Source organism: Aotus nancymaae, unplaced genomic scaffold (assembly GCF_030222135.1).
Source record: "Aotus nancymaae isolate 86718 unplaced genomic scaffold, 86718_ANA_hifiasm-v0.15.2.pri h1tg000028l, whole genome shotgun sequence".
NCBI classification, from domain to species: domain Eukaryota; kingdom Metazoa; phylum Chordata; class Mammalia; order Primates; family Aotidae; genus Aotus; species Aotus nancymaae.
Window position 1 is genome coordinate 4,918,721 of NW_026988441.1, and position 247,788 is coordinate 5,166,508.

The 247,788-nt window shown below is 55.3% G+C and overlaps 12 protein-coding genes and 1 long non-coding RNA gene across 33 annotated transcripts; 7 read left to right on the plus strand and 6 right to left on the minus strand.

Annotated features, from left to right (window-relative positions):
- Window positions 1–4,734: 4,734 nt before the first annotated feature.
- On the plus strand, window positions 4,735–57,315 carry LRRC4B (leucine rich repeat containing 4B). 2 transcript variants are annotated; one of them, XM_012461425.2, is made up of 3 exons: window positions 4,735–5,228; window positions 27,933–28,264; window positions 53,958–57,315. In XM_012461425.2, the coding sequence occupies exons 2-3, from the start codon at window positions 27,968–27,970 to the stop codon at window positions 55,794–55,796; spliced, it is 2,136 nt and encodes a 711-aa protein (XP_012316848.1). In that variant the 5' UTR covers window positions 4,735–5,228; window positions 27,933–27,967; the 3' UTR covers window positions 55,797–57,315. The 2 variants fall into 2 exon arrangements, with proteins under 2 accessions (XP_012316848.1, XP_064237067.1); XM_064380997.1 differs by lacking the exon at window positions 4,735–5,228 and adding an exon at window positions 25,361–25,651.
- Window positions 57,316–59,107: 1,792 nt separating this feature from the next.
- ASPDH (aspartate dehydrogenase domain containing) lies at window positions 59,108–61,552 on the plus strand. Its single transcript, XM_012461375.2, has 7 exons — window positions 59,108–59,250; window positions 59,691–59,835; window positions 60,097–60,181; window positions 60,290–60,439; window positions 60,521–60,741; window positions 60,811–60,965; window positions 61,358–61,552. The coding sequence occupies exons 1-7, from the start codon at window positions 59,199–59,201 to the stop codon at window positions 61,399–61,401; spliced, it is 852 nt and encodes a 283-aa protein (XP_012316798.1). The 5' UTR covers window positions 59,108–59,198; the 3' UTR covers window positions 61,402–61,552.
- A 109-nt stretch (window positions 61,553–61,661) lies between these two features.
- JOSD2 (Josephin domain containing 2) lies at window positions 61,662–81,195 on the plus strand. Of its 7 annotated transcripts, none has more exons than XM_012461333.3 (8): window positions 61,662–62,015; window positions 62,683–62,845; window positions 64,707–64,832; window positions 65,753–65,947; window positions 66,059–67,930; window positions 68,769–68,807; window positions 80,072–80,157; window positions 80,359–81,195. In XM_012461333.3, the coding sequence occupies exons 2-5, from the start codon at window positions 62,700–62,702 to the stop codon at window positions 66,156–66,158; spliced, it is 567 nt and encodes a 188-aa protein (XP_012316756.1). In that variant the 5' UTR covers window positions 61,662–62,015; window positions 62,683–62,699; the 3' UTR covers window positions 66,159–67,930; window positions 68,769–68,807; window positions 80,072–80,157; window positions 80,359–81,195. The 7 variants fall into 7 exon arrangements, 6 of the variants coding, with proteins under 6 accessions (XP_012316756.1, XP_012316769.1, XP_064237070.1 ...); XM_012461346.2 differs by lacking the exon at window positions 61,662–62,015 and adding an exon at window positions 62,074–62,290; XM_064381000.1 differs by lacking the exons at window positions 61,662–62,015; window positions 62,683–62,845; window positions 64,707–64,832; window positions 65,753–65,947 and having other exon boundaries at window positions 66,474–67,930; window positions 68,769–72,467; window positions 72,521–80,157.
- A 2,866-nt stretch (window positions 81,196–84,061) lies between these two features.
- EMC10 (ER membrane protein complex subunit 10) lies at window positions 84,062–90,879 on the minus strand. 2 transcript variants are annotated; one of them, XM_021668634.2, is made up of 8 exons: window positions 90,766–90,879; window positions 89,611–89,683; window positions 88,562–88,671; window positions 87,249–87,353; window positions 86,718–86,899; window positions 86,532–86,625; window positions 85,487–85,573; window positions 85,200–85,264 (listed from the first exon to the last, which is right to left on the minus strand). In XM_021668634.2, the coding sequence occupies exons 1-7, from the start codon at window positions 90,877–90,879 to the stop codon at window positions 85,487–85,489; spliced, it is 765 nt and encodes a 254-aa protein (XP_021524309.1). In that variant the 3' UTR covers window positions 85,200–85,264. The 2 variants fall into 2 exon arrangements, with proteins under 2 accessions (XP_021524308.2, XP_021524309.1); XM_021668633.2 differs by lacking the exon at window positions 85,487–85,573 and having other exon boundaries at window positions 84,062–85,264.
- A 156-nt stretch (window positions 90,880–91,035) lies between these two features.
- On the plus strand, window positions 91,036–94,366 carry GARIN5A (golgi associated RAB2 interactor 5A; the record flags this gene model as incomplete). The annotated part of the gene is given in 5 exon segments (XM_064380769.1): window positions 91,036–91,285; window positions 92,058–92,158; window positions 92,486–92,512; window positions 92,514–92,665; window positions 94,168–94,366. Coding segments are annotated over 5 exon segments (729 nt in total), but the record flags the coding sequence as incomplete, so codon positions are not given.
- A 2,016-nt stretch (window positions 94,367–96,382) lies between these two features.
- On the minus strand, window positions 96,383–132,133 carry MYBPC2 (myosin binding protein C2). 2 transcript variants are annotated; one of them, XM_064381005.1, is made up of 28 exons: window positions 132,037–132,133; window positions 129,581–129,655; window positions 128,980–129,066; window positions 128,132–128,280; window positions 127,545–127,662; window positions 126,773–126,821; window positions 126,562–126,621; window positions 124,670–124,863; window positions 123,472–123,604; window positions 121,867–121,991; window positions 121,669–121,774; window positions 119,504–119,676; window positions 116,238–116,403; window positions 113,344–113,450; window positions 112,979–113,008; window positions 112,296–112,435; window positions 110,192–110,351; window positions 110,002–110,106; window positions 109,072–109,260; window positions 108,752–108,886; window positions 105,612–105,779; window positions 105,361–105,449; window positions 105,070–105,265; window positions 103,518–103,657; window positions 101,378–101,537; window positions 101,066–101,202; window positions 98,600–98,786; window positions 96,383–96,520 (listed from the first exon to the last, which is right to left on the minus strand). In XM_064381005.1, the coding sequence occupies exons 1-28, from the start codon at window positions 132,053–132,055 to the stop codon at window positions 96,510–96,512; spliced, it is 3,408 nt and encodes a 1,135-aa protein (XP_064237075.1). In that variant the 5' UTR covers window positions 132,056–132,133; the 3' UTR covers window positions 96,383–96,509. The 2 variants fall into 2 exon arrangements, with proteins under 2 accessions (XP_064237075.1, XP_064237074.1); XM_064381004.1 differs by lacking the exon at window positions 132,037–132,133 and adding an exon at window positions 131,756–131,956.
- A 1,850-nt stretch (window positions 132,134–133,983) lies between these two features.
- SPIB (Spi-B transcription factor) lies at window positions 133,984–146,810 on the minus strand. Of its 2 annotated transcripts, XM_012461315.3 has the most exons (6): window positions 146,744–146,810; window positions 145,783–145,810; window positions 143,660–143,732; window positions 143,168–143,382; window positions 142,145–142,295; window positions 133,984–136,986 (listed from the first exon to the last, which is right to left on the minus strand). In XM_012461315.3, the coding sequence occupies exons 1-6, from the start codon at window positions 146,764–146,766 to the stop codon at window positions 136,688–136,690; spliced, it is 789 nt and encodes a 262-aa protein (XP_012316738.2). In that variant the 5' UTR covers window positions 146,767–146,810; the 3' UTR covers window positions 133,984–136,687. The 2 variants fall into 2 exon arrangements, with proteins under 2 accessions (XP_012316738.2, XP_021524310.2); XM_021668635.2 differs by lacking the exon at window positions 146,744–146,810 and having other exon boundaries at window positions 145,783–145,969.
- An 888-nt stretch (window positions 146,811–147,698) lies between these two features.
- On the minus strand, window positions 147,699–181,993 carry POLD1 (DNA polymerase delta 1, catalytic subunit). Of its 4 annotated transcripts, XM_064381007.1 has the most exons (28): window positions 180,707–180,753; window positions 178,820–178,939; window positions 167,553–167,755; window positions 167,120–167,233; window positions 165,099–165,245; window positions 164,891–165,016; window positions 164,644–164,812; window positions 164,482–164,563; window positions 164,266–164,395; window positions 163,788–163,954; window positions 163,426–163,530; window positions 160,150–160,290; window positions 159,947–160,057; window positions 159,465–159,656; window positions 159,211–159,299; window positions 158,094–158,210; window positions 157,818–157,931; window positions 157,413–157,560; window positions 153,198–153,293; window positions 152,570–152,707; window positions 151,197–151,372; window positions 150,143–150,295; window positions 149,904–150,006; window positions 149,192–149,324; window positions 148,987–149,100; window positions 148,609–148,661; window positions 148,437–148,534; window positions 147,699–147,882 (listed from the first exon to the last, which is right to left on the minus strand). In XM_064381007.1, exons 3-28 carry the CDS (start codon window positions 167,752–167,754, stop codon window positions 147,777–147,779), a joined length of 3,324 nt encoding a protein of 1,107 aa, XP_064237077.1. In that variant the 5' UTR covers window position 167,755; window positions 178,820–178,939; window positions 180,707–180,753; the 3' UTR covers window positions 147,699–147,776. The 4 variants fall into 4 exon arrangements, with proteins under 4 accessions (XP_064237077.1, XP_064237078.1, XP_064237076.1 ...); XM_064381008.1 differs by lacking the exons at window positions 178,820–178,939; window positions 180,707–180,753 and adding an exon at window positions 181,510–181,993; XM_064381006.1 differs by lacking the exon at window positions 178,820–178,939 and having other exon boundaries at window positions 180,707–180,750.
- Window positions 181,994–182,130: 137 nt separating this feature from the next.
- Window positions 182,131–188,604, minus strand: NR1H2 (nuclear receptor subfamily 1 group H member 2). 4 transcript variants are annotated; one of them, XM_064381011.1, is made up of 10 exons: window positions 188,501–188,604; window positions 188,251–188,358; window positions 187,500–187,595; window positions 187,273–187,410; window positions 186,653–186,943; window positions 186,301–186,572; window positions 185,916–186,095; window positions 185,227–185,326; window positions 182,908–183,116; window positions 182,131–182,665 (listed from the first exon to the last, which is right to left on the minus strand). In XM_064381011.1, the coding sequence occupies exons 3-10, from the start codon at window positions 187,540–187,542 to the stop codon at window positions 182,519–182,521; spliced, it is 1,380 nt and encodes a 459-aa protein (XP_064237081.1). In that variant the 5' UTR covers window positions 187,543–187,595; window positions 188,251–188,358; window positions 188,501–188,604; the 3' UTR covers window positions 182,131–182,518. The 4 variants fall into 4 exon arrangements, with proteins under 4 accessions (XP_064237081.1, XP_064237080.1, XP_012316714.2 ...); XM_064381010.1 differs by having other exon boundaries at window positions 182,133–182,665; window positions 187,500–187,561; XM_012461291.2 differs by having other exon boundaries at window positions 182,133–182,665; window positions 187,500–187,561; window positions 188,497–188,604.
- Window positions 188,605–203,153: 14,549 nt separating this feature from the next.
- Window positions 203,154–210,476, plus strand: NAPSA (napsin A aspartic peptidase). The gene is made up of 9 exons (XM_012461278.2): window positions 203,154–203,400; window positions 206,476–206,617; window positions 206,697–206,820; window positions 207,009–207,127; window positions 207,533–207,732; window positions 209,149–209,271; window positions 209,368–209,512; window positions 209,903–210,001; window positions 210,237–210,476. The coding sequence occupies exons 1-9, from the start codon at window positions 203,318–203,320 to the stop codon at window positions 210,474–210,476; spliced, it is 1,275 nt and encodes a 424-aa protein (XP_012316701.2). The 5' UTR covers window positions 203,154–203,317.
- Window positions 210,477–215,177: 4,701 nt separating this feature from the next.
- Window positions 215,178–227,027, plus strand: LOC105723333 (napsin-A-like). 2 transcript variants are annotated; one of them, XM_012461265.3, is made up of 9 exons: window positions 215,178–215,443; window positions 222,098–222,239; window positions 222,323–222,446; window positions 222,630–222,748; window positions 223,060–223,259; window positions 225,354–225,476; window positions 225,569–225,713; window positions 226,426–226,524; window positions 226,727–227,027. In XM_012461265.3, the coding sequence occupies exons 1-9, from the start codon at window positions 215,334–215,336 to the stop codon at window positions 226,952–226,954; spliced, it is 1,290 nt and encodes a 429-aa protein (XP_012316688.2). In that variant the 5' UTR covers window positions 215,178–215,333; the 3' UTR covers window positions 226,955–227,027. The 2 variants fall into 2 exon arrangements, with proteins under 2 accessions (XP_012316688.2, XP_064237086.1); XM_064381016.1 differs by lacking the exon at window positions 225,354–225,476 and having other exon boundaries at window positions 226,727–227,015.
- On the minus strand, window positions 224,585–229,665 carry LOC135276730 (uncharacterized). Of its 2 annotated transcripts, none has more exons than XR_010344234.1 (2): window positions 228,754–229,665; window positions 224,585–226,912 (listed from the first exon to the last, which is right to left on the minus strand). It is a non-coding gene; the product is annotated as an uncharacterized LOC135276730 (long non-coding RNA). The 2 variants fall into 2 exon arrangements; XR_010344235.1 differs by lacking the exon at window positions 228,754–229,665 and adding an exon at window positions 228,450–228,596.
- A 2,086-nt stretch (window positions 229,666–231,751) lies between these two features.
- KCNC3 (potassium voltage-gated channel subfamily C member 3) lies at window positions 231,752–246,045 on the plus strand. 3 transcript variants are annotated; one of them, XM_064381015.1, is made up of 5 exons: window positions 231,752–232,621; window positions 236,821–237,928; window positions 240,149–240,340; window positions 240,582–240,708; window positions 245,837–245,903. In XM_064381015.1, the coding sequence occupies exons 1-4, from the start codon at window positions 231,752–231,754 to the stop codon at window positions 240,683–240,685; spliced, it is 2,274 nt and encodes a 757-aa protein (XP_064237085.1). In that variant the 3' UTR covers window positions 240,686–240,708; window positions 245,837–245,903. The 3 variants fall into 3 exon arrangements, with proteins under 3 accessions (XP_064237085.1, XP_064237084.1, XP_064237083.1); XM_064381014.1 differs by lacking the exon at window positions 245,837–245,903 and adding an exon at window positions 244,755–245,358; XM_064381013.1 differs by lacking the exon at window positions 240,582–240,708 and having other exon boundaries at window positions 245,837–246,045.
- The last annotated feature ends 1,743 nt before the right edge of the window (window positions 246,046–247,788 follow it).

Genomic DNA, 247,788 nt, shown 5'->3' on the forward strand with positions numbered 1-247,788 from the left:
CACTATAGAGGCTAATTTTTTGTATTTTTAATGGACTTCGTATTTTTTATGGGTTTTGCCATGTTACCCAGACTGCTCTGAAACGCTCAAATGATCCTCCTACCTCAGCCTCCCAGATTGCTGGGATTACAGGTCTGAGCCACTGTGTCTGGCTGAACCGCTGTTGTATGGTCACTTTAAATGCGGCTGAGCGTGGTGGCTCATGGTTGTAATCATAGCACTTTGGGAGGCTGATGCGGGTGGACTGCCTGAGCAGTCAGGAGTTTGAGACACCCTAGGCAACATGGAGAAACCCCATCTCTACCCCATCTCAACTAAAATACCAAAAAATGGCCAGGCTTGGTGGCAGGAGCCTGTAGTCCCAGCTACTTGGGAGGCTGAGGCATGAGAACTGCTTGGTCCTGGGAGGCAGAGGTCACAATGAGCAGAGACTGTGCCACTCTACTCCAGGCTGGGTGACAGAGCGAGACTGTCTCCAATAAATAAATAAAGTCGCTGATGCCATTCATGAGGGCTCTGTCCTTGCAACTTAATCACCTCACAAAGGCTCCACCTGTTAATACTGTCACACTGGCAATTAAGTTTCAACACAGGCATTTCGGGGGAACATTCTCAGATCATAGCACTTAGTGATGGTCAGAATTGAGGGTAAGAGGCCAGGTGCAGCAGCTCATGCCTGTAAACCCAGCACTTTGGGAGGCCGAGGCAGGGGGATCACCTAGGTCAGGAGTTCAAGACCAGCCTGGCCAACATGGTGAAACCCCCATGTCTTCTAAAAATACAAAATTTCGCCAGGCATGGTGGCATGTGCCTGTAATCTCAGCTACTTGGAGACTGAGGCACAAGAATAGCTTGGACCCAGGACGTGGGGGTGCAGTGAGCCGAGATCATACTCTAGCCTGGGCAACAGAGTGAGACCCTGTCTCAAAAAACAAAAACTTGGGGGTAAGGCACAGGGCCTAGCAGCTTAGCGCCCATGCTGGTGTGAGCCACCTTCCTGGAGCCTCCCACTGTGGGTGGCAGTTTTGCATATTCCAGCCCAGGTGAAAGGTGCATGGTATTGACCTGTGCAATTGTGTGGAACTAAATACAGGAACACCAGAGTGGCTGTGATTCCTTTAGCCACTGACCCCCAGAGTCCCACTCTGAGAGACTTTTCTCAGCAAACCAAACTACATTAAGTGAAAAGTTCATTCATTTTCCCATATTTTATTTATCAAAGGTATACGAAACTGCCAATCAGAACTTCTGATTGGGGTGAGACAGGCAATTAACACACTAAGTGGATTTTTTTTTTTTTACAGCCCGAAGCAAAGAAATTTGAAATTTAACCTCTGAAATCCCATCCCGAAGGAAATGTACAACTTTTACTTGGTGTTTTTTTTTTTTTAATGGTGAAAATATCTCTGAGCGTTCGTCACTGCGGAGGGTCACTGCCCCCGTCTCTTACCTAATATTATTTCTGGGGCATCAGAGGCCCCAATCCGTGTTGGAAACATGAATGAAAAATGAGGATCAGGATTCAGGTTGCTCAGGACTGTCACCTGAGTGAGATTAGAGTTAAGCCTTAGGGCAAGGTTTAGCGAACGGTGGGGAGCGTTAAGGTTTGATTTTGTGTTTGAGCCAAACCTGGGACTCCATTCTCATCTTTTTCCACTCTGCCTCTCTTCTTCCTCCACGCCACACCTGTCTCGCTCCCATCTCTCACACGGGCCTGGCTTGCTGCCATCAGGGGCCTCTGCCCTAGGTGCTTGCCCCTGCGCACACAATCAGCTGTCTCCTTTTGGCCTCCGCCCAAAAGACACCTCCTCCAGGAGGCCTCCCCTGATCACCTCAAATCTGCCCTCCTGGCCTCCCACCAACTTCTTTCCTCCCTAATTGTGCTCTTATTTTCTTCATTGCTCACACTGGTCTTGGAAATAAGACCCTGAGTTACCCTCTCTGCTGGAGGGTCAGCTCTGCGGGGACAGGCGCTGTCTCCTTCTGTTCTCTGGCCGGCTCTCTGGGCCCTCAACAATGCCCGGTGCTGAACAGGCCCTTGATGAGCTCTGGGTGCTGCTGGCAAATCATTTCTCCTTTAGTAAAACAGGGCCAGTCGCCCCCTCTCGGCAGGGCCGAGATCCAGGCTGCATGGACCTAGAGGGTTCACTGGTAGTTAAAACATTGGGATGCTACCCTGCTTCTCTAAGGGCCACACCTGACACGCCTTGGCCTCTCACCTGCGACCCTCTTGTGTGTGTGTGTGTGTGTGTGTGTGTGTGTGTGTGTGTGTCTTGTTTTTGAGACTGAGTTTCACTCTGTCACCCAGGCTGGAGTACAATGCTGTGAACTCGGCTCACTACAACTTCCACCTCCCAGGTTCAAGCAATTCTCGTGCCTCAGCCTGCCAAGTATCTGTAATTACAGGTGCACATTGCCATGCCCTGCTAATTTTTTTCTTTTCTTTTTTTTTTTTTTTGAGACGAAGTCTTACTCTGCCGCCAGGTTGGAGTGCAATGTGTGATCTTGGCTCACTGCAACCTCGGCCTCCCAGGTTCAAGCTATTCTCCTGCCTCAGCCTCCCAAGTAGTTGGGACTACAGGTGCAAGCCACCACGCCCGGCTAATTTTTGTATATTTAGTAGAGACGGGGTTTCACCATGTTGGCCAGGATGATCTCATTCTCTTAACCTCATGATCCACCTGCCTCGGCCTCTCAAAGTGCTGGGATTACAGGCGTGAGCCACCGCACCTGGCTTAATTTTTGTATTTTCAGTAGCGACAGGGTTTCACCATGTTGGCCAGGCTGGTCTCAAACTCCTGAAGTCAAGTGATCTGCCCGCCTCAGCCTCCCAAAGTGCTGGGACCCTCTTGTAAGAAAGGGTTAACTCAGGGCTCAGCATGGGCCTGCTCTCACCTTTGCCCACCAGGGCCCCCATCCCTAGGAGCTGGTACGATGCCATGCTTGTCAGCTGCTGGACGCAGCATCTGGCCCGTGGCAGACCAGCAGGAACCGCAGCTGCCACCATGTGACTGCTGGGGTCACCACTGGTCCTGGCCTACTCTGTGCTGGACGCGGGTGCACACACGTGTTCACTGGTCCAGTCTCGCAAACCCGAAGGGCCACAGCACCACCTGCCACTTCGTGGCTGTCGCCTGGCCCCTTCTCAGTTTCCCCTCTTGGCAGCTCTCAGGGCTCGGCGCCCACCAGCGCCCACCCGAAGCCGCCTCTTCCCAACCCTTGCTTCTCTCTGGATCTCTGGCTCATTATAGATGTGTCTGGCCCACTTTCCTTCCAGCTTCCAACCCCAACTCTCCCCAGATTCTGCCTGCAGGAGCAGGGCCCCACGTTTCCTCCCTGGGGCTCTCCAAGGGGAAGGGGGAAGAGGGAGAGTCTGTCCCGGAGTCCCTGGTGCTGAAAGAAGGAACTTTCATCTTTCTTTTCTCTCCTGAGTCCTCAGTTATTAGTCAGTGTTTTGGGGGATAAGAAGGAAGGGGTGAAACTTCTGTGCTAATTTTAACATCTGGAAGGCTCTTTAGTGCCCTGGACAGGGACTGCCGCCTCTCCTTCTGGGTTCTCAGCCCCTAATTCCTGATGTCTCCCTTTCTTGGGGCCCAAAGGTTTGGGGTAGTGGAGCGGGGGGGCCGGGAGGACACGGTGACCTCCCAGAGGCCTCTGCATCTGCCCTCCCCCTCCCTGCACCCAAGATGCAGCTCAGCTTCACAGCTCTAAATTCATCCCCAGCACCTGCTGCCAGCACCTGGGGGCGGTGAGAGGAGAGTGGGCCAGGAGTTTCAGGCTGTGCCCTCTGCCCCTCCCAGGTGCCTCCACCTGCCAGGTCTGGACCAGGTGCTGCAAGCCAGGACGCAACCTATTCTCCATCTTTCTGAGGGTGCCGCCAGCCCCGGACTCTGCATTCAAACCCCATCCTGGCTCCTCCGAGAGTCTCAATGGTCTCTTCTGAAAAATGGGTTTGACGGTCCTTCGCTTCATGAGGTGAGGGGGCTGATGAAGTGGGCACACACCGGGGTCCAAGAAGGGCCCTCTGTCCCCTCCCGCACCCCATCTACTCCCCGGGCTCTTGCCACCCAGTCTTGGACCCTCACAGCTCCAGCTCCCCAGCCTCCCTCACCTCCCGAGAGATCTCCTCCCCCACCCCGCCGCCCCATGGATCCTTCCCTCCATCTTCCATCTTCTCATCTCTGTCCAACTTAGTTCCTCCTGCCTCTTCGGGGTCCCGCCAGCTTCCCCTGCTCTTCCTGACAGCACCCACCGCACCCCCCATTCTTCTCCCCACAGCCCTCTGGAGCCCTCTGTTTCCTGCAGCCCTCAAAGCTGGGCCTTCCCTCCTCTTTCCCCTCAATTCCTGGCCCCTGGGCCTCTCCTGCCCATTTCTCTACCCATTTCTCCCTCCTTTCCTCTTCCTCTGCCCTCTCCCCCGCCCCCCGCTCCCCCAGCCCTCCCCTCCCCTCCATCCAGGACCTTATTGCAGGAGTCTCCCCACCACCCCTCCCCTCCCACACCCTCTCCCCTGCTCCCTCCCCTTTTTCTCCTAGTCTTCTTTCCTCCACTCTCTTCCCTCTTCCTTCCTTCTTCCCTTCCCCTTCCCTCCCTCTCCCATCCTCTCCGGTTCTTCCCCCCTCTTTCCTTCCTCCCTCTCCTCGCGGTCCTCCCTCCCCTCCCTCTCTCCCCCCTCCGCTCCTCCCGGGCCTCCCTCCCGCTCCCTCCCTCCGCCCGCCCGCTCCCACCATCATCAGTATTCCGCTCCCGTCTCCGCCGCTCTCGGCTGCTCTCGGTCGCTGCCGCACCGTCCGAGGCGGGGGCCGGGGCCGGGGCCGGGGCCTGGGGGGGGGTGGGGTGGGGGGAGAGCGGCGCCGGCGGGCCCGAGGAGGGAGGAAGGAAGGAAGGAAGGCTGGAAGGAAGGAAGCCAGGAAAGAAAGAAGGAAAGAAAGGAAGGCAAGAAGGAAGGCGGGCGGCGGGCGAGGACGCCGGGCCGGACGGCGGGCGGGCGCGAGGCGAGGAGGCAGAGCGGCCCCCCAAGCCCCGCCGCCGCCGCTGCGGAAGCCCCCTCCCCACCCAGGAGCCGGGGAGGGGGGAGAGCGCGAGAGAGGCTCCCGGCCCGGCCGCAGCCCCGCCCCCCACGCCTCCCGCAGCGGGCCTCGCACCCCAAATTCCTGAGCCTCATTGGGGGGGGTCCTCCCCCCACGGGCCGGGCATGTTGCCCCCCGGAAGGAGTCCCTCTCCTCGCTGTGAGTAGCCACTGAGGGGCACGGGTCAGGGGCGGGGGCCGGAGGCGGAACCGCGGGGGGTAGGTGGGGGGCATTCGCTAATTGGGGGACAGTGGTCTTAGGCCTTCTCCGGGTTGGGGTGGGGGATGGCAGAGGACAAGGGGCGGGGCCTGACCGAGGCAGAAGCCGGTGGGGGAGGCGGCTGGGTGGGGGTTCTCCGGGCCGGGCGAGTTCTGTGCTGGGGGGGTCGCCGCTGCCTGGGGACAGGTTGTGGGGGGTGCGTCCGGCGGTCGCTGCGTATCCAGCTGTGGGGTTGAGGAAGTAGACTTAGGGTGGGGGCCTCGCCGGGCGTAGGTCCGGGCCCCCCTTTCTGGGGCGGGAGTCCAGGTTCTTCCTCTCCCCATGGCCCCTCCCACTCTCCACACCGCTGCTGCTTGGGGTGGGGGGGGCACGCCAGTGATGGGGAGGGGGGAGAGGCGGGCACGGGGTTTCCTTGGTGACCGCGCCTGGCAAGAGCGGTTGCCGTGGCAACCGGGGAGAACCGGGGAGTTTGGGAAGTGAAAATGGGAAAGACGGAGGGGGTGATTGGGGAGTGAGACAACCCCCTCCCCAGTCTTCAGCCCTTCTGCTTCTGGGGTCACCCCACCTCTCCCGGTGGGAGACTCAGACCCCTACCCCTCCCTCTCCCCAAGACCCCCGTTCCTTGACCCCACTCGGCTTTGGGGCCTTGTATCCTTGGGCACGTGTCTGTCCAGGACCACTGCCTCTCCCACCTCACTCCGCCCTCCCCTCCTGGAAGCCTCCCCTCCTGCGGACCCCCGCCCCCCATTTGCTGCCTCATCCCCAGGCTTCCGACCCTCACACCTGCTCTTCTAGGATCTTCTAAGGCACAACACCTGCCCCTCAGGATCCTCTCACCCCCATCCCGGACCCTCCCCCAGATATCCCTCACCAGACCCTCTGTCCAGGAGATCCCCCCCTTCAGCTGCCCTCTCCTCCCGCTCTCCTCCCGCTTCCTCCCCGCTTCTCTTCCTGCCTTGCACCCCAGCCTCTCCGTTTTCTCCCCAGCACCCCAGCTGCCTTCTCAGCCCAGCACTCTCTGAAACCTCCTCCTATGACCTTTCTTCACCCGAGACCCCCCATCCTGTCTCCTCACTCCATAGTACCCCCAATCTCAGACCCCCACAATCCTAGCTCTCTGCTTTTGGGAACCTCTCCTTCCAACTCACCATCAATCCCGGGGCCCGGGCTCTCAAGGTTCCCCCCATCTCCATGCCCTGCCTCCCTGGCGTCCCATCCGGCCAGGGGCCCAGCCGGTCTCTCCCCAGGGCTCGAGTCCCCAGAGCCCAGGATGGCCTCTTGCCCACGCCCCACCCCTCCCCTCCTCTCTGCACCCCTATCTTCTTCCCCAGACCCCCTCACCTCTGCTCTCCTCCTGGGCGCCCTCCCCTCCTCCCTGCCCCCTCCCTGCAGCCGCTGGTGACTTTCTCTCGGGGTGGGGAATTCCCCTGGGGAGAGCCCAGCTGGGAAGGGGAGGGGGAAGGGAGCCTCGGGGCTGCCCCTCGGCCCCCTCCCCGCCCCCCTCTCCAGCTGGGAGCTGCAGTGGCGCCTCCGCAGCGCCCCATTGCTATGCGCCTCACATCCCAAGTCCCGGCCGCGCAGCCGCCAGACAGGAACTCAGGCTCCAGGCAGCTGGGAGTAGCCGGAGCCGGCTTCCCTCCTGGTCCAGGAGCCTAAAAACTCCCGCCCCCCACCCCCGGACCACGGCCAGGACGGCCCCTCCCTCTTCCTGTAGCATCTTCTGCAGCCTCTGCCTTCTAACCTGCCTTTCTGCAGCCTCTACTTCCCCTTCCCACCTTCCTCCTCCGTCTCCTCTTCCTCCTCCTCCTCCTCCCCCTCCCCTCCTGCCTGGGGCTCCTCTCTTCCTGGCCACCCAATGGTCCAAATGCACACAGAGAAAAGAGGGACAGAGAGTGAAGCAGCGGAAAGGCAGGAGAGAGATCCAAGGAAGGGAAGGGTGGGAGCCAGGGAGGGAGGCCCAGAGCGAGAGAGGGGACCCAGCCTCTGAAACAGACACACAGACAATTAGGGCATCAGCACCCAGAGGTGTGGAGTTACTCACTTAATTTCCCAAAGAAAGAAAGAGTCGGGGAGCCAGGGACACACGCCACTCCCACCCAGAGAGCAGACACACGGGCGGGTGAGGCAGAGACGCAGGGAGCCACAGACTCAGGGAGGGTGGGACAGACCCACAGGATGCCTGCCGGGGCCAGCAGGAAGCCGGGGGACACTGGCCACCAGAGCGCTGGGGGATTAGAGGCCACTTCTGACTTGTCAGAGGGACCCCAAGTCAGTGACAGAGAGTGGGAGAGTGCAAGGAAGACACGGGGACATGGAGGCAGAGATGCCCTAGCTTGTACACACGCATACTTGCACACACAGTCATTCACTGGCAGCCAGAGACCCCATGTGCAACCACATTGGCCCAGCTGCGGATGCAGCCCCCACGCGCAGCAGGAGGTCAGGAGAAAGAGGGAGCAGTTCCCAGACCTGTAGTCTTGTGTCACACACAGTCCTTCGTACAGAGACCTGGAGGGAGAGACAAAGGTGGGAGCCCCTTGCCTCGTGGTCCTGTGGCCTCGTGGCCTCACGTGCGCAGAGAGACACACAGCGAAAGGCACGGAGGTGTGGGAAGGCTGCCAGGACACTGAGCACACACCGTTCTCCAGGTGCCACTAAGGCAGTCCCGGAGCTGCACACACGCCAGACCCAGTGCCAGCCTGGAGCGCGAGCACGTGTGCACTGCAGGGAGGGCCAGCCCCGTCCAGCTCCAGCAGTCACCCTTAATCCCACTCAGAGACAGCCCGGAGAGTGCTTCCCATGCCACCGGGCTGCTTAGGGACCTCCTCACCGTCCTAGAGGTCAGCAGAATTAAGACATCAGATATCACAGGGCGATGACATCTCTCTCACCAGCAGAGCCTGTGCACACAGGTGCCCTCACACACCGTCGGGGCCCATGTGGAGGTGCTGTGGGTTGAGGGTCGGGGGTGGCCGCTGAATCCTCAGTCCCTTCCGGAACCCTGGCCCTGCTTTCTTGCCAGGGTCCCCACCCCCTTGATCACCTGTCTTATCTGCTAAGACACCTGCTGGGTAGCTCACACCAGCTCCATCCTGTCTCCCTGTTTCATCCCTCCCCATCCCGTGCTCTCTGGCTGGGTGTCTGTCATGGGGTGTCACCTGGACCTCCTGTCTCTGTCAAGCTGTCTCACCCCTCCATCTCCCGTCGTCTTTCCTGGGACTGACCCTTTGCCCCCTGCTGGGCCTGGCCCAACCGTCGAGTCTCTGGACTCATCCATCACTCTTTCCCTCTCCCGCCCCATCTGCTGTGAAACCTGCCTCTATTTCTGTCTCTGCTCGACACCCGCTCTCAGTGCCTCTCTTCTTTGTCCCTCTGTATCACTCGCCCTCACCTCTGCCGCTGTTCCTGCCAGCCTGTCTGCCCCCTGCCTCCCTGGCTTCTTCCCCGCAGCTCCCTCTCCCCACATCCCTGAGACTCACTTACTCTAGGGTCCTCCCGGCGCCCAAGAGCATTATTTTCCTGGTGCTTTCGACATGTTTAATTTGTTACCAACATTTTTTAAATTAGAGATTTCTCATAAAAATCTAGACTGCCAGCTTTTGGAATCTTCCTCCCCCCTGGGTAACCATGGGCTGTGCTGAGGTGCCCAGGGCCACCACGCCCCACTCTCGCCTCTAACCAGTGCTGGGCAGGGAAGTTTGCAACCCCTGCTGTTTGCTCCTCCTCCTCTCTGCTCTGTCTCTTTGTGCACTGTCACCCTCTCCACTCTCCATCCCTTGGTTTTCCTGGCCAGGTCCTCTCTCTGGCTCCTGCATCATCCCCTCCATCAGCCCTAACTCCTAGCCTCACTTTGACTGGGCCCTGTTTCCATTTAAATGGCCTCTTTCCTGTGCCAAGGGCAGGAGAGTCCTATCCTTCTCTGGGAGAAGTAGTTCTTAAGGCTGCCAGGGCACCGAGGACATGCCCGTTCTCCAGGGCCAGGGTAGGCTGTGAAACTGCCAGCCCTCCCAGTGCTGGAGAGTCAGCGTTGCGTGAAGCCACCATGTCGCAGCCTGCACTTCTCAGCTGGCTGATGGCTAGGGTGGGCCACAGACCCCACACACACTCTTGTCCGCAGCATGTGGCATCACAGCCCGTAGGCAGGGGGTGGGCTTCCTCTCTGAGCTCCAGGCTGCACATGTGGTCCCAGAGCAGGCAGAGATGGAGGCTGCCTGCTATAGAGGACCTGGCGTGCAGACCCTGTTTCTGGAGGAGGAAGGCCTCACCTCCAGATAGGGGTGCAGAGGACAGCGCTCCCCTTCGAGCCTGCAGCGCTCAGGCCCAGCAGTGGCCCCTCCACCATCACCCTTGCTGGGTGTAGGGGCACATCATCCTGTCCTCCCTGGTGGGGTGTGGGAAACCTCGGTAACTCTGAGTTTCGGGACCCTCTCTCCCCACTGAGGAGAACGCCCCTTTCCTTCCAGTCCCAGTTACTGAGAATGGGCTGGCTCTGCTAGACAGGGGGTGGCAGGAGAGTAAGAAGAGAGGCAGGATGCCCCTTGTTGCCAGGAAACCCACGCTCAACTGTTATCACGGCAGGCAGAGGTGGAGGGGCTGCCTCCGAGGCCCACGAGATGGGCTGGTGGGGGGCAGGCCGCTGGGGAGCAGGCAGGAGCCCACAGGGGACTGCCGGTTCCCAGGAGGGCATCTGAGAGTGAGGATGGGGGTATCTGGTCATATCTGGGATCCTAGTGAGAAGTTGAAGAGTGAGTGTAAGACCAAGACAGAGACAGGCTGGGCAGAGTGAGTGTAAGACCTAGACAGAGACAGGCCGGGCGGAGTGAGTGTAAGACCTAGACAGAGACAGGCCGGGCGGAGTGAGTGTAAGACCTAGACAGAGACAGGCCGGGCGGAGTGAGTGTAAGACCTAGACAGAGACAGGCCGGGCGGAGTGAGTGTAAGACCTAGACAGAGACAGGCCGGGCGGAGTGAGTGTAAGACCTAGACAGAGACAGGCCGGGCGGAGTGAGTGTAAGACCTAGACAGAGACAGGCCGGGCGGAGTGAGTATAAGACCTAGACAGAGACAGGCCAGGCAGAGTAAGTATCAGACCTAGATAGAGACAGGCCGGGTGAAATGAGTGTAAGACCTAGACAGAGACGGGCCGGGCGGAGTGAGTGTAAGACCTAGACAGAGACAGGCCGGGCGGAGTGAGTGTAAGACCTAGACAGAGACAGGCCGAGCCGAGTGAGTATAAGACCTAGACAGAGACAGGCCAGGCAGAGTAAGTATCAGACCTAGATAGAGACAGGCCGGGTGAAATGAGTGTAAGACCTAGACAGAGACGGGCCGGGCGGAGTGAGTGTAAGACCTAGACAGAGACGGGCCGGGCGGAGTGAGTGTAAGACCTAGACAGAGACGGGCCGGGAGGAGTGAGTGTAAGACCTAGACAGAGACGGGCCGGGCGGAGTGAGTGTAAGACCTAGACAGAGACGGGCCGGGCGGAGTGAGTGTAAGACCTAGACAGAGACGGGCCGGGCGGAGTGAGTGTAAGACCTAGACAGAGACAGGCCAGGCAGAGTAAGTATCAGACCTAGACAGAGACAGGCCGGGTGAAATGAGTGTAAGAGCTAGACAGAGACAGGCCGGGCGGAGTGAGTGTAAGACCTAGACAGAGACAGGCCGAGCTGAGTGAGTATAAGACCTAGACAGAGACAGGCCGAGCCGAGTGAGTATAAGACCTAGACAGAGACAGGCCGAGCTGAGTGAGTATAAGACCTAGACAGAGACAGGCCGAGCCGAGTGAGTATAAGACCTAGACAGAGACAGGCCGGGCGGAGTGAGTGTAAGACCTAGACAGAGACAGGCCGGGCGGAGTGAGTGTAAGACCTAGACAGAGACAGGCCGAGCCGAGTGAGTATAAGACCTAGACAGAGACAGGCCGGGCGGAGTGAGTGTAAGACCTAGACAGAGACAGGCCGAGCCGAGTGAGTGTAAGACCTAGACAGAGACAGGCCGGGCGGAGTGAGTGTAAGACCTAGACAGAGACGGGCCGGGCCGGGCGGAGTGAGTGTAAGACCTAGACAGAGACGGGCCGGGCGGAGTGAGTGTAAGACCTAGACAGAGACAGGCCGGGCCGGGCGGAGTGAGTGTAAGACCTAGACAGAGACAGGCCGGGCGGAGTGAGTGTAAGACCTAGACAGAGACAGGCTGAGCCGAGTGAGTGTAAGACCTAGACAGAGACGGGCCGGGCCGGGCGGAGTGAGTGTAAGACCTAGACAGAGACAGGCCGGGCGGAGTGAGTGTAAGACCTAGACAGAGACAGGCCGGGCCGGGCGGAGTGAGTGTAAGACCTAGACAGAGACAGGCCGGGCGGAGTGAGTGTAAGACCTAGACAGAGACAGGCTGAGCCGAGTGAGTATAAGACCTAGACAGAGACAGGCTGAGCCGAGTGAGTATAAGACCTAGACAGAGACAGGCCGGGTGAAATGAGTGTAAGACCTAGACAGAGACAGGCCGGGCGGAGTGAGTGTAAGACCTAGACAGAGACAGGCCGAGCCGAGTGAGTATAAGACCTAGACAGAGACAGGCCGGGCGGAGTGAGTGTAAGACCTAGACAGAGACAGGCCGGGCCGGGCGGAGTGAGTGTAAGACCTAGACAGAGACAGGCCGGGCCGGGCGGAGTGAGTGTAAGACCTAGGCAGAGACGGGCCGGGCCGAGTGAGTGTAAGACCTAGGCAGAGACGGGCCGGGCCGAGTGAGTGTAAGACCAAGACAGAGACGGGCCGGGCGGAGTGAGTGTAAGACCTAGACAGAGACAGGCCGGGCGGAGTGAGTGTAAGACCTAGACAGAGACAGGCCGAGCCGAGTGAGTATAAGACCTAGACAGAGACAGGCCGGGCGGAGTGAGTGTAAGACCTAGACAGAGACAGGCCGAGCCGAGTGAGTGTAAGACCTAGACAGAGACAGGCCGGGCGGAGTGAGTGTAAGACCTAGACAGAGACGGGCCGGGCCGGGCGGAGTGAGTGTAAGACCTAGACAGAGACGGGCCGGGCGGAGTGAGTGTAAGACCTAGACAGAGACAGGCCGGGCCGGGCGGAGTGAGTGTAAGACCTAGACAGAGACAGGCCGGGCGGAGTGAGTGTAAGACCTAGACAGAGACAGGCTGAGCCGAGTGAGTGTAAGACCTAGACAGAGACGGGCCGGGCCGGGCGGAGTGAGTGTAAGACCTAGACAGAGACAGGCCGGGCGGAGTGAGTGTAAGACCTAGACAGAGACAGGCCGGGCCGGGCGGAGTGAGTGTAAGACCTAGACAGAGACAGGCCGGGCGGAGTGAGTGTAAGACCTAGACAGAGACAGGCTGAGCCGAGTGAGTATAAGACCTAGACAGAGACAGGCTGAGCCGAGTGAGTATAAGACCTAGACAGAGACAGGCCGGGTGAAATGAGTGTAAGACCTAGACAGAGACAGGCCGGGCGGAGTGAGTGTAAGACCTAGACAGAGACAGGCCGAGCCGAGTGAGTATAAGACCTAGACAGAGACAGGCCGGGCGGAGTGAGTGTAAGACCTAGACAGAGACAGGCCGGGCCGGGCGGAGTGAGTGTAAGACCTAGACAGAGACAGGCCGGGCCGGGCGGAGTGAGTGTAAGACCTAGGCAGAGACGGGCCGGGCCGAGTGAGTGTAAGACCTAGGCAGAGACGGGCCGGGCCGAGTGAGTGTAAGACCAAGACAGAGACGGGCCGGGCGGAGTGAGTGTAAGACCTAGACAGAGACAGGCCAGGCGGAGTGAGTGTAAGACCTAGACAGAGACGGGCCGGGCCGAGTGAGTATAAGACCTAGACAGAGACAGGCCAGGCAGAGTAAGTATCAGACCTAGATAGAGACAGGCCGGGTGAAATGAGTGTAAGACCTAGACAGAGACAGGCCGGGCAGAGTGAGTATCAGACCTAGACAGAGACAGGCCAGGCGGAGTGAGTATCAGACCTCGACAGAGACAGGCTGAGCCTACTGAGTATAAGACCTAGACAGAGACAGGCCGGGCAGAGTGAGTGTAAGACCTAGACAGAGACCGGCTGAGCCAAGTGAGTATAAGACCTAGACAGAGACAGGCTGGGTGCGGTGGCTCACGCCTCTAATACCAGTACTTTGGGAGGCTCAGGAGGGTGGAGCACCTGAGGTCAGGAGTTCAAGACCAGCCTGGCCAACATGGTGAAACCCCGTCTCTACTGAAAATACAAAATTAGCCGGGCATGGTGGTGTGAGCCTGTAATGCCAGCTACTTGGGAGGCTGAGGCAGTAAAATCGCTTGAACCCGGGAAGTGGAAGTTGCAGTGAGCTGAGATCATGCCGTTGCACTCCAGCCTAGGTGACAAGAGCGAAACTCTGTCAAAAAAGAAAAAAAAAAAGTAGACGGAGAGGAGGAAGGGAGTGAGTGAGGCAGGGCAGTGGGCGGGGTCAGTCAGCCACTCCCAGGCTCACCATGCCCCTAGAAGCAGCACCGGCTGCGGAGTTAGCTCTTGTTCAAACAGTGTGACAAAGATCCGAAGGCAGTGTGGCCACAGCTCCACTGGAGAGGCCATCCCCAGGTGGTAAACGCAGAGGATACTGGCCTTCCCCTTGCCTGGAACTGTCTCATCCGGAGCCTGAGATGACCATGATTGCAGCTAACGGTGATTGACAGCATGCCACGCGCCGGGCTCGATGCTCAGCCTCTTATGTGGATTTTTCCCATGTATTCCTGTGGCAACCCTGCAGGGAGGCACAGTCATCATCCCTGGTTCGACAGATGGGGAAACTGAGGCCCAGAGGGGTGGGGCCGTTGCCCAGAATTATATACCTAGAAGTGGCAGAGCAGGGACTGCAAACCTGCATGTGGGCCATCCTGCAGGTTGCCTCTGCTTTACAGAGGGGGAAACTGAGGCCCAGAGGGGTGGGGCCGTTGCCCAGAATTATACACCTAGAAGTGGCAGAGCAGGGACTGCAAACCTGCATGTGGGCCATCCTGCAGGTTGCCTCTGCTTTACAGAGGGGGAAATTGAGGCCCAGAGAGGAGAATACAGTGGTCTCTTGGGCCATCCAAGTGGAAATTAGACTTTTTTTTTGTGGCAGGGTCTCGCTCTGTCGCCCAGGCTGGAGTGCAGTAGTGCGATCTTGGCTCACTGCAACTTCCGTCTCCCGGGTTCAAGCAGATCTCCTGCCTCAGCCTCCCAAGTAACTGGGACTACAGGCACACATCACTACACCTGGTTAATTATTTTATTTTATTTTATTTTATGATAGAGACAGGGTTTCACTGTATTGACCAGGCTGGTCTCAAACTCCTGACCTCAAGTGATTCACCTGCCTTGGCCTCCCAAAGTGCTGGGATTACAGGTGTGAGCCACCGCACCCGGCCATAAAATTAATAATCACAATAATTAGGTTGTTCATAACAATAGACCCGTAAAAGGTTAGACTTTTGTAGTTGGGGGAGGACAGGGTCTTGCTCCGTTACCCATGCTGAAGTGCAGTGGCACAATCACGGCTCACCGCAGCCTTGACCTCCTGGGCTTAAGCGATCCCCCCACCTCAGCCTCCTGAGTAGCTGGGATTACAGGTGTGCACCACCACACCCAGATGATTTGTGTATTTTTTGTAGAGAGGCAGATTCTCACTATGTTGCCCAGGCTGGTCTGGAACTCCTGAGCTCATGCGATCCTCTTGCCTTCGCTTCCCAAAGTGCTGGGATTACTGGCATGTGCCACCACGGCCAGCAAGATGAGACTTTTAAAGGCATCGGAGCTCCTGTAACTCAGGGGCCATCAGGTTCTCCGTCTTGTTTATGCCTCTAAACCACCAGAAAGGAAAAGGATTCTCCAAGTGGATTCTCACAGTAGAGAATCAGTCCTCACCAATGCGGGGATTGTAGGACCTTGTTTTGGGAAGGGCAAGGACCCCAGATAGGATTCCATGGGCCCCCACTCCTTGACAAATGAGTGGTTTCGATCCAGCCAGAAATGCCGGATTTACAATAGCAGAGGGGGATGGCCTGAGTCATAGAATGGGGAAATGGTTTGTTCTTCTGATCCGTAAGAATAAATAACTTTTTTTTTTTTTAAAGATGGAGTCTCACTCTATCACTCAGGTTGGAGTGCAGTGGTGTGATCTTGGCTCACTGCAACCTCCACCTCCCAGGTTCAAGCGATTCTTCTGTCTGAACCTCCCGAGTAGCTGGGATTACAGGCATGCACCACCTCGCCAGCTAATTTTTCATATTTGTGGTAGAGATGGGGTTTCACCATGTTGGCCAGGCTGATCTTGAACTCCTGACCTCAGGTGATCCGCCCAACTTGGTCTCCCAGAGTGCTAGGATTACAGGTGTGAGCCACTGCGCCCGACCAATAGTAAATCATAACTTTTAATGTAGCTGTCATTTAAGTGTCAAGCACTGCACATGGTCACCAGGAGCCCCAACAAACTATTCTTAGGTGTCATTATCTTCACAGACTGCAAGGCAGAGCCTGGGGTAGGGGACACAGGGAGAAAGTGGCCAGCCAGAGTTTAAACCCAGTTTTCCTCCACACCGACACTGTTTCCACCTCTCCATCCTTCCTTTTCACAGGACGATCCTGGAATAAGTTCATTGAGCATTTTCCTCCTATGCCGCAGGCATTTCCCTAAGCTCATCACAGAGAACAGACATTCTTCACCTAGAGATGAGCCGACCGAGGCCCTGAGGGGTGACGTTCCCTTTGCAAGGCTACATGGCTAGTGACTGTTGCAGCTGAGGTCCAAACCCTGGTCTAATTGATTCCAAGGCCCACTCTTGAGCCACACCCCTATACAGAGCTCGGGGAGAGAGGAGGGGGCATCATTCTTCATCCTGAAATGGCATATAGGAGTGAGATGGGCACTTAGAGACCCCTCAGCCCCTTGCTCTAAGACCAGCATCCCCTGGGAAACAGAATTACAGCCTCACCCTAGATACACCGATGCAGAATCTGCATGTTTTGGGTTATTATTATATATTTGTTTATTTTTGAGATGGAGTCTCTCTCTGTCACCCAGTTTGGAATTCAGTGGCATGATCGCAGCTCACTGCAACCTCTGTCTACTGGGTTCAAGTGATTCTCTTGCCTCAGATTCCCAAGTAGCTGGGGTTACAGGTGCATGCCATCATGCTCAGCTAGTTTTTTGTATTTTTAGTATAGACAGAGTTTCACTGTGTTAGCCAGGATGGTCTCAATCTCCTGACCTCATGATCTGCCTGCCTCAGCCTCCCATAGTGCTGGGATTACAGGCGTGAGCCACTGCGACTGGCCACAATCTGCCTCTTAACAAGATTCCCAGGCAGCTGGACACACATTCATGTCTGAGAAGCATTGCTCCAGTTCACATAGTTTTCAGCTTTTTATGACTTTTAGTATAGCACCCTTGTGTTGTAAACGAAGTAGCTATGCACAACCCTGTGAGAGAAAACAGCAACAGTGTCCTTCCTAGGAGGGCCCCCCTGTGGGTGGAGCCGGCTGGGGCCACACCCCTCCCACCTGCAGACTCACTCTCACACCCCACTGCCTGAGCCTTGACAACGAATACTGTTGTAAAAACCACCAATGCCACGCCAGATCCCAGTTTTCTTCCGGGCAAATTCAGTTCAGGAGTGTTAAACTGCTCCTTCCCAGCACAGAATCACAGTCCAGGGGCCTGGAAGTTCAGTTTCTTTTTCTTTTTCTCTCTCTTTCTCTCTCTCTTTTTTTTTTTTTTTTTGAGACAGTCTTGTTCTGTTGCCCAGGCTGGAGTACAATGGCACGGTCCCGGCTCACTGCAACCTCCACCGCCCGGGTTCAAGTGATTCTCCTTTCTCAGCCTCCTGAGTAGCTGGGATTACAGGTGCCTGCCACCATGCATGGCTAATTTTGTATTTTTAGTAGAGACGAGGTTTCACCGTGTTGATCAGGCTGGTCTCGAACTTCTGACCTCAGATGATCTGCCCGCCTCAGCCTCCCAAAGTGCTGGGATTACAGGCGTGAGACACCATGCCTGGCCCTCTTTTCTTTTTTTCCTTCCTTTTTTGGAAGTTCAGTTTGTATCTCAAAGCCTGCCCAAATCTGGCTCTCCATAGGTATGGCAGTGACCTCACCGTGCCTTAGCATGCCTTTCCGTAAAATGGGCTGCAGCAGCTCTCACCGTGGGCCCCTGGCAGGGACTCAATGAGCTCTTGCAGGCAGCTCCTGCAGCGCAGGCCTGGCACAGGCAACTGAGGCAGAGCTGGCCAGGCGCTTGGGCCTCACACTCAGTAATGTTCTGTTTCTCTGGCTGTGACCCTGGCTTCTGCGCGAGTCCTGTAAGAGCCCCGTGAGGTTGCTGGGCAAGAAGCAGACAGAGCAGCAAGCACTTCGGGGACTCAGGCAGAAGCAGCTCCAAGCAGGATCAGTGGTTAGAGCCACGCTGTCCCATCCAGTAACCACTACAGCCACCGCCACACGTGAGCACCGATGGTCACGTCAAGCCAAATGAGGAATTCAGCCCCTGTTCAAGCTTGACTCATGTCACATGCTCCGTAGCCTCATGTGGCCGGTGGCTGCCAATGTTGGGCAGCGTAGATAGAACATTTACATCATTGCAGAGTTCTATTGGATGGTGATGCATTGAAATGTTGAAATACAGCCGGGTGCTGTGGCTCACGCTTAGAATCCAGCACTTTGAGAGGCTGAGACGGGAGGATTATTTGAGCCTGGGCAACATGGCAAAAGCTCATCTCTACAAAAATAAAAAAAGAGTGGCCAGGCGTGGTGGCTCACACCTGTAATCCCAGCACTTTGGGAGGCTGAGGAGGGCAGATCACAAGGTCAAGAGATTGAGACCATCCTGGCCAACATGGTGAAACCCTGTCTCTACTAAAAATAAAAAAATTAGCTGGCTGTGGTGGTGCATGCCTGTGGTCCCAGCTACTTGGGAGGCTGAGACAGGAGAATCACTCGAACCTCAGGAAGTGGAGGCTGCAGTCAGCCGAGATCGCACCACTGCATTCCAGTCTGGTGACAGAGCGAGACTCCATCTCAGAAGAAAAAAAGAAAGAAATTAGCTGGGTGTAGTGGTGCACACCTGTAGTTGGCTACTCAGGAGGCTGAGGTGGGAGGATCATGTGTGCCCGGGAAGTCGAGGCTGTAGTGAGCTGAGATCACGCCACTTTCCTCCAGTAGAAATTTATATATATGTGTGTGTGCACATATCTGTGTATACAGTTGCCCCTTGGCCAACTTGGGGCCAGGGGCACCGGCCCCCTGTGCAGTTGAAAATCTGCATATAAATTTTGACTCCTCTAAAACGTAACTACTAATAGTGTGCCGTTGACTGGACACCCTACGTAAATGGTCAGTTAACACATTTTGTATGTTAAATGTATTCTATCCTGAATTCTTACAATAAAGTGAGCTAGAGAAAAGAAAATGCTATTAAGAAAATGCTGAGGAAGAGAAAGTACATTTACTATCCACTAAGTGGAGTGGATCATCGTAAAGGACTCCCCCTGATCATCTTCACATTGAATGGGCTGTGAGGAGGAGTCGGGGGAGTGGGGGGTTGTCTTGCTGTCTCAGGAGTAGCAGAGGCTGGAGAAAGTCCACGTATAAGTGGACCACACAATGCAAACCCCTGTCATTCCAGGGTCAACTGTAGTCCTCCATTGGCTGGGAAATAAATAGCCCACCTCAACCCTTCCCGGGTCCCCCCACCCCCAGCCCTCCCAGCCCTCCCAGCCCTCTGTCTTCTGGAACCTGCTGTTAATTCCCATTTCTCTGATGAGGAAACTGAGTGACGGCAGGGTATTGTTCCTAGCAGAAAACTGGCAGCACCAGGGGGTCGGAGCCCTGGTTTCTCCTTTACCCAGTGGCCAGCCAGGCTCCGAGTCCCACATCTCACTTGGTCACTTGCTGTGTGCCAGGCCCTACTTGGGCCCCCCACAGCCCCGTGCAGCGTCATCAGAGAGGGAGCAGCTCACTCACCCAAGGTCGCACAGCCGGGGACTGGACAGGAGCCAGGTGGGCGGTGTGTCCCCTGCTCTCCTGCGGCACTGTGGGTGTGACCAGAGTGAGGCGCCGCCTGTGAGTGGAGACTGGGGCTGGGGGCATATGGCAGGGACCTTTGCATTCTCTTCTCCCCCTAACAGCTTTCCGCCCCGCCGTCCTCTTCTGGCTTTCGGAATTTGACCCCAGATCTATAAGAAGGGCCTGGCTCCTCCCTCTCCCTCACCTCCTACACCGCCCCCAGGTTCTGCCACTTTTACAAATTTGCTTTATCTGTTCACTCTTTCCTTCCTCTCCATCTCTGTGGCTCCAGCCACGGCCTCATCCTCTACCCCCGGATCCTTGGCCCGGCTCCTCCCTGGCCTCCAGCCGCCTCGCTCCAGTCCACTCAGAGGGGCCCTTCATCCCCCAGAGCTGAGCCTGCCCCTCGGTTGTGACAGCCCGGTGTGGGAGGAAGGAGGCCCCCCGGCCCATCGTCACGGCCTCTGTAACAGCTCGGCATCCCCTCCTTCCCTCGTGGACGTTCCGGGGGCCCACCCCGTCACTTAGGAGGCTTACCCCCACCCCACACCTGCCTCCCTAGAAACAAGGCTCTTTGCATCGGGTGCCAGCAGAGGACCTGCCGGTAGGGGGCGCTGGCTCGCTCCTTCCTGCCGCAAATGCTGAGGCTTGGAGGGGCCAGCACGGTAGCAGGCCCTGGGGATGCAGCCCTCAACACCCCGGCAAAGCCCTCAGGATCTCCCCTCCTAGCAGGAAGCCAGGCAATGAATGCAGGAACAAATCACCGAGCATCAGGTGCTGGGTGGCTGTGACACGAGCTGTGAAGAAGTGCAAGGGATAGGGATGGTAGGGGGAGCTCAAAGAAGACGTCCTGGAGGTGTCTTGGGAACGCAGCGCCTCCCTGACCCCAGGAAGAGCACCCCTGGCCGGCAGACGGCACAGAAAAGGCCCCTCGGGGGAAAGGGGCTTGGTGTGGGTGGGAGGAGCCTGGGTGGGAGGTGCCTCGTGGGTGGGAGGAGCCTGGGTGGGAGGTGCCTGTGGGTGGGTGGAGCCTGGGTGGGAGGTGCCTCGTGAATGGGAGGAGCCTGGGTGGGAGGTGCCTGGTAGGTGGAGCCTGAGTGGGAGGTGCCTGGTGGGTGGGTGGGTGGAGCCTGGGTGGGAGGTGCCTCGTGGGTGGGAGGAGCCTGGGTGGGAGGTGCCTGGTCAGTGGGTGGAGCCTGGGTGGGAGGCGCCTTGTGGGTGGGAGGAGCCTGGGTGGGAGGTGCCTGGTGGGTGGAGTCTGGGTGGGAGATGCCTGGTGGGTGGGTGGAGCCTGGGTGGGAGGTGCCTCGTGGATGGGAGGAGCCTGGGTGGGTGGAGCCTGGGTGGGAGGTGCCTCGTGGGTGGGAGGAGCCTGGGGGAGGCCGAAGTGGCTGCAAGGGAAATAACAGCCACCCGTCCAAACAAGTCTCCACCCCTCCTCCTCCCACGGCACCTCACCCCCACCCCAACTCCACCCCCACTTCACCGGCCCGTTGGTCCTCTTCAGCAGCTCCTAGGGGACCTGGACTGCCTTTTCCCTAAGGTTTTTCTACCTCAAAACTTAGGGGCCTGACAATTTTTGGGACTGTGGGGCTGCTTTTATTTCAAAGCATTCAGTACATGGATTGGCTCAGAGAAACACACGCAGGAAGTCTCATCCATCCTTGACCCCCACGCTGCCTGTCGCCTCCCCCTGAACTCAGGTCTCTCCCACAGGACCAGAAACTTCTTTCAGGGACAGAAGTGCCCATCCCTCCCCGGGTTTGATGCCCCTCCACCCCCTGGGCTCCAGGTTCCACTCCCGCCCCAGCCCCTCCTCACAGTCGGGAAGTTCTTCTCTAGCTCTAACCTCCATGCTGTTTGCTGCAATGGTAGTCAATTTCCTATCTTCCCTCTGGCCTTCTGAATTTACCCCCGAAAAAACTGAGTGTGCCTGACAGGAACGCTCCCTGCCTCCCATTTCTCCTCACCCCGCCTCCCCTGGGTCCCCGAGTTTCCGATCTGCCATCTGCCTGAATCCTCCCAGGCACAGTGCCCGAGATCTCGCAGAGCTGGGACTGGGGAGGATGGTGAAGCCGGTGAAGACTCAGCCTCACACCTCGAGTGCCCGGGCCCTCCCAGCCTCTGCTTCTCCTGGATCTCAGCTCCATCCTGTCCTGCCCCTCTCATGCCCCCTTGTATGCCTGTGACTCTGCCAGTCTCTGCTCCTCTTCTCCTCTTTGGGGGCCATCTGTGTCTGCATCTCTGGTTCGTTCCTTGTACCAGGTTGGGAAGAACAGGTGTACCTTTGTGATGGGTCCTCTCCCGGGGCACCTGGGGTGGAAGACGCAGCCATGGTGACCTGGCCAGGTTCTGGGCTTGGGGTTCCAATCTGGCCGTGCTGCTTGAGGGCTGTGTAACCTTTGGCAAGTGCCGCCTCCCTCTGAATCTGCTTCTGCATCTGTAAAATGGGCACAAGAACCATCCCTCCCTCCCAGGGCCATGGGGAGAAGCCAGCGGCTTGAGGAGTGGATAGCATGGCACCCACATGTAATCAGTACTCCCCATCACTACTAGGGGTACATGGGGGCAGGGGACAGGCCATGGAGTTTCCACTAGCAGGGCGTGAAGCCGTGGTGGGGTGTCAGGCGTGCCGTGTCCTGTGCAGTGCGGGTGACTGCAGGAGAGGAGGAAGGACGGCTGTTCAGCATGCCTGCGGCCTCGCCTGTACCCGCCCCGCACACAGGCAACCTCCATGGGAATTGTTGCTGTCATCAGGCCAATCTTGGGGGTCTTTGGGGCCCCTGGACTCTGGTGAGGCTGACCTGGGAGGAGCCACTTCCTAGCTGTGTGTTTTGCCTTCGGCAACTGACAGTACCTCTGTGTGCCTCAGCTTTCCTAGAGGTGAAATGGGTGTAATAGCGCCCTTCTCTCAGAGGGCTGATGGGCAAACTGTGGGGCTTAATACAAGTAAAGCTCCCAGGACGGTGCCTGTCCGTGCCAGGTGTGTGTTGGACATTACCACCTTTGGTGGTATCGTTATTCACTGAGTTCGCACGAGTCAGATGCGTGCGTCATGCCTGGCTGTGGGAATGAGGTTAGCCGGCATTCCTGTTATCCAGGTCAGAGAGCTCTATCTGGGGACAGCTGGGGCCAGGTGCCCCCTCGGTGTGTGGCTGTATCCAGGAGTGTATCTCACACAAGTGGGTATCTAAGGCTTGGGCAAAGTGGTAGCTTTCCTCTGGGTGCATGGAGCTGTGCTGGGGACCTCCTGTTGGAACCTGAGGTGTAGTATCTAGGACTTAGCCATCCAGGTGGTGCTGGGGCATGGAGGGTGACCTGGGACACTGGTGTCCAGCTGACAACAGCTGCATCACGGCATGTAGATGTGCTTCCTCAGCCAGGCGTGGTGGCTCCTGTCTGTCATCCCAGCACTTTGGGAGGCCGAGGCAGTTGGATCACTGGAGGTCAGGAGTTCGAGACCAGCCTGGCCAACACGGTGAAACCCCATCTCTACAAAACATACAAAAACTAGCCAGGCCCGGTGGTGTGCACCCATAATCCCAGCACCTTATGAGGCCAAGGCAGGCAGATCACTGAAGGTCAGGAGTTCAAAACCAGACTGGCCCACATGGTGAAACCCCGTCTCTACTAAAAAATACAAAAATTGGCCAGGCGTGGTGGTGGGCGCCTGGACTCCCAGCTACTCAGGAGGCTGAGGCAGGGGAATTGCTTGAACCCAGGAGGCAGAGGTTGCAGTGAGCTGAGATTGTGCCACTGCACTCCAGCCTGGGCAACAGAGTGAGACTCTGTCTCCAAAAAAAAAGCTGTGCTGCCTCTGCCAGCAGCCCTCCTAGGTTGGAAGGGGAGCTGGGGACCGAGAGTGTCCAGGGCTGGGAGCCTGAATGTGCAGCTATTGCAGTGTGACCTGGGCTGAGTGGGGGTGTTGTGTGAGCGTGGGAGGAAATAGACCCCCAGCGATGATAACGTACCCATCCATCCTGCACCCAGTGTTCGGTGAGCAACTGCCATGTGCCCGGCACTGTCGTGGGTCCTGGGAATCAGTCACAGTGATTGGCCTTGGGAAACTCACATTCAAGCGCACGGGCATATAAAAGCTCAGACGCTGATAAATGTCACGGAGAAACATAAGACAGAGAAGGTTCTGGAGGGGGTGATGGGGTTGCTGTCTGATGCGGGGCGGTCAGGACAGTCTCACTGAGAAGGTAACATCGGAGCACAGACCTGATAGAGAACAGGGCGAGAGCCTGCGGATCACCGGCGAAGAGGCTTCAGGCAGAGGGAAGAGCAGGTGCAAAGGCCCTGGGGCTGAGGTGTGCACGGCCTGTTCTGGAAACAGAGTAGCAGGGGGAGGAGGGAGGCAATGAGGTCAGAGATGGAGCTGGGCTGGGGAGTGGGGACCTGAAAACCGAGGTGAAGTCCTCACCTCTGCTCTGAGTGGGACAGGAGCCATGGGGGACTGTGGAGCAGAGGCAGGGCAGGGTCTGTGGTGTGTTGACAGGGTCTCTCTCACTGCCTGCTGCCCGTGGGGAATGGACAGGGAGTGGGGGTGAGGGTAGAAGTGGGGAGATCGGGGGAGGACCCGGGAGAGGGGGATGGGAGCCAGGCCAGGGAAGTACCTTGGGGGTGGAGAGAAAGATCCTCTGATTCCAGGGTCTGATTCCGCATGTGTTGTGAAGACAGAACCCTTTACCGAGGATTTGGCGATTTAATCCCCCCAGCGGCCCTAGAAGGCAGAGACTCTCAGTATCCCTGTTTCACAGCAGAGGGAACTGCAGCCACTGGTCCGAGGGTACCCGGGAAGTGGCGGCAGAGTCAGGACTCCAACCCAGGCCTCACAGCGCTCAGCAGCGTGCACCACTCTCGGGATGTGCCGTTTGTGGCCCTTGGGGGTCCTGGGCCAGTGTCTGGCACATAGCAGGGACTGGGTAGACATTTGTTGGCTGGACGGACGGATGGACAGATGGATGGGTTGATGGATGGATGGGTGGACAGATGGATAGATGGACGGATGGTGGACGAGTGGATGGGTGGATACATCGAATGAATGAAGGTGGCTGCCCTGACGATTTTGCAGAAGTGTGTCTGGGTGAGGATCTGGCTAAGGTCCAAAGAAGAGGGGTGCCTCTGGGGGTGGGAGTCTTTGTGGCATGAAGAGGGGCTGGCCCTGAGCTGCGGGACGGGGTGAGGGTGCTGTTATATCAGGTGTGGGGGTTGGAGTAAAGACTGCGTGGCGTGGTGGGGGTTCGAGGGAGTTCCTGGGGTATGGGGCGTCTGCGGGAAAACCCTGGGCAAGATTGTGTGCCTAGGCCCGGTAGGGGGTGCGATGCAGGAGGGGTGGTTTTGGCCGTCGGTGGGGGCAGGGGGTGAGTGGTGGCCCAGCCTGGTCATGCAGTCTGTGTGCCACGAGGCTCCGGCTTGGCATGGCCCAACCAACCCCCTTCCTTGGGCAGCCCAGCAGGCAACCTTCCTCCCCCGCTTCCCCCAACCTTCCTCGGCTGCCTTCTCGGCTGCCCAGAACCAATGGGTTAATTAGATAACGGAGCCTTTGATTAGCGGGGGAGGGGGAGGCCTCCCCCCTGACAGCGCAGGGAAGGGAGGCCGAGGAGGAGGGAGGAGAGGCGCCCTCCCCGTTCAGAAGGAGAGAAAGAAGGAGGGAGGGGTGGGGAGGGAGGGAGCTGAGGCACAGCTTGGCTCTGCACTGCCGTGTGACTAGAAATTGTAATCGCGGAGAAAGAGAGAGACAGACAGAGCCGGGGAGAAAGGGACCAAGACAGACGGACAGACAGACACCCTGACTGAGACAGGCTCAGGGCCGATGAGAGGGTGACAGGGAGCGAGCGAGAGGGAGGACTAGATGGAGGAGAAGGAGAGAAGGGGCCCGGGGGTCCCGAGGGAGGCGAAACTGTGAGGGGGGAGGCTCCGGAGGGGGTTGAGGCCAAAGGAGGTGGACGGGGACCAGAGGTGGAGGGGGAGGACTGAGAGGGGCAGGGAGAGAGAAGAGGGGGCTGGGGGGGCTGGGGGGGCTGGGGTCGGTGGGTGAAGAGAAAGGAGGCTGCCGGTGGGGGGAGAGTCGAGGTAGAGGTGGGAGAGGGGGTGGAAGGAGATCTGAGGAGGCGAGCGGGGAGGGGAGGAGAGGACTGCTGCAGTGGCCAAAGGACAGCCTCCCCCCCAGGGTGGGAAGGGCGACAGGCCAGTGGGGGGGCGCAGGGAGACCCAAGAAGCCCCTGCGCCCCCCCAACACCGTCTCGACGGGAAGCCCTGGAGAACTGGGGAGGCAGAGACCCCGGCTGGCTGGAGGCATGTGGAGGGGGGGGCCTGGGCACAGGGAGAGGCCCAGCGGAAGCCAAGCCACCAGGGTGAGTGTCCCCCACATGGGGTGGGGGGAGACAAGGACGGGCGATGGCGGAGGGCGAGGGGGGGAAGAGGAGGGAGGCTGAGTCGCTGCAGAAGCCGAGATGGGGGTGGGGGGATGCGGGCTGGCAGCGGGAGAACTGGGAACAGATGCGGAGGTAGACATCCGAGGCAGGCCTGGAGGCCGGGGTGGGTGCCGTGGGTTCCCATGGGCCTCAAATCCTGGCCCCGCACCTTGGGCCAGTCCCTTGGCTAAGAGCGTGTGGGCTGGGTCGTCGTAGGGTCTTAAGAGGTGGGGGCCTCAGACCCAGGATAAAGACTGGCCTCGACCTCCCATTAGAACGAAGACCCTCACTGCACTCACAGTCAGACGCAGATCACGTCCCCAGCCCTCCAGGAAAAAAAACGAGCCCGGGTGCAGACACACAATCAACCTCTCCCTCCTCCCTCTCTCTTTCTTTCCCTAACCCCCTCCTCCCTCTCTCTTTCTTTCCCTAACCCCCTCTTCCCTCTCTCTCTGCCTCTCTGCCTCTGTCTCTGTGTCTCTGTCTGGCCTTTGCTCTCACACACACACTGAGATACACAGACGTATGCACACACATTTTTATCTGGGTTAAAATGGTCTTGGAAACTGCAGAAGGAGGGAGTGACTGTGTGTGTGCGCGCACAGCCATGTGCCTGGGGGGGTAGCCTGTGGGGGGGCGCTGAGAGGCCACCATGAGAGGGCGTGCCCTGTCCCTGCCGAGTGTGTGAACCAGTTGATGTGCCTGTTTGTGTGACCTGCTCCCCTCCAGGTCTCTGGGGGACAGTTTGGGGTTGGCCCATGCTGGGGCAGAGCCCGCTGGCATGGGTGTATTTGTGTGTACTCAGAGATGCTGCGTGTAAGGGAGGGTTGAGAGCTGGAGGGTAGACCTGGGGCCGGAGTATCCCCTCTGCACCCTCCCGGCCTGCTCTGTGTCCTTGCACAGGCCGTTTTCCCTTGCAGTACCTCAGTGTCCCCATCTGTAAATTGGGCATCCTTACAGCTCCCTCCTACGGTCATTGTGAGGCTTCAGTGAGACAATCAGGATAGAGTCTGCTGCATTGTGGGGCTCACCCGGTGTTCTGGCGCGAGCGTTATCACCGGTATCATTGCTGCTGCTGTGACTGGCCCATCTCCCTTCCTTCTCTGGTTCTATGGAAATGGGGGGGCAGGACAGATTGGGGAGGTGCAGCATGACTTCTCAGAGGACCCGACTCCCCACGGTCCACTCCCCCCGCAGAACCCCGCTTAGAGTCCTAGACCCCCTTCCCTTCCCCATCCGCTCCCCGAGAGCCAAGCTCCATCCTGCGGCACCAGCTGGCAGAAGTCCCACTGGGGCTGCCTCTGCCTGGAGCACCCACAGTCTCCGGGCAAAGGAGGGAGTGCAGCTGGTGGCCTCTCAGTTTGTGCCACCCCCTAGGTCCCCAGCCACCCTCACCCACAAGCTCCAGTCTCCTCCCTTCTCAGCCTGCTGCCTCCCAGCCCGCCCTCACCTGCCCGCACCTGTCACCTCCATAGCTGCCGCGGCTGCCACCTCAGCTCTGTGTCCCTCAGGTTCCCCCTGAGTCTGACTCAGGTCTCTGAAGCTGCTGTGAGGCCCCCACAGGACCTGGACAGGGTGGGCAGTGACAGGAGGGCGTGCAGTGGAGGGTCTGTCAGCCTAGCTGAGAGCGCAGCCAGTGGGGGAACGAGGCTCTCCACTGACATTCCTGGAGAGGGAGAGGGAGAGGGGAAGGGAGTGAAGGGGAGAGGAGGCTGGGACCCACCTCCCAGGGCGTCACGCAGGTGGCGAGGGGACCGGGTGGGTGTTGGGATGGGAACAAGGTCCCCTCAGTCTGGCTTTTCTCCCCTTTTCTGCCCCCTCGCCTTGTCTGTCTCTCTCTTATTTGACTGATGTATCTACCTTTTTGAAATCATGCAAAGAGCCAGGTTTTGAATCTGATGACTTCTGCACTTCCTGGCCAAGTGACCTTGGGCAGGCACTTACTCTCCACCAGCCTCAGTTTCCCCTGCTGCAGAATGGGTGTAGAGTCTTGTCAGCATGGAGAGATGAGCCAGTGCAGGGCAGGGCGGGCAGTGCTTCCCTGAGCCTGCCCCAGCCTGTTGGGTGGGTCCCTCGGCGGCTGTCTGCCTCCCTACCCCTTCGGTCCTGGGCAATGGGGCAGGGAGGTGGCGCTGGGGCTGCCCGGGTGTTGGCGAGCACCCAGGCCGCGTGGGCTCCTGTCCCTCACCAAGTCTCTTCCCTCTCTCTCCCTTGCCCACAGCCCCCCAGTGTCCACGCGGAGCATGAACATTGAGGATGGCGCGTGCCCGCGGCTCCCCGTGCCCCCTGCTGCCGCCCGGTAGGATGTCCTGGCCCCACGGGGCACTGCTCTTCCTCTGGCTCTTCTCCCCACCCCTGGGGGCCGGTGGAGGTGGAGTGGCCGTGACGTCTGCCGCCTCAGGGGGCTCCCCGCCGGCCACCTCCTGCCCCGAGGCCTGCTCCTGCAGCAACCAGGCCAGCCGGGTGATCTGCACACGGAGAGAGCTGTCCGAGGTCCCGGCCAGCATCCCAGTCAACACGCGGTACCTGAACCTGCAGGAGAACGGCATCCAGGTACTCAGGGCCAGCGGGTGGAGGGGGACCAAGGGCGGGGAGCGGACTGGGGAGGTGCGCAGATGTGGCCCATCACGTCCCTTCTGGGCCTGTCATACCGGCTCGTCCCCTTCTCCACCTGTGGATGTGGTTTGCAGGTCTGCATCCTCTCTATCCCAAGGGGGAGTGGAGGCTATCTGGGCTTTGTGGGCACAGTCCTCCCTGTCTCCCAGGCCACCTGCCCAGGCCCCCAGCACGGGACAGGCGGGTTGGCCTAGGTGGAACCCTGGAGTCACTGAGCTGTGGAGAACAACCCTTCCACGGGCACCTCTGTGCCCTCTGCACAACCACACCCTCGCGCGGCCTTGGGAAGGTGACGGCATGATTCTGAGCCTCAGTTTCTTCATCTGAAACACAGGGGCGATGTGAGCCCCTGCGTTGTGGCGTTGCTGTGAGGGCTGATGGGTCTCGTACTTGTCGGGGCTTTAGCCTGGGTGCCGACACCTGGCGAGCGGTCAGAGGACGGGAGGCGTTTCCGTGGTCGCTGAGCAGACAGTGCGGGGCTTGCGTCCCCATGTCCTGGAGCTGGTGTGAGAACTGGAGAGCAGAGAGGCTGAGAACGCTCTGGTGCCTGGTGTCGTGGCAGCCTGTGGCTGGTGCTCAGGATGGGGCAGCTGCCATTTGATTAATGATGACTGTGGTTATGATAGGCTGTAAGTGAGGGCTGGGGGACACAGCTGTGCTATTAGGAAGCAGGGCTTCCCAACCTCTGCCCTATGGACACTTGAGACGGGATCACCCTTTGCGGGGCAGGGTAGGGGACTCTGTCCTGTGCGCTGTAGGATGTTTCGCAGCATTTCTGGCCACTAGATGCCAGTAGCACCCCACGCCCAGTTCCAAAAATGTCTCCAGGCATTGCCAGTGATTCCCAGGGGGGATCATCACCCCAGGTTGATTTGGTCCAACCCCTGCCTCCAAGCAAGCCTCCTCCTGCCCCAGTTCTAAAGCTGGAAGAGAAGAGGACGCCTGTGCCAGAAGTCCCAGCCCCACCAGATCTAATCCTCCAGATCCAACTGCTCCTCTAAGAAGGCCGGCTGTGACCGGACATGGTGGCTCAGACCTGTAATCCCAGCACTTTTGGGAGGCTAAGGTGGGCGGATCACCTGAGGTCAGGAGTTTGAGACCAGCCTGACCAACATGGAGAAACCCCATCTCTACTAAAAAACAAAAATTAGCCAGGTATGGTGGCACATGCCTGTAATCCCAGCTATTTGGGAGGTCGAGTCAGGAGAATTGCTTTAACCCAGGAGGCGGAAGTTGCAGTGAGCCAAGATTGCACCATTGCATTCCAGCCTGGGCGAAACTCTGTCTCAAAAAAATAGTGAAACTCTGTCTCAGAAAAAAAAAGAAGGGCGACTGCTCTTCTTCCTGGTCTGTCCCTGGAAAGGGGTGAGAGGACTTGGCCACTCACATCTGACCATCCTGAGAGCCAGATTCCTGGGTGGCTGTGGGGCAAGGGCCAGTGAAGGGGTCCAGAAACGCCACAGGCCTGGTGGCCTGACCGCCCCCTGCTCCTACAGGGCGTTTTCCTTCTGTCCAGGCCCACCTCTCACAGGCTTCCGTTTCTGCCAGTGTGCTTGGGGTCTGCCTTGCATCTCCCCAGCTGCAGTCCCCACTGATCCGTCCACTTCCCCCTTAAGCAGGTGACGTTGTGCACTGGGCAGCCCCCATGCACCTGCCTGCTTCCCTGTGCTCCATTCTTCACCCACTTACACACGTGACGTTCAACAGACACCAGCAGTACCGGCTCTGTGCCAAGCCCTGTCCTGGGTGGTGTCCCAGCCAGGCAAAGCCCGGCCCTGGCCCCGGGCAGCTCACATCCCAGCGGGGAAGAAATGAGGAGAAGGATCAAATGGACGGGACGGCACGCCAGGGAAACGCGTCTTAGAGACGTGGCCGGGGAGAGGCTGCAGTGAGCCGTGATTGCCCCACTGCACTTCAGCCTGAGTGACGGAGTGAGACCCTGTCTCTAAAAATGCAACCATTTACATAGACACAGGAATGTCGGGGAGGTGCCCACGCCGCTTGCCAGCAGCCCCAGGCCGGGGCAACGTCCCCATCATAGAATCTGGACCCGTTTCTCTCTGGGGAGCTCAGTGCCACACAAACGTGTGCTGAGCGCCACCAGCAGATGTGCGTTCATTTATGATAAGTCACGCACAGGCCGGCTCCCTGCGTATATCACGCACATGGTAAAGCACACACCAGGGTGGGCGCCATCAAAGGGTGAAAAGCATCAGTAGGGATCTGGGCGCCTCCGTTTCTCATCGCCCCCACTGGGGGTTCTTGCACTCCCTCCAGAGAGGAGGGTGGAGGGTGTGTTCGTCCAGTCCAGGAGAGTGGATGCTTGTGAGTGTTTGCTCAGTGGCCTTGACCTCCCTCAGCGGACACATCCCAGACAGCAAGAGGTGTGCACCACATCGAGGGGAATCCCACGCACTTCAGGATTTTGTTTATTTATTTTTGAGACAGAATCTCACTCTGTCACCCAGGCTGGAGTGCAGTGGCATGATCATGGCTCATTGCAACCTCCACTTCCCAGGCTCAAGCCATTCTCCCTCCTCAGCCTCCCGAGTAGCTGGGATTACAGGCATCCACCACTATGCCCAGCTAATTTTTTTTTTTTTTTTTTTTTTTTTTTGAGACAGTTTCGCTCTTGTTACCCAGGCTGGAGTGCAATGGCACGATCTCGGCTCACCGCAACCTCCGCCTTCTGGGTTCAGGCAATTCTCCTGCCTCAGCCTCCCGAGTAGCTGGGATTACAGGCACATGCCACCATGCCCAGCTAATTTTTTGTATTTTTAGTAGAGACGGGGTTTCACCATGTTGACCAGGATGGTCTCGATCTCTTGACCTCGTGATCCACCCGCCTCGGCTTCCCAAAGTGCTGGGATTGCAGGCGTGAGCCACCGCGCCCGGCCCTAATTTTTATATTTTTAGTAGAGATGGAGTTTCTCCATGTTGGCCAGGCTGGTCTTGAACTCCTGACCTCAGGTGATCCACGCACCTCAGCCTCCCAAAGTGCTGGGATCACAGGTGTGAGACACTGCGCCCAGCCCAGAGGCTCTTTAAAAAGTAATAACTTTTAGCCTGGCACAGTGACTCATGCCTATAATCTCATGATTTGGGAGACTGAGGCAGGTAAATTGCTTGAGCCCAGGAGTTTGAGACCAGCCTGAGTCACATGGCGAATCCCCATCTACACTAAAAATACAACAATTAGCCAGGTGTGGTGGCATGCACCTGTGGTCCCAGCTACTCAGGGGGCTGAGGTGCGAGGAGCGCTTGAGCCTGGGAGGCAGAGGTTGCAGTGAGCTGAGATTTCGTCACTTGCACTCCATCCTGGGCAACAGAGTGACCTTGTCTCAAAAAAACAGAAAAAAAGTAGTAACTTTTTAGTTATCTAAATTAAAAAATGAAAAAATCACCCTAGTTCCATCACCAGATATAAATAACTACTGTTTACATTTTGTTTTAATACCTTCCTGGCTCCTTCCTGTGTGTATGTAAATGGTTTCATTTTTAGAGACAGGGTCTCACTTTGTGACTCAGGCTGAAGTGCAGTGGGGCGATCACAGCTCACTGCAGCCTCAACCTCCCTGGCTCAAGTGATCCTCCTGCCTCAGCCTCCAGAGTAGCTGGGACTACTGGGGGACTCCACCACACCCGGCCAAATATTTTTTTCTTTTTTATGAAGACAGGGTCTCACTATGTTTCCCAGGCTGGTCTTGAACTCCTGGGCCCAAGCAATTTGCCCATTTTGGCCTCGCAAAGTGCTGGGATTACAGGTATAACCAACCGCACATAGCCATAAATGTATTTTTAATTACTTCTTACAGAATAAATACAAATTAATTGAGAGAAACTAGAAAATACACCTAAGTAAAAACAAGAGGACAGAACCCAACCATAACTCGCAGCCCCACGTGGCTCCCCTTTCCTTCAGGGTCTTTGCGTTCAGACACCCTCCCCGCCCATGCGCAGTGCATTGCACAATTGCTGCTGATTTGTAAATGGATTTTTTGCTTTTTTAAATTTTTTTTAGACAGAGTTTTGCTCTTGTTGCCCAAGCTGGAGTGCAGTGGTGCGATCTCGGCTCAATGCAACCTCCACTTCCCGGGTTTAAGCGATTCTCCTGCCTCAGCCACCCAAGTAGCTAGGATGACAGGCGCGTGCCACCACGCCTAATTTTTTGTATTTTTAGCAGAAACAGGGTTTCACCATGTTAGCCAGGCTAGTCTGGAACTCCTGACCTCAGGTGATCTGCCCACCTTGGCCTCCCAAAGTGCTGGGATTACAGGTGTGAGCCACCGTGCCCGGCTTCTTTTCTTTTTGACCAAATCTTGCTCTGTCGCCCAGGCTGGAGTGCAGTGGTGCAATCTCGGCTCACTGCAACCTCTGCCTTCCGGGCTTAAGCGACCTTCCTGCTTCAGCCTTCTGAGTAGCTGGGATTACAGGTGCCCACCAGCACGCTCGACTAATTTTTGTATTTTTTAGTAGAGACAGGATTTCACTATATTGTCCTGGCTGGTCTTGAACTCCCGGCCTCAAGGGATCTGCCCGCCTCAGGCTCCCAAAGTGCTGGGATTACAGGCATGAGCCACAGCACCTGGCCTCCTTATTTCCAATTTCTGAGTTGATATGAACAAAGCTGGGGGACATCTGTTGGCTCATTCTTCCTAATGTTCTGGACTCAGCCCTTGGGATAAGTTCCTAGAAGCAGAGTTTCCAGGTCTGAGGGAGAGAAGCATGGCCTGAGTTCTGTGTGGCTTCCTCATTTGCGTGAACTCCTCCCTTACACACACACATACACACACACACACACAAACGCACACGCGCACACACACACACACACACACGCACATGCACATCAGGGCCTGGCACTGAAGGATGATGAGAGAAGCATGGCCTGAGTTCTGTGTGGCTTCCTCATTTGCGTGAACTCCTCCCTTACACAACACACACACACACACACACGTCAGGGCACACACACATCAGGGGCTGGCACTGAAGTACTGATAGTGACATGCTGCATTCTGGAGATTCGAGAGCCTCCCGTGTGGCCCACCACCTTGGTTGTCATCTGTCCCCCGCTGCACTGTCACCTGCATGAAGCAGGGACTTTGCACTGTTCCCTCCCAGACCCCCAGCACCTAGGGCCAGCCGAGCCTGGTGCACAGGAGGTGCCCAGCAGCTGCTGCCTGTGAATGGAAGGCCAGCTCCTGAGCTCCTGTTCTCGTCCCTGGCAGAGGCCCTGCAGCCGCCTGTCAGTGGGAGCTGATGCCAATCCCTGCTGTGAGCTCTGCGGGGTGGCTTGGAGACTTCTGTCACTTGTTCTCACATGCCCCCAGCCTGGGCGCAGCGCAGGCAGCAAGAACCTCGTGGGGACTTTGAGGGACTCTAAGTGCACGGGGTGGCGGTGGTGGCCTCTCTCTGGGAGGCTAGAACGTTGCCGTCCATCTTTGGTGAGAGGGTTAAAGTGTCCCTCTGCCACATGATGGGGACAGGAAGTGGTCCCCATAGGAAGACAGAGGATGTTTGTTTTTTGAAAAAGTCATGGCTGGGCTCAGTGGCTATGCCTGTAATCCCAGTACTGTGGGAAGCTGAGGTGGGTGATCACCTGAGGTCGGGAGTTCGAGACCAGCCTGACCAACATGGTGAAACCCCATCTCTACTAAAAATACAAAAATTAGCCAGGCGTAGTGGCACATGCCTGTAGTCCCAGCTGCTTGGGAGGCTGAGGCAGGAGAATGGCTTAAACCCGGGAGGCGGAGGCTGCAGTGAGCTAAGATCACACCAATGCACCCCAGCCAGAGTGACGCAGCGAGATTCCATCTCAAAAAAAAAAAAAAAATCAGCAATCTTCCAAGGCCCTCCCCCAACACCACCACTGTTTTCTGAGATTGGTGGGGCCTGTAAGCCCAGAGCCTCTGGAGATGCCTTCTAAGGCAGAGGCCTGGAGACTGCCTCTCCCCAGCTCACATGCCCTGGCCCCCTGGGAGAAGACCAGATGCAGGTCTGCTCCTCAGCCTCCTCGGGGCCCCAGGGGCAGCTGCACCACCCGGCTCCTCCTCAGTCAGGCACGTGGTCCTCACCAAACCAGCTCCTTCCTCCTTCCCTCCCTTTTATCCAGTTCCCCTGCCTTCCCTTCTCCCCATAGCCCATCCTCCTAATGTGTTTACTGTGGATTTGTGTGTATGTGTATGCTTGCAAAATGTGTATTGTTGCTTTGTGTGCATGTACAAAATTAATTTCTGCAGATGAAGCTGCGTTAGAGATCGCTGTCTTTGTCTCACTGTTTTCACTCGGCCTGTGTTTCCAAGAGTGGTTCACATTGCCGCTTGTGTGTGTGTGTGTGTGTGTGTGTGTGTGTGTATCTACTCCACGGCTATAACCGCTGAAGCACTGATGGGCACCCACCCCCCTCCACCTCCAAGTCCCCCACTGCCAACTGATGAGATTGGACGTCCCGGAGGGTTCTAGCTGCCCCACTGCAAATCCTCCCTCGGGACCCCTCTGGGAGCTGCGTGGTCATTTCTGTGGAATATATACCCAGAGGGAATTGCCAGGCCATAGGATACGCATGTACTTAATTTAACAAAGCACCACTGAATCCACCCAAGGGCTTTAGCGGATGGCCCTAGGTCTCTCCTGGGGCCTGCCATGAGGTTGTATGGCAAGGAAGTGTGGTTCCAGCTTAAGGAGCAAACCAATCCATCCTAAGAAAATCATTAGAGGGGCTTCCAAGAGCTGTGTTTAATGATGGCCCGACAGCCAACATTTACGAGTAACCACAACTCCTGCTGACGAGGGGCTGCTTAGGTCAGCGGTCCCCAACCTTTTTGCCACCAGGGACCGATTTCACGGAAGACAATTTTTTTACGGACTGGGGTGCTGGGGGGATTCAGCTGCGTTTCACTTATGGTGTGTTTCATTTCTATCATTATGATTACATTGTCATATATAATAAAATAATTACACTACTCACCATAACGTAGAATCAGTGGGAGCTCTGAGCTTGTTTTCCTGCAACTAGATGGTCCCGCCTGGGGGTGAGGGCAGATCATTGGGCATTAGATTCTCATACGGAGCGCGCAACCTAAACCCCCCGCCCGCACAGTTCACGACAGGACGCATGCTCCTATGAGAATCTAATGCCGTCCGGGCGGGGCAGCTCACGCCTGTAACCCCAGCATTTTGGGAGGCCGAGGTGGGTGGATCACCTGAGGTCAGGAGTTCGAAACCAGCCTGGCCAACATGGCAAAACCCCGTCTCTACTAAAAATACAAAGATCAGCCAGGCATGGTGGCAGGTGCCTGTAACCCCAGCTACTCGGGAGGCTGAGGCAGGAGAATCGCTTGAACCCAGGAGGCGGAGGTTGCAGTGAGCCAAGATCGCACCACTGCACTCCAGCCTGGGCGACAGAGCAAGACTCTTGTCTCAAAATAATTTTTTTTGTAATTTAAATAAAAGAGAATCTAATGCCGCCACTGATCTGACAAGAGGCAGCGCTCAGGCAGGGACGCTAACCCACTGCTCCTTCTGTGCAGCCCGTTCCTAGCAGGCCACCCACCGGTGCCGCTCTGTGGCCCAGGGGTTGGGGACCCCTGGGTTAAATGAATCACTGTGCCCCTTACAATGGAATATTATGCAGCTACTTAAAACAGAGTTTCAAAGAATAGTGGGCGACATGGAGAAATGCTCAAAACATAATACTGAGCTTTCAAAGAATGTGAATCGGATCTCCAATCCATTTTTAAAACTCAAGTAATAGATTTTAAAAGACCGAGAAACACCCAGGAATGTCAACAGGGCCTTTCTCTTTGCATTAGTATTACAGGGCATATTTAATTTCCTCTTTATGTTTTCTGTATTCTCTAGATTTTCTTCAGTGACATTTTGTAACTTTTATAATCAGAACAAATTAAACTTTAAAAATATTAAGTATTGGCCAGGCACAGTGGCTTATGCCTGTAATCCCAGCACTTTGGGAGGCCGAGGCAGGCGGATCACAAGGTCAGGAGTTTGAGAGCAGCCTGGCCAACACGGTGAAACCTCATCTCTACTAAAAATACAAAAATTACCTGGGCGTGGTGGCAGGCACTTGTAATCCCAGCTAGTCGGGAGGCTGAGGCAGGAGAATCATTGAACCTGGGAGGCAGAGGTTGCAGTGAGATGAGATCCCACCACTGCACTCCAGCCTGGGCGACAAGGCGAGACTCCATCTCAAAAAAAAAAAAAAAAAAAAAACCCTAAAAATACTAAGTATAAAATGCTAGGCAAGCTGGAAAGAAAAAAAAAAAAGTCTATACTGGAATTTGCTCACCTTTTCCTAAGTGAGGAAAAAGAAACTAAAATTTCAAAGCATTTACCTGGAGCGGGGAAGGGACAGTTCATCCAACAGCGTCCCATTTATTTCCATGAGAGCGGGATGACTCCTCCCATCTTATGGATGTGGAAATGGAGGCACAGGTGGCTCTGAGTGACTTGTCCAAGGTCGCCCAGCAAGCTGTGGCCCCCATAAGCTTGCTCTGTGGCAGAGAAGGTAGATGTCTGCCCCACCCTTAGAGTCAGCATAGAGAAGTCGGGCCCAGACAGCCACAGTGGGGCAGCTACAGGATGGTAGTTCTGTTGCAAAAAGAACACACAAAAAAATCCTGCTACAGTGGCTCATGCCTGGAATCCCAGCACTTTGAGAGGCCAAGGCGGACGGATCCCTTGAGCTCAGGAGTTTGAAACCAGCCTGGGCAACATAGCAAGACCCCACTTCTACTAAAAATACAAAAACTAGCCAAGTGTGGTGGTGCCCACCTGTAGTGCCAGATACCAGAGAGGCTGAGGTGGGAAGGTGGCTTGAGTCCAGGAGGCAGAGGCTGCAGTGGAAGGTGACTGTGCCACTGCACTCCAGCCTAGGGGGCAGAGCGAGACCCTGTCTCAAAAAAACCCACATCAAACAAATCATGCATTACCAAGGTGAATACCAGGAATGGCTTTTAAATTACTCACTAGTTTGCATTTTCCAGACGGCTGATTCCTCCAGGGGCATGAAACATAGAGCTTTGGATTGGACAGACTTTACCCAGTTAGAGTCCTTTAAGGAAGAAAATGGTGGGAGCGCCGGGCACAGTCACTCTCGCCTGTAATCCCAGCACTTTGGGAGGCCTAGGCGGGTGGATCAGGGTGAAACCCTATCCAACCCAAAATACAAAAATTAGCTGGGAGTGGTGGTGGGCACCTGTAGTACCAGCTACTCAGTAGGTTCAGACAGGAGATTCACTTGAACCTGGGAGGCAGAGGTTGCAGTGAGCCGAGATTGTGCCACTGCACTCCAGCTTGTGCAACAGAGAGAGACTCCATCAAAAGAGAGAAAGAGGGAGGGAGGGAGAAAGAGAGGGAGGGAGGAAGAATGAGAGGGAGGGAGGAAGGAAGGAGGAAGGAAGGAAGGAAGGAAAATGCCGGGAGGAAGGATCTGGGGGGGATCTAGAAGCTGACCTCTCTTGAGGTCAACTAGGACAGCCCCCGTCGTGGGCCTGGGACCAGCAGCCAGTAGGTCCTCTGGGTAGGAGGGAGCAGTGCGCCCTCTGCTGTCCGTTCCCAGGCTGCTGCTTCTTCGCGCCTGTGGCCTCTCCAGCTCTCATTCCACCTGCGTTATCGTCCTCATTACCTCAGCAGCGCCATCTCGGGGCCCAGATAATCCTTGTCGTCGCTCGGAGCCTCAGTTTCTACCCTTTTCAAATAGGATTTCCCATACGTTGTTAGTTTCTTCTTAACTTTTTCTCATGATGATGCACCGCACACTTACAGAAAAGAACAGTTGGCGGGCACAGTGGTTCACGCCTGTAATCCCAGCACTTTGGGAGGCCAGGGCAGGGGGATCACGGGAGGTCAGGAGTTTGAGACCAGCCTGGACAACCTGATGAAACCCCATCTCTACTAAAAATACAAAAACAATTAGCCAGGCATGGTCGCGAGCACCTGTAATCCCAGCTACTCGGGAGGCTGAGGCAGGAGAATCCCTTGTACCTGGGAGGCAGAGGTTGCAGGGAGCCAAGATCCTGCCACTGCAATGCAGCCTGGGCAACAGCGAAACTCCATCTCAGAAAAAAAAAAAAAGGCCGGGCACGGAGGCTCATGCCTACAATCCCAGCACTTTGGCAGGCCAGGGCAGGGGGATCACGGGAGGTCAAGAGTTCGAGACCAGCCTGGACAACCTGATGAAACCCCGTCTCTACTAAAAATACAAAAAAATTAGCTAGGCATAGTGGCGCACACCTGTAATCCCAGCTACTTGGGAGGCTAGGCGGGATAATTGCTTGTACCTGGGAGGTGGAGGTTGCAGTGAGCCGAGATCGCGCCACTGCACTGCAGCCTGGGTGACAGAGCATGACTCCATCTCAAAAACAAAACAAGAAAAAGAACACAGTCTATAAGAGCTCAGCGCAAAAGACTGTCAGAGAGAACAACCATGTCAGTACCACCCGGGTCAGGAGATGGAAGCTAGGGAGACTTCCCCTTCTCCCAGAGGCACTTGCTCAACTCCTGACTTCAGGGGGCTGTTTTGCGCTGGTGCCGTCGTCGGAGCCGTGCGCTGCCTCTCGTTGTGTGGCTTCTTTCACTCTGCAGTGTTGCTGCGAGTCACGTCCATGCTCCGAGCAGCCTCGGCGTCTCCTCTCCTTTTCGGTCATTATATCATATTCTGTCGGATGAAGATACCACAGTTTTTTTACCCATTTCCTACTGATGGGCATTTGGATTCTTTCCAGTTTGGGGCCCTTACCCTGCTTGATTTTAGATTTAAAATCTTTTCGTGCCAGAGGAGACAGGCGGAGCATCTTTCCACTTAGCCAGTGGATGAAAGTCCCGAGGTGGGAGAGGCAGAGCAGCTCCGGGCTGCTGTGGTCTGAAGCTGGAGTTGGTACCTGGTGGTGGCCTCAGATGCAGGTCTGACCACACACCTGCTGCTTCTTTTTTTTTCTTTCTTTCTTTTTTTTTTTTTTTTTGAGACAGAGTCTTGCTCTCTCGCCAGGCTCCAGTCTGGAGTGCAATGGCGCGATCTCGGCTCATTGCAACCTCCGCCTCCCGGTTCTCCTGCCTCAGCCTCCTGAGTAGCTGGGACTACAGGCACACGCCACCATGCCCGGCTAATTTTGTATTTTAGTAGAGACGGGGTTTCACCATGTTGGCCAGGATGGTCTTAATCTCATGACCTCGTGATCCGCCCGCCTCGGCCTCCCAAAGTGCTGGGATTACAGGCGTGAGCCACCACGCCCAGCCTCTTTTTTTTTTTTTTTTTTTTTTTTGAGATTTGGCTCAAGAAGGGACAAGACTGCACACACCATGTGCCAATGCCTAGAGCTCATCCTCTTTTTTTCTTTTTTTTGAGACCAAGTCTGGCTCTGTCACCCAGGCTGGAGGGCAGTGGCGTGATCCCAGCTCACTGCAACCTTCACTTCCTGGATTCAAGCAATTCTCCTGCCTCAGCCTCCTGAGTAGCTGGGATTACAGGCACCTGCCACCACACCCAGCTAATTTTTGGTATTTTTAGTAGAAACGGGATTTCAGTATGTTAGCCAGGATGATCCCAATCTCCTGACCTCATGATCCGCCCCCTTTGGCCTCCCAAAGTGCTGAGATTACAGGCGTAAGCCACTGTGCACGGCCTAATTTTTAATTTCTTAGAAGTGGGATCTTGCTATGTTGTCCAGGCTGGGATGCAATGGTGCAGTCATGGCTCACTGCAGCCACACCTTCTGGGCTCAAGCAATTCTCCTGCCTCAGCCTCCCAAGTAGCTGGCACTACAGGCATGTGCCACCACACCTGGCTAATCTTTGCATTTTTGGTAGAAACAGGGTCTTGCTATGTTACTCAGGCTGGTCTTGAACTGAGCTCAAGCTGTTCTCCCACCCTAGCCTCCCAAAGGGCTGGGATTACAAGCATGAGCCTCTGCACCAGCCCTGTCCTCCTTTCAGCTTCCTTCTCCTTGGCATCTTGTCATTGTTGTTGCAACTGAGCCAAGATCCTTCAGGACATGATCTGCCCGCCCTCCCGCGGGGTGCCTCCCACTTCCTGCCGCCCACCGGCTTCTCCTGCCCCCTCCCTGCTCAGCACCCTCACACATGCTGTTCCCTCTCCCTGGAATGCCCTTCCACTGTCCTCTTCACCTTGTTAGCGCCCGTGCCTGGGATTGTGGGAGGCAGCTGAGGTCCGATCCCAGCCCTGCACTTCCCGGCCGAGGGGCCTTGGGCACGTTATTGAACCTGTGTGGGCCTCAGTTTTGTCACCAGTGAGATGAAGATAGTGACAGCCCCTCTGTCATAGAGTTGCTGAGAAATTGGATGCATCATTCCTTGTACAAGCACATACTGAGGGTCAGCACGTGCCAGGCTCTTCCAGGCACTGGCGGGTGGGATGGCAGGTGCAGGAGGATTCGGCAGAGGGCCTGGGGTGGGGTCGGCTGCTGGGCAGTGCTGGCGGCTTTCATAGTAAGGCCATTATCACGGCTGCGTCGTCCCTCAGGAGCCGGACAGATGTCTTAGCCTCAGGGGTTCCTTCTCTGTGCCCTGAGTCTGGTCGTACCCCACTGGTCCCTGCAGCCTCCCCATATCGTTTTGTTTGTTTGTTTTTTGAGACAGAATTTCACTCTTGTTGCCCAGGCTGAAGTGCAGTGGCGCCATCTCAGCTCATTGCAACCTCTGCCTCCTGGGTTCAAGCGATTCTCCTGCCTCAGCCTCCCAAGTAGCTGGAATTACAGGCGCCTGCCACCACACCCATCTAATTTTTTTGTATTTTTGGTAGAGATGGGGTTTCACCATGTTGCCAGGCTGGTCTCAAACTCCTGACTCAGGTGATCCACCTGCCTCAGCATCCCGAAGTACTGAGATTACAGGCATGAGCCACTGCGCCCAGCCCCCAATTTGTTGATGTCATTGTGCTTGTCTGTCTTGATTGCTGCTGGCCCCAGCACTCCACACAAACTGTAGGTGCCCAAAATGCAACTGTTAAATTGCTGAACCCATAGAATTGCTTGGCGTCCTGCAAAGCCACGTGGCCCCTGAGCCTCGGGACAGACCTGGGACGAGGTGGGTGGGAGTAGCAGTCCCACGTCTCTGTCGAGCAACCTGAGAGGCCCAGAGAGGCACAAGGCCCGTGTTCTCCCCTCCACAAATGACTCGAAGGCCTTGAGTCACCTCTCTGAGCCTGCCCTCCTCATCTAGAAAATAGACCAATTATTTCTACAGCTCAGGGAGGGTGGGCGGGAGAACGTCAGCCAGGCCCCGGCACTGCTCCAAGCCCCTTACGTGGTCAGCGAACTTCAGCCTCACAACAGCCCCCTGAGGAGGTACCATTCCTCTCATGTCACAGATGAGGAAACTGAGGCAGAGGAGAGTCAGACACGTGCACATGGTCCCAGTCCCATGGTTAGTGACGGAGATGGGACTCAGCCCGAGCAGGCTGGCCGCCGAACTTGCTTTTTCTTTTCTTTTTTTTTTTTCTTTTTTGAGATGGAATCTTGCTCTGTCACCCAGGCTGGAGTGCAGTGGCACCATCTCGGCTCACTGCAACTTCCGCCTCCCAGGTTCAAACGATCCTCCTGCCTCAGCCTCCTGAGTAGCTGGGATTACAGGTGCCTGCCACCACACCCAGCTAATTTTTGTATTTTTAGTAGAGATGGGGTTTCACCATGTTGGCCAGGATGGTCTTGATCTCCTGACCTCGTGATCTGCCCGCCTCGGCCTCCCAAAGTGCTGGGATTACAGGCATGAGCCACTGTGCCCGGCAAGAACTTGGTTTTTTCAACGCCATTCCTAACGCTTCCTAATTTGTAGCTATCCCTGGTGCTGCACCCTGGTGACTCAGCTTCAGAACTGCCACTGAGTCCCAGTCTGCACCCTGCAGCCTAGCCCAGCTCATCCAGAAGCCCCAGCTTCTTCCTATCCTCCCAGCTGTAGCCTGTAACCCCACACCCCCGCCACCACATCCAGCCGAAGTCGCCACGCCATCTCCTCCTAGGGGACACCTTTCTGCAAGTCACCCTGTCCCCATCTCAGATCAGGATGAGTATGCCCGGTGCTCCCAGCTACACGAAGCTCAGGGCCACCCTCTACCCAGCCCCTTCCTTCACACCCTTCTAGAAACTTGCCCTGCCTTTAAATAGTCACAGACACCAGGCACGGTGGGTCACGCCTGTAATCTCAGCACTTTGGGAGGCCAAGACAGGCAGATCACCTGAGGTCGGGAGTTTGAGACCAGCCTGACCAACATGGAGAAATCCCATCTCTACTAAAAATACAAAATTAGCCGGGCATGGTGGTGCATGCCTGTAATCCCAGCTACTCGGAAGGCTGAGGCAGGAGAATCTCCTGAACCTGGGAGGCGGAGGTTTCGCTGAGCATAAGGCAGGAGGGGCGGGAGTGGGGGGAGGCCAGGGAATGCTACCCAGGAAGCAGTGCTGGACCATGGCCTGAGCCTTGGCTTAACCCCACTCTCCCACCCGACCCGCAGGTGCCTTAGGCGAAGTGCCTCACTTGGCCTCACAGGTCCCTCTGATAATAGCTCTCATCACCCTGTTGTTATCATTCAGGTTCAAATGCTTCTCTGGGCTCCTGGTGATCGAGGGGGCAGGTGGTGGGGTACACATCCAGCCAGGCCTTGCACCCATGCCAGGAGCTGGTCCCACACAGGCTCAGGAGGCCACTCCCAGGAGGATGAATGGGAGGAGGGAGACAGGGAGCCCTAGGCCTGAGCCAGGTCAGCATGAGAATCAGGAGCCCACAATGACCCTTGCAATGCTGCCAGCCACGCAGTCAGGGAACTCCCTAAAGTCCCTGTTGGAGAGGAAGGCACGAGTCCCTTGTCTCAGGGACAAGGAAGAAATATGAGAAGTCATCATAAAGACTGTGGATGTGACAAGTAACAGTTTTTAAAATCTGAGTGTAAAAAAATTAACATACACACAACAGTAAGCTTGCTAAACTTTTGTTATTGGCTCATTATATTCAAAACATAAAAACAGGCCAGGTGCGGTGGCTCACGCCTGTAATCCCAGCACTTTGGGAAGCTGAGGCAGACAGATAACCTGAGGTCAGGAGTTTGAGACCAGCCTGGCCAACTGGGCGAAACCCTGTCTCTACTAAAATACAAAAATTAGCCGGGTGTGGTGGTTCACACCTGTAATCCCAGCTACTTGGGAGGCTGAGGTGGAAGAATCACTTGAACCCAGGAGGCGGAGGCTGCAGTGAGTTGAGATCATGCCAGTCTGGGCAATAGAGCAAGATTCAGTCTTTAAATAAATAAATAAATCAGCCAGGCGAGGTGGCTCACTCCTGTAATCCCAGCACTTCAGGAGGCCGAGGCGGGTGGATCACCTGAGGTCAGGAGTTCGAGACCAGCCTGACCAACATGGAGAAACCCTGCCCCTACTAAAAATACAAAACTAGCCAGGTGTGGTGGCACATGCCTGTAATCCCAGCTACTCAGGAGGCTGAGGCGTGAGAATCACTTGAACCCAGGAGGTGGAGGTTGCAGTGAGCTGAGATCGTGCCATTGCATTCTAGCCTGGGCAACAACAGTGAAACTCCATCTCAAAAAAGAAAGAGAAAGAAAAAAATAAATCAAAACAATTTCCAGCGTTAGGATGAGCAGTTGATCATTTTCCTAGCACAGTTACATTTTTAATAAGGAATTTCTTGACAATTTATTTTCTTAAAAACCCCAACAGATCTTGGAGGGGTTGTTTGCAGCTTTGGCAATATTTACTTACCACAGCTGAAGTGAAAAGTCCCCTCCACAGGCCAGGTTGCAGGATAAAAGAAAAGTCCCCATTGGGGTGAGGAGGCAGCCACCGATGGGGCCACGTCCCTTCGCCTGATTCACGTCTGCATCCTTGAGACCTGGCCCAGAGCCCGGCCTGGGTGGAGGCAGGCTCAGCACACGGGGGCTGAAGAGTGAGGGAACTTGGAAGTGTGGGCAGCTACATGGCTGTCAGAGGTGGCCTCAGTCCCAGGTCCTCTACCGTATTACAAAATATCAGCATCGTCATCAGACCAAAGGTGTCAGGGTGAGGGACAGGGCATTTACCTGCTCTGAGAACCAGTCCCCACCTTGCCCATCCCACTCTGCGTCGCTGGCTATGAGGGTGATGCCACCCACGACTTCAGAGATGATCTAGTCTAGGGTGTTTCAAACCGGGCCTTGGAGGGGCCCCAGGCCTGCCTCCTGCTGCAGCCAGGGCAGCGTCCGTGACCTGTTTCCACCATTGCTGGTTAAATGATTGTTTCCATAATTTTTTTTTTTTTTTTTTTGAGATGGAGTCTCACTCTGTCTCCCAGGCTGGAGTGCAGCGGCGTGATCTCGGCTCACTGCAACCTCCGCCTCCCAGGTTCAAGCGATTCTCCTGCCTCAGCCTCCCGAGTAGCTGGGATTACAGGCACGCGCCACCATGCCCAGCTAATTTTTGTATTTTTAGTAGAGACGGGGTTTCGCCACGTTGGCCGGGCTGGTCTCAAACTCCTGACCTCGGGCGATCCGTCCGCCCAGCCTCCCAAAGTGCTGGGGTTACAGGCGTGAGCCAGCGTGCCCAGCCTCCACAGTTCCTATGTTTACTGTCTCTCTTCTCCACTGAGCCCAGGTTCTAGCAAGACAGGGCTGTGTCTGTCTTGTCCGCAGCTGTATCCCCAGAGCCCAGTATTACATTGGACATGTAGCAGCTCTCAAAAAACACCTGTCAAGTGAGCAAAGCAATACATGGTAGTGTAAGAATGCATGGCCCTGCAGCTCAGAAAGCATTCTGAAACCCATAGACAGCCCAGGCCTTTCAGTGTCGGGCGGGCGGGCGTGGTGGACACTTTCGTGTCCGTGTTTAGGAGAAGCAGACAGAGTCTTGGTTCTGCAGCTTTGGAGCCTGTGAGACTGAGGACAAGCGACTTTACTCCTCTGAACCTTCATTTTCTCAGCTATAAACCAACAGATATGAGGGGAGCAGGGGTATGTGCTTGATAACCCCCACGTGACAGAATTTCCACAAAGATGAACTGAGATCATACCTCAGAGCATTGAGCACAGTTCTGGCAATAATCAGCACTTAACAAATTATGATTACCCCTTTTTACCTTATTGGGAAGCTGACCAGGATATCTCTTTGTTTTAGAGTCAGAGATGGAACCAGCTTTCTATTATTTGGGAGCAGAAGAGAAGAATTAACTGGCTTTGGTCTTTAAGTATGCATGTTAAACTTTAAGGGTGACCATTAAATGGAGAGAAAATATATAAATTCTAAAACAGTAGAGAGGAGAAATGGAATCAGAAGAAATTCAGTCAATACAAAGAAGACAGGAAAGGGGCAGGATAGGCACAAAATACTTCGATGCCAGTTACAGTCAATTACTACCCATGTTGTACAACAGATACCTTCTATTTTAGTTGCTAATAAAGGGCTACACAACTCAAAAAAAAAGCACAAAATAACATTATAGGAAGAATTCCAAATATATTAGTAATTACAGTAAACATAAATGAACTAAACTTGCAGTTAAAAAACAGAGATTTCAGGCCAGGCATGGTGGCTCATGCCTGTAATCCCAGCATTTTGGGAGGCCAAGCCAAGTGGATCACGAGGTGAAGAGATCGAGACCATCCTGGCCAACATGGTGAAAGCCAGTCTCTACTAAGAATAGAAAAAGTAACTGGGCCTGGTGGCACACGCCTGTAGTCCCAGCTACTCAGGAGGCTGAGGCAGGAGAATTGCTTGAACCCAGGAGGCAGAGGTTGCAGTGAGCCAAGATTGCACCACTGCACTCCAGCCTGGCGACAGTGAGATTCTGTCTCACACACACACGAAAAGACAGAGTTGTTTTGTCTGCTACAAAAGGTAATGTAGCTTTAACGATCTCAGACATGTGGACATTAAGGTAAAAAGCAGAATAGGTTGAAACCAGAACATCAATGCTTTTCAGCTCCCAAGTTCTGTCATACCGATGTCAACATGATTTTGACACGTTGGCATTATCATCCAGGCCAAAAAGTAGGCAGGTCAACAGGGCCCAGCACGACCAGGGTCTTCTCCAGTGAGAGTCTGATGCACTCTAGTCTGTGTACTCGGAGACCTTGCCCGAGTCTGTCATGAACTAGACCTTGCATAGGGCGCTGGGAATGCAGAAACCGTCCCAACAGTCTCCACTCATACTGACTCAAGGAGACAGATGTGCGAAACCAAATTACGGTCACTGTGATAGAGATAGACAGTGTGTGTGACTGGTGCGGGAGCAGGGGCCAAAGACGGCTTTTCCAAGGAAGGCAATTGGAATTTTCCAGAGAACAAAGAAGGGGCAGAGCCTGTGCAAAGGCAGAGAGGCTGGACAGAGTGTGGCAAGCAGAGGGAACCCCAGGCATCCCTCTACTCCCTCCTGTGGCTGGAGTCAAGGAGAGGGCAGCAGGGCAGCTTCTGAAGGGCCTCTGACACTTTGTAGAGGGTGACAGCCATGGGCGGGCTGGGCACAGGGATGTGGCAAGGTCTGAAGTGCATTTTAGGTCATTCTGACAGCCAGTGCAGAGGAAAGGTGCTGAGGGAGAAACTGGAAGCCCAGAGATAGGACCAAGGGTTTTTGTTTTGTTGATTTTTGGGACAGAGTCTCACGCTGTCACCCAGGCTGGAGTGCAGTGGCACAATCTTGGCTCACTGCAACCTCCACCTCCTCGGTTCAAGGGATTCTCCTGTCTCAGCCTCCCAAGTAGCTGGGACTACAGAAGTGTGCCACCACGCCAAGACGAATTTTGGTGTTTTTGTTTGTTTTTTGGGTTTTTTTGAGACGGAGTTTCGCTCTTGTTGCCCAGGCTGGAGTGCAGTGGTGCAATCTCGGCTCACCGCAACCTCCGCCTCCCGGGTTCAAGCAATTCTCCTGCCTCAGCCTCCTGAGTAGCTGGGATTACAGGCATGCGCCACCACACCCAGCTAAGTTTGTATTTTTAGTAGAGATGGGTTTCTCCATGTTGGTCAGGCTGGTCTCAAATTCCCAACCTCAGGTGATCTGCCCACTTCAGCCTCCCAAAGTGCTGGGATTACAGGCGTGAACCACCACCTCCGGCCAGGACCAATGTTAATGATCATTATCAGCTGAATTGACAATGAAAAAATATATATTATTTCATGCTCACCATGTCCCACACATTTGCTATCTCATCCCAAGCACTCAATGTCTTGTCCAAGCATCACGATATCTCCATGGGACCTGTGAGGACAATGGGCTCAGAGAGGTTAGGACACTTGCCCAAGGCCACACAGCTGGTCAGCAGCAAAGCCAGGATTCAAACCAAGCCTCAACCATCCCCCACAAGGCTGCTCAGCAAGCATTCTGCAGAGAAGAGGAGAGAGAATAGATGAATTCTGTTCAAAATAAAGAGACTCCCTATTTAAAGCAGGCCTATGCCACATGTTTCAACAAAACCAGGCTTCCCTTCACAGCAACGCCCCCATCCCACTTCGTTCTCAAGAGCATTATTAAAGTGATTGGCGGGGGGACCCCACCTCCTCCCTTTGGGAGTGCCCCTTCATCTCCCTTTACACCCCCTTCCCTCTGCGGCTGGGTCATCGCGTGCTGAGCACCAAGCAGCCTCAGGCTGTCCGCTTACGACCACGCTATCATCTCGGTCCTTTGTCCAGAGGCATCAGGGAGACTTGGAAAAGAGACGCTGTGTCTGGAGCCCAAGCTGCCCGCCTCCCGGGGCCGGCGACCCTGCTGAGTCATTTGACTTCACTAAGCCCTGGTCTCCTGTCTCTGAAATGGCGTGTGATGCTCACCTCCGGAGCTGGAGCTGCCGGGGGAGTCAGCAGGCGCCTGCCGTGCTGCAGAGGCACAGGGAGCTGCAGGGTGGAGGCGGGTGTGGAGGGTGCCGAGGCCTGAGTTCAAACCCTGGCTCTGCCACTTCCTTGCCATGTGGCCTCACTCAGCCATCTTCCTTCTCTGAAAAGTGAGCCTTTCATGCCTGTAATCAGCACTGTGGCAGGCTAAGGCTGGTGGATCACCTGAGGTCAGGAGTTGGAGACCAGCCTGGTCAACATGGAGAAACCCTGTTTCTACTAAAAATATAAAATTAGCCAGGCATGGTGGTGCATGCCTGTGATCCCAGCTACTCAGGAGGCTGAGGCAGGAGAATCACTTGAACCTGGAAGGCGGAGGTTGTGGTGAGCTGAGATCACACCATTGCACTCCAGCCTGGGCGACAAGAGCGAAACTCTGTCTCAAAAAAAAAAAAAAAAAAGTGAGCCTAACAATCCCTGCCCTGCAGGGAATCATCACCTGTGCCCTGCGCTCGCCTCCAGGTGACAGTCCCCAATCCCTGAGCTGAGTGAATCTCACCTCAGCCTTCAGAGCAAGGCTGATCTTGTGATGTCCTTTCACAGACAACGGCCCCTCTCCACGTGTGCGTCTGCAGGCCTGCTTTATCTCCGTTCAATCAATAAGCAATGGAGGAATGAATGGAGGCCTTTGGGCTGGGTTCAAGAGGGTGAGCAGGAGCTTTCCAGGTGGAAGAGAGGGAAGGGCGTCCTGAGCATAGGGAACAGCATGTGCAAAGGTGGAGTGCCTGGCGAGAGGGTCCAAGGACTGATCGTGGCTCTGAGTGAGGGCTGTGAGTGAGGGTCATGCAGGGGTGGGGGAGAGGAAGGCAGAAGCCAGGCGGGGCTTCCAATGCAGGCTGAACTTCCAAAGGCACTGGGGAGCCCTGGAGGCATCTAGACGAGGGCAGGTTCAAATGATAGCATTTTGGATATGCTGAGTTAAATAAACGTAGTAAAGTTGATTTCACCTGCTTGGGTTATTTGTTTGTTTTTTGATACGGAGTCTCATTCTGTCACGCAGGCTGGAGTGCAGTGCCGAGATCTCTGCTCACTGAAACCTCCACCTCCTGAGTTCAAGCGATTTTCCTGCCTCAACCTCTTGATTAGCTGGGATTACAGGCGCTCTCCACCACGCCCAGCTAATTTTTTGTATTTTTGGTAGAGACGGGATTTTACCATATTGGCCAGGCTGGTCTTGAACTCCTGACCTCATGATCCACCTGCCTTGGCCTCCCAAAGTGCTGGGATTACAGGCGTGAGCCATTGCATCTGGCTGAGGTTTTTTTTTATGTGGCTTCTAAGAAATTTAAAATTACATATGTGGGCGGGATATGGTGGCTCACACCTGTAATCCCTGGGTAACATAGGAAGACCCTGTCTCTACAAAAAATTAAACTAAAAAAATTAGCCAGGTGTGCTGGCATGGGCCTGTAGTCCCAGCTACTCAGGAGGCTAAGGCAGGCGGATCACTTGAGCCCAGAAGGTGGAGGTTGCAGTGAGCCAAGATTGTGCCACTGCACACCAGCCTGGGCGACACAGCGAGACTCCATCTTAAAGCAAAGCAAACAGCAACAACAAATTACACCTGTGGTTCACATTCTATTTCTATTGGACAGCACCAACATAAATTATTATAATTTTATGACTATGCCTAAGCCACCACTCCCAGCCAACATAAATTATTATAATTTCATGACTATGCCTAAGCCACCGCGCCCGGCCTCTTGCTCTTTTTTCTTTTGGCGCATATACTCTGAAACCTGACTCTTCAGCTTCTTTGTGATGACACAGGATGCTGCCTGGGGTTCTCGGTTTCCACCCTTCATACTGCAACACGGCATTCCCCAGCGTCTGTCCCCTTCACCCTGGCACACGTCACTATCTGGGCTTCACAAATGTGATCCGATGGCTGTGTGGCCTTCTGGGCCTCAGCGCACCCCGCGTGGTGATCAGGAGTGAGGACTCCGTGAGATCCTGCCTCCCATGCCCTGGCCCAGCACTACCCCTCCTGTGGACCCTAGCCCCAGCCCTGACGGGTGGCAGCCGGCGTCAGAGGTCAAGAGCCAGGACTCTGGCACCGGAGGGCCTGGATCCAATCCCAACTCTACTGTCCATGTCTGTGTGACCTTGGGCAAGTCCCTGTCCCTCCCTGGGCCTAATTCATAATCGTTCGTGTGAAACCCTTGAGGCCTGATGCGTTTTGGCATTCTGATATTAGAAACGTAGTAACAGCATAGGTTTTATAACATTTTAGTGGTCTTGAAACATGAGAATTTCTAGAGTGAAATGTTTGGATAGTCACAAGTGGGATCAATAAAAGCTTTAAATAGTTTCACGCTGGGCGCGGTGGCTCACGCCAGTAAGCCCAGCACTTTGGAAGGCCAAGGTGGGTGAATCACCTGAGGTCAGGAGTTCAAGACCAGCCTGGCCAACATGAGGAAACTCCGTCTCTACTAAAAATACAAAAAATTAGCCAAGCGTGGTGATGTGTGCCTGTAGTCCCAGCTACTCAGGAGGTTGAGGCAGGAGAATCGCTTGAACCTGGGAGGCAGAGGTTGCAGTGAGCTGAGATCACACCTCTGCACTCCAGCCTGGGCAACAGAGTGAGACTCCGCCTCAAAATAAATAAATAGCTTCACGTGATTTCTGACCGGGTTTTGCCACCAAGTGGGATTTAGTATCAAAGTTTGGAAAAATCTGGTTGTTAGCGCCTTGTGAATTTTGGAATTGCAGGTATTGAATAAGGACGAGTAATAGTGCCTATCTCACAGGGCAGTCTGGAGGACTCAATGAGTTACTACCCACAAAGCGCTTAGAACAGTGTCTGGCACCAAATATGTGTTCAGTGTGCATTAGTTGCTAGTATTAGTATTTTTAATTTTTTTAATCTATTTATTTATTTGGGGATGGAGTCCCCCTCTGTCATACAGGCTGGAGTGCAGTGGCGCGATCACAGTTCACTGCGACCTTGACCTCCTGGGCTTCAGCGATCTTTCGCCTCAGCCTCCTGAGCAGCTGGGACCACAGGTGCACACCACCACACGGAGCTAATTTTTGTATTTGTTTGTAGAGACGGGGGTCTTGCATTGTTTACCAGGCTGGTCTTCAACTCCTGGGCTCAAGCGATCCTCCCACCTCAGGCTTCCAAAGTGCTGGGATTACAGGTGTGAGCCACTGTGCCTAGGCTTTTTTTTTTTTTTTTTTTTCATTTTTAAAACTATAGTGGCCGGCAAGGTGGGTCACACCTGTAATATCCCAGCATTTTGGGAGGCCAAGGCAGGCAGATCAGATCAGGAGTTCAAGACCAGTCTGACCAACATGGAAACGCTGTCTCCACTAAAAATACAAAATTGGCCGGGCGCGATGGTTCACACCTGTAATCCCTGCACTTTGGGAGGCCAAGGCAGGTGGATCACAAGGTCGGGGGTTCAAGACCAGCCTGGTCAACATGGTGAAACCCTGTCTCTACTAAAAATACAAAAATTAGCTGGTCGTGGTAGCTCACGCTTATAGTCCCAGCTACTCGGGAGGCTGAGGCAGGAGAATTGCTTGAAGCCAGGAGGTGGAGGTTGCAGTGAGCTGAGATCGTGCCACTGCACTCCAGCCTGGGTGAGAGAGCAGGACTCTGTCTCTAAAATAAAATAAAACAATGTATCACTAGCGTGGAATGAAGTATCCCCATTCTAAATGTAGTCTGGGGAGTCCTGACAGTCGCTTTCTGTCATGTAACCACCACCCCAATGTAGTACGTCACTCACCCCAGAAAGCTCTCTCACGCCCTTTCCTGTTTGCCCCAGACACCCCACGGCCCACACACTCAGAGACGTCCACTTAGAACACCAGAGCACGGTGTGGACGGATCCACGGCACTGGCTCCTTTGTGTTCAGCTTCTTTGCTCAGAGTAACCCCCAAGAGATTCATCCAGGGGGTCATCAGTAGCCGGGTCCCTTTCGTGGCTGAGGCGCAGCGTCCGCCGCATGGCCACCTCTGGTAGTGTTTGTCCATTCACCTGCTCATGAGCATTTGGGCCGTCTCCAGCTTAGGCAGTCCCAAGGGAAAAAATGCTGTGGAACACCCACGTAGAAGCTGTTGCGTGGACATCTGCCTTCATTTCTCTTGAGGAAATATCCAGGAATGGAATAGCTGGGTCGGACAGCAACTCCAGTTTTAACTTTTTTTTTCAAGATTGTTTTCCTCCTCAATCCCAAAATTATAGTTTTTATATTTCTTTTTAAATTATTTTTTGCAGAGACAAGGTCTCACAGTGTTGCCCAGACTGGCCTCAAGCTCCTGGGCTCAAGCGATCCTCTCACCTGGGTCTCCCAAAGTACTGGGATTACAGACATGAGCCACCGTGCCTGGCCCCCAAAATTCTTTTTTTTTGAGACAGAGTCTTACTCTGTCGCCCAGACTGGAGTGCAGTGTCACAATCTCAGCTCACTGGAACCTCCGCCTCCTGGGGTTCAAGTGATTCTGCTGCCTCAGCCTCCTGAGTAGCCGGGATTACAGGCGCACACCACCACGCCTGGCTAATTTTTGTATTTTTAGTACAGACAGGGTTTCACCATGTTGGCCAGGATGGTCTCCAACTCCTGACCTCATGATCCGCCCACCTCGGCCTCCCAAAGTGCTGGTCTTACAGACATAAACCACCATGCCTGACCGCCCCAAAATTGTTGAATTCAGTTTTCATTTATTTATTTATTTATTTGAGATGGGAGTATTGCTCTGTCGTCCAGGCTGGAGTGCAATGGCACAATCTCAGCTCACTGCAACCTCCACTTCTTTGGTTCAAGCAATTCTCCTGCCTCAGCCTCCCAAGCAGCTGGGACTACAGGCGCATGCCACCACACTGGGCTAATTTTTGTGTTTTTAGTAGAGATGGGGTTTCACCATGTTGGCCAGGATGGTCTCAAACTCCTGACCTCGTGATCTACCCACCTCGGCCTCCCAAAGTGCTGGGATTACAGGCGTGAGACACCACACCTGGCCTTGAATTCAGTTTTCGCTCTATAAGAGACTATCTCTTTTTCTTGTTTTTTCTTTTTTTAAGACAGAGTTTTACTTCATTGACCACCCAGGCTCGAGTGCAGTGGCATGATCCGGGCTCACTGCAGCCTTCACTTTCCAGGCTCCTGCAGTCCTCCCACCTCAGCCTCCCTAGTAGCTGGGACAGCAGGCATGTGCCACCTCACCTGGCTAATTTTATTTTTATTTTTGTATAGATAAGGTCTGTGCTATGTTACCCAGGCTGATCTTGATTTCCTGGGCTCCAGTGATCTACTCACCTCAGCCTGGCAAAGTGCTGGGATTACAGGCATGAACCACCCCCGTGCCCAGTCCCCCAAAATTCTTGAATCCAGTTTTTTTGTTTGTTTTTACACGGAGTCTTGCTCTGTTGCCCAGGCTGGAGTGAAGTGACACTATCTCGGTTAACTACAGCCTCTGCCTCCTGAGTAGCTCCTGGGATTACAGGCACACGCCACCATACCTGGCTCATTTTTATGTTTTTAGTAGAGACAGGGTTTCACCATATTGGTCAGCCTGGTATTGAACTCCTGACCTCAGGTGATCCACCTACCTCGGCCTCCCAAAGCGCTGGGATCACAGGCGTGAGCCACCGCGCCCAGCCTTGACTCCAGCTTTCACTTTATAAGAAACTCATCAAACCATATTGCAATGTGGTCACACCATCTCCTGCTCCCACCAGCACAGCACGGGAGATCCAGTCACCCAACCCCGCCCGCGCCCAGGACCTTGGCGATCCCCCCACGGCCCCCGTCAGTATCTCCGTGACTGATCCCTGTCTCCCTCTCCCCAGGTGATCCGGACGGACACGTTCAAGCACTTGCGGCACCTGGAGATTCTGCAGCTGAGCAAGAACCTGGTGCGCAAGATCGAGGTGGGCGCCTTCAATGGGCTGCCCAGCCTCAACACGCTGGAGCTGTTTGACAACCGGCTGACCACGGTGCCCACGCAGGCCTTCGAGTACCTGTCCAAGCTGCGGGAGCTCTGGCTGCGCAACAACCCCATCGAGAGCATCCCCTCTTACGCCTTCAACCGCGTGCCCTCGCTGCGGCGCCTGGACCTGGGCGAGCTCAAGCGGCTGGAGTACATCTCCGAGGCGGCCTTCGAGGGGCTGGTCAACCTGCGCTACCTCAACCTGGGCATGTGCAACCTCAAGGACATCCCCAACCTGACGGCCCTGGTGCGCCTGGAGGAGCTGGAGCTGTCGGGCAACCGGCTGGACCTGATCCGCCCGGGCTCCTTCCAGGGTCTCACCAGCCTGCGCAAGCTGTGGCTCATGCACGCCCAGGTGGCCACCATCGAGCGCAACGCCTTCGATGACCTCAAGTCGCTGGAGGAGCTCAACCTGTCCCACAACAACCTGATGTCGCTGCCCCACGACCTCTTCACGCCCCTGCACCGCCTTGAGCGCGTGCACCTCAACCACAACCCCTGGCACTGCAACTGCGACGTGCTCTGGCTGAGCTGGTGGCTCAAGGAGACGGTGCCCAGCAACACCACATGCTGTGCGCGCTGCCACGCGCCCGCCGGCCTCAAGGGCCGCTACATCGGGGAGCTGGACCAGTCGCACTTCACCTGCTACGCGCCCGTCATCGTGGAGCCGCCCACGGACCTCAACGTCACCGAGGGCATGGCCGCTGAGCTCAAATGCCGCACAGGCACCTCCATGACCTCTGTCAACTGGCTGACGCCCAATGGCACCCTCATGACCCATGGCTCCTACCGCGTGCGCATCTCCGTCCTGCATGACGGCACGCTCAACTTCACCAACGTCACCGTGCAGGACACGGGCCAGTACACGTGCATGGTGACGAACTCGGCCGGCAACACCACCGCCTCAGCCACGCTCAACGTCTCGGCCGTGGACCCCGTGGCGGCCGGGGGCACCGGCGGGGGCGGCCCTGGGGGCGGTGGTGGTGTTGGAGGAGGCAGTGGCGGCTACACCTACTTCACCACGGTGACCGTGGAGACCCTGGAGACGCAGCCCGGAGAGGAGGCCCTGCAGCCGCGGGGGACCGAGAAGGAACCGCCGGGGCCCACGACGGACGGTGTCTGGGGCGGGGGCCGGCCCGGGGACGCAGCGGGCCCGGCCTCGTCGTCCACCACGGCACCGGCTCCGCGCTCCTCGCGGCCCACGGAGAAGGCGTTCACGGTGCCCATCACGGATGTGACGGAGAACGCCCTCAAGGACCTGGACGACGTCATGAAGACCACCAAGATCATCATCGGCTGCTTCGTGGCCATCACATTCATGGCCGCGGTGATGCTCGTGGCCTTCTACAAGCTGCGGAAGCAGCACCAGCTCCACAAGCACCACGGGCCCACGCGCACCGTGGAGATCATCAACGTGGAGGACGAGCTGCCCGCCGCCTCGGCTGTGTCTGTGGCCGCCGCGGCCGCCGTGGCCGGTGGGGGTGGCGTGGGCGGGGACAGCCACCTGGCCCTGCCCGCCCTGGAGCGAGACCACCTCAACCACCACCACTATGTGGCTGCTGCCTTTAAGGCGCACTACAGCAGCAACCCCAGCGGCGGGGGCTGCGGGGGGAAGGGCCCGCCTGGCCTCAACTCCATCCACGAACCTCTGCTCTTCAAGAGCGGCTCCAAGGAGAACGTGCAAGAGACGCAGATCTGAGGCTGCGGAGCCGGACGGGCGAGGGGCACGGAGCCCCCCACCCTGGTCCCAGCCCCACCGGGACCCCTCCTTCCCACAGCCCAGCCCACCTTCTGGGACCACGCAGGGAATTGGGGAGAGGTGGCTTCTGGCCCCATCTGGGGCGCGGACCCCCAGTGAGGACAGGGTGGGGCTCCAGAAGCAGAGTCTCCGGGGGTCCTCACCTCACCCCCGCCGATCCCTGGTGACGGGAGGGGACATGGGATCCAGAAGTGGCCCGAGTTCTCCTCACCTCCTCCTCGATCTCCCGACTGTTCCTGGCCCACCGCCTTCCAGGGGAGAGAGGAGCTTTTTCCAGGGGTGCCCTTTCCCCTCGGCCCCAGACACCCTCCTTTTACGGTTCAGTTTTTGCAGTTTGACGCCCGTCCCTCCCTCCCACTCCTCCGCCCTTCGAAACTGAAGAGACGGACGTGTCGCCAGAGCTCCTGCACCCTGGCCCGTCCCTCCTGGCCAGCAGTCCCTGTCGTCGGCGGGGTGGGGGTGGCAGCCTCCACCCGCCCCAGCCCCACCTGCCCCACAGACATTTTTGATACTGAAGGGAGGTTTGCGTCAACGACTACCTGCTCTGTAATTACTTTAAAAAAAAAACATGGAAAAAGTAAAAAAATATTTTTTTTGGTCATGAAAGCACGGAGGAGAGAAAACAAAGTGAATGTGGGTGTGGGTGGAGGAGAGGCTGGAGAACCACCCCGAAGACCCGCCAGAAGGGTGGGCGCGGGGCACCTCCTGGTGGTCTTAGGCCCCTTAGCCTACACCCTGGAGACCCCAGGGAAGGTCTGATTCCTTCCCCTCACCCCCAGCACTGCCACACCACAGCCAAATCTAAGGCAGGGGCTAAGAACAAAGGAAATCTGCCATCCCACAGTCCTGAAGGCTGGAAGGGATCGAGTGGCCAGGAGGGCCACGCTCTCTCTGAAACCTGCGGGCCTCTGGTTGGGGTAGGGGAGAGCTTCCTGCTTCGGCAGCTGCTGGTGGCCCCAGGCTGTCCCGGCTGGTGGCTGGATCACATCACCCCAGTTTTCCAGGCCTGTCCTTGTAGCCTTCCAACTCCTCCCTCCGTATGCGTCTGTGTCCAACTCCCCCTGTTGTTGTAGTTTTTTGAGACAGAGTCTTGCTCTGTGGCCCAGGCAGGAGTGCAGCAATACGATCTCGGCTCACTGCAACTTCCGCCTCCCAGGTTCAAGTGAATCTTCTGCCTCAGCCTCCCAGGTAGCTGGGATTACAGGTGCCCACCACCATGCCTGGCTAATTTTTGTATTTTTAGTAGAGACAGGGTTTCGCCATGTTGGCCAGGCTGGTCTCGAACTCCTGACCCCAAGTGATCCACTTGCCTTGGCCTCCCAAAGTGCTGGGATTACAGGCGTGAGCCACCACGGCCTGCCTAACTTCCCCTTTTACAAGGACAGAGATCAGACTGGACCAGGCGCCCCCACCTCCAGTATAACCTCCGCTCCATCTTTGGCAAAAACTCAAATTGCCAAATAAGGTCCTGTTCTGAGGTCAGGATTTCTGTGCTTCCCTTCCAGGGTGACAGACAGTTCAGCTCATGACAGGGCCTAATCCAGAGCATGTGTCTCCACTGCAGACCCCCTTAGGGCTGCTCTGGAGAAGGGGGTGGTGAAGGGGAGGCAGGCTGTGTAGGGTAGGGGACAGGGAGGCTGGGGCCTCGGCCTCTGGGGCACAGGAGCTGTATTTCTGGCTTGTTCAGTGGGAGGATGGAGGGACGGATGGGGTGGGCCTGGGGAGGCAGGGGCACCATAGTGCCCCCCAGAAAGTAAGGAACAGAGCCCTCAGAGGGCAGGGAGCAAACGGTGGGTGGAGTGGGGGGGCTGCCGGTACAGTGGGCAGCTGTTGGGTGGGTGGGGGGACAGGGTGATGTCTCTGTGGGGGGGTTGAAGTGCCTGAGTTGCAGCCTCAGGAGGCTGGGGCTGGCTGGAGCTGCCATCTCACACCTCTGGGGGAGGCAGCGGGAGTGCCAGAGCCATACTGTGCCTTCCAGTGCCTTCCCATGCTGAGGGGGTCTTGGGGACACACAGCCCCGAGCTCAGTCCCCTTCTCCCCTCACAGGGGCCCAGCCTGTACCCTGTACTTGGCAGCTGTGGGCACTGTGGGACACTCAGGCCCCAGGAGGAGTCTCGGAAGGTGGGGATGGCGGAGACCTCCACTCATGAGGCCCCCGGGCCCTGCCCCTGCCCCCTTCCTGGCTTTCTACACCTAGGCATCTTATCTCCCCACACCCGGGGCTCCTGGCTCTGAAAGCCGATTCCTCCCTTATCAGCAGCGGCAGCCTCTGGGCGCCGCGTTGGGGTCCCGGGTCCTCTCTGTCTGCGCCTGTCTCCTGTCTCCGCCTGTCAGCTTGGGGCTCTCGCCACCCAGTGCCCACCCCCCACCCCATGCTCCCTTTCACGCTCTCTTTCTCTCCAGCCTCCTTCCAGCGCCAATCCTGGTTGCTATGGAAACACTGCAGCGGGTACCAGGTGGTGGCTGGGGGCAGGGAGCCTGCACTGCCGCAGCCTGCGCCATTTCCGATGCCAGGCACCCTCATGGCACAGTGGCTGGGGCTCACGGTGGGGGCGCTTGGCCTCTCCAGGCCTCACAGGCTTCTCCTGGGTTGATGCGAGCTGCGTAGCGGGAGGGATGGACGTGGGAGTGAGAATGTCACATGGAAGGCAGCTGGTGGCACGATGGGGGACAGAGTGAAAGGTGGCAAGTCCAAGGTGAACTGAAGGATGATCAGAACCGAGGGAGGCTGTGGACGGGGGTGGAGGCTTTGGGAAGGGGACCCGTGCTGCAGGGCTAAAGAGGTTGGGCCCGCTGAGGCAAGGGCACCTCGAGGAGAAGCCGCAACCGGGGCTCGCACTGCCTCCGGGAGGGCTGGGGGCACGGCCAGGCTGAAGCTTCCCTCAGACCTTGGCCGCTCGAGGACAAGGAGGGGAGCTGAGCACAAGGGGACAGACAGAGCCCAGATCCCTGTCACCATCTCTTCTCCCCACCCAAAGCAAGATGCAGTTTCCATGACAACCTGGCCGGCCAGAGATGGGGGCAGGGGACTGCAGAGGAAATTTTCCACATCAGCAGAGAGCAAAAGATGTGCTTCGGGGAGAGGGGCACGCAGGGCTCCCAGAACCCTCAGTCACCACGCTCACCACGCCAGGCCCGGGAAAGTGGTCAGAGTGCAGGGAAGGATTCTCCTGCCTCCACTCCAGCAGACCCACACCCCCACCCTCGGTCTGCGGGGAAGGGAAAAGGCTGAGCCCAGAGGCTCAAGGGTCAGATGTCCAAAGAGCAGCAGCTGCCCAGCCTCGTGCAGGGGGCAGCGAGCAGTCCGGGGAGCCCAGGCCACAGACCACCACACTCGGGGCCATGGCCGACAGGGGCCCACGGAGGGTGGGCGTGGTGGGCTACGGCCGCCTCGGTGAGTCCCTGACCATCTTGGGCCTCCTTCCCCAGACCCCTTCTTGAAGCCCCCAAGGCTCTCTGCCCTCCACAAACACAACTTCTGTCTCTATCTGCCCCTGGCTGTGTCTCTGGGTCTGCCCACCACACCCCACCCTGGGTCTCTGTCTTCTCCATCTGTCCCCTTCTCTCTGGCCCTCTGTCTACCCCACTGGGTCTCTGCCCCTGCCTCCGTCTCAATCTCCCCGATCTCTGAGTCTCTGTCCCCACTTCCTCTCTCTCTCTGGGTCTCTGGCCCCCTCTCTCTGAGTCTCTGTTCTCCCCCCTGCCGGGTCTCTGTCTCCTTCTCTTTGAGTCTCTGTCCCCCCCCTCCTTTCTCTCTGGGCCTCTGTGCCCCTCCCTCTGGGACTCTGTCCCCTTCTCTCTGGGTCTCTAGTCCTCTCCTTTCCCTCTTCCCAGGACAGTCCCTCGTCTCCCGCCTGTTGGCTCAGGGACCAGAACTTGGCTTAGAACTTGTTTTCGTCTGGAATCGTGACCCAGGACGAATGGCGGGGAGCGTGCCCCCTTCCCTGCAGCTCCAGAACCTTGCTGCCCTTGGGGAAAGGTCAGTGACCTTGCCATGGGAGAGTGGAGCTCCCTGAAGCTCCTGTCCTGGCCCCCTCGGCCGCTGTGTGATCGACCTCAGGGACTCCCTGACCCTCTGGGCCTTGGTTCATGCAAATGTGAAACAGAATGAGCCCATTCATCGCATTTTGCCTCCCAGGCCAGGGAGAAGAGGGCAGACCTCAGTAGACTAAGAGAGAATCTTGGGGAGAAGAGGCCTAATACCTCTCCAAGATCCTCTGCCGTCTTTCCCCTCTCCCAGGCACCCTGATCTGGTTGTGGAAGTGGCCCATCCCAAAATAATCCATGAATCTGGGGCACAAATCCTGCGCCATGCCAATCTCCTGGTAAGCCCCGCCCCAACCATTCACGCAGAGCCCTCCCCCTTGTGTCTTAGTCTTACCCTACCCTAAAGTGGAGATCCTTCTCAACCCTCCCTCCTTCGTGCACCCCAGGTGGGGTCCCCCTCAGCCCTAGGTGACCAGACCACAGAGCGGCAGCTCTTGGAGGCCTCGAACCACTGGAACCATGCCGTGTTTGTGGCCCGAGGGGCTCTGTGGGGCACTGAGGACATCAGGAGATTGGATGCAGCTGGGGGCCTCCAGGTGCGGGTCTGCTGGGCTCCCGAGGAACCAGAGGGGGCCTGCAAAGACCCTACTCCCCCTGACCCGGGCTCTTGCTTCCAGAGCCTGCGTGTCACCATGGCCACACACCCCGATGGCTTCCGGCTGGAGGGACCCCTGGCTGAATCCCACAGTACCGGGCGTCGCACTGTGCTCTATGAAGGCCCTGTCCGTGGGCTCTGCCCCTTTGCCCCCCGAAACTCCAACACCATGGCGGCCGCTGCCCTGGCTGCCCCCAGCCTGGGCTTCGATGGGGTGATTGGGGTGCTTGTGGCTGATCTCAGGTGAGCAGAGCTGAGCAGGGGGTTGGGCCAAGTCCAGGGTAACCAGACTGACCGCCCTGCTTGCCCCAGCCTCACGGACATGCACGTGGTGGATGTGGAGCTGAGCGGACCCCCGGGCCCCACGGGCCGAAGCTTTGCTGTGCACACCCGCAGAGAGAACCCTGCAGAGCCAGGCGCAGTCACCGGCTCTGCCACCGTCACGGCCTTCTGGCGGAGCCTCCTGGGTGCGGCCAGGCCCCGCTCCCCCGGCCCTGGGCTCCTGTCTGCAGAGCGTGGGGTCCCAGGCTCTGGCTAGTTCTGCAGTTCTGGCTCTGCCCTTGTTGACCTTTACTTCTGACCTTTATTCCCTTAACCTTCTTTGTTCACGACTTTGAATCCTGGCACTGCGGATGTTTCCATCTCTGTCCGCATCTCCTTTCTGAGTCTCTGTGCTCGCCTCTGTCCGGGACTCTCTCTCGCTCTGTGGGTCTCTGTCCACCCCCAGGGCTCTATCCTGCTTTCTCGGGGGTCTTCCTCCACCGCCGCCCTGGCCTGTCCCTTATTCTCACCACTGCCTCCCCCAGGCGTCTGTCTCATCTCTCCTCTCTAAGTAGCTCATTCCCCTCTCCCCCCGCAGCCTGCTGCCAGCTCCCCTCCAGGCCGGGGATCCATCTCTGCTGAGAAGCCTCCTCCCTTCCAAGACGAGATCATCTGACTGGCCTCCCACCACCACCATCCCACTCCTGCCCTGCCCTACTTCCCCAGGCTCTCCCTTCTGACTCAGTAAAGATCACAGCTGCCCGCCCCTCCGCCGCCTGGCGTCTCTGCTCCCAGTTTCCCTTCTGTGACGTCACGCTGCGTCTGCGTACCGCGCATGACGCCATCACAAGGGGCGAGCACCCGCGAGAGCGCGGCGCCAGGAAGCTATCGCGAGAGTCTAACCACTATATTTCCCAGAATCTCTGTGCGGCAGTGGGCGCGGCCGTACGCGAGGGAATGGCCTCTGAGGCGCACTTCCGGGACTTGCCGCGGGGCCCAGCAAAGTTGGAGTGCGGCGTTTTCTAGGCCCGACAGCGGACTTCAGGGCTACGCGGCCTGGGCGTTACTTGTGCAGCAAGCGTCCCGCGGGGACCCACGGGAGTCGCAGTCCGGCGTGCGGGTACCGCCGGGAGCTGTAGTCCGTCCCGCCTGCCCAGTCAGCGCAGTGTTGCCCGCCCCGCACTGGGAGCCCAGAGCCGCCGCCCAGGAGGGGGATGCGGAAGCCCCCGGCTCGGTGGAGTGGAGAGGCTGGCGGGGTGAGGGGCGTTGCCAGGCAAAGGGCGAGCGCCGTGGTTGGGGTGCGGGTCGGTGAAGGGCTCCATTCCTTGGTGTCCGGGGACGGGGCCTGGTTGCCGGGAAATGGGAAGAGGCACTCCTGTTGCTTAGTGACTGGGGAGGGGGCCCCCGTTGCCAAGTGACAAGAGCAGAGAGCCTCGCTGCTTCCTGACCGGGGAAGGGAGTCTTCTGTTGCTAGGAGAGCAGAGGGGACCCTATCACCTAGTGACAGAGGAGGAGGACCCTCTATTGCTAGGTGCTCGGAGGACAGACTGTTACCTAGTGCGGTGGGAAGGGGGCTGTGTTGCTAGGTAACCACAGAGTGCCCCGGTTACCTAGGGACAGGGGAGGAGGGTTCCTCTGTTGCTAGGTGACCATGATAGGGACCCTGTTACTTAGAGACGTGGTGGGGGTGGTTCTCTGTTGCTAAGGGAGCTGAAGAGACAGCCTTTTTTTGTAGGAATAGGAATAGGGGATGGAGGGACGTGGACTGCCAGTAGACTGCCAGGGAGCGGGGTCAGGGCCCAGGGTCCTCCCGGGCTGCCCCAAGCCCCAACTCAATCAATGGCGATGCCCCAAAGGCCTGCTGGGAGGTTGAACCTCTAGATCCCGGGCCCCTGAGGACTTTCTTCCCCTCCCAACCCCCAGCAGGAGCCAAGGACGGCATGTCCCAGGCCCCGGGAGCACAGCCGAGTCCGCCCTCTGTGTACCACGAACGGCAGCGCCTGGAGCTCTGTGCCGTCCACGCCCTCAACAACGTTCTGCAGCAGCAGCTCTTTAGCCAGGAGGCTGCCGATGAGATCTGCAAGAGGTGACCGTCACCCACCCCAGCCCCTGGAGCAGCAGGCAGGCGCTGAGCCTGAGGACTTTCTTCTGCCCCCACCCTGCTCACTTGCCTAAGCTAGACACTGGGGAGATGTTGCCTCCTGCGCCTGTCTGTCCTTGTGGCTTCAGCCCCAGCCAGTCCTCAATCCGGTGGTTCTTTGGTTTCTTTGGAGACAAGGTCTTGCTGTGCTGCTCGGCTGGCCTCGAGCTCCCAAACTTAAGTGATCCTCCCACCTCAGCCTCCCCAGTAGCTGTGATAACAGGCTCACCCAGCTTCAGGGTCTCTTATCTGGGCCCTGTCACAAGTCTCCAGTCCATCCTAAACATGCCCCACCCTGCTCAGGGCCCTCCTCATAGCAGAGGCCGAGCCTGCCTCTGCAGCTTCAGCCCTTGCGGACCCCCTCAAACCAGATTTCACTCCACTCCCCTGGAGGCCCCACTGTGCAGCCTCTGGGCCTCCAAGTACTTCTTTCTGCCTGGCATGGCTGCCTTCCCTGCCAGCTGGAATGTTCCTCTTCACTATTCACCATGTCAAACATCACTCTTTAGCCGGGCATGGTAGCTCATGCCTGGAATCCCAGCACTTTGGGAGGCCCAGGTGGGTGGATCACTTAAGGTCAGGAGTTTGAGACTGCCCTGGCCAACAGGGTGAAACCCTGTCTCTACTAAAAAATTTAAAAAACATTAGCTGGGCATGGTGGCACACGCCTGTAGTCCCAGCTACTCTGGAGAATTGCTTGAACCTGGGAGACAGGTTTCAGTGAGCCAGGCAACAGAGCAAGACCCCGTCTCAAACAAGCATACGCCTTTATCATCTCACTCCCTCCTCTCTGTCCCCACGTCCCTGGCCCTAGCTCAGGCCTGACCCTCTCCTGCCCAGCCTGCCGGTGACCTCCAGTCTGTTCCCTCCCTCAGTCCCCACATGATGCTAGAGGGTCTTTCTACACCCGGAGATAGTCCTGCCTCCTCTGCCCCTTGCTCGGGGCCTCCTTCGGCTCCTGGATATCCTGAGTGTCCCAGCCTCAGACTGATTATTATGGGATATATTCATCTCTGTCATTCAGAACAAGGACCCATCAGCTTTTTCATGCCAAAGCCATGCTGGAGACCCTGAGATGACTGATACACGAGTGCTTGCCTGAGGGAGGCGAGGGAAACACACAGGAGCCTTTTCCCCCATGCCCTGCTCTCCCAGGGCCCAGATAGGGAACAGATGTGCAGCTGTTCAGAGGCAGGGCCCAGAGACGCAAGTGTTGGCCGGCAGAAGAGCCTTCCTGGGCGGGGGGTGCCCCACAGGGGATGTGGCTGGGGACGGGGGGGCCAGACCACGCAGGACCTCGTGGGACTCTGTCCTGGGGAAAATGAGGCAGCAGAGTGGGCTGTGAGCAGGGGAAGGGCAGGGCTGCCCCGTAGGAGAAGCAGGCAGTGTTCAGTCAGGGTGATGCGGGCAGCTGTCATCACTGAGGTGCTCAGTTCACTGGGGCAGCCCAGAGAGGGCCTTGACCCAGCCTGGAGGTCAGGAGGCTCCTCTCAGAGGTTGTGACATCTGAGGCGGGTCTTGACGGACAGAGGAAGGGACTGGCCAAGGGATGGGGACTTTGTCCAGGGGCGCTGGGGAGCCATAGGGCCTCGGGGAAATGGACTGGAGGAAGAGACTGGGGGAGGAGACAAAGCCCTTCTGGGGCCTTGGGTACAGGACAGGAGAGACGGGACTCAAGGGTGGATGAGTTGTGGGGTCTGAAGCGGGGAGAGTCAAAGGCCGAGGCAACTGTGGCTCCTGGGACCCCCATTTTGTGGGGTGGCCTTTCCAGGGTCCCTAATGCAGCTCTGGCCACCCCCACTACCAGGTTGGCCCCAGATTCCCGGCTGAACCCTCATCGCAGCCTTCTGGGCACCGGGAACTATGATGTCAACGTGATCATGGCCGCTCTGCAGGGGCTGGGCCTGGCCGCCGTGTGGTGGGACAGGAGGAGGTAGGCACCAGAGCAGCACACGTGCTGGGCCAGGCACCGAGGGCGCCCTGTGGTGTAAGCCTGTCGGGGGGAGGCAAGGAGGGAAATGGGGCTGGGGGAGGTGGGCATGGATGTGGGAAGACTGGTGCTGACAGGTTGTTCAGGGCGATCAGGTGGTCGATGGGCTGAGATGCTGGGTGGATGATGGTTACTGGGTGAATGCTGCATGGGTGGTTGGGTGTGTTGGATGAGGGGTATGAAGGGATGGGTGTTCGTGGGCAGTGGACAGCAGACAGGAGTCTGAGGAGTTGGGTGGATGAATGGGAGGTTTTGATGACTGGCTGGCCAGTGGCTGGTAGATCAGGGGTAGACCGATGGCAGAGTGGGTGAGGAGTGGGGGGCGCAGCGGGGCTGCTGTTGGGTGGTGGCTGGCTGTGTGGGTGGGGAGCAGTAGATGGCTAGCTGGATGGTGACGGTGGTGGGTGGCTGGCGGGGAGGTGGGGCGGGTGTGTGTGAGGGATGTAAAGTGGGTGCATAGATGGGGGTGAGTGTGTGAATCGTCGTTGGGAAGTCGGCTAGTGGCTGGGATCGGTGGGGTGGGCGGATCGTGGGTGGATCCTGGGTGGCTGCGTGAGGAGTGGAGAAGTTGGTGGGTGGGTGGCTGGACAGACGGGGTGATGGTGGTTGGTGAAGGGCAGATGTGAGTTGGGTGGGCAGTGGGTGGATGGGAGGTCTGGTTGGGAGGCCACAGGGGTGGGAGGTTTGAGTGGGCGGTGAACAGATGAGTGTCAGGAACCAGGGTGACTGATTAAGGAACACCCCTGGCTGGGCCAAGGAGGACCCCCCACTGCCACTAGCCTGGGCCCCACATGCTTCCCAACATTTCACCAGCAGGTGGGCGGAGCAGGCCCTGATGGTGGTGTCCCTCACTGCCCACACAGGCCCCTGTCCCAGCTGGCCCTGCCCCAGGTGCTGGGGCTGATCCTGAACCTGCCCTCGCCCGTGTCGCTGGGGCTGCTGTCGCTGCCGCTGCGGCGGCGGCACTGGGTGGCCCTGCGCCAGGTGGACGGCATCTACTACAATCTGGACTCCAAGCTTCGGGCGCCCGAGGCCCTGGGGGACGAGGATGGAGTCAGGTGAGCCCCGCACAGGCAATTCCAAGACCACGGGCTCCGTCCCGAAACCCCACTCCCCGGAGGGAATGCCGCGGCTGGCCAAGCCTCAGTCTCCCCATTTCTCCCACCCAGGGCCTTCTTGGCGGCTGCGCTGGCCCAGGGCTTGTGTGAGGTGCTGCTGGTGGTGACCAAGGAGGTGGAGGAGAAGGGCTGCTGGCTGCAGACAGACTGACCACAGCTGACCGTCGTGCCCACGGCACGGTTCCTGCGCATCTTCCTCCTGTGTACACTGCGTGCCTGGGAAAGGCCTGCATTCATGGACCCCGGGTAGGCCCATACCCTCCCCACAGCCCTGCTCCCCACTGCCGCTGCTGCCTCAATAAATCTGCTGATTTGCTGCTGGCCTGGCCTATGTCTGACTGCCCCGTCCTTCTGGGGCCCTTCCGCTCAGTGACTCCCACTTATCTGAGAGGCCAGACACCCTGGTGGGCGGGGTGAGAGCCCAGGACCCCTCCTGGTTCTCTGCCACCTCATGCCAGTTTGTCATCACTGGGCCTCAGTTTCCTCATCAGGGACACAGCGGAAAACAACACAAGTCTGTGCCCCCGGGGCTCACACTCCTCCCATGCAGGAGAGAGGCCAGCAGCAGACAAACGAGTTCCATCTCCTGGGTTCCATGGGGGTAACTGCTAAGGAGAAAGCAGGGGTTACTTCTTTATTTGATTGATTGATTGAGGCAGGGTCTCACTCTGTCACCGAGGCTGGAGTGCAGTGGGTCAGTCACAGCTCACTGCGGCCTTGAACTCCTGGGCTCAAGTGATCCTCTCGCCTCAGCCTCCCAAGTAGCTCGGACCACCACACCTGGCTGCTTTCTTTACATTTTTTGTAGAGATGGGATCTCGCTTTGTTGCCCAGGCTGGTCTTGAACTCCTAACCTCAAGCAGTCCTCCTGCTTCACCTTCCCAAAGTGCTGGGATTATAGGTGTAAGCCACCATGCCTGAGTTGACTTCTGGACTCTCGATTCTATTCCACTGATTGGTAGGTGGGAGAACGGTGGCCCCAAAGCTGTGTACACCCTGGCCAGATGTGGTGGCCATGCCTGTAATCACAGTGCTTTGGGAGGCTGAGGCCCATAAGTATGAGACCAGGCTGGGCAACACAGCAAGACCCTGTCTCTACAAAAAAATTTAAAATAAGTGGGATGTGAGGCTGGTGGCTCACACCTGTAACCACAGCACTCTGGGAGGTCGAGGCAGGTGGATCACCTGAGCTCAAGAGTTCAAGACCAGCCTGGCCAACATGGTAAAACTCCATCTCTACTACAAATACAAAAATTAGCTGGGTGTGGTGGTGAGTGCCTGTAATCCCAGCTACTTGGGAGGTTGAGGCAGGAAAATCACTAGAACCCAGGAGGCAGAGGCTGCAGTGAGCCGAGATCGAGCCACTGCACGCTAGCCTGGGTGACAGAGCGAGATTCTGTCTCAAAATAATAATAAAAAATAGAATTTTTGAATGCCCTGTCCTAGTCCCCAGAGCCTGTGAACATGCTGTGTTACACAGTCAAGGGGAAGTGAGGGTGCAGGTGGGATTGAGGCTGCCAGCCAGCTGACCTTGAGACCGGGAGAGTGTCCTGGATCCACCGTGGGCCCCGTGTCATCAAAAGGGTCCCCACAGCGGAGGAGGGACACCCGTGCAGACAGGCAGAGTCCGTCCACTGTTCCAGCTTCCACCCAGTGGGAAGACCCAAGAGGACACCAAGCGTTCCTATCCCAGCTGTGGGGGCTTGTACAGGGTCCCCACAGGGCACTGCAGGGACCAGAGGACAGAGAAGGAACCCCGGGACAGGCAGGTTGCATAAAATGGGCAAGAGACAAGACCAGCCACAGAAGACTGCAGAGGGCTCTGCAGAGGCTGGCGGCGCAGGGGAAGGCGCTCCAGAATTGGAAGTCACCCCATGAGACCTGGAACGCTGCGGCTGTTTATCACCGGAGTTATTTGAGGAGGTGAGTTATTTGAGGAGGTGATGGAGGAGGGTGGGTCCTGACCAGGAACCCAACCAGGCGAGAACTCTGAGGGCAGCCTGGAGCTGTGAGTAGGGAGGGGCAGGTCAGCTCTGGGTGCAGAGACCCCTCTGGGGCTGCAGGGACAGAATGGAGGGGGGACTAGAGGCCAGGAGGCCCACGGGGAGGCTAGGAGGGGTCTAGAGGGGCGAGCCAGGGCTTGAACCAGGCACCCGAGGGCGATGGAGAGGCAGGTCTGAGCCTGGGGGGCCCTGGGAGGTGAGGAGGCAGGAGTGAGTGGAAGGTGCCCAGGGGCTTGGCTAAACCCGATGATACCCACTAGGCACCCGCAGAAGTGGGGGACTCAGGTGCAGGGAGGCAGGGGTTCCCCCACTTGGGGTGTGTCCTCTCTGGGAGCAGGCCCATGTGCCCTGGTGGGCAGTTCAGGCTGCCCACGACACCCCAGCAAGGTGGAGCTGACACCCCGTAGGACACACTTGCAAAAGCCCTGGCCACGCGGGGAGCAGGATGTGGCACGCTCTGATCTGCAAGTTTTGCCATGGTCAGAGGGCAGGCTGTAAGGTGAAAAGCCCGCAGTGGAGGGGAAGCTGCTGGGGGTTGTGGACACCCCAACCCCAGGGTGGCTGTAGGTTTGCATATATAGCTTTTATCATTTTATGATACGTTCCGTCAATACCTAGTTTATTGAGTTTTTAGCATGAAGCGCTGTTGAATTTTATCAAAGGCCTTCTCTGCATCTATTGAGATAATCATGTGCTTTTTGTCTTTGGTTCTGTTTATGTGATGGATTACATTTATGGATTTGCGTCTGTTGAACCAGCCTTGCATCGCCGGGATGAAGCCTATTTGGTCATGATGGGTAAGCTTCTTGATGTGCTGTTGCAATCTGTTTGTATTTTATTGAAGATTTTTGCGTCGATGTTCATCATGGTTATTGGCCTGAAGTTTTCTTTTTTAGTTGAGTCTCTGCCTGGTTTTGGTATCAGGATGATGTTGGTCTCATAGAATGACTTAGGGAGGATTCCCGCCTTTTGTATTGTTTGATACAGTTTCAGAAGGAATGTCTGGTAGAATTTGGCTGTGAACCCGTCTGGACCTGGACTTTTTTGGTTGGTGGGCTATTGATTGCTGCCTCTACATCAGCCCTTGTTATTGGCCTATTCAGGGTTTCAGCTTCCTCCTGGTTTAGTCTTGGTAGAGTACAAGTGTCTAGGAATTTCTCCATTTCTTCCTGGTTTACTGGTTTATGTGAGTAGAGCTGTTTGTAGTAATCCCTGATGGTAGTTTGTATTTCTGTGGGATCAGTGGTGATATCCCCTGTATCGTTTCTTATTGCATCTGTTTGATTCTTCTCCCTTCTCTCTCTTCTTTATCTGGCTAGCGGTCTGTCTCTCCCAAGGTCTCTCTGAGTCTCTCCTCAGCTCAGTCTCTCCCCTCTATCTCTCTGTGTCTCTCCCCTTCTCCCTGGGCCCCTCCCTGCCACCCCGTGCCTGCCGCCTGTCCCATCGCAGGTCCCAGACAGCCTGACGGGGGCCTGAGTGTTGCTATTCTTGGCCTGAGTGGCAGGCAGGGCTGTGGCCCCCAGGTGCGTGCTGGGTTATGGCCAAATAAGGTCCAGAGTGAGGAGCCCAGGGAGGGGGAGTGGGGGGAGAAGGGCCGCTGACCTCCTCCTGCTCCCACTCCCTCCTGCCCTAACCTCCACATTCTGGCAGGTGAGAGGGGCAGGGCGACCAGGTCATCACACCGACTAAGCACTTACTGTGCAGAGCCCCATGCCCCCTCCACTGGGACCCCCCTTCTCACAGGAGCGCCTCGGGACTCAGAGGACTGCCGCTCACCCCAGGGCACCCAGCCAGGCCCGTCCCAGAGCTGAGGGGGCTGGGGTGCCCCACATAGATGCCAGTGGCCTCTCAGCAACCCCGGGCTGCAGGAGGGGAGAGGGAGGGGCTGTGGTCACGAGGCAGGTGCCAGGCAGGTGCGGGGTAGGGGGGGACAGCTGTCCCGCACCCCCTGGTGGTGACAGCTGCTGCCCGATTTAGCTCACAGAGCCGAGTCTGGCCAGATAAGGCAGTGGGGGGGGGGGGCGGTTTCACCCCCAGGGTAACCCTTAAATCGCATGGACAGGCCCAGGGTTCAGCCGCCACCGACGCCAGGTGAGAGGGGTTGCTCCTTCCTCGACCTCCCCACCGCAAGGCTCTGCGCGTCTTCCTCTCTCTGTCTCCCTCGCTCTGTCTCCCTGTCTCCCTTGCTCTGTCTCCCTGTTTCCCTCGCTCTGTCTCCCTCTGTCTCCCTCGCTCTGTCTCCCTCTGCCTCCCCTCTCTCTTTCTCCCTCTCCCTCTCTCCCTGTCTCTCTCTCTCTCCCTTTTTCTCTGTCCCTCTCCTCAGCTCTCTCCTTCTCTCTTCTCCCTCCTCGACCCCCTTCCTCTTCCTGTCTCTCCTCCCTATCGCTCTCCCTCTCTCTCCTCCACCTTCCCCATCTCTCCCTGTCTCTCATCTGTCTCTTCCTTGCACCCCTTCTCTGTGTCTCTGTCTCCTTCCCCCAATTTTCTCTCAGTCTCCCTCAGCAACCCCTTCTCTTTCTTACTCTCCCTCTTCTCCCCCATCTCTCTGTCTTTCCCTGGCTTGGTATCTCCGTGTCTCTCTGTCTCCTCTCTATCTCTATCTCTATCTCTGTGTCTCCCCTACTTCTCTCCATCTGTCTCTCCCCCTTCTGTCTCTCCCCCACTTCTCTCCATCTCTGTCTCTCCCCCACTTCTCTCATCTCTCTCTCCCCCACTTCTATCTCTGCCTCTCTCACACTTCTCTCCATCTGTCTCTTCCCCACTTCTATCTCTGTCTCTTCCCTACTTCTCTCATCTCTATCTCTCCCCCACTTCTGTCTCTCCCCCACTTCTCTCCATCTGTCTCTTCCCCACTTCTATTTCTGTCTCTCCCCCACTTCTCTCCATCTCTGTCTCTCCCCCACTTCTCTCATCTCTCTTTCCCCACTTCTATCTCTGTCTCTCCCCCACTTATCTCTGTTCCCCACTTCTATCTCTGTCTCTTCCCCACTTCTCTCCATCTCTGTCTCTCCCCCACTTCTCCCCACTTCTCTCCATCTGTCTCTCCCCCACTTCTCTCATCTCTATCTCTTTCCCCACTTCTATCTCTGTCTCTCCTCCACTTCTATCTCTGTCTCTCCCCCACTTCTATCTCTGTCTCTCCCCCACTTATCTCTATCTGTTCCCCACTTCTATCTGTCTCTTCCCCACTTCTCTCCATCTCTGTCTCTCCCCCACTTCTCCCCACTTCTCTCCATCTGTCTCTCCCCCACTTCTCTCATCTCTCTTTCCCCACTTCTATCTCTGTCTCTCCTCCACTTCTATCTCTGTCTCTCCCCCACTTCTATCTGTCTCTCCCCCACTTATCTCTATCTGTTCCCCACTTCTATCTCTGTCTCTCCCCCACTTCTCTCATCTCTATCTCTTCCCCACTTCTATCTCATCTCTGTCTCTCCCCCACTTCTCCCCACTTCTCTCCATCTGTCTCTCCCCCACTTCTCTCCATCTCTGTCTCTCCCCCACTTCTATCTCTGTCTCTTCCCCACGTCTCTCTATCTCTGCCTCTTCCCCACTTCTCTCATCTCTATCTCTTCCCCACTTCTCGCATCTCTATCTGTTCCCCACTTCTATCTCTGTCTCTTCCCCACTTCTCTCCATCTGTCTCTTCCCCACTTCTCTCCATCTGTCTCTCCCCCACTTCTCTCCATCTGTCTCTCCCCCACGTCTCTCTATCTCTGCCTCTTCCCCACTTCTCTCATCTCTATCTCTTCCCCACTTCTCTCATCTCTATCTGTTCCCCACTTCTATCTGTCTCTCCCCCACTTCTCTCCATCTCTGTCTCTCCCCCACTTCTCCCCACTTCTCTCCATCTGTCTCCCCCCCACTTCTCTCCATCTCTGTCTCTCCCCCACTTCTATCTCTGTCTCTTCCCCACGTCTCTCATCTCTGTCTCTTCCCCACGTCTCTCATCTCTATCTCTTCCCCACGTCTCTCATCTCTCTCTTCCCCACTTCTCTCATCTCTATCTGTTCCCCACTTCTATCTCATCTGTCTCTCCCCACTTCTCTCCATCTGTCTCTCCCCCACTTCTCTCATCTGTCTCTTCCCCATGTCTCTCCATCTCTATCTCTTCCCCACTTCTATCTCTTCCCCACTTCTATCTCTGTCTCTCCCCCACTTCTCTCATCTCTATCTGTTCCCCACTTCTATCTCTGTCTCTCCCCCACTTCTCCCCACTTCTCTCCATCTCTGTCTCTTCCCCACTTCTCTCATCTCTATCTCTTCCCCACTTCTGTCTCTCCCCCACTTCTCTCCATCTGTCTCTCCCCCACTTCTCTCATCTCTCTTTCCCACTTCTATCTCATCTCTGTCTCTCCTATCTCTCCCCACTTCTCTCCATCTCTGTCTCTCCCCCACTTCTATCTCTCTCTTCCCCACGTCTATCTCTGTCTCTCCCCCACTTCTATCTGTCTCTTCCCCACTTCTCTCATCTCTTCCCCACTTCTCTCTTTCCCCCACTTCTCTCATCTCTATCTCTTCCCCACTTCTATCTCTGTCTCTTCCCCACTTCTCTCATCTCTATCTCTTCCCCATTTCTCTCTATCTCTATCTCTTCCCCACTTCTCTGTCTCTTCCCCACTTCTCTGTATCTGTCTCTCCCCCACTTCTCTCCATCTCTGTCTCTCCCCCACTTCTCTCCATCTCTGTCTCTCCCCCACTTCTATCTCTGCCTCTCTCACACTTCTCTCCCTCTGTCTCTTCCCCACTTCTCTCCCTGTCTCTCCCCTTCTTTCTTCCCCACGTCTCTCCATCTCTGTCTCTCCCCTACTTCTCTCCCCAACTTCTCTCTATCTGTCTCTCCCCCACTTCTATCTCTGTCTCTTCCCCACTTCTATCTCTGTCTCTTCCCCACTTCTCTCATCTCTTTCTCTCCCCCGCTTCTATCTCTGTCACTCCCCCACTTCTCTGTCTCTGCCTCTCCCCCACTTCTGACTGTCTCTCCCATTTCTCTGTCTCTTCCCCCATTTCTCTGCCTGTCTCTCCCCCTATTTCTCTGTCTCTGTCTCTCCCCCTATTTCTCTGTCTCTGTCTGTCTCTCCCGTCTCTCTCTGAGTCCTCCTCTCTCCCCAGCTCTCCAGATGAAGTCCTCCCGGGCCTCTGCGGTCCCTGCTGAATAAAGCTGTTTCTGTCCTCACCTCTCTCCCTTCTGCGCCTCCTTCTTTCCTTCCTCGCTCCTCTGCCTCTCAGCTCAGCCCCAAGCCCTGATCCTGGGTCTAGGGGGTGGGAATCCCAGAGCTGGGTATGGGGGCTCCTCCCTCCCAGAGACAGAGATGGATGCAGAGAGAGAACCAGTGACAGGCACGGAGAGAGAGCAAGAGACCAAGCGACACAGAGACAAGATGGGGCCATAAGCTCAGAGATGAGAGATGGCAGGTCAGAGATACAGCTCGTGAGAGACAGGGAGACAGAGACTTAGAGACCCAGAGACAGAGAGACCAGGCAGCACCCCCGCCCCGATACACACAGACACAGGGGACAAGGGCCGGGCAGGGCTGGGCAGCCTCCCCTGCCCCTTCAGGCCTGGCCTGGCATCCCCGCCCCGATACACACAAACAGACACAGGGGACAAGGGCCAGGCAGGGCTGGGCAGCCTCCCCTCCCCCTTCAGGCCAGGCCATGCCAGGCCAGGCAGTGCCAGGCCCAGGACAATGGCCCCTTGTCAGGGCTCCAGAGGAGTTGGCCAGCTGGGGAGGCCTGTGGGCTGGGCCGTGGAGGAGGGGCGGCCACAGACGCCAGGTTGGTGGGGTGCACCTCCTGGGGGCCTGGCCCAGAGCCTCCACCCTCAGACTCCCCTCCTCCCCTGGCCTCCCTTCCTGGGGTCCCCCACCTGCTTCCAGCTTGCTTTCTCTGCTCTGCCTGGGGAAGGGAACAGGCATTTATGGAGCACCTGCCGTATGCATCCACAAGGCCTCCCTGCCTCTCCTCACACTTCCGCCTCCCACCTCCCTGTCCTGTCCTGGGCACCCACTTCTTGTTCCTCCTGTGAAATGGGCAATTATTAAGCACCTGAAGCTTGGCAGACAATTCCCGTAACCCATCTGCACCTTCCATCCTCCTGGCTTTCCTGTCCCTTCCACCCAGTTCCTTTCTCTTTCTGATTTGCTTGGTCTCCCCTGGGAAGGCAACGGGCATCTACTGAGCATCTACTGTGTACCAAGGAGCTTAGGAACACTGGCTGCTCTCTTCCTACATCCTTTTCTTCCCCCACTCCTTTCTTTCCTCTCTCTTTTTTTTTTCTTGTTTTTGAGACAAGGTCTCGCTCTGTCACCCAGGCTGGATCGCAGTCACACAGTCGAGGCTCACTGCAGCCGCAACCTCCTGCGCTCAAGCGATCCTCTACCCCGGCCCCCCAAGTAGCTGGAACTCCAGGCACCACCATGTCTGGCTAATTTTTGTATTATTATTATTATTGCTTGAGGCGGAGTTTTGTTCTTGTCACCCAGGCTGGAGTGCAATGATGCGATCTCAGCTCACTTCAATATCCACCTCCTGGATTCAAGCAATTCTCCCGCCTCAGCTTCCTGAGTAGCTGGGATTACAGGCACCCATCACTACACCCGGCTGATTTTTTGTATTTTTAACAGAGATGGGGTTTCACCATGTCGGTCGGGCTGGTCTTGAACTCCTGACCTCAGGTGATCCACCCACCTCAGCCCCCACAGTGCTGGGATTACCAGCGTGAGCCGCCTCACCGGGGCTTTCTTCCCTCTGTGGGTTTCCTCTCCTTTCTGACGTTCTGCTGTCTCCTGGCAGAGGGGGCGGACACACTGTGAGCACTTCCTGTGTACCAGGCACTGTACGTACCTCTCTCCTCGCCCTCTTCCCACCCGGTTCCTCTTCTGTCCTCTCCTTGTGTTTCTGTGCTCTCTGCCCTCTTCCAAGGCAAGGACTACACTTATTGAGCACTTCTGGTATGCACACGGTTCTGTCCTTTCTCTACTCTCCTCTTGCCCTTCAGTCTCCACTGATGCCACCAGTCTCTGCTGCTTTCTGCACTCTGCCAGGGAAGAAAATGGGCATTTATTGAGCACCTACTGTGTCCCCCGTGGCTCACCCGCACCGCTCCCTCCCCACGCATCCTCTCCTCTGCCCCTCCACCCCCACGGAGGCCTCCTGAGCCAACACTTTTCCTCTTGTTCCTGTCTGAGCCTTCATTTCCATCTTGTTCTCGAGGAAGACAATGTGCATTTATTGAGTGCCTCCTGTGTGCCCACCGCTCACCAGAGCACTTGTTCTCATTTCCTCTCTTCCCCCTACCTCCTTCTCTCCTCCAGCTTCTCCCTTTCCTCTCTGCCCTGCCAGCTCTTTCCTGGGGGAGGAAACAGGCAAGACTGAGTGCCTGCTGTATGCTGCCCCTTCATCCCCACCGTCTGCTTGCCTCACAGGCTCTGTTCTCCCTTCTCTCCTTCTCTCTGCTTGCTCCCTTCCTCCTGGCTGCTTGCTCTGTGCCTGCTGCCAGGAAGTCTGTGCTTGCTGCCAGGAAGGAGAATGGGCATTTATTAGGCACCTACTGTGTATTAGTCACTTTACGTATATTGTCTCCTTCCCACGCAAGTCTCTTCTGTTCTCTCTGCTGGAGTTTCTTCCTCCTCCTCCTCCTCACCCTCCTCCTCCTCTCCCTTCTCCTCCTCTCCTCACTCCTCCTTTACTTTCTCCTGTCTCTTGGGGAAAAGAACACTTAACAGACAGACACCTACTGTCTGCATCACACTTTCCACCCATGCCCCTCTCTCACTCTATTTTTTTTAGTCGGAGTCTCGCTCTGTCGCCCAGGCTGGAGTGCAGTGGCACAATCTCATCTCACTGCAACCTCTGCCTCCCGAGTTGAAGCGGAGATTATGGGCACCCGCCACCATGGGTGCCTCAGCCTCCCAAGTAGCTAGGATTACAGGTGTGCACCACCACATTCCGGTAATTTTTTTGAAACGAGGTTTCACTGTGTTACCCAGGCTGGTCTGGAACTCCTGACCTCAGGTGATTCACCCGCCTCGGCCTCCCAGAGTGCCGGGATTACAGGCATGAGCCACTGCGCCTGGCTCCATGCCCCTCTCTTGAGGCTGCCTATCCTCCTGCTTTTCCTCTGCGGGAGTTTCTTCTCCTTTTTCATGTGGTCCTGGAGGGAATGTGCATTCATTGAGCACTGACTGTGTGCCAGGCTTTTTATATGCACAGCCTCCCCTTCTCTCCCTCTGTTCCCTTTCCCTTCCTCACTCTGCCTTCCTGCTCTCTGTGCCTTCTCCTCGGAAAGGATACCAATTGAGCACCGACTGTATACCTGGCGACTCTCTCTAGACCCTTCTTTCCCCTGCCCCTCCAGTCCACTGACTCTCTCTTTTTCTTCCTTCTCAGCAGTAGAAGCTCCAAACCGTTCAGATGGCAGGAGCTTAGGTTTCCCCAGGAGTTTCAGCCACCACAGCCTAGCATGGGCAGCCAGCCCGTAGGAAGCAGGAGGAGGGAGGACTCAGGCTGCAGCCTGATTTCTCCCTTGGAAAAATAGGCGATGACAATGGCCACTCCCTCCCAGGGCAGGGCGGGGTGCGGGAGGCTCAAGGAGGCCTCAAGAGAATCTAGGAAGGAACGCTCTAGAATCTGACCTGAGAGGTAGCCCATGCCCACAGAGGGGACGCTTCTGCCATACCTGTCACCACACTGGATTCAAACCTGACCCTCCTTCCTCTGCCTCCGCAGCCTCCCTGCCCTGCAGGTGCTTGGCGGGTGGTCCCTGGATTCCTCACCACCTGGGGGAGAGCAGATGAGGAAACTGAGGTCCGGGTGGGGAAGAAGATTCGCCCCCCCCTCCGCCTTCTCTCCTTCTGCCTCTCCTCTATGACCCCCTTCCTGTCTCTCTCGCCCTCTCCTCTCTCCCATTCTCTGAATCTCTACCCCCACCCCTACCCCCCGCTCTGTTCCTGTCTCTACATGCCCCCAGCTCCCCAACTTTTTTTTTTTTTTTTTGAGACGGGCTCACTCTGTCACCCAGGCTGGAATGCAATGGAGCAATCTTGGCTCATTGCAACCTCTACCTCCCAAGTGCAAGCGATTCTCCTGCCTCGGCCTCCCAAAGTACTGGGATTACAGGCGCCCGCCACCATGCCTGGCTAATTTTTGTATTTTCAGTAGGAACAGGGTCTTGTTATGTTGGCCAGGCTGGTCTTGAACTCCTGACCTCAAATGATCCACCTGCCTCAGCCTCCCAGAATGCTGGGATTACAGGCGTGAGCCACCGCGCCGGGCCCCAGCTTATCTTTGACACACACTAATTTCCCTCCCACTACAGGCCAGCAGGGTCCTTCACACCCACCTTCTTCATCACCTCTTTCTTTTCATGTATCTTCATGCAGCTGCCCCTCCTCCTCCTCCTCCCTCCTCCTCCTCACTCCTTCCTCTTCCTCCTTCTCCTCTTCCCTCTTTTCCTCCTCTTTCCGCCTCCTCCTCTTCCTTCCTCCTCTCTCCCTCCTTCCTCCTCCTCCTCTCTTCTCCTTCCTCCTCATTCTCCCATCTTCCTCCTTTCTGCCCCTTTCCTCCTCTTTCCTTTTTCTCTTTCCTCCTCCTTCCTCCTCCTCTTCCCTCCTCCTCCTTCCTCCCACTCCTTCCCCATCTTTCCTCCCCTTCCTTCCTCCTCTTCCCTCCTCCTCCCTCTTCCTCCTCCTCCTCCTCCGCACTCTCCATAGTACACACACACACAGGCCTTCCCTGTCCGTCCCTTCTTTCACTGGACCCTCCGCATTTCCTCCTCTCTAGGTCTCACACACTCCTGCTCCTCCCTTGGGTGATGTTCCAGTCCTCCACCCGCTTCCACCCAGCCCCACCTTTTCCTGACTGCCCACCTTGTGACTCTCAGCCTTTCTGGAATTTTCTCCCTTGTCCTCCAGACTGCCAACCCCCAGGGTCCTCCCCCTCGTCCTCCCCCTTTCATTTCCTCATGGTCTGTTCTTGACCCCCAGAGGATGAGCTGATGGGGCCCCAGTCTGACTGCACCTGCCTGTCTGTCCACAGCACTGGACTGTGTCAGAAGGGGACAAGCAGGCCGGGGACGAGGGCGGCACTGCGGGGACAAGGGGCAGCATTGCGGGGACAAGGGGCGGCACTGTGGGGACAAGGGGCGGCACTGTGGGCGGGGCCTGTGCCCTTGGTCTCCCTGCCTCCCTCTGCTTCCTTCCAGTTTCTGCCCCTTGGATTTGCCTCTCTTCTTTCCTCTCACCTCCCCCTCCCCTTCCTCTGGGCGCCTTCAGTGAGCCCCACCCAGTGGCTTCTGTATCATGCCTCAGTCAAGCTCGCTCGCTCTCATTTTCTCATCTGTCTCTCACTGCTGCTGTCTCTCTCTCTTGCCATCGTTTTGTCTTTTTCTCTCGCTGTCTCTTGCTGTCTCTTTCCTTCTCCCTGTCTCTCTGGCTGTCTCTGTCTCTCTCTTGCTGTCTCTTTCCCTGTCTCTCTCGCTGTCTCTCTTGCTCTTTCCCTTTCCCTGTCTCTCTCTGGCTGTCTCTCTTGCTGTCTCTGTCTCTTTCTCAGTGTCTCTGGCTCTCTCTTGCTGTCTCTTTCCCTCTCCCTGTCTCTCTCTGGCTGTCTCTCTTGCTGTCTCTGTCTCTTTCTCAGTGTCTCTGTCTCTCTCTTGCTGTCTCTTTCCCTCTCCCTGTCTCTCTCTGGCTGTCTCTCTTGCTGTCTCTGTCTCTTTCTTGGTGTCTCTGTCTCTCTCTGGCTGTCTCTTTGTAATGTAGGCTTCCTGTGTTTTTTGTTAAAACATGTAGCCCAGTCCCTTCCTCCACTGGGCTGGATCATTCAGGGTTCATCTCAGACTGTGGCACTGGCTGCGCAACCGACTAGAGTTAGAGTTTCAGGCCTCTGGGGTTTGTTCACGAGGGTAGGGACCCACCCAGCCGCACCTGGCTGTCTCCCCCTTTCAGCTTCCTCTCTCTCCGGTCATGGGGTAGGGGCCTGCCCAGCTGCTCCTGCTTACAGCTCCCTCTCTCTCTGGCATGGGGGCGGGCGACAGCTTAGTCTGCAGGCTCTTATTCAATTCTGCGTTTGTAATTCCCAGCACTTGACTAGCAAAGATCCCCTGTTCTGTGTATTGCTGAGGCTTTAGGGGAAGTGCTGTATCTGGACCGGAGTGCCAGAGGGGGAGCCTCCAACTCACTGGTCATATGTACTTTCTGGGTGAAGCAGCACCCCTCCCCACCCTGGTTTGCCCTGAGTGGGCTTTGCTCACCATTGGACCAGACCCGTTGAAATGCACCTGGTACCTTGGTTGGAGCTAGGAGATCTCTGGATTTCTGTGTCTCTCTCGCTGGGTGGTGTACGTTGGAGTTGTGTCTAGTCGGCCATCTTGGATCTTCCTGAGGTCACCATATTGACGCCGAACTTAGTACGGACACCTGATCAGCATAGCGCACTACAGCCCAGAACTCCTGGGCTCAAGCGATCCTCCCACCTTAGCCTCCTGAGTAGCTGGGACTCAGGCACATGCCACCAACTCCTCCTGCTTTTTTCCTGAACTTTCTCCTCTCTCCTTTCCTCCCTGTTTCTCCAGTTTCGTCTCCACATCTTTCCTCTCCTCTGACTCTGTCTTTTCCTCTTCTCACCTCCCTCTTCCTTCCCTGTCTCTCCTCCTTGGGTCTCTTCTTTCCTTCCCTCTCTCTGGTTTCTCTGTCTCTGCCCCATCCTTTCCTTTCCCTCTTCCCTGGACCTGTCTCCTCTCCTTGCTCCCGCTCCCTCTCTCTGTCTCCTCCAGAGCTACCACTCCCACCAGCCTCCCTCCTCGGAGACTCCTCTCCTCCGAGCCTCCTCTCATCTCCAGGTGGCCCTGCATCCCTGCCCAGTAGGCCTTTGCCTCCCTCTCCCATTCCTGCCTTGGCTACTCCCAGGTTTCCAGGTCCTGACCAGGAGGCAGGAGTCCACACTGAGGCCCAAATAGGCTAGCCATGAGCAGGCCCCAAGCCTGAGGCCCAGGAGTGGACACACACCTTTGTGACTCCCATTCTCTCTCTCTTTTCCATCTGTCTGGAACTCTGGACACTGCCTGGAGCAATCAGGCCTGCCCTAGGCCCAGGAAGGCGGAAACAAGGAAAATGCTTGGAGACAGGAAGCAACTTGCCTAAAGATACACAGCATGTAAGGAGCAGGGCAGGACTGGGTGGGGCCCCTGGGGTTGGCCAGGAATGGGCTCCTGAACCTGCTGATTCCTGGCCTCCTGTCTGAGCTCAGTGAGCAGGGGATGACGCCTTTTTCTGCTCCATTCCACTCCCTCCCCAACTCTTCCTCTGGAAGCACCTCAGCACTAGTGGGGTACCTCACCTGAATTCCATTTCACAGATGAGAAAATCGGTGCCCAGTTTTCTGAAGAGCAGCAACTGCTAGGACAGGGACTTGGAAGGAACCTGACAATACCTGAGGGACCAACAGCGCTCCCTGGAGGACATGGAGAGAAGCCACAGGAGCCAACCTGAGGCATTCTGAGTGCGTGGAATCTTCTCTCACCACCTACTGGCAAAGAATGGAACTGCAACCCAGCTGTACGAGACACTGAGAATGATCCCAACAAAAAGGAACAGTGACCAGAATGCCTGGGGGAGGAACAGGGGATACTGGGTGAAAGGAGGGGAATGGGAGAATTTGTAACATTTTGTAAAAATGAACATTTTTACTCCTAATCAATATATAAACATCATGCTCAGCAAACTGGTATGAAACTTCTGAACTTCACACATTTTCAAGTCATTCTATGGGTGGGTGGATTGGCTCCCATGGAAATGCACGTAGGGCTGTATATGGCAAACACAGGAAAATGGAAATTTGTTCACACAAACCTGTCTGGGGAGACTGCATTCCAGGAAATGGACCAAATTGAGTTTGTTTCCTTTGTAACAACATTGTTGTGCCTTGCTGACTGGAAGGTGGGTACTAGCAAAGGAGGATGGACTGACAGCTGAAGAGGCACCAGTAGTCAGCCCCTGATCCTTACCAGGGAGTCTCTCTGATGGGTTGAAGAAGCCTATAGAGGCCAGGCGTGGTCATTCACACTTGTAATCCCAGCATTTTAGGGGGCCAAGGCAGGTGTATCACTTGAGGTCAGGAATTCGAGACCAGCCTGGTCAACATGGTAAGTAGAAATCTCTACTAAAAATACAAAAATTATGGAACCAAAAGAGAGCCCACATAGCCAAATCAATTCTAAGCAAAAAGAACAAAGCTGGCAGCATCACACTACCGGACTTCAAAATGGTACTGGTACCAAAACAGAGATATAGACCAATGGAACAGAACAGAGGCCTGAGGCAACACCACACAGCTACAACCATCCGATCTCTGACAAACCTGACAAAAGCAATGGGGAAAGGATTCCCTGTTTAATAAATGGTGCTGGGAAAACTGGCTAGCCATGTGCAGAAGGCAGAAACTGGACCCCTTCCTGACATCTTACACTAAAATTAACTCCAGATGGATTAAAAACTTAAACATAAAACCTAACACCATAAAAACCCTATAAGAAAACCTAGGCAAAACCATTCAGGACATAGGCATAGGCAAGGACTTCATGACCAAAACACCAAAAGCAATGGCAACAAAAGCCAAAACAGACAAATGGGACCTAATCAAACTCCACAGCTTCTGCACAGCAAAAGAAACAGTCATTAGAGCGAATCAGCAACCAACAGAATGGGAAAAAATTTTTGCAATCTACCCATCTGACAAAGGGCTAATATCCAGAATCTACAAAGAACTAAAACAGATTTACAAGAAAAAAAAAAGGCCATTCAAAAGTGGGCAAAGGATATGAACAGACACTTTACAAAAGAAGACATACATGAGGCCAACAAACAACAAATGAAAAAATGCTCATCATCACTGGTTATTAGAGAAATGCAAATCAAAACCACATTGAGATACCATCTCACACCAGTTAGAATGGCAATCATTAAAAAATCTGGAGACAACAGATGCTGGAGAGGATGTGGAGAAATAGGAACACTTTTACACTGTTGGTGGGAGTGTAAATTAGTTCAACCATTGTGGAAGACACTGTGGCGATTCCTCAAGGACCTAGAAATAGAAATTCCATATGACCCAGCAATCCTATTACTGGGTATATATCCAAAGGATTATAAATCGTTCTAAGGACACATGTACACGAATGTTCACTGCAGCACTCTTTACAATAGCAAAGACTTGGAACCAACCCAAATGCCCATCGATGAAAGACTGGACAAAGAAAATGTGGCACATATATACCATGGAATACTATGCAGCCATAAAAAACGATGAGTTCATGTCCTTTGTAGTGACATGGATGAACCTGGAAACCATCATTCTCTGCAAACTGACACAAGAACAGAAAATCAAACACCATATGTTCTCTCTCATAGGCAGGTGTTGAACAATGAAAACACATGGACACAGGGAGGGGAGCATCACACACTGGGGTTGGGGGGAAATAGGGGAGGGACAGTGGGGAGTGGGGAGTTGGGGAGAGAGAGCATGGGGAGAAATGCCAGATATAGGTGATAGGGAGGAAGGCAGCAAATCACACTGCCATGTGTGTACCTATGCAACAATCTTGCATGTTCTTATGTACTCCAAAACCTAAAATGCAATATATATATATATATATATATTTAAAAGATTTTTTGAAAAAATACAAAAATTAGGAGTGGTGGCATACACGTGTAATCCCAGCTACTCGGGAGGCTGAGGCAGAAGAATTGCTTAAACCTGGGAGGCAGAGGTTGCATCCCACCCCCCAGCTCCCCCAAATAAGGAGTCCTAGTAGACAATTTGGGGGTAGTAAAGAATTTTACAAAATACTAACTGTAGTCTTGTATATTTTAGGATTGCTTGCCATGCAGCCTAAATGCATTTAGGAGCATTCAAATCCAGCAGAGGGAGACTCTGTCTCCAAAACAAAAGATACAGCCGGATCCACGGTGAGAAACTGTATGCTTACCCCGGACTCCGGCACCCACTTCCCTTCCTGGAGGCGGCCTGAGTTTTCTGTCCCCTGATAATCTGCAGATATTATCCACATAAAGCAGCAGGTGCTCATGTAAATAGTTTTGCAAGTGCTGCTCTTTTCCCACCTTCTATTGACATAGCTGGGCGGTTTCCGTGTCTGGTATAAGGTGCACCTTGTTCCATGGCACGGATGCCTCGGAGCGTGTCGCTACCAAAAAATAAATAAATAAATAAAAGCCTGTAAAAAGATAATCCCTCCGCCAAGTACGGTGGCTCACACCTGTAATTCCAACACTTTGGGAGGCCAAGGTAGGAGGATCGCTTGAGTCCAGGAGTTTGAGCCTGCAGTGAACTATGTGCCTCAGCACTCCAGCCTGGGTGACAGAACCAGACCCTTCTCTTTAAAAAGGTCAGGGAGGGGCAGGTACTACACATTACTTACTATCTGTTTGGGCTAGCACAGACACTTCAGGAGGGAAGATAAAAAATCAAATAGGAGTGATGAGAGAACAGAGTAGCCGCAAGAGCTCAGTGGGGTGTTAGACCGAAGAAGTGATGAGAGAAGCCAGCACGGCGGCTTGTACCTGTAATCCCAGCATGTTGGGAGGTAGAGGAAGGTGGATCACTTGAGTACAGCAGTTCAAAACCAGCCTGGGCAACATGGTGAAACCCCATCTCTACAAAAAATACAAAAACTAGCTGGGCGCGGTGCACGCCTGTCATCCCAGCTACTCAGGAGGCTGAGGGAGGAGCCCTGAGCGTGGGAGGTGGAGGTTTCAGTGAGCCAAGGTCTTGCTACTTGCTCTCCAGCTTGGGCAACAGAGCAAGACCCTGTCTCAAAAACAAAAAAGTGACGGGAGGGAATGCAACTTCCACCCGTGTGCCACATCCTGGTCCTGACAGTCGACTCTGTGAACGCATCTCCCATTCCTAAGCGCATTTCCGATCTGCCATCGTAATTCCATTTTAGTCATGCATCCCGAGATCATTCTAACCACACCCAGCAGACCGGACAAGAGCATTCACTGGGGCGCCATTTATAACCACACAATGCAGGAGGCGAGCCTCAGGGTCGAATATTCGAGGGCCAGTTTAATAAACTGTCACGCGACACAGCTGAGCTTCACACAGCCTCAGTGAGGCTAGGGACAGCCATTCCTTGGGTTTCTGAGTAACATATCAAGTGAGCAGTCAATTTCAGTCAAGCCTGTACATCAGGACCGTCTTGCCAAAACGACAGTTGCATTTGGCTGCTGGAAGCTGTAACTATAACTTTTCAAAACATTCACACATTTCAGCGCATAGTGGATGTTTTTAAATAGACTTAGGGTGCACACAGCAAAGGCTGCAGCCCCTCCTAGCGCCGAGGTCGGGGCAGGACGCTGGGCGGCGGGGAGGAGGGTGGAGGGGCTCTATTTACAGTGTCTCGCCTTTGACTCCACTAACTGTTGGTTTTGTTTTCTTTTTTACCTTAAACCTTTTCCTTCAAGTCTGGAGGCCTGTCACCCTACAGGCAAGGACTCCTTGTCTGCAGTAGGCAGACAAATGTCAAACCTCGGTTTGACGGTGCTAGGAGTGGGGCACGGGAGCCTCCGGCCATCCAGCCTCGGCTCTTTCACACCTCTGCCCCTAAGGAGGGGACCCAGGGTGCCCCCAAGGGGGCACAGAAGGGAGGCTGCGTCCCAGTCTAGTATCAGAACGAGGGGGTCGCTGCAGGAGCCTGGATGGGACCACCTAGCCCAGCCAGGGGCAGGAGGGTGAGACCACCAGGAGCAAAGGCACACAGGCTGGAGAGAAGACGGCATGTTCCCAGACTGCACGGCTCGGGGTAGAGGGACTCGGGGTCAGAGCTGGAACAGTGGCCAGGATCTCGGGCTCTATTCCATGGGCACGGAAGCCCTTGGGGCTGCATGGGGTCACGGGGAGGCAGGTGCAGGAGACGCAGACGCAGGAGACACTGGCGCCTGTGCCAAAGCCCCAATCCAGCCACTCCTCTGCCAGCAGCAAGGTAGAGGGCAAGTGGCTGGCCCAGGTGCCTTGTGGGACGGGGAAAGGAGGGGCCAGCAAACCTTTCTTGGGATGGCTGAGGACATGGGGGACTCCAACAGAAACGGAGGCCCCTGGGTGTGCAGGACGGGAAGCTGACCGGCCTGGGCCCTCACCGGCCACTGCCCCCACCGCCGCCCCCACCCCCACCCCCACCCTGGCCCCCAGTGTCCGGCGCTCCTGACATCATGAGGAACAGGACGACGGGAATGATGTACATCCACTGCGGCCAGACGGAAGGACAGACAGACACAAAAGAGAGAGAGAGAGAGAGAGAGAGGGCAAGGAGGTGAGTGTGGGCAGCACCCACTCAGGGTGGGGAAAGTGGGGTGCGGTGTGAGGGGAGGCCAAGTGAGGGGGGGCGCCCAGGTCCCCTACATCACTACAGGTGGGGGAGGGCCGGTGGGGCGCAGGGAGGGGCAGGGGCAGGGGTCTTGGTCCTCACTCAGGCCTCCTGCGGTGGTGGCGCGGGCCCTGGCGCAGCAGGACGCAGGGCTGTAAGCAACACGGCCCCCCCCAGGATGAGGTGCCACTGGGGAGGGAGGAAGCGCAGGTCAGGGCTAGCGGGCAGCTGTGGGGCCCTAGGGCCAGCGAGGAGCGGGAGAGTGCTCAAGTGGGAAGCAGGGCAGGGCCCAGCAGGCAAGGGCTCAGCCTTCAGGCCTCAGTTTCCCTGCAGCACAGCTGCGGGACTATCTGGGAGGAGTGGGTGAGGCCCTCGGGCAGGGCGCTCAGCATGGCAGGGCTCAGCCATGCCAGCCTCGGCATCCTCTTAGCCTCCCTTGGGCCATGCCGGCCTCCTTGCTGGCCCTGTCCTGCATGGGGTCCTATGCCCCAGCCTAATCCCAGTCTCCACACTCAAGGACCAGAGGCCTGGGCGGAAGCCACCTATTCCATGAGCAGGGAAGCCTCCCATCCCCAGCTTCCCCACCCTGTGCCTCAGCCTCCAAGCCCCACAGACTCAGACCTGCTGCTGGCAGCTCAGGCCCCTCCCTCCTCGGCTCCAGGCAGCCTCCCGGGCACCCTGCTGCTCCCATGCCCCTCCCTGGGTCACATCCCTCCCAGACCCACTCCTCTCTCCTTCCTGTACAACCCCCGGGGAATCAATCGCCCCTCTTTTCCAAGCCTCCCTGGTTCCTTTGAAATCTCCACCGGCTCCTTCCTCTCCAGCCTCACAGCTCCAGCCTAGCTCAGGCTGAGACCTCCCCCAGGACCCTGTGCCCTAGAGCTGGCTGACCTCCCCTGACCACACCTCCTCACACACCTCCTGCAAACAAGCCTTGACAGCCCTCAGCCCAGGTACCAGGAGGACACACAGGAGGCCCGGAGCACGAGGCGTCCCCACACAGGAGGCCTGGAGGATGTGGGGCCCCCACACAGGAGGCCCGGAAGATGAGGAGCAGGCCTGAGCACCATGGGCAGGAGCAGGGAGGGCCTGGCCAGACACCGGCACTGTCAGGAAGGGAATGGGAAGGCGGGGGAGTCCCACTCACATATTTGGCGAAGAAGGACTTCTGCTCCTGGGGGTTCTTGGCCTTCTGGGCCTGCTCCATCTCTAGTCGCTCAATGAAGGCTGCCGTCTCAGGGCTGGCGGGTGGGGAGAGAAGGAGAAGGGTAAGGCCCAGAAAGAGCCACGGCAGGCGGCAAGGGCGTCGCAAAGGCAGCAGACTCGAGCTCACCCTGGGGCTGTGGCGGGCGGCTGCAGCTGCACAGACGTGTTGAACAGCTCCAGGTCCACATCCTCCACCTCGTGGCCCCGGCAGCCCCCAGGGTATGTCACCACTGACACGCCCACCACATTACCAGCCACGTCCACGTGCAGGGTCAGCAGGTCCGAGAGGTGCGACTCCACCAGGGAGCACTGTGGGGGGAGTGGGGTCAGCAGAGGTGGGGAGCCTGCCGCCTGGGCTCCACTCTAACCTCCTCCCCCCACCCCCACCCCCACAGGGCCACGGCTCCCTGTCACCCTCAGGCACAAGCCCAAGCCCAACCACCCCCACCCCGGAGTCCTCACAATGCTGTCCCCATGAAAGCACTCGCCACCTGGACCAACCCCTCCAGACCAGGAGGCCCTAGAGTGCAAGGCCAGGTCTGAGTCTCTCAGACCTCTGAGGGCTCTAGAAACACTGGGGTTTGAACGGTGGAAGCAGGACCAGGGTAGAGAGTAGGGAGGAAGAGGGAGAAGGGACTCATCCTCGACACCAACTCACCGCGGGGACAAAGGAGGAGACGTAGCCACCAGCTTCCACTCCATCCAGGACCCCAGGTCGCCTTGGGACCCGGACCCGGTACAGGCCATTCAGGGCTGCCACATCCTGGGGACCGGAAAAGAGGGTGCTGGTCAGAGGGACGGTGCCAGCCCTGGACAGGCTGTGATGCCCACCAGGCCTCCGCAAAGGTCCCTCTCCTGCCCCACCCGCCTCACAGCCCACACTCCCCAGGCTGGCCGACCTGAGTCTGCCTGGGACTCTTCCTGCTGGGGTGGCCCAGCTGGTGGGTGAAGCCAGCAGCAGCTGGGGCTGCCCCACCTAGGGGAGAAGCCATCACGAAAAGAACAGAGCCCAGCCCAACGATGGACAGTGGGGACACTGTCCCTGTGCCTGAATCCAGCCACACCTGGCGTCCACCCGAGGCATGGACGCACCAGTTACACGCACAATAAATTCTCCTTGGGGGCAGCTGTGACAGAGAATCATGTGGGCGCCATGCACGAAGGCTGCTCTCACACACCTCACCACGTGGCCTCCAGAATCAAGCCTGTGCTCCCCAGCCTCCCTCGCTGCCACATCTGGCCTGTGGGTGGAAGTGGGCTGTGCCAGCTTTTGCAAGCTTCCTCTCAACACTGCTGCTCCTTCTGTCCCTCTTTCTCCCCCTCTATTCTGCTGCCTGGAGCCCTGGCGCCTCTGTGCACTACCCCTAGGAGGACTGAGCCGGGCCCTGGAGGCTGTCGCAGCGCAGGGCGACACGAGCGGGCTCCTGACTGAGCCGGGCCCCGGAGGCTGTCGCAGCGCAGGGCGGCACAAACGGGCTCCTGACTGAGCCGGGCTCCGGAGGCTGTCGCAGCGCAGGGCGGCACAAACGGGCTCCTGACTCAGCCGGGCCCCGGAGGCTGTCGCAGCGCAGGGCGCAGGAGCAGGTTCCTGTCCAACCACAGCTATTCTGAGGATCTGTTTTTCCTCACAAGCAAATTTCGTCTAAGTGGATATGAAACAGCTCGGCTGAATCTGGAAGAGTAGAGGTGCTGATTGTGTGAAACCTGTGGGGCAAGAGGGTATGGGGGGAGAGGGAGCAGTGTGCGTGGAGGCCTCGAGGCAGGACATCGTGCCTGGTGGAACTAGGAAAAAGCGTGGCACCATTCCACCAGGAGTGGTCATCCGAGGACAGAGAACAAGGGTGGCAGGAGGTGCTGGAAGCCCACCTGGTCCTGGAGGGAAGGCTGCCGGGCACTAGCACAGGGCAGCTGAAGAGACAGCTGGATACCCTCTATCCCCATCTACACCCAGCCCCGAGTGCCCCAACTCACCCGGAGTCGGCCCCGCTCCTCCTCGCTGAGCTGCCGCTGTGACAGGGACAAGGTACCATCCTGCTGGTTCCAGAGCAGGGAGCCTCGCTTCCGGAAGTTGACACTGTCGTCTGTGAAGAGCTCAGGCTCAGAGACGCGCCCTCCCCACCCTACATCCTTCAACCCAGGCAGGACCCAGCAGGCCCAGCTTCAAATTTTGGCCTGGCTTCCACCCGAGTGACCAGATTCCCTCCCCATCTTGGCCCCCATTTTCCTATCTGCAAAGTGGGGACACCCCCACCATGTCCTACCTCACAAGGCAACCCACAGCATACACATGAACCCCACAGCTCCCAAATCCCGCCTCTGCCTCGCCAGGTGACCCAGGGACAGCCACATAACCTCTCTGAGCCTCAGCTTCCCCAGCTGCAAAATATGGAAGCTGGAGAGTCCAGGAGTTCCCACCTGCCTGGCCGTGTCAGAATCAGGGAGCTATTCACTGAGCAGATGCCAGGGTCCAGGAGGGGCACCAGCTTCGGGGTTTGTGCCCTTGGGTTCGGGGCTTCAGACTCAAGGACTACACTGGCAGCACTGGCGATCGGCTCTGGGTACATGGACACCTGCGTCGCGGCAGTTTAAGTTTGCCTTTGAAGCTGGCCCCAGCTCTGCCACTCACTCACGAGGAGACCTTGTGTGGCGCCTACTCTGAGCCTGTTTCCTCTTCTGGAAAAAGAGACTGACATGATTACCTACCACCCCACACAGCTGCTGTGAATGAGCTGATACTTGCAAAGTGTGGAACCGCTAATGCCAGGCACCTGGCACTGATGAGGAAACTCGGCTCTGAAATTACTGCTCTGCTGACCTTTTAAAAACTGAGATTCGTCTTACAGGCAAGGGGGTAAAGACAGTGTTTCTCTTCTTTCATGTCCCCCTTCTCCCCAGCTTGGGGCAAAGCTGTTAGTAAATGGACGTTAGTGAATGTAATAGATGGAGGCGCCCGGACGCCAACTCTTGACTTCTCAGGGCACCAGTGTTAAATGTCTAGGAAAGGACGTTGCCTGACTCACCAATCTCAAATGAGTGCTCCAGCAGCAGCCCCACCGTACCGCAGACCTCGCCCTCTCGACCTTCCACCCCAGCCTGCAGAAGACACAGAAATCCCCAGGTGAGAACCACCCAAGCCCTCAGCATGGCAGTCACCCACAGAGCCAAAGGCAGATTGACTGGTGGGCTGAGGGTGGAGCCTTATCATTGCTGCTTGCCTCTATTTCACTAGGAACCACCCACTTCATGAATATTCATAATCTTGGCACCGCCCCCAGAAAACCGACCCTATAAACATACCTAAACTCATTGCCAAAGCGACTATCCCAAGGTCACTTCCAAGCATTGCACCACAAATACTCATGAGTTAAAGGACACCCTCTCCCAAGGCTTCCTTTTCATGCTAAGACCTCATTATCACCTGAGAGCCCCAATAGCCAAAATCCAGCCTGAGTTCAGTCCCTACTAAGCACATTCAAGATTCATGCTTTCCTTTTCTCCAATCTCCAAACTTGCATATTCATACATATTCAGGAGGCAAAACTCCTCTCCAATTCCTCAAGAGTGCCCTTCCCATGCCTTATTTTCTTTTTTTTGAGACAGCGTCTCGCTCTGTCACCCAGGTGGTGATCTCAGCTCACTGCAACCTCTGCCTTTAGGGTTCAAGCCAATCTGCCTCAGCCTCCCGAGTAGCCGGGATTACAGACACCTGCCACCACACCCAGCTAACTTTTGTATTTTTAGTAGATACGGTGTTTCACCATGTTGAGCAGGCTGGTCTCGAACTCCTGACCTTGAGCGATCCTCCCGCCTTGGCCTCCTTAAGCGCTGGGATAACAGATGAGCCACAGCCCCTGGGTTCTTCACGCCGCTTTCATTTTAACCGCCCCAACTTCTGACTGGCCAAGATTCCACCACCCCCGCCCCGCCCCCTCATACATATTCCAGAGCTAGAGCCTTGCGACAGGTGCTCTAGTTCTCCGTCCCAGTCGCTGCAACCTGGTGCACTGCCGAGGACCCTCCTGGGCGTGCATGACTGAACCTGTTTCCAGGGCTCTCCCACCTCTTCCCTATTGGCCCTACGCAGCCTCCTTCCCTCTGTAACCCACCTAAAGACCCCAAGACCCGAGACGTCCGTAGGCCGCGCCGGCTATGCAAAGCTAACGACGAGCACTCACCCCCCGCGCACCGGCCCCGGCCCGGCAGCCGCTGCCCCGGGCTCGACTGGGCGCTGCTACCGCCATCAGCAAAAGCAGGAGCAGCCGGGTCGCCCCAGCACCAGCCGCCGCCATTTCGGCTCCTTCCCACCCGCCAAGGGACTGATGCGATCCAAGAGCCGCGGAGCACGCCGGGAGAAACAGGCCGCATCCCGACGCCGGTGCGCTTGCGCTAAGCTCCGGCGCCTGCGCACTGGCGTCCGTCCGCACCTGGGGGCCGACGTCACCAGGATGAGACCGCCTCTTTATCCTGAGGTCCAGGAGCCGCCCCTCCAGTGACGTCATCACAACCTCAGGAGGTCGCTTCTATGTGACGTCATCAAACCCACTCCACTTCGTGACGTCACAGTACCTGTAGCCCCACCCCCTCGCTTTCTCCCTCCGCTCCTGTCAAGGTGCGGGGACTTTGCGATGAGGAGGGAGCGAGGGCCTAAGCTCGCCCTTGGTGGAACTGGGGAGGCGGAACTAGGTGCGATGGCAGGTGAGAGCGGGAGCCAGACCAGGAGGGGTTGGACCTGGTGAGGGAACCAAGTAAGGGATGGGGCTGGCAATTTGGGGAGTGTAAATTAGTTCAACCATTGTGGAAGACAGTGTGGCGATTCCTCACAGATCTAGAAATAAAAATACCATTTGACCCAGCAATCCCATTACTGGGTATATATCAAAGGATTATAAATCATTGTGGCACTGTTCACAATAGCAAAGACTTGGAATCAACCCAAATGCCCATCCATGATAGACTGCATAAAGCAAATGTGGCACATATACACCATGGAATACTATGCAGCCATAAAAAAGGATGAGTTCATGTCCTTTGCTGGGACATGGATGAAGCTGGAAACCCATCATTCTCAGCAAACTGACACAAGAACAGAAAACCAAACACCACATGTTCTCACTCATAAGTGGGAGCTGAACAATGAGAACACATGGCACAGGGAGGGGAACATCACACACTGGGGACTGTTGGGGGGTGGGGGGGGCTGGGGAGGGATAGCATTAGGAGAAATAGTTAATGTAGATGACGGGGTGATGGATGCAGTAAACTACCATGGCACGTATGTAACTATGTAACGAACCTGCACGTTCTGCACATGTACCCTAGAAATTAAAGTATAATAAAAATTGGTGGACATCTGATACCCTGTCCTCTGTGAGGGGCTGTGCTGGACCCTCCCCAGCTGGGGAGCCAGGCGCAGCCTCCCGGGATCGACCCCCGGACATCACCCCCCTAGAATGCCTCCTGGTTCCAGCCTCTCCCACAGGCCGCCCCAGAGGGCTTCAGCGCCACCTCCTGAGCGGCGAGTTTGACCAGTTGCGGGACCTCCCCATCTTTGAGAGCAACTTTATGCAGGTGGGGAGCCCCAGAACCCCCTCAGCCCAAGTTTTGTCTGCCCTGTGACCTCCTCCTCACTTGGAAAGCCCCTGTCCCCACATAACGTCCATCTCGAGGGATTCCTGACTTCCAACTCCATGTGACTTCTGGTGCCCCATACCTCTAGCTCTTTAGATTCTCTGTGAACCCTAGCCTCTAACTCCCTTGCCTCAGTTTCCCTGACTTCCCACCCCTATGATTCTTGACCTTTAATTCCAAGACATCTGGCCCCCAGCCTGATTTTCAACTCACCTGGTTCATGACCTTTTCCCCTATCAGGATTCCTAATCTCTGATCCCTCCCCAGTTCCGCCCCCACATCCATCCTACCCCTAACCTCTGACCTCTGGCCCCAGGTGACTCGGTTGGGAGAAGTTGCCAACAAGGTCACCATGGGGGTGGCAGCCTCCAGTCCAGCCTTGGAGCTCCCGGACCTCTTGCTGCTGGCCAGCCCTGCCAAGGAGAATGGACACCTGCAACTCTTCGGGTGACTGCCCCCACCTCAGCCAAGACCCCCTCCTCCCTCAGCTCCAGGCACCTGAGTCCCCAGCAGCAACTCCCCTCGTGCAGACCACCCCCAGGGCCAGGACCCGGGGGTGCTACCAGCCCTCCCTGAGCTGCCATCTACCTGGGAGAACAAAGACAGAGGAATCCTCCAGGGGCCAGAAATCAGGGACTAGACAGACCTGAAAAGGACAGTCCTCAGCCACGCCCCAGCAGGGCTCAGGAGAATGACCATGTCCGCAGTGCCTGCTCATACCAGATGCCCCTGGGCCATGCATGTGATCTCACCTCTGACCTCATATCCTCACATGGTGGGGTCCCTTAGCCCCATCCTCCAAAGAGCTAAACTGAGGCTCAGAGAGCTGGGAGCCAGTTGCCCAGGGTCCCACTGTGGCTCCAGAGTGGGCAGGGATTAGAACGCCAAGTTTGTCATGATCTCATGGTTCTTGAACCCACCTGTGCCTCACTCCACACTGCTCACGCCTGTAATCCCAGCACTTTGGGAGGCCGAGGCAGGAAGATCACTTGAGGCCAGGCATTCGAGACCAGCCTGGCCAACATGGTGAAACCCTGTCTCTACCAGAGGGACCCGAGCTGCCCAAAGTGTTGGCCTGCGCCCTCTGGTGGACTCGTGGGGAACTGACTGGAGGGGCTGAGGCAGGTGGCTGGACCCAGAGGGGGCGGAGGAGGGAGTGAAAAGTTTTTGGATCCTGGATGCATTTGAAAGGTGGCAGGCAAAGTGAGGTGACTCATGCCTCTAATCCCAGCAGTTTGAGAGGCCAAGATGAGAGGATCACTTGAGCCCAGAAGTTGGAGATCAGCCTGGCCAACATGGTGAAACCCCGTCTCTACTATATAAAAATGGAAAAATCAGCCAGGCGCGGTGGCATGCCTATAGTCCCAGCTACTCTGGAGGCTGAGGCGAGAGGATTGCTTGAGCCCAGGAGGTTGAGCCAGGAGGAGAGTCTTGCTCTGTCTCCCAGGCTGGAGTGCAGTGGTGCAATCTCGGCTCACTGCAACCTCTACCTCCCAGGTTCAAGCAATTTTCCTGCCTCAGCCTCCAGAGTAGCTGGGATTATAGGCGCCCGCTATCATGCCTGGCTAATTTTTTTCATATTTAGTAGAGAGAGTCCACCATGTTGGCCAGGCTGGTCTCGAACTCCTGACCTGAGGTGATCTGCCTTCCTCGGTCTCCTAAAGTGCCGGGAGTACAGGCGTGAGCCACCACGCCCGGCCTCAGGTGGCAATTTCAAGTAGGCAGTTGCATATTGGAGTCTGGAGTTTAGGGGAGAGGACTAGTGGGAGACAGAAAGGAGACGTGTGGCTGGAAGAAAGATGGAAATGGACTCAAATTCAAGAGGCGATGGAAGTGGAAAAGGATTCCTGGGCCAGATGGAGGGGTGGCGAGGTGGGGACCCCTGGCCCCGACGGTGCGCGAGGACCTGATGGGGTCAGAACCTGAGGCGGCCCCTTCCTCCCACCCAGGCTCTTCCCTTTGCAGTTCGTCCAGCTCTTTGTCCACGACGAAAGCCGCTGGCAGCTCAAGGTCAAGCTGAGCAACCACCGAGCCTTCTACTTACAGCTGCAAGCCCCGCCCGAGACCCGAGACCGAGAGTTCGGCCAGTGGGTACGGCTGCTCTACCGCCTGCGCTTCCAGTCAGCTCCTGCCGTGCCCTTCACGCAGGAGTACCAGGAGCTGGAGGATGAAGATAGGAAGGGCGATGATGATGAAGAGGAGGCCCAGCTGGAGGGGGAGGAGGTGAGGGGAGAGAAGCTCGGTGGGGCCGCAGAGGGGAGGCATCTGAGGACTCCCGGATCTAAGAGAGGAGGGGCTGGGGGCCTGGACTCCTGGGTCTGAGGGAGGAGGGGCTGGGGGCCTGGACTCCTGGGTCTGAGGGAGGAGGGGCTGGGGGTCTGAACTCCTGGGTCTGAGGGAGGAGGGGCTGGGGCCTGGACTCTTGGGTCTGAGGGAGGAGGGGCTGGCCTGGACTCTTGGGTCTGAGGGAGGAGGGGCTGGCCTGGACTCCTGGGTCTGAGGAAGGAGGGGCTGGGGGTCTGGACTTTTGGGTCTGAGGGAGGAGGGGCTGGGCCTGGACTGGGTCTGAGGGAGGAGGGGCTGGGGGCCTGGATTCCTGGGTCTGAGGGAGGAGGGGCTGGGGGTCTGGACTTCTGGGTCTGAGGGAGGAGGGGCTGGGCCTGGACTGGGTCTGAGGGAGGAGGGGCTGGGGCCTGGACTCCTGGGTCTGAGGGAAGAGGCTGGGGGTCTGGACTCCTGGGTCTGAGGGAGGAGGGGCTGGGGGTCTGGACTCCTGGGTCTGAGGGAGGAGGGGCTGGGGGTCTGGACTCCTGGGTCTGAGGGAGGAGGGGCTGAGCCTGGACTCCTGGGTCTGAGGGAGGAGGGGTGGGGGCCTGGACTTTTGGGTCTGGAGGTGGAGGTGACCCAGGGTTATGGGGTCTGTGGGTAGAAGCCAGCAGGCTCTACAGGGCCTTGGCGGTCCTAATCAAGGGGGCTGTCGTGTCCTACTTGAGAACACACACAGCCACCACACCTCTGCCTGTGACATACCACAGTGAGTCCTGAAGGAGTGGGGTCAGCCAGGCCCAATGTCCAGTTCTCTGTAGGGCCTTGGAGGTCAAGGTAGGGCAGGGGGTGATGCCTGTTTTAGAAGCTGGGGGCGCTGGAATCTGTGTCCCTCTTGAGACGTCTGGCTCCCCCTGCCATTCCAGTCAGTGCAGAGTCCCTCCCCACCCCCCACTCCCTAACTGCAGGCCAAGGCCTCTGACATGAACTCTCTCCCCGCAGCTCCAAGCCTCAGAAGCCAGACTGGAGCCCCAGACCTCTGAACTCTGGGGCCTCTCAGTCTTCCAACATCCTTCAAGGTCACCAAAGGGCCAGAGATCAAAGGACCTTGCCTCAGGACCAGGCAGATGAGATATTAAAGTTAATAAAGATCAGCTCCTTAAGAACCAACAAGCAGGCCATGAGAGATTCCACCATCTCCAGGTCAGCGCGGTGACCTTACGGGAGTTTGTTCGGCTCGGTGGCCTCCCTCTTTGGGTCCCCACCTAAGGCCACCATGCCACCACAGCCACCTCAATGGAGCGGCCTTCTGGGTGAGGCCTGTGTGCGTCTTTGACTCTCTGCCACCGTCACTGCCACCCAGCCTGTGCCCTCCCTCCCTCCCAGCAGTGTCTCTGGGGCCGGCCTCCACGTGGGCTTGGGTTCACCTTTCTCTTTTTTTGAGACGGAGTCTCGCTCTGTCCCCAGGTTGGAGTGCAGTGACGCCACCTCGGCTCACTGCAACCTCTGCCTCCCGGGTTCCAGCAATTCTCCTGCCTCAGCCTCCTGAGTAGCTGGGACTACAGGTGCCTGTCACCGTGCCGGACTCATTTTTTTTATTTTTTAGTAGAGATGGGGTTTCACCATATTGGCCAGGTTGGTCGCGAACTCCTGACCTTGTGATCCACCCGCCTCGGCCTCCCAAAATGCTGGGATTACAGGCTCCAGCCACCACGCCCAGCTTGGGTTCACCTTTCACGCTCTGTGGTTGCTGTGACAACATGGCTGCCTCACTAAAGTAGCTCTTCCAAGAGGCCACCTCACCGTGGCCTGTGTCACCTCGGCTGCTCCCATCGCCAAACCCAGGGTGACCAACCCCCCGCAGGAGGAAGACGGAGCTACAGAGACAAGGACAGACACTCCTGGGTCACCAACACTGTTTTGTTCTTAGTGAAAGCTCCACAAAGAACATAGTCCCGGGAGGCTGGGGATTGGGGTCAGGACTCCGCCACGGGCTGTCTTGGCAGGTAGGGGACGGGGACAGGTCTCACTGCGGCACTGCAGGAAAACAAGAAAGCGGGTGAGGCAGGGCCGGGCGCGCCTCCTCCTGAAGCCCCAGGCCCACCCCAGGCCCTTCGGCTGCTGCGTCCACGTGACTTCCAGGATGACGGTCACCATCCCGCCCCATCCCCGGCCACTGTGGCTGGACCACCCATCGTCACAGTGCCCCTGATTACTACTATTCTGGACCCCAGATGGGGACGTTCTGAGCTGCTGGCTGCATGCTGGAATCCCAAGGCCGGGATTTTTCTGAGCTTGTTCAACCATTGATCAGGGAGACAGCAGAATATCAGACGTTGGGTTGGCTTGGAAAGGCAGTGATCTGGGTGGTTTTGTTTTGTTTTTGAGACCGAGTCTCACTCTGTTGCCCCAGGTCGGAGTGCAGTGGCAACATCTCAGTTCAGAGCAGCCTCAGCCTCCCAGTTTAAGTGACCCTCCTGCCTCAGCCCCTCCCCACCAGGCAGCTGGGATGACAGGCACACGCCACCACGCCCAGCTAATTTTTTTGGTATTTTCAGTAGAGACAGGGTCTCGCCATGTTGCCCAGGCTAGTCTCAAACTCCTGGGCTCAAGCAAACCTCCTGCCTTGGCCTCCCAATGTGCCGGGATTACAGGTGTGAGCCACCGTGCTTGGCTAGAAGCTGTCCTCTCTGAGCCTTTGTCAAGGGTCCCCAGCCGCTCTGTCTGCTGGGCCATCCTCAGAGCCAGGGAAGTCTGAGTGGTCAGAAGTCAGCATCTGGGAGGGACTCTAGAAGTCCACATTGATGTCATCCTGCTCTGAGGGACAGCTAGTGGCCTCCTCGCTGAGACTGGACTGGCAGGTGTCTGATGGGCCGGAGTGCAGGGTGAAGGAGCGGGGGAAACGTGTTCCAGGAAGAGGGAAGAGCATGTGCAAAGTCCCTGTGACGGGAAAGCCTGGCCAGTGTAGCTGCCAACAGCCTGGTGTGGCTGGGACGTCATGTGGGAAGAACTGGGCGGGTGGGTGCTGGGGCAGATACAGCACCAAGAGCACCAGGTGGAGGGGTGCTGGGGCGGGGGGGTGCTGGGGCGGAGGGGGGTGCTGGGGCGGAGGGGGGTGCTGGGGCGGAGGGTGCTGGGGCGGAGGGGTGCTGGGGTTGGGGGGAGCCCCCAGTGGGCTGGGAGCAGGGCTGGGGCGGGGGGGAGCAGGTCTGGATAGAGAGAGACCCCTGGGGCCAGTCTAGGGTCAGGGTAGCCAGCAGGAGGGAGAGACTGGAGACAGGGAGGCGGCTGGAAATGGAATCCGGGAGGAAGAGAATGTGGCTTGAGCTGGGGCCGGAGCTGTGGGACCGAGACCAGGGGACAGGGCAGGGAGAGGCAGGGGCTAGTGGGTCGGAGCTTGGGGACAGGCCATGGAGGGGAGGCGCCTCTGGGGGCTCCCACGGCCCCAGTCATCCGTGTTATCCATGTTTGCTCTAACTCTGTCAGCCCATCTGCCTACCGGGCCCAGGCAAACTGGAGGCCTTGGGGACGTTTGCTAAGCCCTTCTCACTCAGCTTCCCTCTCCTTTTTTAGTTTTTATTTTATTTATTTATTTATTGAGATGGAGTCTCGCTTTGTCACCCAGGCTGGGGTGCAGTGGTGCGATCTTGGCTCACTGCAACCTTCGCCTCCCAGATTCAAGCAATTCTCTACCTCAGTCTCCTGAGTAGCTGGGATTACAGGTGTGTGCTACCACGCCCAGCTAATTTTTTTGTATTTGTAGTAGAAACGGGGTTTCACCATCTTGGCCAGGCTAGTCTTGAACTCCTGACCTTGTGATCCACCCACCTCAGCCTCCCAAAGTGCTGGTATTACAGGCGTGAGCCACCGCGCCCGGCCCAGACTCCTCCTTTGTCCTTCAACTCCTCGGAAAATCTGACTCCTCCTGCCCAGGCTGGGTCAGGGGCTTCTACGACGCCCTGCGCTGCCTTCAGGACAGTAGCTCCCCAGTCCTCCCCTAGAGGGCGGATCTCACTCGTCTCCAGAGCTCAGTGGTGCGTAGCCGGGGGCCTCGGGCCAGGCTGGCACAGGGCCCGAGCAAGGGTCAGCCCGTGTCGGGGACGCCCACGCCCTCACCTCGGACCTCCAGCTTGCACTCAGCCAGTGCCTCGCCAAGCTCGTTGACGGCCCGGCAGCTGTAAGTTCCAGCGTCGAAGGGCGAGGGTCGGCGGATGTTCAGCGTCAGGACCCCCTGGTAGTTGGTCATCAGGAACTTGGGATCTTCGCGGATTTCCATCTTATTCTTCATCCAGACCACTTTCGGCTGTTGAGAGTCAAGGGAGAGGAGGCCAACTTAGAGACGGCCCCTGGGCAATGCCACAGTGGGGCTCGGGAAGCAGGTCTGGGCTCTGGGCTCTGCCACCCTCTTGCCGGAGTCCTTGGACTAGTGACTTCTCCTGACCCTCAGTCTCCTTTTCTGTAAAAGCAGGTTGATAATCCCTACTTCACAGGGTAACGGTGGGGTCTTCCCATTGCTCTCTGGACAAAGAGCTCACTGCTTGTAGCAGCCCCCAGGGCCCCACAGTCTTTGACCCCCATTACTCCTCTGCTCCAGCCAAATGGGTGGCCTCTGTCCTTCAAACAGACTACGCAGACGCAGATCTCAGGGCCCTGAAGCTGGCCGTTCCCTCTTCCATACTGCTCTTCCTTCCCTCCTTTTTTTTTTTAACCAATCCTTTAGGTCTCAGTTCACATGTCCTATGGTGGCCCCTAGACTGGAACAAGAATACCTGTGTTTATATTCTGCCTCCCTTTATACATTTTGTTTTAGGTGGAGTCTTGCTCTGTAGCCCAGGCTGGAGTGCAGTGGTGCAATCTCGGCTCACTGCAACCTCCACCTCCCAGGTCCTGGTTCAAGCAATTCTCCTGTGTCAGCCTCCCGAGTAGCTGGGATTACAGGCTTGCACCACCATGTCCAGCTAATTTTTGCATTCTTAGTAGAGACGGGCTTTCATCATGTTGGCCAGGCTGGTCTTGAACTCCTGACCTTGTGATCCACCCGCCTTGGCCTCCCAAAGTGCTGGGATTACAGGCATAAGCCACCGTGCCTGACCCAACCCTTTATAATTTTATTATATGTGTGACTCTGGGTGAATGTCAGTCTCCCCCAACATACAGGAAGTTTCTTGTTCAAATCACTCAGGTCATTGAAAGCCTCTGAAAATGTTTGCTGAAAGAATAAATGGAGTGCATAAATGAATGAGTGCTGTATAAGCAAATGGAGTGAATGAATGAACTGAGGAAATGGATGGATCGGTAAGTGGATAAATGAGCGGAATTAATGACGTGAATGAATGGACTTCGTGAATGAAGTATACAGAGATGGCGATGGTGAACTAACGAATCCATGGTACGCCTTAAGGAGGCTGAAGCGAAGAATCTACAGCCCAGACCAGAAGCCGGCAAACTGTTCCTATAAAGGGCCAGATGGTAAATATTTTGGGCTTTTTGGGCCCTGTCGTCTCTGGACCCGGAACACAAGCCATGTACATTTATTTATGTTTTGTCTGCAGCACTATAAACAAAACATAAACAAATGTGCATGGCCCATGTTCCAATAAAACTTTATTGAGAGAAACCAGTGATGGGTGGATTTGACCCATGGGTGATGGTTCGCCAACCCCAGGTCTAAATGAGCTCAAGGTTGCAGCAGTCAGGAAACAGCTGTATAGGAAGCCCCTGGGGAGGCGTGGCGTTAGGCTGCCCCTGTCCCCAAGGTTTCTTTTTTTTTTTTTTTTTTTTGAGACGGAGTTTCGCTCTTGATACCCAGGCTGGAGTGCAATGGCGTGATCTCGGCTCACTGCAACCTCCGCCTCCTGGGTTCAGGCAATTCTCCTGCCTCAGCCTCCTGAGTAGCTGGGATTACAGGCACGCGCCACCATGCCCAGCTAATTTTTTGTATTAGTAGAGACGGGGTTTCACCATGTTGACCAGGATGATCTCGATATCTTGACCTCGTGATCCACCTGCCTTGGCCTCCCAAAGTGCTGGGATTACAGGCGTGAGCCACCGCGCCCGGCCCCCAAGGTTTCTTTTTCCACGGGACTGGCATTTATCCTTGGACAGAGCAAGAGAGACTAATGGTCCTCTCCTCAAGCTGCCAAGACAAGCGGTTACCTGGCAGTTGGGAAAGGGGGCGGGGAGCAGTGCCTCACGCCTGTAATTCCAGCACTTTGGGAGGCTGAGGCAGGTGGATCATGTGAGGTCAGCGAAACCCTGTATCTACTAAAAATACAAAAATTAGCCAGGCTTGGTGGCGCATGCCTGTAATCCTAGCTACCTAGGAGGCTGAGGCAGGAGAATCGCTTGAAACCCAGGAGATGGAGGTTGCAGTGAGCCAAGATGGTGCCAGTGCACTCCAGCCTGGGCGACGGAGTGAGACTCTGTCTCAGAAAAAAAAAAAGAGGTTTTTTTGAAGTGACTAAATCCCTTGAGACAGAGAACCTGAGGAAGAAGAACGCTGTGATGGGGAGTAGGGGCTTCTCTGTATGCAAGATTCCCCACAAGGAACACACATGCAGATCCGGGTCCCTGCCCTGGCACCTTTGGGTGGCCTCTGACAGCGCAGTTGAGAGCCGCCGAGTACCCAGCCACGATCACCCGGTCTATGAGCGGCGTCAGGAACTTGGGAGGCATCCGGAAGTCATGCTCCTTATACTCGAACGGTTTGAAGGTGATTCCTGGGGAGAGAAGATGCACCCATCAGGCCACCCATCCAGATGGTCCCCTGACCCCAGCCAAGGAACAAGCCGCACTCCCCTCTCCCCCATGACCAGGTGCCATCAACCCCAGTGGGGAGGGGAGGGCGGGAGGGTGGTGGGGGTGGGTCTGGGCCGTGGAGCAGGCTGGCTGTACCTGTCTTGAGGATGTGAGCCGTGTTCTTGGAGACACCAGGTGTGTCACTGAGCCCACAGACGTTCTCAGTGTAAACTCGGAAATAGTATTCGTTGCCCACAATGAGGTCGGGTACGGTGCAGCTAGTGTGCCGGTTGCGTTCATAGACGTTGAACCACTCCTAGTGTGGGAGAAAGGGGGGGACCAGGCGGGTCGGGGCCACAGGGTCACACACAAGACACAGATGCAAGAAGGGCCAGGCATGAGAAAAGCACATCCAGTGTTTATAAAACTTGTCACGCCGGGCGTGGTGGCTCATGCCTGTAATCCCAGCACTTTGAGAGGCCGAGGTGGGTGGATGACCTGAGATTGGGAGTTCAAGACCAGCCTGACCAACATGGAGAAACCCTGTCTCTACTAAAAATACAAAATTAGCCAGGCGTGGTGGTGCATGCCTGTTATCCCAGCTACTACTCGTGAGGCTGAGGAAGGAGAATTGCTTGAACCCAGGAGGCAGAGGTTGCGGTGAGCCAAGGTAACTCCATTGCACTCCAGCCTGGGCAACAAGAGCAAAACTCCATGTCAAAACAAAAAACAAAAAAAAACTTGTCACTCATGGTGCACTACTCACAGTGGCCAACAGGTGGAACCAAACCAGCGCCCATCAGCACTAGGATGGACAAATCAAACAGTCCGCCCAGACAAAGAAGCATCATTCCACCCTAAGACTGGGTCAGGCACCGTGGCTCACGCCTGTAATCCCAGCTCTTTGGGAGGCCGAGGTGGGAGGCTCACTTGAGCCCAGGAGTTCGAGACCAGCATGGGGAACGTAGCGAGACCCTGTCTCTTCAAAAAATCAAAAAATTAGCCAGGCCTGGCGGCCAGCACCTGTAGTCCCAGCTACTCTGGAGGCTGAGGGAGGAGGATTGCTTGAGCCTGGGAGTTTGAAGCTGCAATGAGCCATGATCATGCCACTGCATGCCAGCCTGGGTGAAGAGCAAGACCCTGTCTCAAAAATAAAAAAAAATTAAGGCCCGGTGCAGTGGCTCACGCTTGTAATCCCAACACTTTGGGAAGTTGAGGCAGGTGGATCACAAGGTCAACAGATCAAGACCATGTTAGCCAACATGGTGAAACTCTGCATCTCTACTAAAAATACAAAAAAATTAGCTGGGCATGGTGGTGCGTGCCTGTAGTCCCAGCTACTCGGGAGGCTGAGGCAGGAAAATAGATTGAGCCCAGGAGGTGACAGTGAGCCAAGATCAGGCCATTGCACTCCAGTCTGATGACACACCAAGACTTCTTCGCAAAAAATAAGAAAGAAAGAAAAAAAATTAAGGCCAGGTGCAGTGGCTCACACCTGGAATCCCAACACTTTGGGAGGCTGAGGTGGGAGGATGACTTGAGCCCAGGAGTTCGAGACTAGCCTGGACAACATACTGAGACCCTGTCTCTATAAACATTAGCAGGGCATGGTTGTATGTGCCTGTATTTCCAGCTACTTGGGAGGCTGGGGTGTGGGGATCACCTGACCTCAGAGGCAGAAGTTGCAGTGAGCCAAGATTGAGCCACTGCACTCCAGTCTGGGTGACAGAGTAAGACCCTGTCTCAAAAAAAAAAAAAAAAGAATTCTAGAAACAGGATTGCCACACAGACACACCCTGCACGCTGCAGCATGGATGAACTTGTGCTGAGCTAACAAAGCCAGACGCAAAGGTCACATAGTTAGGGTTCTGTGTGTAGGAAATGTTGGGAGCAGGTAAATCCATGGAGCCAGAAAGCAAATTGGTGGCTGCCAGGGGCTGGGGCAGGGGCTGGGGGATGCCAGGGGGTGGCGCTCATGGGTACAGGGCTTCTCTGGGGGATGAAAGTGGACGGCGTAGAGGCAGTGGCCCCACAACCCTGCAAATGTCCGAAGTGCTGCAGAATTGTTCTCTTTAGAGTGGCGAATGGCTAATTCCATTATGTGACGTTTACCTCAGTGAAAAAAGAAAATGAAAACCCATCATGCACCAAGTCTCAGCTAAAAGGCTTCCCTCCCAGCCCGGCCTGTCCTCCAGTCCCTGCACCCCTCCCTGCCCTTCCAGCTGTGACATGGGGACATCTGCATCTGCTCTGACCACCTCCCCCCTCTTCCCCGTCACACCCTCTGCTCTCTCACCATGGTCTTCTTGTCTGCTTTCTGGACCAAATACCCCATGATCTCACTGTTCCCATCATCTTTGGGGGCCTGCCACTCCACCAGTGCGTTCGTGCCCCACACCTCCTTCACCATCACATTTATGGGGGGCCCCGCCTTTTCTGGAAGGGGGAAAGTGTGACAAGTCAGTCCTCAGCCCCTCCTCTTCCCTCTCCACAACGCCACCTCCTCTCCTGATTCTAACCTCTCTTATGCCCCATTCCCACCTTACGGCCTCCCCCATGCCTGTCTCATTTCATGTCCTCCCGTCCTGGGCCATCCTCATCCCTTTTCACCCCCGTGTCTCCCCACTTCCTCTCTCTACCCAATCTCTCTCTCAGAGGCTTCCCCATCTTCATCTCTCTTCTACTCTGAGCCCGGTACTTGCCTTGCTTCTTACTTCGTCTTCCCCTCCTCATCTCCCCGCCTCCTCTCCCACCCCTCATCTCCCCGCCTCCTCTCCCACCCCTCATCTCCCCGCCTCCTCTCCCACCCCTCATCTCCCTGCCTCTTTTCCCACCCCTCATCTCCCCCCTCCTCATCTCTCACCTCCTCTCCCACCCCTCATCTCCCCCCTCCTCTCCCACCCCTCATCTCCCCGCCTCCTCTCCCACCCCTCATCTCCCTGCCTCTTTTCCCACCCCTCCTCTCCCCCCTCCTCATCGCTCACCTCCTCTCCTCCCCTCATCTCCCCACCTCCTCTCCCACCCCTCATCTCCCCCCTCCTCTCCCACCCCTCATCTCCCCCCTCCTCTCCCACCCCTCATCTCCCCCCTCCTCTCCCACCCCTCATCTCCCCGCCTCCTCTCCCACCCCTCATCTCCCCCACCACCCCTCATCTCCTCCCTCCTCATCTCCCCACCTCCTCTCCCACCCCTCATCGCTCACCTCCTCTCCTACCCCTCATCTCCCCACCTCCTCTCCCACCCCTCATCTCTCACCTCCTCTCCCACCCCTCATCTCCCCACCTCCTCTCCCACCCCTCCTCTCCCACCCACATCTCCCACCCCTCATCTCTCACCTCCTCTCCCACCCCTCATCTCCCCACCTCCTCTCCCACCCCTCATCTCCCCCCTCCTCTCCCACCCCTCATCTCCCCACCACCTCTCCCACCCCTCATCTCCCCGCCTCCTCTCCCACCCCTCATCTCCCCGCCTCCTCTCCCACCCCTCATCTCTCACCTCCTGATCTCCCCCCTCCTCTCCCACCCTTCATCTCCCCACCTCCTCTCCCACCCCTTATCTCTCACCTCCTGATCTCCCCCCTCCTCTCCCACCCCTCATCTCCCCGCCTCCTCTCCCGCCCCTCTTCTCCCCCTCCTCTCCTGCCCCTCATCTCTCACCTCCTCCCACCCCTCATCTCCCCCCTCCTCTCCCGCCCCTCATCTCCCCCCTCCTCTCCCACCCCTCATCTCCCCGCCTCCTCTCCCCCTCCTCATCTCCCCACCTCCTCCCACCCCTCTTCTCACCTCTTCCCCCATCGCTCCCCATCCCTGCCCCTCCTGGCCCCCATAGGCCCTGCCCAGCGCGCGTACCCACAACGCGGATGCGGATGGTGGCAGTGTCCTTCATGTTCTCGATCTGCACGCTCAGCTCGTACTCCCCAGAGTCGGAGCGGGCCGCCTGGCGCACGAAGAACACGGTGTCGAAGTCACTGGTCCGCACGTGCACGCGGGAGGTGTCCAGCGGGGCCCCTCCCTTGGTCCACACCACCTGGGGCCGGGGCTTTCCCTGCAGGGAGAGGGCGGGGCGGGTCAGCGGGGCTCCACCCGCGAACGGGGGGCTTGCGCAGGAGCCGACCCCCGCCCCGGCCCCGCTCCCCTGACCTGGAAGGGAACCACAAGGTTGAGGTGCTCTCCCACTTTGCGGACGTAGGTCTGGCGGAGGTGGCGGGGGAGCCGGATCTTGGGTGGCTCTGAGGGCGCAAACACAGGGAGGGGACTCAACGGGGGGCCGGGGCATGTTCGGGGGCCAACAGCGATGAGGCTGTCTGGGGCGGTGTTGCCGATTACACGGAAAGGGCCGCCGGAACGACGCCAGCTGGGTCTTTCGGGGCGCAGGGTCAGGGGCCACGCACCCGCAATCTCCCTAATGGTGACCGGCTGGACCAGGGTGGCCGGCTCGCTGCGCCCCGCGATGTTGACTCCGACGACTCGGAAGAGGATTCTGGCTCCGGTCGGGAGATTCTTGACGGTGAAGCCACAGCGCTCCACCGGCTCAGTGTTGGCGGGGACCCACTCCTCGGCTGCAGAGAGACGCCCCGCTGGCTGGCAGATCTCACACTCTCCTCCCACCCTCCGCTCCCGTTTCTCCCGGGGACTTGAGCCCCACGCAGCGAGCCAGCACTGGGTAAGTTCCCAACAGCAGCGGCAGCGGCGAAGGCGGCTGGTTAGTTAAGCATTCATCGTGGCCAGGTTCTGAGGGTGGCACCTCTATTCGCATTAATTCTTACCTCAACCCTATGCTATCCCCATGTTAGGGATGAGAAAACGTCCCTAACATGTCAGGATGAGGGCCACAGAGGTTAAAGAACTTTCAGCCGGGCATGGTGTCAGGCCTGTAATCCCAGCACTTTGGGAGGCTGAGGTGGGCAGATCACTTGAGTCCACGAGTTCAAGACCAGCCTGGCCAACGTGACAAAACCCGGTCTTTACCAAAAACACAAAATTTATCCAGGCATGATGGCAGGCACCTGTAATCCCAGCTACTCAAGAGGCTGAGGCAGGAGAATTGCTTGAACCTGGGAGGCAGAGGTTGCAATGAGCCAAGACCGCACCACTGAACTCCAGCCTGGGTGACAGAGCGAGACTCCATCTCAACAAAAAAGAAAAAAGAAAAAAGAAAACTTTCACCAGGTGCAATAGCTTATGCCTGTAATCCCAGCAATTTGGGAGGCCAAGGCAGGAGGATCTCTCAAGCCCAGGAATTCAAGACCTGCCTGGATACACAGCTTAGTCTCGGTGGACTAGGATGTTAAATCCATGTCCGTCTGACTCCAGCACACTCTCAAGCTCTGCTCTCCTGCAAGGCTGGCACAGAGGAGCAGAGATCCTGGCACTGTCTGAGGCATAGTCAGAGGGGGTGTCCAGGAGGGCTGGCTGAGGGCAGAGCCAGAGCTCTTCAGATTGCCTGCTTTTTGTTACATGCTTTTCTGTCTTGGGTTTATGGCGATGGGTTGGGCAACTCAGGACTGTTGGCTCAGATCAGCTATCAACAGAGTGAACTCTAACAAGCTGGGTTCTGAAACGTCAGGTTGAGAGTAGCCAGCCAGGGAAGGAATGAGGTAAAGGGCACAAAAGAGAGAAGGAGGGAGGAAGCTGATGAGGGTTGAACCATCCCTCCCTTCCATGCATTCTCGAGTGCATCATCACTGTACCCTGTCAAGGTGGTAACTGTCTTCGCCATTGTTAGATGAAGATTCTGAGGCTCAGAGACTTGCCCAAGGACACACAGTCAGATGGTGGAGGGGAAGGGTTGGAACCCACATCTGTCTGACTTTAAGGCCTGGGATGTTGTGTCGAGGTGATCATGTCCATCCTCCCAGAGAGATGGCTGTGTCTGAAACATCTCCATAGCCATGGAGCTGGGCCAGGCACACAGTCAGTGTTCAGTGACTGTTCGGTGGAGGATGAAGGGTGGATGTATGGAGGTACAGAAGATGGATGGACAGGCAGAGAGACAATGGCTAGTTAGGTGGACAGATGGTTAGATGGCCATACAGGTAGAAAAAATGAAGGAAGCAAAGATGGTGGTGAAGAGACAGATATATGGATGAAAAAATGTTACTGAATGGATGGTTGGAAAATTCAAATGACTTTCAGATGGATAGAAGGATAGATGGCTGGATAACTGGGTAGACAAGTGAATGGCAGGCAGGAGAGAAGGAAGGAAGGGAGGACAGAGAGAAAAGGTAAAAGGGAGAAATAAAAGGGAAAAAGGGGCTGGGCATGGTGGCTCGCACTTGTAATCCCAGCACTTTGGGAAGCTAAGGTGGACAGATGGCTTGAGCCCAAGAGTTTGAGACCAGCCTGGGCAACATTGTGAGACACTGTCTCTACAAAAAATCAAAAAATTAGCCAGGCATGGTGGCACATGCCTATAGCCCCAGCTACTTGAGAAGCTGAGATGAGAAGATCACTTGAGTCCAGGAGGTCGAGGCTGCAGTGAGCTATGATTGTGCCGTTGCACTCCAGCCTGGATGATAGAGTGATACCCTGTCTCAAAAATTTAAAAAGAGAGAGAAAGGAAGGAAGGAAATAAGGATGGATGGATAGATGGACAGATGGACGAATAGAGGGATGGATGGATTGGTGGATGGATGGAAATATGGATGGTGGGTGGGTGGATGAATGGATGGATGGATGGATGATGGATGGGTGGACAGAAGGACAAATGGAGGGATAGATGGATCAAAATATGGATGGGTGGGTGGGTGGGTGGATGGATGGATTGATGGATGGATGGAAATATGGATGGGTGGGTGGGTGGGTGGATGGATGGATGGATGGATGGATGGATGGACAGATGGGTGGACAGATGGATGGGTGGGTGGATGGATAGATGGATGGGAATATGGATGGATGGATGGATGGATGGATGGATGGATGGACAGATGGATGGGAATATGGATGGGTGGGTGGGTGGGTGGATGGATGGATGGATGGATGAATGGACAGATGGGTGGACAGATGGATGGATGGGTGGATGGATAGATGGATGGGAATATGGATGGATGGATGGATGGATGGATGGATGGATGGATGGATAGATGGACAGATGGATGGAAATATGGATGGGTGGGTGGGTGGGTGGATGGATGGATGGATGGATGAATAGAAGAATGGACAGATGGATGGACAGATGGATAGGTGGGTGGATATTAAGATGGATGAATGAAATATTGGTTAGATGGATAAATGAATAGAGGGAAGAAAGAAGGCATAGAGGTAAAAAATAAATGGGTGGATGGAAGGATAGATGGAATGGACAGAAAGTCATTGCTATATGGAGGATGGATGTAGAAAGAAAGGAGAGAAAACACACCAGTCACCGGGGGTCTCATCCCAGCGACTCATGACAGCACAGACAGAAAACACAAGCAGGCCGCTGCACCCATCTCTCTTCATGCACGGTCCTGCTTTCAGGTCCCCGGACTGGATACTCCCAGGGGGATCTATGCTGGACACCACCCCCACCAGGCCTGCCAGGGTCACTCACAGCCTTCCAGACAGTACTCCACCAGGTACCCATCGATGCCACCTGCCCCAATCCTGTTCGGAGGCCTCCACTTGAGTGTGGTGGTGGTGTCTGTCACATCCTCCACCACCAGGTGCAGGGGTTCACTCGTGGGTGCTGGAAGCATTCAGAAAAAGAGGATATGATGGGGAATGAGGAGTCAGGGGTCAGCAGGAAGGGGCAGGGGTCAGAGGTAGAATGATTGGTCAGAAGGCCAGGGTGTAAGGTCAGAGATTGATGACAGGCAGAAGACGGGTCAGAGGTGGACGGGGGTTGATGGGTCAGAGTGCAGGGGACATTACCAATAGGCATAAAAGGCTTAGTATTCATGCTGGGCTGGGAGACGCCTATGGCATTGACAGCGAAGACACGCATCTCGTAGAGGACGCCCTCAATCATCTTGGTGGACTCATACGTGGTCTCCGTGAAGACCTCAAAGTTCAGCTTCATCCAGCGCTGAGAGCCCTTCTTCTTCCGTTCCAGGAGGTACCCTGGAGACTCCAAGCAGAGAGAAGAAGAGGGGACGGGAGGGCATGAGGCACAGGTCAGCTGGGGGAGTGAGGGTCACATTCAGAGGATCGCATGACCCAGGGTGGCCTGAGGCCATGAATCTTAGGTGGATCTCAGGGTCCACAGAGCATCCAGAGGCCACCAGTCCTGGAGTCAGGAATCAAGAGGGGTCACAGCTCATGAACCAGGGGGCCAGGAGTCATAGGAAAACCCAGGCTATTGGTCAAAGTGAGAATTCCCAGGTCACTGGTGAGTAAAGGAAGGCGGAAGACCAAAGGGATTGTGAGATGGCAAAATGAAAAATCAGGGATCAGAGGTCAGTCACTGAGGATGCTAAGGGCTCTGGGAGGTCAAGGAGAAGGCGGAGGCTGGCACGGTGGCTCATGCCTGTAATCCCAGCACTTTGGAAGGCTAAGATGTGCAGATCATTTGAGGTCAGGAGTTCAAAACCAGCCTGGCCAACATGGTGAAACCCCATCTCTACTACAAATACAAAAATTAGCCGGGCGTAGTGGCGGACGCCTGTAATCCCAGTTACTTGGGAGGCTGAGGTAGGAGAATCGCTTGTACCCAGGAGGCAGAGGTTGCAGTGAGCCGGGATCGAGCTACTACACTCCAGCCTGGGTGATAGAATGAGACTCTGTCTCAAAAAAAAAAAAGAGAGAAGGCAGAAGGACAGAAGGAGGGGTCAGAGGTCATGAGGACAGAGCAGAGGCACTCACCGGTGACCGGCTGCCCCCCGTCATACTTGGGTGGCTCCCAGACAAGGATGGCCCAATCCTCTCCAACCGAGGTGACGCGCACGGCCTCCGGGGGGTCTGGGACATCTGCAGGGGGCAGGAGAGTCAGGCGGCCCCCCAGGGCCTCAGGGAGCCACCCCTCGGCCAGACCACCTTGGCTTTCTCTACTCACCCACCACCCGCAGGAATATGGAGGCCACGTCCTCGCCGACGGGATTGGTGACCTTGATGGTGTAGCGGCCCTCATCCGCCCGCTCTGCGCTCTCAATCACAAAGCTGCTGCAGTCCACTCGCTTCTCGATGCGGACCCTGCCCTCAGTGGACGTGAATACCTGGACACAGCCACCAGATGGCCTTGCAGCCCATCGTGTCCCCAAGCAAACCCAGGCCTGCCTCTGCCACTGCCCTGCTCAGAATCCTCTCATGGTTCCCCATCAACACACAGGGTCCTCACGCACTCCGCTGCCCTCCTCACCCTCCAAATGCCGTCCTTCATTAAAAACACCAGACTGTCTTGTCCCAGAGATTTTGCAAGGCTGGTCCCTGTACAGGCAACACTAGGCTCTTATTCATCCTTCAGGACACACTCAGAAGACACTTCTTCCAGGAAGCCTTCCTGGATGCCTTCAGCTGGAAGTGCTGGCTCCAACCCCTGGGTTCTCATAGCTTCTAGAACCTCCCTTCATCTCAGCCAGAGCAACCTGGACCATGGCTGCTTGGGCAGGTGTTTGCCTCTCCACAAGAGTAAAGACTCCTGAGCAGGGCATGGTGGCTCACGCCCGTAATCCCAGCACTTTGGGAGGCTGAGTCAGGAGGATTGCTCAAGCCCAGGAGTTGAAGGCCAGTGTGGGCAACATAGTGAGACCCTGTCTCAAATTTTAAAATAAATAAATATATTTTAAATAAAATGAAGGCTCTTGGAGGGCAGGAGCTGCATCCTCAGTACCTGGTGCAAAGGAAGTTTTCGGGGATGCTTGCTGAGTGAGTGAGTGGATGAATGTCGAGCCAAGTCTGTCCATTTGACAGAAGAGGAAACTGAAGCACAGGGAGAAACGAAAAATTGAGCTGTCCCAGGGCCTGGGACATGCAAGGTTAAAATATTTGTTGGACGGATGGACATAGGAATCTGTAGATACGGCTGGGCACGTTGGCTCACGCCTGTAATCCCAGCACTTTGGGAGGCCAAGGTGGGAGGATCGCTTGAGCTCAGGAGACCAGCTTGGGCAACATGGTGAAATTTTGTCTCTACAAAAATACAAAAACTTAGCCAGGCATGCTGGAGCACTTCTGTGATGCCAGCTACTCCAGAGGCTGAGGTGGGAGGATAGCTTGAGCCTGGGAGGCGGAGGTTGCAGAGCCAAGACCATGCCACTGCACTCCAGCCTGGGTGACAGAGCACAACCCCCTCTCAAAAAATTAGATAGATAGATAGATAGATAGATGATAGATAGATAGACAGATAGCGGGGCGCAGTGGCTCACGCCTGTAATCCTAGCACTTTGGGAAGTTCAGGTGGGTGGAACACGAGGTCAGGAGTTCAAGACCAGCCTGGCCAAGATGGTGAAATCCCACTGCTACTAACACTACAAAAATTAGCCAGGCACAGTGGCAGACACCTGTAATCCCAGCTACTTGAGAGGCTGAGGGAGGAGTCATTCCTTGAACCCTGGTGGCAGGGGTCACAGTGAGCCGAGATCACACCACTGCACTCCAGCCTGGGTAACAGAGTGAGGCTCCATCTCTCTCTCCCTCTCTCTCTTTCTCTCTTCCTCTCTCTCTCTCTCTATATATATATGTGTGTGTGTGTGTGTGTGTGTGTGTATACATATATATAATTTAAAAAATAAAAAAATATATAATAAAAATATAGATAAATGGGTAGATATGTTTCTGGATGAATGGATAACTGGATTGGTTGATGAATAAATGGACAAAAGGATTAATTACTGGATGAGTGGATGGCTGGGTGAATTAACCAATTAGTTGATGAAAAATCATCAGTGGATGGGCGGATGAGTTACTGGATGGCTGGAAGGCTAAACTGGTCGATCCCCTGATTAATTAACTGAAAGGTGAAAGGATTAATGGATGGAGCGTCCACCATGTGCTAGGCCCATATCTGTGATGGACAAACATAATCTCCAATCTTCAAAACAACCCTGTGAAGAAGCAGTCATCACCCTCATTTTATAGAAGATGAAACTGAGGCTCAGAGGGAAAGAAGCAACTTCCCTAAAGGGAAAGGAAGTCAGGACAGAGAGGAGGCCCCGACCCACCTCATCTCCCTTCAGCCAGGTGGCAACGGGAGGGGGCTCCCCTGTGATGGCCACGTCCAGCCTCAGCTTGTTTCCAGCCACAACCACAATCGAATTATCTGAGGTCTTCCCTGAGCAGTCCAAGTGGATTTTTGGTGGCTCTGGTGGCACAGAAGAGATATAGGGACCCCGGGGGTGGGTGGCCAGTCCCGACGAGAGGATCTCGGAGAAGTTAGGTTCCAACAGTGACAGAGACCTGGGAGTCCAGGTCCCCAGCCCCTCCTCCCTCAGACCCAGGGATCCAGGCCCCCAATCCCTCCTCCCTCAGACCCTACAGTCCAGGCCCTCAGCCCCTCCTCCCTCAGACCTTACAGTCCAGGCCCCCAGCCCCTCCTCCCTCAGACCCAGGGATCCAGGCCCCCAGCCCCTCCTCCCTCAGACCCTATAGTCCAGGCCCCCAAACGCTCCTCCCTCAGATCCTACAGTCCAGACCCCCAGCCCTCCTCCCTCAGGACCACAATGCCTTGGTCTCTGCTGACCACCCCCATCTATCTGCCCCCCCGCCTCTCCTCCCTCAGCCCCTCCCCTCCTCTCTCACCCAGCCCCTTCTCCCTCTCTCCGCCCCTCCTTCCTCACCCTGCCCCCTCTCCCTCGGCCCCTCCCTTCCTCCCTGGCCGGCTCCCAGAGCAGTCCCTGGTGCTCACCTTGCTTGGGAACATACTCCACCTTGATTTCTGGAAGACAAAGAAGACTGGATGGTTAGGTCTAAACCCAGCAGACCCCTCGCCCCACCTTCACAGCCCAGAGGAAGAGACGAGGGTCTGGCAGTCTCCCTGGGAACTGGGGTGCTGGGGACAGGTTCAGGCCCAGGAGCCACCTCTCCTCCCAGGCGGCAGGCGGCAGGCAGCGCTCTCCCTCCATCTTCTGACTCCAGCCATGAGCGGGACAGACACTTGCTGTCGTCCTCATTCGCACTCAGGGAACCTTAATCCTGGAGGGGACATCCAGGGCCCTGGGTCTGGGAGGATGAGTCGTACAGCCCCCAGGGAAGGAGGAAGGGCATCCTCACCCAGGAAGTTGAGCTTGGCCGAGAGTGACAGGGCATAGCCGTCAGGCACAAACATGTAGTCTCCCTCATCCTCCGGGCGGACGTCATCGATCACCAGCTTGTGGAACCTAAGGAGTGGGGGAACAGGGTAGAGCTGGGGCCAGACTGCCCTGGGAACCACCATGGGGCTGCACCCCCGCATCGGCTTCCCTCAGTGCAATTCACATGCCTGCATGGAGTGCTGTGGCCTAGGTTCAAATCGGTAGCTGTGTGACCTTGGGCAAGTTACTTAACCTCTCTGTGTCTCTGTTTCTTCATCTATAAAATAGGGGTAATGATGCCAATCTACATCAAGTTTGTTGTAAAGCATGGAGAAGGGTATAGTGGCTCACATCTGTAATCCCAGCACTTTGGGAGGCTGAGCATCGAGAATCGCTTGAGCCCAGGAGTTGGAGATCACCCAGGGCAACACGGGGAGACCCTGTCTCTATAATAAATAAATAAACAGGTGGATACGGTTCTTTGGCTGGACATGGTGGCTCACGCCTGTAATCTCAGCATCTGGGGAGGCTGGGTGATGAGTTGCTCCAGTCCAGAACAAGGCTGCAGTGAGCCATGACTGCACCGCTGCACTCCAGGCTGGGTGGTAGATTGAGACCCTGTCTCAAAAAAAGAAAGGCATCTAGAGAAGTACCTGGCACATAGTAGGTGCCCTGTAAGTGTCAGGACGTGTTATCATTATGTGTGTGTTGGTGAGGGCGTTGTTTATTTATTTATTTATTTATTTTTGAGATGGAGTCTCACTCTGTCACCTAGGCCAGAGTGCAGTGGCACAATCTTGGCTCACTGCAACCTCTGCCTCCTGGGTTCGAGCGATTCTCCCGCCCCAGCCTCCCGAGTATCTGGGACTATAGGCATGCTCCACCACACCCAGATAATTTTTGTATTTTTAGTAGAGACAGCGTTTCACCATGTTGGCCAGCCAGGCTGCTCTCGAACTCCTAACCTCAAGTGATCCACCCACCTCGGCCTCCCAAAGTGCTAGGATTACAGGCATGAGCCACCGCACCCAGCCGTTATCATCATTACTGAGACCACCAACCAGCATAGTTCCCTACACAGTACACAGTGGGAATCCTACATCCCACCAAGAGCTACTGCCAGGAAGCCCTGGACGGCACAATGCTTTCTGGCCATCATGGTGGCTCTCTGCATGCTGTAGATAACGAGGTGTCTTATAGGTGTCCACGTGCCACCTGTTGAATTCCAGCTTCTTATTTTCTGAACTGGAGGCGTGTTGACTGTGCAAATATGGCCAGAAGCTTTCCCCTGCCCGTTCCCACACCCTTGCAATGCAACCTTGCAGCATCCCCATCAAGTGCTGGAATCTGTTTCCCAGCCCTTGACTCAGAGCTGGCCTCTGATTTTCTTTGCCCAGTAGAAAATGGCGGAAGTGCCAGGCATGGTGGCACACACCTATAATCTCAGCAGTTTGGGAGGCCAAGGCAGGCAGATCACGAGGTCAGGAGTTTGAGACCAGCCTGACCAACACGGTGAAACCCCATCTCTACTAAAAATACAAAAATTAGCCAGGCGAGGTGGCATGCGCCTGTAACCCCAGCTTCTCAGGAGGCTGAGGCAGGAGAATTGGTTGAACCCTGGAGGTGGAGGTTGCAGTGAGCCAAGATCACACCATTGCACTCCAGCCTAGGCAACAGAGTGAGACTCCGTCTCAAAAAGAAAAAGAAAAACAAGAATATGGCGGAAGTGGCATTGGGCTCATCTGCAGCTTGGGCCACAGAGGTCCTGTCTGCTTCCACGCTCTCTCAGGACCTCTGCCTCTGCCTCATGAACGTGCTAGGCTGAGCCCGCTGGAGGAGGAGGAGGTGCCATAGGGAGCAGTGTGCTGGCTGCCCAGCTGTCCCAGCTGAGGTCCTGACAGCACCCACACAAAGTCAGCAGAGTCCAGATTCTGCCACCACAGAGGCAAGAAGGAAGCCATCCTGGATCAGCCGGCCCCCAACCAACCTGCAGGCTCAAGATGAAATGAATCCTAATTTATTCATTTATTTATTTATTTATTTAGAAAGAGGATCTCACTATGTTGCCCAGGCTGGTCTTGAACTCCTGTGCTCCAGAAATCCTCCTGCCTTGGCCTCCGGAAGTGCTGAAATTACAGGTGTGAGTCACTGCGCCGAGCCCAACCCTCATCCTTTTAAACCACTAAGTTTGCGGACGGGACAGGCACCGTGGCTCATGCCTTATCCCAGCACTTTGGGAGGCCAAGGTGGGTGGATCACCTGAGGTCAGGAGTTTGAGACCAGCCTAGCCAATATAGTGAAACCCCATCTCAACTAAAAATATAAAAATTAGCTGGGCATGGTGGCACATCTGTAGTCCCAGCTAGTCAGGAGGCTAAGGCAGAAGAATCGCTTGAACCTCAGAGGTGGAGGTTACAGTGAGCCTAGATTATACCACTGCACTCTAGCCTGGGCAACAGAGTGAGACTCCATCTCCAAAAAAAATGAAATTAAACTAAATTTAAAAATTTGGCTGGGTGCGGTGGCTCATACCTGTAATCCTAGCACTTTGGAAAGCTGAGGCAGGTGGATCACTTAAGGTCAGGAGTTCGAGACCAGCCTGACTAACATGGTGAAACCCCATCTCTACTAAATACAAAAAACTAGCCAGGCATGGTGGTACATTCCAGCTACTTGGGAGGCTGAGGCAGAAGAACCGCTTGAACCTGCGAGGCAGAGGTTGCAGTGAGCTGAGATCACGCCACTGCACTCCAGCTTGGTCAATGAGAGCGAAACTCTGTCTCAAAAAAAAAAAATGGGGGACAGCTTGTTATGCAGCTGAAGCTAGCTGCTCCACTCACCCTGCCCCCAGCCACTTCTGCAGCCCACTCTCACCGGCCTGTATGGGAGATGGTGATCCTCTTGCTGGGCCGCACCTCGATTCCGTTCTTATACCACTTGCCCGTCACTTTCTCATCAGACACCTCACACTTGAACACCGCCTGTTCTGAGGCCTTCACTGTCAGATCCGCGATGTCCTGAAGGACCTCCAGCTGTTTCTCTGGTCAGGGAGAGAAAGACAGGGAGCCGTCACTACTTCAGCGGGTGCACAGACACTTGTGAGCACCCGCTGCATGCCAGGCACTGGTCTAGGCGCTGTGGATACAGCCACGGACAACCTGGAAACAACGTGCTGGGCTCGGGAAGCTCACGTGCTAGTGGGAGACAGTGAAGAGGGAGCGAGGAGGCCTGAGGGAGGCGGGGAGGAATGCCCCAGACGATGAAGAAGAGCCTCCCAGGCAGAGGGACTGGTACGTGCAAAGACCCCGAGGCGACCGGGCACAGTGGCTCACGCCTGTAATCCCAGCACTTTGTGAGGCTGAGGGGGAACGCACTTTGTGAGTTCCTCTGGGAACAAGCAGGTGTCGGGTTGAGGCCACAGGAGGTTGGTGTAGGTGAGGGAAGTGGATATGGTAGGAGTGAAATGGACAGAGATGATGGACCCAGTTTCCGGGCCTTAGAGGCCATGGAGTGGACTCTGCTGTGGCTCTCAGCAAAATGGGAGCCACTGAAGGGTGTTGGGAAGAAGGATGGGATCTCACATTCAAATGTGTGTTCATGCTTTTGTGGCTCACGCCTGTAATCTCAGCATTTTGGGAAGCGGAGGCAGGCGGATCACTTGAGGTCAGGAGTTAGAAACCAGCCTGGCCAACATGGTAAAACCCTGTCTCTACCATAAATACAAAAATTAGCCAGACATGGTGGCACACCTGTAATCCTAGCTACTTGGGAGGCTGAGGCGGGACAATCACTTGAACCCAGAGGCAGAGGTTGCAGTGAACCGAGATCACACCATTCCACTCCAGCCTGGGCGATAGACCAAGACTCTGTCTCAAAAAAAGAGGACAAAAATCTCCCTTCCACCCGTCCACCTCCAGTCCTTTTTTTCTCTTGTGATGTCTAGATACTGCATAGAGAACTTTTTTTTTTTTTTTTTTTTTTTTAGAGACAGGGTCTTGCTATGTTGCCCAGGCTCATCTCAAATTCCTGGGCTCAAGTGATCCTTCCGTCTGGGCCTCCAGAAGTGCTGGGATTTACAGGCATGCGCCACCACACCCATCCTCCTCTCAGTCCACTCCCCTAAGGCAATACTCATGCGGTCTAGGGCTATAAAACCAATATGTCCATGCTTGTCCAAACCTGTCCTCCGCCCTCCCTCCCTTCTTCATTCCTTCCTTCTTACTTCCCTCCTATACAAATTGTAGCATATTTGCTTTGTCATCTAAGAATATATTTTGGAAATCCTTCCAAATCAGTACATTTAAAACTCCCCACGCTCCTTTTTATTGTCTCACGCTGTCACCCAGGTTGGAGTGCAGTGCTGCAATCATAGCTCATTTCAGCCTCGACCTCCCGGGCTCAAACGATTCTCCTGCCTCAGCATCTCAAGTAACTGGGACTACAGGTGCACCACCACACCCAGCTAAGTTTTGATTTTTTTTACGTATTTATTTATTTATTTTTGAGACCGAGTTTGCTCTTGTCACCCAGGCTGGAGTGCAATGACACGAACTCTGCTCACTGCGACTTCTGCATCCCGGGTTCAAGCGATCCTCTCGTCTCAGCCTCCCAAGTAGCTGAGATTACAGGTATGTGCCACCATGCCTGACTAATTTTTGTTTTTTTAGTAGAGATGGGGTTTCACCATGTTGACCAGGCTGGTCTTGAACTCCTAACCTCAGGTGATCCACTTACCCCAGTCTCCCAAAGTGCTGGGATTACAGGCGTGAGCCACCGAGCCTGGCCTGAGCCACTACACCCAGTCTAATTTTTTTATACAGACCTGTCTCGTCATGTTCCCTAGGCCAGCCCTGAACTTCTGGGCTCAATTTACCCTCCCACCTGGGCCTCACAAAGAGTTGGGATGACAGGTGTAGCTGCCACCCGCAGGCTAAAACATTCTCTTTTTTTATGGCTACATATGGAAATGCCATCATTTGTTTGGCCCCTGAATGACTTGAGTTCATTTGGTTTTTACTTGATTTCACAGAATTACAGACTCCCAGGAGCTTGCAAAAACAGCACATAGAGTCCCGTGTGCTCTTTACCTAACGTCCCCACTGGCGGCATTGTACATAACGGGAGTCCCGTATCCAAACCAGGACACTGGCACGGACCCAGCACTGTTAACCGGACCACAGACCTCCTCGACTTTCACCATTGGACTTATGTTTTATGAGGCTGTCTGGCAGGTGCTGGGGAGGTGGAGGTCAGGGGACAGATATAGATTCGGAGTGGCAGAGAGAAGACTACACTGGTCCAGGCATGAGGTGAGGGAGGCCTGGGCCAGGCAGGGGCAGCCACAGTGGGGCCTGTGGTTGGATTCAGATTTTTTTTTTTTGAGATGAAGTTTCGCTCTTGTCGCCCAGGCTGCAGTGCAATGGCGCGATCTCGGCTCACTGCAACCTCCGCCTCCTGGGTTCAAGCAATTCTCCTGCCTCAGCCTCTTGAGTAGCTGGGATTACAGGTGTGTGCCACTACGCCCGGCTAATTTTGTATTTTTAGTAGAGACGGGGTTTCTCCATGTTGGTCATGCTGGTCTTGAACTCCTGACCTCAGGTGATCTGCTCACCTCAGCCTCCCAAAGCGCTGGGATTACAGGCATGAGCTACTGTGCCCAGATTTTGTTTGTTTCTTTCTTTGTTTTTGTAAGATGGAGGCTTGCTCTGTTGCCCAGGCTGGAGTGCAGTGGCACAATGTCTGCTCACTGCCACCTCCACTTCCCGGGTTCAAGTGATTCTCCTGCCTCAGCCTCCTGAGTAGCTGGGATTACAGGCGTGAGCCACCACGCCCAGCTAATTTTTATATTTTTAGTAGAGACAGGGTTTCACCATGTTGGCCAGGATGGTCTCGAACTCCTGAGCTCAAGTGATCCACCCACCTTGGCCTCCCAAAGTGCTGGGATTACAAGCATGAGCCACCATGCCCAGCTGGATTCAAAATGTACTTTGAAGCTGGAGCTACCAGGACTCGCTGGTGGGTTGAACATAGGGTGTGTGGGAAAGACAGGAGTCAGGAACAACTTCCAGACTGGGGACCTGAGCAGCCTCAAGCTGCGTGGAGAGGCATACGTACTCCAGCCCCACCTGGAGGCCCCGTACCTTCCACAATCAGCTCGGCCTCACACTGGCCACCGTTGGTTATGACCTGATAACGACCTCTGTCCTCCAGGGCCACGTCCGAGTAGATGAGGATATGGCGCTTCCCATCCTTCTTGAAGCGGTACTGGGCCTTGAAGGAATCCTCCCGAGTCAGTTCCACACCATCTTTCATCCTAGGTGGGTAAGGCACAGAGCGGGACATGAGGGGACACCACAGCCCTCGGGCTGGGTCTCGGATAGTCAGTTGGGGGCCCATGCAGAGGGGTCAGAAGGGAGGTCCCAGAGGGAGGAGACATAAATGATGGCAGAGGCATCTTGAGTGGTGGATGGATCATAGGTCAGGTGAAGGGGAGAGAGAGGGCCGGGCACGGTGGCTCACGCCTGTAATTTCAGCACTTTGGGAGGCTAAAGTGGGTGGATCACCTAAGGTCAGGAGTTCAAGACCAGCCTGTTCAACATGGTGAAACCCCGTCTCTACTAAAAATATAAAAAATTAGCCAGGCATGGTGGCGAGCACCTGTAATCCCAGCTTCTCAGGAGGCTGAGGCAGAAGAATTGCTTGAACCCAGGAGGCGGAGGCTGCAGTGAGCCAAGATCACGCCACTGCACTCCTGCCTGCGAGACAGAATGAGACTTCATCCCCCCAGCAAAAAAAAAAAAGCTGGGTTGGGGGGAAGAGAAGAGGAGGGGGTCACAGGCCACACTCAGTTAATTGCCTCAAGGTACTGGCTGGAAGTCAGGGGACACAAAAAGATGTCACGGGGAGAGTTCAGCACAGAGGCAGCCCTTGGGCATCAGAGAAACGTCAAATGTCCAAATGTTGTGGCCTCTGTCAATGGTTTTCCCTTCCCAGGGCACTTTCCCCTTCTCTCTTCACTACACCTTTGTGTCATTCAGATCTCAGCTCAATTGTCATCTCCTTCAGGAAGTCTTCCCTGACCTCCTGAGTGCCTTTCTCCTAGGGAGCTGTTACAGCATCCATGACTGCTCCTTTCAAACCAGTCTCAAAGGTCGGGCGTGGTGGCTCACACCTGTAATCCCAGCACTTTGGGAGGTCGAGGCAGGTGGATCATGAGGTCAAGAGATCGAGACCATCCTGGCCAAGAAGGTGAAACTTGTTTTTTTTGAGACTCTGTCTCAAAAAAAAAAAAAAAAAAAAGCCTGGGCACGGTGGCTCACGCCTGTAATTCCAGCACTTTGGGAGGCCAAGGCGGGCGGATCATGAGCACAAGGTCAAGAGATCAAGACCATGGTGAAACCCTGTCTCTAAAAAAAAGAAAAAAACCAGTCTCTCGAACTTTTAAATGTATTTATGTGATGACTTGACTAATGCCTATCTCTGCCTCCTGTACACACACACACACCCCACCACCAAATTATCATATCATAAATGCCATGAAGGCAGGTACCATGTTGACATTCTTGTCTCCCCATTATATCTCTGATATGTAGAAGAGTGCCACCACACAACAGGGGCTTGATAAATATTTGCTGGATGGGTGAATAGGTACATAGATGATGAATGGATGGGTAGATGGTGGGCAAGTAGGCAGGTGAGTGAGTGAGTGGATGGATAGATCTCTGGATGGATTGATACATTGATGGATGGTTAGATGGCGACCTAAATGGAAGAGTAGATAGAAGAATGAGTAGATGGATGAATGGGTTAATGGGATGGGTGGCTGGATGGATGGATGGACTGATGGATGGATGAATGGTTAAGTGGATGGATGGATGGATGGTTAAGTAGATGGATGGATGGATGGATCAGTGGATGGATGGATGGATGGATGGATGGATCAGTGGATGGATGGATGGTTAAGTAGATGGATGGATGGATAGATGGATGGATGAATGGATAAGTGGATACATGGATAGGTGGAACAAGGGACAGATGATTCGTCAAATGAATCAATATTTAATGGAACAGGAGGGATCAGGAAAAGGACCCTGAAGAGGACAGCATGGGTAGATGTCAGAAATTCTAGAAAGAATTTCAGGTGAAAGTAAGGATTTATAGAGAAAAGCTGAGATATCCTGGGGGTGACTACTGAGTAAAGGTCAGAAATCTCCAAGAGAGGTAACAGGAGGTCCCATAAAGATCAGGGCAGAGGCAAAGAAGCTGTATGCTCCTGTGTGGAGATCAGGGATCAAGGGTCACTTACCACATCACCTGGGCACCCTCTTCTGACACCTCCACTGCCATTTCCACCCGGTCACCCACAAACACCTGCTGGTCCTCAAGAGGTGTGACAATCAGGACTGGAGGTTCTGTGGGGCAGGGGGACAGGAGGTCAGTCGTTTCAGGACCCCCTCCAGAGTTCCAGTCCCTCTCCATGCTCAGGCCTGAATGCCAGCCTCACCTCTGACGAAGAGCTCAGTGAAACACTTCTCATCCTTGACGGCTGCTTCATAGGCAGCGTCATCCGCCAACGTGCACTTGTTGATGGTGAGAATTCGCTTCTTACCAACGTTCTCAAACACGTATCTGATGCAAAAGTCTCACGTCAAACCAGGGCACGGAGCATCCACCCAGAGCATCCACCTAGTCCTGGGGTAGCTCTGCTCACCTGTTCTCAGGGCAAGTCTCTCTCTCTCTCAGGGCCAAATTGTGTGGGAAGAAATTGAGGGCCCAGTTTCAATTATCTACTTATTTTTATTTATTTTTGAGACAGGGTCTCACTCTGTCACCCAGGCTAGAGTGCAGTGAGGCAATCGTAGTTCACTGCAACCTAGACTTCCTGGGCTCAAGCGATCCTCCCACCTCAGCCCCTGAGTAGCTGGGATCACAGGGGCACACCACCATACCCAGCTAATTATGATCATTATGGGAAATTTAGAAAACACAGCCAAGGCTGGGCACAGGGGCTCACACCTGTAATCCCGGCACTTTGGAAGGCCAAGGCGGGAGGATCACTTGAGGTCAGGAGTCTGAGACCAGCCTGGCCAACATGGTGAAACCCCATCTCAACTAAAAATACAAAAAAATTAGCCTGGTGTTTGCCCCGGCAAATATCCTTGTAGCTAAAAATGCTCAGTCATGATAACTGCTCACAATACATACCTAGGATTGCACAACCTGAAGGCTTTTTAATACATCACCCTTAGGAGACTTGCCAATTTACGTTCCCACCAGCCACATTTGTGCTATTCTTCTCCAGCACTGGGTTTTAGAATTTCGAAAGGTTTTGCCAGTTTGGAGAGCAGAGACACTTTTGTTCACATTTTCTTTTCTTTTCTTTTCTTTTTTTTTTTTGAGACAGGGTCTCTCGCTCTGTTGCCCAGGCTGGAGTGCAGTGGTGCCTTCATAGCTCACTGTGGCCTGAGCCTCCCAGATTTGGGCAGTCCTCCTGCCTTAGACCCTCAAGCAGCTGGGACTATGCCTGGCTAATTTTGTTGTCTTGAGACGGAGTCTTGCTCTGTTGCCCAGGCTGGAGTGCCATCGCATGATCTAGGCTCACTGCAACCTCTGCCTCCCAGGTTCTAGCAATTCTCCTGTCTCAGCCTCCCGAGTAGCTAGGATTACAGGTGCATGCCGCCACACCCGGCTAATTTTTTTGTATTTTAATAGAGATGGGGTTTCAACATGTTGCCCAGGCTGGTCTCGAACTCCTGAGTTCAGGCAATCCACCCTCTTTAGCCTCCCAAAGTGCTTGGATTACAGGCAGGAGCCACCATGGCCAGCCTTAATTTTGTTTATTTTTTGTAGAGGTGTGGTTTTGTTACGTTGTCCAGGCTGATCTTGAACTTCTGGGTTCAAGCAATCTTCCCACCTCGGCTTCCCAGAGTGCTGGGATTACAGACGTGAGCCACCACCCCTGGCCTAGTCTATTTTTCTAGTGAGGTATTTGTACTTTTCATATAGGGGTGAGTGTGCCCTCTCTGGTTAAGAGCGATGGGCCTTGTCTCCGGGCGCTTTCTCTGGACTGGGATCTCCCCGGTGCAGGGACCGCCCGCCCCACACATACTTGCTGCTTGGTTTGATCTCCTGGCCGTTCTTGTACCACTTGAGGGGCAGGTCTGGGTCGCTGATCTCTACCACCAGCTTGATCTTGTTGCCTCTGTCCACTTGGTAGGCTGGATCCAGCTTCTTTGTGAATGCTGGAGATGGAGGCATGTAGAGGAGATGGAAGCCAGCGGTCCTCACTGCCCTGGTCATTCCCACAGGCATCACGTCTCCCTCCCAAGGCCAAGCGCTCTCCAAGGTCAAAGTGAGGAAGTCAGGAGGCCTCCTGTGAACTTAGAGGTCCCTGAGAACTCCCTTGGTGGTGATGCAGGGCAGGGGACCCCACAGTGGGGCTTAGCCTGCAAGGGCTCTTGGCCTCACCCAGGAAAGAAGTCAAGGGCAAGCCAGTGGAAGGTAGAGAAAAATAGCTTTCTTTATTTTTTGGACAGAGTCTCACTCTGTCACCCAGGCTAGAGTGCCGTGAAACAGTCTCAGCTCACTGCAACCTCTGCCTCCCAGGTTCAAGCGATTCTCCTGCCACAGCCTCCTGAGTAGCTGTGATTACAGGCGCATGCACCACACTCAGCTGATTTTTATATTTTTAGTATAAAAATATAAAAGAGAGACGGGGCTTTCACCATGTTGGCCAGGCTGGTCTTGAACTGCTGACCTCAAGGGATGCGCCCACCTCAGCCTCCCAAAGTGCTGGGATAATAGGTGTGAGCCACTGCGCCCGGCCTGAAAACAGCTTTATTGAAGCGGCAGTGTGACAGCCCCCTGACTGCTCCTGCAGAACAGGGTTACCCCATAGACAGAGAGCAACCGCTCCAGGCAGTTCTACAGTCAGATTGATACCCACTTTTAATTACCCGTAGATTAAGGAGTGGGTTATACAGAAATTGCTAGGAAAAGGGTGGTAACTTCTGGGTGGTCTGTTCGTTGCCATGGAAAGGGGCAGTAACTCCCAGCTGTTGCTAAAGCCATGGTTAACTGACATGGCACACTGGTGGGCGTGTCTTATGGAAAGCTGCTGCCACCCTGTCCCTGTTTTAGCTAGTCCTCAATTTGGTCCGGTGTCCGAGGCCCACCTCTGGAGTCGGGTCTTGCCTCCTACCTCATTGGGACCTCGAAAAGATAGGTCTGGGGGCCCAACCATCAGATACCCAAGAGGCTGGGGGTCCCTGGGTGCAGGGCCCGGCTCCCCCCAGACCAGGGCTGACCTGCACTCTTTTTGACCTCGACCTTGGCCTTCTTCAGCCGCTTCAGCATGCCCCGGAGGTCGGTGATGCCATACTGGAAGGCGATTTTCTCATACTCGCTCTTCTTTGCCCCTTTCAGGAGCTCCCAAATCTCCGGGGGGATGCCTAGGTCATCGTCATCTTTCTTCTTCTTCTTCTCCTCCTCAACCACCTCCCTGGGGGGTGGGGGAACATACAGGGGCCATCAGGGAGTGAGGGGGGGAGGATGTCCCTCTGCCTTCTTCACTCACTTGCTCTGTGACTCACTCAAGTCCCCTTCCCTTTAGGGGCCTTATTCTTTCCTGCCTGGTCAATTGCCCCAGCCTCCTCCTGAGGTCTCCTGGCCTCTTCCCAGCATGGTCCCCACTGGGTATTTCTTTTTTGCTGTTGTTTCTTTTTGAGACGGAGTCTTACTCTATTGCCCAGGCTGCAGTGCAGTGGCGTGATCTCGGCTCATTGCAGGCTTGATCTCCCGGGCTCAGATGATCCTCCTATCTCAGCCTCTTAAGTAGTAGGACCACAGGCATATGCCACCATGCCCTGCTAGTTTTTCTTTCTTTTTTTTTTTTTTTTTTTTTTTTAGACGGAGTTTCGCTCTTGTTACCCAGGCTGGAGTGCAATGGCGCGATCTCAGCTCACCGCAACCTCCGCCTCCTGGGTTCAGGCAATTCTCCTGCCTCAGCCTCTTGAGCAGCTGGGATTACAGGCACGCGCCACCGTGCCCAGCTAATTTTTGTATTTTTAGTAGAGACGGGGTTTCACCATGTTGACCAGGATGGTCTTGATCTCTTGACCTCGTGATCCACCCGCCTTGGCCTCCCAAAGTGCTGGGATTACAGGCTTGAGCCACCGCGTCCGGCGTTTTTCTTTCTTTTGCTTTTTTTTTTTGCAGAGTCACAGTCTCTCTGTGTGGCCCAGGCTAGTCTTAAAACTCCTGGGCTCAAGTGATCCTCCCACATCAGTCTCCCAAAGTGCTGGGATTATAGGTGTGAGCCACTGCACCCAGGCTTTCAATAATTTTTTACTTACAGAACATCAATTTCACATAGCTCAGTCTAACAGAGGGCTATCTGTGTGGATGGGTGTGTCAACTGCTCACCTGTTCATTGGTGAACTCAGCTGCCTATTCACGAACCCATCCATTCATCCTCCACCCACCCTCTCCATCCATCCACCTCCCCACCTATTGAGGCACCCATCCTCCCACCTCTCCACCACCCATTCATCCACACCATCCTCCCACCTTCCCACCTGTCTATCCATCTGCACCTGCATCTCCCAACGAAATCTAACATCCCACTCACCCGTTACTTATCCACCTACCCATGCAGCCAGGCTGACTGTAATGGCAGGTGGGCAGGTAAACAGGCAGGAAGATGGTGGTTAATGGATGGATGTGTGGGTAGACAGATTATCAGCTGGACAGGTAGGCGAATGAATGTATTAGTAGATGGATAAATAGATGATTGGATGAATGGGTGAGCGGATGGACTGGTAGGTGGACAAGTGGATGGATGGATGGATGAATGGATGGATGGATGGGAGGGTGAGTAGGTGGAGGCGCAGGTGAACTAGAGCCTGAGTGACCTGAGAGCGGGTGTGAGAATGGTGGGTTAAAGGGTGAGAATGGTGGGGGAACTCGTAGCAGATGGTGACTGGGTGGGGTTGTGGGTAGGGGTCTAGGTGAATGGGTAGATTGGTGGATCAACAGGCAGCCTTGTGGGTTGGTGTGTTAGAGGCTGGGTGGTCAGGGAGTGAAGAGATGGAGGTGGTAGAGGGATAAGCAGTGGGCTTAGGAGGGGTCATGGAGCTTCGCCCACCACCTCCTCCCCCTGAGTCCCCTCTCCCCTCTCTGTCCCAGGTCCGGGGCTCACCTCTTCTTCAACAGGCCGCTGAAATCCAGCTCACCTGCAGTATCCGACTTCCCTTCACCCCTGTGGCCATTGAGAGGGGGTGTAAGTCTTGACCCCCCAGATTTACCCCAGGATCCCCACTCCTTGCCTTCCCCAGTCCTCCCTTTTCCCCATCCCAAGGGAGAGTCTCCCATGGTCCTTGGGGCCCTGGTAAGGGCCTGGGGTCACTTACGAACGCTTGAAGCTTTCTAGACTCTGCCCAGAGGCATCCTGACGGGGTGCTGGGGAGAGGTGATGGGAGAAGGGAAGGTGAGTTGGAGGCCAGGGCTGATCTAAGACTGAGGGCCATTCCCCAGGCCTGCACAATCTTCCAGGCCCCCTTCTTCCATCTTTTGAACCAGCACATCCTCACTAAGGCCTGGTCACCCTCTAGTTCTAGAAGAGCTCACACTCATTTCCCTGGCTGCCACGCTCCACCCTCTCTCAGCAGCCTACACCCCCCACACCTGGACCACCATGTCTTTCTCCCCAGGCCTGGACAACCTCATTTCCTGTGCACCCCACATTTAAGCCATCACACATTCTGGGCTGCAGACCCCCAGAGCCCAGACACACTCAGGGGTCCATATATGTGCCCTCGAATCCATGTAACTGCCTGTTAATCCTGTAAGCCCTCGCCCTAAACCCACATGCCCTTATTCTCTAAACCTGGATACCCTCACTTCCCAAGCCTTTATGCCTACTTTCTCAGACCTGGAATGTGCATAACTCACCTCCTAAGCCTTTGCATGTGCATCCCAAAACCCTGAACACGTTCACCCCCCAAATCCAGACCTCTTCCCATGCTAAGCTAAGTCTCCCCGAGTTTGAATATTCTGACCCCTGAATCTGCACTCCGTCCTCCGAAAACCTATGCCTGTGCGCTCTCCAGACACCTGGCTGGTACACCTGTCTTCCACCCCCAGACACAGAACCCTTCACTTTCCCACCCCGCACCAGCGTACCCTCCACGTCGATGTTGAAGCCACAGCTGTCACAGGTGTCCTTGGCTTTGACCTCGAGGCGGTAATCCCCACGATCCCCCAGTACCACCTTCCCGATGCGCAGCTCCACGGTGTATACCTGTGCCCAGGACGGGGGCCGTGGGTGCACGGGACCACCCACTAGAGCCACCCCATATTCCCCGGAGTCCATTCATAGTCTATCTCCAAGTCTTCACCCCACCCCGCGGGGGCGGGGGCAATGGAGACCTAGAGGGGCTCAGCACCTGGTGACCAGCTCTGTCTCCTCACACCTGACCCTTCAGGACTTCTGGCGCCCATGTCCCTGGCTCCCTCGGGCCTTGCTGGGAATACACATGACCAAGCCCAGGTGCATCCTGCCCCATGCCAGGCACCCTCCCCTCTGCCCTGAACAATCTCTCCCCGGCAGCCCCGCACAACCTCCATCCCCAGAGGGCCCACTCCCCGTCCCCCCGTCTCCGTCTCCGGCTCCAGGCCCACAGTGATCTCTCAGACAATGGGGCTTCTGAGAAGCACGTCCCACAGCCTCCAGTCCCGCCCGCCGGCCCTCGGTCCCACGGAGTCCTCACATTGCTGGTGGAGTCGTGGGACTCCTTGAAGGAGAAGCGGGTGCCACTCTTGATGCTCAGCTCCAGCCACTTCCCCTTGAACCACTTGATGGTTGGTTTTTCCAGGAGCTCCTTCCCGTTCACCTTGGCCACAACCACCACGTCCTGCCCTACACAGGATGAGTTAACAGGGTGGAGTGGGAGGAGGCCCAGGCAGGAACCTAAGGCTTTCCAGAGTGAGACTGAGGGTGAGAGACCCCCCTCCCCCCTCCTACCCAGGAGTCCTGGCCTCAGCTCCCTCCTCCCTCAGACCCAGGGGTCCAGGCCCCCAGATCCTCCTCCCTCAGATCCAGAACTCAGGCTCCCAGACTCTCCTTTCTCAGACCCAGGGGTCCAGGCCCCAGCCCCTCCTCCCTCAAACCCAGGAGTCCAGGCCTTCAGTCCCTCCTCCCTCAGACCCAGAGGTCCAGGCCCCAGCCCCTCCTCCCTCAGAGCCAGGACTCCAGGCCCCCAGCCTCTCCTCCCTCAGACCCAGGGGTCCAGACCCCAGCCCCTCCTCCCTCAGACCCAGGGGTCCAGGCCTCCAGCCCCTCCTCCCTCAGAGCCAGGAATCCATGATCCCAGCCCCTCCTCCCTCAGACCCAGGGGTCCAGGCCCCAGCCCCTCCTCCCTCAGACCCAGGAGTCCAGGCCTTCAGTCCCTCCTCCCTCAGACCCAGAGGTCCAGGCCCCAGCCCCTCCTCCCTCAGAGCCAGGACTCCAGGCCCCCAGCCTCTCCTCCCTCAGACCCAGGGGTCCAGACCCCAGCCCCTCCTCCCTCAGACCCAGGGGTCCAGGCCTCCAGCCCCTCCTCCCCAGGGTTCCCCTCACCATTCTCCACTGAGACGGAGTCTGGCTTCTTCAGGAAAATTCCAGTAGGCTCCTCTGCAGCTGGGGACTGGTCCTCGGGTGGAGCTTCTGCTCAGGGGACAGGATTAGGATGAGGAGGTCTGAGATGGGCTGGGAGGGGACAGTGGCCCGCTTTGGGGAAGGAACTTAGAGACAGGGAGGGACCTTTTGCTCAGAAACCAAACATCATGGGGGTGAAATGTCTTTTCCTGGCCTGGGAAAGGCCACTGGTCACCTTGTGGCTGTGTGACCTTGGCCAGACTCCCCCACCCTTTTGGGCCTCGGTTTCCTCATCTGGAGGTCACTCAATGGACCTTAGGGGTGGGAGAGGTTTAGAGATTGGGGCAGAACTTGGCGATCAATCAGCCAGTTGACGGGAGCTGAAGCCAGCTGAGGTGCTGGGCTCTGCGTTGGGGTGCCAGGGAGCCCCGGGAAGGCTGGGAGCATGGGAGGCGTGGGTCAGCCCTGGGGCTATGTGGGGACAGATTCAAGGACAGAGGCTGGGGGAAGGCCAGGGTGAGGCGCATCAGGGAGGATGGAGATGAGAAGCCAGGCCGGCTGAGCCCAGGGGATACCTCCTCACCTTTGGGGGCCTCTGCAGGCGCCTCCTTAGGGGCTTCTTTGGGGGCATCTTTGCCTTTGGGGGCCTTTTTGGCCACTATAAGGTAGGGGACATTCACCGTTGAGTATGCAGTCAGAACACTCCTCCCTCTGACCCAAGAGTCCTGGCCCCCAGCCCCTCCTCCCTCAGACCCAGGAGTCCAGGCCCCCACCCTAGGTATAAATTTATCTGAGAGTCTGTGGGATCAGGTTTCCCTTACCCCCAGCAGGCCCTGCCCCATACGCCCAGGCCACCAGGCCCTGACCTTTTGGGTCCAGGGGTATAATTAGCTCTCCCTCCAGGCTGGAAACTGGACACCTGGTGCTGACCGCAGCATCCTTCCCTGCCCTGCCTGCTGTTCCTTGCTGGTTGGGTCTGTAGCTACAGCAGGGGCCAGACCCACCCCACAGCCCACTTGGCCTGATGCCAGCAGACCACATATCCCAGGAGGGGGGTCCGCCCAGCGGTGCGTGTCTCCTGTGGTGAGTTCCTCATAGAGAGAAAGCCTCATCTCCATAGAGTGTTCCCCAGTTCCAATCAAAGAAGGTCCCCAAACCCCACAGAAAGGACCCCATCCCCTATATGAAGAAAGACCCCTAATTCCTACACAGGGAAACCTCAGTGCCCATAAAAATGAGGCTCCCGCACCCTTAATACAGAGACTTCTCCTGTGCTTCCATGCAGATGGGAACCACTAATTTTTTTTTTTTTTTGAGATGGAGTCTTGCTCTGTCGCCCAGGCTGGAGTACAATGATGCAATCTCAGCTCACTGTAACCTCTGCCTCCCTGATTCAAGCAATTCTCCTGCCTCAGCCTCTTAAGTAGCTGGGATTACAGGCATGCACCACCACGCTGGCTAATTTTTGTATTTTTAGTAGAGACAGGGTTTCACTATGTTGGTCAGGCTGATCTCGAACCCCTGACCTTGTGATTCGCCCGCCTCGGCCTCCCAAAATGCTGAGATTATAGGCGTGAGCCACCACGCCTAGCCAGAACCACTCATCTTTATGTTCACAATCACCCCATATTCTACAAAGAAGGTGCCTCAGAGTCTGTTCGTTTGTTTTCCCCAGGCAGTGTCTCGCTCTGTCTCCTAGGCTAGAGTGCAGTGGTAAGATCTAGGCTCGCTGCAACCTCCGCCTCCCGGGCTCAAGTGATCCTCCCGCCTCAGACTCCTGAGTCGCTGGGACTACAGGCGCACACCCACAAGCCCAGCTAGGTTTGTGTTTTTTGTAGAGATGGGGTTTCACCATGTTGGCCAGGCTGGGCTTAAACTCCTGGGATCAGGCGATCCACAAACCTTGGGCACCCAAGGTGCTGAGACTACAGATGTGAGCCACTGAACCGGAAAATTTTTATTGTTGTTTTTTGAAACAGGGTCTCACTCTGTCACCCAGGCTGGAGTGCAGTGGCATGATCACAGCTCACTGCAGCCTCGACTGCCCAGCCTCAAACGATCCTCCCATCTTAGCCTCCCAAGTAGCTGGGAATACAGGCATACACCACTACACCTGGTTAATTTTTAACTGTTTGTAGAGACAAGGTCTCTACATGTGGCCCAGGCTGGTCTTGAACTCCTGGTCTCAAGCAATCCTCCTGCCTCGGCCTCCCAAAGTTCTGGGATGACAGGTGTGAGCCACTGCACGTGGCCCCCTCTGAGTCTTCACTCCAAGAAGTGGCCCAGACCCTGCCGGGAGGATGCCATCCCTGAATGTGGAGAACCCAATCACGTGAAAAGGCCCCCCAGTCTGGGCAGACTCGGAGGCTCACATCTGTCATCCAACACTTTGGGAGGCCGAGGTGTGTGGATCACCTGAGGTCAAGAGTTTGAGACCAGCCTGGCCAATATGGAGAAACCCAGTTTCTACGAAAAATACAAAAATTAGCCAGGCATAGTGGCGCACACCTGTAATCCCAGCTACCTGAGGCAGGAGAATTGCTTGAACCCGGGAGGTGGAGGTTGCAGTGAGCCGAGATTGCACCACTGCAGTCCAGCCTGGGCAACAGAGCAAAACTTCATCTGAAAAAAAAAAAAAAAAGACCTCCCCAGTCTACACACACAGGACCCCCATCCTCATCAAGCAAAAGGCATCCAATTTACAAACCCATCTCCACCAGAGATGGGTCCCCCCAATCACTTACAAGTAATCACTTACCTGCAGAGTGAAGGGGATCCCTCGTCCCACACAGATATGAGACCACCCCCATTTCATACAAGGAAGGAAAATCCTGTCACAAAGGGAAGGGGACCCTCTTCCCCATGCAGAGCGGAGACCTTCACCCTACACACAAGGGAACCCCCATCCCACACAGAAAAGGGAGCCTCGTCTTCACACAGAGAAGGCCCCTCCTTCTCTCAACCTTACAAATCCCAAATACCCATTCAGAAAAGAAGAGCCCCATCCATCCCCACACAAGGAGGGGGTCCTGGAGCCACCTGGTTTTGCCTCAGGCATGTCGGAGGACCTCCTCCAGCTCCTCTGACCGCAGCTGCGTCCCGCTAAGCCCTAGGGAGGACAGGTGGGCCCCCAGGGGGAGCCTTTTAAGGAGTCCTGAGACTCCCAGAAGGCTCCAGGAGGCATCAGACCTTGGGGCCGCCCCACATTCCGCCAGCATGTTCTAAAGGGCGAGAAATAACAGCTGGACCAAGAGAGATGGCTGAGAGCCAGGTCCCCAGGGAGGAAGGGCTGGGGCTCGGACACCTGGGTCTGAGGGAGGAGGGGGCTGGGACTGAGACTCCAGGGTCTCAGGGAGGAGGGGGCTGGGTGCCTGGGCCCCTGAGTCTGGGCAACCGGGGTCCCAGATTCTTCGGTTTTCTAGAAAGGAGCGCCTGGACGCCTGGCTCCCAGGAGGAGGAAGAGGAAGAGATCGAGAGTCTCAAGGGGGCAAGGGCTGCGGGCCAGAGCTCTGGCATGAAGTAGGGCGGGGAGGAACAGGGTCTAGGAAGCCATTCTTAGCATCTGCAAGTCAGGAGTTTTCGGGAAACCGGAGCCGGGAGGGAGGGTCCGGTTTCCCAGCGTAGGCAGGACGGCGGAGGAGGGAGGAGGTCCCAGTGCCTCCGGGAAGGGCGCCGGGGCTCTGGGGCTCCGGAGTCTCGCGCCCCGGCCTAGGCAAACCCGAAGGCCTGGGCCCCGGCCACCTGGGACGCGGACTGGCCGCCGCCCCTCCTGGGACCGCTCCCCGTGACTCTTCCCGGAGCGGGCACCGGACGCGGGTAGGGGGCAGGCGTCCCCGGCGGGGGCGGGCGGGAGGCTGGGAAGGCCCTGGAGGGCTGCCCGGACGTTGGCGCCTTTCCCGGCAGGGAGACCTGCGACTTTCTGAATGGGGAGGCGCTGGACGCGGCGGGCGCCGAGGGGGCGGGGCCTGGGGAGGGCGGGGCTTGGGGACACCAGGTGTTGTGGGGAGGAAGGAGGGAAAGGGTGCTGAGGACTTAGGGTTAAGGCGGGGGACGTGGCTAGTAACGCGGCGCGAGGGACCCGGTGTGAGAAAAAACAAGTCCCTTCTCTCTTTCTTCCTACTTATCTTCCCACCCCTCCTTTTCCAAAACCCCCTACGAGCCGGAAAGTTTTGCGCCTCCAGGGAGCATCAGCCAATCGGACGTCAGCCCCGTATGATGATGTCACGGGTTGCCAGGCAGACTGCTACGGCGCTCCGGAGAGCCCCGCGAAGTTGGGGAGGGGCTCGGGCCTGGAGTGGCGCGGCGACCTGGAGCCCCTTCCCCCGCCCCCCCCACCCCCGGGCCGCCAGCCCGAGGACTTAATTCGGAGGGCAGGGGAGAGAGACCCAGAAGGAAGGGGAAGCGGGGAGGAGGTGGAGGAAGAGAGAAATTGGCAGGAAGAGAGAAAGACATAAAACAAACGGAACACTCTGTGCCTGCACGTCAAGCCTCTTATTTCTCGGCATTCAAGTTTCAGACGGGTTTTGCTGTATGATCTCTTTGGGTTTTTTGTTTGTTTCTGAGACAGGGTCTCGCTCTGTCGCCCAGGCTGGAGGGCAGTGGCAGGATCACCGCTCACTGCAGCCTCGACTTCCTGTGCTCAAGTGATCCTCCCACCTCAGAAGTTCAGAGTAGCTGGAACTACAGGCACACGTCACCACACCCGGCTAATTTTGTATTTTTTGTAGAGCGGTGGGCGGGGGGGAGGGGTGGGGGCGCTCACTGTCTTGCCCAGGCTGGTTTCGAACTCCTGGACTCAAGCTATCTTCCTGCCTCGGCTCCCCCCAAACTGTTGGGATTAGTGTTGGGATTATGCAGCCACCCACTGCGCCAGCATGTAATTGTCTCTTTGAACTCCTCTCTCATCATCACCTGTGACTGTTCTCTGACAGCCTGTGATCCCAGTAGAAGGGCAGGGTTGCCGTCCCTCACAAAAGGTCCCAGGAGGTCTGTCTACCTCAATTTGTCTTATTTTATTCTACATTTAGGGCGACAATGATAGCTTTTATAAAAAGTACCTTCTTTGTTGCAGGGGGCCCTGGGGAGGACGTTTTGCCCGCCCTTCCTCCCTCCGCCTCCCCACTCCTTCTCTTGAGGGCAGGTCCCAGCCTGGGCTCTGCCACCAGCCACTGTGTGCCTCCACATGGAAGTCTGGTGTCTCTGGGTCACTGGTATTCCCTCCTCCTCCTCTTCCTCCTCGTCGTCCTCCTCCTCCTCCTGGGAGTGGGGTGGATTTCAGGCGATGTGTCAAAGGCTCAACAGGTCTGCAAAGGCTTTTTTTTGAGAAGGAGTTTCGTTCTTGTCGCTCAGACCAGAGTGTAGGGCGCGATCTCGGCTCACTGCAACCTCCATCTCCAGGGTTCAAGCGATTCTCCTGCCTCAGCCTCCCAAGTAGCTGGGATTACAGGCATGCACCACCACGCCTGGCTAATTTTGTATTTTTGATAGAGGCAGGGGTTTCACCATGTTGGTCAGGCTGGTCCTGAACTCCTGACCTCAGGTGATCCACCTGCATTGGCCTCCCAAAGTGCTGGGATTACAAGCACGAGCCACTCCACTGGGCCACAAGGGCTTTTTGAGATCTTCCTCCTTCTCTCCCTTTTTCACAGAAGGGACAAACTGAGGTTGGGAAGGAGCGAGTCATTCACCCTAGATCCACCTATCCACCCCCCACCTCCCTCCCCGCCCCTCCTAGGCTCAAGAACCTATGGCCTCTTGGCTGACAGCCTCTGTCTCCCTGGGGGTCCCAACCAGCACTCCCACAGCCCATCCAGGCTTCATGTTCTAAAACAAACAGGCTTGAGAAGCTGCTGGGGTAAGACAGGCGGGGATGGCAGCCACTGGGCTAGACTGGAGAACAAATACTCCATTAAGACAGGCTACTGGCCTGTTCCAGCTCCCCACCCCTCACCGAAAACTATCCCACTCTCTCCAGATCATCCAAAGTTTTAAGTGAAGGCAGAAATCTGCATTATACAAAGTCTCCCTATTTCGAATGGTCTGTTGTTTGTTTTTTAAGACAGCGTCTGGCTGTCACTCAGACCAAGTTCAGTGGCACAATTACAGCTAACCACAGCCTCAACTTCCTGGGCTCAAGTGATCCTCCCACCTCAGCCTCCCGAGCAGCTGAGACCACAGGTGTGCACCACCATGCCCAGCTAATTTTTTTGTTTTGTAGAGATAAGGTCTCATTATGTTGCCCAGGCTGGTCTTGAACTCCCAGGTTCAAGCGATACCTGCCTCGGCCTCCCAAAGTCCTGGGATTACAGGTGTGAGCCACTGCCTAGCTGATGGTCTGCTGTGAATGTGGACCCTTCATACCTCCACTGCCACATGCTACAGTGAACTAAAGAGACCACCATCAGGGACAGGGTAGGGGGGTGACCACCTTGAGACCTCTGATTAGAAATAACATGGGTGGGGCTAGATGCAGTAGCTCACGCCTGTAATTCCAGCACTTTGGGAAGCCAAGGCAGGTGGATCAGGAGGTCAGGAGATTGCGACTATCCTGGCTAACATGGTGAAACCCCATCTCTACTAAAAATACAAAAAAAATTAGCCAGGCATGGTGGCATGCGCCTGTAATCCCAGCTACTTGGGAGGCTGAGGCAGGAGAATCGCTTGAACCCAGGAGGCAGAGGTTGCAGTGAGCCAAGATTGTGCCACTGCACTCCAGCCAAGACTCTGTCTCAAAAAAAAAAAAAAAGAAAAAGATAAAGAAATAACATAGGTGGGGAGCTGCCATGATCACCCAGAAATCAGTCTCATGGCCGGAGTGGTCCTCAGCATGGCCACAGGGAAGGCGGCCACCAGGAAGGGTGGGGTCCCTGAAGGGCATATCACCTGGAGATCCTAGGAGGTCTCAGATGTGATTGGGGGATCCCAGATATAACAAGGGTGTCCCTGACAGGGCCCAGACCGGACACGTTTCACTGACTCCCCCATCCCACACCCCAGACCGCTCAAGAGTGATTTCAGACATGACAAAAGGATCTCGGAGGAGCCCTAGATGTGATTGGGGAACTCCAGACACATAAAAAAGGGACAGCAGAATGGTTCCAGAGAATTAGGGGATCTCAAAGACGAGGGGACAGATGTGACAACACAGCCATAGATGGGCAAAGAGATCTGAGACAATAATGGCTCTCAGAGGGCCCCAAACATAACTAGGAGATCTCAGATCTGACAAGAGGGACCCCTGGACAGGGCTCAGGGCTGCCTGCAGGGCCCCCACCCCAGATTAGACTGAGGGTTTACAGACACACAGGGATCTTAAAAAGGTCCCAGGTCTCCTCGCTGGGTTATCAGATATCACAAGAAAATCCCAGAGAAGCTCTTGGGATTCTGGAAGGACTGCCACCCTGCCTCGCCTAGTATAGTGGTCCATAGGTCCTGCCACCCAAAACATGAGGATCCAGGGAGTCCGTACATGATAAAGAAATCCCAGAGGGACCCCAGGCACAAGTGAGGAATCCCCGACGGCCCGGGCTGGGCTTGGGGACTATGGTAGGGCAGCGCTCTCCCCACCCCAACACGTGGGGATGCGTAAGTCCTATCACCTAGGCTGTGGGGACGCCCTTTTTCTTCCGAGGGGGTCCTGGCTGGGATGTGAGGTACCCCAGCGGCTCGGCAGGTGGGAGCCTCGGTGCGCTCAGGCCCGGCGGGCTGCGGGCAGCAGCGCGCTGTCGAACTGGTAGGTGAGCTTGCGCTTGACCTTGCGGATCTCACCGGTCTTGGCGTAGTTGCGGAGGGCGCGCGCCAGCTTCTGGTAGGTCATGCGCTTGCGGTTCCCCTTCTGCTGGCCCCAGCGGCGCGCCAGGAGCTCCTTGTGCTTGGAGGAGAACTGGAAGACGCCGGCGCCCGGCTCCACCCACCACACGCACTCACGCATGTCCCCGCGCGTCAGCAGCCCCAGCAGGAACTGGTACAGGCGCAGCTTCTTGCGGGTGCCTGCGGTGGGGTTGGGGGCACGCGTTGGGTGAGGGGTCCCTAAGGCCCCGCCTTCCCCACCCAGCCTCCTCCGCGACTCCCACACAGATTCCATCTCCTGGATCTGAGAAGTGGGGTGAGGGAGGTGGCTGTTACAGACACCCGGCTCTGCGCCCCTCACCACGGTGAGGGGGGCGGGCAAGTCACTCCCCCTACCCGAAGCTGTCAGCCCCAGGCCCCCTCCATGTTCTGTGCTTTAATTTTCGGGATTTATATCTGTCCTGCCTTCCGCCCTGCGGCCATCACGTAATATTACATATCTGTTGAGCCGGTGGATGAAAGAATCTGTGAAATGGGTTGACAGCGCTGCTCAAAGGCCTATAAGGGAGAAGCAAACAGATCCGGAGGCAGTTTGCATTGGCCTGGCCATCTCTCCAGCTCCTGGTCTCCCAGCCTCTCAGCCCAAAGAGGAACAGGGTCCCCGGAGAGGCCAGGCCACCTGACTCCTAGGCTCCCAGGTTTCTTTTTTTCTTTTTTTGAGACAGAGTCTTGCTCTGTCGTCCAGGCTGGAGTTCAGTGGTGCGATCTTGGCTCACTACAGCTGCCTCCTCCTGGTTTCAAGCAATTCTCCTGCCTCAGCCTCCCCAGTAGCTGGGACTACAGATATGCGCCACTAGGCCCGGCTTATTTTTAGTAGAGATGGGATTTCTCCATGTTGGCCAGGCTGGTCTCAAACTCCTGGCCTCAGGTGATCCACCCACCTCGGCCTCCCAAAGTGCTGGGACTACAGGCGTGAGCCACTGCACCCAGCCAATAACGGGGAGTTTCAAAGCAGGGCACTGGCTACAAGAATCCCATCTCTGCTGTTTCACAGCAGTGTGACCTTGGGGTGGTGACATAGTGACATCTTAATTTTTTTTTTCAAGGCAGGGTCTTATTCTGCCACCCAGGATGGAATGCAGTGGAGCAATCACAGTTCACTGCAACCTCGACCTCCTGGGCCTAAGTGATCCTCCTGCCCCAGCCTCCCCAATAGCTGGGACTACAGCTATGCACCACCATGCTGGCTAATTGTTTTATTTTTTGGAGAGATGGAGTCTTGCTATGTTGCTCAGGCTGGTCTTGAACTCTTGGGCTCAAGCAATCCTCCCACCTCAGCCTCCCAAAATGCTGGGATTACAGATGTGAGCCACTGCACCTGGCTTGAATTCTTATAATTTTAGGCTGCCTCAGCATTCATGTAAATATTAAATTGGAGGCTAGGCACGGTGGCTCACGCCTCTAATCCCAGCACTTTAGGAGGCCAAGGTGGACGAATCACCTGAGGTCAGGAGTTCGAGAGCAGCCTGGCCAACATGGTGAAACCCCGTCTCTACTAAAAATACAAAAATTAGCTAAATGTGGTGGCTGATGACTATAATCCCAGCTACTTGGGAGGCTGAGGCCGGAGAATTGCTTGAGCCCAGGAGGCAGAGGTTGCTGTGAGCTGAGACCATGCCATTGCACTCCAACCTGGGCACCAAGAGTGAAACTCCATCTCAAAACAATAAAAAATAAAATAAAACAAAAACTGGACTTTCTCATGCTGGAAGCAGGGCCATCCCCCTCGGCGGTTTCCAGTTCTAGATCTGCCTCCCCCAGTTCCTCAATGTGGGTGACCCAGACATCTCCTTTATGCAACTGGCTCCTGGTGACCGCCTCCCTGTGGGACAGCCACGGACAGCCTACGTGATGGCCATGCATGGACTGGGCAGATGCCTCAGTGACCCCCTCTCAGGCACAGCGTGACCTCCTGGAACTAGATCCTGCTTGGTTTCAACCCACCAATTATGGTATTTATTTGTTTGTTTGTTTGTTTTGAGATGGAGTCTTGCTCTGTTGCCCAGCCTGGAGTGCAGTGGCAATGATCTTGGCTCACTGCAACCTCCACCTCCTGGATTCATGAGATTCTCCTGCCTAGGCCTCCTGAGTAGCTGGGATTATAGGTGCCCACCACCATGCCTGGCTAATTTTTGTGTTTTTAGTAGAGACGGGGTTTCGCCATGTTGGCCAGGCTGGTCTTGAACTCCTGATGTTAGGTGATCCACCAGCCTCAGCCTCCCAAATGCTGGGATTATAGGCATGACCCACCGTTCCCGGCCTGAACCACCAATTAAAACCCCCTACAGGAAACCTGTTTGGCTGATGCCTCGGACCCAATAAAGGCATCAGTCCACTGGTCCCTCTCCCTCCCTGCCTGCACTCCCTGACCCCTGTGTGTGCAGCCTCCAGGTGTGCCGTGTATGCCTCAGGACCTATAAGCAATAAAATATTTATTTCCGGCTGGGTGAGGTGGCTCATGACTGTAACTTCAGCAGTTTGGGAGGCTGAGGTGGGAGGATCACGTAGGCTCAGGAGTTGGAGATCAGCCTGGGCAATGTAGCAAGACCTAACCTCTACAAAAATTTAACAAATTAGTCATATGTGGTGGTGCACACCTGTGGTCCCAGCTACTCAGGAGGCTGAGGCAGGAGGATCGATTGAGCCCAGGAGTTCAAGGCAGTAGGGAGCCGAGATTGCGCCATGCACTTCAGTCTGGGTGATAGATGGAGACCTTGTCTCAAATAAATAAATAAAAATAAACAAAATATTTATTTCCATCTTGTGTGTTTCCTAGTCATTGGAGAGGTCCTCTCCATCTTAAATATCCTAAGTTAAAACAGCTGACTTAACTTCTCTAAGCCAAAGCCTCCTCAGGCACAAATGAGGCTGTGGAGCCAGGCACAGTAGCTCACATCTGTAATCCCAGCACTTTGTGAGCCCAGGACCGGCGGATCACCTGTGGTCAGGAGTTCGAGACCAGCCTGGCCAACATGGCGAAACCCCGTCTCTACTAAAAATACAAAAATTAGCTGGGTGTGGTGTGGGTGCCTATGATCCCAGCTACTTCAGAGGCTGAGGCAGGAGAATTGCTTGAACCCGGGAGGTCGAGGTTGCAGTGAGCTAAGATCGCACCACTGCACTCCAGCCTGGGCGACAGAGCAAGGCTCTGTCTCAAAAAAAAAAAAAAGGCCGGGCACGGTGGCTCACGCCTGTAATCCCAGCACTTTGGGAGGCCGAGGCGGGTGGATCACGAGGTCAAGAGATCGAGACCATCCTGGTCAACATGGTGAAACCCCGTCTCTACTAAAAATACAAAAAATTAGCTGGGCACAGTGGCACGTGCCTGTAATCCCAGCTACTCAGGAGGCTGAGGCAGGAGAATTGCCTGAACCCAGGAGGCGGAGGTTGCGGTGAGCCGAGATCGCGCCATTGCACTCCAGCCTGGGTATCAAGAGCGAAACTCCGTCTCAAAAAAAAAAAAAAAAAAAAAGAAAAGAAAGAAAAGAAAAAAAAAAAAAAGAAACCTAGGAGCCCAGGAGTCAGCTGCCCTGGCCTCTCCCGAACCCTGTCCCACTTTGGGCTGAGAGGCTGGGAGACCAGGAGCTGGAGAGATGGCCAACTTTTAAAAAAAATTTTTTTAATGAGGCTGAGTTTTTTTTTTTTTTTTTTTTTTCGAGACAAGTCTTGCTCTGTCACCCGGGCTGGAGTACAGTGGTGCGATCTCGGCTCACTGCAACCTTTGCCTCCTGGGTTCAGGCAATTCTCCCGCCTCAGCCTCCCACATAGCTGGGACTACAGGCATGCACCACGACATCCCACTATTTTATTTTTTATTTTATTTATTTATTTATTTTGAGACAAAGTCTCGCTCTGTTGCCAGGCTAGAGTGCAGTGACTCGATCTCAGCTCACTGCAAACTTTGCCTTCTGGATTCAAGAGATTCTCCCGCTGTAGCCTCCTGAGTATCTGGAATTATAGGCATGTACCACCATGCCCCGATAATTTTTTTTTTTTTTTTGAGATGGAGTTTTGATCTTGTTGCCCAGGCTGGAGTGCAATGGCATGATCTTGGCTCACTGCAACCTCTGCCTCCTGGGTTCAATCGATTCTCCTGCCTCAGCCTCCTCAGTAGCTGGGACTATAGGCATGTACCACCACGCCTAGCTAATTTTTTTTATTTTTTAAATTTTTTTTTAGGCTGGAGTGCAGTGGCACGATCTCGGCTTACTGCAATCTCCACCTCCTGAGTTCAAGCAATTCTCTGCCTCAGCCTCCTGAGTAGCTGGGATTACAGGCACCTGCCACCACACTCAGCTAATTTTTTTGTATTTTTAGTAGAGATGGGGTTTCACCATCTTGGCCAGGCTGGTCTTGAACTCCTGACCTTGTGATCCACCTGCCTTGGCCTCCCAAAGTGTTGGGATTACAGGCATGAGCCAATGCGCCTGGCCTAATTTTTACATTTTTAGTAGAGACAGGGTTTTGCTATGTTGCCAGGATGGTCTCGATCTCTTGAGGTTGTGATCTCCACCTTGGCCTCCCAAAGTGCTGAGATTACAGGCATGAGCCACCACGCCCAGCCTAATTTTTGTATTTTTAGTAGCGACAGGATTTTGCCATGTTGGCCAGGCTGGTCTCAAACCCCTGACCTCAGGTGATCCACCCGCCTCAGCCTCCTAAAGTGCTGGGATTACAGGTGTGAGCCACCACACCCAACCTGTGTGTTGAGTTTTATAGTCCATTGTAGAACAGGTAGTGCCAGGTGCTTCGCAAGGCGCTTTACAATTATGAGCTCACTTAATCTCCGTCACAACCCTGTGAGATAGGGATGATGACAATGATACTCATTTTACAGATGAGAAACTGAGGCCCAGACACAGAAAGTAACGACTGGTCCCAGCTTCCCTGGGGTTGAGCATAAAGGATGTCGGGCACTTGGGCAGGGCAAGGGTTGAACCGTTGGGGTTGATAGTGTGATTCTTTCTGTTGCTGTGGTGTTGGGAATGATGGTGAAGGGGCTGACTTATTGAAAAAGTCACTCTGTGCCTGGCACTGCTGTCCTATTTACACATATTTTCTCGTTTAATCCTCCCAACGACCTCATGAGGGTAGACACTATCACCTCCATCCCTATGGTACAGACAGGGCACAGAGAGGTAGAGGCACTTACCCAAAGTCACACAGCCCGCAGGCGGTGCGGATCTGGGAGCTGCTCTGCGCGATGGAGTACATGTAGGGGCCCAGGAAGCCATGGTGCTTTCAGCCCCCTCCCCCACCTCCAGCTGGCATCTCCCCCACCCCAGCCACTCCCGCATACCTGCCTCGGATCCCTTCCCCTCAGGGCCAGCCACGAGGGCCTCATCCGACTCGCTGTCCGAGACCTCCAGGGCTGGGCTGTCCATTGGTAAGTCTTCCTCCTCTGACAGCACGGGGCTGGGGTACGGGGCATATGCCAGGGGACCCAGGGTCTGCGGAAGGTCAGGGTCACCTGCACGTCCAGGGCCCCCTTCTCTCCCTCCACTCCCTCCTCTCAGGCCCCCGAGGTGGCCCTCCGGGCTCTGGTCTCCATCTTTGCTGACAGCCTGGACTGTGGCCTTTGTTTGGATCACCACACTGTGGCCAGAGGACAGCTGAGGTTCCTCCTTAGAGCAGGCCCAACACCGCTAAAGCCAGTCCGCCCTGTCCCTGGCTTCCTGTCACTACCTCTCTTGACTCACTCGTGCAGTGGGGCAGAAATGGAACATAACCTGGGAGGTGGCTGCAGGGGTTACTATGTGCAGTGCCTGGCACCCAGCAAACTCAACCAAATGACCAAGCTTGAGTTTTCTTTTTTTTCTTTTTTGAGACAGAGTTTTGCTCTTTTTGCCCCGTCTGGAGTGCAGTGGCGCAATCTCGGCTCACTGCACCGTCCGCCCCCGGGTTCAAGTGATTCTCTTGCCTCAGCGTCCCGAGTAGCTGAGATTACAGGCATGCACCACCAGACCCAGCTAATTTTGTATTTTTAGTAGAGATGGGGTTTCTCCTTGTTGGTCAAGCTGGTCTCCAACTCTCGACCTCAGGTGATCTGCCCTCCTTGGCCTCCCAAAGTGCTGGGATTACAGGCGTGAACCACTGTGCCCGGCCCTTATTTATTTATTTATTTATTTATTTACTTTGACACAGGGTCTTGCTCTGTTTGCCCAGGCTGGAGTGCAGTGGCGTGATCCCAGCTCACCACAGCCTCAATCTTCTGAACTCAAGCAATCCTCCTGCCACCTCAGCCTCCCAAGTAGCTGGGATTACAGGTGTACACCACTATGCCTGGCTCGGGCTTGATTTTAACTGTCCCCTTACCACTCACCTGGCTGGCGAAGTCCTCTACGGGGTATGCGTGGAGGCCAGGCCCTGGGGCCTCCAGGCTGGGGGCCAGTTCAAGGCTCCCTGCAGGGCTGTAGGTGGAGGGTCCATAGCAGAGCTGGGCAGCCTGGGGGTGGCTAAAAGAAGCTGCTGCAGGGTCGAAGGCTTCATAGGGGGCAGCTGGGACAGGTGGGGCCACAGTCCAGTCCCACAGGGAGTCTGGGGGAAGGGCACTGAGTCAGGAGCTGGGAGGTCTGACCGAGGCCTCCTCCCAGTCTAAGCCCCCAGCACAGAGAGGCCATTGTAGGCTGTGCAAATCTTTCACCCCAGGATTTGCATGGGGGAGCGGATGGGTGGGAGAGGAAAGGGAAGGAAGGCTATAGGCCTGGGCCACCTTTATCCTGTTGTGCTAGGCGATGACCTCCCCTGGGCCTCAGCTCCCCCATCTGTGAAATGGGCCTCAAGGCAGGAAGGGCACTGGGCTGGGGTCACTCACCAGGAGCCCCCTCTGAGTCAGGGTAGCTGGAATGCTTGCAGCTGTCCAGGTCATAGAAGACGCCGTCTGGGTACTAATACAGGGTGCAGGTGGGAAGAGGGGTCATCCCAGGCCTTGGGGAGTCCCTACCCCCACCCTAGACGCCTGGGGAGACTCCAGCGCAGACAGGGGAGAGAAGAGGGGAACCTGGAGTGATCAGAGACAGACCGACGAGAGACACAGAGACTAGGCATCAAAGACAGGGACAAAGAGACAGAGATACAGAGAGTAGAGACACAACCCAAGAGGGACATATAGCAGCCAGCTCCTGCTAAGACGGTGGGCTCCCAAGAGACCCCAGCCCCTCACTGGCACACAGTCCGCACATCAGGGCGCCTGGAGAAGGGGCAGAAGTACTCTCCCAGCCTTGTCTGCCTGGGGGTCTCCGGAGGCAAAGGGCAAGGAGAAATGGAAGTTTTTCACTTCACAGAGGCAGAGGTTCAATGCTTTTAAAATAAACCTCCAGGCCAGGCGCGTGTGGCTTATGCCTGTCATCCCAACACTTTGGGAGGCCGAGGGGGGCAGATCACCTGTCAGGAGTTCGCGACCAGCCTGCTCAACATGGTGAAACCCCTGTCTCTACTAAAAATACAAAAATTAGCTGGGTCTGGTGGCAGGTGCCTGTAATCCCAGTTACTTGGGAGACCAGGGCAGGAGAATTGCTTGAACCTGGGAAGTGGAAGTTGTAGTGAGCTGATATCGTGCCACTGCACTCCAGCCTGGGTGACAGAGCGAGACTCCATCTCAAATAAACAAACCTCCATATGTTGATTTGTCCGAAGAATCATGTGTTGCTGCTTCAAGAACTCACGTCTAGGAAAAGCTAAAGCTAGACCCACATCATGTCTAGGCCCTGGCAGTCTCACTCCTCGGCATTTAATCAAGATAACTGAAAATGCATGTGCACCAAATAGCCTTGTTCCAGAATCATCCCAGCAGCTTTATTACGAGTCTCCAACTGGAAACAGCTCAGGTGTCATCCACAGGCAAAGGGATAAACAAACCGTGGTATGGGCTAACCATGGAGTACTATACAGCAAAGAAAAAGGACAAACACCTGATACACACTTCATGAGGAGTGAGGGAAGCCAGGCCCCAAAAGGGACATGCTGCACGACTCACTTTATATGAAGTTCAAAAGCAGGCAGCCGTACACGGTGGCTCACACCTGTAATCTTTGCACTTCGGGAGGCTGAGGCGGGTGGATCACTTGAGGTCAGGACTTTGAAACCAGCCTGGCTAACATGGTGAAACACTGTCTCTACTAACAATACAAAAATTATCCGGGTGTGGTGGTGGGCACCTGTAATCCCAACTACTTGGGAGGCTGAGGCAGAATTGCTTGAACCCGGGAGATGGAGGTTGCAGTAAAACAAGATCATGCCACTGCACTCCAGCCTGGGCCACAGAGTGAGACTCTGTCTCAAAAAAAAAAAAAAGGCAAAACAAATTATGAATTAGTGGTGGAAATACCAGAGAAAGGTATTGACTGAGAAGAGACAGGAAGGAATGTTCCAGAGCGATGGAAACATTCTGTATCTTGATCTGCCCTGTGGCTACAAGGTGTGTATATATATAATGCAAAAACTCACTGGTGTGTCCACAAGATTTGTCACATTACTGACTTGTAAGTTACACTTCAATTTAAAAAACAAAGAAACATGGATGGGTGTGAATGTGGAGGGGCATAAATAAGGGTTTCTTTCAACCACATCAGTAAGATGTGATTTCTCAGACTTCATTATGGGTTCAAGGGTGTTGGGTATAGTATTCCGTGTCTGAACTATTACGGAATACAATATTTAAAAATACAGTAGAAAAAAGAAGGAAAGGAACACATAAACACGTTCGCTGAATGTGAGATGGGCAGAGAGACATGAAATCACAAGGAAGTGGGTTCAAGCCTGAGACGGGGAGAGAGACATGGGAGATATGGATGGGGGTGGCGGGAGATACCAAGGGGGAGTTCAGAAACCAAGTGGGAGGAAGAGGCGGGAGGGGAAACTGAGGCAGGAAGCAACTGACTTCTCCGAGGGAGGTCACCTCGGGCCACCCCTCCCTGGCCCCCAGGGGCCCCAACTCACCAGACAGCTGAAGTGTGGCCCATCAAGCCTGGAGAGGGGGAGACACAGTGGCATGTCAAGGCTGCCTCCAGCCACCTGAGTCTCAAAGTGGTTGGGGGCTGATGGTGAGGAGGCAGCAGCTGTGACCACCGCAGCCCTGTGTGAGGGACCAGCCCCACCACATTCACCCAACTCCCCCACTAGCCAATGCTGGGACAGGAAGTGGGGGGGTAGGGGGCAGGCAAACGTCCCCCTCCTCCCCAGAATTTGCATAGACATCCTGGTGGGGAGAAGCAGGGAAAGTGAGGGAGAGAAAGTCCCCGGAAAGGAGGTGTGGGATGGAGAGGGGGCCTGGGCCAAGTGGGGCCTTGGTGGCAAGTCAGTTAAATGGGTCCAGCTTGGACCAGAGGAGGGATGCAGAGATGTCTGGGTGGAGAGGGGGAAACCCGGAGGAGACTCAGATGAGGAGGCGCGAAGAGAGGCTGGATGGGGAGAAAGGTGTGCAAATTCACACACACAGGCAGGGAGGATTCCTGGAGCCCCAACTGGACGCACTGAGGGTGAGGGTGAGGCAGAAGGAAATGAAAAGGCAGAGAAAACTGGAGACAGAGACACAGAGACAGGCAGAGACAGAGAGCAAGAGGCAAAACACGGGGAGCCAGGAGATGCCAGATACAGAGGGAGCAGACATGGGGAGACCTGGGGAGACGGGAGTTGCAGACGGACAGAGTGAGCCCAGGAGGATGCCTGCAGGAGAGCATGCTAGCAAGTGTCCCGAGGACATGAGATCTTTGGAGACCAGGAAAGGCAGGCACTGAGGGGATGGAGAGTCTGAAATGAAGAGGGAACAGAACCTGAAGGGGCAGGAGAAAGGGCAGACCCCTCCCCTCCTCTCCCATGCACCTGCCCTGAGGAGCAGAGACCGCTGCCCATGGGTGCGGCCCCACAGAGGGGCAGTGCAGGTTTGGGGGCCCTCACTTACTGTGCAGCCTCCAGGGCGAGCATGGTGGTGCTGGGCGGACTGTCTGCAGCCCGCTGCAGCCGCCACCCCTATTTATATCTTGGCCCAGCCCCTGCCAGGGGGAGGAGGGTGCCCGCTGGCCACAAGCTCAGCCCTCCTCGAAAATCCCCTCAGGGAGGGGGTCAGGGGAGGGGGCTGGATTGCACAACCCCTTTGTCACGTGGCAAGAAGGGCAGGCCAGGGGCTGTCTGGATTTGGGGATCCCCGTGGGCTGGGGTTGGGGGGCTGACCTTGAGGGGTAGAGATGGGACAGAAGCTGAATTTGGTCCCACCTTGAAAAAGTCAAGGGCTGGGGTTCACTGAAGAGGGGAATCAGGAAGGGGAGGATCCAGACCCAGAAGCTGAATTCCAGCAGGGGCAGGCTGGAGGCCGAGGGCAAGACTCTGTCCCCCGGGGGACGTGTGAGGTGACTGACGGTGTCTGAGGGTAGTCAGAGGCCGCGGGGATAGAGATGGGAGTTGCTGGGGGGAAACCCAGACCCGAAGCCCATTGCCAGGACCCCGATGTGGAAAGGAAACATCGTGGGTGTGTGACCTGGCGGGGGGGGGTCCTCTTGGCCGTGCTTGGGAATGGAAGCCTCGGGGCCTGGGGCTGCCCCAAAGCCTGGAAGAAACAGGTCAGCACCTGGAAGGCGGGGCAGCCACTAGGGTCCCCAGGGTCAACCCCAGGGAGGGCTGGGCCAGGGCCAGACACCTGGGGGCCCTAAGCAGGGCAGAGAAGCACTGGTGCCAGTGTTCATTCAGGGCCAGAGAGGAAACTGAGGCAGGCTTGGCCCACATGAACAAGGCAACACGGGTGGGAACCCAGGGGGGCTTCTCCTGAGGATGAGGTGCGGTGGGGGCCTCAGGAGGGTCACAGCCAGGCCCAGGGCTTATGAAACCAGACCTTGTGCCCCCAGAGACCACAAAGTGCCATGTAGCAAAAGTCCAGAACTTTATTCATTCTCACTGACCCTGCCCCAGCCCCGGCCCCACCCTGTGGGATGCCTGCAAGGTCACCAGGCCTCGGGGTCAGGGGGCCCGAAGCGCCGCAGGAGCTGCTCCTGGTCCTCCAGGTCCTTCCGCACCTTCTTGCGCATGTAGAATATGGGGCAGTCCCGGCTGCAGGCGGGGCGGGGGCAGGGTCAGGGCCAAGGCCCAGTGCCCAGCCTGGGAGAGGGGTGGGGGCTGTTCCCAGGACTTTGGCCCCTGTCTGCTGCCCAGCCCACCTGCCCCCTCCTGCAGCGGGCTGTTTGCTCAGCGGGCACGGGGGAGGTGATAACAGCGGGTGGCCGGCAGCGTGCAGGCCAGGGCTGGCCGTATATCACCTGTCACCTGGCGTGGGAACCCACCCCGCCTACCCGTTCCCTGGGGAAAGCCCGGCCCCGCCCTGGGGAGGGGGCCAGGAAGGCTGGGTGTGTCAGGAGGACAGCCTTTTCCCGGGCAACACTGGGTGGATGCCGGGCCCTGCCTCCCTAAGCACCCACCCCCTCTGGGGGGCTGGGATGGGTCCATTTTGCGGGCAAGGACACTGAGGCTCAGGAGACCTCACAGCTGGAAGGGGATGGGCAGGGAGGATGCTTGGGAGAGGTCTTGGAGTCGGAGGCTGGGTCCATAACCCACAGGCCTAGGAGCTGGGCAGGGTGGGGCAGGCGGGGGTCGGCCTCAGTGCACACCTGGTGCAGATGACGTCTTCATGCAGGCTGCCCTGGCAGCGCTGGCACTGTGTCCAGAGACGCGAGAAGCGCTCCTCCAGGGCATTCAGATGGGACACCTGAGGACGGCAGCGGCTGAACAGGGCGCCCCGGCCTCCCCACCTGCCCACTCCTCACCTCCCGGCCCTCTCACCTCCTTCTGATACAGCTCGGACTCCCGGGGCTGGCAGAACTCACACACAGCTCCTGCGGGGGAGGCGGGTCAGCACTGAGTGCTGGGGCCGAGCCAGGGCCTGGGCCACCCCATCCCTGCCCCTTCCCTGCCCGCTGCCAATCCCAGCTTCTGAAACTCCCCGGAGGCTGGAGAACAACGGAGCGAGTGTGCTGGGAAAACTCCCCTGGGGAACTCCCGGGGTGGGGGCCGAGGACCCTCTGTGGGGGGTGGGCAGAGAGGAGCCACCGCCCAGGGGCCCGGGGCCTGCTGGGTGGCAGTGCCAGCCCGTGTGGTGGGTGTCTAGGAGTGGTGGTGCTGGCAGAGGCAGGCCGAGGGTCAGTGGTCAGGGCCGCTCACCCTGATGGCTGAGCACGGTGCGGCAGCCGATGCAGCAGTTGCGGCGTTTGGCGAAGGCCAGGAGGCCGCCCACCTTGCCTGTGAGCACCGTTTTGCAGCGTGTGTGGTCGCCCCCTGCAAGAAGGAGGCAGGAGAGGAGGCGGGTGGTGAGCTAGTGCCCTCCCCTGCCACCGGGTGTCCCCAGCGCCCCCCAGCGCCCCCGTACTCAGGAGCACGGCCTCGGCGCGGCCCTCGCCCAGGATGGGCTCGAAGATGCGCAGGAGGGGCTTGGCCAGCTGCTGCTCCAGGTAGTACTGCGTGTCGATGGGCAGGCTGTGCTCCAGCACGAACAGTGGGTCCTGCGGCCACACGGCAGTCACGCCCGAGCCACCCAGGGAAGGGTGCCAGGGCAGACACAGGGGACAGTGGCCTGGGGGTGGTCATGGGGTCTGGACTCTTGCATCTAAGGGAGGAGGGGGCTAGGGGTCCAGACCCCTGAGTCTGAGGGAAGAGGGGCTGTGACATGGGGGATCCTAGGTCTGGGATGGGGTCAGAGGTCACGAAGGAGTCTCTGGGCCACAGAGTCTGTGGGGCCCTCGGGTCACCACAGAAGGGTCAGAGTTCACAAGGGGAAGCAAGGATGAGGAAGGGGTTAGGAGGTCAGAGGTCATGGGCTAAGATGTGGGTCACTGCGGCAGGGGTAGAGTGGGAGGATTATGAATCCAAGGGAACCCCCTTCCATAGGGGAGCAAGGGAGGTGTCAAAATAGAGGAGGACCTCCAGAGGGGGCCGAGGCCACGCCCAGGCTGTCACGGGGGCGGTTCTCAGGGCCCCACAGGGCACGGGAGGCCCCGCCCTTCCCGCAGGCCCGCCCATCTCGGAAAGCAGAAGTGAGAGTGAGGGGGCTGGGCGGGAGCAGGCAGCCAGGTGGGCCTGACCTCGGACTTCATGTAGGCGGCCACGCCTTTGGCGGCACTGATGATCACGTAGGGGACGCGGTCGCCCAGGCTGGGCGCACTCCCGGGGTCCCGCTTCCTCATCCTGCGTGGAGACGGGCGGCGGGTGGGTGAGGGCAGGTGGGTGGCGGGGGCGGGGGCGGGGGCGTAGGAAGTGGTGGGCCCAGCTGGCAGGAAGGAGGGGGCTATTTCTGGCCGGGCCGCCCGCCCCCAGGCAGAACCTCTCGGCCAGCTCCACGTGGGCCTGCTTGCCGGCGTAGTCGGAGGCCGCGCGGGTCAGCTCCTTGGTGATGACCAGCTGGGAGATGTCAATGCGGTTGCACAGCAGGTCGGAGATGACATCCTGCGCGTGGGCCACCGCGCCCTCGGGGTCTCTGTGGGAAAGCGGACCGCACAGGCCAGTGTCACCAAAAAGCGCCGAGGGCCAGGCTGGCGCCTCAGGGCTGGGGACCAGGATGAGCTCTCAGGGCTGAGGCTCAGGGCAGGGAGGGGCCCTTCCTACCACAGGCTGCAGAGTGGCAGAGGCAGGGCCTGAACCCACAGCTGCCCAAGGCGACTCTTTCCACTGCTTCACCACCGAGCAAGAGCTGGGCCTGACACCTGTGTTCCCAGGGGGGGAGGGGGTGGGGGTCTGGACCCCTAGGTCTGATGGAGGAGGGGGCATGGGGGTCTGGACCCCTAGGTCTGAGGGAGGAGGGGGCATGGGGGTCTGGACCCCTAGGTCTGAGGGAGGAGGGGGCATGGGGGTCTGGACCCCTAGGTCTGAAGGAGGAGGGGCATAGGGGTCTGGACCCCTGGACCTGTGAGAGGAGGGGCTGGGGGCTCTGGATTCTTGCATCTAAGGAAGGATGGGGCTGGGGGTCTAGACTCCTGGGTCTGAGGGAGGAGGGGCTGGGGCCTGGACCCCTGGGTCTGAGGGAGGAGGTGCTGGGGCCTGGACCCCTGGGTCTGAGGGAGGAGGAGCTGGAGCCTGGACCCCTGGGTCTGAGGGAGGAGGTGCTGGGGCCTGGACACCTGGGTCTGAGGGAGGAGGGGCTGGGGGCCTGGACTCCTGGGTCTCAGGGAGGAGAGTCTGAGGGAGGAGGGGCTGGAGCCTGGACCCCTGGGTCTGAGGGAGGAGGGGCTGGGGCCCGGACTCCTGGGTCTGACGGAGGAGGGGCTAGGGCCTGGACCCCTAGGTCTGAGGGAGGAGGGGCTGGGGCCTGGAACCCTGGGTCTGAGGGAGGAGGGGCTGGGGCCTGGAACCCTGGGTCTGAGGGAGGAGGTCCAACATACCGGTCGATGAGCAGGCGGCGCAGCGAGGCGGTGACCAGGTTGGCCACCAGGGGACAGTTGTCCCTGCGCACGGCCTCCAGGCCCTTGCAGTCCATGCGGTCGTGGGCGTCAGGCCGGGAGGAGAAGAGCAGCCCTGCGTAGCGCTTCTTGCTGATGAGCAGGTACGGGAAGTAGACCTGGGAGGGAGCTGTGGCTGAGACCCCTGAGCCTGTGGAGGCTGAGCCCCAGTCCCTACCCTCCCGCAGAAACAAGGCAGACAGGGTCCCAGATACAGGAGGAGGACACGGAAGCCACGCCCTGAACCTGGTGGGATGGACCCTGACACCCCGAGTGTGGCTGGAAGTGGATCCTGAGGCCCCTTGGCATGCCAGGGCCCCCCACACCAGGGACCCCAATCTGAAACAGAGACTGAGATGAACCCAGAGATAGTCCCTAAAACATGAGAGCTCAACTGGGGAGACAACGAGGCAACCCCAGGAGAGGAGAGACTAAGGCTGGGTGAGCCCTGAGGCAGAGACCTCCCCAGCCTTCCAGGCTCCAAGTTCAAGGGCTGGCACAAGAGCTTGTTAAAGCACAGGGAGGAAGTACAGTGTGAGGACCGGGAGGGTGGCTCAGGAGGCCAAGGCGGGAGGATTCCCAGAGCCCAGGAGTTTAAGGCTGCAGTGAGCTGTAAACTCCCCACTGCACTCCAGCCTGGGCAACAACAGAGCGAGACCCAGTCTTTTCAAAAGAAAATGTGGGCCAGGCGCAGTGGCTCACACCTGGAATCCCAGCATTTTGGGAGACCAAGGCAGGTGGATCACCTGAGGTCGGGAGTTTGAGACTAGCCTGACCAACATGGAGAAACCCCGTCTCTACTAAAAATACAAAATTAGCCGGGCGTGGTGGTGCATGCCTGTAATCCCAGCTGCTCGGGAAGCTGAGGCAGGAGAATCGCTTGAACCTGGGAGGTGGAGGTTGCCGTGAGCCAAAATCTCACCATCGCACTCCAGCCTGGGCAACAACAGCGCAACTCCCTCTCAAAAAGAAGAAAATAAAACATGGCGCAGGGTTTCCTGAAACCAGGTGTACGATATCCCGAGGGCTGGGGCCCTGGGCACTGGTGCACACATCCAAGATGCACCCCCATCGGGGTTCCCGTGCGGAGGGCAGCTCCACATCTGACAGGTACTAGGAAACCTCACAAGCAGGGACACTGTGACAGGGTTTTCAAAGAACAACTGCCACCCCGCGTAACAAAGGCCCCATCCTCAGGAGCATCTAGGCAGCAAAATACCTTCACACTGCGGCTTACGTGAACCGAAGAATGATGGGACGCCCTGAGTCCCCTGATGAGGGCACCCTAAATGGGAGCCCCTGATGGAGCCACACACCTTCTCAAACTCCAGCCGGATGGGCGACGGGAAGTGACCAGACACCCAGTCTGCGGCCTCCCGCCCCAGGGCCATCGCCTCGGCCACCGAGGACACGCCGAATCGGCACATGACGGAGTCGGTGTCACCATATACCACCTGCGGGGGGGGGGGGGTTGGGGGGTAGGTGGTGTGTGTGTGAGAAGCAGGGTCCATTCTGTCAACATCTGTGGGGGGGGGTTGGGGGTAGGTGGTGTGTGTGTGAGAAGCAGGGTCCATTCTGGCAACATCTGTGGTGGGGGTTGGGGGGTAGGTGGTGTGTGTGTGAGAAGCAGGGTCCATTCTGTCAACTTCTGTGGGGGGGAGGTTGGGGGGTAGGTGGTGTGTGTGTGAGAAGCAGGGTCCATTCTGGCAACTTCTGTGGGTGGGGTTGGGGGGTAGGTGGTGTGTGTGTGAGAAGCAGGGTCCATTCTGGCAACTTCTACAATAGGTGGGGGGAGCGGCAGGTGGCTAATGCTAAGGGGAACCCAAGGACACAACAGGAGAGAGGGCAGGTGTGACCAGGAGGCGCGGGGACATGGGGGCCCGGTCCTGCTTCCTCCCCCGACCTGCCGGGCCCATCTCAGGGCAGCGGCGGGCAGCCCCCGACCTTGGCGCTGGTGCTGTAGCCGTTCTCCACTGTGTACTTGGACTCCACCAGTTGCTTGGTTTTCTCAATCATCTGGCGTCCGAACCCTGTGACGCTCTGTCGGGGAGAGAATCAGGCCAAGTGAAGCCCTGGGGGCCATCTGCCGTGAATGTGGGCGATGGGTGGTGGTGGGGGGGGTCCTGCCTCTGCTATTGCCCAGTGGCATGGGCTTATGCACAAGCCACTCTGCCCATCCTGGGCCTCAGTTGCCAAATCTGCAAAATGGGACTACGAGGCTGCTCCTCAATGGTCAGGTGGAAACAAATGGGTTCCCCAGATGGGAGCTCTGGGCACACATGACAACTGAGTCCATCAAATGCGTGCTGGGAAGGCTGCGTCTGAAGAGGCCACTGGCTCGGTGTTTCCCCGACACTGTGACGTTCTGGGCAGGTCTCTGTGGTGCAGGACCACTGACAGAGCTGGCCCCCCCCGGAAGCCAGCAGTGCCACGGCCGTCCCCGTGCAACCAGAACTGGCCCCACCAACACACTGACAAATGCCCCACAGGGCAGGGGACGCTACCACCCTGACTAAAAAAATCATTGAGAAACCCACTGGCGTATTTTAGAATTAAGAAAACTGAGGCCAGGCATGGTGGCTCACGCCTGTAATACCAGCACTTTGGGAGGCCAAGGTGGGTAGATTACTTGAGGTCAGGAGTTGGAGACCAGCCTGGCCAACGTGGTGAACCCTCATCTCTACTAAAAATACAAAAATTAGCCAGGCATGGTGGTGTGTGCCTGTAATTCCTGTTACTTGGGAAGCTGAGGCAGGAAAATCGCTTGAACCCAGGAAGCAGAGGTTGCATTGAGCCAAGATCGCATCACTGCACTCCAGCCTGGGCAACAGAGCGAGACTTCGTCTCAAGAAAAGAAAATTGGCTGGGCGCAGTGGCTCATGCCTGTACTCCCAGCACTTTGGGAGGCTAAGGTGGCGGAATCACTCGAGGTTAGGAGTTCAAGACCAGCCTGGGCAACATGGTGAAACCCCATCTCTACTAAAAATACAAAAAACCCCACAAAAACCTGAGGCTGGGGGTGGGGACAGTAGGGAGAGATGGGTGTGATTCTTCTGTTTCTGTTTGTGTAGATCCAGTCAGGAAATCTGTGTAACTGTTGGGTCCATTTACATTTACTGTTATTACTGATACAGTTTGGCTGATGTCTACCACTTTACTGTCTGACTTTTACTTGTGCCACCTGTTCTGTTACTTTTTATTTCCTTTATAATCTTTTCCAGACATAATTCTATATATATATATATATATATATATAGAATATATAATAATATAATTCTATATATAGATATATAGATATATAGATATATATATAATATACATAATTCTATATATATATATATATACACACATATACACACACATACACACACACACACAGATATATATATCTTTTTTTTTTTTTTAAGAGACAGGAAGCCAGGCGCCATGACTCACACCTGTAATCCCAGCACTTGAGGTGGATGGATCACCTGAGGTCAGGAGTTCAAGACCAATCTGGCCAACATGGTAAAACGCTGTCTCTACTAAAAATACAAAAATTAGCCAGGCGTGGTGGCGGCACCTGTAATCCAGCTATTCAGGAGGCTGAGGCAGGAGAATCACTTGAACCCAGGAGGTAGAGGTTGCAGTGAGCAGAGATTACGCCACTGCACTCCAGCCTGGGTGACAGAGTGAGACTCCATCTCAAAACAGACCAGGTGCGACGGCTTACGCCTGTAATCCCAGCACTTTGGGAGGCTGAGGAAGGCGGATCACGAGGTCAAGAGATTGAGATCATCCTGGCCACCATGGTGAAACCCCATCTCTACTAAAAATACAAAAATTAGCTGGGCATGGTGGTACACACCTGTAGCCCCAGCTACTTGGGAGGCTGAGGCAGGAGAATTTCTTGAACCTGGGAGGCAGAAGTTGCAGTGAGCCAAGATCGCACCACTGCACGCCGGTCTGGGCGACAGAGCAAGACCTTGTCTCAAAACAAACCAACAAACAAAAACTAAAAGAGACAGTGTCTCACCTCTGTCACCCAGAATGAGTGCAGTGATGCCATCACAGCTCACTGTAACTCAATCTGTTGGGTTCAAGCGATCTTCCTGTCTCAGCCTTCTGAGCAGCTGTGACTACAGGCATGAGCCGCCACCACGCCTAGCTAGCTTCGTTGTATTTTTTGTAGATAGGGTTTCACTGTGCTGCCCAGGCTGGTCTCGAACCCCTGGCCTCAGGTGATGCTCACTCCTCAGTGTCATCACAGAGTGCTGGGATTACAGGTGTGAGCCACTGTGCCTGGTTCAATACATTTTATTATTCCACCCCTTGCTCCATAAGCTTGAGAGACAGAAATAAGTAAAGAGGTCAAGAGACAGAAATGGAACAGAATGACAGAGAGGGGCAGCTGAGAGAGAAAAGACAGAGGCACAGGGTCGGTGAGAGGTGGCCCCAGGGGAGTGCCACGTGGTGCCTCTTGGCTTGGCCTCTGCTTTGGGGCTGGGGCCTCATGTCCACACAGCCGCCCCTTTCCACTAAGGAGGCTGGGGAGGCAGCTGGTGCCTGCAGAGGGGAGTTGGGGGCGTGCATTGAGTGACTCACTTTGTTGCAAAGAAAGGTCTGGCTGTTGCCTGGCTCCTGGAAGGCCCACTAAGTCCCTAGAATATCCCGCCTGATAACAGTGTCTCTGTTCCAGCCTGGGCAACATGGAGAGACCCCATCTCTACAAAATATAACAAAAATAGGTGGCGCGTGCCTGCCGTCCCAGCTACTGGGGAAGCTGAGGTGGGAAGCTCACTTGAGTCCGGGACGTTGAGGCTGCAGTGAGCCATGATTGTGCCACTGCACTCCAGCCTGGGAGACAGAGTGAGACGCTGTCTCAAAAAAAAAAAAATGTGTCCATGTATCTGAGACTTTGAACCACACCAGGCCGTTTACACTCATATGATTTATGGCAGGGCCCTGGGCCATGCAGTATCGGTTTGACCTCTAGGGGTCACTGAGGGGCCTGGGGATGGAGACACTAAGGCCAGTCATAGGGCGCTTCATGCCTACAGGACTGACACCCAAGTAAAACCCTGGACCCCAGAGCATGGGTGAGAACCTCTGGTTGGCAATGCTGCATGTGCGGCCACGTATCAACACCGGGAGAAAGGACGGCCATCCTGGCAACTCTACTGGGAGAGGACACCTGGAAGACATGCCTGGTCCCTCCTAGACCCTGCCCTGTGAACCATTTCCTTTGCTGAGTTTAATCTGTGTTCTTTTGCTATATTGAATCATAACCATGAGAACCAGCTTTTCTAAGCTCTCTGAGTACTTCTAGTGAATCACTGAACCTGAGTGGGCTTTGAGGCACCAGAAGTTTGGGTGGATGTGTGTGTGCACAGGCCCCACCCATTGGGAATTCATCCAGCCTTCTGCCCAGAGCCCTGTGAAAACTGGCGCAGTGCCCAGGCAGGGAGGGAGCTCCCCGTGGCTAGAGGTAACCAAGCAGAGGGGCACAACTACTTGCCTGGAATGGGCCAAGACCCAAGTCCCAGGGGAGAAGGCTGGACAGGAAGACCCTTCCGAGGCCCTCATGGGCCAGGAGCTGGGGCACTCACCCCAGCTTGGCAAAATCTGGTAAACTCAGGCCCTCTGTGGTTTCAGAGTCTGTTTTTCTGTCCAAGCAGCAGAGCTGCCATGGGTAAGCAGGCTGGGATGCTGCTGTGAGGACGGCGAACGGCTTCCCGCCCCATGTCCCGCGGCCTGTGTGAGCGACGCCTTCTGAGGGTGATGGGTCCCGTCCAGCTCTCTCACTCCCTGACAGTGCACACCTCCCACTTTATCCGTCTGCAGAGCTCTTAGTGCCACGTGTGTCCCACGCGTTTACCACGGACCTGTGAGTGTTCCCACTGAGATGCGAGCCGAACGAGGACAGGAACTCTCATCCCCTTTGCCTCACTCTGTACCCCCAGGGCACAGAGTGAGCCCTGACCACAGTTCATGCTCAGCAGGCGTTTGCTGAGTGAATGAATGGACCAATCGCTCAAGCCACATTGACATCCTCTCTCTAGAAGGCCAGCGAGTCACGGCGCCCAGTCCTCTGGATACAAGTCCCCAACATGGAGCCCTGGTCTCCTACACAGGGGGCCCACCTGCCCCCAATTACCTGCCAGAGGCCCAAGTGCTCACCTGTGAGATCTCCAGGCACGGCAACTTGCCCACCTGGGCGCCAGTGAAGCCATATACAGAGTTGGCGCTCACCTTCAGCGCCAGCTGCCGCCCATCCAGGACCTGGCGCCGCAGGGGGTCTGTCTCCCTGGCCAGCTCAGCCTTGGCCCTTCCAGGGAACACAGATAAAGCACAATCAGACGGCACCCCGAGCATTGGTCAGGGCTCCTTTCCGGAAGTGGGTGCAATGTACAGTTGGGCAGGCTGTGCACTGCACAGAGGCTTCTGGTCAAGGGGGCAAAGGGAAGCTGCCAGGAGGGACGCCTGGCAGCTTCGGACAGTGTGGCCAGGTAGCCAGTGAGGGACAGGGATTACCCAGAGACCCCAGCAAGTCTGAGTTCCGAGCAGGGGATCTCGAGGCCTCACCTCTTCCGGGCGCTGAGCAGGTTCTCCAGGATCTGGGGCAGCAGCCCCTTCCGCACTGAGGTCTTCACAAACTCGTCCCCGGTGGGCGTCTTGATGAACTGATCCTCCGTCAGGCTAGGGTGGAAGATGGCAGGGTGACTGCCGGCAACCCTCTTCCTCTAGCTCCACCTCTGACCTGCGGTCCTGGCCCTGTGCCTGTCTCCCCCGACCAGACTGAGCACCCCAAGGGAGGGCCCCAATGGCTTTGGGAGACACTTGCTGAACTGGACACCATACCCCAGTTTCTGGGCAGCCCCGGGCCGCAGGAGCGTGGTGTAGCACAGGTTGTGGGCCATCATGATGGACGGGTACAGCGAGGAGAAGTCCAGGGTGGCGATGGGGACGTCGTAGTACCTGGGAGGGGAGCAGCCGCGGTGGGGAGTCAGGACTACGAGTTCCCATGCCGCCCCCTGCCCTGCCTTGTGGCCTCACCCTTGAAAAAAAAAAATTATCATTTATTGGCTGGGAGCAGTGCTCACGCCTGTAATCCCAGCACTTCGGGAGGTTGAGGCAGGAGGATTGCTTGAACTCAGGATTCCAGACCAGCCTGGGCAACATGGTGAAACACCATCTCTACAAAAAAATTTTAAAAATTAGCCAGGTGTGGTGGTGCACAACTGTGGTCTCAGCTACTCAGGGACCTGAGGCAGGAGGATGGCTTGAGCCTGGGAGATGGAGTAAGCCAAGATCACACCACAGCGCTCCACCCTGGGTTACAGGAAGACCCTGCCTCAAAAAACAAAATCATTAATTATTTTATTTTATTTTGAGATGGAGTCTCGCTCTGTTGCCCAGGCTGGAGTGCAGCAGCATGATCTCAGCTCACTGAAACCTCTGCCTCCCTGGTTCAAGCGATTTTCCTGCCTCAGGCTCCCGAGTAGCTGGGATGACTACAGGCGCATGCCACCATGCCCAGCTAATTTTTTGTATTTTAGTAGAGCTGTGTTTCACCATGTTAGCCAGGATGCTCTCGATCTCCTGACCTCGTGATCTGTCCCCCTTGGCCTCCCTAACTGCTGGGATTACAGGCGTTAGCCACCGTGCTCAGCCTATTAAAGTATTTTAGAGCCGGAGTCTTGCCCTGTTGCCCAGGCTGGAGTGCAGTGAGTGGTGCAATCATTGCTCACTGCAGCCTCCACCTCCCGGGCTCAGGTCATCTTCCCACCTCAGCCTCCTGAGTAGCTGGGATTACAGGCGTGCACCACCACGCCTGGCTAATTTTAAAAAACTTTTTGTAGAGCAGGGGTCTCGCTACGTTGCCCTGTCTGGTCTGGAACTCCTGAGCTCAAGAGATCCTCCCTGCCTTGGCCGCCCAGAGATTACAGTAACAAACTGCACGCAGCCTGGGCCTCACCCTTTGAGGGGCTCGATGACAGTGGCTCCCGTGTAGTCCTCACCACCCTCCGACCTCACCACGGGCATCAGCAGCCCCTCCTGCTTGGCCTAGGAGGGGAGAAGGTGGAACATGGAGTGGGTATAGGTGGGGCCGTGAGGATTGGGAGCGGGGAGAAAAAGTGCATCCGGGCCTCCATCTCCTGGAGGGGGCCAGAGACGTGCCTGGTGGCGCCCCTTGCTGGGGAGCGGTGAGGACAGGTCTCGGCCACTGACCTGCCGCAACAGCTGGGACACGACCTTGACCTGCTGGCCACGGCTGAGCAGGTAGCTGAGGGGCACGCCAGTGACCCGAGCCATCTCCACGGCGTTCACCAGCACCATGAGCCGCTCCAGCAGCCGCAGCGGCAGGTAGGCATCCTTCAGGCAGTACACGGCCAGGCGGCGTCGGGTCTGGTCATTCCCATTCTGGGGATGGGCACGGATGGGGTCAGGGCCGGGGGGCTGGGGGTGCAAGGCAGAGCAGCAGGAGGAAGTGGGAACAGGGCGAGGTGGCCTGGGGAGGGCCTGGGAGGTGAGGCGGGCAGGGGCGGCCTCCAAGCGATCAGGATCTGGGTGGAGATGGAGGTAGGGTCGGGGGGCCAGGGAGTCCAGAGTGAGGTCAGAGGTGGGGGTATGCAGCCAAAGTGAGAGGCCAGGGAAAAGGTAGAGGTCAGAGGTCAGAGGTTGGGGTAAGAGGTCAGGGAGGCAGCGGGCACCTGCAGGTCGGTGATGATGCTGTGCTGCACGTCCTCCTTCTGCTCGCCTAGGAAGTGGAAGCTCACGGCGTTGAGCGTGTAGGAGCGGAGCTTGTACTCACGAAGCAGCACCTGGATGGGTGGGCGGGTGAGTTGGCTGCAGGCCTGGCAGTGGCCTCCTGAGGACAGGGACACCCCCCGGCACCTGCCCGGCCCAGCTGTACCTGCAGCATGTCCATCTGCACGCGGCCCACCATGCTGACCACCTTGGTGTCCCGCCGGCCGGTCTGCTTGGACTGGAATGATGAGTCCCGGATATTGGAGCGAAGGCCGGCCACACGGCCCAGGAAAGGGAATGTTTGTACCTGGCGGGGAGAGGCAGGGTGTGCGGCAGGCTGGGAGTCCCCAGTGTCACATCAGCCAGAGGAACGGAGATCCAGACCGACCATGACATCCCTATAGCAACCCTGGGGGGCCGAGAGCAACCCTGGGGGCAAAAAGACGGGCAGGGCTGGGTGTGGGGAGCTGGAGGCTGGGGAAGGAGTCTGGAGGGAGGATGAAGCTGCAGCCGGGGCTGGGACAGGGAGAGTTGGGGTCCTGATGGACTGGGGGCCAAGGACGGAGCCCAGTGGCTGCGGGCTGCACCTAGGCAGGGAACAGGAAGAGATTTGGGGATGCTGTGAGCAGGCGGCAGCATGGAGCTGGGCTCAGACGGGGGCGCTGAAGACGCTGGAGAGCACCTGGGTGGAGGGGACCTTGCAGGGTGCTAGGGCCCAGCCTGGGGGAGACTGAAGCTAGGAGAAGCCTGGGCTGGGCCCAGGGCAGACGGTGAGGGGCGCCCAGGGAAGGGGAGGAGGAGCGCAGTGGCCTGGGCATCAGTGCCACGCTGTGGAGTGGACAGCTGGAGCCACTGGGGGTCCTAAGAGTTTGCTCTGTTTTTCAGAATGGATTTTTTCTTTTTTTCTGTTTAATAGAGTCAGGGTCTTGCAATATTGCCCTGGCTGGTCTTAAACTCCTGGATTCAATCAATCCTCACGCCTCGTCCTCCCAAAGTGCTGGGATTACAGGCGTGAGCCACCATGCCTGGCCTGTTTTGGTTTTCCATTACCAAGCTGGCCAGACAGAGAAAAGCAGGAAAATTAGGCAATATATCCCATTAAGGGCTGAACCATGTCCTCCCAAAAGATGCTTAAGTCCTAACCCCCAGCACCTCAAATGTGACCTCATTTGGAAACATGTCTTTGCAGGGGATCAAGCGACGATGAGGTCACTGGGGTGGGCCCTCATCCCATAACAGGGTCACTATACAAAGGGGACATCTGGGCTGGGTGCAGCGGCTCATGCCTGTAATCCCAGCGCTTTGGGAGGCTGAGGCGGGCAGATTGCCTGAGGTCAGGAGTTCGAGACCAGCCTGGCCAACATGGTAAAACCTTGCTCTACTAAAAAAAAAAAAAAAATACAAAAAAAAACAAAAATAGGTTGGGCACAGTGTCTCACGCCTCTAATCCCAGCACTTTGGGAGGCTGAGGTGAGCAGATCACCTGAGGTCAGGAGACCAGCCTGACCAACATGGTGAAACCCTGTCTCTACTGAAAAAAACAAAATTAGCCGGGTGTGGTGGTACATGCCTGTAATCCCAGCTACTCGGGAGGCTGAAGCAGGAGAATTGCTTGAACCCAGAAGGTGGAGGTTGCAGTGAGCTGGGATCGCTCCACTGCACTCTAGCCTGGACAACACAGTGAGACTCCATCTCAAAAAGGAAGACATCTGGAAACAGACACACACAAAGGGAAGATAGAGTGAAGAAGCACGGGCGGAAGACAGTGTGAAGAGGCACGGGGTGGGGAAGGCGGTGTGAGGCATAGCGGCGGGGAAGACAGCGTGAACGGGCACGGGGGGAAGGAAGACAGCGTGAACGGGCACGGGGGGAAGGAAGACAGCGTGAACGGGCACGGGGGGAAGACAGCGTGAACGGGCACGGGGGGAAGACAGCGTGAACGGGCACAGGGGGAAGACAGCGTGAAGGGGCACGGGGGGAAGACAGCGTGAACGGGCACGGGGGGAAGACAGCGTGAACGGGCACGGGGGGAAGACAGCATGAACGGGCACGGGGGAAGACAGCGTGAACGGGCACAAGGGGAAGACAGTGTGAACGGGCACGGGGGAAGACAGAGTAAAGAGGCACGGGGGAAAGACAGCGTGAAGAGGCACGGGGGGAAGGAAGACAGCGTGAACAGGCACGGAGGGAAGACAGCGTGAACAGGCACGGGGGGAAGGAAGACAGCGTGAACAGGCACGGGGGGAAGACAGCGTGAACAGGCACGGGGGGAAGGAAGACAGCGTGAACAGGCACAGGGGGAAGACAGCATGAAGAGGCACGGGGGGAAGACAGCGTGAACAGGCACGGGGGAAGACAGTGTGAACAGGCACAGGGGGAAGACAGCGTAAAGAGGCACGGGGGAAGACAGCGTGAACAGGCACAGGGGGAAGACAGTGTGAAGAGGCACGGGGTGGGGAAGGCGGTGTGAGGCATGGCAGGGGGGGAAGACAGCGTGAACAGGCACAGGGGGAAGACAGCATGAACAGGCACGGGGGAAGACAGCATGAACAGGCACGGGGGAAGACAGCATGAAGAGGCACGGGGGGAAGACAGCGTGAAGAGGCACGGGGGGAAGACAGCGTGAAGAGGCACGGGGGAAGACGGTGTGAACAGGCACAAGGGGAAGACAGCCGTCTGCAAGCCAAGGAGAGAGGCCAGCCAGGAACAGATCCTCCCTCACAGCCCCAAAGGCAGCGGCCCAGCTGACACCCTGGTCGTGGACTCTCCAGCCTTCTGGTTGGTGAGACAATGACCTGCTGTTTTCAGACACCTGGTCTGTGGCTCTTTGATGCAGCAACCCGGGCAGAGGAATCCACCCTTACACACACCCAGACTCAACAAGCATCTGGAATTTGCCCCGTCCGTCATCACACTCCCCTTCTCCTCCTTCTTCATGATTATTCTTTTCCTTACTCGGATATAACCCAAAGCAAGGCCTGGATTCAGTGGCTGCTTCAGTGGCCTGTTGAACCCCTGCAAGCTTCAGCCCGACTTCTGAATACATGGCCCTCTCTCACTCCACTCGAACGCCCTCCTTGCCTCTGACAAAAGCCACAGTAACTTTTCGAACTTGGAGCAGGGCAGGGCCAGGCCCAGGCAGTGGGCTGAGGCACACGGAGCAAGGCACACCAAGCCATGGGGAGGAGGCCCAGGGCCTGGAGGCCATGCCTGGGGCATCTGAGAGAAGCCCCCACCTGCCAGCCCTCACCTTGAGGGTCTGGGACCAGGAGATGAAGTACGGAAGAGAGAAGCCCCCACCTGCCAGCCCTCACCTTGAGGGTCTGGGCCCGGGAGATGAGGTACGGAAGAGAGAAGCCCCCACCTGCCAGCCCTCACCTTGAGGGTCTGGGCCCGGGAGATGAGGTACAGAAGAGAGAAGCCCCCACCTGCCAGCCCTCACCTTGAGGGTCTGGGCCCGAGAGATGAGGTACGGAAGGTCGAAGTTCTGGATGTTGTAGCCGGTGATAACGTCAGGGTCCATGATGCGGATGAAGGTGGACCAGGCCTGGGGATGGGAGCACACTGGGTCACCCTGGTGGTCGCCCTGCCTCGGATTCCCCTACTTCCAGAATGTTCTGGAAGCCCAGCCACCCCTGAAAACCCTGCAGAACCCAGAGTGGGAATGTTCAAGCCTCAGAGCACAGGGGCGCCTAGACCCACGGATACGGGCATTGCAGCACCAGAGGCTGGCCTGGGATGGCTCAGGATATGGAGGCTGGCGGGGTCCCCGGGAAGTGGTGTGGGGTGTGGAGCGAGAGCCACCTGCAGCAGGTCCTCCTCCTTCTCGTAGCTCTGCACCTTGGCGCCCAGGATGGGGGCGCAGGGCCGCAGGGTAAGCGCCAGGCGTAGGAAGGGCTCCTGCTCCCCCCAGCGTAGGCCCAGCGAGCAGATCTGGATGACAGGGTCCCGCTCGGGCTCAGGGAAGATGCCTGCGAGGGAGGGGAGAAGGGGGATGCATGGACCTGACTCCTGCCCCTCCCTCCCGACACAGCAGGGAGGCTGCACCTCCCATCTCCCCTAGGCTGTCCCCACCGCCTAACTGCCTGCTGGCCCGCCCTGAGTAACCCACCCTGGCTCCAGCTCTGCCCTCACCTCTAAGCCGTCTCCACCCCTCCCCACCCCATCCCGCCACACAGGCTGAGGTGGTCCTGCCCCCAGGACCTGGGCATGTGCCTACCCACCTCCCACCCCCACCTGGCACATCAAGGAGGTGGGCAGGAGCCTGGGTCCAGGGACAGACCTTTGCGGCCAGCACACTCGATGTCGAAGCTGAGCACGCGCAGGGGCGCAATGCGCTGCCACGGCCCTTCAGGTGGGTGACTGACCACGTCAGACCACAGCACGTCCGCCTCCAGCTGGCACTGTGTAGCCTGCAGGCATGAGTGGGTCAGCAGTGGCAGCAGGGTACCAGCTCCCAACCCCGCCTTGTCCTGCCCTGCCCTGGACAGCCCTGCACCTTCTCCTTCAGCCTCAGGGCGTATTTCCCAGCAGGGAGCTCCAGCCAGTTGCAGCCAACGATGTCCGTGTCCACCATGAACCTGGAGGGGACTGGGGGTCAGTGGACAGGGGCTGCCCAAGGGTGGGGACAGAGGCTGGAGAAGTGAGGCAGAGGCCATACCGGATCTCAAAGTCGACGTTGGCCTCATAGGGCGCGAAGCTGGGGGTGCCCAGGCCTGCCACACGGATGCCCTGTTCCAGGAGACGGCGAGCCGGGGCCACGAGGCGCGGCAGTGCCAGGGTGATGCGCAGGAACAGGGAGGGCCCGTGCCCATGGTACCCAAACATGCCTGCAGACGGAAGAGGCTGGGATCGGCCGGCAGCTTCCCCAGGGAACCCCCACTTGGTGATCCCTGGGGAGCACTCACTCTCTCGGGAGCACAGCTCCACAGCCAGCACGGCCGGCCCGGTCAGCTCCTTCCCGCCACGATTGTCCCGGCTGATGGCCAAGTTCAGCTCCCGCTGCAGGTCGCCCAGGTGCTCGGGCCCGAAACCTGGGGTGGGAGGGGTGGTCAGAGGTACAGGGGGCTCCGGGGGCTCCAGGGGCCGGGGTGGGGCTGGGTGGGGGCCACTCACCAGGGGGCGCTGGGGTGTAGAAGTAGGGGGCGAAGCCGTGGATGTGGCAGCAGACGGAGACCCCCTCGTCAGTGACCCCAAAGGCGCGGAGCACAGGCACGGAGCCTCGGGACGGTGGGGGCCCGCCAGGCACGGGCTGCGCTGGGCCTGCGGGGTCACAGGATAAGAAAGGGGACGCCTCTCTCAGGTTCCTCGGAGGTGTGCCTTCCCAGACCCCCACAGCCTCCAAATACCTCGGGGCCTGCAGCCTGGGCACTCCTGCCCCTCTACCGTTCCCTCTGTCTATTCCAGCCTCCACCCTGGTTCCCATCTCCACCCTGGTTCCCATCTCCACCCTTGTCCCCCTAGGATCCATTCTCCACAGCACAGCTACAGGGAGGCCTCTCTTTTTTTTTTTTTTTTTTTTTTTTTTGAGACGGAGTCTCGCTCTTGTTACCCAGGCTGGAGTGCAATGGCGCGATCTCGGCTCACCGCAACCTCCGCCTCCTGGGTTCAGGCAATTCTCCTGCCTCAGCCTCCTGAGTAGCTGGGATTACAGGCACGCGCCACCGTGCCCAGCTAATTTTTTTGTATTAATAGAGACGGGGTTTCACAATGTTGACCAGGATGGTCTCGATCTTTCGACCTCGTGATCCACCCGCCTCGGCCTCCCAAAGTGGCCTCTCTTTTTAAGTACAAGATAAAAACCACTGGCCATGCACAGTGGCCCAAGCCTGTGATTCCAGTGCATTGTGAGGCCAAGGTGGGAGGATCACTTCACTTGAGCCCAGGACTTTGAGACCAGCCTAGGCAACAGAGCAAGACCCTCTCTCAAAAAAACAAAACAAAACAAATATATATATATATATATGTATTTTCTGTTTCCCAGGCTGGAGTGCAGTGGCGCAAACTCCACCTTCCAGGACGAAGGGATTCTTGTGCCTCAGCCACCTGAATACCTGAGATTACAGGCCTGTGCCACCACACCCAGCTAATTTTTGTATTTTTAGTACAGATGGGGTTTCACCATGTTGGCCAGGCCTCAAGTGATCTGCCCGCCTCAGCCTCCCAAAGTGCTAGGATTACTGGCTTGAGCCACCACACCTGGCCCAAAAGTATATTTTTAAAAGTTAGCCAGGCATTGTGGTGCATACCTGTAGTCCTAGTGACTTCGAGGCTGAGGTGGGAGGACCACTTGAGCCCAGGAGGTTGAGGTTACAGTGAACCATGATGGTGCCACTGTACTCCAGCCTGAGTGACAGAGGGAGATTCTGTCTCAAAGAAAAAAAAAAAAGAAAGAAAAGAAAAAAATTGGTGGGGCACAGTTGCTCACACCTGTAATCCCAGCACTTTGGGAGGCTAAGGTGGGTGGATCACCTGAGGTCAGGAGTTCAAAACCAGCCTGGGCAACATGGCAAAACCCCATCTCTACTGAAAATATAAAAATCAATGGCATGATGGCGGGCACCTGTAATCCCAGCTACTTGGGAGGCTGAGGCAGGAGAATTACTCGAACTCAGGAGGCAGAGGTTGCAGTGAGCTGAGATCGTGCCTCTCCACTCCAGCCTGGGTGAAAAGATTGAGACTCTGTCTCAAAAAAAAAAAATCATGTATGCCTGTAATCCCAGCTACCTGGGAGGTTGATGCAGGAGAATTGCTTGAACCTGGGAGGTGGCGGTTGCAGTGAGCAGAGATCATGCCACTGCACTCTAGACTTGGTGACAGAGCAAGACTCCATCTCAAAAAAAAAAGTCAAGTTGACTTTTGGTGTACGTGCCTCGTGTTATGAATTTTAAGGCACAGGGGTCCTTACAGCCACTGTGTACCAAAATCAGGATGCAAAACAGCTCACTGCACTGAGCACCTCCCTCGAGCTGACCCTGTGTCACCTCTGCTTCACTCCACAACTCCTGGCACCCACTGGTCTGTTCTGTCACTTCAGCTCTATGGACACCAGAGGGGCAGAGCCAGAGGGCTGACCTGGCCCAGCCTTGCCCCAGGAGCCTGGGGCCTCAGCACCCACCTGGAACCCCCAAACTCACCCACATAATGGTCAATCTCCAACTGTTGGAAGATGAGGGGCTCCGTCTGGGGGTCCAGGGGGGCTGGCGTGGGCCGAAGCCAGCGAGGATCTATGGCTGATGGTGGAATCTGCCCTGGTGGGGGAAGGGAAGGAAGTGGGGTACATGGAGGCTTGGTCCTCTCTGGCCAGGACAGCATCTGACTCTGAAAGGAGCCAGGCAGAGGTGGTGGTCTGGGTCAGGCAGGAATCTTGGAAGAGAACGGGAGTCAAGGGTCAGGGCCAGAATCACTGCAGGCCACACAGGCTGCATGGTGGGGGGAAGGTCAGTCCTTTGTAGGATTCAAAGTCAGCCAGAGCAGGGTCACAGGTCAGCTTTGCAGCTGAGTCTTGGACCAAAGGCAAGACCAGGGGCAATGGGTTCGGCAGCAGGGGCTTCCAGCCCCAAGCCTTACCGTCCGCAGCCCCCTCCAGGGCTGACTGCAGCTCCTCTTCCTCCTGCTCCTGTAGCCTGTGCTCTGCCTCCATCTCCTCCATCAGTGCCAGCTCCTCCTCGAACTGGGATGGCTGAGGTACATCATCATCATCCCAGAATCCCGCACGGGCCCGCTTTGGGGGCACCCCAGTCCCTGGGCCTGGCCGCCGCTTGCCATCCATCCTGCCAGGCAAGTTGGAGCTTGGTGGAGGTTCTGACCAGAAACACCCCTTACCCTGTTGTCTTCTCCATGGCCTCCCATGCACCCACCATGACTGTGAGCCTTTTCCTGCTCTCTGGAGTAGCTGGAATAACACAGCTCTGCACCCTGCAGGCAGTGGGGTGGGAGCACATTCCAGACGCTCAATTGCTAGCTATTGCAGTGGCAGCCCATTTGACTTCCTGACACTAGATCCTTAGGACATCCTTTTTTTTTTTTGAGATGGAGTCTCGATCTTGTTACCCAGGCTGGAGTACAATGGTGTGATCTCGGCTCACCGTAACCTCTGTCTCCTGGGTTCAAGCGATTCTTCTGCCTCAGCCCCCATGTAGCTGGGATTACAGGCATGTGCCACCACACCCGGCTAATTTTATATTTTTAGTAGAGATGGGGTTTCTCCATGTTGGTCAGGCTGGTCTTGAACTCTCGACCTCAGGTGATCTGCCTGCCTTGGCCTCCCAAAGTGCTGGGATTACAGGCGTGAGCCATGGCACCTGGCCTTTTTTCTTTTTTTGAGATGGAGTTTTGCTCTTGTCACCCAGGCCAGAGTGCAGTGGCATGATCTTGGCTCACTGCAACCTGCACCTCCCAGGTTCAAGCTATTCTCCCCTCAGCCTTCCGAACAGCTAAGATTACAGAGGCACCCGCCACCATGCCAAGCAAATTTTACAATTTTTAGCAGAGATGGGGTTTCACCATGTTGGCCATGCTGGTCTCGAAATCCTGACCTCAAGTGATCCACCCACCTCAGCCTCCCAAAGTGTTGGGATTACAGGTGTGAGCCGCCACACTCGGCCTTAGCACATCTCTTTATTTCCCATAAACCTCTGTCTCCGATGCCCTCACCTACCACCCATCTGCCCAGGCCATCTGCCACTGAAATGGCAAAAACCACAATTGCTTTTGCACCGGCCTAAATACTTTGAAATAATCACAGGCCGGGTGCGGTGGCTCACGCCTGTAATCCCAGCACTTTGGGAGGCCGAGGAGGGCGGATCATGAGGTCAGGAGATCGAGACCATCTTAGCCAACATGGTGAAACCCCATCTCTACTAAAAAAATACAAAAATTAGCTGGGCGTGGTGGCATACGCCTGTGTTCCCAGCTACTCGGGAGGCTGAGGCAGGAGAATTGCTTGAACCTGGGAGGCGGAGGTGGCAATAAGCCAAGACCGTGCCACTGCACTCCAGCCTGGCGCCTGGTGACAGAGCAAGACTGTCTCAAAAAGAAAAAAGAAGGAAGAAAGAATCGCAAATGCCAAGAACTCCTGGATGCCCTTCCCCAGGCTCCCCAGTGGTCAGCGGGCTGCGCCTGTGCTTCCTCTCCACCTCTCTCTGCCCTCCCACCTGTGCGGTGTGCACACTATCTGATAACGTTTTTGTTTTTTTGAGATAGAGTCTCACTCTTGTCGCCCAGCCTGGAATGCAGGGGTGCAATCTCAGTTCACTGCAACCTCCGCCTCCCGGGTTCAAGGGATTCTCCTGCCTCAGCCTCCAAGTAGCTAGGATTACAGGCGCCCACCGCAACACCCAGCCAAGTTTTGTACTTTTAGTAGAGACGGGGTTTCGCCACGTTGGCCAGGCTGGTCTGAAACTCTTGACCTCAGGTGATTTGCCCACCTCAGCCCCCTAAAGTGCTGGTATTACAGGCGTGAGTCACCACACCCGGCCTATTGCTTCTCTTCCTGAGTATTTTGAGAATTCCTTGCAGATCCCATGCCCCTCCACACTGTAGCACGTACTGTCTAAGGAATTCCCTTCACTGAGCACAGTACGATACAATCTAGGATGTTTAACACCGACTCAAGGATGACGTGAAATAAATAAGGGTACGTACATTTCCTAATTTCTCCAATCATCTCCAAAATCCCGTTTATAGTAAGCTGCTTTCTCTTCCAATCCAGGACACACAGTAGCAAACCCACAACACAAACCACACACAGACTGCTACTTACATGTATTTGTGGGCTTTTTTTTTTTTTGAGATGGAGTCTCACTCTTGTCACCCAGGCTGGAGTGCAATGGCGCGGTGTTGGCTCACTGCAACCTTTGCCTCCCAGGTTCAATTGACTCTCCTGCCTCAGCCTCCTGAGTAGCTGCACCCACCACCACGCCCAGCTACTTTTTGTGTTTTTAGTAGAGACAGGGTTTCGCCATGTTGGCCAGGCTAGTCTCGAATTCCTGACCTCAGGTGATCCTCCCACCTTGGCCTCCCAAAGTGCTGGGATTACAGGCGTGAGCCACCACACCCAGCCTATTTGTGTTTTATTTTTTTCCTTTTTTTTTTTTTGAGACGGAGTGTCACCCAAGCTAGAGTGCAGTGGCGCCATCTCGGCTCACTGCAACTTCCGCCTCCCGGGTTCTAGAGATTCTCTTGCCTCAGCCTCCTGAGTAGCTGGGATCACAGATGCCCACTGCCATGCCAGGCTCATTTTTATATTTTAGTAGAGAGAAGGTTTCACCATATTGGCCAGCCTGGTCTCAAACTCCTGACCTCAGGCGATCCTCCCAAGCCTTACAGTCAGCCTTGGCCTCCCAAAGTGCTAGGAATGCAAGGGTGAGCCACCACGCCCAGCCTGTGTTTTCTTAATTACAACCTATAAAAGACTATTTTGGGGGTATATTTTGACAAGACATATTGATATAAAAGTTGTCTGGGACCGAGCACACTGGCCCACGCCTGTAATCCCAGCACTTTAGGAAGCTGAGGCGGGTAGTTCACTTGAGGTCAGGAGTTTGAGACTACTCTGGCCAACATGGTGAAACCCCATCTCTACTAAAAATACCAAAAAATTAGCTGGGCGTGGTGGTGCACATCTGCAATTCCAGCTACTTGGGAGGTTGAGGCAGGAAAATCACTTGAACCCAGGAAGTAGAGGTTGCAGTAAGCTGAGATCACGTGACTGTACTCCAGCCTGGGCAACAGAGCAAGATTCTGTCTTAAAAAAAAAAAAAAAAAAAAAACAATAAACAAAACAAAACTACCACCTGCCTGTAATCTCAGCACTTTGGGAGGCCAAGGCGGGAAGATCACTTGAGCCCAGGAGTTTGAGACCAGACAGGACAACATGGTAAAACCTTGTTTCAAAAAAAAGTATATATCTTCTGGTTCATTAGACAAGATTATATTCAGGTTAAACTTACATGGATAGCTTTCCTGTGGTTCAATAAGAATATTCTTAGGAGATATACACTCAAATATTTTGGAGTAAATGGCCTAATGTCTGCAAGATATTCAGGATTTTCAAGATGATTTGTAAAAAGTGTGTGTACGTATACAGAGAGACAGGAGATAAGAAACACACATGCAAGTCATAAACAGGGCGGAGTGTTGAAACAGGTGACCCAGGCCAAGGGTGTGTGCAGGTGTTCTTTACACTATTTATTCTTTCAACCTTCCTGTTAATTTGAATATCAGAGAAATAAATTTTTAAAAGGTGCCTGCCCCTGGCTGGGCATGGTGGCTCACGCCTATAATCCCAGCACTTTGGGAGGCCGAGGCGGGTGGATCAGTTGAGGTCAGGCATTTGAGACCGGCCTGACCAACATGGTGAAACCCTGTCTCTACTAAAAAAATGCAAAATTAGCTGGGCATGGTGGCACATGCCTGTAATCCCAGCTACTTGTGAGGCTGAGGCAGGAGAATTGCTTGAACCCAGGAGGTGCAGGTTGCAGTGAGCCAATATTGCACCACTGCACTCCAGCCTGGGCAGAAGAGTGAAACTCCAGCTCAAAAGAAAAAGAAAGTACTTGTCTCCTAGGGTCCGGGCTGAGAGAGGGGGATGACTGGAACCTAGGACAGATCCCAGACGCAGCTGGGAAGAGGGAGGTAGCAGGTCAGCTGTCCTAGGTTCAAGTGAACACCCCTGAATCTCATAATGATTGCCCCATATCCAGTCCTCACTTCACCTTTTTAATTAATTAATTGATTTTTTTAGATGGAGTCTCACTCTGTCGCCCAAGTTGGAGTGCGGTGGCTGATCTCGGCTGACTGTAACCTTGACCTCCTGCATTCAAGTGATTCTCCTGCCTCAGCCTCCAGAGTAGCTGGGATTACAGGTGCGTGCCACCGTGCCCTGCTAATTTTTTGTATTTTTAGTAGAGACAGGGTTTCACCACGTTGGTCAGGCTGGTCTCGAACTCCTGATCTCAGGTGATTCGTCTGCCTTGATCTCCCAAAGTGCAGGGATTATAGGCATGAGCCACGGCGCCCAGGCTTGCTTTGCTTTTTAACAACAGAACACACCTTTCCCATCCTGCATCTCCAGAGCAGCCACAGGTTGCCAAGCTGAAGATGACATTTCCCAGTGTGCACTGCCAGGATGATCATGTGACTAAGTTCTCCCTCCAGGAATGAGAGTGATCCTGAGGTGTGCAGCTACTGGGACATCCCCCCACCCTCTTCCCCTTCACAATGGCTGGAACGTGGATGTAGTGGGGAGTCACTGGGGACAAAACTGAGGGTGGGGACAACACTGAGCTCCCCAACAACCTTCCGTAGCAAAGCTGTCTGCTAACTCTGAACACTTGTCAAAGTATTATGTGTAGAAATCAATTTGTGTCTTTCTTGGGCCACTGTGTTTTAGGGGCTCCTTGGTACAACAGCTTAGACCTGAAAAAATCATGGAGAAATTCTGAACTGATGGGGTATATGTTATAAATGCTCAGGGAGGTTCATAACAGACGCTCAGCATTAGAAAGGGGCCAGCAGGGACAGGCACGTGGTTCACGCCTATAATCCCAGCACTTTGGGAGGCCAAAGTGGGCAGATTACAAGGTCAGCAGTTCAAGACCAGCCTGGCCAACATGGTGAAGCCCTGTCTCTACTAAAATTACAAAAAGTAGCTGGGCATGGTGGCAGGCACCTGTAATCCCAGCTACTCTGGAGGCTAAGGCAGGAGAATCGCTTGAACCTGGGAGGTGGAGGTTGCAGTGAGCTGAGATTGCGCCACTGCACTCTAGCTTGGGCAACAGAGCAGGGCTCTGTCTTAAAAAAAAAAAAAAAAAGAAAGAAAGGGGCCAGCTACTGACAGACATGCACCAAAGATGAATCTTGAAAACAGGCTGTGCAAAACCCAGACACGAAGCACATATTGGGGGAATGAGGAGTGACTGGTTACGGAATATGGGGCTTTCTTTTGGGGTGATGAAATGTTTTGAAACTAGACAGAAGTAATGGGTGTACAACACTGTAAATGTACCACCTGAATTCTTTGCTTTATTATTAATTTTTTTCTCTTTATTGAGAAAAAATAGAGAAAATAATAATTTTTCTGTCTTTACTATTTTCTCTCTTTATTCACTGTTGCCCAGGCCAGAGTGCAGTAGTGTGATCTCAGCTCATTGCAGCCTTGACCCCCCGGGGCTCAGGTGATCCTCGCACCTTGGCTTCCTGGGTAGCTAGGAAGACAGGTGCATGCCACCATGCCTAGCTAATTTTCTGTTTTGGAGAGACAGGGTTTTGCCATGTTGCTCAGGCAGGTCTCAAACTCCTGGGCTCAAGTGACCTGCCCACCTCAGGCTTCCGGAAGTGCTGGGATTACAGATGTGAGCCACTGTGCCCAGCCATTGTTTGCTTTAAAATGGCTAATTTTACCTCCATAAAAAAGGTATATATTTACGATACCATCTAGACAAAGTTGTAGAATAGACTAAAATGATCTACAGTGCTAGAAATCAGACTAGTGGCTGCTCCTAGGATGGGAGAGACTGGGAAGGGTGTGAGGGGGTTTCTGGGGTGATAAAACATACTATACAGCCAACTGCACACTGAAGACCTGGGCATGGCACGCCATGTAAATGACACCTCAATTACAAACATAAAAGTTTGGAGGCTGCAAGTCCACATCTAGGGACGTATGCTGCAGATACATTATCACATAAGAAAAACTGCATTTATAAGGTTATTTCCAGCAGCATTGTTTGAAATCCCCAAAGACTGGAAACCACCTAACTGTCCTCCCCTAGGGGGCTGTTTAAATAAGTTATGTTAAGTCTGTTCAATGGAATACTATGCAGCTGTGTAAAGAAATGAGGAAGCTCCTTGTGTACTGATAGGGAAGGTTCTCAAAGAGGCACTGTTCAGTAGATAAAGCAAGGTGCACAAAGGTGCACTCAGAGTTTTATCTTTTGTGTTGAAAAAAAGGTCTAAGAAAATGTTTACCCTGATTCTAGTCATTAAGAAACGAACCACCTGGGCACAGTGGCTCACGCCTGTAATCCCAGCACTTTGGGAGGCTGAGGCAGGTAGAGCACTTGAGGTCTGGAGTTTGAAACCAGTCTGACCAAGATGGTGAAACCCTGTCTCTAGTAAAATACAAAAATTAGCTGTGTGTGGCGGTGGGCACCTGTAAGCCCAGCTACTCAGGAGGCTGAGGCAGGAGAATTGCCTGAACCTGGGAGGTGGAGGTTGCAGTCAGCCAAGATCATACCACTGCACTCCAGCCTGGGTGACAGAGCAAGACTCTGTCTCAAAAAAACAAACAAAAAAACAAACAAGTAACAACAACAAAAAGAAACAAACCAATCCAAAGTGAAGGGTGACAATACTGCGCTGAAATCTTTAAAACTGTCAATGTCGTGAAAAAGAAAGCTGCCTGGGCTAGGGGGCTCACATCTGTAATCCCAACACTTTGGGAGGCTGAGGTGGGATGATCACTTGAGGCCAGGAGTTAGAAACTAGCCCAAGCAGCATGGTGAGACCCAGTTTCTACAAAAAATTAAAAATTAGTTGATCTCTACAAAAAATTAAAAATTAGTTAGGCATGGTGGTGCATACGTATAGTCCCAGCTACTCGGAGACTGAGGTGGGAGGATCACTTGAGCCTGGGAGGTGAAGGCTGCAGTGAGCTGCAATTGCACCACTGTAGTGGTGGATAATAGAGTGAGACCCTGTCTCAAAGGAAAGAAAAAGTTGCCATGACAGCTAAATGTGTGTGATCCTAGGTTAGAACTTGGATTAAAAAAAAGAAATTATGGGCTGGGTGCGGTGGCTCATGCTTGTAATCTCAGCACTTTGGGAGGCTGAGGCAGGTGGATGACCTGAGATCAGGAGTTCAAGACTAGCCTGGCCAACACGAAACCCTGTCTCTACTAAAAATACAAAAAAAAAAAGTAGCCGGGCTTGGTTGTGTGTGCCTGTAGTCCCAGCTACTCGGGAGGCTGAGGCAGAATTGCTTGAACCTGGGAGGCAGAGGTTGCAGCAAGCAGAAACCATGCCACTGCACTCCAGCCTGAACAACAGAGTGAGACTCAGTCTCAAAAAAAAAAGAAATTATTAATAGCTTTGAAGACTATTACAGGAACACGTGGCAGATCTAAATAAAGACTGTCTATTGGATAACGTCACCGTCTCATGTTAAACTGCATGACGATGATAACGACACTGTAGTTCTGCAGTTGGACATCTTGTTCTTAAGAGCTGACTGCTGGAGGCCAGGCACGGTGGCTCTCGGCTGTAATCCCAGGACATTTGGAGGCTGAGGAGGGGGGCATTGCTTGAGCCTAGGAGTTTCAGATCAGCCTAGGCAACATGGTGAAACCCTGTCTCTATAAAAGAATACAAAAATTAGCAGGGTGCAGTGGAATACACCTTTAGTCCCAGATACTTGGGAGGCTGAGGATCAGCTGAGCCTTGGGAGGTCAAGGCTGCAGTGAGCCATGACCACACCACTGCATTACAGCCTGCATGACAGAGTGAGTTCTTGTACCAAAAAAGAAGGCGTCAACTGCTGGATCTTTCAGAGGTGAAGTATCATGATGACCACAGCTTTCAGTAGTTCAGCCAAGAAAAGGACAGAAGGGGCCGGGCGCGGTGGCTCACGCCTGTAATCCCAGCACTTTGGGAGGCCAAAGCAGGTGGATCACAAGGTCAGGAGATCCAGACCATACTGGCCAACATGGTGAAACCCCGTCTCTACTAAAAACACAAAAATTAGCCAGGCGTGGTGGCACACACCTGTAATCACAACTACTCGGGAGGCTGAGGCAGGAGAATTGCTTGAACCCAGGAGGCGGAGGTTGCAGTAAGCCGAGATTGTGCCACTGTGCTCCAGCCTGGGCGAGAGAGCAAGACTGTCTCAAAAAAGGACAAACTATGTGTGTGCTTGGATAAAGCAAAGGCAGTGTCACGCCGACAGCCAGTGAATCTAGGCAAAGGGACGTGGCTGTTCACTGGGCTCAATCTGTACCTTCTCTGCAAGTTTGAAACTTTTCAAAATATTAAGAGGGAAATATATAAAATGAAAATAGTAACACTTTTACAAGGTGGGCAGAAGAGTACATATAAATCATTTTGCTTTTAATGCAGGGAGTATGTAGAAATCTTTTTGTTTTTAATGCAGAGACTAGGTATAAATCTGTTTGCTTTTAATGCATCATTCTGCAAGAAGAGCTAAGAAACTTATTTCCTGGGGGACGGGGTGGAAGAAGGCTTCATTTGGTAACTGCTTTTCTGAGCTGTAATTCACATACTATACAGTTCACCCATTTAAACTATATATAGTTCAATGGTATTTAGTATGCTCAGAGTTAGGCAATCATCACCACAATCAGTTTTAGAACTCTTTCATCACCCCAAAAAGCCTACATCCTTTAGCTCTCTCCCCTGATTCAGCCCATCTGCCCCCACCCCTGGCAACCACCCATCTTACTTTCTGTCTCCATGGATTGGCCTATTCTGGGCATTTCCTATAAATGGGATCTTGGAATCTGCAGCCTCTTGTGTCTGGCTGCTTTCTCTGAATGCATTCATCGTTCATGTGTGTGGCGCCCTGGAATCAGAGCTGCCACTGTATGGCTAGAACACGTTGACGTATCCGCTCATCGGTGGATGGACATCAGGGTGGGGTTGTTTCCACTGTTCGTGAGTGGAGCACCCGTAACGTGTGCGGGGGGTTTCGTATGAGGAAGACTTTAACTGACTCCGCGTTTGTGTTCTTCGGGTGACAACTGCGTACATGAGTGACTTATCTCACAGGAAGAAGCAAGCTCAGTTAGTGGCCCTTGCTCCAGCTGTGTAAGTAGCCAGAGACGGACAGGGAGTGATGACCTGCAGGGAGAGATCTGGCTGGGACAGAGGAAGTGCAGGGGCTTGTGGGAGCCCAGAGTCACTGCCAGACCTGGAGGAGGAAGGAAGGGGCCGACTGGCTGCCCAAGGTCAGTTGGCTGTGGCTACGGGACTGCGGTAGGAGGGACGGTGTCAGCAGGCGCAAAACCTGGGCTCTTGTTGGTACAGACTGGAGGGGGAACAGTATTAGGAAGGAAAGGCCCCCGTGTGCCCCCTCTCATGTGCCCTGGCACAGGACGAGAGCTTGGCAAACACTGGCCTCTGCCCCTCTCACGAGCAAGCACTTAACAGAGATTCAGCAATAAAATGACACTACATGCTCGCTGCAGGCCAGACACTTGTTTTCTTGATGAGCAAGACACTGACTCATTCCCTCAATGACCTCATCCAATCTCGCCCAATCTCACAGCTTTGTTTTTATTTATATATATACTTTTTGAGGTGGAGTTTTGCTCTTGTTGACCAGGCTGGAGTGCAATGGCCTGATGTTGGCTCACTGCAACCTCCACCTCCCAGGTTCAAGTGACTCTCCTGCCTCAGCCTCCAGAGTAGCTGGGATTACAGGTGCATACCACCACTCCTGGCTAATTTTGTATTTTTAGTAAAAACGGGATTTCTCCATGTTGGTCAGGCTAGTCTTGAACTCCTAACCTCAGGTGATCCACACACCTCAGCCTCCCAAAGTGCTGGGATTACAGGCGTGAGCCACCGTGCCCGACCTGTATGTTTTTTTGAGACAGCGTCTTGCTCTGTTGTGCAGGCTGGAGTGCAGTGGCATGAACACGGCTTACTGCAGCTTCGATCTCCCGGGCTCAAATGATCCTCCCACTTCAGCCTCCCAAGTAATTGTAACCATTAGCAACCCATCATGCCTTGCACCATCATGCCTTGCTAATGTTTTAATTTTTGTAGAGACAGGATTTCATGATGTTGGCTAGGTTGGTCTCAAAACTCCTGGGCTCAAATGATCCTCCCACCTCAGCCTCCCAAAGTGCTGTGATTACAGGAGTGAGAAACCACACCCAGCCTCCACTCTCACCGTTTTTTGTTTTTTTGAGATGGAATCTCATTCTTTCGCCCAGGCTGGAGTGCAGTGGCATAATCTTGGCTCACTGCAACCTCCAAGTCCCGAGTTCAAGCGATTCTCCTGCCTCAGCCTCCCAGATAGCTGGGATTACAGGTGCCTACCACCATGCCGGGCTAATTTTTGTATTTTCAGTATAGATGGGGTTTCACCATGTTGGCCAGGATGGTCTCAATCTCCTGACCTCGTGATCCACCCTCCTCGGCCTCCCGAAGTGCTGGGATGACAGGCGTGAGCCACTGCACCTGGCCAGTTTGTGTGTTTTTTTTGTAGAGATGGGGTCTTGCTATGTTGCCCAGGCTCACCTCCACACTTTTGGCCCTGCCCTTCCCCCAGGCCTCTGCGACTGTTGCCCTTGGACTATCTGGGTGTATGTCTGCCTCCCTTACCAGCCAGAGGCCTCTAGATGGCAGAGCAAGGCCTGACTCTCCCCTACGACCCTACCATCACCCAGCACAGGGCCAGGCCCCCAGGAGGCCTTGAGCAGTGTTCGCTGCATGAAACTCCACTGCATCTGGAGACTCAGTTCAGGCTTAGCTCCTCCAGGCTGACCAGCTGCCCTTCAAGGTTCCCACAATGCCTTGTACTACTTTATTTATTGCACGTGTGCAAGCAGAGCTCGGATCCTTTCAGCCTGTGAGCTCCTCAAGAACAGAAGTCAGCGTCTTGCCCAAGTCGGGGTCTCCAGCATCACCCTGGACAGTGTCTGGTCACTTCAAGACATGTGAGTTTAGGCCGGGCACAGTGGCTCACATGTGTAATCCCAGCACTTTGGGAGGCCAAGGCAGGCGAATCACTTGAGGTCAGGGATTCGGGACCAGCGTGGGCAACACGGCAAAACCTCGTCTCTACTAAAAATACAAATATTAGCACACACCTGTAATCCCAGCTACACAGGAGGCTGAGGCAGGAGAACTGCTTGCACCTGGGAGGTGGATGTTACTCAGTGAGCTGAGATCATGCCACTGCACTCCAGCCTGGGCAACAGAGCAAGACCCTGTCACAAAAACAAAACAAAACAAAAAAAATAAAAAGACATGTGAGTTGAAACTCCCTGTGAGTATCACCCACTCTGGTGAGTCTTCCCTGAGCACACAGGTTCTTTTCTTAGCTCCCAAAGACTATCACTGCTCCACCATAGTTCAGCGCACTCTAGATTGAGATCTCCTGTCCTCCTCCAACCAAAGTGGATGATCATTGGCTCCCCAGTGCTCAGCAGAGGGCCCGTCCAAAGAGCAGCTGTCAGAAGGACTTAAGAGAGGGAAGAGCATTTCAAGAGAGGGAAGGAACCTCTCTAGGAGGAAGAGAGACCTGGGTGGGGAAGTGCAGGGAGGAGAGAGAGGTAGCCAGGCACAGTGGCAAATCCCAGCACTCTGGGAGGCTGAGATGAGTGGATCACCTGAGGTCAAGAGTTCGAGACCAGCCTGGCCAACATGGCAAAACCCTGTCTCTACTAAAAATACTAAAATTAGCCAGGCATGGCGACCAGCGCCTGTAATCCCAGCTATTCAGTAGGCTGAGGCAGGAGAATCACTTGAACCCAGGAGGCAGAGGTTACAATGAGCTAGGTTTGCACCACTGCATTCCAGCCTGGGCAGCAGATCGAGACTCCGTTTCCAAAGAAAAAAAAAAACGGAGAGAGAGACAAGGCAACAACAATAACAGGTTCCTTGAGTTGGAAGGGCTGAGAGGAGGCACTGGCATCACCCTGCCCCGTCCTGCGTTCCCCTCTAAACCCTACCCACTCACTCCCCACCCTAAGCTCTACCTTCAGAGCAGCACTCCCAACTTGCTTCTCCCTTAGCCCTCTCCATCTGGCCTGCTGCTCAAATCACAAAACTTAGAGTCATCCTGGACTCTTCCCCTCACTCCCACGCCCAGTCCATCAGCCAGCCCCCTGGCTCTACCCACAAAGGTAACCTGAGCCTGATTCTCTCTGCCTGCAGGACGCTCTCCCTCCTTCCACTCTTATTCCTGCTACAGTCCAATTCCCACTCAGAGGCCAGTGAGTTTTTCAAAACACGGGGCGAATACATGTTGTTTCCACGCTCAAACCCTCCCAGAGCTCCCCAACGAACCTTGAATAAAGGCCAAATTCCATATCAAGGTTTACAAGGTCCTACAGGACCTAGTTCCCCATCACGACTCCGACCTCATCTGTATTTCTCTTTTGTCCCATCGGCTCCTGCTACAAATACATCGAGCTCCTTCCACCTCTGGGCCTTTGCACTTGAGGGTGCCAGAGCGGCCACTCCAGCTAAAGAAGCAGGCTCTTCGCTCATGATCACACTGCGTTAGTTTACTTCTGAGAGTATCTCAGAGCCCAAGAGCACTGCTTTACTGGTGCTACTATTAACAATCATCACTTGTCCACTGTCTGTCTTCCCGAAGCAGGGACCTTCTGACTTGTTCTTGCTTCCAGAACAGCGCCTGGCACAGAGCACTCAAACACCTACCGAATCAAGGATGACACCAAGCCCGCACGTGCACCACCCAGACCCCCCGCGCTTCCCGGGCCCCGCCCCGCCCCCGGCGCCCGGCTCATGCGCCCCCTGCCCGCGGAGGAATTCCACCCCCACCCCGGCCTTTACCTGCGCGTCCCCGCGTCCTCGCCCAGGAGACCCCTGGCCCCTGCCCCCTCCTGCGCGCCCCCGGGCCAAGGGGTGCCCTCGCAACCCTCTCTCAGGTCTATGTGCCCTGGCTGCTCAAACCCCCTTCCCTGTCAGGTCCAGTGCCCCGAACTCCCCTTCTTCCCTCTACTCACCCGCTTCAAACTGCGTTTCCCGCCACAGCCTACGCCGCCGTGACCTCTGACTCCCGCGCGCGCAAGCCCAGAGCTGCGGAGCGCCGAGACGGGCCACGCCCCCGCCTGACATAGCGCGGACGAGGCCACGCCCAACCGGGCAGCGAACCACGCCCCACTCGTTCAACTGCAGGGCAGGCCCCGCCCCCTCCCTCTGCTGGCGAAGTGGCCTCGCCCCCTTGCTGAAAAATTATCTCTAACTCCGCCTCCCATGACGTAAGTCCCGAAGCCACACCCCTCCGTGCGGCTGCGTTCACGACCTCCTATTGTCCGCGCGCGCCGCGGCTCTGTTCTCTCCCCGGCACCCTCGGGTGCTGCGCGCGCATCTTCCACGTCCCCCACCCGCCTCTCGCCCGGGGCCGCGTCGGGAGCGCTGCCCGGACGCTGCCCACCAGCCAGCCGGTGACTAGATGCCAGAGGTCCCCGCAGAGGCTGGCCGATGCCGATACGTGGTGGAGTCCTGGCCTTTTCTCCTTCATCCTGGCCTCAGTTTCCCCATATGTAAACTAGACTCAACGCATGATGGTAACACTTGGGCGCTCGGTACACTACTGGAATAAGGTGATCGTTTGTAACCACTCTCACTTCTGCTGTCCCCCGCCCCAAATAAATGTACCTTTAAGTTGCATCCCTCCATGCAACCCCCACTTTCGCCATTGATTGGAACTGCCCATCCAGCTCCTTCAGAGCTAGCACAGCGGGAGGAAGAATTGGAGGAACTTCTCGGCTTGCTCTCACTCCAAACTCGCTGGATCTCTCCTCACCTTCCAAAGTTTGCACGCACTGTTCCCTCAACTTGGAGACTCAGCCCTCGGGTTCTTGTTCTAGGTCCCAGCGATCGCCTTTGTTGTGATGCCTTGCCTAACTTCCTCTAGCCCCGCCCGTGCAGCCCTCATTAAAGCCCATATTCCCTCACATTCTGTCCGCGCCTATCCCCTCAGTATGCTAGGAGGGTCGCTATCTTGTTCACGGATGTTTCCAGTGCCTAGAATTATGCCTGACATATCGCAAATGCTCCGGAAACATTTGCTGGGTGAATGATGTCTCCATCTCTAGAATGGCCAACCCAGTACCTGGCCCACAGGAGGCCTCAGCAAACACTTGTTGGGACAAAAGTCCAAGTCCCCTCATCCACTTACATCCTGTTTATCCTTCAAGCGTGGGTTCTGATTCACCATGTCCAGGGAGGTGACCCTGAGGCCGTGAGGTCCCTGTCCCATATCTCCACAGCAGCCATTATATCACCCAGCTCTGGGACCCTATGTGCCACACCCAGTCCCGCCTGCTGAATCAGGTTTAGGGACCTGGTGTCACTGAGGACCCTAGAAGCTCACCCCCTCTCCATCTCACACTCCAGCTCCGGGCTGGCTTGTATTCATATTTTATTTTCCTGTTTTTGTTTTTAGATTTTATTAAATAAAAGGAGCAGAGAAAGAGGGGAGCCCGTGATCTCCCAGGCTATGGGGGAAAACCACGGGCCCTCTCCTCCCTCTGTTCAAGGTGCACTGCGTGCTGGGCTTGAGGTGTAAGCTGGGGAGGGAGGGGAGCGGGAAGGGTCAGCGGTCGGGACCTGTAACCCTTTCCCCTTCTGGAAGACTCAGTGGGCAAGAAAGGAGCCTCCTGGACCCGGACTGGGGCTCATCCCAAGGGCCGAGGGCTGGCGGGACTCAGGCCCTGCCCGGGGCCCCTTCCATCCCAGGAGGAGGAAGGGGTGCCGGCGTCTATCTGCTGGAGGGTGGTCAGGCAAGGCTGTGGGGCTGGGTGGCTGGCCCCTCACTCGTGGACGTCCCAGATCTCGGACAGCAGAGGCGGCAGCTTCTTGTCCTGGAGCCGCAGGGCAAAGACCTGCTCCGAGTGAACGGAGCTCAGCGTGCGCAGGCTCACCAGCTTCATGAGCATGCGCGGGAAGCGCAGCTGGTCCTGCGGGAAGCAGGTGGGCGCCGGCTGAGTCCCTGCCATGCCAGCCCACCGCAACCGAAAGGAGGGCCCCTCCCTGACCTGGCATGGAAGCCAGCTTGGGCCCGCCCCTGTGCTTGGACTAGACCTGGCTCCCCGTCCGGAGGGCGGGGCCTGAAGACAGACTCTGCCCAGGGGACGGCAGCGCGGTGCCAGAGCCCCGCCTGGATGGATCTCGGGACCGAGTCGGCTCTGCGGCCCCCTACCTGCGGCCTCTTGATGCGCGTGTAGGACAGTAGCGCCTCCACGTAGGGCTGCTGCAGCGCCTCCACGCGGCCCGGCTCCTGCACATTGGGCCGGTCGGCCGAGAAGATGTTGATGGCGATGAGCAGGGCGTACTCAGCGTCGTCCAAGCCCAGCCGCCGCATGGCCCGTGAGAACTCGAAGATGGGGTTGATGAACTCCACCTGCAGGCCTGTGGGGCGGGAGGCCGCCCGTGACTCCCTCAGCCCGAAACCGGGCCCCACACCCTGGCCCCTGGCGCCGCCCACAGTCACTGGGGCCGGGAACACAGCAGTAATTACAGAGTTCTTGTCATTTCTGTCCACCTGTGTCCCCGTGCCCATAAGAGTGCTGGCACGGAGGTGTGCCACACATCCCACCCAGGGAGGGGATGAATAATGAGGGTGTACTTTTCTTCAGTATTTTCTACGATCCTATCACCACCCTCCCTTCCTGCCTGGGCGGTGGCTGCAGCTTCTGCTGTCCTATCCTTGCCCCCTTCACGAAGGCAAAGGGAAGCTTTTAAAACCTCGGTCACGCCGTGTCCGTCCCTGCGCTGGCTTCCACTGCTCAAGCTAAAGCCCCAACTCATTCCCAAGACTGACTTGTTCCTTCATCAAAAGTCACTGAGTACCTGCCACGGGCCAGGCCTCAGCACTGACATTTGAGGGCAGAGGGGATGGTCACAGACAAACACATCAGTAAGAGGCCCACCTGTCAGAGGGCTCTGAGTTCAATGGAACAGAACAGTGCACGGAAGGGTGAAGGCCCCGCTGAGACCCATGGTTCTATTTTACACAAGGTGGGCAGGGAAGGCTGTGCTGTGGGTAACGCTGGAGCAGTCACCAACCCGAAGGTGGTGAGGGATTGAGGCTCCGGAGGGTGACCAACTGTCTGCTGTTCCTAAGACTTGGGACAGGGGGCTGCCCAAGCCATGAGACTTTCAGTGTTAAACTGAGAAGGTCCTGGGCAAACCAGCTGGTTCCCCTAGTAGACAGGCCCTTGGCTGGAGTGTGCTGGATGGGTGCCAGTAAGAGGCCAGGGTACTAGAGGAGGAGGAGAGGGCAGGAGCTGAGGACAGAGAGGGAGCGATGCCAGGCCCTAAAGAGTTCTGTGGGCCACAGAGGACTCTAGCTCTTCTCCTAGTGAGACGTGAGCCGTGGAAGGTTCTGAGCAGAGGAGAGACGTGAGCAGCCTCAAGTGCTGATGGGACCCTTCTGCCCGACCTGTGAACAGCACAATCAGGTGGGTGGAGGCAGGGGGTTCCTCGAGGGGACCCTGGCAGTGTTCCAGGGAGCAATGACTGAAGCCAGGGTGGTAGCATAGGGGGGCTGGGAGGTGGTAGGGTGGGATTCCGACCTCTCCACCCCATCTCCCTGGGCTCCAGCTGCCTGGGCCTCCCTGCAGTTCCTCCAAACCACCGGTTCTCCCCTACCTCAGGGCCTTAGCAATCGCCGATCCCCCCTGCCAGAAAGCTTCCCCACAGTCCTGCCCTGCTAAGCTCATACTAAAATAAAAGGGTTACTGGGACCGTCTCGGGTGGTGAAAGGGCCAGGGTTAGAGGAAGGGGAGAAGGTGGGGTTCAGACAGATGTTGAGAAATGCAGAGAGGTCCCAGGCAGATTGTGGGACGACGAGGGAGCGAGGCCCTGGCACATGCTCTGCAGTGCTGCCAATGCTGCTCCCACTCTTTTCCTGGGTAGTGCCTCTCACTGCCCAGGCCTTCTTCCAAAGTCCACCTGCCCAGGTGCCATGACCAAGTCAGTGCTTTTGGAGAGCAGGAAGCAGTGCTGCCTTAGACAGCGGGGAAGGCTGCCTGCTTCACAATGGAATGAACTCCAGCCTGCCTCCCTCGGGTGAGACCAGGTTTTAGGGTGGAAGAATGCTTTTCCTAATGCCCACCAAGACACCAAGATGGCTGATATGATAACAGGGGCCCCTCTGTCTCAGCTTCCACTGCAACCCACTGTACAGAGTTGGCACTCAATACATTCTTTTTCTTTTTTTAAAGAGAGACATAGTCTCCTCTGTCACCAGGCTGGAGTGCAGTGGCACAATCATGGCTCACAGCAGCCTCCAACTTCTGGCCTCAAGCAATCTTCCTGCCTCAGTCTCCTGAGTAGCTGGGACTACAAGCACGCAGCACCACACATGGCACATGCACTCTTCTCTCGCTCTCATGTTGGCTCAACCCTCACCCCGACTTTGGAGATAAAGAAACAGACTCCGACAGGGATGAGATGGCCCCAGGTCTTCCAGCCAGCAGGGGCGCCAACCCTCCCCGAAGCCTCCTGGGGGCCCTACCTGCGCGGTGGAAGTCGTCCTTGCTGTAGGTGAAGTCCTTCAGGAAGGTGATACACTCCGTCTCGTGGTTATAGCGTCTGGCCGTCTCCAGCAGCATGATCTGAGGGTGGCAGGGGGAGGGGGCTCGAGCCCTGTGACCCTTTAGCTGCTAGCTCCCCAGCTCCTGGCCCAAATGGGGGTCTAATCTCACCAGGATTATCCCTCAACCCCGTCCCCGCTGCTCTCTCAGCCACACCAGCGTGCAGCCAGCACGCGAGACAGCCGAGCTTTCTCCACTCCAGGCCTCCGCACACGCGGCATCCCCCTCTCTTTAGGACACTCTTTCCCCAAGTGAGCACAACGTATAGGGGCAGGAGATTTGATCTTTGTTCTTTGCCATATGCCAACACTTGGAATGGAGTCTGGCATACAGTAGCTGCTCAATACTTATATGTTATCCCTAACTTGACTCAAATGTCAACTCCTCTGAAAAGACTTTTTGGCAACTTTTCTTTAAAATAGCCCCTCCAGCCTGATCCTCAATTTTCTCGGCCTTGGCTCCTTTTTCCTTTCTCTTCTTGGCTCATAGGAGACTCTATTCCTCGTGGAATGTCATCCTGTAAGGGCAAGGACTGGTCTTGCTTAACTCTGCCCCCAGCATCTGTCCTGGAGCTATCTCTGGGATTCCTGGTGGGCAGATGGGCCATTACCTCGATGGTGGATGCCTTCAGGAGGGCGATCTGGTCCTCCCGGCCCAGCTGCAGGAAACCAGGCACTTGCTTGGCGAAGTCCACGATCTCCTGGACTGAGATGATGGCCAGCTCCGTGAAGTGGGCAAAGCGCTGCTGGCGGGCATCTCGGGACTGAGGGTCTGCGCCCAGGGGCCAGGGCTAGGACACAGGAGACCAGGGTCACTCCCAGGGGTTTGTGAGCCTACGTCCGGGCAGTCACCTCGAGGCTACTCCTGCACTCTGGGGGACCCTCCTCCCAAAGCCCCTGCCGTCTGGAGTCTCATTCTCCCACACCCTGGGTGATGGCCCAGCCAGCTCTACCCCACTGGGATCATCATACTTAAGACTGTGGAGGGATCAGTACCGTGACTTTGGGCTGGTCGGAGAAGGAGCGTTTGTTGCACTGCAGCTGGGCCGCCACCAACTGCTGGATCATTAGTTCCTGAGCCGCTGTTAACTGGACACCTTCACCTTCCCCGGAGACCTGGCTGCCTGCCTCAGATCCCCCAGGGGATGCCCCAGGCCCAGAGACTGAGTTACTGCTGCCCTGTGGCCCCACAGGCGACGGCGACTGTGACTGCTGCTGCTGCTGCTTCCGAATCTTCTTCTTCCGGATCTGTTCTTCAGAGAGGACGCCTGTAGGGAGATGGAGGCCTCAGCAGAACCCCGGGGGTGGACGGGGCCAGGCCAGCACCACCCCCTCCCGCCGCACTCACACTGCTCCCTCATCCCTGCCTCCTTGCACTTGCGCAGCCGGCACTGCTGGCACTTGCGCCGCATGAAAGCGTCCATCTGGCAGGTTCCACCGCCCCGGCAGGCATAGCGCCTGGCCCCGCCACGGACCACACTGCGCCGGAAGAAGCCCTTGCAGCCTTCGCAGCTGAGCACGTTGTAGTGGAAGCCAGAGGCCTTGTCCCCGCATACGCGGCAAAGCTCGTGGCCCAGCATCTTCGGGGCTGGGCCCTTCTTTCGCTTGCGCTCTGGCTCCTCCTCCGGGTCTGGGATGACTGGGGTGGGTAGGCAAAGGCCATGAGAGAGCCACAAGGAGAAATGGGAGCCAGAGGCATGGGCCCGCAGGAGATCCCCGGGCAATGCGCCAGAGGATGGAGGGAGAGAGGAGGTGCTGCTCACACTCAGGGAAATTGCAATTCAGAAAAATGTATATGTCAGTGGACCCCAAAGGATGAAGCAGAGGAGGAGATGTCAAGGAGAAAGCAAGAACAAAGACCAAGGATCAGGGGCCTCCCATTCCCAACTCCATTTCTTTCTCCCTTCCTAAATCCCTCCTCAAACCTCCACATCAACTCCAAAGCCCTATCCCTGGGCCCTGTCTCACCCCAGTCCGCGCTGCAGGCTGAACCGGCCTCATCAGTGCCTGGGACATCAGGGTCTGGACCCCCGGGCCACGGCTCCGGACCCTCCTCCTTTACAGTGGGTGACGAAGAGGGGGCGCCGGGCTGAGGGGGGCCATTTCCTGGAAGAGGGTGGAATCCAGGAGAGGTACAGTGAGCTTCTGCTAGTGTGTAATAAGGGCTGGGTGGGGAGGGGAAGAGACTCACTCACCAGGCAGGGGGGTATCCAGGGAACTCGTGGTGGGAGAGGACATGGTGGGGTCACGGAGCAGCCTGTAGAATACAGGGGACTGAGAGTCTTGCGGGGCTAAGAAGGGTTGGGTCAGGTTAGTTACAGGTCCTGAGAGGGCTTCCCCTCTTTCTTCCATCTCTGAGACCCTACCGCTAGCCACAACCCTGGTTCCTGCCAGCCTACAAACCCTCCCCATCCTTCTAACAGGGCCTGCCCCCTTCTGTTCTAGGCCAGCTTTAAGCTTGGTCTTAAGCCCCAACCCTCAGGGCCCATCCACCTGCTCTTTCTACATGGGGCCCATTCTCCTTCAATCATGCTCTGCCCTGACGGCCTCCCATCTAGTTTTCCCCAACCTCCTCTTCATAAGACTCCACCTCACTTCTGCCCCAACCACCCCTATTTCTCATTCTGAGCCCACCTCCTCCCATTATGCTCCGCCCTCATCATTCCAGGTTCAGCCCCTACAGCCCACATCATGGGCCTTCCAACACCCACATCACTCCCTCCAAGCCTCACCCCACAACCTAGCTCCAGGTCCCACCCCATCTCCTCCCATCATGCCCCGCCCCACCTCCTCCCTTGATGCTCCGCCCCCACAACCTAGTTTCAGGCCCCGCCCCAACCCCGCCTCCTCCCTCATGCCCCGCCCCCGACCCACGCTCCAGGTCCCGCCCCATCTCTGCCCATCATGCCCCACTCCGCCTCCTCCATTCATGCTCCGCCCCCGCACCTCACTCCAGGTCCCGCCCCTCTCCGAGCACCAGCGGGGGGCGGGGCTCATGGCTGCGCGCGGGGGTCTCGTGGACGGCCTCTCGCGGAGTGAACTACTCCTGTTGCCCTGGAAACAGCCGCGGGAGGCGCGAGTTACGGAGGGAAGGGAATGGAAGGAGAGAAAGGGGCTGAGCGGAGCACGCGGGGAACGCCGAGAAGCCCCGGGTTCGGGGCTCCTCCCGCGTCTCCCCACTCTCGGATGCACCTGCCTCTCCCTTTGCTCTGCTTCTCTTCGTCCTCCTCTTTAGCCCCTGACACACCGCCGCTACTCGAGTCCCTTCAAAACTAACTTCGCCACTTCTTCCGGCAACCCCGCCCGTGCGTCACGTCCGGAAGGGGGCGGAGCGTGAAAGTTGACGGACTTCCCGTCCGCTTAGGACCAGCCGAAGTGGCTGCCCCGCACGGAAGTTGGACATTCACCGGAAGTTTACTTTACCGGGTAGATCCGCTGGGACTTGACACAAGAGTTCCGGACCCATTTCCTCGCTTCTTGGATAGGCAGGGAACCTCGGATCCAAACCTCCAGCCCCGCCCTTTGAGGCTTTAGCTCATTCAGGCGCTTCTCTGAGCCCGCGGCAAAACCCAAGCTATAGTTGCTTGTCGCACATGACTGATTTAATGCACGTTTGCACTTTTTTGGTCCTTACAAGTTTTCTGATTTTGGGGTTGTGCTGCTTGTTGGTTTTATTTATTTACTTTTATTTTTATTTATTTTTTTTGGAGACTGAATCTCACTCTGTCACCCCAGGCTGGAGTGCAGTGATGTGATCTCAGCTCACTGCAACCTCCACTTCCTGGATTCAAGAGATTCTCGTGCCTCAGCCTCCCGAGTAGCTGGGATTACAAGCACCTGCCACCACGCCCGGCTTATTTATTTATTTATTCTTGTATTTTAAGTAGAGACAGGGTTTCACCATGTTGGCCAGGCTGGTCTCTAATCTCTTGACTGAGATGTTTGAGACCAGCCTGACCAATATCTCTGCTAAAAATAGGTGGGCATTGTGGCACATGCCTGTAATCCCAGCTACTTGGGAGGCTGAGGCAGGACAATCACTTGAACCCGGGAGGCAGAGGTTGCAGTGAGTTGAGATCGCGACTACAGTCCATCCCAGGCAGCAACAGCGAAACTCTGTCTCAAAAAAAAAAAAAAAAAAAAAAAAGGAAAGGAAAGGAAAATATGTATTTTATTTTTTTCTTCCTTGAAGAAAATATGTATTTTAAAACATAATGGCCAAATGGGTTCTTGCCTGCTGCCCAGATAGAGCTTGTCTGTCAAGACGAGGGAACTGCAATAGAGTTTAATATATGTAGAGCGGGCTGAATGGGAGACGAGTTTTGTTTCTTAAATCAGCTTCCCCCAGAATTCAGAGAGGAGAGTTTTTGAAGGATAGATTGCTGGACCAAGGGCTAGGGGAATGGGTGCTGCGGACTGGTTGAGGATGCAATCATAGGAGTGTGGAAAAGGGTCCTTCTGTTGTCACCCATAGAGAGTGTCCAGGTTCTTGGTGTCTTCAGCAAAGAATTGGACAAAACGCACAAACAAAGCAAGGAAGGAATGAAGGGATTTATTGAAAATGAAAGTACACTCCACAGTGTGGGAGAAGGAGGAGCATAGGGGCTCAAGGGCCAGTTACAGAATATTTGGAAACTTAAGTACCCTCTAAAGGATTCCATTGGTTACTTGGGGTACGCCCAATGTAAATGAAGAGGACGAAGTAAAGTTACAAAGTTATTTATTTCCTTGGCCTATGCCCCCTGGAGAGGATATTTCCTGTCATAGCTGAAGTGTGAATTGGCCTTATGTTCCCTGCCTCCAGACCCCGTGTTCCTGACTCACTGTGCTGAGTTGGCTTCCGGGTGGGGGCCACAGGACAAATTGAGTCATGGTTCTAGGTTTTCCAGGAAGAGGGTGCACAATTCTCAGAACTGAGGGTTCCTCCTCCTTTTAGACCGTATGGGGGAACTTCCTGATGTTGCCATGGCATTTGTAAACTGTTGTAGTGCTGGTGGGTGTGACTTTTAGCATGCTAATGTATTATAATCAGTGTATAATGAGCCATGAGGACGATTAGAGGTTACTCTCTTCGCCATCTTGGTTTCTGTGGGATTGGCCAGCTTCTTTACTGCATATGCTGTTTTATCAGCAAGCTCTTTGTAACCTGTATCTTGTGCCAACCTCCTATCTCATCCTGTGACTAAGAATGCCTTAACCTCCTGGGAATGCAGCCCAGTAGGTCTCAGCCTTATTTTGCCAAGCTCCTATTCAAGACAGAATTGCCATGGTTGGAATGCCGCTAACATATGTGCGTGCCTTAAAAAAAATGGGAATATGCGATCCATGCTCTTTTGTAACTTATTTTGTCCACTCAGGCCCATCCTTTGAGACTGTGGAATTTTCCACCCGGGGATGTTAGAAGCGAAACGAGTGGTTAACATGAGCATTGGAGATGGCAGAACCTGGCATCTCTGTCCCTTCCTGTGCAACAATGAGCCAAGTTCCTCAACCTCCCTACGCCTCCGTTTCCTTGCCTGGAAATTACTAACAAGAGTGAGACAGGAGGTTGGGTGCGGTGGCTCATGCTTGTAATCCCAGCACTTTGGGAGGCCTAGGCGGACGGATCACTTGAGGTCAGGAGTTCAAGGCCAGCCTGGCCAACATAGTGAAACCCCGTCTCTTCTAAAAATACAAAAATTAGCCAGGCGTGGTGGTGCGTGCCTGTGATCCCAGCTACTTGGGAGGCTGAGGCAGAAGAATCACTTGAACCCGGGAGGCAGAAGTTGCAGTGAGCTGAGATTGTGCCACTACACTCCAGCCTGGGTGACAGAGTGAGACTGTGTCTCAAAAAAAAAAAAAAAAAAAAATAGAGTGAAACAGGAATAATAAAGCGTGGTCATGAGAGAATAGAAAATTCCAGGCAGCAGTTTCACATGAATAGCAAAAGGAAATTGTTGAAATAGTTGCTGCAGGTAGGGGCTGATAAGACTCTGGAAAACCCTAGGTGTGGACCAAGCTGGCTAAGACCCAATGGACCCAACAAGGCCCTACATCTGACCTAGGTCTCACCCAGGACCTCGTTATATTCTCATTAACACACACCCGCCAGCGCCAGGACAATTCAGGAACATCCATATTTGGTGTAAAACTGGGTGGTATCACAGTTCTCAAAAATCTCCTTTATCGGCCGGCCACGGTGGCTCACGCCTGTAATTCCAGCACTTTGGGAGGCTGAGACGGGCGGATCACCTGAGGTCAGGAGTTGAGACCAGCCTGACCAACATGGTGAAACCTTGTCTCTACTAAATATACAAAAATTAGCCAGGTGTGGTGGCCAGTGCCTGTAATCCCAAGTTTGGGCAATCCCAGCTACTCAGGAGGCAGAGGCAGGAGAATCACTTGAACCTGCGCCACGGAGGTTGCAGTGAGCTGAGATCATGCCAATGTATTCCAGCCTGGGCAACAAGAGCAAAACTCCATCTCAAAAAGAAAAACAAAATCTCCTTTTTTGTAGGAATCTTCATGAAGATTCCACTCCTTGATTAAAGAAACCAGAATAAAGATTCCACTCCTTGATTAAAGGCAGCAGCCCCAATCCCCCTGCACAAGGCTCTCTTTTTATTTTCTTTTCTCCTTAGTAGCGTGAAGACGGAAGGACTCTCTTGAGTCCACCCGCACTCGTCTTTGAGTGTGTACTTTTCACTCTGCAATACCTCTTTGTCCTTTCAGTATTTTCCCACCCCATCTGTCCTTGAGTTCCTTCCCGAAATGGTGTCCAGAGCTTGGACAGTGGCTGGGTGGACGTCCCACGCGAGCGTTTCGGGGCTTCCCCTCGCCCACCAGTATCGAGCGTGCTGACCTTGTCGCCTGGCTCTCATGACTAAATGAGGTAAAAGCATAAACAGGGTGGGTTTCAAATGAGGGGCCGGATACGGCGGAACTATATTTATACTCTCCTTTTTGAGATAAGATCTCACTCTGTTGCCCAGGCTGGAGTGCAGTGGTGCCATCCTGGTTCATTGCAGCCTTGACCTCCAGGGCTCAGGTGATCCTCCCACCGCAGCCTGAGAGTATCTGGAACTGCAGGCATGAGCCACCACACTTGGCTAAGGTTTTGTATTTTTGGTAAAGATGGTGTTTTGTCACGTTGCCTAGGCTGTTCTTGAACTCATGGACTCAGGTGACCTGCCCACCTTGGCCTCCCACAGTGCTGGAATTATAGGCATGAGCCACGGCATCCAGCCTATATTGCCTCTTGTGGATGTTAAAGTTGTTTCTAACTTTCCACTATTAGAAAAGTGCAAAAGCCCTGAAATAGGCTGAAGAGAAATTACAACCCTGCAGGGGCAAGTCACATTGCACTCAGGCTCAGCAGACCCACTGGTAAAATAGAAGAAATTGTTCTTTCTTTTTTTTCTTCTTTTTTTCAGCAATAGAAATCTTTTTTTTTTTTTCTGAGTTATGCTCTTGTCACCTAGACTGGAGTGCAATGGCACAATCTTGGCTCACTGTAATCTCCGCCTCCTGGGTTCAAGTGATTCTCCTGCCTCAGCCTCCTGAGTAGCTAGGATCACAGGTGCACGCCACCAGGCCCAGCTAATTTTTGTATTTTTAGTAGGGACGGGGTTTCACAATGTTGGCCAGGCTGGTTTGAACTCCTGACCTCAGGTGATCCACCTGCCTCGGCCTCCTAAAGTTCAGGGATTACAGGTGTGAGCCACCGTGCCCGGCCTCATTCTTATTTCTTTCTATTTTTTATAAAGATGGGGTTTCTCCATGTTGGTCAGGCTGGTCTTGAACTCCCGACCTCAGGTGATCCACCTGCCTTGGCCTCCAAAGTGCTTGGATTACAGGCGTGAGCCACCATGCCCGGCCTCTTATTTCTCATGAAGGGGTGAGGATTCCAGAAGAGCAGCGCCTGGCATACATAAGCATACATACTATGAAGCAATACAGAATAAGCATACATAACACAAAACATCACTTTTGTTGTCTGAACATAGTTGTGGGCTCCGGTTCTCATTTGTAAGTAATGTTCTCTAATTTTTTTGGTGATAGCTTTGTTGAGATTTGGTTCACCTACCACACAATTCCCCACTTTAAAGTACAATTTAAAGGTTTTTAGCATGTTCACAGGGTTGTGCAACCACCACCATAACCAATTTTAGAACATTTTTGTCACTCCACAAAGAAACCCCATTCCCATGAGCAGATATACCCAATTCTCTCACCCTTTTTCTCCAGCTCGAGGCAGCCATTAATCTCTATCTGGCTGAGCGAGGTGGCTTATGCCTGTAATCCCAGCACTTTGGGAGGCCAGTGCTGGAGGATTGTTTAAGCCCAGGAGTTTGAGACCAGTCTGGGCAACATAGGGAGACCCTCCCCACCCCCATCTCTACAAAATATTAAAAACTAATTCATGCATGGTATTGAATGCCTATAGTCCCAGGTACTCAGGAGGCTGAGATGGGAGGATCACTTGTGCCCAGGAGGTTGAGATTGCAGTGAGCCATGATGGCACCATGGTGACAAAGCAAGACTCTGTTGCCCAGGCTGGAGTGCAGTGGAATGATCTCAGCTCACTGCAACCTCCACCTCCTGTGTTCAAGCGATGCTTCTGCCCCAGCCTCCCGAGTAGCTGGGATTACAGGCATGAACCACCGCGCCCAGCCTAATTTTTGTATTTTTAGTAGAGATGGAGTTTCACCACATTGGCCAGGCTGGTCTCAAACTCCTGGCCTCAGGTGATCCACCCACCTAGGCCTCCCAAAGTGCTGGGATTACAGTTGTGAACCACTGCATCACCTTTTACTTACCCATTCATCAGTCAATGGACAGGTGGGATGTTTCTATTCCTCGCTGCAATGCTGCTGTGAACATTCATGTACAAGTTTTTGTGTAGACATATGTTCTCATATGAGCTTGGAGTGGGAATGCTGGGTCATGCAGGAACTCTGTGTTTAACTTTTTGCTTTGTTTTGTTTTGTTTTGAGACAAGGTCTCACTCTGTCACCCAGGCTGGAGTGGGGTGGCATGGTCACAGATCACTGCAGCCTCGACCTCCTGGGCTCAAGTGATCCTCCCACCTCAGTCTCTGGAGTAGCTAGGTCTACAATGTGCACTAGCAGGCCCGGCTAATTCTTTTGTAGAGACAGAGACTGACTGTGTTGCTCAGGCTGGTCTGGAACTCCCGGGCTCAAGCAATCTTCCCACCTCAGCCTGCCAATGTGCTGGGATGCCATTCATGAGCCACCACACCCGGACTGTATTTAACCTTTTGAGTCGGCTGGGCACGGGGGCTCACACCTGTAATCCCAGCATACTCGGAAGCTGAGGAGGGCGGATCATCTGATGTCAGGAGTTTGAGACCAGTATGGCCAATGTGGTGAAACCCCGTCTCTATTAAAAATACAAAAAAAATTAGCTGGGCATGGTTGCATGCTGTAGTTCCAGCTACTTGGGAGGCTGAGGCAGGAGAATCACTCGAACCCAGGAGGTGGAGGTTGCAGTGAGCAGAGATCATGCCAGTGCACTCCACCTTGGGCAATAGAGAAAGACTCTGTCTCAGAAAAAAAACAAAGAAAGATAAAAAATTTTGAGGCTGGGCATGGTGGCTCACGCCTGTAATCCCAGCACTTTGGGAGGCCAAGGTGGGCAGATCACCTGAGGTCAGAAGTTCAAGACCAGTCTGACCAACATGGAGAAACTCCATCTCTACTACAAATACAAAATTAGCCAGGCATGGTGGTGCGTGCCTGTAATCCCAGCCTACTCAGGAGACTGAGGCAGGAGAATCGATTGAACCCAGGAGGCGGAGGTTGCGGTGAGCACAGATTGAGCCATTGCACTCCAGCCTGGGCAACAAAAGCAAAACTGTCTCAAAAAAAAAATTTTTTTTTTTTTAAATAACTACCAGACTGCAAGACCGCGTGCATTATCCCCCTACCAGGGCTTCAGCTTCTCCACGTCCACACCAACATCTGTTATTATCTGTCTTTTTTCCCTATTTCTCCTCCTCCTCCTTTTCGTTTTCTTTCTTCATTCTTTCTCTTTCTTCTCTTCCTCTCCTTCCTTACCTCCTTCCTTCTTTCCTTCCTTCCATCTTTCTTTCTTCTTTCTTCTCCTCCTTCTTCTCTCCTTCCTTCTTTCCCTTTCCTCCCTCTCTCCCTCTCCCTCTCTTTCTTTTTTTCACAAAGTCTCGCTCTGTCACCCAGGCTGGAGTGCAGTGGCACAATCTCAGCTCACTGCAACCTCCACCTCCCGGGTTAAAGCAACCCTGCCTCAGCCTCCCGAATAGCTGGGACTACAGGCACATGCCATCATGCCCAGCTAATTTTTTTGTATTTTTAGTAGAAACGGGGTTTTGCCGTGTTAGCCAGGTTGGTCTTGATCTCCTGACCTCATGATCCGCCTGCCTCGGCCTCCCAAAGTGCTGGGACTATAGGTGTGAGCCACCATGCCCAGCCCTTTCTGCCTCCCTCCCTCCCTTCCTTCCTTTTTTTTTTTTTTGAGACAGGGTATCACTTTCTCACCCAGCCTAGAGTGCAGTGGTGCAATCTTGGCTCACCGAAGCCTTGACCTTGCTGGCTCAAGAGATCCTTCCACCTCAGCGCTGCCCCCCACCCCACCCCAAGCAACTGGGACTGTGGATGCACACCACCATGCCTGGCTAACTTTTGTATTTTTAGTAGAGATAGGGTTTTGCCATGTTGGCTGGCTGGTCTTGAACTCCTGACTTCAAGTGATCTGCCTGCTTCAGCCTCCCAAAGTGCTGGGATTACAGGCGTGAGCCCCCGTGCCTGGCCTATATTTGCAATTTTATGCCAAGGATATTAGGTTGAAATCTGGTAAATGACAGCATCTACTGCTATTAGGTTTGTCCAAAAGTAATTGCAATTTTTCCCATCAAAATTATTGTGAGGGCTGGGCACAATGGCTCACACTTGTTATATCAACACTTTGGGAGGCCAAGGTGGGCAGATCACCTGAGGTTAGGAGTCCAAGACCAGCGTGGCCAACATGGCAAAACCACGTCTCTACTAAAAATACAAAAATTGGCAGGAAAATCGCTTGAACCTGGGAAGACAAGGTTGCAGTGAGCTGAGATCACCGCCACTACCCTCTAGCCTGGACGACAGAGCAAGACTCCACCTCAAAAAAAAAAAAAAAAAAAAAAACACAAAAAACTAAGAGATCGAGACCATCCTGGTCAACACGGTGAATCCCCATCTCTACTAAAAATACAAAAATTAGCTGGGCATGGTGGTGCGCGCCTGTAATCCCAGCAACTCGGGAGGCTGAGGCAGGAGAATTGTTTGAATCCAGGAGGCGGAGGTTGCGGTGAGCCGAGATCGCGCCATTGCACTCCAGCCTGGGTAACAAGAGAGAAATTCCGCCTCAAAACAAAAAACAAAAAACAAAAAACAAAAAAAAACTAATGCACGACCACGGAAAGGTGCAATATAAGATCATGGAGGATACGTGGGTCCGAATTTGAGGTCCTATGGGGTCAGATGTGGCCCACAGTGACTGAGTCACCCAAAGACATTGCGCTTGGACACACAACTGGATTACATTTCCCAGTCGTCCTTGCAGCCAGGAGCAACCACTTGACAGATTCCCGCCATTGGAACAGTAACAAAAGTAATCCTGGCAAAGACGATGCAAGGAATCTGGGCAGATTACTTCGTGTCTGGAGCTTCAAGAAGCAGGTTCAGTTGCCTTCCAAGTGCACCTGGACTGTCCCCTCTTAACCCCCACCTGCACCGCAGCACCCCCCCAACCCCGTAAAGTGGGCAATAATTCCTTTCTTACCAGGTTATTTTAGTAAATAAAATGACGGGTTTAAAAATCTCGCAATGCTTTACCTAATGACATCCTGAGGCTTCAGGAAAGATAGTGTTGGGCGATTCTGGAGATGGTGCCCCTCTGATGGTGGAGGCCGACCTGGTCACAACCCCCTGAGAGATAAGATGCGGGAGATCCAGGTCCCACTGGCAGGGCCATGTTCAGCAGGAGATCTCCCAGGCAGGGGATTCAATGAGGAAGCTCTGTTCTGCTCCTTTTCCCGTAGGGTGCAGACAGCGAGCAAGTCGGCATTCCAGGCTGTGGGAACCGCTAGGGCGGAAGCCGGGAAGCTGGAAAGAGCCTGGTGTTCCAGTAGTCCAGCTCTAGAAATAGGGGTGTGGGCCGGGCGCAGTGGCTCACGCCTGTAATCCCAGCACTTTGGGAGGCCGAGGCGGGTGGATCACGAGGTCAAGAAATCGAGACCAAACTGGTCAACATGGTGAAACCCCGTCTCTACTAAAGATACAAAAAATTAGCTGGACATGGTGGCGCGTGCCTGTAATCCCAGCTACTCAGGAGGCTGAGGCAGGAGAATTGCCTGAACCCAGGAGGCGGAGGTTGCGGTGAGCCGAGATCGCGCCATTGCACTCCAGCCTGGGTAACAAGAGCGAAACTCCGTCTCGAAAAAAAAAAAGAGAAAAGAAAGAAATAGGGGTGGAGGCTGGGGAATCTTGGCTGGGAAAACAGGCCCACAGCACCACCGTGTGGCCAAGTGGGAATTTGCAGGTGCGGCTTCTCAGAAACTAGGGGCGCTTGCGTGAAGTTGGATGAGGTGCTGTGGCGGGAAAGAGCCGGGGGCGAGTTGAAGGGCCCTAAATCGAGTGCTCTGACTGAGAAAACAAAGCGTGGGGTGTTAAGAGTTATCAGAGACACAGTCAGCTGTTTCAGGAAAATCCCCCAGAGCAAGGAATGCACAAAGTGAGTCTTTACCATTACTTATGTATTTATTTATTTCTATTGATACAGTGTCTCACTGTCGCTTGGCATGGAGTGCAGAGTGTCATGCTCACGGCTCACTGCAGCCTCAGCCTCCCAGGCTCAAGTGATCCTCCTGCCTCACCTTCCCCAGTAGCTACAGGAGTGTGCCACTACACCTAATTTTTAATTTTTTTTTTTGTACAGACAGCGTCTCCCTTTGTTGCCCAGACTGGTCTCCAACTCCCAGGCTCAAGCGATCCTCCTGTCTCAGCCTCCCACAGGGCTAGGATGACACCCCAAGCCTCCCAAACACACCCCATCTTCACCTAGCCTTTTCTTTCTTTTCTTTTCTTTTTTTTTTTTTTGTGACGGAGTCTCCCTCTCTTCCCCAGGCTGGAGTTTAGAAGCGCGATCTTGGTTCACTGCAACCTCTGCCTCCCGGGTTCAAGTGATTATCCTGCCTCAGCCTTCCGAGTTGCTGGGATTACAGGCACCTGTCACCACACCCAGCTAATTTTTTTTTTTTTTTTTTTTTTTAGCAGAGACGGGGTTTCACCATGTTGGCCAGGCTGGTTTTGAACTCCTGACCTCAGGTGAGAACAAGAGTCTCTGCCTGGTAATCCAGATAATTATTCTGGATCCTTTATCCAGCAGTACCTCTATGAGTTTGCAAGAACCACAGCATTAATGGGCTTGGGGTGCCCCCTAATGCAGACATGGCTTAGATCACAACATTCAAGTACTTTTGAATATGTGGAAAGCCTCCCCAAGAAGGACAGGTACAAACAAGCCTTGTCTGCAGACTACAGTAAACACCTAACATGCCCGGGCGTGGTGGCTCACGTCTGTAAAGTGTCAGCAGTTTGGGAGGCTGAGTCGGGAGAATCATCTGAGGTTAGGAGTATGAGACCAGCCTTAGCAACATGATGAAACCCCGTCTCTACCAAAAATACAAAAATTAGCCAGGCATGGTGCCAGGTGCCTGTAGCCCCAGCTACTGGGGAGGATGAGGCAGGAGAATCGCTTGCACCTGGGAGGCAGAAGGTGCAGTGAGCTGAGATGGCTCCATTCCACTCCAGCCGGGCAACAAAAGCAAAACTCCATCTCAATAAACTAATTAAATAAATAAATAGCTAACTCATCAGTGCCCAGCCACCAGTGAACATCTATAAGCATCAAGACCATCCAGGAATAAATGGCCTTACCAAACAAACCAAATAAACCACTAAGGACCAATCCTTGAGAAACAGAGACATGTGACCTTTCAGACAGAGAATTTAAAATAGCTGGCCGGATGCAGTAGCTCACGCCTGTAATCCCAGCACTTTGGGAGGCTGAGGCAGGTGGATCACAAGGTCAGGAGTTCAAGACCAGCCAGGCCAAGATGGTGAAACCCCGTCTCTACTAAAAACACAAAAATGAGCCAGGTGAGGTGGCAGATGCCTGTAATCCCAGCTACTCGGGAGTCTGAGGCAAGAGAATCACTTGAATTCGGGGTGTGGAGGTTGCAGTGAGCCAAGATCATGCCACTACACTCCAGCCCGGGTGACAGAGTGAGACTCTATCTCAAAAAAATAAAAAATAAATAAAAATAATAAAATAGCTGTTTTGAGGAAACTCAAATAAATTCAAGATAACACACAGAAGGAATTCAGATTCTATCAAATAAATTTAACAAAGAGATTGAAATAATTAAAAAGAATCAAGCAGAAATTCTAGAGTTGAAAAATGCGGCCAGGTGTGGTGACTCATGCCTGTTGGGATGAGCCACCTTGGGAGGCTGAGGCAGATGGATCACATGAGGTCAGGAGTTCGAGGCCAGCCTGGCCAATATGGTGAAACCCCGTCTCTACTATAAATACAAAAGTTAGCTGAGCATGGTGGCGCAAGTCTATAATCTCAGCTACTTGGGAGGCTGTGGTAAGAGAATCCCTTGAACCCAGGAGGTGGAAGTTGCAGTCAGAGTCAGTCAACTGAGATTGCACTACTGCACTCCAGCCTGGGTGACAGAGCAAGACTCTGTCTCAAAAAAAAAAAAAAAAAAAAAAAAAAGAAGGAAGGAAAGAAAGGAGGGAGGGAGGGAAAAATGTAATTGGCTTACCGAAGACTTCATCAAAGTCTCTTAACAGCAGGATTAATCAAGCAGAAGAATCAATGAGCCTGAAGACAGACTATTTGAATATACACAGTCAGAGGAAACAGGGGAAAAGAACAGGCCAGGTACAGCGACTCGCGCGTAATGCCAGCACTTCGGGAGGCCAAGGCAGTGGGACCGCTTGAGGCTAGGAGTTTGAGATTAGCCTGGACAACATGGGGACACCCTGTCTCTACTAAAATCCAAGAAAATAGTCAGATGTGGTGGTGCACACCTGTAATCCCAGCTACTTGGGAGGCTGAGGCACTAGAATTGCTTGAACCCAGGAGGTGGAGGTTGCTGTAAGCTGAGATCGTGCCACTGCACTCCAGCCTGGGTAACAGAGCAAGACTCTGTCTCCAAAAAAATTTTTAAATTAAAATAAAAAACAGTGAAGCCTGGCCTACAAGAGCTAGAAAATAGCCTTTAAAAAAGCAAAAATCGGCCGGGCGCGGTGGCTCACGCCTGTAATCCCAACGCTTTCGGAGGCCGAGGCAGGTGGATCATGAGGTCAAGAGATCGAGACCATCCTGGTCAACATGGTGAAACCCTGTCTCTACTAAAAATACAAAAAATTAGCTGGGCACGGTGGTGCGTGCCTGTAATCCCAGCTACTCAGGAGGCTGAGGCAGGAGAATTGCCTGAACCCAGGAGGCGGAGGTTGCGGTGAGCCGAGATCGCGCCATTGCACTCCAGCCTGGGTAACAAGAGCGAAACTCCGTCTCAAAAAAAAAAAAAAAAAAAAAAGCAAAAATCTAAGAGTTATTGGCCTTAAAGAGGAGGTAGAGATTGTACAAAAATCCTACAAACGGCAAGAGAAAAGAAATAACATATAATGGAACTCCAATACATCTGGCAGCAGACATTTCCGCGGAGACATTACAGGTAGGAGAGAGTGGCAGGACATATTGAAAGTGCTGAAGGAATAAACCTTTTACCCCAGAACAGCATATCCAGCAAAAATATCCCTTAAGTATAAAGGAAAAATAAAGACTTTCCCAGAAAAACGAAGCTGAGGAATTCAAGCAATACCAGACCTATCCTGCAAGAAATGCTAAAGGCAGTACTTCCATCAGAAGGAAAAGCATGTTAATGGGTGATAAAAAATTATCTGAAGGTGCAAAACTCACTGCTAATACCACGCAGAAAAACAGTATAACAGTGTAACTGTGGTGTGTAAAGTAACCTCAAGTAGAAAAACTAAAGGACGAACCAATCAAAAATAATAACTACAACAACTTGAGATGCAGACAGTACAATAAGATATAAATACAAACAACTAAAAGTTAAGAGTTAAAAACGAAAAGACAAAATTAAGGTGTACATTTTTTATTAAATTTCTTTCCTCCCCCTCCCCCTCCCCCTCCTCCTCCTCCTCCCCTCCCCCTCCTCCTCCTCCTCCCCTCCCCCTCCTCCTTCCCCTCCCCCTCCCCCCTCATTCTCCCCTTCCCCTCCCCCTCCCTGTCCTCCTCCCCCTTCCCCTCACCATCCCCCTCTCCCTTCCCCTCCCCATTCCCCTCTCCCTTCCCCTCCCCATTCCCCTCTCCCTCCCTGTCCCTCTCCCCCTCCCTCTCTCTTTCTTTCTTTGTTGTTGTTGCTGTTGAGACGGAGTCTCACTCTGTTGCCCAGGCTGCAGTGCAGTGGCACAATCTCAGCTCACTGCAACCTCCGCCTCTCGGGTTCAAGTGATTCTCCTGCCTCAGGCTCCCCAGTAGTTAGGATTACAGGTGTGTGCCACCACACCTGGCTAATTTTTGTATTTTCAGTAGACACAGGGTTTCACCATGTTGGCCAGGCTGGTCTGGAATTCCTGACCTCAAGTGATCCGCCTGCCTCGGCTTCCCCAAGTGCTGGGATTACAGGTGTGAGCCACCGCGCCCAGACTTAGCGATTTTCTTATTGCTCATTTGTTGATTTGTTTATGCAAACAGTGTTGTTTATTTATCAGCTTAAAACAATGAGTTATAAGATAGTATCTGCGAGCCTCATGGTAACTTCAAATCAAAAAACCTAATGGATACAAAACAAAAAATAAAAAGCAAGAAATTAAATGAGACCACCAGAGAAAATCACCTTCACTAAAAAGAAGACAGGGAGGAAGGAGAGAAGAAAGAGAACACCACAAAACAACCAAAAAGATAACAAAAAGGAGGGAGGAAGTCCTTGTCAAGAATAACACTGAATATAAATGAACTGAACTGTCCAATAAAAAGATAAGAGTGGTTAGGCTGGACGAGGTGGCTAATCCCAGCACTTTGGGAGGCTGAGGCAGGTGGATTTCCTGACTGGGAGGCCGAGGTCGGGGAATTGCCTAAGCCCAGGAGTCCAGAACCAGCCTGGGCAACATGGTAAAACTCTGTCTCTATAAAAAATACAAAAAAATTACCAGGGCAGGGTGGTGCATGCCTGTGACTTGTGGGGCTAAGGTGGGGTTGAGGCTGCAGTTGCAGTGAGCCAAGGCGGCACCACTGCACTCCAGCCTGGGTGACGGGGGAGACCCTTTCTCCAAAATACAGATATTGCTATAGATATATAACTAGATAGAGATATATACATAGATACAGATGATATAGATAGTGGTTGAATGGATCAGAAAACAAGACCCAAGGATCTGTTGTCTACAAGAAACACACTTCACCTACAAATAAAACAGTAAGAGTCTGGGTCCTGAAACGCTGGCAGTCCCACTTCATACGGGAGGGCAGGTGTCTAATCATTTCCTTTCTCCCTTACCCCAGGCCCTTCACAGGTACCTGCTGATCTCTCCCACTAGGCCAAAGAAACACTTGTGGTTAATAAGTCTCAGAAGAGTTATGTGAAAGTTAAAAGTAAAACTGACAGCAACTGAAAGATGGAGGGCGGGAGGTGGCCACAGTGGAGGAGACCCCACCACACTGCCACCCAAGCAGGGAGTCAGGAGCACCGGGAGCGCAGGATGCTACTTCTGCTGACCCTCCAAAAATACTTCGCACAAATCTTCCAAAAACATCCTTGTCCCACCGCGTCACCTGCTGACAGCTTTCATGTCCTGGTCTCCTTCTAAACCTGGAGGTGGGGCATGAACAGGGCGGAGTCACAGGGGAAAGAAAACGAGGCCCCAGGACACCCGGGCTCACACCCGGGTCCCCAGCGATGTCTCCACCACTGCTGCTGCTGCCCCTGCTGCTGCTGCCACCTCTGCTGAACGTGGAGCCTGCCGGGGCCACCCTGATCCGGTATGGTGACTCCATCTACCACCCCCAAACCTGGGAGGGATTCTCTGCCTTTAGCCCTTTAAGTCTAGGACCCCGAGTTCAGTGATTCCCAGACTTGGCACCCAGGATCCCTAGCGTTTCTTTCTTAGCTTCCCAGATCTCTAAACCAGGCTGTTGCCCCTAAGGACTCCACTCTGACATCTCTTAAGACCAGAGTCCTTTTTTTTTTTTTTTTTTTTTGAGACAGAGTCTCACTCTGAAGTGCAGTGGCACCATCTCAGTTCACTGCAACCTCTGCCTCCCAGGTTCAAGTAATTCTCTTGCCTCAACCTCCCAAGGAGCTGGGATTACAGGCTCATACCACCACGCCCAGCTAATTTTTGTGTTTTTAGTAGAGATGGGGTTTCATCATGTTGGCCAGGCCAGTCTTGAACTCCTGACCTTGTGATCCACCCACCTTGGCCTCCCAAAATTCTGGGATTACATGTGTGAGCCACTGTGCCTGGCCAACCAGAACCCTTTTATTATTATTATTATTTGAGACGGAGTCTCACTCTGTCACCAGGCTGGGGTGCAGTGGCACGATCTTGGCTCACTGCAACCTCTGCCTCCCGGGTTCAAGTGATTCTCCTGCCTCAGCCTCCCGAGTAGCTGGGACTACAGGTGTGTGCCACCACACCCAGCTAATTTTTGTATTTTTATTAGAGACGAGGTTTTGCCATGCTGGTCAGGCTGGTCTCGAACTCCTGACCTTATGCTCCATCTGCGTCAGCCTCCCAAAGTGCTGAGATTACAGATGTGAGCCACTGCACTTATCCAGGTTTTTGAGAGGTCTCTGCAGACTCCACTATAGCTGTGATGACTAGGTACCGTGGTTTCCAGACATGTGACACACTCCTTCCATCTTAGAGACCTAGATATGTGACATTTAAACCGAGACTCCCACATTCACACCTATTAAACTGTTTGGTCTGAAGAATCATGTTTTGGGGCCAGAGCAGTGGCTCACACCTGTAACCCAGCACTTTCGAAGGCCCAGTTGGGAAGATCATTTGAGGCTAAGAGTTTTAAGACCAGCCTGGGCAACATGGCCAGACCCCCATCTCTACAAAAAATACAAAAATTAGCTCAGTGTGGTGGTGCATGCCCATGGTCCCAGCTACTCCGGAGGCTGAGGGAGGAGGATTGCTTGAGCCCAGGAGTTTGAGGGGCAGTGATCTATATAACTCTGCTACTGCACTCCAGGCTGGGCAACAGGGTGACACCTTGTCTAAAGCAACAAAAAAAGCTGGGCTTAGTGGCTCATGCCTGTAATCCCAACACTTTGGGAGGCCAAGGTGGGCAGATCACCTGAGGTTGGGAGTTTGAGACTAGGCTGACCAATGTGGTGAAACCCCGTCTCTACTAAAAATACAAAAATTAGCTGGGTATGGTGGCAGGCGCCTGTAATCCTGGCTACCGGAGGCTGAGGCAGGAGAATCACTTGAACCCAGGAGGCGGAGGTTGCAGTGAGCTGAGATCACACCATTGCACTCCAGCCTGGGCAGCAAAAGCTAAACTCCATCTCAAAAAAAAGCGGTGGTGTGCCTATAGTCTCAGCTACTCCAGAGGCTGAGGTGGGAGCATCACTTTTGAGCCCTGGAGATCAAGGCTACAGCGAGCCCTGATTGCACCACTGCACTCCGGTCTGGGTGACAGAGGGAGACCCCATTTCAAATAAGAAGTTTATAAAAAGAAAAAGAAATCCAATTTTGGAGACCTCATGCAAGAAGTCCTCCCACTACCTGACCTCTGAGGCTGCCCCCAATCTCGCCCTTTTGAAAACTCCCTTCTCCTCATGCCCTGGAACTCTTGGTGGGGGAGGGGTGTACGCTTCCAGGAAGTTTTCTCCACTTCACATTCTTGTGCCTCTCAAAGACTGACTCATGGGGGGTGGGAGGAAAGGTGTGAGTGAGGGGACAACTGCTTCAAGGAGTGACTAAAAGCAGGAACAAAGATATTACTGTACACGATGCTTGTTAACCTGCTTTTTGAACCTAACGTATCATAGCCATTTTCTAAGTCAATGCGAAGAAAAGTGAGTCTCCAAATGTTGTATCGACAGCATCATCATGACCTGGGAACTTGTTAGAAATCCAAATTCTTGGGCCTCATCCCAGACCTACTTAAACAGAAACTAAGATATCTGAATTCTAATTGCCCAAGTCAAGGGTTACAAACACTCAACTTAAGGGCCAAATCCAGTGTGCCACCTGCTTTTGCAAAGACAGTTTAAGGGAACCCAGGCAGGGCACACTGGCTCTCCTCTGTAATCTCAGCACTTTGGGAGATTGAGGCCAGGAGTTCGAGATCAGCATGGGCAACCCAGCAAGACAATTAAGATTTGATGCTGGCTGGGCACGGTGGCTCACGGCTGGAGTCGCAGCACTTTGGGAGGCCGAGGTGGGCGGATCATGAGGTCAGGAGTTCAAGACCAGCCTGGCCAACATAGTGAAACCCCATCTCTACTAAAAACACAAAAATTAGCCAGGCATGATGGCAGACGCCTGTAATCCCAGCTGCTTGGGAGGCTGAGGCAGGAGAATTGCTTGAGTCTGGAGGTGGAGGTTGCAGTGAACCGAGATTGCGCCATTGCACTCCAGTCTGGGCAACAGAGCAAGATTTCATATCAAAAAAAAAAAGATTTGATGCTGACGTTTTTCTCTGTAAGGGTGGGAAATATAGTCCCTAACATCATGAACTGAAGCATGCAGGGGCCACCATCCAAGGGCTTTTGCAAAGTTTTATGCTAGGGTCTTGAGAAACCTTTGAGAATGTCAATTTCCTGGGAATGGCTTATTTTAAGGGATTTGGCCATGAAAAGGTCTTTGGGAAGGTGTTTGGGATGGTTTGCTCTTGTAAAGTCTTTGGGGATGTTTGTCATCATGGCATCTTTGCTGGGGTTTCCTGGAGGTGGTTCCTGTAGGGTTTCTGGTACTGACTCCTACTGCAGCGCCTCGGAGATGTTGAACCTGTCATCACACCCTGTCTGGGTAAGTCTATTATAGAGGGGCTCCAGGAAGGGCAGCTTCCTGTCAATATCCTCTTTCCCTACAGCATCCCTCTTCGACGAGTCCAACCTGAACGCAGGACCCTGAACCTACCGAGGGGGTGGAGAGAACCAGCACAGCTCCCCAAGTTGGGGGCCCCATCCCCTGGGGACAAGCCCACCTTCGTGCCTCTCTCCAACTACAGGGATGTGAGTCACAGCCCCACACAGCCCCCACCCCAGTGCCCTCGAGCCAAACGCTTCATTTACTCTATTCTTTTACCATCAGGTCCAGTACTTTGGGGAAATTGGGCTGGGAACGCCGCCACAAAACTTCACTGTCGTCTTTGACACTGGCTCCTCCAACCTCTGGGTCCCGTCCAGGAGATGCCACTTCTTCAGTGTGCCCTGCTGTGAGCTTCTGTGAGGGAGAATAAGGCTGAATGGGGGTGAAGGAAGAAGGTGGGACTGGTCATCAGCTTCTCAGAGGTTTTTCAGGAACTGTTCTTTTATAATGCCCTCACAGGTCAGAAAGTCAAAGGGGCAGGAGGCATTGGGGAGATTTCCGCCCCCAGTGACACCTTTCTGACCTCTAACCTAGGGTTACACCACCGATTTGATCCCAAAGCCTCCAGCTCCTTCCAGCCCAATGGGACCAAGTTTGCCATTCAATATGGATCTGGGCGGGTAGATGGAATCCTGAGTGAAGACAAGCTGACTGTGAGTGACCTCTGACTTTCAGAAGTCTTGAGCCTGGCAGAACCCCCATTGTCTAAGATCATCTGGCTTAGGGAGGGGCTTGAGGAGGAAGAGCTGACCAAGACAATGGATGGGGCTTTGCAAGTGGGCAATGAAGGGATGGGGCTTCATAAGGATAGGAGGGGCTTCCTGGGTGAAGAGGTGGGACTTCTCAAGTTGGGGGAGGGGTTTCCTGGGTGATGAGGCGGGGCTTATCAGCAGGGGGAGGAGCTTCCTGAGTGAAGGGGTGGGGCTTCTCAAGAGGCAAAGTTTCCTAGGAAGCTGGGGCTTGCATCCCAGACCTAGGATTCATGCCTTGGTTTGGAAGATCTCAAAGACATGTATTGTCCTCCCAAAAGTAACTGATCACATCTCAACTACTCCTAGATTGGTGGAATCAAGGGTGCATCACTGATTTTCGGGGAGGCTCTCTGGGAGCCCAGCCTAGTCTTCACTTTTGCCCATTTTGATGGGATATTGGGACTTGGTTTTCCCATTCTGGCTGTGGAAGGAGTTCGGCCCCCGCTGGATGTACTGGTGGAGCAGGGGCTACTGGATAAGCCTGTCTTCTCCTTTTACTTCAACAGGTACTGGGGAGCGTGCACCTATCTAGGAGTCCTATCCCCAAGAAGGAAGTGAGGCTTCCTTCAGGAAGTGTCTTCTCCATAAAGGAAGTCCCATGCTCCACTCAGGAAGTCACTGATCCAATGCAGAAGTCTCACTCTCAGAGTCACCCACTTACACTCTCCATTAAGGAAGTCAGCCATCTAATACAGGAAGTTGCATCCTCCATGCAGGAAGTCACCTGCCCTATAAAGAAACACCTCAACTCTATTAGAAGTCCCAGAGCTTAAGTGATAACTTAAGACATAATAGGTCAGGCGCAGTGGCTCACGCCTGTAATGCCAGCACTTTGGGATGCCAACGCAGGGGTGGATCATGAGGTCAGGAGTTTAAGACCAGTCTGGCCAAAATGGTGAAACCCTGTCCCTACTAAAAATACAAAAATTAGCCGGGCGTGGTGGCACGCAGCTGTATTCCCAGCTGCTCGAGAGGCTGAGGCAGGAGAATGGCTTGAACCCAGGAGGTAGAGGTTGCAGTGAGCTGAGATCACACCACTGCACTCCAGCCTGAATGTCAGAGTGAGACTTCATCTCAAAACAAAACAAAAACCAAAACGCTAAAGAAAGTCACCATCAGTTCAAAATGTTCCAGGTTTCAGAATCAAACCAGGAAATTCCATGCCCCTTATAAAGAAAGCTAAAATCCCATTTGAGAACACTGACCAGAAGTCAGGAATTGCCCGATTTAACCCAGGAAGCCCTACTCACCTGCTAGGAAGTTCAATGTTATGCTCAGAAGTCCCACCCACCATCCAAGAAGTTTCCAAGAAGTCTCCACTTTCCCTCCCAGAGGCCCATCACACACAGGCAGGAAATCCTGTGCCCAGTCACCCTGACATCCAACCCCCTCTAGCAGTCCTACCTACCACTTAGTAGATCCTGCTCTCCTCCGCCTTCCAGGAAGTCTCCATCACCGTTCCCATCGCTCTCAGCCAACTCAGGAAGTCTAACACCTCTCTAGATCCCACGACAGGCAATTCAGAAAATTTCTCCTCCTACCCAGGAAGCCACCCCACCCCTGCACGAGTTACACCTTCAAGAGCCAATTCCGAGACTCCACTGCTGTAACTGGTTACTATGATATTCAGTTCAGAAAATTCCCCCAAAACTCTACCCTTCCACAGCCAAATGAAGAAATCTCCTCTTCACTTCAGGAAGTCCCCAACAGCCTAAAGTTCTAACTTCCGTCAAGAAAAGCACCATGCTTTTCTTGCCTGGCTTCCAGTCCCAACAACTAGGTCCTTCCTGCATCCCACTGACCTGCTAGAACCCCAGAAACAGCCCAATTGGTGGGAAGTGCCATCCCTGGCCATACCTAGGGCTGGCAGGGGGAGGGCCAGTGACACTGACCTCTACACTCTCCACACTCTACCCCTGCAGGGACCCCGAAAAACCTGATGGAGGAGAGCTGGTCCTGGGGGGCTCAGACCCGGCACACTACATCCCACCCCTTACCTTCGTGCCAGTCACAGTCCCCGCCTACTGGCAGATCCACATGGAGCGGTGAGGGACTTGGTCTGTCTCCTGGGTCTGGAGCTGGAGGCTGGGGGCCTGGACTCCTAGAAGCCTGCCTCTAATGACTGCCTCCTTCCCCCTCAGTGTGAAGGTGGGCTCAGGGCTGACTCTCTGTGCCCAGGGCTGTGCTGCTATCCTGGATACAGGAACATCCCTTATCACAGGACCCACTGAGGAGATCCAGGCCCTGAATGCAGCCATTGGGGGATTTCCCCTGCTGGCTGGGGAGGTGAGGTCCCAGTCTCTGGTGGGTATGGGCTGGGAGGCTGATGGCAGTCTGACACTGAACATCAAAAGGCCTGAGAGTGGGAAGCAGGTATTTAAGGGGTATTCCAGGGCAGCGGGCACTGGGCTTCATGATAGATAGTCTGGAGGGTGGGGGGAGGAATTGAGGACACTTTCCAAGCGTCTACGCTGTGACTTTGTGGACGGCGGTGAAGTGGAGGGAGATGATAATACAGGTTTGCTTGGGACTGAAGCCTAGGCAGCAAGGCCTCTGCACACAGGGCGTTGAATACCCAGGTCTTCAATACGGAAATTACCCTATGGCACTGGGAGCCACGGAAGGGACTGAGCAGAGCAGGAATCTGTCATCTTCACTAGTTCTTCTTCTCCCCAGTACATCATCCTGTGCTCGGAAATCCCAAAGCTCCCCGCAGTCTCCTTCCTTCTTGGGGGGGTCTGGTTTAACCTCACGGCCCAGGATTACGTCATCCAGGTGGGTGGCCGTCACCATGACGCCAGAGGGATGTAATATGACGGTTTGAGAGGGTAGAGCTGAGAGACGTCACCAGGACGGGAAGGGGACGCAGAAACATTTCTTGTCCCTGTGATGGCAGTTTGTTGGCGAATACAAAGAGCCTGAGGGTGGTCGCGGGGGGGAAGCATGGGGTCCCAGGGAAATGGCCGTCCCTGTGGCCACCACACCCAGTTGCCGTCTTGTTGCCTTGCAGACCACTCGAAATGGCGTCCGCCTCTGCTTGTCGGGTTTCCAGGCCTTGGACGTCCCTCCGCCTGCAGGGCCCTTCTGGATCCTCGGCGACGTCTTCTTGGGGACCTATGTGGCCGTCTTCGACCGCGGGGACCGGAAGAGCAGCGCCAGAGTGGGCCTGGCGCGTGCTCACACTGGCGGAGCGGACCTGGGAATGAGGCGAGACCGCGCAGGCGCAGTTCCCTGGGTGACGCCCAAGTGAAGCGCATGCGCAGCGGGTGGGTGGAGGACCGCTACCCAGTAAAAATCGATTTCCATCGAGCGAAGCTGCGTGGGTTGCTTCTTTTCAGAGCGTGCTTTTAAAGAGAGAAATTTGTGGCCGGGCGCGGTGGCTCACGCCTGTAATCCCAGCACTTTGGGAAGCCGAGGCTGGTGGATCACCTTCGGTCAGGAGTTCGAGACCAACCTGGCCAACCTGGTGAAACCCCCATCTCTACTAAAAACAATTAGCTGGGTGCGGTGGCGCGCCCCTGTTATCCCAGCTAGCCCGGAGGCTGAGGCAGGAGAATCGCTTGAACCCAGGAGGCGGAGGTTGCAGTGAACCGAGACTGCGCCATTACACTCCAGCCGTGCAACAAGAACAAAACTCCGTCTCAAAAATAAATAAATAAAGAGAAAACTTTGTGCCTGTACACACGGAGTTGAGGAAGAGAGGGAGGCGAAGGGTATTACCCTTTTTCTCCAGGGTGCGCCCTGGTGAGGGGTTTTGTACTACGAGCCCCATGAAGCCCCTCGCCTACTCTGCCTTTCGTCAAAGGCTCCCTGCGCCGCGGAGCATCACGGTCGTTGTAGTCCACGCCGTGGTCACGCCCTGACGGGGGCGGGCGCAGCCACAAACCATTCCCTCGGACCTCATCTTGTGTTTCCTCTCTCTCTCTCCGTATTCCGAGACGCCCGGGCAGCTCGGAGACCCCGAGTTGGGGAAGTGGTGCTGCCTCTCCCGCGGCGTTGACGTCATTCCCCCTCCTCAGCCTCTTGCTGCCCGAAGCTAATGGATTCGAAAAAATGATCGGTGGAAAACTCTGGCAATCCTTTAATCGCATCCTGAGGCTTCTGGAAAAATTGTGTTGGGCGATTCCGGGGGCCCCGAAAAGAGTCAGGCCTGAGCCCCATCTCGAGAGTGTGCTGTTCTGATGAAGGCCGACCTGGTCACAACCCCCTGAGAGACAAGATAGGGGGAGATCCAGGTCTCACTGGCAGGGCCGTGTTAGGCAGGAGATCTCTCAGTAAGCTCGGGCAAGGGAGTCAAGGAGGTAGTCTCTGTTCTGCTCCTTTTCCCGTGGGGTGCAGAGAGCGGGCAAGTCGGAATTCTAGGCGGTGGGAACCGCTAGGGCGGAAGGAGGGAAGCTGGAAAGAGCCTGGTGTTCCAGTAGTCCAGCTCTAGAAATAGGGGTGGCGGCTGGGGAATCTTGGTTGGGAAAATGGGCCCACAGCACCACCGTGTGGCCAACTGGTAATTTGCAGGCGCGGCCTCTCAGAAACTACCAGCGCTTTGGTGAAGTTGGATGGGGTGCTGCGGACGGAAAGCGTGGGGGGCGAGTTGAAGGGTCCCAGACCTAGTGCTCTGACTAGAAAACAAAGGGGGTGGTGGTGACAGTTATCATAGAGACATTATCCGCTGTTTCAGGAAAATTCCCGAGAGCAAGGAGTGCACAAAGTGGATCTTTACAATTTATTATTATTGAGACGGGGGCTCACCGCAACCTCTCCCTCCTGGGTTCAAGTGATTCTCCTGCCTCAGCCTCCCAAGTAACTGGGATTACAGGCGTGCACCACCACACCTGGTTAATTTTTGAATTTTTAATAGGGATGGGGTTTCTCCATGTTGGTCAGGCTGGTCTCGGCTGGCAGAGATGGAGTTTTACCGTGTTGCCTGATTCACTGTGTGCCAGGCTCTGTCCTGGGTGATGGGGACACAGTGGAGAATTAAACAGATGAAGATCTTTGCCCTCATAGGAAATAGACTCAAATGGGGAAACAGGCATTAAGACAGGAAGTAAATTATCAACATTGTGGGCTGAAGAGTGGCCCCCAAAAGATATTCACACCTCAATCCCTGGGGCTGCGAATACTATCTTACATGAGGAAAGGGGTTTAGCAGATGTGATCAAGTGAAGGAGTTTGAGAACAGAGATTATTCTGGATCATCCAGATGGACCCTAAGTGTCATCACAAAGGTCCTCATAAGAGGAAGGCCGAGGGAGACTGATTCAGAAGAAGTTCGTGTGAAGACAGAAGCAGCAAGATACCAGGAAGCTGGCTTTGAAGAGGGAAGAAGGGGCCCCTATGGACCTCCTCTAGAAGCTGGGGAAGGCAAGGACATAGATTCTCCTCTAGAACCTCCTGACGGGACACAGCACTGCAAACATGGCAGTTTCAGCACTGAAATCATTCTGGACTTCTGACTTCCATAATTGTAGGACAGTGAATGTGTGATTGATTGACTTTGTTGCCCAGGCTGGAGTGCAGTGGCACAATCATGCCTCAATACAACCTTAAACTCCCAGGCTCAAGCAATCCTCCTGCCTCAGCCTCCCAAGTACCTGGGACCACAGGCGTGCACCGCTATGCCCAGATAATTAAAAAAAATTTTTTTGTATGGGAGAGGGGGCGGGCACGGTGGCTCATGCTGTAATCCCTGCACTTTGGGAGGTCGAGGCGGGTGGACCACAAGGTCAGGAGTTTGAGACCAGCCTGCCCAATATTGTGAAACCCTGTGTCCACTAAAAATACAGAAATGAGCTGGGCATGATGGCACTTGTCTGTAGTCCTAGCTACTCAGGAGGCTGAGGCAGGAGAATTGCTTGAACCCGGGAGTCAGAGGTTGCAGTGAGCCAAGATCACACCACTGCACTCCAGCCTGGGCAACAAAGTGAGACTCTGTCTCAAAATATTATTATTTTTTTTTTCTAGAGACAGAGTCTTTCTTTGTTGCCCAGGCTGGTCTCCAACTCCTGGGCTGAAGCAATCCACCTGCCTCAGCCTCCTGGAATGCTGGGATTACAGGCACGAAGCACCACCTGGCCTTTTCTTTATAAATTGCCGAGCCTCAGGTATTCCTTTATCACAATGCAAAATGGACTAATACGGATGACAGGGAAAAGACGCACAGAAAATACCTGTAAGGACTGTGATGGTTAGTACCGTCAACTTGACTGGATTGAAGGATACAAAGTATTGATCCTGGGTCTGTCCTGAGGGTGTTGCCCAAAGAGTTTAACATTTGAGGAGGGGAACATCAAAACCTGGGGCCTTTCGGGGGTGAGGGGCAAGTAGGGGAGAGCATTAGGACAAATATCTAATGCATGTGGGGGTTAAAACCTAATGACAGGATAACGGGTGCAGCAAACCACGGTACACGTTTCCCTGCGTGACAAACCTGCGCATTCTGCACATGTATCCCAGAACTCAAAGTAAAAGAAAATAAACAAAAAATTCGAATCAGTGGGCTGGAAAACAGAGACCCACCCTTAATCTGGGTGGGCACCATCTAATCGGCTGCCATCATGGCCAGAATATAAGCAGGCAGAAAAATGTGAAAAGAGAGACTGGCTTAGCCTCCCAGCTCACGTCTTTCTCCCATGCTGGACGCTACCTGCCCTCGAACATCAGACTCCAAGTTCTTTGGTTGTGGAACTCGGACTGGCTCTCCTTGCTCCTCGCTGTGCAGATGACCTATTGGGGGACCTCTGTGATCGTGTGAGTTAATACTTAATAAACACCCTTTATGGATCTATCTATTCCATTAGTTCTGTCCCTCTAGAGAACCCTAATACAAGGGCATTACTGCATATTACATTGCAAAGGGGAAGCAATCTATGTAGAGAATCCGTTCTGGAAGGAGTGTTACATTTGTATTCTGAAATACTCTGTAGCTGTTTAAAGCATGGGTGTGTGAAGTACGCGCACTGAAGAATACTGTTGTCTGCAACTTATTTTGAAATCAAGAACATGAGATGGGCTGAGGAATGAATAGAACAAGGATTCTCAACTTGACACTATTGACATTTGGGAACCAGATTACTACTTTATTTCTGGCTCCATCACCCAGGCTGGAGTGCAGTGGCACAATCACTGCTAACTGCATCCACAACCTTCTGGGTTCAAGCAATCCTCCCAGCTCAGCCTACAGAGTAGCTGAGACCACAGGTGCATGCCACCATGCCTGGCTAAGTTTTACTTTTGTTTCGTTTTGTATTTTTGAGATAACATTTCTCGGCATGCGGCTCAGGTTGGAGTGCAGTGGCATGATCTCAGCATACTGCAACCTCTGCCTCCCAGATTCAAGCGTTTCTCCTGCCTCAGCCTCCTCCCAGCAGCTGGGATTAGAGGTGCGCACCACCACACCCAGTTAATTTTTGTATTTTTGTAGAGATGGAGTTTCACCATGTTGGCCAGGCTGGTCTTGAACTACAGACCTCAGGTGATCCACCCACCTTGACCTCCCAAAGTGCTGGGATTACAGGCATGAGCCACCACACCTGGCCTCAAGCAACATCACGAAAAACATTGAATGTAAATGGACTAAAAACTCTTGAATAAAAAGATATAGAATGGATAAATGGATGAAAAAACAAGACCCAATGTTCTGTTGCTTACAAGAAATATACTTGACCTATAAATAAAATAATAAGAGTCTGGGTCCTGAGACTCAGGCAGTCCCACTTCATATGGGAGGACAGGCTTATAATCAGTTCCTCTCTCCCTTCCCCAGGCCCTTCACAAACACCTGCTGTCCCACTTGGCCAAGGAAACACTTGTGGTTAATGAGTCTCAGAAAAGTGATGTGAAAGTGAGAAGTAAAAGTGACAGAGGCTGAAGGGTGGAGGGTGGGAGGCAGTCCCAGCAGAGGAGACCCCCCCACTCCAAAGTAGGGAGTGAGGAGCACCCGGGCCACAGGATACAAATCTGGCTGACACCACACAAACACTCTGCACAAATCTTTAAAAACATCCTTGTCCCCTTGCATCACCTGCTGAGGGATCTTGGGTCCTGATCACCTTCTAAACCTGGAGGTGGAGCATGAGCAGGGCGGAGTCACAGGGGAAAGGAAACTAGGATGCCTGGGTCCACACCCAGGTCCGCAGCGATGTCTCCACCACCGCTGCTGCCCCTGCTGCTGCTACTGCCTCTGCTGAACGGGGAGCCTGCTGAGGCCACACTGATCCGGTATGGTGACCCCATTTGCCACCCCCAAACCTGGGAGGGATTCTCTGCCCTTTGTCCTTTAAGTCTGAGGCTCCTGGTTCAGTGATTCCCAAACCTGGCACCCAGGACCTTTGACTCTTCTTTCTTGGCATCCCAGGTCTCTAGAGTGGGCTCTCACCCGAGGGCTCCACTCACATCTCTTAAGATCAGAGCTCCCTTTTAAATTTTTTTTTTTTTTTTGAGACGGTGTCTTGCTCTGTCACCCAGGCGGGAGTGCAGTGGTGCAATCTCAGCTCACTGCAGCCTCTGCCTCCCAGGTTTACACAGTTCTCTGCCTCAGGCTCCTGAGTAGCTGGCATGACAGCCAATTTTTTGTTTTTTGGTAGAGACGGGGTTTCACCATCTTGGCCAGGCTGGTCTTGAACTCCTGACCTCATGATCCACCCGCCTCAGCCTCCAAGAGTGCTGGGATTACAGGCGTGAGCCACTGCGCCTGGCTTTAAAATAATTCTTAAATTTTTTTTTTTTTTTTTTTTTTTGAGACGGAGTTTCGCTCTTGATACCCAGGCTGGAGCGCAATGGCGCGATCTCGGCTCACCGCAATCTCCGCCTCCTGGGTTCAGGCAATTCTCCTGCCTCAGCCTCCTGAGTAGCTGGGATTACAGGCACGCGCCACCGTGCCCAGCTAATTTTTTGTATTAGTAGAGACGGGGTTTCACCATGTTGACCAGGATGGTCTCGATCTCTTGACCTCGTGATCCACCCGCCTCGGCCTCCCAAAATGCTGGGATTACAGGCTTGAGCCACCGCGCCCGGCCTAAATTTTTATTTATTAATTTTTTGAAATTGGGTGTTGCTCTGTCACCCAGGCTGGAGCACAGTAGTGCAATCGCGGTTCACTGCAGCCTCAAACTTAAGCCATTCTCCCACCTCAGCCTCCCAAGTAGCTGGGACTACAGGCATGTGTCACCATGCTCAGCTAATTTTTAAAACTTTTTGTAAAGAGGAGGGCATCTCTACGTTTCCCAAGCTGGTCTCCACCTCCTGGGCTCAAGCAATGCTCCCACCTCAGCTTCCCAAAGTGCTGGGATTACAGACATGAACTACCATGTCCAGCCCAGAGCCCTTTTAACTTCCAGATCCTCCAACACTGAGATTGTTGAGTGAGAAACCCTCCCCATCTTCTCTGGATATGTTTTTTTGGGAGGCCTCTGTAGATCCCACTCTGAGCTCTGATGTTCAGGTACGGGGGGGCTCCAGACATGTGACACCTTCCCTCCATCTTGGAGACCAAGGCATGTGATATTTAAACTAAGACTCCCCCACATTCACACCCTCCAAATTGTTTAGGCCTCAAGAAGTCTATTTTTTGTCTGGCGGATCATGAGCTCAGGAGATAGAGACCATCTTGGCTAACACAGTGAAACCCTGCCTCTACTAAAAAGTACAAAAAATTAGCTGGGCATGGTGGCACAAACCTGTAATCCCAGCTATTCAGGAGGCTGGGGCAGGAGAATCGCTTGAACCTGGGTAGTGGAGGTTGCAGTGAGCCGAGATCGCACCACTGCACTCCAGGCTGGGCGACAGAGTGAGACTCCCCTCGAAAAAAAATAAATAAGAGATTTGAATTTGAACTAGCCCTCTGAGTCTGGGCTTGGCAAACAGTGAGCCTGCAGGTCAAATCCTGCCTGCTATTTCCCTTTTACAAATAAGCTCAAAGGAACCTAGGCCAGATGTAGTGGCTCATGCCTGTAACCCCAACACTTCCGGAGACCGAGGCAGGAGGATTGCTTGGGGCCAAGAATTTGAGACCAGCCTGGGCAAGTTAGCAAGAACCTATCTCTACTAAAAATGAAAAAAAATTAGCTGGATGTGGTGGCACATGCCTGTGGTCCCAGCTACTTGGCAGGCTGAGGCAAGACGATTTTTTTTTTTTTTTTAACGTTGTCTTGCTCTGTCGCACTGGAGTGCAGTGGCATGGTCTCAGCTCATTGCAACCTCTGCCTCCCAGGTTGAAGCAATTCTCCAGCCTTGAGAGAATCCTCCTCCTGAGTAGGTGGGATTACAGGCACGTGCCACCACACCTGGCTAATTTCTTATCTTTTCAGTAGAGACGGGGTTTCACCATGTTGGCCAGGCTGGTGTCGAACTCCTGACCACGTGATCTACCCCCACTCAGCCTCCCAAAATGCGGGATTACAAGTGTGAGCCACCGTGCCCGTCCCTTCAAGACAATCTTTGAGCTCAGGAGTCTGAGACTGCAGTGAGCCACGATCGTGCCTTTGCTCCAGCCTGGGCAACAGAGTGACACCCTGTCTCTAAAAAAACTAGAGTCAGCATACTCACTCATTTCCGTATCGTCTGTCCTCTGCGGCTGCTTTCACGCTATCTTGACAGAGTTGAGTAGTTACACAGACTGTGAGGCCTGCAAAACCGCTACACAAAGATTTGCCCAACACCACTGCTGTAGGTGACTCTGAGTCATGCTAAAGTTTGAGAATAACTGGAATAGACAGCTGCTCCCTCCTTTTTTGTTTTTTTAGACGGAGTCTCGCTCTGTCGCCAGGCTGGAGTACAGTGGGGCGATCTCGGCTCACTGCAAACCCCACTTCCTGGATTCTTCTGCCTCAGCCTCTTGAGTAGCTGGGACTACAGACGAATGCCATCACGCCTGGCTAATTTTTACACTTTTAGTAGAGACAGAGTCTCACCATCTTGGCCAGGCTGGTCTCAAACTCCTGACATCGTAACCCCCCCACCTCGGCCTCCCAAAGTGCTGGGATTACAGGCATGAGCCACCGCGCCTGGCAGCTACTTCCTCCGTAGGGTCCAGCGGGATTCCACTCTATGTACATTCCAAAGCAGAGCTCAGCCGTACCTGTTCCTGGCCATTGTAACCGCCCAACCTTTTTTTTTTTTTTTTTTTTTTGCCTGCTGTCCAGATGCAGCCAATTTATCAAGATAGGAAAATTGCAACCAGAGAAAGAGCTTAATTCACGCAGAGCCATTGGCTGAACAGGAGACCAGGGTTTTATTATTACTCAAATCAGAGGTGGGCGTGGTGGCTCACACCTGTAATCCCAGCACTTTGGGAGGCCGAGGCAGGCAGATCACCTGAGGTTAGGAGTTTGAGACCAGCCTGGCCAACATGGTGAAACCCCGTCTCTACTAAAAATACAAAAATTAGCCTGGCATGGTGGTGGGCACCTGTAATCCCAGCTATCTGGGAGGCTGAGGCAGGAGAATCGCTTGAACCCGGGAGGTGGCGGTTGCAGTGAACCAAGACCACGCCACTGCACGCCAGCCTGGGCGACAGAGAAAGACTCTGTCTCAAAAAAAAAAAAAAAAAACCAGTACATATTCTCAGCTGTTTGATGGTGAAACAAGGTTTCTCACTCCTGCCATTTGTATTTCTCTGCTGACTCTTGATGACATCTCTCCATGCATTTAGAACTTACTTATTTGTACTTCGTTTGCAAATTCTGTCCTTTGTTTATTTTCCTAATGACTGTGAAGAACCGTGAAGTTAGTTTGCCACAGTTTCATGGCTGCTCATAGAAGATCCGAGACTCCCAAGTCAGAGACGAAGGGCAGCTTATTACTCCCACCAATAGTAGTAGCAAGAGTATTAGTATTTGTGCCAGTTTTTTTTCTTTCTTTCTTTCTTTTTTTGGTTTCTTTTTTGAGACAGGGTTTTGCTCTGTTGCTCAGGCTGGAGTGCAGTGGCATGATTATAGCTCATCGTAACCTTGAATTCCTGGGTCTCCCAAGTAGCTTGGACTACAGGCATGTGCCATCAGACCTGGCTAACTTCCTTATTCTTTGTAGAGACAGGGTCTCACTATGTTGTCCAGGCTGGTCTCAAACTCCTGACATCATAACCCCCCCACCTCGGCCTCCCAAGGTGCTGGGATTACAGGCATGAGCCACCACACTTGGCCCCTTTTTCTAAGCCCGTTTCCACAGGGTGAAATGAAGAAGGCCAGATGATACCTACACATGCACTGCAGTGCATGATATTAATAGAACAACCTGAGCATTGGGAGCTTAAATCTTTTATAGTGCATCATAGGTCTGCCTTCCCTTTGCTCCAGAAGGAAACGCTCACGCTCTCTCTCTCTTTTTTCTGAGATGAAGTGTTGCCCCGTCACCCAGGCTGGAGTGCAATGGCATGATCTTGGCTCACTGCAACCTCCGCCTCCCGGGTTCAAGCAATTCTCCTGCCTCAGCCTCCCGACTAGGTGGGATTACAGGCACACACAACCACGCCCAGCTAATTTTTTGTATTTTTAGTAGAGATGGGGTTTTACCACGCTGGCCAGCCTGGTCTGAACTCCTGACCTCATGATCCGCCCACTTTGGCCTCCCAAAGTGCTGGGATTACAGGTGTGAGCCACCGCGCCTGGCCAGGAGACACTATCTCTCTTCCAAGACCGTTCACTAAACGAAATCCTTCAAAAGACAAGTCTGGACAAAGGCAGTCAGTGCCCTGCAGTCACGTGAGAGACCCATGAAAAACTGTCTCCCAAGATCAGGTTGTTTATATCATTGTTATTTATTTATAGAAGCTCTTTGCATATTAGCAATATTAACTCTTGATATATACTTATAATTATTTCCCCCAGAGTTTTCATCCCTGCCTTTATTTATAGCTTTGTGTGTGTATGTAGAGGGGAAGTACAAAGGTTTAAAATTAATTTAATTAATTAATTTGTTTTAGATACAGAGTCTTGCTTTGTTGCTTAGGCTGGAGTGCAGTGGCAAAGTCATAGCTCACTGTAGCCTTGAACTCCTGGGCTCAACCAATCCTCCCACTTCGGCCTCCCAAGAAGCTGGGACTACAGGTGTGTACCACCTTACGCAGCTACTTGTTAAAACTTTTTTTCCTTTCTTTTTTTTTTTTTTTCTTTTGTAACAGAGTTTCAATCTTGTTACCCAGGCTGGAGGGCAGTGGTGTGATCTTGGCTCACTGCAACCTCCACCTCTGGGGTTCAAGCAATTCTCCTGCCTCAGCCTCCTGAGTAGCTGGGATTACAGGCATTTACCACCACACCGACTAATTTTTGTATTTTTAGTAGAGATGGGGTTTCACCACGTTGGCCAGGCTGGTCTCAAACTCCTGACCCCAGGTCGCCTGGCTCGGCCTCCCAAAGTGCTGAGATTACAGGTGTGAGCCATCATGCCCAGCCTAACTGTTAAAACTTTTAATAGAGAATAGGGTCTTGATATGTGGGGTGCTGGGACTACAGGTGTTAATTATTTATTTATTTAGATACAGGGTCTCACTCTGTTGCCAGAACAGAGTGCGGTGGCACGATCTCGGCCCACTCCAACCTCTGCTTCCCAGGCTCAAGACGTCCTCGCATCTCATCCTCCCGAGTAGCTGGGATTAGCATGGTGGCACATGCCTGGCTAATTTTTATATTTTTAGTAGAGACGGGTTTTCACCATGTTGCCCAGGCTGGTCTTGAACTCCTGAGCTCAAGTGATCCGCTTGCTTTGGCCTCCCACAGTGCTGGGATATAGGCGTGAGCCATGGCGCCCAGTCAACGGGTGTCATTTTTGAGTCACATTTATTAATATTTTCCCCCATGATTTGTGATCCTGCCTTCATATTTAGAAAAGCTGTCCCCTTTCCAGAATTAAAACATTTCACTTGTTTCTGTGCTTTTTTTTTTTTTTTTGAGACAGGGTTTTACTCAGGCAGGAGTGAGTGGCATGATCTCAGCTCACTGCAGCCTCCACTTTCCAGGCTCAAATGATCCTCCCACCTCAGCCTCCCAAGTAGCTGTGACTAAAGGCTCGTTTCACTACGCCCAGCTAACTTTTGTATTTCTTGTAGAGATGGGGTTTCGCCATGTTGTCCAGGCTGGTCTCGAACTCTCGGCTCAAGCAATCTGTTGCCTCAGTCTCCCAAAGTGCTCTTAGAATTTTACTTTTCCCATTAAGTGTTTGATATCTCAGATGTATTTTAGTGTAAAGAGTGAAATTAAGATTTGATGCTTACATTTTTCCCCCAAGGGTGGGGAAGGTAGTCTCCAACCTCGTGAACTGAAGCATGCCAGAGCCACCATTGTGGGGTTTTGCAAAGGTTAGGTTTTATGTTAGGGTCTTAGGAAAGCTTTGAGAATGTCGCTTCCAGCTGGGTGAGGTGGCTGACACCTGTAATCCCAGCACTTTAGGAGGCCGAAGCAGGTGGATCATCTGAGGTCGGGAGTTCAAGACCAGCCTGACCATCACGGAGAAACCCCGTCTCTGATAAAAATACAAAATTAGCCAGGTGTGGTGGCGCATGCACATAATCACAGCTACTTGGGAGGCTGAGGCAGGAGAATTACTTGAACACAGGATAACAAGAGCAAAACTCCATTTCAAAAAAAAGAGAGAATGTCAATTCCCTGGGAATGGCTTATTTTAAGGACTTGGATACTGTTGAGAAGTTCTGTTTGGGATGGTTTGCTCCTTAAAGTCTTTGGGGATCTTTGGCAGGTAAGAAAGGTTTCATGGCATCTTTGCTGGGGTTTCCTGGAGGTGGGTCCTGTAGGGTTTCTGGTACTGACTCCTACTGTGGCGTCTCGGAGATGCTGAACCTGTCACCATGTCCTGTCTGGGTAAGTCTATTATAGAGGGGCTCCAGGAAGGGCAGTTTCCTGTCAATATCCTCTTTCCCTACAGCATCCCTCTTCGACGAGTCCACCCCGGACGCAGGACCCTGAACCTACTGAGGGGGTGGAGAGAACCAGCAAAGCTCCCCAAGTTGGGGGCCCCATCCCCTGGGGACAAGCCCGCCTTCGTGCCTCTCTCCAAATTCCTAGATGTGAGTCACAGCCCCACACAGCCCCCACCCTAGTGCCCTCAAGTCAAACTTTCATTGACTCTGCCTCCTCTTTTTTTCATCAGGCCCAGTATTTTGGGGAAATTGGGCTTGGAACGCCGCCACAAAACTTCACTGTCACCTTTGACACTGGCTCCTCCAACCTCTGGGTCCCATCCAAGAGATGCCACTTATCCAGTGTGCCCTGCTGTGAGTCTATGCGAGAGAATAAGGCTGAATGGGGGTGAAGGGAGGAGGCAGGGCTGGACCTCAGCTTTCCACAGGTTTTTGAGAAACTGTTCTTTTCTGACACCCTCAAAGGTCGGGTCAAAGGGGAAGAAGGCATTGGGAAGGCTCCCCTCCCCCAGTGACACCGCTCTGACTTCTGTCTAGGGTTCCACCACCGCTTCAATCCCAATGCCTCCAGCTCCTTCCAGCCCAATGGGACCAAGTTTACCATTGAATATGGAACTGGGCGGGTAGACGGAATCCTGAGTGAGGACAAGCTGACTGTACGTGATCTTTGACTCCAGGAAGCCTTGAGCCTGGGAGAACCCCGTTGTCTAAGATCATCTGGCTTAGGGAGGGACTTGAGGAGGAGGGGCTTCCGGAGCAGATAGATGGGGCTTCTCAAGGAGGGGGAGGAGTTCCTGGGTGAAGAGGAAGGAATTCTCTCAAGTCCAGAGGCAAAGCTTGCCAAGCAGGAGGGTTTGGGTCCAGATGTCCCCAGACCTGGAATTCATGCCTTGGTTTCAGAGACCTCAGGACATGTGGGTTATTGTCCTCCTAAAAGTAACTGACCCTAAATTCGACCTACCCCTAGATTGGTGGAATCAAGGGTGCATCAGTGACTTTCGGGGAAGCTCTGTGGGAATCCAGCCTGGTCTTCACTCTGTCCCGCCCCGATGGGATATTGGGCCTCGGTTTTCCCATTCTGGCTGTGGAAGGAGTTCGGCCCCCGCTGGATGTACTGGTGGAGCAGGGGCTACTGGATAAGCCTGTCTTCTCCTTTTACCTCAACAGGTACTGGGGAGGGTGCACCTATCTAGGAGTCCTATCCCCAAGAAGGAAGTGAGGCTTCCTTCAGGAAGTGTCTTACTCCATAGAGAAAGCCGCAGTTTGGGAACAGTGGCTTATGTCTGTAATCCCAGCACTTTGGGAGGCCGAGGCAGACAGATCACTTGAGGTCAGGAGTTCCAGACCAGCCTGGCCAACATGGTGAAATCCCGTCTCTACTAAAGATACGAAAATTAGTCAGGTGTGGTGGCATGCACCTGTAATCCCAGCTACTCTGGAGGCTAAGGCAGGAGAATCGCTTGAATCTGGGAGGTGGAGGCTGCAGTAAGCCAAGATTGCACCACTGCTCTCCAGCCTGAGTGACAGAGAGTCTGTCTCAAAAAAAAAAAAAAAAAAAAAAAAATTGCAACCTTCATTCAGGAAGTAGTCACCTAACAGAAGAAACACCTCAACCCTATTCATAAGTCCCAGAGCTTAAGTGACAATTTAAGATGTACTAAAGAAACTCACCATCGGTTCCATATACGGTTTCAAAATCAAACTAGAATTTTTTTTCTTTTTGAGAGGGTGTCTCACTCTGTCAACCAGACTGGAGTGCAATGGTGTGGTCTCGGCTCACTGCAACCTCTGCCTCCCGAGTACAATTGATTCTTCCTCCTCAGCCTCTTGAGTAGCTGTGACTACAGGTGTTCACCACCACGTCTGGCTAATTTTTGTGTTTTTAGTAGAAATGAGGTTTCATTCTGTTGGCCAGGCTGGTCTTGAACTCCTGACCTTATGATCCACCTGCCTCAGCCTCCCAAAATGCTGAGATTACAGGCGTGAGCCACTGTGTCCGACCAAACTAGGAAATTCTATGTTTCACCAACCAAATACTCAGCAACCTTCTCTTCACTATACAGAGAGCTCATATCCCACTTGAGAACACTGACCAGAAGTCAGGAATTGCCTGATTTAATTCAGGAAGCCCCACCCACCTGGGAGGAAGTTCAATCTTATGCTCAGAAGTCCGACCCACCATCCAAGAAGTCTTCACTTTCCTTCCCAGAGGGCCATCACACACAGTCCTATGCCCAGTGGGTTACCCTGACATCAAACCCACTCAAGAAGTCCCATCTCGCTCTTGGTAGATCTCACAAACATATCTTCCAGGAAGTTCCCATCCCCATTCCCATCATTCTCAGCCAGCACAGGAAGTCTAACACATCTCTAGATAGTGTTGAATGCACACTCTGAATGAAGAGACCACCTAAACAGGCTTTGTGTGAGCAACATGGCTGTTTACCCACCCAGGTGTGGGCAGGTTGAGTCCGAAAAGAGAGCCAGCGGAGGGTGGTGGGATAGGAGTTGGTTTTATAGGTTTGGGGTAGGCAGTGGAAAGTTACAGAAGTTACAGTTCAGGGCGGTTTTTGCAAGCTGGGAGGGGGTCGTAGGGTCTGGGGTCATGAGACTGACCAAACTTGGTTACAAAGTCCAGTTGCCTTATCAGTTGAGGTGGAAATAAGGAACAATAGAAGAATGTCTCAAAGTCAGTTAGGCTTCGCAGGGGTTACTCATTCTTCCCCTTTTCGTGGTTTTCCAGTTACTTCAGACTTTCTAGTTCCAGGAGCTCATCTGGAGTGTACGTACAGGTCACAGAGGTTACCATGCCATCCATGGCACAGTCAGTCGGCCTAAAAGGCCTTACAGAACCACAACAGGCAATTCAGAAAGTCTCTCCGCCTTCCCAGGAAGCCACCTTACTCCTGCACAAGTCACATGGTCAAGAGCCAATTCTGAGACTTCTTCCTTGGTCTGCTTGGTTACTACAATATTCAGCTCAGGAAATTCCCCCCAAAGCTCTACCTTCCACAGCCAAATGAAGTCTCTTCTCCACTTCAGGCAGTACCCATCATCCTAAAGTCCTAACTTCAATCAAGACAAGCACCATCTCCCTTCATTTTTTGTTTCCAGTCTCAACATCTAGGCCCTGACTGTATTCCCCTCCCCAACCCAAAACTCCTAAACTGACCCAATTGGCAGGAAGTCCCATCACTGGCCATTGCTAGGGCTGGCAGGGGGAGGGCCCGTGACACTGACCTCTATGCTCTGCCCCTGCAGGGACCCTGAAGTGGCTGATGGAGGAGAGCTGGTCCTGGGGGGCTCTGACCCGGCACACTACATCCCACCCCTCACCTTTGTGCCAGTCACAGTCCCTGCCTACTGGCAGATCTACATGGAGCGGTGAGGGACTTAGTCTCCTGGGTCTGGAGCTGGAGGCTGGGGGCCTGGACTCCTAGGATCCTACCTTTAATGACTGCCTCCTCCCCTCTCAGTGTGAAGGTGGGCTCAGGGCTGACTCTCTGTGCCCGGGGCTGTGCTGCCATCCTGGATACGGGCACACCTGTCATCATAGGACCCGCTGAGGAGATCCAGGCCCTGCATAAAGCCATTGGGGGAATCCCCTTGCTGGCAGGGGAGGTGAGATTACAGTTTCTGATGGGTGTGTCCTGGGGAAGATGATGGCAATTTGATGACGAACACTGGGGCCTGAGGGTGGGAAGCAGGTAGCTAGGGCATATCCAGGACAGAGGGGACTGGGCTTCTTCTTCTTCTTCTTCTTTTTGAGACAGAGTTTTGCTCTTGTTGCCCACGCTGAAGTGCAATGGCATGATCTCGACTCACTGCAGCCTTTGCCTCCAGGGTTGAAGCAATTCTCCTGGCTCAGCCTCCTAAGTAGCTGGGATTACAGGTGTCCACCACCACGTCCAGCTAATTATTTTTGTATTTTTAGTAGAAACGGGTTTTCACCATGTCGGCCAGGCTGGCCCCGAACTCTTGACCTTGGGTGATCCACCCACCTCGGCCTCCCAAAGTGCTGGGATTACAGTCATGAGCCACCGTGCCCAGCCAAGGGACTGGGCTTCTTAAGTGACATGCTGGAGAGTGGTGGGAAGAAGCAAAGATACTTCCCAAGTGTCTATGCTGACTGGCTCAGTGGATGGTGAAGCAGAGGTGGGAGTGGGGGTGGGTGGAAGATGATAATGCAGTTTTGCTTGGGACTAGATGAGAGAAGCCTAGCAGAGCTGTCCACACACGGTGCTGAATACCCAGGTGCTCCATATGCACACTACAGACAGGATTTGAGCAGAGCAGGAATCTCTCATCTTAACTTGTTCCTCTTCTTCTCCAGTACATCATCCGGTGCTCAGAAATCCCAAAGCTCCCCGCAGTCTCCCTCTTCCTTGGGGGGGTCTGGTTTAATCTCACGGCCCAGGATTACGTCATTCAAGTAGGTGTCCGTCACCATGACGCCACAGTGATGTAATATGACTGGAGTTGAGAGGGTGGAGCTGGGAGTTAGTCATCACTAGGACGGGAAGGGGCCACAGAATCATCTCTTGTCCCCGGGGTTGGGGGCGGAGGGAGCATAGACTCCCAGGGAAATGGTCCCTGCGGCCGCGACACCCAGTTGCCGCCTTGCCGCCATGCAGTTTGTTCAGGGTGACTTCCGCTTCTGCTTGTCCGGCTTCCGGGGTTTGGACATCCCTTCGCCTCCAGGACCCATGTGGATCCTCGGCGACGTCTTCTTGGGGGCGTATGTGGCAGTCTTCGACCGCGGGGACATGAAGAGCGGCGCCCGAGTGGGCCTGGCGCGCGCGCGCACTCGCGGAGCTGACCTGCGAAGGGGCGAGACAGCTCAGGCGCGGTTCCACGGGTGACGCCCAGGCATTGCGCATGCGCAGTGGGTAGCAACGCTAACGCTACTCGATAAAATCCAGTATTTCCATTGAACAAACCTGCCTAGGTTGCTTCTTTTCCGAGCTTACTTTTTGAAGAGAAAACTTTGTGCATGGACTCACGGAGTTGAGGAAGAGAGACAGGAGAAGGATATCACCCCTTTTCTCCAGGGCGAACCCTGGTGAGGGGTCTTGTACTACGAGTCCCATGAAGCCCCTCGTCTACGCTGCCTTTCGTCAAAGGCTCCCGGCGCCGCGGAGCATCACGGTCGTTGTAGTCCACGCCGTGGTCACGCCCTGACGGGGGCGGGCGCAGCCACAACATGCGTGGGAGGCGACAGGTCGCGACGGCAGCGACAGGTGGCAGTGGGGGGTGGCTTAATCGGTACGGGTTTACCAGTTCCTGTTCTAAGGGGCGCGGATGGCATTCCCTTGGACCTAATCTCCTGTTTCTCCTCTCTCCCTTGGGATATAAGGACCCCAGGGTCCGCCATAAAGGCGGAGCTTGAAGCCCCTGGGCTGGGGGAGCGGTGCTGCCCCTCCTCCGGCGGTGATGTCACTCCCCCCTCCGCAGCCTCTTGCTGCCCAGAGCTGCCGGGGCTGGGTCACCCCTCCCCCTATCTCGAGTCCCGGATTCCCCCATCCCCGCCTCGCCTCGACTTGGGGTGAGTACGGGGGAGGGGGCGAATGCTCAGGGTCCGGGGGCGGTAAGACAGCCCGAATCCTAGTTTTGGAGGCGGGGGACTTCTGATCCAGGAACCCAAAGATTATAGCGGAGAGATTCCCCTTGACTCTGAGCTTTTGGTGGCCAAGGTACTTGCAGCGTCTTGGGGGAGGAAGGATCGTAGGCAGGGAGTCCTCACATTTTCAGCCTTGGTGTCCTGAGACCAAAGCTCCGAATGGAACCGGCGGAGGAATAAGGAAGGGGTCCTAGAAGTCAGGGAGGGGAAGACTCTTCCCCACTTCCAGGGCCTGGGGGAGAGAGCGTTGTCAGGGGACGCCGAGGATGACGGGAGATGTGAGTTGGAGCTTTCAGGAATTTTGTGCCTCGAGGGCCTGGGAACGGATGGATCGGGGAGGAGCAGGGGTGGGAAAAGGAACTGAAAACGCAGACAGACGTTGGCCTCTCCCCTCCTGGTGTCCCTAGTCAAGAGTCGAGGCTACTTCCCCCTGGTCTGTGAACATAGCTGAGTGTCCAGTATTTGGAGCCCTCATGATGCTTCCAGAAGCCCCCTCCTCTCTAATGGGTGGGTGGAGACGCCAGGCTCACACATCCGCCCACAGACTCTGGTGGGGTCTATGGAGGGCCATGAGGGAATGTCGGTATCCAAGTTTCCCAGGGCCTGATGGAGTGTGGACCAGCCTGCTATCCCAGCCCGCTGCCTCCTCCCCTCCCATGGCCTCCAATCCTGAATCGCATCGCACATTGCTCCTTATTCCAGTGCCTTTCCCCCACAGCCCCTGCCTTCTTCCATACCTTCTGACCTATGCAAAAAAACGCTGATTTGGTCACTTGATCCTGTGCCTGGCTTCTGTCTAAAGCAGAAGGAAAAGCAGGGTTGAGGGGAGAACGTGGAGGAGGAAGGCGGACCGAGGTCCTTACCTAGCCTCTAGTACATACCTAGCCTCTAGTACATACCCAGCCTCTGCTCTCGCCTCCACCACCCCACCCCCAATTGCCCAGGAGCCTCACCCAGCCCCAGCTCAGTCCATCACCTCAGGATTCGCTGCTTCTGCCTGGGGGTGCACCAGAATTCGGAGCAGGAAGGGGTGGAAAGTACCTACGTCTTTTCTGCCCTCTTGAGTCCCATCAGAAGCTGGAGGACATGGTGGATTGGTGCAGTGGAGAGCCCTGGGTCTGGGGAGTGAGGGCAACGACCTTCCTGGGCTGCAGGACAGGCCCCACTTCTGCAACTCTCTCTGCAGTGACGTAGTCCCAGCCAGGAGGGGGGTTAGAAGGGGTGATGGGGGGGCTGAAAGGGATGGAGACCCAAAGAGAGGGGGACAGGGGCCCCAAGAAGTAGAGACAGAAACCTAGAACGAGAGAGCAAGAGACCCAGAAGAAGGTGAAACATAGGAATAGAGACCCAGGGAGGGGACAGAGAGAAGGTGAAGGGGCAGGGACTTAGAGGGAGAGAGAGGCGGACAGAGAGCCAGCTAGAGAAAGAGCAGAGACAGAGGGGGAAAAGAGACGGAAGAGGGGGAAATACACCAGAGACGGGGAGAGGGAGGGGAAGGGGAAAGAGGCTGTCAGAGAACAAGGAAACAGACTCAGATGAAAGGGCAGAGACCCAGAGAGGAAGCAGGACAGAGAGAGGTGGGGTGGGGGGAATAGAGGACAGGGACACAAAAAGAGGGACAATGACCTAGGAAGTGGGGTACAGAGCCCCAGACAGAGAGACACACCCTTGAGAAAATGGTGCAAAGACCAAGAGAAAGAGACTCGGGGGAGCTGGGATGGGGGCGGGGACTGAGACACCAGGGAGGAGAGACTGAGGCCTAGAGAGAAGAGGGGCAAAGACTGAGAAGGAGGGGGACGGAATCAGAGACCCAGAAGGAGGGCCGACTTACAAACGAGGGGCTGGGGACTCAGAGGGGCGGGGACAGAGACGAGGGCACAAACACTCAGAGAAGGGAGAAAAAGAGACACCAAGAGACCCAGAAATGGGAGCGGGGCCGGGGCGGGGTGGGGTGGGAAGGCGATACGAACCGGCCGCCACACTTGCAGCGGGAGGCGGAGGGCCGGGAACTGCGCGGCCCGAGGGCGCCCGCAGCCCCCTGACCCGCCCACTTCATTCCGCAGGCGCCGCCTCCTCCCTCCGCAGCCCCAGCCGCAGCCGCTGGCCCCGCCCCAGCCCCCTGCGCCTGCGCCTTGCTTCCCAGCGCTTAGGACCGCCCAGGGGGCGGGCCCTGTCCGCTCCGAGGCGGTCCCCTTTCCTGGCCCCGCCCCTAATTCACCCCCCCTCCCCGACCTGGCCTCAGACTCCTAACCCACCCCATTTTTTACTGATCCTGCCTATTGCCTCAGTCTTGACGGTTCTTCGTAGCGCTTTTGCCTATCCCCACTCCTGTCCTCTCTGCCTCCTTGCATGACCCCTCCTCACTATTCCTCATCTACCCTCGGTCCTCCAATCTGCAGTCCTCCGCGGTGTAGCCTACGTCGGAAGTTCTCGCCCCGCCCTTTGAGGACCCCGTGACCTTTAGGCAGTGCCCTCCCCCAGGTCCTCTGATCCCGAAGACTCCCCGTTCCAGGTCCCTCCCTTCCATCCAGCCCGGTAGTTTTGTACTCTTTGCAGTCCCACTGTTCCTCTACCCTCCCTTAGCCCTGCCCTGCCCTCGCCTGCCCTGGTTGCTTTAAGCCCCTCACAGTCCTGCTCCTCCCTTAGTCGCTCCTTCCTACCGCCCATTCAAGTCGTTTTCTTTTTCTTTTTTTTTTTTTTTTTTGAGACAGAGTCTCTCTCTGTCGTCCAGACTGGAGTGTAGTGGTGCAATCTCGACTCACTGCAACCTCTGCCTCCTGGGTTCAAGCGATTTCTCCTGCCTCAGCCTCCCGAGTTGCTGGGACTACAGGCACCCACTACCACGCCGGGCTAATTTTTGTATTTTTAGTAGAGGCGGGATTTCACCATTTTGGCCAGGCTGGTCTCAAACTCCTGACCTCAGGTGATCCACTCACCTTGGCCTCCCAAAGTGCTGGGATTACAGGCGCCCATCATCATCCCCGGCTAATTTTAGTATTTTTAGTAGAGACAGAGTTTCACTATGTTGGCCAGGCTGATCTCGAACTCCTGACCTCAAATGATCCACCCACCTCGGCCTCCCAAAGGGCTGGGATTACAGGTGTGAGCCACCGCGTCTGGTCTCAAGATGTTTTCTATTTGTCGACCCCCACTCACCTTCCTCAGTCCCACCCATCCATCGGGACACTCATCCTCCGGACCCAGCTCCGACTAACCAGGCCCACCTTGCACCCTCAGCCCCGCGCCTCTTTACTCTCCCCCTCCTTTAGGCCTATCCAGACGCTCTCGGGTTTTCAGGCCTCTCTCAAGTCTCCACGCCTTCTCATTGAGTCTAAGTCTTTGTTCTCCTCTCCCGTCCCCTTTCAGTCCGGCCTGTTCCTCTTGCGCGGGAAAGTCCTCCGTCTCTAGCTCCCGCCCCAGAGCAGTCCACATCTACACTGTTACTACTTACTGCGGCCCTGCCCCTTCCAAGCAATGCTCCTCCCCACCAGGTCCTGCCTGGCGGTGTTTTAGGTGAGGGCGGGCCATCTCTTTTGTTTCTCTCCGCCCCTTCCTCAGTCCAATCAGGACGGCCGCTCTCATGGTGGCCCCGCCCCTCCAGGCCAGTCGGGCTCCTTTAAATAACTTTGACTTGTCCCCACCTCCCTCTGCCCTACCCGCACTTTTTCAGTTCAATCAGGTCTCTCTCTCGTATCTAACCCCGCCTTCCCCCTGCTCCCAGTGCCCCCGAACACAATTAGTAGTAACCGGTCCCGCCTCCTTTGACGCCCCGCCCCACCCCCACCTTTCTCTCTCGGAAAGAGCCAATCGCTGTGTCTCATTGGCGGCCCCGCCTCGTCCAGCTGGGTCGCGTTAGAGTCCCCGCCCCGTTCCTCCCGGCCACAGCCCCGCCCCACCTTCCCCAGCCCAATCAGTTGGGGTTCTCTCCCAGAAGCCACGCCCCCGCCACCTCGCTCCTCCTCCCACCCAATCCCGTCGGTCTCTCTCCCTGCGTCCCCGCCCCCTGCGTCCCCGCCCCTCCTGCCCCGCCCACCGTCCAATGCTGAGCTCAGTCTGCGTCTCATCCTTCCGCGGGCGCCAGGGGGCCAGCAAGCAGCAGCCGGCGCCACCGCCGCAGCCGCCAGAGTCCCCGCCGCCGCCACCGCTGCCGCCGCAGCAGCAGCAGCCTGCGCAGCCCGGCCCCGCCGCGTCCCCGGCGGGCCCCCCGGCACCCCGCGGGCCCGGGGGCCGGCGCGCCGAGCCATGCCCCGGGCTGCCGGCGGCGGCCATGGGGCGGCACGGCGGCGGCGGTGGCGACAGCGGCAAGATCGTGATCAACGTGGGCGGCGTGCGCCATGAGACGTACCGCTCGACGCTGCGCACCCTGCCGGGGACGCGGCTGGCCGGCCTGACGGAGCCCGAGGCGGCGGCGCGCTTCGACTACGACCCGGGCGCCGACGAGTTCTTCTTCGACCGGCACCCGGGAGTCTTCGCCTACGTGCTCAACTACTACCGCACCGGCAAGCTGCACTGCCCGGCCGACGTGTGCGGGCCCCTATTTGAGGAGGAGCTCGGCTTCTGGGGCATCGACGAGACCGACGTGGAGGCCTGCTGCTGGATGACCTACCGGCAGCACCGCGACGCCGAGGAGGCGCTCGACTCCTTCGAGGCGCCCGACCCCGCGGGCGCCGCCAACGCCGCAAACGCCGCGGGCGCCCACGACGGAGGCCTGGACGACGAGGCGGGCGCGGGCGGCGGCGGCCTGGACGGAGCGGGCGGCGAGCTCAAGCGCCTCTGCTTCCAGGACGCGGGCGGCGGCGCCGGGGGGCCGCCAGGGGGCGCGGGCGGCGCGGGCGGCACGTGGTGGCGCCGCTGGCAGCCCCGCGTGTGGGCGCTCTTCGAGGACCCCTACTCGTCGCGGGCTGCCAGGGTGAGCGCGCTCTCGGGGCCCCCATCCACCCCACCCCCGTCTCTCCAGGCGCCCCTAGACTCCCAGGAGCGCCCCAGCCCCACCCCTCCGGGTCTCTTTAGACTTCTCAGTCTCTTAGAAGCTTCTTCCCCAATACTGAGACTCCTGGGCTCCTCCGAACACACCCCCCTTTCACACTCATCCCCCAGATACTCCAAAGACCAATCTCCAACCTTCACGCTCTTCCAGACCCCTCCAAACCTCACCCCGACTCTCCAGGCCACCATAGACCCTTCGACACGTCCTCCAGACCGTGAATCTCTCGTGCTTTTCTGAACAACTCCATCCCCATCTTTCCTGGGCCCCTCTGAGACCCTCCCCAACCCTCACCTCTCCTGGGCCCCTCTGACACCCTCCCCAACCCTCGCCTCTCCTGGGCCCCTCTGACACCCTCCCCAACCCTCACCTCTCCTAGGCCCCTCCAAACCTCTTCTCACTACTCTTGGCCACCGTCCAGCCCTCGGTTTCTTGGACCTTCCCCAGCCCCTCAGAAGACAACTCTTCTCAGCCCTCAAAGTGTCTTAGGCACTGTGAACACTGTCCCCCACTTTCCTCGCTTTCTCCAGACTCTCCGGGGCCCCCTCTTCAACTCTCAGTCTCTCCCAGCATCTCCCTGATTCACCCCGTGGCCCCTCTCCCAGAACACCTCGCTCTCCAAGTTTGAATCTCCTGATTATTTTTTCCACCCCTCTTCTGCTCTCAAAGTCTCATCAAGCCCCCCCGCCCCAACCTCATAGCCTTCTGACCCCTCTGAACCTCCACTTGCTCTTGCCTGGGCGTTTTCACCTCCCCCTCGCTGCAGCACTGAGTCTGCTGGAACCTCTGGGCCCCCTCTGTCTTCATTCTGTGTTCAACACCCTTCTTGCAACCTCCACGCCAACTCCCATTCCAAGGACTTTCCCCATAAAGCTCCAGACCTCCCCCAAGCCTTTCACACTCCTCCTCAGTGTCTCCAGAAGCATCCCATGCCCCCATCATATGCCTTTCCTCTCCAGAACCCTCATATGTCCTCCAGAATTGCTCTTCCTCTTCCATAGATCCTTACAGCTTCTCCCCTCCATCATTTTAACTGCACAGTCCACTCTCTACCCCTGGGACTCCCCCCACTCCAAAGCCCCCACAGCCCCTTTCCTAGCCTGAGTGACTTGCTTCCCTGCTCTAGAACTTTTTCTAACCTCAAACCCTGGGACACCCTTCAAGTCATCAGCTCCAAAACTTTCATCTCAGAATAGCTTCCAATTATTTCTACCTTGCCTTGGTATTCCTTCCACCTGCCCTCTTCTTTTCTAGAACCCCCACTGTGCAAAACCCAAAACCCAGAACCCAGCCTCTCAGCCTGTCCCCCTCCATCAAAGTGAACTAAAGAGCCTTTTCTCTCTTCAAATCCCAGATTTTCCCCAAAGCTCTCTCCATCTCTCCCAGAAAACTTTCCTCAAGCATCCATAACTTCCTAGGCTAAATGACTACCCTCCCCCTGGGTTCTCTCCTGAACCTCTTCCTCCTACTAACTTCCTCCCTGTCCCGGAGACCCCGGAGGGAGAATGTGGTGGAAAAGAGAGGGGCAGTGCAAAATGGGGGCAATTGGAAATGGGGAAAATAAGAGCGATCCCAGGACCCCCTCCTAGGATCCTGGGGACCCAAACACCCAGGGGAGCAGGTCTTGGCCCCCTCCCCCCACCGTGCCACGTCCTGAGCCGGGAAGGACGCGGAGCCGCAGTGCCGCATTCGCGCCGGGGGAGGGAGGGGGGCGCCTGGAACCACCGCATAAAGTTTGGTCCCCAGAAAGCGCTGAGTTGGCGAGATTTAGGGTTGGATGGGGGGAGGTGGGGAAGAGGAGGTGCGGAAGGGACATGGCCCTAGATGCCCCCTCAAGACACTGAGAGGCTCCTTCCCCCATGGCGTGGGGCGCCCTTCTTTCCTGTGACTCCATTGAAGGGTGCTGAGGTGAGAGGCGGGATGAAGGTAGAGTTCTTCGGTGATGATCAAGGTTCGGGACAGCTACGCAGGTCATTCATTTACTCTACAAATGTGTTTTGGGTGGTCACGGTGTGCCGAGCCCTTTCCAGTCTCCCAGTGAGATGGCTTGAGAGAGTTGGGAGCTGAGGCCAAAGCAAACTGGAGGGTCCGATCCTACAGCCCCCTGCCCCCGCCCCCTTCCCCGTAATCACTCCTTTCCATCTTACAGGGACTCCAAGCCCTCCTACCCCTTCTGCTTTTGAGCCACCTTGGGGTAAGGGATTAAACTAGCCCGACGCCGTCCAGCCTCTGCAGCTGCGCACTGCGGCGGGTGCCCACCTTTCCTTGTGCCCTGGGAGGGAAGCAGTTAATCGGGCTTCTGGCTCGAGGCCTCCCGCCGGAAAGCAACAACACTGCGGCTGCGCGTTGAATACTAGGCTCCGGCCCGGAAGGGGTTAAGACGGCCCCGAGCCGCTGCGGCTGCGCACTGCGGCGGGGGAGCTGTCCGCGGTGCTGGCCGTCGTGCGCCCCGCCCCCCCGCCCGGCCGGCCCGCCCCCACTGCGGTGCCGCAGCAACGCCGCGCGCCCAGCTCGGAGGGGGCGGGGTGGAACTAGGCATGCGCTCTGCGGAGGCCACTGGCCTCTTAAACCACTGCGGAGAAGTGAAGGTGGGGGTGGGGGGAGTGCAGAGAGGACCTGTACTGGCCCCCAGCCCACCCCAAAGTCCAGGGTCCTCTCTGTGGCCCTGAAACTCCCCAACCCCTACTTCCTAGCTCTGCACCTCAGTAAAGTCAAACCCAGAGCCCACGCCCCAACCCCTGTAGAGGAAGGTGGGTGCACAGAGGGACACTGCTGACCTATGGCCCACCACAAAGTCCAAGGTCCTCTCTGTGGTCCGACAGTGGCCTCTCTGTGCTCTGCACCCCTGATTAGATGCAGAGCTCCCCATGCCCTCCCCTCCTGCACTACTCACAGGATTAAATCCCTCTCTTTACTATAACACCTGTCTTCCTTCCCTCTCCAATGCACTCCTCTCCCCTCCCACCCCTCTGCGTATCTGATAAAGCCCATGACATCTCTAGGGGCCTGGCTCATTGCTTTCCTTCCCCAAGACCCTGACCCCGCTCCCTCCTCTTCTAGGCCTTCATCAAAACCCACATCACTGTGTGGCAGGACTCTGGTCATCCCCCATCTTGAAATGGCTCAGGACCCTTCACCCTTCGTCCTCTGCACCTTTGGCAAATGCCCAAACCTCTCTTTGGCCCTGGCTCTGCCCTCTCCCACAAGGTCCAGACCAGTGACTCTCCCTTCCTCTGCAGGGCCCTAAATCCTGCCTGACTCTCCTCTTCCCTTTTTTTCAGGCTTAACCGTTCAAGCCCTTCTCCCCTTAGGGCCCTGCCCTCCGGCTCCCCTCTGTGTCACCACCCCTGCCCTGACCTCTCTGGGTGAGGCCTTGACCTTACCCTCCAACTACCTGCTGTCTCTATACCCTAACAACAGCTCAGATCTTTTAACTGTGTTCCAGGCACTGCTCCAAGCACTGTTTGGGGCCAAGTCCTTCTTACGTTCATCTAATTTAATCCTCACAACAGTCCCACTAAAAACTTCTGGTTCACAAAGCTCAATCTCTTTGCCCAATTTTGACAGGTTAAAAGCCAGATTCAAACCCAGGCTCTCTGACTCTTAACCACCTCATGATTCTGCCTCCCTGCCCACCTTCTCCCTTTCCCTGCCACTCAACTCCAAGCTGAGCCCCAAAGCCTCTGGGACACACAGGATGTGTGATCTTAGACCCCATGGCTCCCGTCCTATAGAACCTGTGGACCCTGCTGGGGAGCCCTGAAATAGGACACAGGAAACAGGAGGTTGGGGGGAGGTGGTCTAGGAAACAGCAAGGGGCCAGAAATGTTTCCAAGGAAAGAAGCTGCCCATCTGCTGTGTCTGCTGGGGCCAGCTCTTTTCCAACTGCCTCTGTTCCTTTCTCTTCCCTTTTGCTAGTTTTAGAGGGGAGATTCTAGATCTAAAATCTCCAGATCTAGATGGGATTCTGGAATTCATGGAGCCATAGGTGGGACACCTGGATTTTACCCAGAGTTTGGGTGCAGGAGGTTGGGGAAGGGGGCATCGGAAGGGTCTTCTGGAGGTTATGGTCAACCCGATGCCTAGATCACCTCTCCCCCTCTCTCTCCCTCCCTGCCCTGCAGTATGTGGCCTTTGCCTCCCTCTTCTTCATCCTCATCTCCATCACCACCTTCTGCCTGGAAACCCATGAGGGCTTCATCCATATCAGCAACAAGACGGTGACCCAGGCCTCCCCGATCCCTGGGGCGCCGCCGGAGAATATCACCAACGTGGAGGTGGAGACGGAGCCATTCCTGACCTACGTGGAGGGAGTGTGCGTGGTCTGGTTCACCTTCGAGTTCCTCATGCGCATCACCTTCTGCCCGGACAAGGTGGAGTTTCTTAAAAGCAGCCTCAACATCATCGACTGTGTGGCCATCCTGCCCTTCTATCTTGAGGTGGGCCTCTCAGGCCTCAGCTCCAAGGCCGCCAAAGACGTGCTGGGCTTCCTGCGGGTGGTCCGCTTCGTCCGCATCCTGCGCATCTTCAAGCTGACCCGGCACTTTGTGGGGCTGCGCGTGCTGGGACACACGCTCCGTGCCAGCACCAATGAGTTTCTGCTGCTCATCATCTTCCTGGCCTTAGGGGTGCTCATCTTCGCCACCATGATTTACTACGCGGAGCGCATTGGCGCTGACCCCGATGACATCCTGGGCTCCAACCACACCTACTTCAAGAACATCCCCATTGGCTTCTGGTGGGCCGTGGTCACCATGACGACCCTGGGCTATGGAGACATGTACCCCAAGACGTGGTCGGGGATGCTGGTCGGGGCGCTGTGTGCCCTGGCGGGGGTGCTGACCATCGCCATGCCCGTGCCCGTCATTGTCAACAACTTTGGCATGTACTATTCGCTGGCCATGGCCAAGCAGAAGCTGCCCAAGAAGAAGAACAAACATATACCCCGCCCCCCGCAGCCGGGCTCACCCAACTACTGCAAGCCTGACCCACCCCCGCCACCCCCGCCCCACCCGAACCACGGCAGCGGGGGCATCAGCCCGCCGCCACCCATCACCCCGCCCTCCATGGGGGTGACTGTGGCCGGGGCCTACCCAGCGGGGCCCCACACGCACCCCGGGCTGCTCAGGGGGGGAGCGGGTGGGCTGGGGATCACGGGGCTGCCTCCTCTGCCAGCCCCTGGCGAGCCTTGCCCGTTGGCTCAGGAGGAGGTGATTGAGATCAACCGGGCAGGTGAGCCTGGGCGTCAGGGGTGGGGGGCACCGGTGGAGACCCGGGGAGGAGTGGGGAGGTAGCTGCCGAGGTTCAGAGAGCCTCGAGTGGTCAGCATGGAAGACACAAGGGAGCAAAAACCAATAGCAGGAATTCAGGCCAAGAAGGAGGCACAGATAGTCACACAGAGACATAGGTTTCATGGGAAGGAGTTTTGGGGAGAAACAGATTTGCAAGGTATTCAGAGGGGCCGGCGAGGCAGAGGCAGCGTCATCAGCTGTACAGTGAGAGAGACCCGGAGAAGGAGAGTGGGGCTCAGAGAGAGACACACAGAGAGGGTCTCGAACAAATCACAGGCAGACCCGAGACAGAGCCCCAGGGACAGTGTTGAGCATCCGGCGACAGCCCTGAGGGAAGAGAGACTGAAGGCAATAGGGTCTGCGGCGGGACTCAGAAACCCGAGAGATTGTCATGGAGACCAGAGAAAGAGATGGGATGCAGATTTTTGACGGGGGTGAGGGCCCTCAGCGGCCCAGAGTTTGGGTTCTAATGACAGCAAGCCTGAGGCGGACAGACTTCAAAATAGAGTCAGGCCAGGGCAGAGCCCCAGGGCAGAATGGAAACCAGGGCCTGGTCAGTGGACTTTGCTGCGGGCAGCCTGGGAAGGTCCTGGAGAGAGATCCGGAGAGGTGCTGCTCAGAAGAAGACAGGGAGAGAGATGAGGGGAGAAGAAAGCTGCCTGTGCCTCTGTGTGTGTTCCTCCCCCTGGGGGAGTCTGTGCCTCAGAGGCAGTGGCCTGGGAGTCTGGGAGGAGGGAGAGGCTGGCGGCCCCCCTGCATCGCCCCGCCTTAAGTAGGTCAAGAAAGGGAGCTGGGCCACCTGGCCCCCATCTTGCTCCCTCAGCCACTGACCCAGTTTCACACCAATTAAAAATAGCTGGAGTCAGAGCCTAGGGGACCCCCACCTCCCATCTCTCACCTTCCCCAGCCCTTCCCCACAGTGCCCTTCCCAGAGCCCAGCACTCCTCCCTAAACAGCCACTTTCTAGCCTGCCACATCCTCCCCAGCCATCCCTCCACCTCCTACCCCTACCCCAGCCAAGTCCCCCAAAGTTCGCTCCAGCCAACTACCCTGCAACACTGCCTCACCCTCTTCCCAGCACCCAACTTGCTTCATCCCCAACTCTGTCTTTTTTTTTTCCTCCGCACCCCACCCCAGAGATGGAGTCTTGCTCTCTTCTCCCAAGCTGGTGCGCAGTGGCACCATCTCGGCTCACTGCAGCCCCTGCCTCCCAGGTTCAAGCAGTCCTCCTACCTCAGCCTCCCAAGTAGCTGGGACTACAGGTGCATGCCACCACGCCTGGCTAATTTTTGTATTTTTGATAGAGACAGGGTTTCACCATGTCAGTCAGTCTGGTCTCGAACTCCTGAGCTCAAGTGATCCGCCGGGCTCAGTCTTCCAAAGCAGTAGGATTGCAGGTGCGAGCCACCGCATCCAGCATCTTTTTTCTTTTTCTTTTTTTTTTTTTAAGACAGGGTCTCACTCTATCACCTAGGCTGGAGCTGTGGTGCCACCATGACTCACTGCAGACTGACCTCCCAGGTTCAAGTGATCCTCCTGCCTCAGTCTCCCGAGTAGCTGAGACTACAGGTGTTCACCACTGTACCAGGCTAATTTTTCTACCTTTTGTAGAGACGGGATTTTTTTTTTTTTCTTTTTTTTCCTGTCAGCTTCCTCAGGTTGAAATAGAGACGGGATTTTATGTTGCCAGGTCTGGTCTCGAACTCATGGCCTCAAGCAGTCCTCCCACTTCAGCCTCCCAAAGTGCTGGGATTACACGCATGGGCCACTGTGCCCAGCTCCAGATCATATCTTTAAACAGCACCGCACCCCAGTCCTGCTCTTCCTGGTACCCCACATCTGGCACCACCACCACGTCCCAGCTCTCAGCACCTCCCCACACCACCAGGCTCTGTCCACCTCCCTGTCCAGACCACCCTTCCCAACTACAATCGACCTTCCCAGCACTCAACACCCTCGCCTATGATGACCGCCAGCCATGCCCTCCCCCGGCCACCGTCCTGGCCACTCCTTCCCATCACCCTGCCCCTGAATCTCCACTTCCAGCGCCGAACACCCTCCAGCGCTCCCAGCATCAGCTCCGTGCAGCCCATCTTGCCCCTCCACGTATTCACCGCACCTCACTCTCGCCTTTGTCTCTGTTTGACACCCTTGGGAGCAGATCCTCGCCCCAATGGGGATCCGGCAGCAGCTGCACTTGCCCACGAGGACTGCCCCGCCATTGACCAGCCCGCCATGTCCCCAGAGGACAAGAGCCCCATCACGCCTGGAAGCCGTGGCCGCTACAGCCGGGACCGAGCCTGCTTCCTCCTCACCGACTATGCCCCTTCCCCTGATGGCTCCATCCGAAAAGGTGAGATTTCCCCCACTGGCCCCCCGGGACCCTCCCTCTCTCTCCCCTGCCCAGGGGAGGGAGGAGAGGGTGATGGGGAGGAGGCGCTGGACTTCCCTTCCCCCCTCCCTTGGCCCCTAACCGCCTCCCTCCCAGATCTTCCCCATACCCCCCGCCCCAAGTTTCCTCACCACTGACCCTTCACCTGTCTTTATTCCATGTCCATTCCCCCGAACCCTCTGGCCTCTTCCCCCACCCCCAGCCACTGGTGCTCCCCCACTGCCCCCCCAAGACTGGCGTAAGCCAGGCCCCCCAAGCTTCTTGCCCGATCTCAACGCCAACGCCGCGGCCTGGATATCCCCCTAGTGGACGAACCCCCTCCCCCCGGGGTAAGTAGCCCCCCTCCTCTGATCCACCCACTCCCAGACTCCCCACTCCTGCCTGACTAACCCCTCTGAGAACATGCAGCCCCCACTGACCGAGACTCCGGCTCCCTCACTGCAAACAGCTGTACCCACTTAACCTCCAGCTCTTGACACTGACCCCACACCCACCTACCCAGGACTCACCCTGCTCCTCACTAACCCCCGAACTAACCCAACCCTGCCTCCCACACTGCGCCTGCCCTCACGACTGACCCCATCCTCACCCCCATCAACATCTCTGCCTCCCTCCTTGGCCCTAGGGTTTTTAAAATTCAATCAGGAAAGCAGGGGGCACACCCAGAACACTTCTGGGTGAAGGATGGGAAGAAAAAGATTCAGCCACCCATCCATTCCCCTCTGAATTCAGCCAGTGCTTAGACAGCACCCACGTGCCCCAGGTGCTGGCCATGGGGAGTTCAACTGTGAACAAAATCCAATACCCCAGGAGCTTCCACTTTGGAGCAGGAGGCAGACACGGACCTAGAAAGTCATTGTTTGAGGAGATATATGCTAAAACGGAGGGAGCACAGGCAGTAAGAGGGACACTAGAAACTCCCAGGGGACGGGGCTGGGCATCAGGGAAGAGTCGATATCTGCAGTGGGACCCTAAGGTTGACCAGGAGTCCTGGCCACACCCAGAGGAAGTGAGCCCATCCAGGAATGGCTGGAGGGAACTGCAGGACAGCGCCTAGGAGACTAGACCCTGGAGGGAGAGGGATTCTCAGGTGAGATGAAGCCGGGGCCAGGCTGAGAGGCTGCAGCCTTGTCTAGGGGGCTGGGGAGGAGGCAGGTGAGCTGGGAGGGGCAGCTCTGGGGTCTTGTGAGGATGGATTGGAGATGGGAGGCTGGAAGTCAGGAGGCTGGAGAAGAGGCAGAGGTGACAGGTGGAAGCCTGAGCTGAGGCCAGGGATGTGGGGATGGAGAGGAAGGGATGAGGCAGAGAGAGCCGGGGGTCAGGGAAGAGGAGGGACAGGCCGGGGGCTGCTGGCCATGAGGGGGTGCTAATTAGTAGATGAATCATTCAGCAAGCATCACTAAGTACTTATATCACATGCTAGGAATTTAACATATATTCTTTAATCCTCGTAACAACCCGAGCCAACTCCTGGCTTCTTTCATTCATGTATTCAATCCATTCATTCACTGTTTTGGCAACTGATTCTTTTCCTTTTTTTGAGACAGAGCCTTGCTGTGTCACCCAGGTGGGAGTGCAGTGGCACAATCTCGGCTCACTGCAACCTCCACTTCCTGGCTTCAAGCGATGGGGTCTCGCTCTGTTGGCCAGGTTAGTCTTGAACTCCTGGGCTCAAGTGATCCTCCTGCCTTGGCCTCCCAAAGTGCTAGGATTACCGGCATGAGCCACCACCCCTGGCCACAACTGATTCTTGAGAACACAGTTTTAGGCACTGTAGGTTTGGGATTAAACAAATCATGAATCTGCCATTATGGTTTACAATCTAGAGCAGGGATCAGCAAACTAACTCCAGTCTGAGGGCCCGATCTTTCAGCCATCTGTTTTTGTAAATAAAGCTTTACTGGAACACAGCCATGCTGAGCCACAACAGCAGAGCGGAATACTTGGGACAGAGACTATACAGCCCCCATAGCCAAAGAGATTTACTATCTGGCCTTTTACAGGAAAAGTTTCCAGTCCCTCATAGGAGGAAGCAGAAAATAAGCAATTGAGGCTGGGTGCAGTGGCTCATGCCTGTAATCTCAGCACTTTGGGAGGTCGAGGAGGGCAGATCACTTGAGATCAGGAGTTCGAGACCAGCCTGGCCAACATGATGAAAACCCATCGCTACTAAAAATACAAAAATTAGCCGGGCGTGGTGGTGGGCACCTGTAGTCCCAGCTACCCAGGAGGCTGAGGCAGGAGAATCGCTTGAACCCAGGAGGCAGAAGAAGTTGCAGTGAGCCGAGATTGGGCCACTGCACTCCAGCCTGGGTGACAGACAGTGAGAGTCCCCTCAAAAAAAAAAAAGAAAAGAAAAAGAAGGAAGGAAGGAAGGGCAAGATTATTCGTCTGGCCACTTCAGTTAAAGAGGTCTGGCTGGGCACAGTGGCTACCATTTATAACTCCAGCACTTTGGGAGGCCAAGTTGGGAGTAACCTAGGAATTTGAGACCAGCTGGGGCAACTTAGCAATACCTATTTCCTCAAAAAAGAAAAAAAAAAACTTAGGTGTGGTGGTGCATGCCTGTAGACCCAGCTACTTGGGAGGCTGAGGTGGAGGATTGTCTGAGCCCAGGGGTTTGGGAGGCTGCATTGAGCCACGATTGTGCCACGGTGCTCCAGCCTGGGGGGACAGAGTGGGACCCTGTCTCTGCGGAAGAAAAGGAGTTCTGCCAAGGACTTTCTGAGGAGGTGACACAGAACCTGAAGGGTGAAAAGGGCCAGGCAGGTGGAAGCAACGGCAGGTGGACAGGCCCTGAGCTGCCTGGGGTCGGGGGGAAGAGTGTGGCTTGTTAAAGGGACAGCAAGGAGAGCAGTGAGGCAGATCCCAGTGGCTGAGGGGAGAGGGCTGCCGAAGTCAGGGAGAGGGATCAGGATGGGTTCTGTGGCCATAGTGAGGAGGCAGGACTTTATTTTAAATGTGAAGGGAAGCCACATGAAGGTATGTGGTCCACGCTTTCATTCAACAACCGTCTGTGGAATCGTTTCTAGAAATGCAGACGCATCCTCAAGAATGCCTGCCCACAGCCTAAGGAGATGCCATGGGGAACTTGGGAGCTTCCAGGGATGGCATCATCTAAATCCCTGTGTTTCACAGCAGTTCAGGGAGGGCCATGACCAACCCACCACCCCAGGCCACAGAGCATCCTGCGAGAGAGCCCAGGCTTCCTGGCTCAGTCCAGAGCGGGGACTGTCTGGCTCCCCTTGCTTCCATCCCCACCACCTCTCCTTTTTACAACCCCCCATCATTGTCCATTTCCATCTCACCCCCACTCCCCTCTCCGCTCCTATCTAACCTCCCCGCCCTGCTGCTTGCACCTGCTCCCAGTCCTTTACCTTCCTCTGTTCCCCACCCCCAGGTCTGGAGGGGCCCCTGTGGGATTGAGGGGAAGAGGGCGTGGGGAGGGTGTGGGCCTAAGGGTGAGGGAGGATTGGGTTGGGGTGGCTGGGTGGGGGCGGTCCCTGCTTCTCTTGCCTATGATGCCAGAATCCATTCATTGAACTCAAATCATGGCTGGAGCTGATGGGGTTGGCTGAAGTGTCTCCTCCTGTGCCCTGGGTCCTTCCCCCTCCATCCCTCCCCAAGCCTCCTCCTTGCTCTTCCACAACCCCTCCTCCAACAAGACCCCTTTGGCCTATTCCCCCCATGCTCCTTCCCCCAAGAGTCTCTCCCACCGCGACCTTCCCTTCCCAGTGGTTTTGTTTTTGAGATGGGGTCTTGCTCTGTCACCCAGGCTGGAGTGCAGTGGCACGATCTTGGCTCACTGCAGCCCCTGCCTCCTGGGTTCAAGCGATTCTCCTGCCTCAGCCTCCTGAATGGCTGGAATTACACGCGCTTGCCACCATGCCCTGCTCATTTTTGTATTTTTAGTAGAGACGGGGGTTTTGCCATCTTGGCCAGACTGGTCTCAAACTCCTGGATTCAAGTGCTCCCCCTGCCTCTGCCTCCCGAAGTGCTGGGATGACAGGTGTGAGCCACCGCACCCGTCTTCTCCCTCTCTAATTGTCCCCTGTGGTCCTCCCAAGACCCTCCTTACCTTTAGGCCTGTCCTCCACCCATGCTCCTCCCTCCTACAGCTGCCCTCACCTGATCACTGGCTCCCACTCCTCCCCAGCACTCTCCCCCCTCCCTCCCCTAGCCACCCCGGAAGCTCCCTCCATATTTGATGTCTCGGCCACCCCCCATTTCACTGCTCCCCTCACCCAGAAAACACCTGAAAGGAGGAAGAGATGCCGGTGGAGTTTCTCCATCCCCCCAACAGTGAGGCTGTGTTGGGGGGTTTCCCATAACCATCCTCCCTCCCCACCATGACTCTGTGTATTTCTGTCCCCAGCTCTTGTCACCGCCTGAGACCTCGAGAGACCCTCGGTCCCCCCCTACCCCTTCCCCCCAGGTTAGCAATTGGGAATGGCTGGGTGGGGGTGTTCCCAAGACACTGGGCTTCAAATCTCCCCCCAAGCCCTCTCTCCTATGGTCAAGACACCTTTGTCCAGACAGTCCCCTTAGCGTGGCCTGGAAAAGCCACAAAACTCCCTGTGGGGGCTGCAGAACCGTGCCGGCAGCCCTGGGCTTTGTAGAAAACACACACACTGCTGCTGGATCTTCAGTCCCATTAGCTATAGGCTGCCGTGAGAGCTTTCCGCACCCATCAGAAGCTCAGAGCCGTCTTGGACCCTTTAAAGTGGTCTCTCTCACCAGACCTCCCCGTCCTTCCCCCGCCCTCCTTAGACTCTTCCGGAGGAGCCTCCCTTCCCCCCACCCCCCACTGCTCTTGGAGTTCTCATCTGATTCCCCTAGGGCACTGCCAGCTTCACTCCACTCAGCCCCCTCGCAGACCCCACCCGCTGCCTGCCCTCTTTCCCTAAAACTGGGTCAGCCCCCAGCCCCTCCTCGGTCGCAGCATTCCCTGCCCTCTCCGCCGGCTGCTCCCACATGCATTCCACCCAGCCCCTCCCCACGCCCCTGCCGCCCACCATCCCGCCGTGCTGCCCCCCACCTTTTGCCTCAGATGAGGGGTCCAGTGGAGGAGGGAAGTGGGGTGGACTGTGGTGGGGATGGGGCGGGGGAGGCTCGGCGGGCACCAACCTGCCTCCTAATCCGGAGTCTCTCCCCCTCCCCATGTCTCCACCTTTCTCGTCGATGTTGACTGACTCCCCGATTTGTTCACTTTCTCTCTCTATCTCCTTGGTCCACCTCTGTCCATCTTTGTCTCTTGTCATCTGTCCTCTTGTGTCTGTCTGCCTGTCTCTCCGTTTCTTATCCGCTCTCCCTTGCCTTGTCTCTGGGTCTCTCTTGTCCTTTCCATCCATTTCTTTCTCTGTCTTTTTCTCCCTGCCTTGGGTCTCTCTGTTGGACCCTTCCCTGCACCCCCATCTTTGTGCTTCCCCCTGTTCCTCACACCTCCCCACCCCCCAGGTTACGAGAAATCCCGCAGCCTGAGCAGCATCGCGGGCCTGAGCGGGGTGTCCCTGCGTCTTGCGCCCCTTGCCACCCCACCTGGCTCTCCCCGAGCCTCCCGCCGCGCGCCCCCGACCCTGCCCTCCATCCTTTAGCGCTCCCCTCCCCCCTGTGGGGGGACTCGGGGGTGACTGGGAAGAAGGTCAAAGGAGCTGGGGGCGGGGGGTGGGGAAAAGGGTTTTTTTTAAAAAAATCAAAAAGTCATTAATAATATGCAACCGAGATGACGATGCCAGCAGACACCCCCGGGCCCCTCACCCCCAACCTGGGCCCCACCAGGATGGAGAGAGGGGCCACAGCCTGTCCCCCCAACTCTTCCCCCCAAAAAAAAGCCTTCTCAGGTCTCCATGAGCCATAGGACATTCCCCTCCCATCAACTTGTGTAAATAGGTCCAAATTAAGCCAGTTACATCTTGGGGCACCTCCCCCACACACTGCATGCCTTCCCTAACCTGGAGCCCCCCACTCCAAGTCCACCTCAGCAATAAGCCGCCAGGGGCTGCATGTGTGGGTTTGAGGGGCAGGCACTCTGGGAAGGGGGCTGGCACCTCCCAGGGGTCAGGCTGGCCTTTCAGGTCTCCAGCCTTCCCATCCTTTACCCCAGGACCACCAGCCCTGTGTGTTGATTAGGGGAAAACAACCCCAAAACGAGAAGCAACCAAGGGGAAGGAGGAACAGTTACCCAAGCCCCAAATCGGAGCTGAGCTCGGACGGAGGGAGGCGGGGCAGGCTTCGGACCTGCTCCCTCAGCCTTTAGGACGATTCCTCTGGTGAATTTCACCCTCTCATCTGCCCCTCCCCCCAGGACCTGCTCGCCTCTATTCTTGCTGCATGGACTCAGACCTCCTATCCCAGGATTCCTGGGATGATCTGGCCCTAGCACACGAAATTCCTCAACTATCCCCCTCCATTCCCAGGACATGAGGCCTGCACCCAGAATTCTGAGACTGACCCTGGCACCCCACATTCCCCAGTCCCCACACGCTCCTGCGACTTAACCTCTGCACACAGAGGCTCCCCGAATCGCCCTCCTCCCACACACCCGCCACCCCAAACACCCGCACAAAATTCCCTGAGCTGCATCCCAGCACTTCTCCAACCTCCAAGACTTGACCCAGCTCTTTTGAGCTCAAATTCAGCCTTTGGGATGCTCCAAAATCTTCCCACAACTGACATTTCCTGGACACCCCCAAATCCTCAGGCCTGCTCCCCCCACACCACATCCCCAAAGCCCTAACAGACTTGTCCAGCCCAGGTTCCCCTGACGCTAGAACTTCCAAGATAGGCCAGCCTGTCTGCAATTCCAGGGAACCAGACCCTCCCCAGGCACCCTCTTTTTCTTACGCCTGACCCCGAGGCCCTTCCCTGAGATGGTGCCCCAAAGGTACCCTCTTCACGGACACCAGTGTTTCCCAGAGGGTCGTGTTTGTACCCTTGGTGGTGTGCTAACGTTTTAGGCAGTTCAAGGACAAACACTTGTTTTAAAAGTTTTGTCTCTAATGTGCACATTTAGTACAGAAGCCGGTAAGTGCAGGCATCGCTGCCTGGCTCGGACACGGTTTATTTAGGTTAAGAGTGTTTCCATTTAAAGTAGTCCACAAATGATCACCGAGGCTGTTCCCGAAGGGAAAGACACTGGAATATCAGAAGACTGGGAACCGACAACATACCCGACTCGGCTGGGATCCCAGCCCCGCTTCCTCATTGGTCCTCGCCGCGTCGCGCTCGCGGGTGGAAAACCACTTCCCACCTCCCATCCTGGCTCAAGGATGCGCTACCTCCCCCAAGCCCAGAGACCACACCAGTCCCAGACTCCTTAGCGGATCTCCCTTTTGGAGCCGGGGACCCATGGAATTAGCGACCTCCCTCCCTCTGCTCCCACGGCCTCAGGAACCCCCCACCCGAGGGTG

Bases quoted from the DNA above. Each gene is read 5' to 3' on its own strand.
- MYBPC2 (XM_064381004.1), bottom strand. From the start codon at position 131,807: ATGGGGGTGGTCTCATATCTGTGTGGGACGAGGGATCCCCTTCACTCT. The intron at 121,992-123,471 runs GTATGTGTGGGG...CTTTTGCATCAG, and splicing joins GAGATCAAACCAAGCAGCAA to ATACGTGTTTGAGAACGTTG. The intron at 101,203-101,377 runs GTACAGCCAGCC...TTCTCTCCCCAG, and splicing joins GGCTCACATCCTCAAGACAG to GAATCACCTTCAAACCGTTC.
- NAPSA (XM_012461278.2), top strand. From the start codon at position 203,318: ATGTCTCCACCACTGCTGCTGCTGCCCCTGCTGCTGCTGCCACCTCTG. The intron at 206,618-206,696 runs GTGAGTCACAGC...TTTTACCATCAG, and splicing joins CTCTCTCCAACTACAGGGAT to GTCCAGTACTTTGGGGAAAT. The intron at 207,128-207,532 runs GTGAGTGACCTC...AACTACTCCTAG, and splicing joins TGAGTGAAGACAAGCTGACT to ATTGGTGGAATCAAGGGTGC.
- JOSD2 (XM_064381000.1), top strand. From the start codon at position 70,065: ATGGACAGGCCCAGGGTTCAGCCGCCACCGACGCCAGGTGAGAGGGGT. The intron at 72,468-72,520 runs CACTTCTCTCAT...TCTCTCATCTCT, and splicing joins ACTTCTATCTGTCTCTTCCC to ATCTCTTCCCCACTTCTATC.
- KCNC3 (XM_064381013.1), top strand. From the start codon at position 231,752: ATGCTGAGCTCAGTCTGCGTCTCATCCTTCCGCGGGCGCCAGGGGGCC. The intron at 232,622-236,820 runs GTGAGCGCGCTC...CCTGCCCTGCAG, and splicing joins ACTCGTCGCGGGCTGCCAGG to TATGTGGCCTTTGCCTCCCT. The intron at 240,341-245,836 runs GTGAGATTTCCC...CCCACCCCCCAG, and splicing joins TGATGGCTCCATCCGAAAAG to GTTACGAGAAATCCCGCAGC.
- POLD1 (XM_064381008.1), bottom strand. From the start codon at position 167,754: ATGGATGGCAAGCGGCGGCCAGGCCCAGGGACTGGGGTGCCCCCAAAG. The intron at 164,813-164,890 runs GTGAGTGCTCCC...TTCCGTCTGCAG, and splicing joins GGAGCTGTGCTCCCGAGAGA to GCATGTTTGGGTACCATGGG. The intron at 153,294-157,412 runs GTGAGCACTTGG...TCTCCCCGACAG, and splicing joins CGTGCCTGGAGATCTCACAG to AGCGTCACAGGGTTCGGACG.
- EMC10 (XM_021668633.2), bottom strand. From the start codon at position 90,879: ATGGCGGCGGCTGGTGCTGGGGCGACCCGGCTGCTCCTGCTTTTGCTG. The intron at 88,672-89,610 runs GTGAGTCAGGCA...AGCTCTTCACAG, and splicing joins GGAGCACTCATTTGAGATTG to ACGACAGTGTCAACTTCCGG. The intron at 86,626-86,717 runs GTGAGCTCGAGT...CCCACCCGCCAG, and splicing joins CCGCCCGCCACAGCCCCAGG to CCCTGAGACGGCAGCCTTCA.
- SPIB (XM_021668635.2), bottom strand. From the start codon at position 145,836: ATGCCACTGTGTCTCCCCCTCTCCAGGCTTGATGGGCCACACTTCAGC. The intron at 143,383-143,659 runs GTGAGTGACCCC...CCCTTCCCCCAG, and splicing joins TGACTCAGAGGGGGCTCCTG to ACTCCCTGTGGGACTGGACT. The intron at 142,296-143,167 runs GTGAGTGGTAAG...GACCTTCCGCAG, and splicing joins TAGAGGACTTCGCCAGCCAG to ACCCTGGGTCCCCTGGCATA.
- LRRC4B (XM_012461425.2), top strand. From the start codon at position 27,968: ATGGCGCGTGCCCGCGGCTCCCCGTGCCCCCTGCTGCCGCCCGGTAGG. The intron at 28,265-53,957 runs GTACTCAGGGCC...CCCTCTCCCCAG, and splicing joins TGCAGGAGAACGGCATCCAG to GTGATCCGGACGGACACGTT.
- ASPDH (XM_012461375.2), top strand. From the start codon at position 59,199: ATGGCCGACAGGGGCCCACGGAGGGTGGGCGTGGTGGGCTACGGCCGC. The intron at 59,251-59,690 runs GTGAGTCCCTGA...CCCTCTTCCCAG, and splicing joins GGTGGGCTACGGCCGCCTCG to GACAGTCCCTCGTCTCCCGC. The intron at 60,440-60,520 runs GTGCGGGTCTGC...TCTTGCTTCCAG, and splicing joins ATGCAGCTGGGGGCCTCCAG to AGCCTGCGTGTCACCATGGC.
- LOC105723333 (XM_012461265.3), top strand. From the start codon at position 215,334: ATGCCTGGGTCCACACCCAGGTCCGCAGCGATGTCTCCACCACCGCTG. The intron at 225,477-225,568 runs GTGAGGGACTTA...CTCCCCTCTCAG, and splicing joins TGGCAGATCTACATGGAGCG to TGTGAAGGTGGGCTCAGGGC. The intron at 226,525-226,726 runs GTAGGTGTCCGT...GCCGCCATGCAG, and splicing joins CCCAGGATTACGTCATTCAA to TTTGTTCAGGGTGACTTCCG.
- NR1H2 (XM_064381011.1), bottom strand. From the start codon at position 187,542: ATGTCCTCTCCCACCACGAGTTCCCTGGATACCCCCCTGCCTG. The intron at 186,944-187,272 runs GTGAGACAGGGC...TACCCACCCCAG, and splicing joins AGCCTGCAGCGCGGACTGGG to TCATCCCAGACCCGGAGGAG. The intron at 182,666-182,907 runs GTAGGGGGCCGC...TGCTTCCCGCAG, and splicing joins CGCGCATCAAGAGGCCGCAG to GACCAGCTGCGCTTCCCGCG.